This window comes from Aulostomus chinensis, chromosome 12 (assembly GCF_037954235.1).
Source record: "Aulostomus chinensis isolate RoL2024-O1b breed Wild chromosome 12, RoL_Achi_v1.0, whole genome shotgun sequence".
NCBI lineage: Eukaryota > Metazoa > Chordata > Actinopteri > Syngnathiformes > Aulostomidae > Aulostomus > Aulostomus chinensis.
The window spans coordinates 18696242-18899082 of record NC_141331.1 but is presented as its reverse complement, the minus strand read 5'-3'; the positions used below and the strand labels follow the sequence as shown (position 1 = coordinate 18899082).

At 41.3% G+C, this 202841-nt stretch overlaps 9 protein-coding genes and 1 long non-coding RNA gene across 22 annotated transcripts; 6 read left to right on the top strand and 4 right to left on the bottom strand.

Annotated features, from left to right (window-relative positions):
- Positions 1–16601: 16601 nt before the first annotated feature.
- Positions 16602–23983, bottom strand: LOC147252380 (uncharacterized). Its single transcript, XR_015118752.1, has 3 exons — positions 23104–23983; positions 21072–21194; positions 16602–19806 (listed from the first exon to the last, which is right to left on the bottom strand). It is a non-coding gene; the product is annotated as an uncharacterized LOC147252380 (long non-coding RNA).
- dlx1a (distal-less homeobox 1a) lies at positions 23110–26373 on the top strand. Its single transcript, XM_086220666.1, has 3 exons — positions 23110–23729; positions 23985–24184; positions 24594–26373. Exons 1-3 carry the CDS (start codon positions 23420–23422, stop codon positions 24843–24845), a joined length of 762 nt encoding a protein of 253 aa, XP_086076792.1. The 5' UTR covers positions 23110–23419; the 3' UTR covers positions 24846–26373.
- Positions 26374–29746: 3373 nt separating this feature from the next.
- dlx2a (distal-less homeobox 2a) lies at positions 29747–32075 on the bottom strand. Its single transcript, XM_086220665.1, has 3 exons — positions 31624–32075; positions 31148–31332; positions 29747–31041 (listed from the first exon to the last, which is right to left on the bottom strand). The coding sequence occupies exons 1-3, from the start codon at positions 31940–31942 to the stop codon at positions 30715–30717; spliced, it is 831 nt and encodes a 276-aa protein (XP_086076791.1). The 5' UTR covers positions 31943–32075; the 3' UTR covers positions 29747–30714.
- Positions 32076–47499: 15424 nt separating this feature from the next.
- itga6a (integrin, alpha 6a) lies at positions 47500–68903 on the top strand. Of its 2 annotated transcripts, XM_086220655.1 has the most exons (26): positions 47500–47725; positions 59096–59220; positions 59363–59442; positions 59526–59787; positions 59860–59991; positions 60651–60864; positions 61084–61277; positions 61450–61544; positions 61872–61999; positions 62077–62166; positions 62257–62318; positions 62403–62572; positions 62682–62825; positions 62913–63028; positions 63393–63555; positions 64343–64429; positions 64521–64600; positions 64678–64755; positions 64837–64939; positions 65021–65200; positions 65276–65362; positions 65440–65547; positions 65621–65719; positions 65798–65923; positions 67006–67131; positions 67473–67619. In XM_086220655.1, exons 1-25 carry the CDS (start codon positions 47568–47570, stop codon positions 67111–67113), a joined length of 3189 nt encoding a protein of 1062 aa, XP_086076781.1. In that variant the 5' UTR covers positions 47500–47567; the 3' UTR covers positions 67114–67131; positions 67473–67619. The 2 variants fall into 2 exon arrangements, with proteins under 2 accessions (XP_086076781.1, XP_086076780.1); XM_086220654.1 differs by lacking the exon at positions 67006–67131 and having other exon boundaries at positions 67473–68903.
- Positions 68904–69913: 1010 nt separating this feature from the next.
- LOC147252376 (uncharacterized) lies at positions 69914–73127 on the bottom strand. Its single transcript, XM_086220660.1, has 2 exons — positions 70656–73127; positions 69914–70553 (listed from the first exon to the last, which is right to left on the bottom strand). The coding sequence occupies exons 1-2, from the start codon at positions 72183–72185 to the stop codon at positions 70395–70397; spliced, it is 1689 nt and encodes a 562-aa protein (XP_086076786.1). The 5' UTR covers positions 72186–73127; the 3' UTR covers positions 69914–70394.
- pdk1 (pyruvate dehydrogenase kinase, isozyme 1) lies at positions 72385–81233 on the top strand. Of its 4 annotated transcripts, none has more exons than XM_086220664.1 (11): positions 72385–72630; positions 74381–74479; positions 74584–74655; positions 74734–74918; positions 76126–76221; positions 76298–76375; positions 76460–76536; positions 76622–76720; positions 76835–76945; positions 78174–78287; positions 78378–81233. In XM_086220664.1, the coding sequence occupies exons 2-11, from the start codon at positions 74412–74414 to the stop codon at positions 78516–78518; spliced, it is 1041 nt and encodes a 346-aa protein (XP_086076790.1). In that variant the 5' UTR covers positions 72385–72630; positions 74381–74411; the 3' UTR covers positions 78519–81233. The 4 variants fall into 4 exon arrangements, with proteins under 4 accessions (XP_086076790.1, XP_086076788.1, XP_086076789.1 ...); XM_086220662.1 differs by having other exon boundaries at positions 74338–74479; XM_086220663.1 differs by lacking the exon at positions 72385–72630 and adding an exon at positions 72722–73530.
- Positions 80991–114356, bottom strand: ppp1r9ala (protein phosphatase 1 regulatory subunit 9A-like A). 3 transcript variants are annotated; one of them, XM_086220651.1, is made up of 20 exons: positions 114195–114356; positions 111710–113740; positions 94935–95067; positions 94517–94637; positions 93573–93677; positions 93117–93252; positions 92360–92518; positions 92196–92249; positions 91720–91949; positions 91226–91322; positions 91013–91139; positions 90670–90821; positions 89439–89760; positions 89308–89365; positions 89148–89219; positions 88073–88274; positions 87611–87655; positions 85875–85991; positions 84909–85097; positions 80991–84402 (listed from the first exon to the last, which is right to left on the bottom strand). In XM_086220651.1, the coding sequence occupies exons 2-20, from the start codon at positions 113603–113605 to the stop codon at positions 84253–84255; spliced, it is 4365 nt and encodes a 1454-aa protein (XP_086076777.1). In that variant the 5' UTR covers positions 113606–113740; positions 114195–114356; the 3' UTR covers positions 80991–84252. The 3 variants fall into 3 exon arrangements, with proteins under 3 accessions (XP_086076777.1, XP_086076778.1, XP_086076779.1); XM_086220652.1 differs by lacking the exon at positions 87611–87655 and having other exon boundaries at positions 82972–84402; XM_086220653.1 differs by lacking the exons at positions 85875–85991; positions 87611–87655 and having other exon boundaries at positions 82972–84402.
- On the top strand, positions 113689–155393 carry rapgef4a (Rap guanine nucleotide exchange factor 4a). 4 transcript variants are annotated; one of them, XM_086220658.1, is made up of 33 exons: positions 113689–113867; positions 116100–116213; positions 122299–122426; positions 124836–124978; positions 125074–125162; positions 125706–125852; positions 137237–137309; positions 143175–143239; positions 144146–144217; positions 144308–144414; positions 145408–145529; positions 145637–145820; positions 145906–145990; positions 146404–146464; positions 146572–146648; positions 146744–146890; positions 148803–148918; positions 149827–149912; positions 150234–150312; positions 150392–150542; positions 150969–151057; positions 151140–151170; positions 151252–151330; positions 152189–152335; positions 152599–152696; positions 153048–153173; positions 153353–153531; positions 153618–153708; positions 153792–153842; positions 154519–154606; positions 154693–154757; positions 154841–154867; positions 154982–155393. In XM_086220658.1, exons 2-33 carry the CDS (start codon positions 116178–116180, stop codon positions 155048–155050), a joined length of 3108 nt encoding a protein of 1035 aa, XP_086076784.1. In that variant the 5' UTR covers positions 113689–113867; positions 116100–116177; the 3' UTR covers positions 155051–155393. The 4 variants fall into 4 exon arrangements, with proteins under 4 accessions (XP_086076784.1, XP_086076783.1, XP_086076782.1 ...); XM_086220657.1 differs by having other exon boundaries at positions 113690–113867; positions 144146–144196; positions 154841–154895; XM_086220656.1 differs by having other exon boundaries at positions 113690–113867; positions 154841–154895.
- A 1644-nt stretch (positions 155394–157037) lies between these two features.
- On the top strand, positions 157038–183252 carry map3k20a (mitogen-activated protein kinase kinase kinase 20a). 4 transcript variants are annotated; one of them, XM_086220647.1, is made up of 20 exons: positions 157038–157197; positions 159208–159397; positions 159980–160067; positions 164136–164237; positions 165842–165907; positions 165996–166024; positions 166683–166820; positions 168238–168324; positions 169293–169367; positions 169487–169593; positions 173336–173471; positions 177802–177846; positions 177931–177961; positions 178060–178199; positions 178289–178351; positions 178439–178528; positions 181161–181277; positions 181362–181436; positions 181589–181739; positions 181832–183252. In XM_086220647.1, the coding sequence occupies exons 2-20, from the start codon at positions 159239–159241 to the stop codon at positions 182542–182544; spliced, it is 2412 nt and encodes an 803-aa protein (XP_086076773.1). In that variant the 5' UTR covers positions 157038–157197; positions 159208–159238; the 3' UTR covers positions 182545–183252. The 4 variants fall into 4 exon arrangements, with proteins under 4 accessions (XP_086076773.1, XP_086076775.1, XP_086076776.1 ...); XM_086220649.1 differs by lacking the exon at positions 181832–183252 and having other exon boundaries at positions 181533–181733; XM_086220650.1 differs by lacking the exon at positions 181832–183252 and having other exon boundaries at positions 181362–181455; positions 181589–181723.
- An 863-nt stretch (positions 183253–184115) lies between these two features.
- Positions 184116–187633, top strand: cdca7a (cell division cycle associated 7a). Its single transcript, XM_086221301.1, has 10 exons — positions 184116–184259; positions 185320–185463; positions 185549–185677; positions 185766–185963; positions 186056–186127; positions 186208–186393; positions 186472–186600; positions 186682–186831; positions 186909–187045; positions 187130–187633. Exons 1-10 carry the CDS (start codon positions 184239–184241, stop codon positions 187161–187163), a joined length of 1200 nt encoding a protein of 399 aa, XP_086077427.1. The 5' UTR covers positions 184116–184238; the 3' UTR covers positions 187164–187633.
- The last annotated feature ends 15208 nt before the right edge of the window (positions 187634–202841 follow it).

Genomic DNA, 202841 nt, shown 5'->3' with positions numbered 1-202841 from the left:
AATTATGTAGTGAAAAAAGGAAGAAGATTAAATTGGAAAGAAATTGTCTGAAAACTAGCTAGAAATTACCTGGAAAACGAGTGAGAAAGTTTCCCTTTGAGGTTTATAAAATTTACAAGAAAACGGCTTTGGATTTAGGAAGATGTTTGTAACAAGTTTGAGGAAAATGGGGAAAAACCCTCAAAAAATGAAGAGCTTATTTTGTTATTGTTATTGAATAAGATAAACATTTTTTTATTTAAATTTTTCACAACATCGGGGAATAATAAAACAAAAACGACACTGTCAGGAAAACTAAACATTGACAAACAGGACAGGAAAAGTAACCATTTGATCAGTTAAGTTCAGGATAGAAGTTCTGTCCTCATGATCAGCTGGTCTCCTCCTGACAAATGTCCTCTGAAAATGTCCCATAGTTCATTAACCAAGTTCGCGATTGTAAATTTGAAGTTAGGCTCCGTGATGCTCTGTCAGATATTCTTCTTTATACCGTTAGAAGTAGAAGGACCTTCTGACCCCTGAGAGACCCTTAAACTATTAAGTCGTATGTTTATTTTGGTGTGATGCACCAAATTCTTGTCATCCTTCGTAATATATTGTGATTATGAAGATTATGCTCGTGCTTGAAAGAGCGTATGACTTGCTACATCATTGGATTAATTTGGTGTGTTTACATTGGACATCACCGGTAATTGGGTCTGATCTGAGAGTGAGATCATTCAACGCCTCAGACGCTGTTGATGGTTTCATTTTCCATTAACTTTTTCTTGAAAGTGATTGTCTTGGCAAAAATGGTTTGTGGTTTATTTTCACTAACTTGCTTGATATATATATATATATATATATATATATATATATATATATATATATATATATATATATATATATATATATATATATATATATATATGTATGTATTACGTAGCGACTGCGTCAGGTGTCGTGATCGTGTGTGAAACGAAACCAAAAAAAAGACGTTTAAAAAGGCGACAGTCGCTCGAGGTGTTGGATTTGTGTGTATAGAAAGGGATGCTACGTTCACTCTGAGAAATACAATATTCAACATTCTTCCTCTGAAGTCATGGAGAGTAGAAATCTAGGAATCAGAGTGAGTCCAGGCTATTACAGTGAATTCAGCGGTGGGTCCTCCTTCATTGCACTTTAGCTCGGGGGACACAGACTGTCACGTTGTGTCAGAGTGGAGATGTGGGAGGGTAATTTATGTCTGGGACTCTGGTGATTCACTCGCCCGTTTCTTGTCATATTTCAACGTCTTTCTCCATCGTGTTTGTTTAATCATACAAATAATTACACAGAACGGACATCAAACAGGCCAAAGAAGGCTTAATTCCATTATCGGGAGCAGTGACACCAGCAGTATCAAGCTTAACTTGGAGATTTGGTTTCATCCGTCGGCATTTTTGCTACTGTCCCCCCATGGCGCCTCCACATCTCTGCGCGGAGGTTTGGATGGGAGCCCAGCTGCACTGAAGAACCTGCTGAACATGATACCTATGTGGAGGAGCTGCAGCGTCTTAGCCGCCAGGTTCCCAGGAGACAGCAGGCCAGGAAAGCTGGAGACTCCCTCCTACAATACTTTTCTTATCATGTTCCCGTTTCTTTTGTCTTCCTTAGCTACCCACATACCTCGAGGCAAGCGAGCCCTCTCTTTACTGTCAGCGAACCTGGCTGCTCCCTTTTCTCTCCTAAATGACTCCTCTTTAAGATAATGCTTGATGCGCTGACAAGCACAACCAAAACAGTGTTAAAGAAACCAAGTTTGACATCTTTTAATTGTGTGTCAGAAAGCAGAGATGGTGGTTCTCGGACTGCGTTCAGATCACGCCGCCGATAGGGTAATTTGTGAAGGATGTGATGAAAGCGGTTGTGTTGAGAGTTTCCTTGTAGAGTTCTCCAGAGTCCAGTGAGCTGGGGACTCCAGCAGGTCATATCTGAAGCGTGTTTGTTTGGTAAATCCCTGTGAGTCTCACCAAATCTTTAAACACCTGCTATGAACAGACATGAGTGCTCATTAGGATTCGGAACAAATGACAGATGTGCGTGAAATGAAAAAGTCCTGGGTGTGTCTGTTTTGAACAACATCCATGCTAATTGATTTCCATCTGTGTATGACCAGAGCTTTATGATTACATCTCTCAGCCCAATGATTTGGGTTCATGGTGCATCTCAAACTCACGCTGGCTTTCTGTTCACATGACATGAGAAAAGATACATAGAGCATCGAGCATTAATTTGGGTTCCAGTGATTGAGCGATGGAGAACAGCTGCGTGATGAGACCTGTTGTTGCTGTTTGTTGAAACAGGCTGATGAGAGATATTTGATGATGCGTGTATTGAGACACGTCAAACTCAAGGATGCACAGTGATATCATCTGTATCAGCAGATACTATTCTCGTCGTTGCCCCTCCCCCTCTGTCATGTGTAGATTTGATGAGATTTTCACCTGTTTGTGAGGATTTAGCAGATCTTGCTATTGTTCCCAGTTCCCCTCACCCCCAACCAGAGGAGGCGCTAGTGCAGCAACCAGGACACGATCCTCATCTGGCTTCCCTCCTGCAGTTTGTATGAACCCAACCAGCAGCGACACAGGAACCCAAACCAGTGGCCCCCATGTCGGGAGGCCCCGCTGTCCTACCTGGGGGCACGTAGATATTTTATTCCATTTCATGTATCGGCATCAGACTGATGAGCAAAATTGGCTCAGTTTTGCACAAATCTCTTCTTGTGGTTAATATTTGATTTTTGGGGGGGGGGGGGGGGGTTCCAAAACTTTTGGAAGTTAACAAAACAAAACACAAAAGTTTATTTATCAAATTCACTATGTTTACATGTGTCGTTCAGTATGTAAGAAAGGGAATATCAGTCTATATCTATACGCATAATATCGAAATTGGTAAATATCACCTCAACCAAATCAGCTGTAAAATATCGGCGTCTATCAGCAAAAAAATAGCAACGTGGTGCATCTTTGAATGAGTCGATCCTGCTCTCTGCTTTCTGGTGTTTTAATTGATTTGCACAAAAGCAGAGGACCCCCATTCTTTTTTGAGCCAATCATTCTATTTTATAGTCATCAATGTATAGAATTTCTGTGGCTCATTTTCCTTTTTAAATTATATGACATTCACAGTGCTGCTTATTAACACTCAGCACATTTATAATGTGTTTAAGTGAAAAAAAATGAGGTGGTGTAGTGAGAAACCTCCATGTGACAGCGTAGAGCCCTGCACAGGAACTGCGAAGTTATTTCTGTGAAACGGAGAGCAGTGCCAACAGCGGGCTTCGTGTTTTGATCGGAACATTAATGGCCTCCTTGATTGGCTGGTTATTTGTAAAGACTGACTTTCCTTGTACTGCAGGGCTTGCCTAAGTATTAATCTCTTAAATGAGCCATGCTGGTGAGTTGCATGAACATGTCTTTGCTAGATGTAGTTTTCTAATTAAAACTGTCCCATTAGACTGTAATTGGTGCTCTCTGCGGCTGCGATCCAGCCGTATGGGAGGGGAGCGAGAAGCCAGTCTGATGGTATCAGGCTGAGGAGACAGGAAGCCTTGGTGTAATCTTGTCAGGTTGGAGATCGTGGCTGAGATCAAGCCGCCTGGACTGAGCTCTGCTGTTATGGTTTCGCTCCATGTGTACAAGGAGCGTATCAAAGATCAGCGGTTATATTCAGTGAAAACTCGAGGGAAAGGGAAGGGCGGCTTTGTAGGACTAAACTAAACATGTGAAGACAGGTTGCTTCTTTATAGGAGTGAAATTAGTCCAGTCAGCTCCAATTTTAGCTCTGATTCCCTTCTTGTGCAATGCTCTTAGTTTCCACGAATTAAAGTGATAAAAATATCATGTGGCTGCAGGGCAAACAGACAGGGAACATTATACTTTTTATACTGCCCCGCTGAAGTAATCGATATAGACAACAATGGTATCAAGACCTCAAGGAGAGGCGATTTTGTTCTCAATTCCACTGACGACCAAATCTAAATCGGTAGCGAAGGCAATCCAGGAGTTAAACAAATCCATATGAAGAGTGTTTTTACAGTAATGCATATGTGACCTACAATGGAATGAGAAATGCTCAGTAAACATAAAGGGGATAGTGAAATGTGTGCTATTACATTACACATGTGTCACTCACAATATGATAACAAAACACATGCGGGACGGCAGTGTGAAGCTCTCAGTGTTTATTCCAGTTGAACCCGAGCTTACTAAGTAAATAGGAATGTTGCGCACAGACACACAGTGACATTTGCCAGATGCTCGGTGCTAATTAGGGCCAAGTATTCCCCCTTGTAAAGAGTGTGTGAGAAACCCGTAAGTGCAGCACTGGCTGACCTGTAGGACCTGACGTGGGCGGAGCTCTGGGTTTGAACATAACAAACACGTGATTGTTAGTCAGAGCACAAATTTGTTATTGCAGTTTTATACAAGGAAAAGCGCGTGTTTGATGCCGGACTGGGAATCACTCATTGCATTGATGAACGTCCATCATTTCAGAGTCAGCTTGTAATTTGAATAAACTGTCGGTGAAATACCTGAGATAAGGTTCATCAAGCGTACAGCGATGCTTTACCCAAAAAGGTTTTTTTGTCTTTCAAGTTCTCGAAAATCGATCAAAGATTTTCTTTCCCTCTTGCGTCACTTCTTTATGATTCCAGAATGCAGAAAGAGCCAGCGGTGTATATTTAGCTTGAAGCTAATGGCTGACAACAGCAGATCTGCTCAAAAATGCCCACTTTAGAACCTCTGATAGTCCGGGAGAATCCATGTCTTCTTTATGCAGCCATGTGCCAAACACTTTGATATGAACTCTCACCTTTCTAGTTTCGCATTTATTCTCGGCAGTGCAATGAATGACCAGCTCTTGAATTCACTTGAACCAACTCGCTTATTCTCATCGACTCTCCTTCACATTGGCACCAAACTATTATTTTTTTTGTTTTGCTTTGTAAAAAAATAGTTGGTTGCTGTCAAGGGGCTAAACAAAACTACAGAGGCATTAAATGTCATTACATCAAAAACAAGAAAAATTATGAAGGTAGTTGTGATGACAGTGAAGTCCTGTGTCTTTGGTGTTGTTCCTTTATACCACAACGCTAGCTTTTCCTTCAAGGGATTGCATACAAATTTTCAAGTCCCATAAACATGTTCAACATAGCGCTTATTTTAAACAAAAATCCCCAAATCCCAAGAATCCATTGTAAAAAATCCCATTTGCTTCTGGTTGAGGGAACCCATGGGCGATCCTAACTTTTGGATTAGCCGACCAAAACACGTCATTCCTCCGGCACTTTATTTTGAATCAAATTCAAATTCAGATTCGCCCTGAAGTTGCCGGTAGGAGTATAAGGAGCTATCACTCTGCCTCTTGACTCCGTCATCTGAGACACTTTCATTCCTGCTGGCTGTGTGAGGGAACCGCGGCAATATGCAGGTGCTGAGAGGAAAACTACATGAGTCTTGTTGCTATTTCCCCTGGCGAGCAGTTTCACCATTGGCACATAGTTCATGTCAGTTTTATCATTTATCATTAAACCTCCATGTTTCAGATCTGAGTCATCAAGCCACCTACAAGCTTCCAGATGTAATCGGTATCAAAGGAACTGTCCCACCCTCCTTCAAAGTCTCCCCCAGCCTCCCAAAGTGTGGTGGTGGTGGTGGTGGGACAATGAGGAAGAAGTGAAAGGAAACCTGAAAGCCCCAGCCACACACAGACCCCCACCCCTCCACCCCCACCCACGCTCTCCCAGGCTGCAGCAGGTCTCTGTGTCCTGGCTCCTGTCCAGGGTCTGGTGCTGTGATGGGGAGGGTCACGGTTGTGTCTGACCCCAGGCCTGCATGTTGGATGTTGTTATTATTAGTGCACCGTCCGAACCCCCCCCCCCCCCCCCCCCCACCCCCAGGCGGACTCTACCCAAAGCAGAAGGAAATGCTGGGCTCTGGTGAGGCTCTAGACCTGGAGAACAGCTGTGCAGGTTAGAGGCCCCTTGCAAACCCCCACAGTCCCCTGAGAGCACCGCTGCACCGGCCTGCCAGGAGGTACAACTGTTGTTTTAAACAGACTCACTTGACAACCTCATCACACTTACTGCTGCACACCAGGTCTGAGGTCTGTTCCTGGAGGCTCAGTCAAATCTATAATGGCATCATAACAGGAGATCTCCAATAAAAAGCAATAAAAACAAACATTAGAAATGAATCCTTCATACTTTTAACTGCAGAAACCATTCAAATATTAAACTTTTCAAATTTCCAGGGTTCCTGCAATCTTAAAATACTTGGGAAAGTTTGGTAAAATAAAATTGTGGGCTTAAAAAGAATAAGCCTTTAAATTTTGTACAAGTCATGTAAATTTGCTCCACTAATACTTGCATATTTGTATTTATGCGGTTTGTTGAGAATGAATGAGAAATAATATCTTTGAATATTGGTTGTCTCAAACTTTTTGTAAATGGAAAACGGACTTTTTAGAGAATGTATGACCATGAAAATTATCCTCAAAAGTGGGAAGTCATCAGAATGCAGTGGTTAAATTATGTATGCAGCTGAATGTCTACCATTTACACTTCTTGAAATATATACTTTTCATGGGGGAGAATTTGAGACTTTTTTGGCTCTTTGATTTGCATAACAGTGAAACAAGGAAAAAAAAAAAGGTCTGATGACTTTCCCTCAGTCCCTCAATTTGCAACCTTCATGGACAAATAATACATGAAAATATGTCTTCTGTCAGTTTGCGTTGTCCTCATCGTGACCGAACAAATATATTTTAATTAAACAGCCTCTGAGTGCAGTTTAATCTCACCCAAAGCTCCGTTAACGACTAGTTAATCGCAGCTGCTTGCATCACATTTTCTGCAGGATCCTCACCTCTAGTTAGAATGTGATTCTATCCATTTACTCTCTCAATTTATTTACACTGATAATTTATTCTACCACAACATATGTAGATATAATTGCTTTTATTGGTAGACAGTTTCATCTGCAGAAAGACACGCCTCCCTGAATATTATCTTCCCAAAGTTGAGTTTATTTCAGTGTGGTTCTACTGCAACAGGTGCTTCCATTCATGAGTTAATGCTCTCTGAATTTAGGAATGTATTTGAGAATGTGAGGTTTTGTCTATTTATGCAGACTTACTGTATATTTTTCAGCGAGGTTGTTGCTTTGTCACTGATTTACAGCCATCACTGTATTTAAAAGCCCACCTTAGTTCTCTCTGCCATCTTAATTCTACCTATTCTTGGCAGTTCTGGAGGGGGCCTTCTAGCTGTGTAAATAGCTCTGGAAATTGCGTGTGGCCTTTGACTGTCTCTATAATTGCGAGCCTCTTGCAGTATTTTGCTTGGCAGTCTGAGAGGTTAACCCCTGAGGGCTGGAGGCCTGGAGCCCTCCGTCTGACTGGCAGAGGGCTCCTCAAAGCCCCACTTGTTCACCTCCCAGCCTGGGCAGCTTGGAGCTGCTGCTGCTGCTGCTGATCCTCTTCTAGACAAGAGAGGGAGGGAGTGGGAGACTTCTGCATTCAGCTCCGGAGGGTGGAACATGCCCGCACAGATGCACTGTGATCAGCTGCACCTGGGCCGTCAGTTAGCTTTGTCACTTCTGCTGGAAAACATCAGATAATAAGATAATAAGGACACTTCCCCAGTAAGTGGCATATTTGTTTCACCAAAAACCTTTTTTGCCACGTTCCCATGGTACTGCACACATAGACTGATGCTCTGGATGCCATTGTGCACTTAAATAATGACTGATCGATTACAAATTTGGCAACAGTTAAGATAATGGGTCTCATTCCTTCATGTCCTCTGCACAAACTTGCTCTTATAAACTACAGGACTTATTTAGACAGAGGGACAGCATGTAAGAAACCCAACAAAGACTGTGTTGTTACCATGGGTAACCTATAAGTGCTGCAGGGATAAAGCATTCTTGTAGGCCAATCTGAACATTATCATTACCATTGGTTCCTTTGGCCAAAAGCCTAAGAGGTTTTTACATTGTATTTTTGATTATTGCACAAAACAAGTTGTGTGAGAAAGGTTTGGAGACTCACGGGGTTTTTTTTTTTGGTAAGATAATCTTCACTGATGAGCGACACTTTTTGAAGCGTTATTACTTGTGCTAAAGGTAAGTTTGCGCTATCAGCAAACTACATTCTCGAGGCAAGACTTCAGCGTCACTACAACTGCAGTCGCTTCACGTTTCACGTCTGTGAAAATCTCTGTAGTCTCTTTTAGCCGAGTGTTAGCAACCACTGATTTTAAGACATCTTTTATTTTTAAACCACTGAGCTTATTTCAGTCATTTAACCAAAAAAATCCATTGACTCAGACAAGTAAACTGAAGGTTCAGCAATGCTAATGTAAGCATTCAGCTTTCAGGATTCCTTCCTGCACCACTCCATTATCAGATCACAAATAACAGTCAATACTGACGTTGTTCACAGAGCCACATCCCGATCTAGATTCTATCGCATACCTTGCACTGGACTGTGAACCCGCCAAACAATATATAAAATGAGACAAATACACGCAGTTCAAATAAATCCAACAACAAAAACAATGATGATAAAGAAAAAGGGTTTTGGTATTGGAATCAGTATCAGTAGCTATTTTCTAGAATCGGATCAGAACTGAAAACATATAAACTGACAGTCTTAGATGTCAGAAGCAACCGTTTTTAAGACTAAATTCCGAGCCGAGAAACAGTCCTGTAACTTGAAAGAACAAATTTGGGTTCAAGAACATTTTATGAGGCCCAATGACAAGTAGACAAATAAATACTCAAAAGTGGCCAATAATAATAATACCAATAATCTCACAGAGAAAATAACCATTAATTCTGCACGTTAGTTCTGTATTTTAAATATTTGTGAACCCATTACACTGCTGATTTTCAACATTTCATCTCAGAAAAAGGGGGGGATTTACGAAGATGGAATTGTCCGTCCTGTCTGCCTGTGATGGATGATGTTACTGTATGAAATGGTCTGTAAAGCTGCAGAAAAGAAAAGACAATATGTGTAGTCTCCTCTTCGGTTTCCCACATTGTTCTCACCAGCTCTGCTCACCCTGAGCCCTGAGAACAACTCCACAAAAGTACACAGGCAGCGAAGACATATCAAGACACAAAGGCTCTTTATGTAATGCTGTCAAGTTACATTGATTTTTTTTCCCCCCCTTTATGTTTGACAGACATCATAAAATTGTTGTTTCATGTCATGTCATGCTGAGATGGTATCGGCGCTGCCAGTAACACTCAATTCTTTGGTTGAAATGCTTCTTGGACGAGACATTATGAAGAGACTGTGAGTAAGCCGAGTGTTTTCTGCCTTTACACTTTCAGCTCCACTGAAAGTCATGTTTAAATCTGCTTTGTGATTTTAACTTTGCGTGGTGGACCTGGAGACAGGACTCTGAGGCTTTGGTGTGTTTCATCAGTGACCAGAGCAGGAGCTTGCGAAGGATCGGCTGCTGTGCAATTAAACCTGGCTCTGACCCCACCTGTCTGGACGTTCCTCCGCACCCTCCATCATGGCCGTGCGTCTGGAGCGCTCTGATGAAGCACCCTGTGAGCTGGCTCGGCCCGCAGTCTGTTTTAGTGAGGATGTGTCACATCCAGCAGCACTGTAAGACCCTTCAGTAGGAACACTGTCGTATTCTTTTCCTTGAACATTCATCAGAGCTTTATTTAAACTCCCACTGATTTACTGTCAACCTGTGGACACTCAAGCTGTGCAACAAATGGAAAGACAGCAAGCACGTAGTTACTTAAGGTACTTTTGACTCAGTGCCACCTTCTACTAGAGTTGAAAAGAACCTTTTTACTCCCTTTGCACACTCACGAGACAAAATCAACAAATAAGAAAAACATGCCTTACTGAAAATTCAAATACAAAACAGTAAATGAAGTAGATTGGTTGTAAAAGTAATTACCTCCCTCTGTCAGTTATATGAAAATGCTGTTCCACAATCAAGACCTTTGACAACAGCTCAGAAGCTCCATAAATATCCAATATATTCAATTAACATCTGTCAAATTGATTCATTGATAGCTGATTATTAGCCGCCTTCTAAATGGGCTGCTGTAATATACTGGATTATATTGCAGCAAAGTGCAGCAAGAAATAGGCACGAAATAATCTGCAATCTGGACAAGTGTCACGCACATTGTCGTAACTACAATTGCGAGACACTTAATGTAATATGAATTGCATTGAAGACTGAAAAAATTCAAATGTAGCCCTGTCCTCACTCTACATTTGACCGTGGATATGTTACCCCAATACATTTCAATCCTGTTAAGTGCATTGATCAACAGGAATTGGCACCATTTGAGTCCCGCAGAGGTAAGAGAATAACTAAAAGTTCTTTTCCCCTCTCCGTGTTCTGTATTTGTCATCATATTGTCACTATCATTGAATTTCAGTATTAAGTCCTGTTAGCTGAATTATTTCTTTGACGGTTTGATGATGGTGCTCAGGCGCGATGGGCTATTAACATTGATGTTCTGCTAAAAACTCTGTCAAATTGGCATCAGATGAACCAGCAGAATAGTTAATGTAGTGGGTATAATAATATATATAGTAATAATATATGATGGGTATTAGATGAAAATGCTGGATAAAATATTCTAAAAATGAAGTTTGACAGGTGTTTGTAGTGTGGCTGAAGCGCAAAGACTGAGTTTGCATATAAAACATCTGAAGTCAGGAAAGATGAGAGATGTGGAAAATGACGTTTGAAAGTTGTAGAAATGTCGAAAAAAAATCCTATGTTTGTTTCCATTTTGTCGTCTTCTTAAAATAATCGCTTGCGTCATTTAAAAAAAAAGGGTTTTCAGAAAACACAAAAAAACTGGAGACGAAACATCGTAAGGGGGTTATTTTAGGCCCCAATTTTTTATTTTTTCAAACAGTGTCTTTGGCAATTATTTGAAGAAGGTGACAATTTGAAACATGGACTGATCATATATTATTAAAATTGAATTTTAAAAATGTAACGTATTGTTGATTCTGACATTTTTGCTGTCGCTTGGAAATATGTGGCATGGCACAGAACTAATTATGGTAATGTTACAGTGGTAGCTTTCAATCTATTTGATCAGAACTTTAATATGCACGATAAATGAAAAGAGGGACTGAGCTGTTAACTTAGCCTGTCGGATGCTCTGCTCTTGTCAAGTGTCTCTAGTTTTATATGTTTTGAAATGCTTTGAATGTGCTTTGTTTTTCTGAAAGTATTTCTGTTGACTTGTGACAGATCTGATCACGTGTCTGCACTTTTTATGTGTTTTTCTGTGTTTTCATGTCGTACGTGCGGTATTATTAGGAAACAGCATCAGAGGAGGATGCCATCCTCCTCTGATGCTGTTTCTCTGAGCTGTGACACAATAGAGGTCGCTGCTTGTGGCAGACATGTGGATGCTCTGCGGTCCCTGTTGAGAACACTAAGCTCTGCATTTGCACTCCTCTCACTCAGGATAACAGCCTCTCCAGTCCAGGTTAGAAGTGGGGCTCCCTGCAGCTGCTGTCTCTGAGGCTGATTAGTGTGGTGATGAGAGAATGAGGACCGGGGAAGCCACGCACACACACTCGGAAAGGGTTAAGCAGCCTGTTAGGGAGGAGACCTGCTCTGTGTCCAGGATGTTGAGTGCTGCAGCGCGATGGTGTGCTGTTACACTGCATGAGGCCTCGGGTCCACTTGATTGGGCCTGTAAGATCACAGCCAACCCGCTCCCCTCCTCTCCCTCCCTGCCCCCCCCCCCTTCCCTGAGGGTTTCTTTCTCCACATCCTCCCTGCTGATTATCACCACCGCCAGAGCTGACTCTTGCACTCCAGCTGCTGTCCACACTTTGGCTCTGGGGCTAATTTAACCAGGCTGCATGGAGGGAGAAAACTTTCTCACAGGGCCTGGAGAGCCGTGCTGCTTCACAGCAACGCACCTCCCAGGCTGAGAGCACCACCACTGATGCTGCCGCCACCGCCACCGCTGCTCACAACATGTCTTCCTATCGGGGGTTCCCTCATGTAAACAATATCCAGAGCTACAAATGTTCAGAAGAGGGTTATTTGGAATAGTTCATCAGTGCAAAATACAGAGCGGAGGTTTCCTCTCAGAGCAGCATGTGTTGCACTCTGCAGGTGTTTCCTCTGAGCAAATCCAGGACAGATCGTTGCCTTCAGCATCCAAATGGTGACCCTCAGCAGTCATTCTCTCCGTGAAAATCAGGACTTAAGCTCTGAATATAAAACACACACATGCATTATCTAAGTAGCTACTGTTTATCAAGGCATCACCGCTCCCTTCACAACACAACAATGGAGAGATCAAGTTTGAAAGATTGGGCCTGACCATTGAAATGTTGCACACTTTAAGGCAAAGCATGCTGGCTATTTGTAACTACTTGCTCATGAAATCTGTTGATCTTGTAACTGGCTTTTAATATTGCAAGAAGTACACAAAAGATGTCCGGTAGTGGATCTAGTTTTATGTATGGGTTGAATTTTTAACCCCAACCATCATAAAACCCTCCCCAAAAATGTTTATAATCAATAATAAGTACAATATTTGAATCAGAGCCCAAATGTATGTAAATTATATTCCTTGTTCATGCTATTTTGGGATCAAAAGAAGCTCAGATTGGTGGAAAAAAGACGAATCTGGCAACGCCGGGCTCGAGGATTTAAGAAAAATTATGCAAAAGATGGAACTTAAAAAAAAAACACACACACACACAAGAGATAATGATTTACATTTCGGTGGGTTGGTGTTGTCTCTTCTGTCTCTACCCCTATAGACGAGAAAAGAACACAAAATTGCAAATAACCATCAGGCTTTACTTCTTTTCTGTGAGACTAGATTGAGTATGTAAAAAAAATTATGCCTTTCATGAATGAAGCCCATTGTTACCTTAATGAATTCTTCGAGGATTGAAGCTGCTGCTGCTTGAGTTTGAATTACTATTTCTGCATTAGGACATTTCATTGTTATTTGACAAAAGTAACGCTGAATAATTCACACAGATGTCGTCATAAAAGACGAAGCTGCGAATAACATCCATTCTACTCTGTGAGGCTACGAGGGAGAAAAACATCTTAATCGAGGAACAAGTGAAATACGTGTGTTTGAGAAAGTGTGACTAGAGTTCGAACATTTTCACTCGGATTGAAACCAAAATTGAAATGTAAATGATAGAAATTTCTCTTCATTTGGACATGTTTCACATATCTTTAGGTGAATATCTGTTCTGTCCTCCTCAGACATCTATAAGCCACTTGGACACATGCCAGCAGTCCGTGCCAAAGCAGCATTATATGAGTGTTGATGGGAAGAGTCTTCTGTCGGCCTGCAGGGCTCCAGTGTCTCTCTGACACACAATCAGACAGAGAGGGCAAGACGTTGCTCTCCCTCCAACCATGTTAAATGGGAGCATTGTGACTGCAGACCTGCTCTCATCTTCATGTACACTTTCTTTTTTTCTCTCCTTCTTCCAGTAATGACCCTAGACTAAGTGACGACAGCTATTGTATCCGAAATTAAAGATGGGGATCCGATTCAGAGGTCAGGACCAGGTCTTTCCTGTCACCGGGTCCAGACACTTTAAAGGTGTGTGCGTGGTTTAATGATTATTAAATCCCTTTATACATTCTAACTCTCTGTGTGGAGTCTTGTGTTAGATCCAGGTGGTAACAATTGATTAAGTCAAATTTCTGCCCGCCACAAGAATTCAATTATGGGATTAGAACTGTAATCTGATGCACACCTTCCTTCACATGGTTTGTAAACTGTCATTATGAATATCCATGACATTAATCCCAGTAATTTAACTTAGTTATGTCGTTTCACATGTGTGGAGGTGCCACATGTGAAAGGATTTCAATATATTCAGTCAGTGTTTTGAATATAGATGAATGTTGTCTGAGCAGGTGCGGGACCCCCGAAGATCACAAGCGCCACAACAACCTGCAGCGTTTATTAAAATATGAAAACTGTTCAGCTAAAAATGTTCACAACCCTCGGAAACTGTTTTTTCTTTCCTTCACGGAATTTTTCCCTCCTGTCAGTCTTTAGCAAGAACAATGTGGTCACAGTGCATCGGACAGCTTTTTCCATTTCTCGTAGTCGTTTAATGTGGGAATCCCCCTCTCTTTCAATTATGAAGCGTGATTTAGAAATCAAACCGAGGAACAAGGTTCACTGGCAGCGCTGTTTTGATTTGATTCTTTATTTATCACTTAACTAAAATGCTTTGGGACAGACAGACACACAGACACACATGCACACACACACACACACACACACACACACACACACACACACACACGCACACACACACAATCTGTGTGTGCAGCCAGATGAGTCCTGAATGTTTTCCAGTGTGTGACTGATGTGATGTTTTTGATGAAAAACAAAACAAAATCATAGCTGGGAAGGTTTTTACAGGGCAACTATAACTTTGCTTTCCCACACAAGAAGAGTCCGAATATTTTAAAGCTACTGTTTTACTCTTAAGTTGTCTTTGACGATTGCTGCGAAGTCAGTCTAACCACAGAGATAGCATCTTCCTCTTAGAGGGCTAATTTGGTGTAGTCTGGTATTTTGTTGTGTTTAATCTGAGAAATGTTTCTTGGAAATTCCCACTTTTTAATTCCACTAAATATTTATTTTAGACCCCACTTCCCTTGAGTCTTCTTTCCAACCAAAAACAGTTGTAAACATAATCAACAGTGACAACAGTGTGGCTATTTCTGACATGCGTGCACGTGTGCATGCGTGCTCACGTGCACGCACGCACACACACACACACACACAAAAACAATATGTATAAATTATTCAAATAAGTCAAGCTTTGATCCTCTTATACAGCTTCTCAGATTGCTAGTAGTGGCAGGAAAACCAGTAGACTGAAAATGAGGAATGCATCAAGGGGTGTGCTGTTTACTTGCAGCACAGGCAGCTGGTTAGCCACCCCTTCGGCGTTTTACACCCCCCTCCCTCGCTTTTCAATTCCAGCTAGACCCCAGGTTCGACTACTAACTGGAGGCTGGAATATTGTGCGCTGGGGATCAATGCGTCCTGAGTGAAATGTCAACTGTGGCGCTGCGATGTGTCAGGCTGTGAGGGAGTTGTAATGGCTATTGATCCACTGTGTGCTTAATGCAGAGCTGCCCCGCCACGATGTGAGCCAGCTGCAGGAGCAAGATGTATGTCTGAGATGAGATAAAACTGAGAAAATAGAAAAGAAAGAGCCCATAGTTTTGTCCCCCTCCTTCCATCCCTCCCTCTCTGGCAGCAGATTGATCTTCCTCTTCCTGCTGATTCTAACTGGGGTCTGTCATTATCTTACTCTGTCATTAGGGGCTCCATTGACAGCCTTGGTCTGTCTGTGTCACTCTATTGAGACAGCAACACTTTTCCCATGCAGTGTTCCCTACATTTACTAAAATCTCTGACAGCCTTGTCTTAGCTTTCTCCATAGATGGCTGAGCTTCAGGCTGCGGCGCTGCAGTGTAATTGAAAGCAGCGTCTATCTGTCCCCGGCTGGTAATATCAGCGAGGTACAGCTGTAGGTCAGATTGGTTTATAGCAGGCAAAATCAGACCACCTTTGTCTCCAGGTCAGCGTCTGTGCCACTTTATGACCTCAATGATTATTTGAATCATGAGTAATCAGGAGTTTTGGAGGGGGAAGTAAATTATTATTTGAAAAAAAAGGAGAATTTGGGGAAATGGCCTCGACTGAACTACGAATTTCGGTGTTAATCTGAGATTTTAAAGACTGAACCGGGCCAAATGTAGCAGAGTTTTATATCGAAATGATTCATTCTACAGCCAAACATCACAAATGTGCCACAGGGAGCATTCAAACACCTCAGTTCTTGAACCCTCAGCTGGAGCGTTCAGGGAAAATTACAACACAACACATGAAAAAAGACAATATTTAACAGGAGGACAGCCAAATGCTATTTTAGTCCATTTTAGGGGCTGTCCCCAAATATACTATGCAGAGGGAAGAAAAAAACAACAACAAATTTTCCTTTTAATTATATTTTTGCTTGATTTGAAAAAAAAAACAACAAAAAAAAACATCAGTCTCTGTCAAGGTTCAAGATATTTAATTATCATTTTTATTTCGCAAATGCAGTCATGTGAAGTTAGTTAGGTTGACGTAGAAAGACAGGAAATGGGAGAACGATACCACATAGATACATACGTTCAAGTTCAAAAAAAAAAAAAAACCCGAAACAAAGTAGCATGCAACACAACATATTTCACTATTTTTAAAAAATGCATTATCATCAGCAGTCTCACTATCACTGAATAAAGCTGCAAAAATACTGCAGAAGCTGCAATCATATTTAAACCTTAATATCTTCACGTAAATAACTTTTCCACAATTGCACCTTAGAAGAGAAAAAGGAAGTTGCAGCTCCCAAATGAAGTGTGATTACTGTTAGGTCAGATTATGTTGTTGACATTTATGTAAGAATAAAATAAATCCCTGATGAGAAAATCCCTAACCCCCCCCCCCCCAAAAAAAAAGGTCTGATACCCTCCCCCTTCACTACCCTGATCATTTGCATATGGTCCCATACCACATCCATCTGAATAAAGCTGTCACACAACTGCTGCACATGCCAGTTTGGATTCTGACCAAATAGTGGAAATCAGTATGAGAGCAGCAGATGAAAAACAAGCCTAAACGTCTTACATAACCTAATATGATGATATGATTATTGCTGTGTTGCATTCACTGCCCCTGGACTATTACTGGAGGGACTTGACAACTTGAAAACATTCCCAGAGGCTGTCAGGAAGTGCACAGTGGGGTGCGCTGAGATTGGTGGTTTGTGGGTATCTGTACACGGAAGCGAAGCTGAGTATAGGCTGGCGCTGGGAGCGAGCTGCTTCTCCGTGTTACAGGAGGCACAATCAGGTAGGACCAGGGGGTCTGCGACTGGCTCGGCCCGGTAACACACAAGGCTGCTCAATGGGACGGAAGTTATTGGGGGTTTGGGGTGAAACTGATGACATGGTGTGACAGAGACTCATCATTTGTGTGTGATTTGAGCTGCAAGGCTGTAATGTTGCTCGGCTTGTCTGTAAAGATTTTTTCCAGATTGCACTGCAGCCTGAGGGGTCAGCAGTGATGTGTGTATGTGTGTGTGTGTGTGTGTGGGGGGGGGGTGGTAGGTGTGTGTTTGTGGTTTCTGGTGGGAAAAGTTGTGAACTTAATGACTGCAACAAAAGGAAGAAGGAACAAGCTAGTATTTTAATATTTTCTCGTAAACCTTCGCTTTCATGCACACAAACATTTCTTACTAGAAGACCTGCCTCCACAGAGTTTAAGGCCTCACACAGCTTCTTTTTTTTTTCCCACAAGAAACATTTAATCTAAAACCAACAGTGAGAGGAATGCACATCTTGTCTGTCTCCCATCCAGATCAAATTGAAATTTTAAAGCATTTCTCCCCAGAACGGAGAGGCTGATAGACATGGCCATGTCATATTTACAGTATGAACACTCATAGTTTAATGCACTCCACAATACTGCCATCTCCAAGTTCCTCTGAACAAAACATGCTCTTCAACATAAAGGGAAGGCAAAGAGCAAAATTATTCCTCAAGCTTTCTATCAGGCTTCTGCATTCATGGCAAAGTCTAAAGGGCATGTCAGTCCTTCTGCCTCTGAAAGAGGTAATTATCCTTTTCCTGTCAGAGAGCAACAAATGATAGCCAAGTATGGGGGTGCATTTTCAGGAGCTGAAATTTGTCAAAGGGAAGGAGGTTTAATTTTGTGGCAGCTGCATTTCTACTTTTATCATTTTTTTCCCTTGTTCTTCAGTGGTCATTTGTTGCATTTTTTTTTTCTTGCACAGGGTTAGAGCTGTTTGTTTATGTCTGCCAGCATCTGAGGGTGTATTTATGTGCCCTGCATTAACATGCCTATTTATAGTCCTACACTTTCTTACAGTCATCTTTTTTTTTTTCTGTTGTGACCATTTCACCGATTATATATTGTCCAAGTAATTTCCCTTTCAGCATCTGTGTTTTTTACCTTTCAGAGAAAGCAGTGAATGGAGGGAAAATTATCACAATTACTCATATAATTGAGTCGTCTTTGTAGCAAGTGCGGCTTCAGTAGCCCTTTTTTCCATCAGCCAAAATGGTTTCATTATATGGGTTTTTCATATTCCCGACACAGGGCTCTGCTGAGGGTCTGGCGCGTGGATGAGATGCAGGATGAACAGAGCGAATCATTAAGGTCACAGTAGGAATAATTATCCCAGCTATGGAAAGAGCATGTACTGCCTTTTTTCTCCCCCGGCACAAATGCAATGTCCATGGCTTTTAGTCACAAAGAACTTTGTTACAAATGGAGCTTCCACCTTCTACTTACACAAAGAAGAGAGGGGGAGAGCAAGACTTGTATCAACATGACAATTTTCCATCATTAAGACTAATGACAGGCACAGACTGTGGGGATCAAGGGGAGCACCAAAAAAAAAAAAGAAAAAAAAAAGAGGCGCATTCAGGTGTTGGCTGAGTGCTGACCTCCTTCCTGTCTTTGTTGGAGACTTAACTCTTAACAAAAACTAAAAAGGAGTTTTAGACTAAAGGCACAGTGGCAGCTGAATGTCAAGCAGCCCAGTCCTCCAAGGGCAAATGACTTAATTAGCAAATTTACATGTTTTCCATTAGCAGGGAAATTAATTCAATAAGCCTTATGTATAAAGATGTTTAATCAATCCTTGTTTTAGTCTTGGTGAAATAATTCCTCCTCTTATTTTATATTGATTCTAATCCTCGGCTCACTTTGCGCTTTATTACATTTTTATCTGTTTAATTGATTAAGATCTTCATTTAACAGGTCGGATGCTGCAACGCGCAAGCTGGGAGTGACACTAGTTTCTTTTACAGTTAAGGCTGAATTAAGTGAAAGCTATGTTTTTCCAAGTCTTCCCTCCTCAGCCTTCACTCAGGTAATTGGTCATTTTGCAGCCAATTTCAGGCAGGTTGGATGCTTGCTGCCATGGCCTGACCCCTGCTGCTGCTGTAATGGGGACAGCATTTCTACCAGTTCACTGGAGGCTTTTCCACAACGTGACCCCTCAGCTTTCTGCCTGGAATATAAGAGGAGGAGAAAGACAGAAAGGGTCTCTCAAGATCAGCACTGACCAGCTTATTACATGTGTGTTAATTAGAGAAGAGCTGATATATCGGCCCATGACTGACGACCATCGGCCTACTGGTAAATAAGAGGGCATGCGCGGATGATAAATGTTTATCTGTTGGTGTTAAAGGTTGAATTTTTCCTCATTCAGATGGTTTGATAAAAGGGCAGGAGACTTTAAAATTAAAATGATATTTTATAATATGATTGCTTTGTTTTTTCCTGGCACAAAAAAAAGATTAAAAAAAAAAAGAAAAATAACAGCAACATTAAAAAAACAAAAACAAAAACAAAAAAACCTTCATCTGTATCGGCTAAATTATTTGCGGAACATATCGATATCGGCCCAAAATTGACAATCAGTGCATTCCTAGCGTTAATTGTAGCTTCAGACAAGCGTTAATTTAAACAAACAATCAGCTTCTGGCTTTGATAAGTCACAGATTTGCAAAGGTGGATGAAGAAAAATCAAAAACAACAAATAGTTTTTCAATTTAATTCTACATTCAGCAACTCTGTATTTCTGCCATCAGAAGGCCTCAACGCTCAAAGGAAGAAGCTGATGGTCCCCACACTGATGTGATGCAGCTGCCATCATCACCGCCTGCAGACGAAGAAAACGATTGTTATTTTCCTGCAAGACAAAAATGACCAAACTCAATATTATTTAATTGTTTTCATACTAAATTCCCCTCGAGCCTGTTCATGAATGGATTCGACTTTTTATTGTTTTCAGAGCACAATGTGCAGTTCAAACACAAACATCCCATCTTTTATTAAAAGAATAAAAAACGTTTTGATGTTTACTCTCAGTTAATTACAGTCCAAACAGAAACGTTGTCTTCAAATTATTGGATTACGAATTACAACAGACAAAAACTGCAATTAGACTTTTGGGACGTAATATTCAGTGACAAAATGGGATTAAATCTAATAATTTTGAAGGACAAGTGGGAAGGAAAAAATGTCTTGTATGAGGTAGTACTATCAATATTCGGAGGTTGCTGTTAAAAATAACACAAACCTAAATGCATGATAATATTATATGTTATCATGTGCTAAAATAAAGTTGTATCATCTCATCATCACACATAACAGCAGAAATGTATTTAACGCTTGAATTCTAGTGAGGCCAAATTGAAGCGTGTATGTTTCAATAGTTTAAAAGAAAACGTATTCGTTTAGAAAATAATGAGAACAATGGGGAAAAAAAACACTATTTATCCTAACCCTCCCAATAATGCAGTCAGTCAATCAATACAACAATTCCGTTCCTCAGACATTATTCGCTCATTTTTTGTTTACATATAACTCAGTAAACAAAATCAATTCACATTCTGACGCCACACTGAACATGAAAATAGACATTGAGTCAACTTAATTGTCGTGCATCTAGTTTGCGTTCAGTGACGCTTCAAATGGCACTGAGTTAAAAAAAAAGAGAGTAATTTGACTGGTTTGATGCACTTGACTAAACCTGGAAGTGACATTTGTAGTTAGAGAATATTATTTATAGTTTAGATTGTATGAGAAACTGAAGAATACGAGTGTGAGTGGTGTGTTTATGGGGAAAGCTCCAGGTGTCTGATGGCAGTAATGAATGTTCTAACATGCAGGGAGCTGCTGGGCCTCCGCTGCACCGCGGTCGGGATAATATTTGGTGGCTGTTAAAATGTGGGTTGGCATGGCAGTGGAGGAAGGGGGGGGGGGGGGGTTGGGGGGGTCCATCACTGGACTGAAATGAAGTCTGTGACATCTTTTACCCCTCGACTCCCCCCCTCCTCCTCCTCCCTGTCTCTCCACCTCTGCACTAACCCTCAGGTGAAGAGCAGCAGGTGTTAAAACACCCTCAGCCACAGAGCTACTTACTTCTAATGAGTCCTGCCTCCGCGGCGGCTCCAGCCACGCATGGAGGGCTTTATTTTTAGTGCGGCTAGTTAGAGCCTCGCAGCCGGCCTGGCTGCAGGAAGGACCCGCTGCTCTCCCGGGAGCCTGCACATTAGAAATAAAAGTCATATTATCACACGCCTGACTCATCTTGAGAGCATCAATCAAATTCATGTTGAAAGATTCTGCAAAACAATTCATTACATTTAGTTTGCCCGCAAAAGCCTCTTCAGACACCAAAAAAAAAAAAAAAAAGCTCCCAATTATCATTGATATTATTAGTGGCGGTATTATTCTACATTTTTGTGTAAATCCTTCCTCTGTTCTGTTAATGGCCTCGCTCACAGACGCGTTTCAGTTTGCAGATACTATAATCGTGGGAAAATAATGACAGTTATCAGTCGCACCCACCAAGTACCCATAAAAATCTGTCCTCTGTTCTGGAAGATGATAATTATTGGTTGTACTGCCATTATCATTGTCGTTGTTGATAGAAGGAATCTTGAAGCATTTTTCCCCAAAGTAATTCCAGAGAAATCGCCTCAAATTGGCCTATTTTAGGGAGGACAAGAGACCAGTTTTCGCTATATTTCCACAGAAATCTTTAAATTCAGGCAGCCTCCTGGAGCACTGTGGCACACGCGTCGTGATGTCAGTGCCGGCATGTTGATCACACATTTTGTAACTTGCTAGTCCTGTTTTGAGTTCAATTATGTAATTGCGCTGATAATCACAGCGACGGAATTTAACCGCCTTTAATTTGTTATTCAGGTGGTGGAGATGGAGGGAGCGCGGATGGAGCAGCCGGGCTGCGCTGCAGCTCCGCACAGACTCCGGAACCAGAGCACGAAGACCTGCTGATGGATACTTGCTTTTACTTCTTCTTCCACCACCTTCCCCCGAAGGCGTCCTGACCCCGGATGGCGCAGATTTATGATCTTCTTTTCCATCACATGATCTCTTGAGTAAGTCATGCTGATTTCAATTTCAACTTGACCTCCAAATGCAGCGTTTTCTTTCACTTATTAGGTGTAAATCCGTAGCTGAAGACCAAAAAAAAAAAAAAAATCTTGTTTAGTTGTTGTCAATTCAATTAAATAAAATGTCCGGGGATAATTATTCGTGTTAGGCTGTGGGAGGCTGGCCGCACCCACCCTCACTTATAGATTCATCAAAGGTGCCAGTGTTTACAGCCAAAATCGGTCGGGAAGCATTTAAATGTGATGTGAAAATAGGCCTACATGCACGGTAGTGGAATAAAATAAAGAACGATGCTTTGCCGGTTGAGAGATTTACATTACAGTCAATCGTAATCATTATTTATGCTCCTCTGTCTTGGCGATCAGGCCTACCTGAAGCCTGCCTGCTGCTGCCAGGTGGATCTCTGAGACCTCAGGCCACTGCAAGTGTTAAATACATGACTAATTACAGAGCCACTAATTGAACACCACTGTTATGCTAATAGATTTTTCTCCAGCCGGAAGCTTTAATCAAACATGGTCAGCAGACAGAGCAGCTTTAACGAGGCTCGGGAAAGAGTATTTAACTTTATTAAACGGATGTGTGACAATAAGACAGGCCTGATCCCACGATGTCATTTACAACCACAATATGAGATTTAATATCCTACAGGAGGGGATTCATTGGAGAAGGAGGACTGGATATCATGAAATTACACGCAATATTATCGGTATTTAACGTGTTATTATCTTCATATTAATACTACATCTGTAGATTCTGGTACAATAACGTTCCAACAAAAAGAATTGAACCAGATATCTTTTGTTCAAGGGAAACAACTGTTATTTTTTCTGATATTTATGGCTCTTAATGAATTGGAATAACATGAATATAAAAACAATTTGCTTTTGTCAAATGATTAAATGATGATAATCAAAAATGAAAAAAAACCAATAATCAGGCCCTTAAGACATAATAATAATAATAATAATAATAATAATAATAATAATAATAATAATAATAATAATAATAATCTTAGTGTGTCTGGGGGAACCTGAGGTTTTGTGGGTCTCCTTGCCTCGCTCAGGTTCTTCGGACCCAGCCCCAGCGTCGCCAATCGGCTTCCCTCTTGGAGAGAGTGGACCAATCAGCGACAGTCTTCGATGAATATTCATGAGTCCGAGATTCAAACCTTTGAGCGAGTTTGTCTTGGTCCACAGCATCATACCTAGGACTTTTCACAGGCACAAACTACATTTTCTTATGAATGGAAGGAGAAAAAATCCGTTCGGCTTAAATTGGGACCCATCCTTCACTGAGGCCATAGAGGGAAAACAACAAAAGCGAGACGAGGGGAGCCGCCAGAAGAGATGACAATGACTACAATTCCAGAAAGTCTTAATAGCCCTGCCTCAGGAAAAACCGTTTTCATGGAGTTTGGACCCCCGAGTCAACAAATGTCGCCTTCCTCCATGTCTCACGGACACTATCCCATGCACTGTTTACATTCTGCAGGCCATACCCAGCACGAGAGCTACAGTCCAGCCTCATCCTTCCCCAGATCCCTGGCTTATCCATACGTCAACTCGGTCGGCAGCCATTCCGCTAGTCCCTATCTCAGCACTGTCCAGACGTACCAAAACAGCTCGGCGCTCACGCAGACTCGGCTAGAGGATGCAGGTAACTGTGCTGCACCAGCAGCATCTTTGGATCTTAAATATTGACATTGTGCGTTGCTCTGCTGCATACAACCCTCGCTGCATGGAAAAGGTGACCCAGATGTTGGCTTGGTAATTATTTATTGCGTAACGCTATAAACAATGTTTGCAATTAAGGGTAATTATAGCGAAAGTACAGCCTGTAAAACTTGGAGTCCTCATTGCTGCGCAGCACGGTGGGCTACTCCTCATTTTCTCCCCTTTTTCTATCTCGCAGCGCCAGAAGCAGCGAAAAACACGGTGGTGGAAGGCGGAGAGGTTCGCTTCAACGGGAAAGGGAAGAAGATCAGGAAACCGAGGACTATCTATTCCAGTTTACAGCTTCAAGCTCTGAACAGGAGGTTTCAGCAAACGCAATATTTGGCGTTACCAGAGAGAGCAGAGCTGGCAGCATCGCTGGGTCTCACCCAGACGCAGGCGAGTAAATAGCTTCACTCTGCAGCACCGTGAAGACCGTCCACACCTTTAGACGTTACTCCCTATTCCACCACATTTGATTGTTATGGTTTTTTATTATTATTATTATTATTATTATTATTATTATTATTATTATTATTATTATTATTATTATTATCATCATCTCTTAGTCTGGACACCAAAGCAAGCAGGCACTTTGTTCCATCAGTAGATATGATCTTATCAACCCTATCTGAATTTACAAAGGATTTTACCTCGTTCTTCTGTAACAATCAAGGTCTAAATCTCCTGTATTTCCCTGTCTCACGTACTTTCCGCGTGCGTAAACCGTGCGTAATTCTGCCGGAGCAGGAGAGGTTTTACTTGACTTTCAAGTGTTCTAACTCAGATCTTATCCTTTTGTCTCCAGGTGAAGATCTGGTTTCAGAATAAGCGTTCCAAGTTCAAGAAACTGATGAAGCAAGGCGGTGGCACTATTGACACCAACGCTTTGGCCACTGGCCGTGGACTTTCCAGCGGTTCTCCCTCGGTGGCACCTGTCTGGAGCTCGCCGGCCACCGTTAAGACGTCAGTAGGGACAACGGGGTCCTACATCCCCAGCTACACCTCATGGTACCCCAGCGCACACCAAGAGTCTATGCAACAGTCGCAGCTCATGTGAACAGAGACCTCAGCCGTCGATACTGCCGCGGCCCGTGGATCATGACGGTGGAGGAGGGGGCCCTGCAGCCGCTCGGCGCGGCCGGGCACTCATGATGCACAACACCGAACCCCTGCTCCCGCATGCCGCCAACTGACAAGGTGGCGTCCTCAAACCAAGTGAAGTAAGCAGCGAAGAAGAAGAAGAGGAAGACGGGGGAGCTGAGAGACTGGAAAGGGCAAGATGTCTGTGCACGTCTGCGAGAATCGTAGACAAACGGATCCTTTTGTTTTTTTGGCTGCTGTTGATCACTTTTACGTCTATTTTTTTTTAAATCATATTTTGTTGTTGAGCTGTAGGCTACATGTTTGTAAGAAAAGGCCAAAAAAACATCATTCATTAACAGAAGGTCAAGGAGGCCACATGGGTGAACCAGATAACTCCATCGGGCCACATTCAGAGCATTTTTGTGCAAAGCCTCCAATTGTTGTTTGTTATTTAATTTAAATTATTCAGACTAGTTTGTTCTGTTGAGGTCAGTCTGTGTTCCTTTTGTAAGTGTTCAAGCAAATGCTTTAATGGCGTGCCCCGATGTTATGTGAAAGTGTAAAAGGCCTGACGATTTGCTGCTTCAGAAAAAAAAATATATATATATCCGGAGGGCAAGCAGCTCATTTGTCACTGTATTTTGTGCATAAACTTTTCAGATTTGTTTTGTGCTGTATACTGGATACGCTGTGAAACAGGGTTTTCTGTATTCGTCGAGATGTGTTTAGTCATCATAGAAAAAAAAATATTTAGTTTTGTATTGATCACCTTAATTTATTTATCAGTTTTATGTACATATTGTGCAAATTTTCGAAAGCAGTAAAATATTGATTTAAATTATGTCGAGAAAAGCTGTGTGACTCTCCTCTGCAGCCTGCGACGGCACGAAAAAGAGAAAGCAGGTTGAAAGCTGACACAAAGCAGGGTGGTGTTATTGTAACAGCGGACACCCCGGGAGTGTGTGTGCGTGTGTGTGTGTGTGTGCGTGCGTGCACGTGTGTAAGTGTGTGTTCTAGAACTGCAAAAGGCTTGTCGTTTGGGTTTATGTCGGTGTTTATGGCCCACATGCTTTGGTGCTCCTGGTGCTGATCACCGACAAGATGTTGTCAAACCGCTGCAGCGAACTTGAAACCTCAAAAAAAAATCAGCTACATTTAAGACTTTAAATGGAAAATTAAAAAAAAAAAAAAAAGAATGAAATCAGAATAAGAGTGAATGGGCTGGCAGATGAATCATTTAGCATCATTGTGATTTAACCGTCACCTTGCGGGAGATCTGGATTAACTCAACAACATCTCCTTTCTTTTCTTAAACATAATCTTCTATGATTCTTCTCTAAATCCCTCCTTTTCTCTTCTTTGAATGGGAAAGATCAATCGTTTGTGTGCTAAGTGAATAATTGCGCAAGAGGGAGGCAGGTGCTGCAAAAAGATGGAGATCAGTGAAAGTGAAAGTTCAAAGCCTTCTTTTTTTGGAGGGGGGGGGCGGGGGTGTCATACGTTTTTGCACCCAATTTTTTTCCCAATTGATTATGTCATAAGAAAAATCATATTAATTAATTTCGTACCAGATTTTTACACACACACACACACGCACGCACGCACATCACATTTTAGGTTGGGTGCTTGCTTTGTCATGTGTCATGATAAGATAATTTTTGTAACTGCACTCGACACAGACGACAAGATCACATAGAAGTTAATTGATGGAATAAATAGAAAAGAGTTTGTAAACAACCTTTTAATAACTTGTGCCTTAAGGAATAAACAAATAAATACAATAGAAAAATAAATGCACTCTCCTTCACCTCCGTAAGTATAGAGAATATACTTTTTTGTATTTTTAAGGACGTGACGTCTTTTTTGCGCGGTACCCTTGCAGCGACGTTCCTGGCGGATGTATTCCTACTGTAAATTTACAACAACAATATTAGTAACGATCAGAATAAGAATGTCAAATGTTCTTACCATCAGAGAAACCAAAAAGTGTGTCACTGTTCCCTTCTCCTTTGTCATGTTAAATTCATAGCATATAAACGACTCCTGTGTGAACAATGGGACTATATTTCGATACCATTAAGGAAGAGTAGGAATTGTGCTGCTGAGCGAACATAAATCTGCTACCCTCCAGTCCTAGAAAGGCGCAGCTGCACATCCAAGAGGGTCAGCGTTATTTCGCTGTATTCTCCCCTTGATTATACGAGCTGAGCCCATCAAACCAGACATAATTACAGTAATTTCGCTCTTATTTATTCTAATGCCGTTTCCCATCTCTGAGGTAATTATGAGCATTTTTTTTCCTCACGCGGAGGATCTTTCGGCGTTGACAAAAGAGATAGTGCTCTGAAAGAAATTTGCTGTTGCAAAAGACGAAGAGAAAAATAGCGGAATAGGTGAGCTGCCATGTCGTCAGTGGGTGTGTGTGTGTGTGTGTGTGTGTGTGTGTGTGTGTGCGCGCGCGCGCGCTCGTGTGTGTGTGCGTGTGGCTGGCAAATTGCTTGCAGGTGTAGCTGCATCACGGAGATGTCAATGCGAGGAGGCTTCAAAATGAGCACAATGTAAGAGTAATGAGGACGAAATTAAAGAGCGTGTGTGTGCGCGCGCGTGCGTGTGTTTGTGTGTCTTTCTAACACCTATGCTTTATCTACTTCCTTCCAGCTACAGGAGAGAATACAGGCAAACTCACAATCAGTTACGATTTTTATAAACCAGAATACAGCCGGTTTACTGAGAAGAATAAATACGGCTGATCAATTATAAGCTCCAGGTTATAGTCGGCCCCCTCCCACGTGCATTCAGTCATCAATACGCTGATTGAAACTGCAAGAAATAAACGGACCCACCTTGGAGCTGGAAAAGCCAAGCACTCGGTTTTTGGGAAATCAGCATGGAGGCAGATGAGCAGTAGTATCCTGCAGCGCGCGCACACACTCACACATTCACACTCACTCGCTCCTCTCGCTCTCTCTGTCTGTCTCTCTCTCACACACACACGCGCGCGCGCGCGCACACACACGCTAGGAACGCTTAAATCCTGCAAAATGTGTCCCATGTGTTGTGCTTGCAGCAGAGTTCAGAATATGACTGAAAATGTCCGCTTTATTCCCTCTCTTTATAGCTGATGGAGAAGAAAAAATGTAGATTATTAGCATAAATGTTTACTCCTCATTACGCTGATGACATTGTGCACTCGAGGTCTTGGTAATCTTTGGGGGAAATTATGAGTTGTTATTTTTTTTTTTATCTAAAGCAGAAGCAGTAGTTACCATGCAATTCAGGCTAATTCTGCGTGGGCTCCACACGGATATAATTATCGTAGAGTCAAGATGTTGGGCTAAAAACTATGCATTGATATTCCCATTTATTATGTACATAGCCAACTTTGACAATGCTGATGCAGGAGATAGCGGGAAATTGTCTTGAGTAAAAATTACCGCCCCCCCCCCCCAACCTCCCATATTAGGACATCTAAAATTGCGTGGAATTATATAGCCTTGTAATTGCAGGCTTTCACGTTTGAAAGCCAGAAATGCTCAAAAAACGGAGCAAATGTGGATGAAATTACAGATGAGGGTATGAATTAGGATGTGGCATTTACGAGCTGCAAGTGCTAAATAAATAGATAAATAAATAAATAAATAAATAAATAGATAAATGAATAAATAAATAAATAAATGAACTCAAATCCGCGGATGAAGAAAAAAAAATTACCGAGTTGCGTTTTTCTATTTTTGTTCATAGAACATAAACGAGCTTTCTCAAATTCTATTTGAACCGAATACTAGAGAATACTGCGGTATTCCAGGCCTCTTCTGATACTCACACAAAGGTCACTGAGGACTGGCGCATGGCTGGGATTCGCCCTGTCAGCCTCCATCAAGCTTATGTGCGAAGAGAAGGGAAGGAATGCAGCGATGCCACTCAGAGTGATGTGATGGTTTTATTTATTGATCATAATAAATGACTCAAAATTATACGCCGGGGATTTTTTTTTTTAATTTTTAAACAGGTTTATTTGACTGTTTTAAATGTCGTTTTTGGCCGCGTGCCTGTGTTTTCCCATGCAGCTACAACCCCCGCATGAGCCGCATACTGTAAAAAATGTAGGTCAACCTGCTTGTCTGCAGAGATCAGAGGCTTCACTTGTGAGAAATGTTTCCATGATGTTGTAGCTCCGGGCTGTCTTAGTCCTGGCTCCTCTCTCCCTCTCTGGTTAGGCTGCCTTCATAAAACGTCTGGAAAGCGACTCTCTGACTCCACACAGTCTGGGGAGCTGCTGCCCGCTCGTACCCACCCTCATCTTCCTCCCTCTCGCATGCCAAGGCCTGTTGTTGTTGTTGTGCCGCTTCCATCTTCAGCTCAGGCTGCGCCCTCGGTCCATGCGGCTCCACCGCTCATGTGATACAGCAGGCGGAAACAAAGAGCTACAACCCCCTCGGAGAAGCCGGGAGTTCTCTGAAGGTTCAACATTGTTTTGCAACATAAACAACGTCATTGGTCAAATAATTCTCTTTAATCAGCGTAGCTAATGTGAAAGTATCATTTTGTTAGCAGCCACGTGTGTGTGTGTGTGTGTGTGTGTGTGTGTGTGTGTGTGTGTGTGTGGTATTTTTCCAACATGTTTTAAACCAACACAACCAAATATGAAATCCGAATTCGAACAAAGCACCTTCACGCCCATAAAAAGCTCCTCAGCAGACTCACAGTACATTTAATGAAGTGTTGGGGAAACAAACTGCTGAAAATTCGCAGTGTGTCCAAAAATAAGAACTCAGATTTAGCTCGGCTGGAGACAGTTGATACGCGGTAGACGGTCTGACTATCTTAAAGAGAGCAAAACTGTATTAAATATAAAACCGTGTTACAGATTTGAGTAAAACGTGGAATATAAACACGTCAACATGCAATGTGATTCATATCCAGCATGTTCACACAAGACATTGTACTCGAAGTGAATCCAATCATTTTAAAGAACAAACTGTGACTATAAATACTGTATACCCTGTGTTCACTTCCAGCACAAGATGCAGAAAAACGAATTCTTCAAAATATGAAAACGCTTATTGTAACAGCCTGCAAGTGCATGTAGATTATTTGTGTTTCTACAGGTCTTAACTGTAAAATAACCAACTGACATTCCACATGGAAAGAAGAGGGATGCGTGCATGTGCACAGAAAACATTTTTATTTAAATAACGCCAGGCCATATATGGAACACTGCTAAAATAAATAAGACAAAAATACAATTAAGTGTGATACAAGTGAAACAGAGGGCGGGACAATCAGTAGCTCGCGGTGGTTAATGGATTTTGCACCAATAGCCTTAAAATAAAATAAAAAATAGTCAAAACATGATATCAAATAGCTGCGGTAAAATATTTACAACCCCCCCCCCCCAAAAAAAAATGTATTCAAACCAGCAATGATGACGTGATGATGAGTGAATAAAAGGTAAACGCGGTTTCATCGCACAACAGAATGAGGTCATATTGAAAAAGGCACGATAACAGTTGACTTGTGCTACATCTGCGACAGGCGCTGTCCTGTGTTTGATTTTGCAGGAATTGGCAAAAAATTGACGTCCATGTAAAAACAGACCGTGATTGCTTTGGGTAACAGTGGTTCATTCATCCCTCCACATAAACAAAATAAATAAATACAAAAATAACTGTAGAAATCTGTGTCTACTACAAGGTCCGTGAACCTGTCCGGCTCCGTCAACTTCCTAGATGCGTAAAGTTCGCACAAGAGGTCTGTAAAATAAAGTTATTGGTATTTGTTTTTCAATCACCAGCATTGTCCGATTTAACCCGATGTTTTTTGTTTGTTTGTTGTTTTAAATTTCAGAAAATCGTTCCAGCGCTTATGGCGGAGTTGTGGTGATGCTGCACCAGAGGCGGCTGCAGATGCGTGCTAGAGTTCGTGGTGGAGTACCAGGAGTAGTTTGCCAGGAACGACGAAGGCGCGCTGGTGTTGGGGGGGCTGCTGCTGCTGCTCTGAGGTAAACTGGAGGTGTTCATTCTCTGAGTCTGTGGAAAATCCCAGGCGGTGTTCGGTGGGGACGCGCAGGGGGGAGATTCACTGGTCCCGACGTGCTGCTCTGGGGGGATTTCACCACTTTTCCACAACTTCTTGAACTTGGAGCGGCGGTTTTGGAACCAAATTTTGACCTGAAGAGAACAACATGGATTAGACGATATTTTTCCGACTCACATCCTCAGTTGACTCCTCAGAAGCTTAGTAGACACGAAGCGGATGTTTGGAGTGTGTACCCACCTGGGTTTGCGTCAGGCCCAGCGAGGCTGCCAGCTCGGCCCGCTCTGGTAGCGCCAGATACTGCGTCTTCTGAAACCTCCGCTGAAGTGCAGCCAGTTGGAAGCTGGAATAAATGGTCCGAGGTTTCCTGACCTTCTTTGGTTTTCCGTTGACCATCCGGATTTCTGGCTCGCTCTCTTCTTTCTCTGAATGAACATTGCAATTTTACGCATGAAAGATCATGAAAGTGCACCACCGTCTCATGCGTGTGTCCTCCTAACTAATTACAGTTAATTACCATCTATGTGTATGATTGATATAATTATTAATTCACATTTGCTGCAGCTTCTCTCTCTCCAAATAAATCAATTCAACAGGGTCCATTCGTGATTGCGCCATGTGGAAGCCAAGTATGTGTCCTCATTTCTAGTTGGATAATCATCGCGTCAGTTGCGTGGTTCGTCTTTCACCAGCTTTATCAAACAGAGATTCCTCACCTGTGTCTGCTGGAGGAGGAGACGAGTTTTGGCCATAGGAGCTGTATGCGCCATAAGATGAGTTGAAGCCCAGGTCGTAGGACTTTGCGTTATATTGCGCAGCGCTCGTGGCGCTGCCGTGGTACTGGAACGAGCCGAGCTGGCCGAACGGAGATCCAGCGCAATGTCCCGGCTGCTGGCTGTTGTAATAGTTGCTGTCCGTCGCCGTGGACACCGGCAGCGTCGGTGACTCCTGCGATTTGTGCAAGCTGTGGTAGTTGCTTGAGGTAATTTGGTTCGAGTGCATATCAGTATTTAAGTTCTCAAAAACGCCCGTCATCTTTGAGTCGGAGCAGCACACTTCTACAAATGCAAAACTGCAAGCTGGAATCTTCTGGTGTCACCTTGTCCTGGATCAGATCGCATCCCTGTGTAAACCGAGTCTAGATCAGCAGAGGGTGTGTCCTTCTCCCAGCGGCCTGTGATTATCTGCTCGGGTTGGCGGTGGGAGCGTATTTATGAGAGAGTGAGGGCGACGGACTCTGAAGCGACCAATGACGGGAGGCTAGAGGGCTGACTACACCCCACTGCGTCCTCCTTCCATTATGTGTTCAGGTCTGCACATCAAGCATCTCAAAAGGCGCAGACAAGGATCAAATCCGAGGCCCTCACTGGTTTCCCTGTCTCCCTGGAGTTAAGCAAACTGAGAAATGTATCTATTTACGCAATCAACTCCGGATAAAAAGCACTCTACATGGATTTTATATACAGGAATGCGGATTAAATATCATGCAGAGAATTCAGCAGAGGTTTGGTAGATTTCTAAATTCATTTTATAGTGTTTGGATTTGAATGTACAAAAAAATCATGAAAATGTACATCAATCATCAATCAATAAACCTACCCAAAAGAGCCAGAGACGCAAATCCCTGATGCATAACTCAAACCCTGTCGACACTGCAGCCGTTGAGTGATGCAGAGAAAAGCTCTACCGCCCCCAGCTGTCAGAAACCTGACCTGCAGGTATTTTGAAGTTCATTTTTAACTGCTTTAGGTTTACAAAAGGAGGGAATAAGAACTCCCCTAGAGAGTTTCAGCTGTTCTTCTGTTTTTACAGAGTGTTGTTCTAAATATTAAACTTATATTTGTGAGTGTGGTCAGTTAATTGGGCGTTTCTCGCCACAAGATGGCAGCAAATTTCCTTTAACTAACAGTTTTTGAGGCATAGTCCTCAATCTGGATGATTTGGAACCACCAGAACTTCACATGGCAATGTAATGGATACATATACCTCAGGATTCAGTAGCTATAGAGTTTCAACTCTAAAAACGGGGAGGCCTTGATTTTAATGGGGGTGTAAAATGGCAGGCATTATAACACCACACTGCAAACTCAAAACATCCATCCATCCATTTTCTTCCGCTCATCCTGTTAATAAAATGATAAAGCAGTAAAATGGGGGATGTATTTTTTGTGATATTTAGTCCTTATCATGTCTTAGTGTGTTTATGTGTACATGCAAACCATTTGCATTTAAATGATTTGTCAATATTATTTACACAACTGTTCAAATGAAATAATGTGACATTGATTGGTAACATGTTTAAGTCTGTGTGGTATAGTCAAAGAATCTGTGTGCCTCATCTGAGTTCTGAAGTGTAAATATCACAATACTTAAAGGTGCAATGAAGCTCATTTACACCTCCAGGTCAGTAGGTGTCGCTCTCACACTTGCTGCACGAATCTACTCTATTGGTTACCAGGTTTACCCAAATAACCACATACGGTCAGAATTGGAGTAGTGGTAATAAGACAGATATTCAATGTTTTGATCTTGTCATGATAGATTTGGTGATTATGTGACACATTCACAATAACAGCATGAACCTGTCAGAGGTCAAAGTTGTTAACTTGTGCATTGCTGTTGTTAGTTAGCAAATGTTAGCTTACCTGTCCAGCAGAAAAGAAATGCTGAACCAATATCAACCCTCGTCTTGCTCCTTTATCAGTCAACACTATTTGAGACGGATAACAGCATGAAGTCTCATGTTGCTACATAAGACTGCTTATGTGCCTTATTTGCTACAGTAGACTAACAAACCCTCCTGTGTCAGTAGCCTCTGAACTTCTGTCCACCAGGGCCTGCAAAGAATTTGCCTTCTTCTTCACTGACAAAATCCCAAAAATTAGACAAGCAGTCAGTGCCTCCATATCAGGTTCAGGATATGTGTTGTCCTTGTGTCCACTTAAGATTAATTCAAGTGATATGACGCAATTTTATCCCATCAACCATAAAAACCTGGAGGACATTATACAAAATTTGAATTCCTCCTCCTGCTGCCTCGATGTTCTGCCAACAGGCTTTTTCAAAACTGTTTCTAACTGCATGGCCTCAAATCTTCTACATATTGTAAACACGTCTCTTCTGTCAGGTGTCTTTCCACAGGCCCTGCAAACTGCAGTCATCAAACCACTTTTAAAAAAGAACAATCAAGACACCTCAGTAATGAACAATTATAGGCCCATATCAAACCTTCTGTTTTTAAGTAAAATCATTGAAAAAGCTGTTTTTCAATGGCTAAACAACTTCTTGGCACTAAACAACTGTTTTGACATCTTCCAGTCAGGATTTCAACCACACCACAGCACTGAGACTGCTCTTGTTAAGGCTTTCAATGACATCCACGTAAACACAGACTGTGGCAGAATTTCCGTCTTTGTATTACTGGATCTCAGCGCAGCATTTGACACTGTCGACCACAACATACTACTAGACCGTCTGGAAAATTGGGACTTTATGGATCAATACTAAACTGGTTAGAATCTTACTTAAAAGACAGGGACTCCTTTGTTTCTATAGGTAATTACACATCTCAGCGGACAAAAATGACATGTGGAGTTCCCCAAGGCTCCATTCTGGGGCTTCTTCTGTTCAACATATACATGCTCTCGCTAGCTCGGATTATGGAAAACAACAAAATATCTTACCATAATTATGCAGACGACACACAAATTTACACAACCATATCACCAGGGCGGCAGCATGGTGGTGCAGTGGTTAGCACTATCGCCTCACAGCAAGAAGATTCCGGGTTCGGGGTTGGGCACAGGATCTTTCTGTGTGGAGTCTGCATGTTCTCCCTGTTCCTGCGTGGGTTCTCTCTGGTACTCCGGCTTCCTCCCACAGTCCAAAGACATCAAGAGGGGACGAGGCTGATTGATACTCTAAATTGACCGTAGATGTGTCTCCTCTCACCTGAAACCCGCTGGGATAGGCTCTTGTCCATGCATTTATCTTTAGTAGACTAAACTTGTGTAATAGTGTCTTCACAGGTCTCCCTAAAAAATCCATCAGACAGCTCCAGCTGATTCAGAACGCTGCTGCTCGAGTCCTAACTAAGACCAAGACAGTGGATCATATCACTCCAGTTCTCAGATCCTCACACTGGCTTCCTGTCTGTTAAAGAATTGGCTTTAAAATACTGCTGTTGGTTTATAAAGCACTGAATGGTTTAGGGCCTAAACACATTTCTGATCTGCTGCTACGTTATGAACCATCTAGACCTCTCAGCTCATCTGGGACAGGTTTGCTTTCTGATCAATATCTCACACTGCATTGTAACTTGTAATCTCCTGTTTCATCTCCTATTTTTGCTCATTTTTATTTCCAAATTTAGCCCTTTTAATTGTTGTGTTTCTCTATGTTGATTTTATTGCTTCTACACTCTGTATGTTTTCTTGTTTGTTGTAAAACACTTTGAATGCCTTGCTGTTGAATTGTGCTATACAAATAAACCTGCCTTGCCTTGCTTTATGTTTCTCATCCATTTCTCTGGTCAATCCAACACCTGGTAACTCCGGTTGGTGACGACAGATGAAATGTGATAACAACGTGTTTATGCTACTGGCGTAGAGATCCTAATGATTAATGGAATTTAAATATTAATCACACTAATCATTAAACCGCTGCTTAAGAAGCCTACTCTGGACCCTGAGGTTTTAGCCAACCATAGATCGATATCTAACCTCCCCTTTCTCTTTAAAATCCTGGTAAAAGCAGTTGCTAATCAGCTGTGTGACCTCCTACATTACGATAGTTTATTTGAGGATTTTCGCTCTGGTTTCAGAGCCCATCACAGCTCAGAGACGGCACTGGTAAAAATTACGAACGACCTTTTAATTTCATCAGATAATGGCTTTGTGTCTGTACTCGTCCTGTTAGACCTCAGTGCTGCCTTTGACACAACCATCCATCAAATCCTGACAGAGACTTGAACACGCAATTGGCATCAAGGGAACAGCGTTAAACTGGTTTAAATTACATTCATCAGGTCGATTTCAGTTTGTACACGTTAATGATAAATCATCTATGCAAAAAAAAAAAAGTTAAACACGGTGTTCCCCAAGGTTCAGCGCTTGGGTCGATACTCTTCACTTTATATATGCTTCTTTTAGGTCATATTATTCAGAAACACTCCACAAATTTCCGTTGTTACGCAGATGATACTCAGTTATATTTATCAATAAAGCCGTATGAAGGCCAACAGTTATCTAAACTACAAGCATGGATTGCAGACATAAAGGCCTGGATGAAACATATTGAAACATCAAACATTAGGAGAACAATGAAAGAGATTCTTACATGAAACATATATAATATAATAACATGACCCTCCCTCCTACAAATGTGTTCGGTGACAAACTTGTCTAAGTCTTCATTCTCTGAAAAAAAAAAAAAGTTGTTCCAGCTTAGCTTCTGTCTATATGACACCAAGCATTTTAGGAGTCCGGTGCAGAGAAATAAGAGACGTCACATCCACAGCAAAAAGTACACAACAAATGAGGAACCCTTTCAAACGCCAAACAGGTGTAAATATGTGCATCAGTTTCTGGGAAACGCACCATTTTTTTGCTGCGAAGCTTCGGGATGAGGACCTCATTATAGTCTTGTGTATTTATGGTAATTATTCAAGATCATTCTTTCTAGGTTGCACTGCATTTCTTAGAACCTCTTACTCTAGAACATCTCTTATGACCAAATACACATTACTACTAATTGTGTAGAATTTAACTAAATATTCTAAATTAACTTAAAAATCTATACAATGGGACATGATATACATCAGTCTCTTTGATACCTTTGTCAGTGACTGGGTCTGCCAAACAATGAATGAGTGTGAATAATGATTATAATGTTAATCTGAATTTTTTTTTTAAATTCTGCAGCCAGCAACACTTATCTAATTAGTTGTGGCATAAATTTTATTGAGTGTTTGAAAATCAAAATGTGCCAGCACTTTTAAATAAAAGTAGAATCTAGAGAGAGAACAGAGAGCAGTTTTTGTGCTTCGTTCTGGAAATACTCATCATAACAACACAGCCTATAATTGGTGCACAAGCTTTTTCCTTGGTGGGCCAAGACTCCATCTAAATGATGGGTTTTGTGCCAAGAGCAAACACATATTGTGTTGTTAAAAGGCCTTTTTGTTACCGGACCACTGTTTTGGCTCCTGATTCATTTTTTTCCTCACTTTATTTGTGCCAAACTGAAGTACAAAAAGCGTCAAGCTGTCATCAAATCAATAATGAAAAAGTGGTTATTAGGAGCACAAAAGCAAATGACATAAACAGTAATTTACAGTACTCATTTACAGTCTAAATCTATTCTATATTTTGTTGTTAGGCCTGTATTCATTCATTTATTTGTGTCTTTAGTTGTTTATTTAAACCATCTGGCTGGCCAAATGTAAGCATATGTTGGGCTAAATTGGGCCCCTGGTCGCCACTACCAGCTTTCCTTCCTGGCTTTGGCTGTAGTGTCTTTCAGCCTGTAAATTCCTCATATTTGTTGAAAACAGATAGACTGTTCTTCTTGATTGACATATGCAGCTCTTTATTAATATGCAATTTATTTTATATACATTTTATAAATTATTTTATTTTTCCGCATGTGTCAAGTCAACTTGGCCCCAATTTGGCCCCAGCGCCAGCTTCATATTGGGCACCATGACCTTTAACCTATTGTTACAATATTACACGGATTTAACCATTGTGACAGCTAAAGCAACTTTGGTTACTTTACTTATTAACACAAAAGACATCCATTTTATTTATCAATCCACTTTATTTGTGTGTGTGTGTGTGTGTGTGTGTGTGTGTGTGTGTGTGTGTGTGTGTGTGTTAGTATGTAATCCCATAACAATTAAGTTAAGCTTGTCAGTTGAGTCATGAAAAAACCTCTTATTTTTTCTTTTCACTGTGCAGCGCCAAAAAATAAAAGCAGGTGTGTTAATCGCTTTTAAAGTGCCCCCTGGAAACACTTAAGTTATTTCTTGATGGAACTTGCAACATCTCCTTGACAGGTTGTGTTGTGTAAGGTTACAATGGTTTCTAACCTCTGCCTCATTTGTAAAATATATGAACAAGGGGCGATTATTCAATTTGTCGTCATCCTCCACTTATCTCCTCCCACACCTGAATTATTGCCTCGGCGACCATCATGGACACACACTGCTTAGCCTGCCTGTACCGGTCGGCTACCTCTGGAGACCCACAGGCCAGCCATACCTTGCAAGGCTCCTTCTTCAGCCTGACGGCTCCCCTCACCTCTGGTGTCTACCAGCGGGTTCGGGGAATCCTGCTGTGACCGGCCCCAGCAGCCTTACGGCCACGGCTCACAACAGCCACATCGACAATGGCAGGGCGGAACATGGTCCATTCGGACTCAATGTCCCCCACTGCCCCCAGGATGCAGTCAAAGCTCTGCCAGAGGTGGGAGTTGAAGATCATCCTGACAAGTTCTTCCACCAGGTATTCCTAGAAAACCCTCACTACTCGTTTGGGCCTACCAGGTCTGAGCGCTGCCTTCCCCTGCCATCTGATCCAACTCACCACCAGGTGGTGATCAGTTGACAGCTCAGCTCCTCTCTTCACCCGAGTGTCCAGAACATGCGACAGATGATACGACTATAAAATCGATCATAGACCTACGACCTAGGATATCTTGGTGCCATGTGCACCAATGGACATCCTTATGTTCGAACATGGTGTTAGTTATGGACAAATAACTGCACACCACTTGGGTTCAGGTCGGGCCTGCCGTTCCTCCCAATCACGCCCTTCCAGGTCACGCTGTCATTGCTCACATGAGCGTTGAAGTTCCCCATTAGGACAATGGAGTCCCCAGTCAGGGCACCATCCAGTACCCTTCCCAGGGACTCCAAAAAGGGTGGGTAGTCTGAACTGCTGTTCGGTGCATAAGCGCAGTCAGAGAGTCTGGGGGCTATCAAAAAGTCCACCCCGGCCCTTCGCCTCTCAACTGGGGCAACTCCAGCGAAAGAGAGTCTAACTCCTCTCAAGGACTTGGATTCCGTACCTGGGGCTATGTGTCGAGGTGAGGCCGACTATATCTTGCTGGTAAGGCTCAACCTCTTTCACCAGCTCCAGTTCCTTCCCCGCCAGAGAGGTGACGTACCTGCCTCGCTCCACCAGAAGATCCAGTTCCACCAGGAGCCACTGATCCTCTTCTGGAAGGTCTGTGACTTCAACAAGAAACTCCTGTTATTCAATACATAATATAATATTAAATATAACAGCTGTTTGTGTGTTTTATGGATCAGTTTTCTTTATTTTGAAACATTCACTAAAACAACAATTAGAATATGAAGCAAAATTGTTGGGAATTTTACAGATATTCTATTTGTGAAGCTTCAGAATTAAAATCAGAAATTCTTACATCCTGTGGGGAAACCTGGCTCATGCCCGGGAAAGGAAACCTAAAGCAAGTGAGAGATGTCTCGGCAATTAAGTAAGTGAAATATTGAACAGATATACTCTTTTATAGACACAGTAGTGTGGCACCTATTTTCAATATCAATAAGTATTGCAGCATGAAAGTACTAGCACCGGTGGCACTCATGAAATAATATCATCGCATTTGAATTATAAAATGCAGCATCCTCAAATTCCCACAATGCACCAGGACAGTGTCCTTTTTTTTAGGCACTTTTTGGAGCTGTTTGTAACACAGGCTTTTTGTTATCAAGCCGGTTCACCACGGCGTTGTCACTTCAATTCTCAGGCGGGAGAAAGAAGCTCCAAAACTGCAGACAGAGTTGGACTTGCATGACATCAGGGTGGTTAACCCTTTAATGTCAGTCTGGGAAAGCTTTATGCTGTTGCAACTCTCACCATCATTCACTCTGATCTATTTCAGAGCATGATGAGATTCTCTGTGGCGAGACCCCCAGTTCCAGTCTAGGCAGCTTTCTGTCTGCCACCATTGTTTTCCTGAAAAGCACCTCTCCCACCGTGGGCCAATGAGGCTGCGTGTCACTGCTCGTTAGTGGACAACAGTCTCTGTATTCATGAACCAGGGCCCGAATGAGCAAGATATCTACACCCAGAATCACATAGTGGCTGAAAAGCACCAGTTATCATGATTAATTACTTTCATAGCAGACAATGGATGTCATACAAGCAATTATCTGGTCTGTTCAGGATGCTTCTCATCAAAGGATCTAATGCGGTTGTTTGAGAACAGGGACAACTGTATTACACTGTTCAGGGCGAGAAAACACTAATTATGTTTTATTTCCATATGAATTCCTGGGCTTACCTTCAGAAGTCCTCTGTATTATTTGCATTATTTCTCTGAAACTGAAATTTGGATTCTTCATGCCATGTAATCTCGGTCATGTTATGTTTGCTAATAGCTGCTCAAAGATCTCCAATGGAAAATATTCAGTTGAGAAGAGCTGCACAATGACAGAAATACAAAGGCAGTTCCTCTGGAAAATGCACAAGTCATCAACTTTTTAGATCCAGAGAGGATTTCACAACATCCTCACAGTTCATAGTTGTATCAGGATGTGCCAGAAAAAGCACAGAGTGAGAGGGAATTAATGGCTTGACAGTTCTTATTCTATCTTTTCATCCAGCCATGATAGTAATCATCTTACTGCGTCAAGTCTTCTGATTTCATACCGTTCATCATGTCCTCTTTATCGATCACACTGTCAGTGTTTCCTCCTCGGCTAGAACAGCTACAGAGTAGCTTCCTGATGTTTAGTGACATGAAAATTATGCCAGAAGACAGGACGCAGATGCGGGAGCTTTTAGTCTGCACGCCCACCTCCCATTAGAGCCCGCGCCTCTCCCGACCCTACCAGTACACCATTAGATTTTAATTTTGTAGTCAACGCCTTCTTTTCCTGTTCACTGTCTCATTTTTGTTGACTCTGATTGTAAAAAAAATGGACGCAATAGAAGCATTATCAAAACTAAGTTCAATTCATATCAAAATGTCCATCATTATTCAACATTCAATGTTCCTAAAGAAGTCTGAAACATCTCTCCTTTTGAATTCAGTAAACTTAACATTTTGAGGCCAAAAATGTAACTTCTTCCAACAATTTGATTAATTTGTGGCCACAAGATTTAATTTGTTGCCGCAGCTGTGTTCCTTTGCGGTCACAATACATAACTTTTACATTTTGTGGCCACAAATTAATCAAAATATGGAAGCAACTTCCATTTTGTTGTCATAAAATCATTCTTCTCACTCTCTAACTACTCTTCTGCTACTACTCACCCAACTAGAGAATTTTCACCTTCATACTGATGATAACATCTGCAAATCAGAAAGAAGTATCTATCAGCCTATGTTGCAGTTGTTGGTAGTAATCATTATTCAGCAGCAACACAAGCGTCTGCATCCCCCGACAGTAGAGAGGTTAGGAAGAGAAAAAAAAAGTGTATTGCTGATATTGACTTCATGTCTTGTGGAATCAAAGTGCAGAAAACAGGAAGTCATTGCGAAAGCGGACCACATTGGCATTCAGAGGATATTGAGCATCTGCTGTCTGGTTTTGTGTGCGAAGAAAAGCAGGTCATTGACAAACCATTAACAAACCAAGAGCTGAGATGTAAGAAGTGGTTGGGTGGCTCCATGGAGGAAGTCATAGACATGGTGAGGTGGTGGAAGAAGGTAGTACTCAATACTATAACCCTTCTTCTTGTTACTCTCTCCCCAAGAAATTTATTTAGAAATATAATATCGATCTTATTTCATGCATCATCCAGTATGTGCTGAATGGGGGTGATACACATGAAACAAGTACAAAACGTTAATGATGTGATATTTGTTCATGCAGTCCAAAACGATAATGATCTAGAATAATTGTAAGAGTTCGATTGTTCTTTTCGTACACTTTTGTACATTACTCTTGTGTGGTTTCAGCGTTATTAATTTGCCCACCAAAAAAAACGGCAAAAAAAACAATAAACAGCATTAAAAATGATTGGACTGAAGTGGGATTATTATCATCATTGGTTTATATATTTTTTTATGTATATGTTGTAATCATATTGTCAGCAATGCTCTTGATGTTCTTGTCGTGTAAATTTGATAATATAACCAAAAATTGCGTAAAAAGAGGATTTGATGTTACTTAACGTTTGACACTGTAGAATTCATGTGCACACAAAAACAACAACAACAACAACAACAACAACAACACTAGAATAGTGTGGAATTTTAAACATGACACCACATCACAAAGATTCAGCATTGTTAACCCATTGTTTTCTTCTCTGTTCTTGAATAGTCGATGCAACAGCTCAGGATATGGGGACTGGGCCACGTTTGACACAGTAAATGAACTGCACTACTTGTACTTGTTCTAAAGATGTTGTATCAGATGTGAACTGTTTTGATCATGTACTTTAGGGGTCAACAGGAGCAGAATGCAGGCCGGTTTCCCTCTCTGCAGAGTGATTATTTGGCCGGTAGATTCTCTTTGCTGATCTCCCGCTGTGAGTATTGGAGCATTCATCACCGTGGCAACTCACCCTTTTTAGTCAAATCTCATTACCACAACTTTTGCAGCTTTGGCTTAAAAGTTTAAATACCTCCATGAAATGCTTTGGAACGAACCAAAGTACCAGTAGGTGGTTTATTTATTCTTCCATTGTTCTTCCATTGCCCGAGTCAGCAAGACTCCTCTGCCGAGTCTATATACATGTACCTCGTGCTGCTGGTAAACGTGGAAATGATCTACAAAGTGTTTCTTGACCTCTTTGTTCTGCAGAACTCCGGACACGAGTGTAGTTGAGTGTTCATGAATGAGCATGTGTTTCCTAGTCTTGGTGGCTTTTGCCCTGAAGAGAAGTTATTTCTGACAACAAAGGCTGGTAGACAACAACAACTGGAAGGAAGCGTTCAGTTTGGAGGAAAAGTCTGATGCTCTACATCACGACCTCCTGGTTTCTGGATTATGTTTGAGCTCACTACAGCCCTCTGTTAAGGTTTTTTTTTGGGTTGTAATCCTTGACGTTTCTCAGAAAAGAGAAGAACAAAGCTAATCTTTATGCTTTTTAATCCAATTAGAGCATTACATACTTCTCAGCTGGCTGAGAAATCGCCCTAATAAACACCTCCTCATTTCTTTGTGTTGGATAAAATGTCATCATTTTGAGATACTCCAGATCCCAAATATCAGTAAAACATGACACATTTGACATGATTGTCATGACCTGTGATGATGTATCTGGGAATTCCTCCACACCAGAGGAAAAAATGATTTCTCACATTGCAGGGATAACAAAGGAATCCCCAGAATTCCCTGTCATTTGCACGGCTGGTCTGAGAAAGAATTCAGAGAGGTCTGCGAGGTCCTGCTCCCTTCATTGTTGATTCAGTGGCACACCCCCCACCCAGGAGCCATAAATGGAGGCTCTCCTTTGTGCAAGGGGAGTGGAGCAGATTTACTGCGGATGGTCTCCCTACAAAGGGCCGTGCCACTGTCACAACAGGACCAGGATCAGCTGCTCCCACATTCACCCAGCGTGATTTAATGCTGAGCTTCACGCGGCCACTGATGCAGACACAACTTCTGCTGCCACTCAGCATCCCAGCACCTCAGCAGGAAGAGAGCACCAAGATTTGTACTTGAGAAATGCTGCACAGCTCAATGGTATATGATGAATCAGGCTCTTTACAGAACAAAAGAGGGTGTGCAGTTTCTAGATTCACTGAAGAGTTTTTTTTTTCTCAGTTCATCAAGTGAATTAACACATAATCAGTCACAATCCTGTGAATTCGGAAATGAAAATTTCAACATTAATTGTTAAAAAGATGTTCTACAATGTAGAGGTTATATTTTACCAAGAGAAAATACAGTAGCCTGCAATACTATGAAAGCAAGAGATTTCTGTGCGTGCCGTGAGACTTGGTGTGCCTGTCTATCAAGTGATCAATGCCAAACTTGCGTTGTGCCTCACTGGTGCCTCAGGAGGAGCAGTGCCATGTTTGAAGTCTGTGCTCTAAGGGTCCTAGATAACACACAGGATTGTGGATAGTCTTGATGTTGTCTAAACACTAGGCACTGCACTAGATAAAGGGGCGGGGCTTCCAGCGGTAATGATGTGACATAATGATTGGATGGCCTGGCTACTCAAACAACAAGCACTAACGGAAGTAATGAAATACAGATGATAGGAATTTCAATAGGGTTGGAACAGGTGTGAGAGCAGGGTTTACACATCAATATTTCTGCCCAATGTGGATGCCTCAGGATGCTAATACTATATTTGGTCCGTTCATCAATTCACTGTTACCCTCCTATTTATGGGCTTCATCATAACATGATGCCGACGCCAGCTGAGCATTTTGGGCATCCTTGCCCCTCGAGTGAATATCATTTCCTGTCATGTTGCCTTAGTTATTGTGAAACTTAAGAGGTGCCTTGTTTTCTCAAGGGTTTTAAGTTTCGCTGTTTCACAAATGTAATAATTATGAACAAATGTATAAAATCTAACCATGAAAGGACCAAATGAAGGAATTGCTCAAATTCCATTGCAGTACATACTGTGGAAAAATGAGTGCTCTTTTGTTAAGAAAAGGGGTTTCTTACACTGGCAAGTTTTGTTTATTGAACTGAGGATAGTATAGTGGCTTGTTACTACGATACTATAGCAGCAACTTGCTGCAGTAGAGAGTAATGTCTTTGTTTTAGTACAAGGAACAAGCAATGACTCTATTAATGGGTTTTTTATGGTTTTGTTGTCTCTGGAGTATCGATTGACATTTTTACAGACAAGCATCTGCTGATAAACGATATTTTATCCAGGTAACAGTCTTCAATTTCCTACCCGGAAGTAATGCTTCGCGTATCCTCTCCATTAGACATTTTTCACGAGTCAGTGTTCGTTTTGTTCCTGCTGCTAATGTGTGTAAAAAAAAAGGTCTGGTCACCTGTAGGGGTCGATCTGCGCCACCTGCACCGTCTCTCCAGTTACCCACTGACCTGAGACCATATGAGGCCAGGCAACTTCACCTCCTCTGACAGCTCGTATTACATCACCTGACCCGGGGCAACGGTGGACATGAAAGTGCTGCTTGTGTGCTCGGTTGAACCCAAACAGAGGCAGTTCAACAGATTCGGGCTGCAGAGCAGAGAGGGACAATAGATGGAGATGTTCTTAAGTGACATGATTTCGAGGAAACCACATCCGTTTCACTTTAATCTGGCAATGATTTCCAGTTCAAATCCTACAAAGATAAATGATAAATAAACATAGATTCGCTTATTTAAAACCAACCTTGTATCTTAGAGTTTAAATTATGTATAGCTGTTGGCTGTCCATTGTCATTCAGGCTACACTATGTTTTTTCTGACTTGTAACACTTAGAAAATTGGAGTTAAGGGTCAAATGTTGGATTGGGAATTAGAACAGAGAGTATCAGGTGAAGCAATCAATAAAAACAAGAGCATCAAATGTCTTACATCTGCTACAACTGAGTTGGGTGGATAAACAAGTGAACGTGTCAGTGAACGTCTGATTTCTATGCCTCTCAGTGTGTAGATATGAATCAGCCTTCAACAATTAGGTGTGTGTGTGTGTGTGTGTGTGTGTGTGTGTGTGTGTGTGTGTGAGTGAGACATAATGACATCAGTTAAAAGACTTGTGATGTGTTGATGTCTAATGCATCTGTCACCAAACCCCCTGCAACAGAGATGCCATTCACATATTTCACATTGGAACCTCCCAAGTCATTTGCTGCAATTCGGAATGTGGTTGAGGAGTTGCATTCTACACACACACACACACACACACACACACACACACACACACACACACACACACACACACACACACACACACACACACACACACATGCGTGTGCACGCACACACACAAACTGAGATGACAATGACTACATTGTCATGTTCTGCGTTTTGTGACTGTGGCTCAGGCTGGTTCAGGCTTCATATCCCCATAAAATATCACAAAATATACTGACAAGGACGAGTGAGTGATACAGTGAAGCAGATTCACACACACACACACACACACACACACACACACACACACACACACACACACACACACAAACACACACACTGGTTAAAATTCCAACTAAACCACTGTTGGGATGAACCCTTTATTGTGTGTTTTGTATGAATCACCTTGGCTCCTGTTTGCACCACACAGCAGATGTTATTAATTAGGCCACACATCAATTATTGATTTCATTTTTCTCAGATGAGTGATCAGCCTCAAAACAACCAATAGTTCAGGGAATTTTGAACAAACAGTGAAGACACATCAGTGTGGCACAGCAGCTTGTTGGAGGTTTATTTGCACAGCTGACCTGACTTGTTTATTTACTTGTTGTTTATCTTATTCCACGCAGTAAGAATAGATTATTGTGCATTTGCAGTTTGAGTTGCTATACAACCGTTATTAAAAAAAAAAAAAAACCCTGACCCATCACTTTCTTATCAGAGAGACTTAAAATTCAAATGTAGCAATTAAAAAAAGGAATGAAACATTTTGGGTTAAGATAGCTTAAAAGTCATACATTCTAAACTCTCAGCAGTTCATTTTTTTTAAGTGTAAAAACATAATCCTTCGTTGCATTGATGTTTGAGTGATATATCATTATCATGCATGTCATTAGGCTTTGGTATTCGATTTTTAGACCATATTTTTTAAGAAAAGCTTTAAGTAGATTGTCCTGAAATTGAACAATTCCAAATCTGATGTTTGTTTTGGTACATTATTGTATCAACACCACATATCACGCGAACAAATAGTTACTAGCTGAAGTCTGAGAAAGAGGCTGAAAGTATATATGTTATGGCATTGCAACATCAGGGGTATCAGTGTTGACTTTAAAATGAGAAGGAAAAAAAATTGACCCATTGTTTACCAACCATACAGCAAGTGGCACTTTCACAATTCACTCTGCACGTTACACTGTCATATGCTGGCTTTGATCTGTCTCTTAGTTACTCACTGCTCTTCACAGTAGCACATTTACCATCATGGTCTCCATGTGACTGTAGTAATGTATCCCTGTTGTCAGTCTTTTTTTTCTTTCTCTCTCTTCTTCCTCCCCCCTTTTTTCTTCTTTCTCTTTCTTTTTGTAGTATATGTTTGCTTCTTCCTTTGTACCTTTTACACCAACCTGCCAAGGGACTACAGCTGTAAATTAGCCTCAAGCTGGCATGTTTACATGGGAAGGGTTCCTTGACATGCACTGTCCCTTTTAAACAAAATAAAAAATAAAAAACTAAAATAATTCAAATATTCATCCACTCAAACTGATCTTTTCCTACACGAATGAACCAGTAACCTCTTCTAAAGAGATGGAAGGTTTGATCATGCTCAAAATAAATGTTTCGTTGGATTCAAAGCTGCACTGACTTAAAACAACTCGTTGTTTCAAAATCTGACGAGTCGGCTGAGCCGCTAATATGAATTGAGTTCAAGTAGTGAAACGACAATTTGTGCTCCCCCTTGTGACCAAAGGGGGCGCTGTGGAGCAGCGCGGAGCCCGGCGGGGGGACCACCAGCAGCAGCTTCAGTCACTCTGCACCGGCTGCGGGGAGCGCAGCAGCGAGGGGACCCGCTCAAACTTACTCAGCTCTGTCTAGACTCACCTGAAGGTTCGAGCCATGCAGCTGCTTCACTATGCAGCTCTCGTTTACCTGCTGAGCTCAAGCTTCGCCTTCAATCTGGACACCGGTAATGTCATCAGGAAGGACGGAGATCCGGGCAGCCTGTTCGGCTTCTCTCTTGCCATGCACCGGCAAGTCAACCCGGATAAACGAATGTGAGTCAAACTCTGATTACTCTGTTTTCTGTAGTTGTGACCGTGTAAACGTGCATTACCGTCACGAGAAGCACCTGACTGGACTAACTTAACAAAAATGAAAAGCCTGACTCACATCTGGGTGCTTTTGTCATTCAAAAAGTCCTGCATCCTTTAAAACGACAGTTCTTTTTTAAAAGAGACCCCGAGATGCCTTGAATGTGAAATGGGAAGCAGGCAGAAGACAACAATATAACAATGGTTATAACTGTGATTCAAATGTATGAGTGGGGTCAGTGAAGGCAGCACGGTGAGGCTACATGGCCTGATTTACAGTGTCGTCGCAGCTTTATTACTGGACTTAAGACTGGAGTGTGTTGTAAGGTTGTCATTATACTCAGACTATAGCAATATATCAGAGGATAGCAATACCACTTTCAATACCGTGACGTTTGTGAAAAAAGTCAACAATCTTCACACAGTAGTGCAGGAGCAGTGACTGAACGCCTGCGATTAAAAGCTGAACAATTTCTTCCAAAGTGAAGTGTCGTAATCGTATAGCAGCCACAAACTCTTTATTTTCTCTCATAAATGAAAAAACAACTAACAAGAAACAAAACACAACCCAGCAAATCCTTGTATTTAAGCCAGCAAGTGTTCAGCGTTTTTTTTTTTGTTACTTAATAAGGTTGGAATGATGAACTGATGATCACAATAGTTGCAAATTAATTTTATTTCAATTGCCTAGTTAATCAAGTGTTGCAAGTCTTATTACTGTGGTTACTCTTGTTACTCTACCATACTATTTTTCCCTTTTCTTCCCCTTTGTCTCTATTCTGGTGTGTCATAATTCTGATTGCTGCTTTGCTTTTAGTAGTATCAAGTTTATAATTCATAGAAGTTGGATTGCTTTAAACGACCTGTCCAGGGTGAACCCCGCCTCTCGCCCGTAGCCGCTTGGATAGGCTCCACCCCCCCCCCCCCCCCCCGCGACCCTTAACAGGAATAAGTGAAAGAAAATGAATGGATGGAGGGTTTAAACATGTGGTCTCATAAAAGAATCAAACAAGTGACACTTATAACAACTCAGAGGTGTGGTGACACCGCAGTTGTGATGTATGTGTCCACTGGTGCTCACATGCACTTACACACACACACACACACACACACACACACACACACACACACACACAAAAAGAGGCAGGTCAAGGAGGTTTTCTTCTTTGCCCAGAATGGGGGCAAACAGAGTGAAGTTGTAAAATGTTTCCTCGATGCAGAAGCCTGGTGATGACAGTAAATCATCCTCTGGAAAGGGGGCAGACACGGTGTCAGTGTTGTGAGCCGGAACCAAAATTTGCTTTGACAGATGCAGGAAACTATGTTTTCAGTTTCAGAGACGGCGAGTGCATTGACGCTACTGTAACGCTGCTGTCTTGCAGGCTGGCAGGTCTACTTGCTCCCACAGATGCACCGTGTTTTATCCTCTCTAACACAAGGAGGCGGGTGGCGTGTCACAGCCTGCGACCAGCCTGCAGCAGCATGTTGAGTAGCCCTGATAACAGGAGCTGTCCCAAAAGATCACACAGATTAGCCCTGGCTGGTGGAATTTTATCAAAGTGCTGTTTTGACTGGTGTTCTGCTGCTTATGTGTGCATACTTGTATGCACTGGAAGATGTTTGCATCCAGCAGAGTGGAAGAAGAGTGAAAAGTGATGTTATTGCTGCTAATATTTGTTGGGTGACTGCAGGTTCAGAATGTGACACTGGGCTGAGAGTTGGTTTACGGCCAAAAACAGAGAGCTGGAGTAACTGACCTAGATTTGGCAAAAGCTACCATCCAACATTTGGTAATTTCTTAACTTGGCATGCAGCAGTTAATAGTGTTACAGAGCAGTGTATTTTATAGACAGAATCATTAGGGCTGCAAGAAATTCAACCTTTACGAACAACTACTCCAGGGATCCTCAACATTTCCTACTTCGACGCTCACCTCTTCGGGGAGCTTAAAAAAGATCACAAATTATTTTGGCGAATCAGCTCTGAACGAGTAAATTAGGTGAAGTGTATTAATCCAACAAGAGCCGGTTGTCTTGTCGCAAGATGTCGCATCAGGTTGGAAGATTTCGTGTCTCATAGGCGAGAATCAAGATGGATTCCGCTATTGACAAAAAAAACACGTGATGTCGTTCAGATGGTAGGTTTGCATAAATCTGACTTTTGTTGTTGTTGAAACAGCCTCACGAGTGTTGTTTTCTTTCACTTGACGAATGTTTGCATTTTTTTGCCTAACTTGAGCTCTCCAAACTCTACGGCGCCAATCCATTATGTCGACTGAAGATGAATTTCAATGAACTAGTAATTCCATTATAGTAATATATTTCTATGATAAGAATACATCCATCCATCCATCGTCATCTTCCGCTTATTCCTACACATTAAGGGTCGCGGGGGGGCTGGAGCCTATCCCAGCATCAACGGGCGAGAGGCGGGGTTCACCCTGGACAGGTCGCCAGTCCATCACAGGGCCAACATACAGAGACAAACAACCATTCACACTCACATTCATACCTACGGTCAATTCAGAGTATCAATCAGCCTCGTCCCCAATTGCATGTCTTTGGACTGTGGGAGGAAGCTGGAGTACCAGGAGAGAACCCACGCAAACACGGGGAGAACATGGAGACTCACACACAGAAAGATCCCATGCCCGAGCCGGGACTCAAACCCCACCTTCTTGCTGTGAGTCCACAGTGCTGACCACTGCACCACCGTGCAGCCTGATAAGAATACATAATTTCCACAATACATTTTGATTAAAATTCTACTTTTCCAAAAGATAATTTCTTTAAATGAGTATCCCACTGGATGAATGAATTTTTCTTTTTTGTTATTTGGTGATTTATTCATAATTTTTTTTTTTTTTTAATGAGTATGAAAAATCACAGCTAACCTAGAAATTAGGGATGGGATCTTCACTGATGCCTTGATTTAGATGCCGGTTCTCGAAATATTCTTTGTTTGTACATTACATTACAATTTATGTTAAAAATGTTTGGTTTGAATTTTCCAGTCACATTCAAAAGAGTTTAGTAACATGAAAATACAAAACAATTAACAAAAGTTTGGTTTCCCTGATAATTTATCCATTTAATTTTTTTTTCAGTTTAATGTTCCAGTACGTCAGCATTTTTCCACTTAAAGCAGTTTCACAACATAAAAATATGTAAACCAAACCAACCAAACCTCAAAACTTTGAAGAAAAATAGTATTTGTCATTCTTTTGGGGAAAAGTGATCAATAGTTGGCAAATATATTTTTAATCAAATTTGATATAAGGAGAATTGTTCAACTTCTAATAATTAATCTCTTAATCTAAATCTGAAGTGCGGCCTTGTTGATCCTCACGGTTTGACTTCATGCCTCGTGTGTGATGGAGGAGTTTGTGGACCAAACGGCACCTCCTCCTGCATTGGCGTGATCTCCGCTCTAAACCCTCATGTGGAAGATAATCAGCCAGACGAGTCAAGTGAAAGCTAATTTGAGCACAGACGAAAGTAATGAACAGCCAGGACGGACGTACAGCTGGGAGGCACACTGACCTCTCAGATGCACCCGTGAAACTCACTCAGCGATGTGCCAGACACTCTTCATCTCCCTCTTGTGTTTGATAATCGCTGGCAGCTGTAAATCTCCTGACTCCTCTCATAAATCACGCGTGAAGACATTGTTGCTGGTCGACACGTGTGACTGGATAGATTCACCTCCTCCAAAGAAACTTGCATATTTTTGGGGAGATTCACTTATTTGTAATACTCCTCAGAGCCCGACAAGAAGATAGATACCCTTCTCTCCTCTGTGACGGCTACAGGGACATACACAGACAGCTACTTGGCTTAGCACACGCAATAAATGGTAGTGGGTGGAAAGTGTTAGCATACCTCAGTTGAAAGTCATAATACAGATGAGATCTATATGATGACTATTGGTTCGTTCCGAGGTCGTCATCCTCTGTGACAAGTATGTTGTTTTATTGTCCAAAGTTATGAGTGAGACATGCTAACACCTCCCACCCATTACCATACATTGTGCTAAGCTAACTAGCGGTCAGCAGGTCTCTTTGGGTCTCAGATACACCACTGAGGAGAGACAGGTATCAATTTTCTTGTCAGGCTCTGGGAGTAGATAACACATAAGCAATTTTCAGGAAAAAAAATCATATGTTTCTTTCAAGACCTGTCTGTGTTTTAACAACCAAAAGTGAATCTACAGGTGATCCATGTGTTGTGTCGCAATGTTCCACTCAGGGTGTCTGTGTTTTATGTTCTATTCCATCTGTCTGCTAGTTTCTGTTGAGCAATGGACACTTCCACAATAGATCCGTGTTTCAGAATATAATGTGCCACCAAGAAAGATGCAACTGGATGCCTCTTGGGTGAATAATAAGTTGGGTTAGTGATCTGGGAGCAACATTCTCTCAGTGAAACCAGAGAAAAAGGCCATGTGAGAGTACAGACGAGGCCATCTGTGCTTGTGTAACCTGATAGATTTAATGCATCAGTGAATCAAGTTGAGACATTCCAGATTAAAAGTTGAAGTTTGACTTTTTTAAACCGTTTGTAGTCTTAACTTTAAAACTTGTTACCAACATTTATACTCCATCTGATTCTTCATGCTGCAACTAACCAGTCACAGGTCATCACCAGTCAGAGTGTCTGCGTGCGTGCGTGCGTGCGTGAGTGAGTGCGTGCGTGTGTGTGTGTGTTAAGTGAAACAGTAAGAACAGCTGCAGTCCACTTTGAGTGCACAGCTGTGGGAGCAGGCAACACATCTGTTAACAAAGACCAGTGAGATCACTGTGTAAATCCACACCAGTCACACTGAGTACCCCTTTACACTGCACTGACAGACATGTTTCATGATGGGATCTAGAATGCGTGTGTGTGTGTGTGTGTGTGTGTGTGTGTGTGTGTGTGTGTGTGTGTGTGTGTGATTGGAAGCTACTGATTTTTTGCTATCTGACTTGATTTGTATCTCGAGCAAATACTGTGTTCATGTGTTCTGAAGATACAACAGCGCAACATACTGGCATGTTTTTTTTTTCCTCGACTGAGCAGCTTGTTCACATGTCCACCAGACTCATGTGCTGGTGAGTAAATATCAATGTTAACCCTCAGTTACCTGCTAAATTCTACAAGTTCTACAGTTTATCTGAGAAGCCCTGCTGTTAAGTTGGAGGTGGGGATTCTTTTTTTCAAATCTGTGGTACAAGCTCTGCACCAATAGGTGGTGGTTTGTTTTGTGCTGTTGTGACAGTGAACAGTTGAAGTGAGTTTTTAGGTAAGGTAGCATTTTTGGGGATGTAAAGAGCATGAATGCAAATATTAATATTTAAGAAGTTGGTTCATCAAAATTTTCTTTTTAAAAAATTTGTGAAGATTGTTGATTCATCCATCCATCCGCTGGATTCCGCCTATCCCGTTAAGGGTCGGGGGGGGGGGGGGCTGGAGCCTATCCCAGCAGCTTTCAGGCATGAGGCTGGGTTCACCCTGGACAGGTCACCAGTCCATCACAGGGCCAACACATAGAGACAAACAACCATTCACACTCACAGTCACACCTACAGTCAATTTAGAGTATCAATCAGCCTCGTCCCCTCTTGATGTCTTTGGACTGTGGGAGGAAACTGGAGTACCAGAGAGAACCCACACAGGAACAGGGAGAACATGCAGACTCCACACAGAAAGATACCGTGCTGGAGCCGGGACTCAAACCCGGAACCTTCTTGCTGTGAGGCAACAGTGCTGACCACTGCACCACCGTGCTGCCTGTTGATTGAGTCTGTTATTCAAAACCAGGCGTTTCATCAGAAATGGTAGCGGATGCATTTCATGTTAAAAACAGGCTGCACTCTTGAACCATGTTCCATTGACTTATTTGGAAGTATTGCATTTGAAAAGGTTGCTGAAAATGTAGAAAAAACCTCCAAGGTGCTTTGGGCCATTTTAAAAGAGAGACGATTCACAAAACAGGAAATTGAAGCTGTAACAAATTGACTATTAAAATCACCTGACTGATAAGCTGTTTACCATCTTGTCAGATGTTTGTCTTCAACTCTGCAATGTGACTGATACTAGCAGCACCAAAGAAGTTCTGTCGAGAGTTCTCTCCATTTTTCATTGATTGTTGGCTGTAAACGGCCGAGTTCTTCTTCTTCTCTTCTGATGAAAAAAAAATGCATTGCATTGTTGGCTCTAAAACACTTGATGGAAATGTACCTAATTCGCATTTACAGAATTTGGTTGAAATTCACTTGAGAGTTAAAAGGGAATATGAGTTGTGTCCCAGGAGATAATAGATACGGTTCAGAACAGTGCAGAAGGCATCTTGTCTTTCACTCGTACACCAGATGTTAACAGGCTGAGCAGCTACAGCTCAGGTGCTGAACTGCCAAACTTTGTAGAAGCCCCTGTTTGTATTTGCATTTCACTGGCCTTTGTTTGAGCTGAGGGTTTGCAGTTTGGTCTTCCATCAGACCCCCTTTGGAGTGTTCTTGTTTGGCAAATGAAAAGCTGCAAGCTGTCACCCAGATCAATAGGGGGCTTACTGGAAGATCTGCAGAACCAGAGGGGTGGAGAAGAAAATTCCAGCTATGATGGGCAAGTCTCACATTACACTTTAGCTTCCTTATGTCACTGTAAAGTATCATACCTTTAGCCTGGAATCATCAAATTGCAATCGTTACAGCCGGTGGCCACATTTTCTCAAGATGCATTTTTAAAAAAAAAACTCCAATCATCCAGTATCTCCTTTTCAGTGTTCCTCTCTTTAGTTTATTGTTGTGGGGAGACAACAACTTTCCGCAATCTTGATTGGAAGTATTGATCTTGTTACGCTCAATGATAGATTAGAAGTAACTGGCTTTTTAGTTGCCCCTTTAAACACCCTGGGCAGTGCAGCCAGGGAACGAGGTTGTCCTCGTAAAAGGTCTGGTCAGAATCATTTGATGAGTAGCCAGATTCATGGGTTTCCTGTTTGGATGGGTGTGGTTTGACACAGGCAAAATGTCAAGTGCACCTAAATGTATTAACAAAAGCCAGGTGAGAGCTGTTGCCCGTTCATTGGTCAGAAATCATGTGGGTTTTGTGGTGGAATAAAGGATGGCTTGTTTTCTTTAAGGATCAATTACATTATTCAAAATAAACCAGCAGCTCCAGGCAACACCTCAGTTCGTGTTGCAGAGCTAACAGCCAGTGGACAGCATCATCAGCCCACGCTGCAGTCTATGGTGGCTGGCTTGGTCCAAGAATGCACGATGCATTCTGCACTTGATGTTGTCTTGAGGTTGGTTTCATGTTCATACCACAAACAAACTGCAAGGACATCTTCAAGGAGCACTGATCTGTTGATTTGATCCACATCCAAGTTTGACTGGTGTATTCACACCTGCGCAAAAGGTGGCATGGTGGTGCAGTGGTCAGCACTGTCGCCTCACAGCAAGAAGGTTCCGGGTTCAAGTCCCGGCTCCAGCACGGATCTTTCTGTGTGGAGTCTCCATGTACTCCCTGTTCCTGTGTGGGTTCTCTCTGGTACTCCAGCTTCCTCCCACAGTCCAAAGACATCAAGAGGGGATGAGGCTGATTGATACTCTAAATTGACCGTAGGTGTGTCTGTGAGTGTGAATGGTTGTCTGTCTCTATGTGTTGGTCCTGTGATGGACTGGTGACCTGTCCAGGGTGAACCCTGCCTCTCACTTGAAGGCTACTGGGATAGGTTCCAGCCCCCCCCCCCGACCCTGAACAGGAATAAGCAGAAGAAAATGGATGGATGGACACCTGCGCAACCAACAGCACCGACAGAGTAAAACAGACCAGAATTCAATTCAAACTAACTGAACAAGATAGTTGTGAAAAATGTCACTTAGCTTGTGTTTTGTAAGTGTTGCGATTGCTCATCACAAAAATGTAAGAAGATTAAAATTCTGTCTTTTGATAGAAGCCTTTGGCAAGATTTTAAAAGATGGCTTTACAGGTAGCACTTAACTTAGGAAATCCTTTTTTAATCATTATTCCCTTTTAACAATTCAAAACCTTTAACTTTATTCCATTTTATTGTGCTACTGTCCCATCTTGTATTTTTCATTTTGTATGATCTTATACGTCTGTATTTATGTGATTTGGTTGGGATTTGCCTTTTTTATTTCGTAGCACACTGATTTTGCGCTTGTTGTATAAAATGTCAAGGGACCAAGGTCAGGGCTGTTAATAATTTGATTTTAAAGAAATTTTTAAAACTTAGTCATATGGAGCGTGCCTGTAACTCTCATTCTATTCTCTATGTTCAATATCAAGCACTTTGAACACGTCGATAGGTCGTTGACCTGTCTCAGCACAATGCACTTTTAGGTGTTTTTTTTCCCCAACTATGACTTTTCTAGGGGTGTTGACTCACACTGAAACTGCTGCTGACAGGGAATCTCGGTTTTCTCTCTGAAAAACACAAGCATGCAAACTGTTTGAGTGTGTAAAAGATGTCTCTGCTCTCCAGATGTGTGAACAACGCAGCTCTGAAGTCTCTGGTTTTTGACACCAGATCTCTTTTACTGTACAATGTTGAGAAATCACTGTAAATTAGTGTCAGGGACCAAACTGTCAAAACACAGGTCACAAGTTTAAAAAAAAGGATTTATTTTTCCAAAAGGAGTGAAGTTTAACAAATGCAAACTCAACTAACAGACCTGCCAAATTGAAGCCAGAGGGAACATTTATACTAAAGGACTGAACCAATGAATAAACACAGGGGGCACTGTTCCAAAAAAAATACTTAAACGTAATTACAAAATAACCCCAATCCCCCCTGTGCTCTCAAAACAGTTGGTCTGGTCCTTGGCTTGGGCCTCAGCATGAAATCAGGCTCCACCCTCAATCCAATCTTTTGTCCGAACCAGGAAGTACTCCACAGGTAGGAAACTCCAAAGAAAAGACAAAGGGATTAATAACTTAAATCACCTGGCACCATGACAAGGATTTTAATTAAATGTGCCTGAGAAAATGGCTGAGAATGAACTTTCACTGTGTGGTTCTGGCTGGAGCCATCACAATTAGTCAGAACTTGTTTGTGTTAAAATGTGTTGGAATGTGTCAGATATCTGTCACTCATCAGATGGTATCGTTTGAGTAAGGAGACTGATTTAGAACATCTCCAGTGGTGGTATTGTTTTTGACTATTTACTAAAACTTGCCAGATTGCACGAACACTCAGGATTTACATCATCGTTGAAGCTGAAAGTTCTGGAGTGCAGCAGTACTTTTTGCCCTTTTGTTGTTGTTATTAGTATTCTTGGTTTAAGTTGACTTTGTCGTTTAATGTTCTATGATGACTGTGATTTTTTTTTTTTGCCTATATGTTAAGAGCGCATTTAAAACAGACCAAAATGAAGTAATATATGCCTATAGATTGTGTTGAAGTACACCGACTTCACCGGGTCCGTTGATGAGAAGAGATCAATCGGAGTCGTCTGGTTTAGACAAATCAACACTTTATTTCACACAACAAAGCAGACGCAGATCTATCTGGAGACCCCACTACAGGCACCTTGAGAGTGCAGCAGAGAGTCTGAATAAGATATTAACAGACAGTGAATATATGCTTGAAGCCGCACCTTTTTTGCATACGTAATTTTACACTCATGCATATCACACTTCTTGATTAATACATCTGCACACTCAGGTCGTCTTGTCCCATTATTCTTATCATTCAGCCTTGACAGTTCGGGTGCAACTAGCAGCCTGCACAACTTAACCCAAACAATCACATCATGTACTTATACAGAATCAACTCCTGATATGGTGGTGCCATATGAACACAACATGATCCACAGCTCATTTTCTCAATTGATAGCCGATGGATCAGTTGAGCCCTAGACGAAACTACAGGTCTGATATGTAGTGTATAAGCTCATGTTAGCGCCTGAACTCTGTGGAACTATATTGTGATGTCAGTAGTGCTGTTTATCCACCTGGACTGTTTGGGTGTCGGCTACAGAAAGCAGAGATATCATCTGGCTTCCTTTTTGTATATATATATATATATATAGTGGAACTACGTCAAGGTCAAGGTGAACTTTGTAACAGCCAGTAGAGGATAAGGGGTAAAAGCGACACAGTGCAAATATTAACAGAACAGGAAAATGATAGAACGCCATTAATGAGGCCACTGGTAAAAGGGACAAATGAGTTCTTAAATGCTTCGGCAAGATGCAGCAGATGACAGCAGTTTGTAAAAAGTCTTTCTTTTACAAAACTACAGACCCAAACCAGCAAATGAAAGAGAAATTGAAAAGGGGACAATTGCGCCCCCCCCCCCCCCCCCGTCTGCAGCTCTACAAAGGGGTGCTGTCAAAGTCAACTTTATTGTCAAATATACTACACATGCATGACATACAGCATAGATGAAAATTCAGTCAACATTTGAAGTGAACATTCAACATTTGACATACAAGGCAATGATGGAATTTCCTGAGGTAGTGCAAATAGTGCAAATGGGAGAGTGTCCGCATAAAGGGGGGGTGGGGGGGTGGGTGGGTGGTGACAAAGTCCATGGGGGCAGAGTGCAGAGTCTTTGGGGGTGGGGGGGTGGGGGCTGTACTGTGCTGCACTGAAAATGCAAGGACTGCTTGTAATTAAATTAGCATGAAATCGACTACTATTTGCAGAGAGCACTGGATATAACGGGTCATGTATTTGGCCACTTGACACGTTAATATCGTTCACAGCATGTTGCCACAGTAGGGAAGTAAGATGTGTGTTTTATTGTGTGGTGTATTTTTTGGAGCAAGCAAAAGTTGTTTAAGATGCAAGCAGAAAAACAACCTTGACTGATAAAATGGATGTGTTGATAGTGGATGTTATCAGATAAACGTGCTGCTGATGGTGTCACCCCAGTAGCAGCTAGCATGAATCACCCTTGAACCACTTCCTTCCCTCCAGCGCCGTGACATTAAGCCACGTTCTCATAAAGAAGAAGAATGAGTTGGGGCCGTCAGAACAATTGGACTATTGAACTTGCTCCAAATGAGAGGATCTGCCCATGGGAGTCATCGATTTTGTTTAGCACCAAATACAGAAAGGCTTTGATTTAGCTGCGTACTCAGACTCGTCAAGTACATTAATGACCGTCTGTTCGTCGACAAAAACAAAAATTAGTTCAATTCACAGAAATAAATGGTTAAAATTGTTTGCAAGTGGTGGCTAGATGGTTGAAACACCGTCAGTGTCACCGTCAACATCATCTAGTTAAGATGCAGCTGTGAAAGTGATAACAGGCGACTCACTAAAAGGTACTTCCTGTACTTAAGTCACTCAAGACCTATACGTTCTTTTCCTTTTCCTTCAGGCTGTTGATTGGCGCCCCCAGAGCCAGAGCTTTAGGGAAACAGAAGGCCAACGTCACAGGAGGCCTTTATAAATGTGAAATCAACCATTCCACTGAATGTGAACGCATCGAGTTTGACAATGACGGTGAGAATATTTCTCAATATCACTGTCTTGGCTTTATTTGTCTTTATTAGATTCAGTTTTCCAAAAAGCAAATCTCAATGTGATTTTTGTTTTTTTTTAAAGCCAAGGATCAAGACTAAATGCTCATGCTCTGTTTTTAAAGAGAACCCCCGTGTGGAGATCAAGGAGAACCAGTGGATGGGGGTGACGGTCCAGAGTCAGGGTCCTGGGGGGAAGATTGTGGTGAGTCGCACTGAACCATCATTTCATTGTTATCGTTTTACTTGCCACCAGCATATCAACTCAGGTGTGTTTTGTCATTTCAGACATGTGCTCATCGCTATCAGAGGCGATTGTTTGTGAACACGCCCCAGGAGTCCCGTGACATCACAGGACGCTGCTATGTGCTGAGTCAGGACCTGACCATCGATGCGAGCTCCGATGAAGACGGAGGTAACTGGAACTTCTGTGAGGGCCGAGCCAGGGGCCATGAGATGTTTGGGTCCTGCCAGCAGGGTCTGGCAGCCACCTTCACCAAGGACTATCACTATGTGGTGTTTGGAGCTCCAGGAGCATACAACTGGAAAGGTCTGGCGCTAATTCCAACCAGAGTTGTATAGTAGTGTCGCATTCTAAATCCGCCACATCGCTGCTCTCCAGGCATCGTGCGTGTGGAGCAGAAGAACAACACCTTGCTGGAGATGGGAGTGTACGACGACGGCCCGTATGAAGTAGGAGATGAGGATCTCTTGAACCCGGAGCTGGTGCCAGTACCTGCCAACAGCTACCTCGGTGAGTCCCCATCCATTCATGTCAATCTTTGCTTTATTCATTTTCTAAACAGCACCTGTTAAAAAATGTTGTCGGCCCGCGTCAGCAATATTAAATCAGTGATTCTCAAGATGGATAAAACAAGCATGTTCATAGAAACATGTGAAACTTGACTTGAATAGAATTTCTACAGGGTTACAGACATTTGTACTTGTCAACCACAGATTTGATTAATTTGATAGTAATCAATAATAATATGATTGATTTGATAAAAAGTTGATAATAAGATAAAATTTTGGCAAGCAAGAATGATTTAGAAAGAAACTATATTATTGTATAAATGCAATACATGACGTGGACAGTGTTCTCGCCAATGGCTTCATTTGTAGTCAGTGGCTTGTTTTTTGTCCAGTGATGAGGGGAACGGCTGCAGTAAAACTCAGCAGGTCACATCTTTGTTGCACTTGCGACTCCTACTGGTTGGTCACGTTACCTGCTTGGAGGAAATTCAGAATGTTCACGACTTGACTGGCAGGGAAGACGTGGGATTTGTATCCTATGAGACACGTAGAGGTCTGCATCCTCGAATTCAGTAGGAGTTAGCATGACCGCACAACAGAGTGCTTTTCCACAGTAGGGTTAAAACCCTCAACTCCAGTGTCACATCCGTCTCTCTTTAGGATTTTCCCTGGATTCGGGACATCGCCTCACCAGGAGCCGGGGCCTGACGGTGGTGGCTGGAGCCCCCAGAGCCAATCACAGTGGAGCTGTGGTCCTGTTGAAGAAGGAGAGCGAAGCCTCCACCAGACTGTCTGTGGAGCACACGCTACGCGGGCCAGGACTGGCCTCCTCTTTTGGCTACGACGTGGCTATATTGGACCTGAATGGGGACGGGTGGGTAATATCTGTCCCTGGCGTTAGTCTGCCTGAGCATGCAGTTAAGGTTGGCAAGAATTCAATGTTATTCATGTTAATAATAAAAAAAAAAAAAGTTAGTTTTTAGGTTCGAGGCTTTCTGGAAGGGACTGTGTTGTTCTTAAAAATTTGACTTTTGGGCTAATTCATTGTAATCTGTATGATTTTGTACATATTTCCTTCCCATGTTGGGTGTAGATGGCAGGACATTGTTGTCGGGGCCCCTCAGTTCTACATGAAGGAGAAAGACGTTGGAGGGGCTGTTTATGTTTACATCAACCAGGCGGGGCGCTGGGAAAGGGTCAGTCCTGTTCGTCTCAATGGGACAAGAGACTCCATGTTTGGACTGGCGGTGGAGAACATTGGAGACATTAATCAAGACTCATATGAAGGTAGCTACCTCTGTTTGTTAGCAGGATATGTAAAAAAAAAAAAGAAGAAGAAATTTCTTAGAAAGATAGTTAAGTGATTTTGGAGGTGATCTGGATCAAATTGTAGATGATTACTAGTTTAGATGGATTTTAAGCTGCTGTTACATGAACTGCTTGGGCTGTTTTCATTCAGATGTTGCCGTCGGAGCTCCCTCTGATGATGGCGGAGCAGGAAAAGTCTACATCTATCATGGCTCTGCACAAGGATTCAACCGCAGCCCCGCTCAGGTGTGTTTTGTTTAAGAGGAAGAAGGAAGTATTCAAAGGGCAGAGATTTTCCTTGATTTCTCTCTGAATGAATGTGCATGAGTAGTTCGTAGAAGGTTACTTTTTAATCATAGAGAAGGCAGAAAGTTCTAGTGCGCTCCTTTTATCCCTGTCACCTCACACCTGCCAAAACTGAATTAAATAAAATTGATTTGAAAGAAGGTGAACGACGAATCTTTATCCTCTCAGGCTCACGATGGTACCGTAAATAATAGCTGGAAGATGCCTGTTAATGTTAACAGAACAGATTCACAGTTTTACATCTGATTTTTTTTTTTTTTTGAACAGGTTATTTCAGGAAAAGAGCACAAGCTTCGACTGTTTGGGTATTCTCTGGCTGGGAACATGGACCTAGATGGTAACTCTTACCCAGACCTGGCTGTGGGCTCACTGTCGGACTCTGCTCTGATTTACAGGTAATTATTTTCTCACTCATTATAAATACTACGAATCATACTGATTGTCATATTGAATTTAACGACCTTTCTGTCAGGGCACGACCAGTCATTAGTATCCACAGAGATGTCAAAATATCGCCAAAGGAAATTGACCTCACCGTCAAAACCTGTGGGAACAGTATTTGGTAAGTATTTTATTATTTTAAACGTTTCATTTGATGTCATTATGAAACTTCTCTGTTGCATTTAAACAGAAACCCACTTCCTCTCCACAGTTTCACCATGGACGCGTGCTTCAGCTACAGAGCAAAACCAACATCTTACAACCCAAGAATAAGTAAGTGAAAACACCTTTCCTCCTCACATCCAAGACTGTTGGACTGCTCTTTCTCGTACTGTTTACTACTCTGCTGTACTGCAGTACTCGGCTACTCTGTGGAGGTGGATGGAGATCGCAGGAAACAGGGGCTGCCGTCCCGTGTGATGTTCCTGAACAAATCCCGCACCGAAACAGACCACCAGATTAACGGAACCCTAGAACTTCGAGGCCAAAACCAGGATTCGTGCATCAAAATAAAAGTCAAACTGAAGGTGAAGCTGCGTTAGAGACTACAGTTAGAAAAGAAACGGATCCGGACAAATATCTGCAGTGGATTTCTGATTTTTGAAAAATAAAAAAGACGGTTTATGATTTTCACAGGAAAACATTAAGGACAAGATGCGTAGCATTTCCATGGAGGTGACTGCAGACATTGTGGGCACGAAGCGACAAAAGGTGAAGAACGGCCTCCCCGCCCTGATGCCAATCGTAGACGCCTCTCAGCCCAGCAAAGAAATCATTCAGGTAACAGCCATTTGTTGTAATAAACAGAAATTCAGCCAAGAACACAGTCGATGAAAGTGTGTTTTGTCTTTATTTGTCATTTTACAGGTCAACTTTGTAAAAGAGGGATGTGGAACTGATCATATTTGTCGGAGTAACCTGAGGATGGATTACAAATTATTCTACAAACAAAATAATCAAGACAAATACGCCCCGCTGCCTCTGTGAGTTTTAACCTTTCAGCATGAATGAGAACTTCTCTTCGTTTAGCTTTCGTTCACGAGTAAATAATCTCTTTTCGATATGTGAAAAATGGAATTCCAATGAGAATCAACATCCAACTCTACAACTTTTTTGGGTGCGCACAGCAACCAAAAACCCTCCTGTAAGAACAGATACCCGAACCCATGGACAGAGAACACCAAGTGTGGAAAACTTGAACTAAAAGGAATTTTAATGACCCATGAAGATTTCTGCACTTCTTTACTTGATATGTCAAGTTGCAGTCCTTCGATAAAACATCTTTACAAGTCAATGAAGTCTTTTTACTTCTAAACTTGTTGTAAGCGATCATGTTTGTGTCTGCAGCAAGAGCAACATTCCTGTCTTCCATCTGAACTACGAGAGGAAGGACTTGGCTCTACGCCTGACAGTAAACAACATGAACGGAGACGACGCCTACGAGGCCAAGTTGGTGGGCACCTTCCCGGACACGCTGTCGTATTCGGGAGTCCGTTCACATCACACCATGGTAAGCCAGCCTCAGTCGTGACCTCGTGTGTGCGCGAGAAGAGATGTTGCATGGATGAGGTAAAGGTTCTAGTGGAATATCTGGCACCGACACGAAGCCTCAGTTCCCACTTACTGCTTCTATTTTGTCTTTTATTTCAGATGTCTGTCATGTAGTCTGTCATGTGAGCTCAGCTGTGCTGGAAGGTTGAGGCTAACATCCCTGTGCTAACATTTAGCTTTTGCGGTCACCTTTGTTGTCAAATAACACAAAGTCATTATTGTTTTCATTATACTTTTTTTTTTTTTTTTTTTTTTAATCTCATGCCGCCAACGATTTTGGACCGTGGATACATTATGATTTATTTGATGTAAAAGCCATGGTGCTCGTCGTTTTTGACATCATCATCTCTAAATTGCAAATTAGTAAATGTGTTGTCTTGAGATAATTATGCTCATTTCATGTGATCTTTTCACAAAAGCTGTTTTAGATAGAGGCATTAAAAAGTGAATACAAGCACCACAGTAATATCAGCTGCTATCATTTTATGTAAATATTTTTTTCATAGCGTCCATGTCATGAGGCCCAGTGACACCTAATCTAGACCTGATATTGTTACCATCCTGCACAAATAAGACACCCCTCTTTTTATTCAATTTTGTTGATATCTCAATTTTTCTTTTATAAATATTTGAATGGTTCCTTAAGTGATTATTGGCTGATGCTTACTGTCTATTGGCCAAGACTTAATAGTGATTAACTTTCTGGTTAGTATTTTGAATAATGCTGACAAAGTGATCTTTACCAGGCCGAGAAGCAGATCATCTGTGTTGCTAATCAGAACGGCTCCCAGGCCGACTGTGAGTTGGGGAATCCTTTTAAGAGAGACTCCGAGGTACCGATTTACTAATTAAACATTTATCTTGGTTTGTTGTTGCGCTTGAAGTAAGATCAGATGTTTTTTGGGGTCTTTTTTTTTTTTCCAGATAACATTTTTCATTATCCTGAGCACCTCGGGTATGACTCCGGGTACCACGGACATAGAGGTGGACCTGCAGCTCCAGACGTAAGTACTGCGGCTGTTGTCTTCCACACTGAAATGCGTCATAAATCTTAAACTGCTGGCGTGTTCTCGTCCTTCAGAACCAGCGTGCAAGAACTTACCGCCCATGTGAAAGTAAAAGCTCAAGTGATTACTGAGTTGCCATTGTCCGTCAGTGGGTAAGCGTGTGAATCTTTGATTGTGTCAAACAACTTTTTGCAACACAAAAAAATACAACTGTTTTGTTTGTTTTCCCTCAGGGACGTCAGCCCTCGTCGCGTTTCTTTCGGAGGTGTGGTGAGAGGACAGAGCGCCATGAAGACGGAGGAGGAGATCGGCAGTTTGATCAACTATACATTCAGAGTATTTGTCTGACCCGTTCCCATGTATGGTGTTGGAATTGTTCCCTTTTTTCTTTCCCAATCGTATTTATTTTTTCCTCAGATCAACAACTTGTGGAAGTCTTTGACGCCGTCCGTCAAAGCCTCGCTACACATTCAGTGGCCCAAATCCAACAAAGACGGAAAATGGCTGTTGTACCTTGTGAGGATCACAGCGACGGGAGCAGCAGAGGAGGTTCTTTGCTCTCCTGCGTCTGAGATCAACCCCCTCGAAGACATCCAGGTAGGGAATGCAAAATCACAAACACACTGCAGTCATTCCATTATTTTGCTTTAATGAGAAGAAATATGTTTACAGGAATCCTCTTCATCCAGGAGAAAACGTGAAATAGGAGAAATAAAAAGTGCCAAAATTTCTTCACTGTCAGACAAAAATAAGGTTTTGGTGAGTGTTTCTTGATAAATGTTTTATTGAGGTGTATGTGTGTCACTTTGCCACCTCACGCACTCGTTCTTCTCTAGTCGTGTAGAAAGGGGTTGAAATGCGTGGTGCTCAGGTGCCCCCTGCAGGGCCTGGACGGCTCAACAGTGGAGCTGAGATCTCGTCTGTGGAACTCGACCTTTATTGAGGTATTGACATGAAGCGTTTCATGTGTATCTCCTGATGGTACTGGCATTTATATCTGTTCTTGCGTCCATGCAGGATTACGCTTCTCTTTCATCGGTGGATGTCGTAGTGAAGGCTTCACTCGTGCTTCATACTCAGGCTAAAAACATGATCCTGACAACCCCCGACGCTGAAGTAAATATCACAACAGCCATAACAAAGTCTTTATTTACTATCTTAACCCTGAAATACCTCTAATAATGATAATTGTAGGTGATGCTGACAGTATTCCCAGACAGTACAGTGGCTCAGTACGGAGGAGTCCCCTGGTGGATCATCCTGGTAGCTGTCCTGGCAGGCATCTTGATTCTGGCTCTGTTGGTGTTGCTTCTGTGGAAGGTGAGTGGTTCGGTGAAAGAGAATACAATAGAACAAAGAATTCATCTTGTTGCTGTTGTTGCATTATTTTGGATTTGTACAAAAAAATAGCATTAAAATAAATTGTTGCTTCCCACTTCTTTTTTTTTCTTTTTCTTTTTTTTTTTGATTGTTGGTCAGGCACAACGTGAGATTTGACTTTGTGTGAGAAGTAATAGAGGTTAGACTAAACTGCTACTTTTCACAGCAGCCATGTCTTCGGTCAGTTAAGAAACACATACATGTCATCCAAATCTGTTCATACATTTTTTTCCCAACCACCGAAAACCATCGTCCGATTCAGAGCACATACCACCTGTGGGAGCATATCTGTCTAATTGAAATACACCACCTCAAAGAATTTCATCAAGATAGAACAGATGTTGAACATTACATTGAACGTCGGTCATCGGGGTCACAGGTAAGAACCATGTTAGTATGTGTGCTTTAGTAGTTAGAATGTTGAAATGCTGCTTTAGTCACGTTATTGCTTACATCGTATCCAGCAGCTCTCAGTTGGAGTTCATCACTCGATGGAACGCAACCTTTATTTTCCCAGAGTCACATTTCTACAAGCTTGATGTGGAATGGTTCTACGCAGGCAGTCACTCCTTTCTAAATGTTTAACTCGGAAGAAAAATTTAAGTCACAGGATTCGCTCTCGTCCTCAGTTTTTCACAGCGGTCAAAAAAAGTGTCTTGCTCCCCAGACTGATAAACTCCAACTGAGAGCTGCGAACGCGGCTGAAGAAGCATTTCACAAGGGTCCGATCAGGAGGATTTTTGGAGGCTGAAATGTTCCTCTTTTAATCACTCCAAATGCACTCCAGGGAGTTTGATGGATGTTCATCTGTAGCAGCACCGCTAACAGCTGCCGTCAGCCTCCATGGTCGGGGATCTACATTTTTATCTAGATTGAATCACCTAGTCTTTTTTTTTTTTTACTTGGGATGATTTCTTGACAAATATCTGCTGTTTGCAGATAAAAGTTTTATCTGGAGGTTGTTTTTTTTGTTTTTTTTTAACTGACTTGAGTTAACAGCTCATCACCTTGCTCCCCCCCAGTGTGGCTTCTTCAAGAGAGCAACAAAAGACCAATACGATGCTGCGTATCACAAGGCCGAGATCCACATTCAGCCCTCTGACAAAGACAAACTCTCTGCTGAGGCCTGATTTAGACTCTGATTGGGGGTAAAGACTCGCTGGCAGCATGTGCAGAGACTAATGGACTCACTCCAGCAGCTACATCAGCCGACTACACGCACATTGTGCTGAGCCTCATTGTTGAATGTAAAACAAATGTGAAGTACATTCAGGTTCAGTACAATATGTGTCCCCTAATAATACCGGCTTAACATTTTCTGCTTTTAAATACTTTTGGTTTTGTTGTGTGCGTAATTGTGTGCTTCCGCTGACGTTACTGCTTGGCTGTTTGACAAAGCCAGTTAAAAGCTGCAAAGCATGCCCGCACATTTCCTCTCAACTGTTTATTCCAGATATTATTGACTTAAACTGTGAATTGAAAATTTCAGTGCGGATTCTTTCAACGCTCCAAGCAAGAGGACAACGTTCCCCAGTACCACGCCGTGCGAATAAGAAAGGAGACTCCTCCGTATAAAGATGGAAAAGGGCAGCTTGATGCTTTTGAGAAGAAGCAGTGGATGACAGCTTGGGTGGACAATGAGAGTTACTCGTGATGGTTGTTAGAGGACCCGGATGGCAAACCACCGCTGAACGGACCGCTCGCCACTCTGTGAACACGACGCTCAGCGATTAAAACACAGAAGGGCTGCAGCTAAGGAAGACTTTCTCTATCGATTCATCTGCTGATTGTTTTTCGCGATTCATCAATGAATTTAAGGCCGTGAAATATTAAGTGCGTGAAAAGAAAAATACCTGTCAGAGCCTAAAGTGACAAGTCAAATTAATTTTGGTCATACACGCAGCATATCCTGATGTTAAGAGTCAGGAGCGCCAACTGTTTTTGGAAAAAGGACTGAGACGATCAATTGATGATCGATATTCTTTTGATTGACTTGTTAGAGCGCTAAAAATCTAGATTATTTTTGTGCTTACCGGGAAATAATTTTTACACTGTACAGATGTTTTTTTTTTTTTAAACAAGTTTTGTATATATTTAAATACTTTTGCACACTGTATATTTATTTTTTTGTTTGTTGATAAAACGGTTTCATGGAGCCAAAGAGTTGCAGTCTTGAGTCTGCCCTGGAGCCAAACAATCAAATTCAGAGTTCGCTACTGATTTGGCAGAGGTGCGCCGTTCCACTTGAGCTCGGCAGGAATTAGAATCCTGACATCTATGCAAAGAAGGTACAGCTGGTTCAGAATGAATGTGAATTTTTCAATACTTTCGAACCAAATTACTTCTGTCTTTGGAATGTTTCGGTACATTATCATTTAGGGCTGGGTATCATTCAAAAATACCGTTTTAAAGCTACATTGACTTTGATACTGATTAACTCCTTAAAAAAAATGAACTGTAGATAACGTTACCCCCCCCCCCACACACACACACACACACACACTCAAAACAGTCTCATAATTCATAATCCAGTTTACAAAAAATGTGGTTTAACTGTATTTTGGAGTTTTTCCATCCAAAGCAGATTTACACCATAAAAAATGAACTGTAGCTTGAAGATTTACTCCTCAGGTATTGAATTACAAGGCATCTTTGGAAATTTGATCGTATTCGAGCAACTCAGTCGGTGCTAAGAGTTGAGATACTCAGCCCTGCTTCTGTGTCACAGCAGTCAAGTGGAGTTCTTTCACTTTTTGATTGTGGCGTTAAAAGTGTACTGTAGGTCATCTTCCAGTAACTCTTTGTTCCGTGTGAGGAATCCAAAGGGAAGCTGGTTTAAAAAAAAAAAAAAATCACCTGAATTGTATGACTGTTTATTAGTGGATGTCCTGTTGAAAGTTTCAAGTGTAATAAAGATATCCTTCAAAATTGAGTGGCACTGTGGGAAGTTGTTGAATGAAGTGCTGAAGGTTAATTTGACGTCATCTCAACGTTCACGCGCACGTTTGTTGTGACACACCGGGATTTGTTAAACCCTCAATTTAGTCTTTCGCACAAGAAGCGAAGCTTTAAAACTTCTTACTCTTGACATCTACTGAGTACCTTTTGCAAGTCGGGAGAAATATTTAATAGATGTGTCTTTCAGGCTCTACTTCCTGTTTCTAAGACAGGGATCATACTTCTTTTTTTTTAAACTCATAAATCTTAATGGCTTTTCCACACCAGCTATGGGAGATAATTTTCATAACCACATTCTCTGAAATCTGTTTACACATAAATAATAAAGAGGAATCAATGTCAAAATTTAGCAGCATACGCCGAACTGAAATTAGCAAGCTACCGATTTGATACATTATTAAAAACCTGTATTATCCAGGGGATATTTTTCCATCCATCTTAATTGAACCTGAAATATTCAGGTATTTGTAAAGCAATTTTCCAAGATTTACCAAAGTTTTCTGGCCTTATTCGTTTTGACAAAAACATTTCCAGGCCCGGAAATTGCAATCCCGACGCCATGCCTTTGGTTTTCATGACAAGCGGCGACTTCTACCGATACATTTCCATTACGCTGGAGGAAAAACTTTCATGATCATACAATGTTTACACGTGTAACATGAATAGAATCCAGGGCAGTGATGAACGACAAGCTACACAGTTCGACATCTAAATATAAATGTACGTTAACCAGATTTTTCTCCCTATATCTTGACTATGAACAACAAGCAGGCATTTGTGAAGCAAATTTCCACGACCTTCAAAATTTCTGGCTTCATTTATTTTTTTTAAAAGGTCTTTTTTTTTTTTTTTAGGCCTGGAAATTATTTTGAAATTCCGTGACCTTTCTAGTTTTTGTCCTGACTTAGTAAAAAAAAACAAAAACAAAATTTAAATATCGAGGGCTCAAAAACTCCCACTGTCTGTGATGAATGAGGGTTAATGTGTTTGGTTTTAATGGAAAAAAAAAAAAAACTTTGACAAGATAAATCCATGTTTTAAATAGCCATTAATACATTTCCTTTCAATTACTTCAAACATCACATAATTAAGTAAAAATACTGAAGTTTCAGAAATACATCCGTCCATCACACTGAAATAAATGCTTCTCATATTTCTTTGCTCACCCATAAATTTCATCCTTGAAAAAGATTTATTTAATGAAACTATTTAGAACATGGGAACAGATGAATTGTTTTAAATGCTCTATATAAAAGCTAAGTGCACTGAAAATGATGCATCAACTCAAAAACAGCCGAAGGAAGGAAGAAGCAGATTAACAAGAATAGCGATGAACGCTTCGCTCCAATCATGTTGGGTCCTACAAAAACATCTACTGAAAAAAAGATATGCAAATATTCCAAAATAGTAGAACTTTTTTTCCCCCAATATACATAAATACATACACCGCATATCAGTCAAAAGTTAAACGGAAGGTTTTCTCCTGCTCCTTGCGCTGGTTGTCGCACTGTTTGGACACCTCCTCCACTCGTCTCTGCAGGAGAACTGAATTCTGATCGATCCACTGCAGAGAATCCATATGGGCGTTGAGAATTTTACAGATCTGCTGGAGCTGAAGAAGAGAGAACACAGACGGTAATTTAAGATCAACGACAATATGGAAGAGGTGAAATCTGTCTAGGGCAGGTTGAACCATAACGTTGCTTAATCTTACCGGGTCGCTGGTATCTGCCGGGCCACTGGAGGTGTTCAGGTGCTCAATGATCTCCTTCAGGTCCTGCGACATCCTCTTCAGCTGAGCATCCACGTTCTCAGCCAGCTTGTACGTTCTTTCACGTTCTTCATCAGCGTTCTGCATGTAGATGGTTCCACTTTGCTCCTTCACTGACTCCTCAAGAGGGCAGAGCAAGTCCTCCAGCTCCTTCTGCTGGGAAAGTATGAAATCCAGTTCTTGGTTTAGCCTCCTCTGGTCCAGCTTCACTTTCTCCATCTCTTTGTGTAGAGCTGTGATCTTCTCGCCATTCTCCACCAGCATGCGGTCCCAGGCGTTCACCTGAGTGGCCTGCTGTAAGAAATGTCTTTCTTGGTCCTCAAGCTCCAGACTCCACTTGTTGATGAGACCCTCCAACTGGGCGTAGGTCATCACTGGAGGAGCAGCGGTCGTAGCAATGGCTGTGGTGGCTGTAGTGGTGGCTGTGGCACTTGTGATGGCAGCCGGTTTGAGTCCCAGGGTGAAGCCAGTGGCAGCACCTGTTGAGGTAGCTGAAGCTGCAGCTGAGGCTGTGGTCAGTGGGGCAGGAGTGGAGGTGGTGGTTGCTGCTCCAAGAGGTTTCAGCATAAAAGAATGACCTCCACTTGCTACTGCGCTTGTTGCAGGAGCCAAGGCTGCTGCTGCTGTAGTTGGAGCAACAGCCAAAGTAAAGCCTGTACCTGTTGCAGCTGCAGCAGCAGCTGTAGTTACAGGAGCAGCAAACAGAGATGGACCAGATGGAGCTGCCTGGGTCGATGCAGGTGGAGCTGGGGTGGTAGAGGGCTTGATTCCAAAACTAAAGCCTCCACCCTGCCCTGTTGTGCTAGCAGCAGCAGTGGTGGAGGAGGCTGGTTGGGAGCCCAGGGTGAGGTTGGAGGGAGCACTTGATCCAAAAGTGAATCCTCCACCTGGGCCAGCAATAGGAGCAGCAGTAGGAGCAGCTGCAGGTGCAGCAGTCACAGTTGCAGCTGTGGTGACTTGGACCTTAGTCGCCCCAAAGCTGAAGGCTCCAAATGAGAGGCCACCTGGAACTGTTGTTGCTGGTGCTGTTGGGTTTGTTGCTGCTGGCTGGGTTGGTGCTTGAGAGGCTGTCCCAAAAGTGAAGCCCCCTCCTGCAGGAGTAGCAGCGGCTGGCGCAGTCAAACTCGATCCCAGGCTGAACCCTGACCCCGCTGGGGAAGATATTGTGGAGCCAAATATCGGACCTGAAGCAGGGGTGGTTTGAGGAGCTGATCCAAGGCCAAATGTAGAGGCTGGCGCCCCAAATGAAGGGCCTCCGCCGGCGGCTGTGCTCTTTGCAGGGGTGCCGAAGCCAAAGGTGCCGGCAGTGTTGGTGCTGGTCTGGGTGGGCGTCCCGAAAGTGAAACCGCCACCGGAGGCTGCAGGTGTGGAGCCTGTTAGCCCAAAGCCGGCAACGGGTGCTGCGGCTGGAGGTTTTTGGACTCCTGAAGGGAAGCCCGTAGAGGCTTGGCCGAAGTTAAACCCACCACTCATTCTCACTCCCGATTATATCTGATATAATAGTCGGGTTAACGTTCGAAACGGGCACTTCCGAGGCTGAACTACAGTAGCTTTTGGCGGGCCACAATCACGAGCTAGTTCAACTGACACAACCGGCGAAAATGTTACTCTAATGAGGATTTTCGACACGTCAGCGGTTGATAAAGTCGGTCATGGATTTGTCAACATCACATTGACTCTAACGGCGACGGAAAATTCAAAACATGCTTATTAAAAACGTGGCTACGAGTTTCTCTCCGCTCAGGCAGTACCGTGGACCCCTACAGGAACTTACGACATGCGGTCATGGACAAAGCGCTACAAGCTGGTTTGCCCTGAGTTGTGTCTATTAGCCGCAAGACCCGCCTCTCACATTTAGAGTGACAGATCCAAACACCAACCACGAGACGTACGAAGGACCAAACCCACTTTGTGATTGGTACGCCTTTCTGCCTAAGAAACTACATTCAGGGAAATGTGATCCCATATTATACTCAACAAAGATCGTCGAATTTTTCTTTTTGAATATGTCCTCCCCAGTTATCAAGTATAAATACCTTGAAGGGTGTCGTTGTCAGGTCGTTGATAGAGCAAAAGGCTCAAGGTGGTTTACAATGTTGTCTTTATGATTATACACCACCAAGGTTGCTGGATTTCATTTAAGGAGCCATTGGTTGTGTCGTATCGCAAAACATTTCTCCGCATCAGTTTCTTTTTTCTTATCTGTATTTGCTCGATTAGCATTTTGTGACATTAAAGCCCCCCGTTTGCATTGTTAAACTCATTTTAAAGCGCCAACATAACAAGGTGACTATGTCCGTAAAGTTTTTAAAAACAACGTGGAGTAACACGCAGGATTGTCCTCTTGACGTGAGCAAGGCTCTTTGGTTTGACAAGCTGCAGTACGCGGGCTGGCCGCTGAACCGCGCTACCTTGATGACATTTCTACCTCTAGGGACTCGGCTAGTGAAACTAGGGACCTTTTAAAAGCATTTAACTGTTGTGACGCCTTAAGACATTCACCTAAAATTCAAAAAGTCGTGTGATAACAGGGCGAGAATCTTATTAACGCTAACATTTTTGCGCCCTGCACGAGTTAGCTAAGAAGCTAATGTCAACAAAGATTAGCTGACTGAAACTGCGAAGCCTTGATGTGGATGCTGCCTATGAACAAACTAATTAATAACCGTTTTGTGTTCGTGATACCGACTGATCAATAACCCGGTCACAATGAGGATTTTAAGGTTTCTGAGGAGCAGCGTGTCCATAGGAAAGGACATTGACTATTACTCCAAATTCTCACCATCCCCTCTGTCAATGAAGCAGTTCCTGGATTTTGGTAGGACGGCACACACTTCAGATCATCTCACTGAGCATTAATTAACCGATGAAGTGTTTGTTTTTACGAACCAAGTACATCACTACCTGAGAGATAATAAAATAAAAGTAAGATAGTTTCGTTGATGCACAATCACGCTAAGCTACTTGCAGAAATCAGATCAGCACATTATTTTGCAGTATTGTCTACCATAACCAGGATCTACATTGTGTCTTTAAACTCGAGGTGCACGATACAGATTTAGTTGGTTTGGCTAACAGCTGATATATGCCAATATAATCTGTGGTACAAGTTTATAAGACACTCACATTTTATATATGCTGGTAAACAACATGGTGAATGTGTGAAAACTTACTTCTCTTTTTTCCAGATCGCACTCTGCACTGCCCCAGTACTCCTGTATTTAAAAAAAAAAAGTACTGACATGATACAGATACCGTTTGAAAAAAGAAGACCAGTACCTGCAGTTGCTGATGATGTACAGATATATAATATGCATCCCCAAAGAAAAGCTCGGTAGACCAATTCTGAACGGATTCATACTATACAAGGGCATATTAGTCCAAATACAGCGTCTAATTGGATGAATATGTCTTTAAAAGAAAGCAATCACTGAAGCAAATGCCCCTAAGGAAATATTAAGAAATACCATAGAAGTTAAAAACAATCAAATACAGCAAAACTAAACTATTAAAATGTGCTGATCAGGCTGAAAACTCCACAGTGTGCATCTATATGTTGTAAACTTGAGCTCTCTAAACTTCTATCAGCGATGACTTGTCTATAACCCACCCACCACCCCCACAGGCTCAGAAAATGCTTGCGAGAAAACCTCATTCGCCTTCCTCAGACAGGAGTTACCAGTGAGGCTGGCCAACATCATGAAGGAGATCAACTTGTTGCCAGATAACCTGCTGAGAACTCCGTCAGTGCGGCTGGTCCAGAGCTGGTAGGGAGGTTTGGATCTGCTGTAACTTTGTTAAACAGTACCACTTGAATCCTGACAGTAATGTGTGTGTGTTTTTGTTTGTTTGTTTTTAAATTCATATGCAGGTATGTGCAAAGCCTTCAGGAGATTCTCCAGTTCAAGGACAAAAATGCGGATGATGAGAAAGTCTCATATGAGTATGTTAACGCCACCTTATCTTACAGGATAGCATAGATTTACTCACACACTCTAATTCTTTGCTGCTCTTTATTTAGTTTCACAGACGCGGTAATAAAAATCCGTAATCGGCACAATGACGTGATTCCGACCATGGCTCAGGGTGTCGTTGAGTACAAGGAGACGTACGGAACCGACCCGGTGGTCAGCCAGAACGTGCAGTACTTCCTGGATCGTTTTTACATGAGCAGGATTTCCATCAGGATGCTGCTCAACCAGCACAGTGAGAAGATCCCCCTCCACCTCAGAAAACGTGTTGTCATATTTCTTTTAAAGTCAGTGAGCTGAACTCAGAGAAAATCCCCTAAAGCAGAACACTTGTTTGGACATTTTCATCTACAGCTGCCAAGTTGCCACATTTGTCCAAACTAGCTGATCTCTGAAGGAGAGATGTGCTTATTCATGTGAAAAACATTAAAAGTCAAACTTTATATTTCTAATACTACCATTTTATACTCAACTTCATTGTTTTTGTCCGTTTATTTAGTGGAGGGAAGCTTCTTTTTTTTCTTTATTTTTTTGCAGAAATACAGCAGTCATGAGCACAGCAGGTGGGCCTGACGCTCTGAAACTTAACAAAGAATAGAACAAAGCCAAACAGGAGACAATACAATTACAAGTTAAGTGAAGTGAAGTCTTTATTTCAGACGTGAACAATAATGAATAAAAAAGCAACGACAGACAAACACAGGTGAACCAAACACATGCGATCAATAGTTGTGGTGCGTGGCGAACAGGTTGATCATCATAGTTTGCTTGAAAGTAATTGAAAAACAATAAAGCAGCAAGCGGCAGAAATAAATGACAAAGAACCACATTTTAAAGGGTAAGAAAAAGGCAACCAGACTCATGACATGTTCCAAAATTTATGTTCAGGTCCAAAAAAATTACATGTTTCTGCAGCAGATTAATGTGGAAAATTACATTTTGTGTTTTAAGAATTATTAAAATGTAAATAAAAAATCAAACTGGGCTTAACTTTGGTTTTTACAGTTTTAAAATCATCAGGAACATTTCATCCTCGCCTTACAAAACTGGAAGTTTGTGGTTTTGACTTCAGTCGTGAGCTCAAGACAGAGCGAGAGATGCTAACAGGCAACGCTAGCGGCAGGTTACATGTGCACACATATAAATGTTTTTCAGTCTTTTTTTTTTTCCAGAAAATGAACACGTTTGCTTAGCTTTGAACTGTACACGGACAATTTTGCTTTTCGACTCCTCCGGCTCATTTGAATGCTTCTCTACACTGTAGCGTTTCTGTGCTGTCTCAGACTAAAGTTGTCTTTGGCCTCAGATAAGAGCCAAACCGTGAGAACGGCAGAGAGGCGAGTGTGTGATGTCGTTTTCCAGTTCTCCAACTGAAGAGAATTTCTGTTCGAAGTTTTTCTTTCCTTTTATTATCATAAACTGTGTTTGTCTGTGTTTACCAGCGCTTCTCTTTGGTGGGAAGGTGAAGGTTAATCCAGCACATCCCAAACAAATCGGCAGCATCGACCCGAACTGTCGTGTCAGTGAGGTCATCAAAGGTCAGAATCAGAACGCATGTTGTTGAGATGCTCCGTCATTCAGGTCTTCAATCATCGTCTCTCCTCCTCCTTGTAGACGCTTACGAGAATGCCAGAAACCTTTGTGACAGGTATTACATGAACTCTCCTGAGCTGATACTGGAGGAGTTCAACGGTGACTATGATCTTCACATTCTAAGACAGAGTCTGTTGCTGTGAATGCGTCATGTCTGATCAGTCCAATGGTTTCTCCCGACAGTCAAAGAGAAGGATAAACCCATCACCATGGTCTATGTTCCCTCTCATTTATACCACATGGTCTTTGAGCTTTTTAAGGTGGGATTTATTTGGTTGTTTGAGTTTGAACACCAGCTGCAGCAGCATGACGAATATTTCGGAAAACTCTTGTGTTTTTATGCAGAACGCCATGCGAGCCACTATGGAGCTGTATGGCGACTCCATGGAGTATCCTCACATCCACGCACAGGTCGCCCTGGGAACCGAAGATATGACCGTCAAGGTAAAGTTCTCCAGTGATTTTAAAAATAACTGATGAGGGAATCAAAGTCTGAGAGTGGTTCGGCCCCCACCTGATTTCTTGAAAACGTGAAACGATACACTCTCTCTCTCTCAGGTGAGCGACCGTGGAGGAGGCGTCCCCCTGCGTAAGATCGACAGGCTGTTCACGTACACGTACTCCACGGCTCCTCGGCCGAGCTTCGACGGCTCTCGGGCCGTTCCTCTGGTTAGTGTCGCTCATGTCCAGTCAACCTTTCGTCAATTTTTTCATAACTGACATCAATGCAGCGCCCGTTCTTTGAGGGGCAGGGGACCAAATGTGCTTTTAGCAGTTAGCATCAAGTAATCAAACTAATCATTTTTCACTGTGGACGTGTCACGAGCCAAAAACGCCACAACATTTCACATGTCTCTCGCTCGTGAAGCTGCGTAACAATAAGCAGACTGTGTGATGCGTCAGAGGATGAGCTGTCACAACAAAAACACAAAATCCTCCTTTTTTTTAACCCAAAATGTTGTTTTCATCAATTTATTGCAGAAATGACCGTAAAGTGCGACGATGCAGCGGCGCTCAGGGTCCACTCAGAAGCTTTTGCCGTTTCAGTTTGTTGACACAGTTTGACAGTCAGACAGACAGACAGACAGTTTGTTTGCTCACTGACACTTCTTAATTTGCTTTAAAACGCGACTGTTAATTTCAAAGTACAAAACAACACATCCAGGCTTTGTGAGCTCTCAGGTACATCTCAACATCTGAACTATTGTTGTGTTTTCGCTTCCTGAAATGTCTCTGGTGAAAAATTCTCACTTTGACTGACAAATAATTGGAGCCCCATTTATAAAACTGTGCGCAGAAAATCATGGATGTATCTTAACACATAAGGACATGTACGATAGCATGAATCAGTTTTAAATGCGATTAAAGGTGTGACAGTCGTCAGTTCACCACCTCACCGACAGTGTCAGCGGGGTCCTTCGTTTGTGGAATGCTCTCCCCGACCACCTAAGGGCACGCAGACTGTGGATTCTTGTAAAAAGATGCTTAAAAACCTGTCTTTTTAGAAAAGCATTTGCTACAAATTATACATTTCTTTTGTTTTGTTTTGTTTTAATTCAGTAGGCCCTTATGCAACCTCGCTCTGCCCTAGTTTTAGCTGTTTTTATTGTGAGGATGTTTTTACCCTTTTTTGCAGTGTAGCACTTTGAGATCATTTGTTTGATATACATTTCATTCATCATTATTATTATTATTATTATTATTATTATCATTATTATTATTATTATTATATTACATGGGTCAGAGTGTCTGTGGAACATCAAACATTTTCCCGTCAAGTTTTTTTAACCCCAAATTTGCCAAGAAAGTGATGTAGGCCTTCCTCCGTGTGCACACGCGCTTCATATTTGAGACCCCGGGTCTGGAGTGAAGTGTTAATGGACCTCCTTGTTCTCAGGCTGGTTACGGATACGGTCTACCCATCTCAAGACTTTATGCCCGCTACTTCCAAGGGGACCTGAAGCTGTACTCTCTGGAGGGTTATGGGACCGATGCCGTCATCTACATCCGGGTAAACAAGTGTTAGGCCAACCACACGCGCCTCTGAATACGTACATGTGATGTTCTAACATTCTCTTTCTCTCTTTCCGTCCCACGCCAGGCTCTCTCCACAGAGTCCATCGAGAGGCTTCCTGTCTACAACAAGTCGGCCTGGAAACACTACAAAACCATCCATGAGGCCGACGACTGGTGCGTCCCCAGTAAAGAACCCAAGGATATGACGACGTTTCGTAGATTCTAGATCCAGATGGATCCTGTAGCAAAGTGCTCAAAACGGGTGTTTGTAGATGTGTGTGTGCGTGTGTGTGCATGTGTAATATTGATAAGCTATTTCAAATTACTTTGTAAAAGAGGAACAAAAAGAGAACTTCCTGATACACAGACAGGTGACAAATAGGAGAAGAACTTGATTAGATGAGCGGAGAACAAGGACGTTCACTTCCTTCAAGTTCACTTTGGCCCTCGTAGACAGCGGAGCTGCACCCATGGGATCACCTGAGGGAGGTTTTGGATAATTCCTATAGAACAATACTCTGTTACCACAAACAAAACGTGCAGCAGGTTGTAATAGAAGCCGTCCATCACTAAACAAAACAAGAGGAGCTACCGACAGTCAGTGTAAAAGGACGAAGCTTTTCTTGGTGTGTGAAACGTGGGCTCCTGTTTGGTTAACGAGTCGCACCATCTTTGTGAAGACGGGTCATGTAGCTTTTACGTAAATCTCAGTGGAGGACGGTAAGAACATTTTCTGAACACACTATGGAAGCAGAGAACAGCCATGCTGGTAATCATTTCTACTGCTGTTACCTGGAGAAAACTAAGCTTTGTTGATTTTTTTTTTCCCCCCTCCATCATCTCAAGAAAATGTAAGCTAAATATCTTCAGCTCAGGCTTAGTTAACTCGAGATAACGCAGATATCAACTTGTGATTTGGAGATTACATCCATTCTCATTTTAGGCTGATGTTTGTTATTGAGGTTGGCCAGTATTTTTTCTTTTTATTATGTCTTTTACAGCAACTCTTGGTTTTATTGAAATGACGTCCAACACACAGCCTCTTCAATGTTTCAACCTCCAAATTCATCCACCAACATAAAATGACGTATAAATGAGTGACGTATTAACGATAAGCTAAGATCAGCTGATGTATAGGTCAAGGAGAAGTGTCATATTTTTTTAATGCTCCGAGCATATTTGAATCAAATTCCCTTAAGTTCCTTTGTAATGAAGTCAGAACCTTTCAAAATAAGACTGGAACTATTCGTGTGGCAGATGATATATACAGATATTATTTTTTGTAATCTTCGTGAATCCAGTTTGTGTGTGTGTGTGTGTGTGTGTGCGCGCGCGTGTGTGTCAGTGAGAGAATTATGTTACGATATTAATGCTTCCTGTTGCATTTTCTGGCGTTACATTTAGCTTCAGCTGCTTCGATTTCCTCTCTACCTGCATGTCAAATACAAGTAACACGTGATCAAAGAATAGTGATATGACGTCTGCAATTCTAAAAGTTACATCAGCGCACACATACAAAAAGGCAAGAGCTCAAATGGAGATTAGAGTCCTAGATAGTGCTCCCAGTTCATTTAGTGGCATCTCACCACGTATATGTGACGTTGTAGTACAGAGCCCTTCACCAAACATCACATGTCCTCTGGTTAGATGCCATCAAATTGACTGGGAGCACGACTGAGTGTGTGGAGTTTGAAAAAGTTCAACTGGTTACACTGAATAACTGGAGAGGACTGTTAGAGGATGTGCAGGGTTGGCAACAGTCAGTTCTTCCGTTTACTAATTTAACTGGCGGACACTTAACAAGTACATTTTTGTTGTGTCTGTCCTTTAGTTTTTGTTTCTATGGAAACACATAACCTTATTTTTAAGTCAAAAGCTTCGAAGGCAGATGTTTTCTGTTTAAATGCGGCCAGGAGGTCTGTGTTCTTCACAGCAGACAATAAAAAAAAAAGAAAAGATTTAACTGCATTTCTATGCTACAGTGCTATGCTAATGTTTTTATAGCCGATTCTGGAGACCTCATGTAGGTTCTATCAAGTTATTCATTAGATGGTTTCAGAGTACCTTCACCGTCCTGTAGATGCATTGTGAAAATACAGCAGTACACTGATATCTTGGATACATCCGAAGAACGAAGGCATAGAATGTTCACCATACTTTTGACAGCCGCTCACCGGAGTCTCTCATTGGAGAGATTCCACTGCTAAAATATCGCCACATTTATTGCCAATCTTCCAGCTCTGTTCCGATGACGACAGCTGGAAACAATTGCTCTAAACTGGTGTGGGAACAACTTCAGTGACGGTGGAGGTTGATCCGTCACGAGTGATCAGAGGCACCGTGGTTTTATTTCAGTTACACATCAACGACAAAGGTTTCTAAATGAATGAATACTGATTATCTTTCTGTATGTTTGCAATATATATGGTTTAATATGTATCGATGCTTCGTGACAGCAGAACTATGGATCCCTTGTTGATTACTGAGAGTGGAAACACAACACCTGTACACTTCTTAACAATGCAGCACAGTTACAATAAATCCCGATGTCCAGGCTTGTGTGTTGACAGTATGGAGGGGATGAGTTTGTTCGATTTACACAGTTAATAATAATGGCAAGAACGAACTTTATTTGTACAGCATCTTTCAAAAAAACAAGTTTGCAAAGTGCTTCACAGACATTAAACTCCTACACAAATCTTTTACCCATTGCAGTAAGTCAAAACAAAACAAACAAACAAGATGAGACAATAAAACAAATAAAAGCACGGGTAAAGTAGAACTCAGTTAAAAAGCCAGAGTTTCAAAAGAGGACACTGAGGTAGCTTGGCTGATTGCCAGTGGAAGTGCATTCCACAATTGTGGAGCCTTCACTGCAAATACCCTGTTCCCCTCTGTGATGAGCCTTGTTCTGGGGACTGTGAGCTACAGCTGATCAACAGATCTAAGAGTGTGTGTGTGTGTGTGTGTGTGGGGGGGGGGGGGGGGTGAATATGTCAGTCATGTATGATGAGGCAGGGCCATTCAGAGAGTTAAAAACAAACAATAAAATTTCTAAATTGATTCTAAACACAACAGGTAGCCAGTGCAGTGAGGCCAGAATAGGAGAAGTCCGCTGGTATTTCTGTGTTCTTGTGAGAATAAGGAGTTATAATAGCCAAGATGGCTGGAAACAAAAACATAAATTAGAGATTTAGCATCACTGAATAAGAGAAAATGACCTCAGTTTGGCTGTGTTTCAAATTTGACTTATAGCGGTTTTGGTGATACTGCTAAAATGTTTAGAAAAACTCAGATCAGAGTCAAACACTTCTCCCAGATTTCTGGCCTCATGCGATTGTAAACCCAGGGAAACTAAGGCCTGGGTTTCAGAATCCCTCTGTGTTTTGGGACCAAACACCATCACGTCTGTCTTAGCATCATTTAACATTAAAAAGTTACTGGACACCCAGGCTTTAATGTCTGCAAGACAGGCTGTGAGAATGTTCACTGAGGTGAGGTCTTTATAGAAGGTAGATTTGAGAATCATCTGCATAAAAATGGGAAGGGATGTTGAAGTTGCGAAGGACCTGACCGTGTGGTAACACGTACAGAGAAAAGAGTAAAGGGCCGAGAATTGACCCTTGAGGAACACCACGTGATATTTGCACGACTGGAGAAAACATTGCCAAGAGATACAGAGAAGGGTCCGTTACTGAGTATAACTTGAACCAATCAAGAGCAGTCTCGGTCACACCTATCCAGTTTTCCAGTCAAGCACTCAGTATGTGGTGATCGACAGTGTTAGAGTGTGCTATGATAACAATGAAAACCAGATTGAAACTTTTCAAAGAGTGAGCGTTCATTCAAGAAGGATTAAAAACTGAGAATGTATCACTTTCTCCAGGACCTTGGCAAAAAAAAAAAGGGTAATTAGGACCTGAGCCCGAGGCAAGCTTCAGGGCGAAGACCCTATTGAAACTGTCGTGTGATCTAAGTTTCAACAAGGAAAATAAAATCTGAGTCATGTGAAAAAATAAAATCAGTAACAATAAAAGACTTACTGGTGATTGCTCTTAGATTCCACAGGCAAACTTTTAAAAGGGAGTGACTAAACCGACTAGCAGGAAGTGTTTTTATAGTGATCAGTTAAGCGAAATTATGATAGAATAATTCAGAGAAAACTAAATTACTGTGGAACAGAAAAAAGGTTTATTTTAGGTCATGAGATACAACTCCCTCAATTTATTCTGAAGCTGCAATATATAATTTGTTCTCACAATTTAGTTCATTTATGGCCGCAAGGTATAATTTGCTTGAGACAGACAACTGCTCACACCTACAGGCAATTTAGTCTCCAATTAACTTGATTTACAGGGACTTGGATAACACCTGAGCACCCAGGAGGAACCCAAGCAAGACACAGGGAGAATCTCGACTTCACACACAAAGGCCAAGGCTAACTGTCAGACTCTCTCCCAGAACATTCTCGCTCCAATGCTCAAAAACTCTATGACCGTGACTGAGGGAAACAAGTTAGAACTGACAGCCATGTTTTAAAGCGATGCCTTGTGCCTTAGAACGAGTTATTTCGCTCTGTGGCCACTCCAGGACTCTAGTTATCTGCTATTATAGACTTTGACTTAATACCCAAATTTGCTGTCTTTACAGCGTAATTATTTTGAGGCTACAAGGTACAGCTTGTTCCCTCACACTCTACACCAGGGCTGATCAAGTCTGGCTTCAGGGCCACATTAAGTTTGAGTTTCCCTTCCATATGTAAAAAAGTAAATCGTTTAGAAAATGACGTTGGTCACCGCCTGGCAGTGGTGCACAGACTACAGGCATTTTAACAAGAGAATAAGAATTTGTTTCTGGCCTGTGGTCCACCATTTAATTGGAGTTTCTCTAAGTTTGGACACTGCAGCGCTGGGCCCACAGTGCTTTCTTCTCTTTGTGGCTACCGCAGTGCTTCGATAATTACAGCCTTAAAAACCAAAGTCAAACAAACACCTACAGTGTAAACAGTCGTCTCACAAAGGTCACATTTTCTACATGACTGCTTTATTTCTCAGATGTTGATTTCACATATTAAATACATAAAAGTCAAGAAACAAACAGTTAAAATCAGTTTATTGATGCTGTTTGTACCAAGAGGATGCGACAACGGATTTCTTGCAGTCAAACATTATACACAGAGAGGAAGCACTTGGGTTCAGCCGTGAACTCGTGGTTCAGCATCACATTCATACGTGAAAGGAGTTTGTCGTAGGCACGTCTTAACGTCTAGTGGACCAGGAGGCGGACGTGGAGCAGAGCTGCATGCAGGGTGTATTTACATGGAGCATCACGGTACCGACAACCACATGTAGTCAGTTAGTCAGTCAGTCAGTCAGTCAGTCAGTGAGGGGGCAGGAGCAGCCCCCTCACCTGGTCCCCATTTGATTTGTTGCTTTCAACAATGATGGTCTTAACTATTCTACTTAGTAGAAAATTTAGATAGTATAAAATGAACAATGGTATTTAAGTAAAAAAAGTGATGCAGTTAATAGACACATGTATAAAACTTATTTATACATTTAAAACCTTGTCGCCCAATGAAGCTTAAAAGTCAAATATAGTGCTTTTATCTTAACTGTACAAGAATGTTCCTGCAAGAGATGTACATGGAATAAAGCAAGTTATACTAGCAAAAATATAAAATGACGCAAAAGCCAAGCAGCCATTAACGTGTGTGTGTGTGTGTGTGTGTGTGTGATCTGCAATAACTACATTATATCTGAAAATAGACTTTTTAGCTTCTAGCTTTATAGTGGTAAAAAAAAAAATCATTTATCTTTTGTGCACAACCAACTTTTTTGATGTTTCCAATTTTAGTTAAAATAGTATGTAAAACAGGAAATTCCTGCATTCCTGACAGTCATGTTAACACGTATGATCATAATGGTACTGATGTGTGCATGGTGATCAACTTTGACACTTCAGCAGACGGAGTCAGTGCTGGCTGGCAGCCTCCCGCTGCGTCGCACCTCCTTCTCTCTCTTCTTCTCCAGCTTCTCCTGGGTCTTGCGCATGTCCTTCAGCTTCTTCTTGATAGTTGATCGGTCACTCTGGCTTGACACACCAAGTGCCTGAATGAGAGAGTGCACCAGTTTAGATGAGGAGTACAAAGTTAAACATTTACGTTGAGCTGTAACTATTTTCTCATTCAGTTAATCTGCTGAGTGACTTTACTCATTCATTCATGACTATCAGGAAAAGGTCTCTTACTCCAGCCTCCCAAACATGACTGATGGTTTCATTAAGGCTCCACAGAAAAGCTTTCTTCTCACTCTATTTCAGTATTCTTAGAAACTTTCTCACTAATTAATATGGCCCGCCCTCGCCACTGTTCCATGACGGTAAAATGCAAACAGGAAATCCTCAAGCTGCATTTATCAACAGCCAGCCACAAGGTGGCAGTCACTCTCTCTCTCTCTCTCTCTCTCACACACACACACACACACACACACACACACACACACACACACACACACACACACACTCTCTCTCATAATGACTAAATGGACAGCATTCACATGGTCACACAGATCACTCAACATACACTCAATCAAAATTACATCATTATCCAAAATACCTTCAACTTGTCACTGTCCAAGTGTAAGAGCTGCTGACCGTCCACTCCCTTGGCAGAGAACTCAGGTGTGTACTGGTCCATATTCATGCCCATTAACCAGTGACAGACCTGTTGATTGGTCCATTCAGAGATGGGCCGGTTCTGCCACTGGTACTCTTTTCCTGTGGCTACTGGTTCATCATCCAACGTCTACCAGGGGACACAAATGACATGATGTTAGAAAATAAACACAAGGTTTGTTCAGTTGTCTCATGCATGTGGACATTTGAAAGCGGAAGTCCAAGAAAATACTGCGAATCAGTAATGTGAGGCCATCTCATCGGAGAGTTTGTTGTTCTGATGCTGACAGGTATGGTGACGAGTGGTGGAATGTAGACATAAGTCATGATCGACCTGATTTACCTCATTTAAAAAAAACAACAAACGGCTATTTGAAATGATGTCATGAGAATGTGAACTCTACAGTCGAGGACATTGCTGAAACAGCACAGAACAGCCTGTGTGCAACAAACAAACAAAACATAGTTCACGATTTCCCAAGCTAGCTTAGGAGAAACTGTGCTTATGAGGATAAAATACCAGTGACATTCTCAGACGCATGTTTTACTGAGATGACTTCACCAGAACAACGATGCTGAAACACCACTGAGCAGGCAGCCGAGCACTCAGGTTGTTCTGTGGTCTGCCAAAGCTGGTCAAGAACATGAAGCACAAGTTTGAAGCTCTTTAATAGAAGCAAATGTACAAACTAGTCATTTCACAGCACACTATAGAACAGAGAGGCTTGAACACCAAACACAGCTTCAATACACACATGCAGCTCTCTTCTATTTTGTCTCTATTTATTCAAGGCTATGGAGAAAAAAAGGGGGGGGGGGCAAAGAGCATGCTTTAGAATGTCCCCTTTCAGCTTCATCAAGGCGTCCCACACAGCTTTTGTGACTGTGCAACAAGGAGAGCACTCACCTCGCTGGAAGAGAAGATTAAAGTGTGTGAACGCCCAGACAGATTGGGTTCAGCAACTAACCCAGAGATGTCTGAACTGGGACTGGCAGGGCTAGAATCATCTATGACTGAAAAACTCTGGAACAAGTGGAAACAAGGAACGCATTTACTAAAGTCACACATCACCAAATGACAGTTCTTCACTAGGAAGGGCAAACACATATACAACTGCAGGCAGTAAGACAAGTGCTGTTTCCATAACAAGTAACATTATAGTGACACATGATTCAAACTGATGGCAGTAGTGACAGTCAGTTGTCGACATGAAGCGGCGAGATTCATCTTCAACATGTGACAGGAAGGTAGAGGGTCAAGTATCTCCTATGATGCACAAGAACATCCATCCACCACCAAAACTACATCATCAACATGTAAACTACAAAAACTACCACCACTACAAGTACTACTGATTAAAACACACAGTTCAGGTATGAGGTAATGTTTCCAGCTAGGCATGTAGATGCTTTTAGATTAGTCTCTTCGACTATTTGGTGTGATCAGTCAGCGGGGCACAAGGTTAGCACCAGCCCATGCTAGTAAAATAAGCATGCGCCTGGCCGACGAGCCCCCTATTGCTTTAATAATGTGCACTGCATTTTTTTTTGCTCATCTACGGGGAATTATTTTACCCTCTAAGCCATGTTTGTGATGTAGCTCTGTAGTAAACATTGACTTAATATCAGCATCGGTAACGATTTTGGCGGACGTACGCCAATATGAACACTTTCCACAATCCATAACACTTGATAGCTAGAACAGATGATACATTTTTTTATCTATGCAATGTTACAAACTTGTGTTAATATTAGTTCTATGACAGTTCTAGAGTGCTTTATTGACCTGTACAGGCCAATAAAGTAATAAATGTAAATGATATATGAAATACTGTAAACTGGGCTATTACATTGTTATAACGAGTACTTTTAATATTCAAGTACATTTTGGTGATAGTACATTACTGACTCAGAGAGCTGGCAGGGCAGGTGTGGATCCCCTCATGTGGGTCAGAGTACAGTTTACATTATGAGTGTTTCAGCGAGACTAGTTACAAAGAATAAACAGTTTATTTCTGTACAGTTCCATTGATCAGCGCCAGAACTTACATGTAAGACCATTAACAATTTAAAGAATTTAAATATAGAAAATAAAGAATATATATCTATATCTAAAAATATCTATATATCTATCTATCTATATATATATCCATGAAAGATTTTACGCTAAAAAGCGGTGTAAACTGCCGTGAAAAAAAACATTTTGCCACAATTTTGTGATTAAAAATGTACATATTTACCCATTTACTGCAGTCTTTTACAGACAAATCTGGGTTGATTATGAGCAGATCGACTGTCCCTGGTTGTTATTCCATGTGCTATGCAAAAGTTCAAAAGCATTAGTTTACAATACACAATAGTAAGTGGAATCCAGCTGTTAGCGTTGTCTTTGCACAAAACTGTCTGATCAAAAGTCCTATTAGACATTCCTATCGTTTGTTTTTTCCATCAGGCCACAAGCCCAACTGACTGTGGATTAAAGGGAAATTAGATAATCCTGTAACACTACCACATACCCATGACAAAGGGAAACCACAAATTCGTAGAATGTGACGAGGAGTGGAATCTCAGAGCTACAGTGGTTAGTAAGATGCTACTGTGTCAGCTCAAATCAGAGGTAAAACAAAAATGAGGATACTGTACCAAATCTAATGAGCGACTGAATAAAGAGGACCAGGAGAGATTTGTCTGTTTAAAGGAAACACAGTTCAGTGCCAAACCCTGACAAAGAGAACACTACTGAAACAGCTACTCAACTAAAAATCTGAATTTAGTCGCCAATCACTCATGTCTTGAAGTCATTAAATAATACATTGGAGACATCAGCCCAGCCACAGCGTGGACGACAGTTAGCAGCCTTTCACTGGATGTATTTGATGTGTCAATATGTATGAATCATTGAAAAGTCATCAAATGTTCTCTGATGGTGAACACATGGATTCAGTTATGTTATGATGTATGATCTTACATCACAACCCTACTGATCTTGTTCTAATTTATTGACAGTTTAACAGGATATTACTATATCAATTTAGCACTGGATACAAATACACTCAATGCCTCTGTGTCTTTTTCTTCCACAGAAAGTTACTGAAAACTCCATACCTTATTCTTGCGATCCTGGCTTTGCTCACTGCTGGTTTCAGTTGCAGCGTACGGCAGGCTGCTGCTGGAAGAGGATGGCTCCCTGTCTCGGTCCCTCTCTCTGTCTCCAAACCAGGAGAAGGGCATACAGGTAGGGATGGAGGTCATTGAATCTGCAGGAGACATGTTCCCTCCAGACTCCTCCAGTAACTCTGCTGACCCTCTGTGCATCAGAGATGAGACGTAATGAGTGCTTAAGCTAACAGGATTAAACCAAAAGAGTGTATTCTGACTTTCAATGCCTTAAAAATTGGTGCCTTGAGCTCACAAAGATTTTTTCTCTCTAAAGTATCCATTTTCTGTCACTTCAGACCACAGAAAGAGCTAACAATGTTTATTTACCTTGAAGTTAATGGTGAGTGATGGTTAACAACAGCAAAAATGCCCCAAAACATTCAACTGGAAGTTTTAAAGTTAGTTTTGTTTGTTTTTCAAACTCAAATCGAATCATTTGTGGATTGCTGACCACTGGGATGGATTATTGGATGATTATGGATGATGCTTAAGAGTTTATAAACAAATGTTTTTGGACACTTTCTTGCCGTTGGTGGCTATGGGGTGATAGCTTCAAGCTAAATATACTTGGCCAGATCTCCCTGCATTCTGGGGTCACAAAGAGGTGATGCAGCACTAAAAAAAATGTCTTTGCAAGCTCAAGACATCCATTTGTAAGTACTTGAGCAGCCAGGTACAATTTTTGGGTGAAGCATCGCTTTAACCAAGGTACAGTAGGAAACAGCAGACTATTCATTTGGGGATGTGGCAACAATTAAGTAGAAAGCCGAGCCTGTGTAGCTAAATATTTAGACAGACAGGGCACTGCATCCCATAAATGGAGCTGTTTAAGTCTTCATGGGATGAAGCTGTTTACACAAGCCTTTGATATCCAACAATGGAGGGACAATGTTTCCATTGTTCCACATTATGAAAATAATTTAGCCATTTATCTGTATCTGAAGCACTCAGCGCCCTTTCCACAGCACTATCAGAAGAGGGACATTTAAATTGTCAACTATGATGATAAGTAGTAAAGTACCTGCTGTCCAAAGACACTCTCATGGCCTCCTTATCATGTTTTTTTCCTTTGCCACCTGACTTGCGAAGGCCCCTGTGTTGATCATCAGGAAAGTTGGATTAGGATGTGCAAACCTGTGGTATCTTGGTAATGAATGCAAGTCATTATTGTGGAGACTTACCCAAAGTCAGGAAATCGTCTTTTGGTTTTTCCTGCTGATGTGGGCTCAATTATCTCTTCTAGAACACATGGATAATGATCAGACTCAGTAACTACACCAGAGGAAGCCTTTCTAAGTGGGTCTTTTTATACCTTTGAGCTCTTTGCCCTTGCTTTTGGACTCCCTCTTTTTTACGGTGCGCATGAATCCGGAGGGGGAATGCGGGGATGAGGTGTCTTTTGGAGTGGACAAAGAAGGACTTCCGCTGCTTTCAATGCTGCCCGCCTGTGATGGCGACAAAGATGGGCTGCTGGAGAGCTCAGGCTTACTCTTCAATCCATCTCTTGTCTCTCCCAGATCATCTTTCTGTCCATTCCCAGAATAGCAAACAGGCACTGGGAGGGACAGGCTCTCCTGAAAGGACCTCCTCCTGACAGGTTCCTGCTCCTCAGGCTCATCCTCCTCTTCAGTTTCCTGTAGAGACATCGCTAATGATTTACACAATGCCAGGAAGAAGTGATGAAAGATAAAAATAAAACAAAATTCTGCTCCCCAGATGTGATTGGCTGATTCACGTTCACAGTGCATGATACATCTGTTGTACTTGTGTAACAATTACAAAGACATACAAACGCTACACTGTGATACTAGCACAAACTGGTTACTCCCTTTTGATTCTTTGTTAATGTGGCATTGTTTTAAAAAAGCAATGAATCACTAAAGCTACATCTTTATGTTTAAAACTGTGGTAAGATTAAAATAACTTTAAAAAGTTCAAACAAGGGTCACAATATGCAAATGCAGTTTGTAAACAAAGTTTGGAGGCAAAGGACATCGAAGAGAAGCAACAGAGACAATGAAAAGTTGTACTCCCATTAAAGTCTTGAATCATTTTTTACTTGCATTGCCCTACAGGAAAAGACATGAAGTTTTTTTTTTTATCCATGCCATCTTTTTACTGACGTTATATGTAATCTAATCTGATCTGTAATCTAATGCTGTAAAAAAATTGTCTTCCAATTAGGTGTGAGCCACACCCATCATGCAATGCCAAGCTGGGTGGCTTTCTCTCTATAGAAAGTGAACTGAATCCAATACTACACATCTATCATAGGATTGAGAGTATCTCTGGCGCCACCCTCATTGACAAAGTTAAGCAATATTCATTCTAACAAGTGCTCAACTTCTTTTATTGACAGGGAATACAGCATGTTTTTGTTGCCATTTGTTTTAAACCATGAATGACATTTTCACCAGAACTTGATGGGCTTTGGATTTCATGTTATCTGCTACATCTGGCTTTTTCTTTTCAATGTGAGAAAAAAGGGTCTTTTCTTCCCAGTCAATAAGGCGATATGACACTGTCATCTGTTCCTGACTGACCTGAGAGTGACTCGAGGCCACGGCGAGGTTCTCCTTCAGTTTGGTTCGAGATGGACGCTGACGTTTGGCTTTCTGGGCCAACAGGCCTTTGGCTTTGTGAGCACTGGTGTCCAACCGCTCAGTCTCAGGGACCAACTCACTCCAATCTTGTTCTACAGGAGCAACGAACAAATAATACCAACTAAGTCAAAATACACTAAGCAATGCATAAGACGGGTAATTATTTACCAGGAGTTACTCAACTTTATGGTTTGGATGATGAATGCTTTATAAATCACATGATGCACATGTGACATTTGTACTTCCGTTACAAATTTTATTCAACTTCAATTATCCTTTGTACCTGGCAGTGAGTCAGCAGACTGTGTGAGGTTGACGGAGTCTCGGCTGCTTAGTCTCTCCTCTGCTGCTGAGTCCTGGCCACTCTGGGGGGCCACACCCAAGCCCCCCCTGGACTCCAGGACAACTATCTGTGGAAAACACACCCACATTTATTTCAGTGTCTCCAACAAGTCTGCGGTGTTGTACAAGCATCTTTTTCAGGGTGGGATCTTACTCTGTTCTGCAAACTCTCCAGCTGCTCCTTGTACCACTTGTCCTTTTCATCTAGGCTTTTCTTTAACTCCTCCTCCTTCTTCACAAAGTCGATCTCTCTAAGAGAAAAACAAGGAAACAATAGCAAAATGTAAAACCAGGGATTAGCCTCTGTTGGAAGATTTCACCACTCTGTTAGGAGACAGGGTGTAATTGGTATTTACAATATTGCCAAGGTAAAATTTGAAAGGGAAAAATAATCTATTACCATTGTTTCAATATTCTGATAGAACCAAATATTTCAATACATTAAAAAAATCTTGAATCACTTCTTATACTGATAGGACCATTAATACATTTATACATGTAAAAATTTAAAAAGTTGTGTACTGGCAAGACTGATACTATACAACTACAATTTTATGCATTTAAACTTGTCATTTTTAAAGTTTGATGAATAAATGGACATGCGTAAACTACTGAAAACAAACAAATCGACACCTCCAATTAACTCACTTCTGCTGGTAGTCCTTTAGTAGTTTCTTGGCCTTGTTGTACTTCTTGTCCAGGGTCTCATACTGGGCCTGGGTCTCAGCTAACTGTTCATTAACATTCTTACACAGAGCCTGCGTTTCCACCCAGTAACTCTCCAATTTGAGGATCTTCTCATTTCCATCCTCGATCTTCTGTTCCAGCGCAGACTCCCTGGCCTCCCACAGTGACCTGTCCTCCTCAGATACTCTTAGCTACACAGAGATGGTGGCATTTACTTTGATTGGTAAATCATTTACAAAGTTTTCCTCATAGTGCTGAATTTCCTTCTATAGCTCATTATAACAACTTTACAAAACATAACTTATTAATAAGACCAAGTCCAGTCTAATGAGAGAACATGTAAAAAGTATACTCAATTTTGCTATTATGGTTGAATACGTATTTCTGTTTTTTGTGCTGTGTGAATAATTTTACAATCTTTAAAAAAGGTATCCTACCTTTTCCTTTAGGTGCTGTATTTCGGCTGAAGCAATACTGTGTTTGAGCTGCAGCTATAGGAAGAAAGGTACGCCCATTTATCTTTGGTTAGCACAAATCCTGTATCTGTCATTTTAAACCACATATGACAGATGTGCTTTAAATGGTTTGGGTGAAACTGTACCTCTTTGAACCTAAAAGCCATCTGAGAGCTGTCCATGTTAGTTGGCAGAAACAAGGCCTCTGAATCAGGCAGCTCAAACACCTCCACATTCCGCCCTGGAGAGAAATTAGAGCCCAGAATCCTTTCATCCCCTCCATCCTCGTCTTCGTAACGCTCCTCCTGAAATATGACCCAATACAGGGTATTACATACTACAAACACGAACACACCCTACATGCCCAGGAACGTGCTCTGCATGTGTCAACAACACTCCCAGAGGCACAGTTCACCATAGTCTAGAGAGAACACTGAAATCAATACATCCTATCCCAACATCAGAGAGCTGGTCCACAGGAGGCTCAGCAGGACTTGAGCTGCATTAACGTGAGCTACAATTCTCAGGGGATAACAAAAGTATCAACACACCTACTGTAAACACACACTTAGTAGAAACATAGAGTTACGAAGCACAGTGTGCACTTCCTCATGGTGAATTATGGCACATTCCTTCTGCTCCAGTAAATCTTACATATATTCTAAACCCATAATGTTGACTGGGGCTTGTGGCTGCTTGAACTTCAGAGAGTAAACATTCCACAACTCAGGCAGACAGGCGGTGGTTGAGTGGACACCCTTTGCCACAGCAAACCAGTGACACCAGGCTTACTCACAGCCAGTTGCTCATTGCCTGGTTAAGATGAGTGGGACTGGACTAGGAGAGGTCGAGAGGCCGAGGATGAGCACAGAGCATTCTGTGGTCTATGAAAAGCTGACTCACCTCCTCTGTGGAGTGTTCATATGGGTCGTCCAGGTGGTGCTGTTGTTGCTGCTGGTTCTTCTCTTGCTCGAGTGTTTCACTTATGAGGCGGGCCACCTCACTCTGTGTCCCGGGCTTTTCCCGGCCAATCAGAAACCTATTAGTGTTGCATATTATGGAAATTATTTTTTTTAATGGTGGTCAAATACCACATTTCACTGTCTATATTTTCTAGGCTAGTTCATTATCTGGGTTCAGGCCTGAAGTGTCTCATTCCCCCATGATGCCATATCTTCTGTCGACTCTTTCACAAACATAAATGCACACTCGTGACCTCGGGATATTCAGAAAACAATCACACTCAACTGTTCTGTGATTAGTTCTTATCACCAGATAAGCGTGTCTCATTCCCATCACCAAAAAGATTGTTGTAATCAGGTTAGTTACAGGAGCCGAGGTGATGACATTTCAACAAACCTCACTGTGCCTTTGGTGTTTTTCAGGACAGTCGCTGCAAACAGTTGGGTGACTCCAACCAGGCTGACACCATCCACCTCCACGATCTGGTCATTCACCTGTATGCTAAATAGACAGTAATGATGACAAGACAATGTTTTCAAAGCATGTCCCCCAGGAGCAGTTGCAGCACCTTTGAGAGAATAAATATATTAAAAATCAAACTGTAGTCTCAGTATAGCTGGCAATAACTTGTCTAAAATTCTCTGAGAAACAGATGTAATGAGACTATTTTCTTTTGCTTCCTCATGAGGTTATAAATAGATCTGGTTGTTTGCGTCTTGCGCGTCTCTTGGCCCTAGGGGCATGATGAATTCCTTGAGTGTGAGACGTTAAAACATATTGCGGTGCAGTGTTCAATTATGCAATGATTCCTGTTGCATACAAAATAAAAAGAGTTAGGCTTTGTTCAGGCGTGCCGACTAATGTACTTTTAGGATCTCGCACGGCCATAACCAGAAGTCTGGTCTCACTGAGTACACAGCTCACTGCATTTCACATCAAAGGGAAGAAAAATTATACCATGTACTTGTCTTCAAAAAAAACAAAACAGCAACTACCGCTCTGGCTCAAAATATCACTGTATTATTTGTTAAAAGGTAAAAAGTTCATAAAGTTACAGATTCACAGTACTAATTCTGCTGTCTGAAGAGAGACAGCGCATTGTGGAGACGCCGATTATGTCCAGTAATCTCATGACACACACACATACACACAGAAATGTTTGTTGTTTCTAGTATGAATGCAGGCATTTCTCAAGTACACAAAATCCACATACAATGATGCTGGAAGGCACTACACATTTCTGACGCCATGCTTGGTATGAATAGTACATTAGGAGGCGATTCTGAACTCAACCTATGACTCTTGTGTGAGGACAGTCAAGTGTCAGCACAATAACTCACCGTCCATCTCTCTCAGCAGCTCCATGCTCTGTTATGGTTTTTACAAAAATACCAAGCTTCTCCAGACCCTGGTCTGCTCCCACTCCCATTCCGATGATACTGATGCCAAGCCCATTGTCTCCTAGATGCATAGAGGTTACAAATGTTTATGCTGTAAACATTCTGACATATTAAGATCAATTTCTGTAGCTGGGAATTATGGACTGTAAAATCATTTTCATATTGATGTACTTTGTATCACTAATACCATCTGTCAACTTAAATATCGCTGCTTAAATATGTGGACTAAAGCGGCAATCGTAAACCATTTACTAACCAAAGCTCCTGCTATTTGCCTTTGAAAAGACAGCCTTCTGTGAGAAGTGTTTCCTTCTTATGAAATCAGAAGGAATTTAGCTTTGGTGTCATTAAAAATCACCTTTCTCAATCTCCACAGGAAATACGTCCATCTTCTCCACTCTCTTCTCCAGCTCATACTCTGCAGACGCTGCAACAGGGTCCACATCGTCGTTGCGTCTGTCATATTCCTCATTGGAGAAGGTACTGAAGACCTGTGTTGGCCAAAACATTTGAGTGCTTATGATAAACCAGATAACATCTTGTGACTAAACAAATATAAAACACTTTTGAGGAACTTATTAAGCTTCATTTTATTTCATTTTTTTAAGATTAGCACATTTCATAGCAGAAATTTTACATGTTACAGCAGAGTAACTGCTGATGTAAAAATGATGGCCTTCAATTTATGCTGTCCAGGACTCTGGTATTGTATGTGCTGGCTTATTGGAGTGGCTGTGACACTGAATAGGACATTTATCAGTTTCACCTGTGTTGACCTACTATGACCTGTCAAAGTACTCGCTATGAAAGGGCCTCATTTATCTGTGCAAAACTGACAAATGACCAACTAAAATTCTGGAGAAGTTGTACAAGGAGGGAAGTAAAGCAAGTCAAGTTTTATATTCAAAGACACTTTTCTACGGAAAGGTTCAGCACATTCCTCAGGGAAACAAATTTGAACCACTGTCATTGGAACTGACCTTTATTTATCAGTGTGCCATTGCTCTCATATCCACAATATTTTTTTTTATTAAAAAGGTAACCTTTACTTATCAAGCTGTATTGATCTGAATTCACAACTCTTGATTTCCTTTTGATAAGAAATCAAAATGTTACATTTTTAAGACAGGTAAATCAGGTGATAGTGGTGCTGTATACATTTGAAACACACTCTTGAGGACTCTGATTAGAGTTTTTAAGAAGCTGTGAACTTTGCAGGCAGGCCTCGCAAAGCACTGAATGAGTCCCTGCGGCTGGTTTCTGGTTGGAATTATAAAGTACACATACACAAACACACACATACACACACACACACACACACACACACACACACACACACACACACACAGAACAGTATGGCAGAGCATGAGAAGCGCAGAAAGTAGGACACAGCTGGGGAGAGCTAAGCAGTGGCTGTAGAAAAGATCAATGCTTGTAGGCGACAAGTGTTATCACCAGCATTGTTTTTTCTTTTCGCTATAGCATAAAAATAATACTAATAAAGCAATGAAAAGAAACAAAACTTATCTCATACCCTTCAATCAACTGACCAAGTGCTCTACACCAGCTTTATGGCTTGTTTCATAAAACAATGCAGATGTTGCTATCATCCTCGATCACCACTGATACTTTCAAGCTGAACTGGTGTGCATAGTCCACTCGGAAAACACTCCCAGAGCTGAGCTAAATTCAGCACTACATGAATATTCAGCATAAAACAGACCGGAGGTGACCATCTGCTGTGACTCCACTGAGTGTAACTTTATCTGTATTAAGGCAATGTAAACATAAAATGAACAGAACTAAAAGGACTAATATAAATACTAAGCACCTATAAAAGGCAATTAAATGTCACTACAACCTTCATCAGGAGTTGAAGCCTAGGATTATGTCCATGCACCAAATTGGGCTGCCACCTAAACACCCTGCATGGTCTTCATTAGTTCCCTAATCTGAGTGGAGTGATGATACTGATGGTGAAAAGATGTAGCTATAACAAGGACACTGATGAAGGGCTCCAGTGTGAATGGTAGTTGTAGGCCTATTGGCAGAACATAGGAAATGAAACACTACAGGCTAGGGGTCATAATGTGAATGGAGGAAAAAAAAGGAATCAAGTTTCCTATGTCATTTTGGCTAAGATCCAATAGCTTCTCGTATCCTAAATTACAAACCGAGAGGGGCAAGTATATTACCACAAAATTAGAGTGTCCACACTACTGAAAGAAACAAGGAAATGTAAACTTCCTTGGCATGAGCAATAGGCTGAAGCTCTCAGCTCGTTTATTTCCAACCCTCTTCTGTGGTCATGAGCTTTGGGCAGAGATCGAAAGAATGAGATCACGGATACAAGCAGCCAATAAGAGTTGACTCTGTAGGGTGGCTGGGCCAGACTGCTGCTCCTTCACGCTTCACTGACTCACTATTGTCTGTACAAAGTTGTTTCACTTGATGGGAAAAAAGAATACTTGAGAGTTCAGATTCCTACAAACTCAAACTTTAAAACCATTATTTACATGAATGGGATAAAAGAGGCTTCTTTCATTTTTGATTGGATTCTCATCATCAAATCAGACTTATCTGAAGAAATTACCACCCCTTTTTAACATTCTCCCAATTCTGAAGAAAAAACATTGATATACCATTTTAGCTCATTCATTTCAATTGTATAGTAAATCCAAAAAAAGAAGTGGGATACAGTGTAAACCAGGCTATAATATGCACAAAAAACATACAAATAAAATCTACAAACTTTAGCGTGAGGGTTGAGATGGAATAAGTCTGATTTTCCACATTTTGGTAAAATATCAACAATGTGCACAAGGCATAGTTTGTGAGAGGGTATTGTGGTCTGTCACTGGACTAATGGGTTAGCCCAGTCCTGTGATATCTGCTGTACTGTTGTTGTTTTTTTGCATAATTTTTCAAGTAAAATTGCAGCTCTGTATTGAATGATACTTAAAAACTGACTTAATTCAAAACTCTGAGCAGTCAGCTGATGTAATCTGGACTCCACTGTGGAACCTTGAAAATGAAAAGACACATAATCCCTGTCACTGTGTCAAATGTGCGTGCTGTTCTTCCATGACGTTGAAAGTAGTAAACAATAATTAAAACAAAAACAGAGTTACAATTTAGCCCAAAAAAAGAGGGATTTAGGCTATGGGATTACGACTGATACATTTGCAATGAGAACATTTGATGATGTAATCCAGGAAACATTTCCACTGTGGGCAACAAAATTTGAAGTCAAGATCTTGCAGCATGTCAAGACTTGAATAAAGCCTCAGTAAACATCTCTCTTGTTTTGTCTCCTCTCTGTGTTGCCTTTGGACACAATAGCGACTCCCTAGACTTCAAGATTGCAGGAGGTTTGTTCAATTTGTCAAAGAGAATAACCAGAATTTCTACTTATCTCATCTCCTACCAAGTTTTAGACACGTGTATACAAGTGGATTCATATTGTGTGAAACAAGGTGCCCATGTAGTGACTTGGTCCACTTTCAAATACCCCTGTCATTCAGCCTCCAACGTCGAATAAAAAAAGATTAGAAATCAAAAGATTACGCACATTACTGCAGCTCTGTGATAAATGCGAGAAAGCTATCCATGTGGCATTTACACTCCACCTACCTAAGTGAGTCCTTCTATTTGTGAGTTCTCCTCCTTTCTTCTACACTTGTTTTAAATTGGTCAATAATCTTTCTCACATAAAGGCAAAGCCACTGCACACAGTAGTCAAATAACCAACTGCTACTCAAGACATCTTCGCAATGCTTAAAATTTGAAATAATACTATCTCTGAGTCTGGACAGGTTTCAAAGTCCTCCTATAAATAGAGGTACTGAGGAAGCTTATCAACGTTTAATTGAGACCGTAAAAATGGATTCACATAACTAGAACAGACAGAAGAGTCATTCAGGTTAAAAAAATGCTTCTTAGTTTAGACTTTGGAGACTTAAGTAATCAACGATTTAAATGTAGGCTAATAGAATATGGGGAGCACCAGAGCAAACTGAGGCCCAGGCACCTCCCTGACTCTCATGTCTCATTTTCCCATTGCTATGGACTCAGACCTTTTTGAACAATGCTTTTTGCTGTCATCCAATAACGTAAACCCTTTCTTCTTTGCAATTCAAAATCAAACTGTTTCTATCTCCTGTAATGAATGTATAAAACTGCTGTTTGAGTAAAAAGGAGACGAAAGTGCTAACAACCACGCTATCTCTTGGGGAAATACGTGTATTCATTCTCTCCCAAAACCCAAATAATAAGATAGATACACCTCTCTCCTGAGTGTGTGCATTAGGGGGCTGAAACACACAGAGACCCACTGACTGCTAGCTTAGCACCATGAATGGTCGTGGATGGGGACTCCAGATACCTCCATCTTGCCTAATCAGCAGTTCCAGTTCTAAGGTTTCAGATAGATAAGGTTCAGGATTTTGGTTTGTCCAGAAGTAAATGTTGTCCACCTCTCTTACAAAGTCGGTCATAATTAGAAGAAACAATCCTTCTTCTAGTCATCAACAAAGGTTTTGTCTGTTTGGCTGAAGATATGATGGAGCTTTAGAGGTGCTGCCAAAAATCACTGCACCCAGTCCAGACAGTAATTCCAGCTTTGTATTTGATTAAAAAAATTACAATGATTCATGATAAAAAAACTTTTATTTTATAATAAATATTATGAACAAACCTAGTTCTATGAATGCAGTTAAAGACCATTTTGGTGAAAGAGAATTTGATGACTTTAGTCAGAATTATGATGTCCTTTCTCAGCCACGACAATTAAATGTGATAAACTAAGTAGCCGTCAGCTGGGCTCAATTCCCTACTGCACATACAGAGGACATGTGAGAGGGGTGTCAATGTTCTTGTCTGGCTCCAGGGAGGCATGTGAATAAGTATATTTCCTAAATTGTATTGATTGCATACTCCTTTATATTTAGGCAGAGCAAGGTGTTAAATGTGTTTATTTAATGTTGATCTCTTTCTTCAAAATTCTAGTGTGGGTCAGTACGCTATTTTGATCACGTTTCTTCCAAAACTCTAACCCCTGCAGTGTGCATTGGCTTTTCATCTGTTTGATCTTCAGCAACTTCAGTGGCCTATCCTATCATCATGTACTCACAGGCACAGATGTACACACATGCCCGCAATTTTAAACTGTAACCCTTTCCATATTTCCCTCATTCCCCTCCCCATAACAGAATACCAATGTGGGAAATGAGTCAGCAGCTGCAAGGAAAGCAAACCAGAGAAATCTCTTGCCAGTGAGAAATGAGAGCTGACCACTGGATTGGGAAGCTGGTAATGTAAGCAAGCCTACAAAAAGACAACAAATCAAAGCACACTGTTAGAGCCAGCTGGGGTGGGGGTGGCAGCCTGGCGCTCATCATACAGTAATTAGGAAAAAGGGATGGGGCCCAGTTTTCTACTTCTGTAAAAACCCACCAAGACCAAGAGCAAACTTTGTATCTAGCGCTTTCTGCATATACTCATTAAATGGATTTATCGTTTGTGAAGTTATCAGTGACTTCAAAAACAATGATGTTTACATTAATCTGCCTTGAACTTATGTATTAATGTATGATAACAGCAAAAATAGGTGACGTGTGAGGGGAGAAGAGTGCCACAATGGAGTCACAATTCTAAGGGAGCACAACCACGAGCAGGTTAAACAGGTTTGTTTGAAAAATGTTCCACAAAAGCTACATTTGTCCTTCAAGGCTGCTGAGCACATTTAATACAATTGTGGTAAAATTTCCATTTCACATACACAATGCTAGTCTCAAACTCACACAATGAACAATATAAGGCTATCATAATCAGCCCAAGACTCATCTGATGCCATGTAGTTAAATGAAAAGCATTGAGCTGACTGCATTAGTATTCAAGGCTTGGCAGGTCCCCCACTAGCCCAGGTGCTTGGAGGGAACTCGGATCCTATGAGGGCCTCTGTGCTGGTTGGATGAAGCAAGAGGCCTGCCAGACATTCCTCAGGCCAGCAGAAGACCCTTTTCATAAAGGAAGTAAGAACACTTATGCCCTTTTTACACAACCTATTGAGGGTGGGAATATTGAGGCCTTGGATGGACAGAAAAATCTCTGTCTAGACACAGACTATTATATGCCAAATGAAGTATAGATGTGTAATATGATGATCAGGCTGTTCACAATTAGATATGTCCTCAGACATATGACATGACATTCTATCTGTTGCAGTTCAAGGCTCAGACACGCAGCACGTTATCTACATATATAATCATCATTTCTGTTCTGCTCTACCAGTCCTAGAAACATTGTAGAACTTCACAACACCGTGTCTGTGTTCATAACATAATCCTATGGTGTACAAAATCGTGTTGTAGAGGCTCAGAGTATTCACATACGGCAATGTTTGGAATGCCATGTCTGATTAAACATGAGGATGTCAGAAACGTCGGGAGAATATCAACCCTGATTGGCTGTCGAGACAGAGCATTATGCAAATCACCTGCAACAACAACAACAAAAAAAACTTACATGTCATTTTGAGGAGCAAGGAACCAAATATAAGCCTCCTACATGAGTGTGAGCAAAACTGTGGCCCTGAATTTGCCCAACTTCTAAACTATTCTTAAGCAAAATGAAAAACTAAAGAACGTGGATAAAGTCAAGATTTTGATACTGACATGAAAAAATTGGGATTTTTTTTTTTTTTTTGCCATATTGCCTAGCCCTAAATATATCTATTGGGTCAGCATTCCAAGGATTGTTAGGTTCTGTATTAAAAGGCCAAGCATCTTAATGACGGAGTCAGTTTAGTACAAATTAGAAACACGTCACTTCACAAATCACATGAAATACAGAGACAAAGGCAAGTCTTCCTAAATATAATCAGTTATGGTCATAATTTTAATGCATCCTACTGTACTGCATAACACAATGTCCCTCATGTATGACTCTTGGTGGCCTTCAGCCACAGAGCTATGTTAATCAGTGAAATCACCTGTTGAAGTGTTTGGTTGGAAGGAAAACCTGCTTACACATGGCCCTCCATGGCACATGATTCCCCACCCCTGCTGTAGTGTATACCGCCCAACTGATCAACTTTTGTTTTTTGCCTAGCTTCCTCAAGTGTAGCTACATGTGGTGCTCTGCAAAAAGAAATGATTTAACTGGGCATGAGGATGTATGGTGGGTGTTGACCTGGCAGAGACATGAGTTCCTTTGCCAAACTTCTCTAAGCCTGAGTGAAACAGCCGAAGGTTGCTGTCACAGCAAGAAGAGATGCAGCGAATAGAGGGGTCAGCAATTCTGCAGCTAAACACAAATCCACCCCAAAATACCAAAATGTCATCTGCAATCTTACATTATGAATGTCTGTAAATACCAATATGGTATACATTACATACACAACCTAACAACATTGACTGATAAGCTCTGACTGTCCAACATATTGGGCTGTAAGTAATTTAGTTTGCTAGGAATACCTGAGGGAGGAGCCAGTCTATAATATTTTGATTTCACCCTCATCCTCAGACTAACTAGAAGCAGGGAAAGCATTGCGACACCATTCTACCTCCTCTCAATACAATCTAGTTCACCCAGCAGCCAATCTCTAACTTTCTGTAAATCATCTTAGCAAATAATATAGCCAGAACATCTAAAAAAGATTGTGTCCTAAAATATAACTAAAATGTCAGTGTCACATCATGATTTGAGAAGTATCCCTGTCGTGCCATTTTTATATAAATACGATACAAATTATCACAGGTTAAAAAAAAATATGTACAGTGGGTTCAGACAGATTTCAGACTCCTTCGTTTTTTTCACATTTTGTCATGTTGCAGCTTTATGCTAAAATCATTTAAATTAATTTCTTTCCTCATCAATCTGCACTCAATACCCCATATAACAAAGTGAAATCAGAATTTTTTGCAATTTATTAAAAATGAAAAACTGAAATATCACATTTTCTTAAGTCTTCAGACCCTTTGCTATGACACATTAAATTTACATCAGATACCTTCCATTTTGCTTGTTCATCTTTGAGATGTTTCTACACCTTAATTGGGATCCACCTGTGGTAAATTCAAGTGATTGGACATGATTTGGAAAGGCACACACCTGTCAATATAAGGTCTCACAGCTGACAATGTAGATCAGAGCAAAAACCAAGTCATGAGGTCAAAGGAACTGCCTGCAGAGATCAGAGACAGGATTGTGTCGAGGTACAGATGCGGGGAAGGCTACAAAAAAAATTTCTGCTGCATTGAAGGTTCCCAAGAGCACGGTGGCCTCCATAATTCTTAAATGAAAGAAGTTTGGAACAACCAGGACTCTTCCTAGAGCTGGCTGCCCAGCCTAACTGAGCAATCGGGGAGAAGGGCCTTGTTAAGAGAGCTGACCAAGAACCCGATGGTCACTCTGGCTGAGCTCCTGAGATCATGTGTGGAGATGGGAGAAACTTCCAGAAGGACAACCATCACTGTATCACTCCACCAATTTGGGCTTAATGGCAGAGTGGCCAGACAGAAGCCTCTCCTCAGTAAAAGACACAGGAAAGCCTGCTTGGAGTTTACAAGAAAGCACCTAAAGGACTCTCAGACCATGAGAAACAAGATTCTCTTGTCTGATGAAACCAAGCTTGATCAGTTTGGCCTTAATTCTCAGTGCCATGCTTGGAGGAAACCAGGCACAGCTCATTACCTGCCACATACCATCCCAACGGTGAAGCATGGTGGTGGCAGCATCATGCTGTGGGGGTGTTTTTCTGCAGCAGGGACTGGGAGACTGGTCAGGGTTGAGGGAAAGCTGAACAGAGCAAAGTAGAGAGATATATATACTTAATGAAAACCTGATCCAGACTGGTCAGGACCTCAGACTGGGCCGACGATTCACCCTCCAACAGCACAATGACCCAAAGCACACAGCCAAAACACTGAGGAGTGGCTTAAGGACAACTCTGTGAATGTACTTGAGTGGCCCAGCCAGAGCCCTGACTTGAACCCAATCGAACATCTCTGGAGAGACCTGAAAATGACTGTCTACCGACAGTCTCAATGCAACTTGATACATCTTAGGAGAATCTGCAGAGAAGAATGGCAGAAAATCCCCTAATCCAGGTGTGCAAGTCTTGTCATCTCATACCAAAGAAGACTGGAGGCTGTAATTGCTGCCAAAGGTGCTTCAACTCAGTACTGAGTAAAGGGTCTGAATACTTATGAGAATGTGATATTCCAGTTTTTCATTTTTTATAAATTTGCAAAAATTTCTAAATTTCTGGTTTCACTTTGTCATTATGGGGTATTGAGTGCAGATTGATGAGGAAAAAAATGAATTTAAATGATTTTGGCATTAAGCTGCAACATGAAAAAAGTGAAGGGGTCTGAATACTTTCCGAACCCACTGTATATTACTAGTCAAAAGTTTGGACACACCTTCTCCTTCAGTGTTTTTTCTTGTTTTTAATACTTTCTACATTGTAGATACATACTGAAGACATTAAATATATGAAGCAAGATGTGTGGAATTATGTAGCAAAGAAAAACTTGTTAAATAACTGTAAATATGTTTTATATTTTAGGTTCCTCAAAGTAGCTGCCCTTTGCTTAGTTGACAGCACTGCAGACCCTTGTCCTTCTCTCAATGAGCTTCATGATGTCGTCACCTGAAATGGTTTTCACTTGACACGTTTGCCTTGTCAGGGTTCATTTGTGGACTTTGTTGCCATCTTAATGGGTTGGGACCATCAGTTGTGTTGTGCAGAAGTCCGGTTGGTACACAGCTGTCAGCTCTATTTGACAGCTGTTAAAATTCATATTATGGCAAGAACCAACCAGCTGAGTAAAGAGAAACTACAGTCTATCATTACTTTAAGAACTGAAGGTCAGTCAGTCCGGAAAATTGCAAGAACTTTGAATGTGTCCCCAAGTACGGTCACAAAATACATAAAGCGCAACGATGGAACTTGCTCACATGAGGACTGCCCCAGGAAAGGTAGACCAAGAGTCTCCTTTGCCGCTGAGGATAAGTTCATCCAAGTCACCAGCCTCAGAAATCGCAAGTTAACAGCACCTCAGATCAGAGCTCAGATTAATGCCACACAGAGTTCTAGTAGCAGAAACATCTCTGCATCAACTGTTAAGAGGAGACTGGGCCAACCAGGCTTTTATGGTTTAAATAGCTGCTAAGAAACCACTATTAAGGAAAAGCAACAAGCAGAAGAGATTTGTTTGGGCCAAGAAACACAAGGAATGGACGTTAGACCAGTGGAAATCTGGGCTTTGGTCTGGTGAGTCCAAATTTGAGATCTTTGGTTCCACCTGCCATGTCCTTGTGTGACGCAGAAAAAGTGAGTAGATGGTCTCTACACGGTGGTCCCACCGTGAAGCATGGAGGAGGAGATGTGATGGTGTGCGGTTGCTTTGCTGGTGACAATGTTAAGGATTTATACAAAATTGAAGGCACACTGAACCAGCATGGCTACCACAGCATGCTGCTGTGGCATGCTATCCCATCCGGTTTGCGTGAAGTTGGACCTTCATTTGTTTTGCAACAGGACAATTATCTCAAACACCTCCAAGCAGTGTAAGGGCTATTTGACCTTGAAGGAGAGTGGTGGAGGGCTGCGCCAGATGACCTGGCCTTCACAGTCACCTGACCTAAACCCAATTCAGTTGGTTTGGGATGAGATCGACAGCAGACTGAAGGCAAAAGGGCCAACAAGTGCTCAGCATCTTTAGGAACTCCTTCAAGAATGTGAGAAAACCATTTCAGGAGATGACCTCATGAGGGTAATTGAGAGAATGGTAAGAGTGTGCAAAGCAATAATAAAAGCAAAGGGTGGCTATTTTGAAGAATCTAAAATATATAACATGTTCTGGGTTATATCATACTTTTTGGTCACAACATAATTCCATGTTTTCATTCATAGTTTTGATGCCTTCAGTGACAATCTATAATGTAAATATTCATGAAAACAAAGAAAAAAATACATTAAATGAGAAGGTGTGCCTAAACTTTTGACTGGTAGCATATGTGGTCTCAGTAATCAGACATAATGTAGGTATTACTGTGTATACAAAGCAGGGAAGGCAGATCTGATCATAAGTGATCACTGAAGATGCAATTTAATGCCAAGTAATTCACTTAGACAATGTGACCGGATGCATCTTAATGCAAGGCAAAAGCAACAAACTTAATTGATGAAACAGAGAAGCAAGGTCCCAACTGTAAATAACAACATGCAGTAGACCCCCCCCCCCCCCCCCCATTGTACTGGAATAAAAGGAGAGTGACCAAATATTTTTCATGAACCATGACATATAAAACTCAAAGTCATCTGCTGCACATTAATCTATATATAAAACATAACTGCTGCGAAAATGACTATGCCATCTTTGTCTCCAAGCAGATAACACACCTGCTGCTGGTGTCATCAACAATCATTCAACAACTCTTAGCTTTCTGCCACAACTAGAGCCTGTAAACTGCTTCACGTAAGATTTTTCTGGAAAAGCCTGCATCTGCGGACTTAATATTATTGCCCAACTTTTTCTATTTGTAGGGGAAGTAACATGACATATGAATACCAGAGATATAATCTTAAAATGGTGCAATATGTATACTGCTTGTACAGCTGGAGGGTATAGCACACTTGTGTACTGACACAGCAGAAAAGGGAATGTAGCCTTACATCAGCCTAGTAAAGATTAAAGACTCAGCTTTAACATACATGCAAAAGAGTACTCTCACCTCCTGCAGTGCTAATGTAACTGAAAACAGTTCAATTTCATATCCAACATTTGGCTTGACATTAGATTTACCCTGCTAGAAATCAACTAATTTAGTCTGTACAAATCCTGACTGCCCAAGAAATCACTGTTCATCCACTTTGTCTCGATAAGAAGGACATGCTGAATATCTCCTCTAGTTCACAAAGAGAACCTTTCTTTCATACAGGATACCTCCCCTGTCAAGAGCACTCAGGTTACGAAGGGACCTAATCCCAATGTGGGCCAGAATTACAAAGCCATTCCTCACTCCCAGTCAACTACAACACAAGGGAGCTGGCTCAGAGGGCCAGCTCTGACTAAGAGACTGTGGAGACATGCAACAGTAGGAGGAGGCTTTTGATATCCCTGCCTCAGGTACAAATGTTTGCTGACAGCTTTGTGACTTAGACTAAGGCCCTGTCCACACAGGGATGAAAACAATCTCATTTTAAAAACCTTTTCCTTAAACACAGCATCGTCTGCCAGCCCTGTAAGGAAGGCAACGCTGCCACAGAAATACACCAAAAACAGAAGAAGACATGGAGCACGCACATACGGGTTAAGGCAGGGATGGGGCAATGGCGACATTGTCTCAGAAAAGATGCGTATGGGTTGTAAACCAGATTTGTTGACTCAAGGACTCATTTCTTTTTAAAAAAAAATCATTGTATTCCGGCTCCCAAAACGCCGGTTCCATGTGGACGAAGCGCCCATAGGTTAAGAAAAAACTTTTACAGATACTCCTGAAGTCAACCAAATCAGGCACTGAGGCAAAGACTGATTGCAATTTTTTGGTCTTTGACCAATTGATGAAATGGAGGAACAGGTCAAAGTTGGGAGTGAGGAATTGTATTCTTTGTTTGTTGATTAACAGCAGTTGGCAAACTGCTTTTGGGTGCATATTGCTGCAATCTTGTGAATCAAAACATGGGTCACACCAATAACAGGCCCAGTGACATGCCTACACTACTGCACAACCACCATAGTGTCTGATTCAGTCTGAAACCAGCCTTCGGGTTTATTTATTATTGTGCTGCAGCAAGCACAAGTTCCCTTTACTATTGTGAGCCGGTGTGCTTGTGTCATTCTTCAGTTACTCTCCTGAAATTCCATTGTGCTGAGTTTATTTGTTTTCTTCAAACATTAACTATCTATGATCTTAGTCAACCACAAAATCACTGGCTGGTTTGAAACAAGTTTTAAAAAGCAAATCAAACCAGAAAGCAACCATATACATACAACTGTATGTCCAACTTAGGTGGTCAACCAGTTTTAGAAAAATGAAAAATCCAATATGGCTGCCAAAAGAAGAGAAATTGTGACAACATACATTCCTCAAAGGGCTCTATCATGTTGAAAGACTACAACATTTAAAAAAATCCATCAAGCCAGGTTTCAAATACTTAAGATGGTGTAAAAATAAAAAATCCAATATGTCTGCCACAAGAACTTAGCAACAACAAGCAAAAACATTGGGGCTCAAGCTTAACACTATATTAAAAACACATGTACAGTTTAACAGAATGGGTTTTATTTGTTAATCTGGTGTTCCTCCAGTTCTGTGCTGAAATCAACAGTGAACTTTGTCCCAGCCCATCTGCTAATTCATATGAAACCCATGATACTTTGCTTGATCAGGCAGTGATTGTATTTTGGCATGATGGCTAATCAGGAAGATGCTGTCCATGATGGTGGACCTTCTCTTACGCATGCGTACTTGCATTTTTGGTTGACTCGGATTATAGACTGAAAAATGGTGACTCAAACTGAGCAGATCATTTTGGAGCTAGAACGTCTAAATGTTGAAGGACAGTTATAGAAATAAATGAAACACACAAAAGAGTAAGTAGTTAAAACACAGATGAAGTGCACATCAGACCATGATTCAAAGCCTAATTAAGCCAGCACTAATGAGCTATTGCACATTGTATTTTAGCTCTTCAACTGCATGCACACTTTCTACATTAAAACAGGTTTTGTTCAGCAAGATAATCACTGAAATTCGGTATTAAACAACTGAATTATTCAAGACATGAGTATTCATAAGCTTAAGTATTGATAGAATTTATTATTACATAGCTCAGGCGTCTCTCACTCTGCGTCAACGCAGTTCCTACATACAGGCGCATGCAGTACACAAACACACAGACACACACACAAAAGGTCAGTGCGCTCCTCTTAACCTGTCTGTGTCTGATCCATTGACATTTTTATCAGCAGGAAGTTTTCTAGTCACCCCAAAACCCAATGCATTTGTTTTTGTTTTCCATGTATAAATTCACCCTGATCAGTTTTCACAGCAGAAAGCTGCACGTGGAGACTTGCTGTAAATGATGTAGTTTGTTAAAACAGTCGAAACTATCGTGATGGTGAATGACATCAACAACAACCAGGTGAACTCATAAGATTTAACAACTATATCAGGAGGCCTTTATATTAAACTGGAGAGTCTGTGTCTGTCAGAAACTGTCAGACCTTCTCAGAGCAGAGTGAACAGGTGGGCACTAATCAATCGTGGATGCCATCATCCTCTTAGACTGATTAATAAAATAAATAAAAATGCCAGAATTGGCCACAAACTATACCTGAGTGTCTGCACAAATAAAGTCTCTGTGTGTGAAACACTGCAGAGTGTAACATCATGCTGTGTGCAGACAGTCTGCTGTCATTAGTTTGACAGGAAGACAGAGAGGGACATGTCTAGAAGGGAACCATCATCCTGAGATCTGGGAAAGACTGTCTTGAGTTTGACTATTTTCGTAGAAACAACAGACATAAATCTTACAAGAGTTGTACAAATAAAGAGTTAACCATCTAGACCAGACCTGGGCATTTTACGGCCTGTGGGCTACATCCAGCCCTTTGGGCATCCCTGTCCAGCCCGCGGTATATCAGTCATAAACACAAATGAACAAGTGTTTGTACTGTGCATGCAAAACAACTGTGTTGCTTTTATTTTGAAAAGCCTGACATTTTTATTATCTATGTATGGACGTACGTATTTGTGTCTGTCTACCCGCACAGCGACTGGTGATGCTAGTTAGCTACAACTGCCCCTCCTGATTTCGAATGCCATGTTTTCAATAAGACATGGACTGCTAGATATTTCTTTACAGAAGTTGAAGGTAAAGCGACGCTGTGTTTACGGATTACAGTCTGAATCACAGCTCCCCCACAGACTGGATTTTTCTCACTGAACAAGTAAATTTTTTAATGAATATTGAGAAGAATTAAGTTCAAGTCATTGTTGGTGTGGCCCTCCAACACAGTTCAGATTTCTCACGTGGCCCTGAGTAGAAATTAATTGCCCAGCCCTGTTCTAGTCAGACAAGGTGCGCATCTCCAAAAATAAAAAAATCATGTCGTGGTACCGGTGTTTTAATGTGGTAGGCCATCATAAATAAAACACTACTTACTGAGCCACAGACAGTCACTAAAATACTGATCATTGACCTGTTGAGATTGAAAAAGAACTCATATCCTTTACTTAAGTAAAAGCATTAATACCACAATTTAAAAATACCTAATTACAATTAAAAATCTTGCATGTAATTATTTCCTTTTTTTGAAAAATCAACATTATTATTGCTTTTGTTGTACTTTAGTGGCTCTCTTCTTGGTGTTTTTGTGATCACTAAATACAGACAAGCAACCTCATAGGAGGAGAAAAAGGTGGCATGTTGGTGAACCAATCCCCTGTAGGACCCTGTTTGTACTTCAGTAAAAAGTAAAGTAAAAATATTAAAAGTAAAGGTACAGTCAAACTAAAGTTACTTTACTTAGTACTTTTACATAAGCATTTCATACTTTCATCCATCTAAGAGACTTGTCTTATTTTCTCTTTTGTATAGTACCATTGCTCTGACATAGAGCAAAAGTAACAATCAAAAACTTGCAGAATGCGCAATAATTCTTATCCGATTACTTGAATAATTGCCAGAATTATCAAAAGATGACCAGATAACTTAAAGAATCGATCGCTGCAGCCCTAGTAAAGACAACCTTTTAGTTTTGGAATGTTGACAAGAAAAGGGCATTCAGGGAACTCATTCAAAGGTTGAGATGAACTTTTGATATCATTAACAGCTGAAGCCTTTTTGTGATGGTTGAAAAGGGATGGGAAACAGTGTTATTGATGCTTTATTATTTTTATATAGAACAATGCTAAAGGGGTTAGTTAAAAATGTAACCTAAATGTTATATGTCCTTCTTTCTAAGACATTCAGCTGCCCATGAAAGTTTATCCATGTAGTATCGTATCAAACTTAACTCTCATACACACATAAATACGATAATAGTAGAATGGCTTTCAACAAAATTTGATTCAGTCACCTAACCACAAACACCTATCTGACAGACAAATGGCAACGGTCAAATAGCTGTGTATGAACATCGATCTTCTGTGAGCCATTTCACTCTTTCAAAACGTACCCTTTTTTTAACAACGGTGTGTGACCTGCCACCGAGAGCAGTGACAACCTCACAAATTGTTGTGAACTGTAAAGTTGTGTTTGTCTCTGTCACTGCACCACTTGGGGGGAAGGAGGCCCACTGTTGTTTGTGTGCCCTCTAGCAGGTAACTAGGCCTCTAGTCCCCTCTACAGGACCCCCTGCCAGGACAGCTGGGATGATGGGGGATCCACACCCTAAGATAACAGCACATTTTAAGGGCTGGATAAACACAGAGCTGTTCACAGGCGGTGCGGAATGCACAGGAATGATTTGTTTAGTCCCTGTTTTAGCAACATGGTGATTAGATATTTTGATGGAAGATATTACTACCACATCCTCCACATCCCTAAAACCCCCACTGGCAAAATACATCTGATGTGTGTGGCAAAACCAAAACATTTTCAGCAACTGGGAGCTCTGTTACAAAGTAATTAAAAAAAACAGATATAGATTAGATGATTCTTACATCAGACTTCAAGGCGCTTTAGTTGCAGTGTTGTGACCTCTTCTTTATTTGATTTTTTTGTTTTGTTTATTCTACAGTTTTAAGAGGGTTAAATAGATGCGGCTCAGATCTCACAAGCTCTAATGCAATGTCAAAAATATGAACACAAATACCGCTAACAACGTGGCTACCACCTGTCTCCAATCTACCCCTACCCCCAGTTACTCCTGATCTCATTCAGGGATAGTAGGCTGTGGGATACAGTTACCAAAGTGCTAGCCTCTCTGGCCACTTCAGAAAACATAGTGGAGTGTGACAATTTAATGATACGGTACAGTCACTGTGACATCATTGTATCTGCAGGGAAAACCCCATGTTAGGTAGAATAGTGAGACAGGTTTATAATGTAGGTGTTGAGTGACGTGTGCATGATTTCAACACATAAAAGCTGAAATGAAAACGTAAGTTACTTACCAGAATAGGATCCGTGGAGAACTTGATTTTCCTCTTTGGGGGCGGCCCTTCTTCATCCGACAGCCCAGGGACCTCATAGCAGTCATCATATTCCCTGTGCAGGTGATCCTCCTCCTCCTCCTCCTCCTCCTCCGCGTTCTCCTCCACTTTCTCATCCATAAGGACCTGTTCTACATCCTTGTCATCCACAAACGCTGCATTCTCAATACCATACACTACTGGTGAGGCCCTATCTGTTATGTTCGGTCCCCCCTGCTCCTCCAGTTCGCTCTCCTCTTCTACAACCTCTTCTTCTTCAAGGTTATCTTCACCATCATGACCCACAACTAAAATTTCTTCCTTACTCTCCTCTTTCAGCTCACATCGCTCATCGTCCTCCAAGACTATACCTTCACCCACAGGTTCTACTATCCTGTGTGCCTCCTTTTCTCTCATTGTGACATGATGAGGAGGGTGACAGTTCTGTTTTTCAAGCGCAAAGGTTCTTTTCAGGTCCACTGGTGGGTCTTTGGGTTTTTGCACCCTCTGCTCTTCAAACACATTATCGTCAACCTTCTCTTCTTCATTCTCCTCGCTTTCAGACGACTCATTCTGAACGACTACTAGCTCTGCCCGCACCATGCCCACACCCCTAGAGTCCAATGATGAGTTTTGGCTGGCCATCTTATCCCTGGTAGGACTTTGCACCACATCGTTCTTACTCTTGGCTTTGTCAGAATACTTGGTGTTCTGGGAGGCACCAGCTGATGGAACAGGCTGCTTCATGTCCCTTGAGTGTGGACTACACAGCTTGCTGTCATCCCCACTGACAGATGTCCTACTCAATCCATCCCCAGATGAATACGAACGCTTATAGCTTTGGCTAACTGAGGTTGTTTGCTCTGGTGACAATGGTTTGTGAGGGACATCAGTTGTTGGAGATTTGTAAGCTGCATTGGTAGCTGGAAATGTTGGTTTAAGCCCAGTACAGGAGGATGCTGGTTTGTTAACAGCACAAGTTGTCTGGGGTATATGTTTGTTGGTGGCATCAGGAACAGCTGAAGTGTTAGAGACTTCTTTAGCATGAGATGTTGTTTTGTGCGAACTGCCCCGTGTTGGTGACATAGGCAGTGAGTGTTCAGTGGTACTGTCTGGTTTAGGCGACACCACCCCCCCTTTTGTAGCAGCTGTGTTGTCCTCTGAGTCATTCAAAGCCATGTAATTCTCCAACCTCCTGGACATGGGTCCTGCATTTAATGACGCTCGAGACATATGTTTTTTCTCACTGTCAGCATTCTCCTCTGAACGACACTTAACTGCCGATGTAGGAGTTTGGTCTGATTTAAAAGTGGTCTCAGAGGATCCTGATACTCTACGTGGGCTTTTCCCTTCATCAGAAGCACTTCCGAGAGACAAACGATTTACTACTCTGTTTGATGACTGCTTCTCAACCACAGGCTGCTCTGTGATGCCCCTCTCAAAGAGTTTTCTGGTCACTGAAAACTTCTCTGCCAAAGCCACTTTGTCAATCTCAACATCCTCTCCCTTGGGAGTTTTATCTAAATTGGGGGATTCCGCACTGCTGTTGAAGTTGACTCTGTGTGTGCTAGCTGGCTTTGGTGGGGTCACCTGGGACACATCAGGCTTCAAAGTAATTTTAGTATCTTGGCACTCCAGTTGCTGACCATCCATCTGTAAGAATATGTTCTTGATCTTATTTACTCTGGTTCCGAAAGGTCTCCCCCGTGAGTCCTCTCGCGTGTCGCTGGATCCATTTGCATATGATTTACTGGCGCCTTCAGACTTTGGACCATCAAAGGTGCATTTGATGGCGTGGAAGTCGGATTTGTATGCATTTCTGTGAGGGGACGCACTCCTCAGAGTCCTCTCACCTCCTTTACTTTCCGCTTGGATCATGTTTTCGTATCACGTTTCCCTTACAATTCAATTTCAAAGACGGGTTTGTTTGTTTGGGAACTATTTCCTCCACACCTCTTACGCAGGCGGTGCCATGGGTCCGGCGGAGCTTCTTCAACTAAACACTCAAATCATCTGCGGAAAAGAACCAGTAAACTTTTTAACAATGAGACACGATCTCTCTCACAGTGACCTACATAGCAGTTAAATATTCTTATCTTATACACAAGCAGAGCAAAAATAGCGTGAAAGGTCACTAAAGGTAAGTCATACTGGTGTAGCTTGCAAATCTAGCGTTAGCTTTATTTGATGTCTGCCTAACTTACCGGTGTTAGCTAACGTGCCAAAACCATACAAATTTAGCTAAGAAGCTTGAACTTGTGCCTGCGCTTGGTTCAACCAGTTAAACAATGGTGGCATTGTTGATAACGTTACACCACAGATGGAAAAAAAGCGACACAAAGTTTAACCAAACGAAGCTCAGCCCGAGTGTCTCAGGGAACAATTCATTGTGTCACTTTGAAGTCCGAGCCGTTGAAAATGGTAACGCGAGCTCGCGGAAAGGTAAACAACTTGAGAGGAATCTCACCTTCCACTTGCTTCATCGTCTAAAGTTCGCCTAAAACGTCCCAATTGTACAGTATCAAACTTATTATCCTCTCTTCTTCTTGTTCCCCGCCATCATTCCCCGCTCCACAACGCTTTTCCTGCCTCCTCCTCCACCTCCTCCTACTCGCACTTCCAGACCTGTTTGTCGCTGCGCGCGCACTAGGCTCGTCTGCACGGCGCGCCCGGCGAGAACAGAGAGACTCGGGAGCGCGCTCACATTCCAGGGCTGAACCCACCACTCTGCCTCACACAACCTTCCTCCTCCTCCTCCCCCTCCTCCTCCTCCTCCTCCTCCTCCTCTTTCCACAGCACCACGAGGAGTTACAGCACAAAAGCGTGGGAAAGAGCTTAGTGTAAATCGGACATATCCCCCAGACCTCTGCACTTCTACAACACCTCACTTAAAAAAATACCCACAATGATCTCAGTGAGTTATAGTTATAGTTTCTTTGCATTCAGGTAATTGATGTAAACATAGCTTCATTTGCAGTTTGTCACAGTGTTTTGAATATTGCATAAAAGCACGAGAAAAGTCCCCGAGAACATTCCCCAGATTTCATCAGAGAGAATGTTTTCTTTCTTATGCCTCTCATTATCATCTGATAGCCCTCAGCAGTGGTTAGGGGTTTTGGCTACAGATTTCTGGCCCCGTGAAAACAAACGATATCAGGAGTCATCAACCTTTCAATTGGATGCATTAGTGTGTTTTGAGGGCCCCGAACAGTTTGGGAATACTCTGAGGTTTCCTCCACTTTACTGCACCGCGAGCAGACTGACTGTGATAATAATTTTGCCTCTCAGTACTCTTGCTGGATACCCTAAATTTTATTGGGAAACACTGTATGGCCTAGTGCAATATCCAAATTGTAGGAGAAATATTTGCAAGGTTTGTTTTTTTTTTGTCAAAATACCATTCTAATTGCAGTATTGTGGTGCTGCAGAGATGTGATCTGCAGAGGCTTTATTTGGTGCAGATCCCCCACAAAAAAATAGTCTCAGCATAGTCATTCCAATTTGTTTTTTTTATTAAAATGTGAATAATGGCATAACGGTTCCTCTGATATACTGCAATTGCAGCATCAATTTTAAAAAAGTGATATTTTTCCAAGCCCACGCAGTGCTAATCTGGCCTTTTCTTGATCACTTTTGGGGGTGTCATTTTTACTTTTACAACTCACAGTTGTATATAAAATGGAGGAGCGGTACTTTCTTCAACAATATTTTACTAAACCTGATGTCTTATGATAGATCATATATGATGTAGTACTACTGATGGGATTAGAACTCATCACTGTGAGCTTTACTGGAACGTGGGCTGCAGTGGGGGTTCTAGGCCCATTTCACTGAGGGGGCCAGCGTGGGGCCAAGGGTTTTGTCGAAGAGTCACATTTGATCTGAAATCATCGCGTATTGATGCGCATTACCGACACATCCTTCGTTATTGTATAATTTTTTTTTAATTCTAAGTGGGGGGCCACAGGGGGGTCCGGTTTCAATGTTGCAGGGGCACTGGCCCCTGCTGCCCCCCCCCCCCCACCAGTGTTGTCATCATACCCACTAGCAACAATTTCTGTCCCTCGAATTGCCTCATGTTTATACTGAAAATGGTAAATTAAGATTTGACTTTTTAGTACCAAACAAATGAAACAAATTGCAAGAAATGTTAAAATCATCTAGGTATGTGTCTGTAGGTCGTTTTAAATGTGTGCTGATGTATACATTAGCATTCATTAAATAATCATTCTTTAATTAAAACCAACCAAAACCAATATTTTTTACATTCAAAAATTGAGTGCAATGCTAAGAATATGAATACAAGTTTTAGAAATGTGGACATGGTCAATAACCACACAGGCAAAGTAACGTTTTTCACGTCTATCTTTAGAGGGACCCTCCAGGTTGGGAACAGCTGTAGAACTCCCCTCAACTCACCGCAGCAGCCCTGCTCTTTGGGTCTAACAGTATGCTTACATCCTTCTGTGTCACATGGGACAACAAGGTAAGTTTATCTGCACACATTGGAAGTGGTTTCATATACTCAAAGTATAAAATGTGTGCTCCAAAAAGGAAGAGAAATCCACGTCGACTTCTCTCCACGCCATGGCCGTCACATCAAGTTAATGATTATTAGTGTAAAGGCACAGCAGATGTGACGTGCGCGTCTCGGAGCTCAGTGTTCATGTTACATTTGGCCTCAATAAAAGTGGGTCACTAGCAGGCATCCTAAATGTGCACATCGTTTTTGAGACATTCTTTGACCTCGAATAGAATTATATTGACTTTATAACATTCCTAGTCATTTATCAGTCTAAAAACACAGACTGCTTTAAACATAACATAAACTCTCTTTTACTTGTCAAGCTCCTTTAAAATCCGGCCCCCCCTCCTCAGAAAGTTTATATGTCCCCTGCCTTTGCTTGCTGGTTTGATTCACGTTATAGAGCAACTTTGTTTCTATTGTAATTGAATGAGAGTCAACATTTCCTTGGTGGCTGAGAACCTACATTTTAAAAATAACCATCCAATCAAAATGTAGGGAAGCAGAAGTCAGATCAAGTGGGAGATAATATTTGATGTCCTCTTGTATGAATAATAAATTCATAACTAAGAATAAAATGTATGCTTTGTTCAAGAATATAAAGAGTTATATTTGATAGATCATATATCTCCTCCTGAACCTTTAATGAACTAGCTCGTAGCTGCATGTAACTAAACATAAGGAGAATTATGTAACAATTTTACAAACAATGGCCTGGACAACAGCGAGAGGCACAAACAGATGGTGGTCTATATAACAGGCCTTTTTTTGTGGGCGTAACAATTTTTTTAGGCCCCCAAAGTCTAATCCATCTACATATTTAATTGCAGAATATATGAAATATTGATACCATATCAACATTTCTTCAAGAGAAAGCATTATAATTATAGCTATTACTATTCACTGGATAACAACGTATAAAAATAGCGCTTCCATTTTTGGCTACTTGAGCCCATCGTATCAAAGTTATAAATTAATCTAACATTCAAGGGAGTCATTTCTGGGAATGGTCCAATCCTCAGGCATTTCCTTTGGAGTTATCTGGCCTAACATTCCATTTGAGACGTGGACATCTGATACGAGGAGTTTTACGTGATTTTTAAAAAAAATCCCTCACATATGGTTTATTTAATCGTCTACGCTTATGGCTTTCCGATGTGTTCTATTTTTTTTTTTTTTTTATGTAAATCCCATGACTTTAAGACCTCGGGGGATTCCATCTCTCAGAAATAGGAGTGAAAAATCTGGACAGTGTCAATTACGGAGCACGCTGCTTTAAACATCATTTCCTTTAACAGTGGAATTTAAACTTTGCCCCTTTTAAGTGAGACACATGTCTGCCAAAAACAAGTATTACACCATCTGAAAATTGTCTTCTGGCAAAATAAATACATGAATTAAAATAAATAAAATGTCTGTATAATCATGGTGATGATTGAACAAAACCCAAATGTGTGCTCATTTGCAAAAATAGCTAAGCCATTCTTATAATAACTTAAATATGAATGTAATAGAATTCAATAATAGGAATTTTAATATGTTTCGTGCTATTTTTATTCATTTTAATCAGATTCATTTCTCTGTTTTTGCAAATGAACTCACACATGGTGATAAACGTTCACCAGTGTCTGAAATTATGCTGTGTTTGCACATAAGGGCTGCATGTGTTTACTATTTCAAGCTTTTTGGATCATTTCCTAGCAACCGCGGGTCTGAAAAGCCATATATACACACACAGTCAGTGGGCTTTCTCCTGGGGGTAACATGGAACGCCGCCGCCAAGACAGTGGTCCCTATGGAAACCTTTCAAACAACATGGACAGAGCAACCAAACGGAAATGGGAGCAGGTGAAGATATCTGGTCCGTGGAACCTTTTGGATAATGTCTCAAACTCAGTCTGGACTAAACTGCCTCACATTTCTGCCTCCTGTTGGAATGTTTGTAATCTTTCAACACAAGCACTTGTTCTTTGCTGAACGCACACTTTGTTCAGTGGTTTGCACATTTATTACAGTTGCACAAAAAATATCCCTCCTTCGTGGTGACATACGTGAGTACACCCGCATGTATGATTTATTATCTCTCAGACAACTGTTGCAGGGGGGTGATGAACTGGTAGCATATGTGAAGTGCTGCAGTTCATTTTCACATATTGTTATGTCTTAAATGTGAGCTGGTGGTATGCAGCATTACAGGAATGTGTGTGTTGTTTTGTGCACACCCAAGCCTGAGCTCAGTCTTACATTCCTATATATACTATATATAACAGGAGGGATGTGAAGTGTAAATGCTGCTCACTCAGATGAAATAAATTAGGTCTTGCCGGTCTAAAATAGGAGCGCCAGAGGTTTTTCGTATCGTGCAGCTCAAGGTCCGGATGTGAAATTAAACAGGTGCTCGGTTAAGATTTAAAAAAACAAACAAACAACATCTTAAATGCATTTCATATGCAGGACAGATAACTCATACAGAAAATAAAAATGTTACCATGATCACAAATCTCAAAAATGTAAATGTTTTGTATGAGGCAAGCATTTATGAAAGAAATCTAGAATGCTGTGGGCACTTTTGCTCATATTAGGTATTTCACTGGCAGACTCAGGCCTCGCTGGAGCGTTCTGTCTTTTATACATGCTGGATAATATAGAATGTTTAAGCATTTTTGATGTAGGAGTTGAATAATCTGCCTCATGCTTTGAGTGTTTACAGAGAGAATGCTGCCATCTTCTGGCAGAAAACTACAGGATTTCATGTATTGGTAAAAATAAAAGGATCAGGAGAGTTTTTAACTATCATGATACAAAAACAATACATGAAAACTTATCCTATGAATGATGGAGGTTCAACATTTAGATTTATTATTTTGATAGATTGGACCAAAAATGTTATTTGCAGTGTCAGTCAGTGCACTTTTCAAATTAAAAGCCTTAATAAGACCATCTAAGACGTTATATCAGTCATCATGCCCTGTGTGTGTGTGTGTGTGTGTGCGCTACTTAAGAAAAGTTCTTTACATCATATATCATAAACTTTTAATATTTTTTTTAGAATGATGGAACTATTTGTCAGCTTTTGTTAAAAAAATCACGGTAGCCTGACATACTATTCACTCTCTGTGCTTGTCTTCAGCACCGCATTTGTCTATGTTTATTATTAATTTCAGTAGAGATTTTCTTTCACTGAGATGAGTCAAAAATGATTTGTTTTTATCCTTTGTTTGATCGCCGATTTGAAAACACTCAATACTAAGAAACACAACAAGGCAATGGATAAGAAAAAGACATACTGAAGGTATACAGTGACTTCTTAATGACTCTCAGCACAACAAGCTTTGTGCAGCTCCACCACTTAATCTCTGTACTTCTGATTTGGTCGCAGTTTGTTTCCAAGGTAACTGAAAGGGACCAATGACCCTTTCATTGTGAGGCCTCTTATTACAAAGCTTCAATTTCTCAAGGCCATTATGGAAATTTACCCACTTTGACAGAGGACATGGTGTTGTTCCACAAAGTACTGCAGGAGGCATTCGCTGTCATCTGCACAAGAAGCGTTCACAAACATTCACTGAATCATTTGCTTGAATCCAAATTTATGTGCCAGTATTTCCCTAATAAAGTACCGTCATCTAATGATCTTATTCTAGATACCTCCTTTGTCCTCTGTGTGCTATTTGCAACTGTAAACTAATATCCTGTAGTAGAGAAGATGCCTATTGTGCTGACTGGCCATTTTATTCAAGTCACATGCCCACTCAATACACCATCACACTTTCCATCATTCATGTATTTCTATCCTGATTAAACCTATTTCTATTTTCCTTTGTTTAAGAAATATTTCAGCTGGTTTCAGCTGAGGGTTGGGGTTATTCGTGCGGTCCCAAAAGTCCGCAGCTATTGTGGGTTTATCTCGTGAATAATTAGAATTTTATTTCTGCTTCGTGTTGTCAAGATTAAGCTACTGTGGGAGTGAGATATTGTTAGGTGTTGACAAAAGCACATTGGCATTGAGATGAGTTGGTACAAGCCTCTACACTATGTGGGCAACATTTTACACTCCAGTAGCCCAAAATCACAGTATGTTGTTTTAACGAAAGAGACATTTTTTCATCTGGGTAAGATATTCCTATACTCATTGGTTGGCTATCGACCTGGAAGAAATTCAGACCTTTATTACAACACAAATCTGGAAGCAAGCACATTCACACCCAGCTGCCACTTTATTAGGTACTCATAGATGAATAATGCACCCCAACAAAGCACTCATAACAGAGGGATTCTTGACTTGGACTTGATTATATTCATTATTTATGCACTTAAAGTAGCTTGCCTCAATGCTAAATTGCTGTATTTGGTCTCTTCGATAATTCTAAAATGGATTTCTTTGAGTGATTGACCATTGCTTTCATTATTTTTTCCTTTTTATTCTTCCCTTTTCGCGCATTTCTTTGTGCATGCCATACTTTTTTCCTTTAAATGTTTTTTTTGTCCTCAATAATCGTCAATAATTTGTTTGGAAGCTTATTCTCTGGTTCAAATAAAAGAAATAATGATTGAAAAAACAAAGGTTTCCTGGATTATGTTGCACTAGGTGATTGTTGCATTACACTAAGGGGTTTGTTGTGCAATACTAAGGTGTAGGTTGTATTATACTATGTTTTTTGCACTAAACTAAGGGATTTCTTGCACTATACTAAGGTGTAGGTTGTATTATACTATGTTTTTTTGCACTAAACTAAGGGATTTCTTGCACTATACTAAGGTGTAGGTTGTATTATACTATGTTTTTTTTGCACTAAACTAAGGGATTTCTTGCACTATACTAAGGTGTAGGTTGTATTATACTATGTTTTTTTGCACTAAACTAAGGGATTTCTTGCACTATACTAAGGTGTAGGTTGTATTATACTATGTTTTTTTGCACTAAACTAAGGGATTTCTTGCACTATACTAAGGTGTAGGTTGTATTATACTATGTTTTTTGCACGAAACTAAGGGATTTCTTGCACTATACTAAGGTGTAGGTTGTATTATACTATGTTTTTTGCTCAAAACTAAGGGATTTCTTGCACTATACTGTGTTTGTTGCACTTTACTTAACAGTTTGTTGCCCTATACTAAGGGGTTTGTTGCATTATACTAAGGGGTTTTCAGGTGTGACAAAGGGGATTTGGAAGATTAAGTTATAACCCTGTCTTAAAATTATAACATACCTTTGACTTTTCTTAGACATGTTCCTTTTTCTGTAATATTTTAATGAAATCTGAACTTTAATTAGGTAAGACTTGATCCCATGGCTTTACTGCGTGTTCCAGCTAATGTCTACCAGCTCTGTGCTTCTACAGGCATGACTGTCAATAAGGAAAAAATAAGGATTCAGGAGTGAAACATTTGGAAAAAGAAAAAAAAAGACAAATTATGTCACTATTTTTCTACTGCTTTTGCTTTTGATAACAAGTCCCAATATCATATTCATCATGCTTGGGTCATTATTCAGATTTAATAAAAAAAACAAAAAACAACTATTGAAGTGATGATGGTGTGACACAGGCATTCGGACTTTAGCAAAGTCCATCTTGTGATTTCAATAAAAAAAAATTTGACTCTTTGACTTTTGAATCCAAGCTCTATAATGATAATCTCTGTTAATCTTGATTTCAATGAATATGGCCTTAATGGCTCAGCACTTTTGGAGGCCATATGATGCTGACTTGGATGTAAAAAACTGGACAGAAAATGACCTTTATCTCTCAAAAAAGTTACGCGCTAAGTTTTCATCGCCCCCCTAGATTCAACTGGAGACATAAACTATCCTGAAATGTAACGTTAACCTTCCCTGTGACTCTCACGTCTTGTAAATTGCCACTCTTCTGCGCAGTCACGTTTCCTCTAACACATTATCACTGGTTTAACTGGCGACACACCAGTATCTGGCTATTTTGCTGTGATGTATTTCCTGTTGCTGCAGCTGGTGGGCAGGTGAGAGGAGGTAGCAGAGATTAAGTCCATCCCTCTCCACTCTTTTCCTCTCCTCTCCTCTCCTCCGCAGCATCCTCCTCCTCCTCCTCCTCATCATCATCATCCTCGGCAGCAGCTGCAGAGTCACAAGATGGTAGCAGCGCACGCTTCTTCACATTCGTCGGAATCAGCCGAGTGGATCATGTGTCTGGATAAGAGGTAATTCATCTGAACCACTGCAGCGAGCAGAAGGCTCTCAATGCGATTTTGACGCTGCACAAGTAGTTTGGGCGAGGCAATATGTGCATTGAAATGAGTGGGTAGCTTTGATTTTAGAACGCAAACACGACCAAATGCTTGAGAACTTGATGTGTGGAAAGCGCCTCATGTTAATTTTCACTGTTTATACGAGGACACGGGTTTGTAACGGCTTAAACTGTTGGTTGACCCGATGTTGACAAACTCTGAAGGCAACACAGGGACATTCTGGAGCAAAACTAAATGAAATGATCAATCGGACGAGAGGAGGCTACTAACTTCAGCCAGGTGTTTGATCTGCTGCTTCATTAGGTAAGCTGCTCTTGTACTAGGGCAGCACAATTAATCGAATTGTATTCGAAATCGAAATCGTGAAATAGTCATTTAAGGTAAATGTGTCGAGGTACTATTTGAATTCATATTGTTGCTGCAGAGACGTCCCGCCTACACATCTTATTCAACAGACTTAAACAAAAATCGCATCATCGTCATTCTGCTGGGATTTTGATACAAATATTCAAGATGTACAGGTTAACATTCCCTCTAATATCACACATGGTGTTGCAATTGCAAGTCACTCAAAAATAAATGCAGGTAGATTAGGCCGAGATTTTTTTTTTTTCACAGAAGTTGTGCAGTTCATCTTGTACTCTGTGATTATAAAATAAAAAGTGATGGTTGAAGTTTTTTTTCATTTTTATTTTAATGTTACATGTTTACTGTTGAGGTTGTAGCAGTTTAAACCAGACAGCATCACTCAGAGGAAGGGCTGGGTGACATGGAAATAAGCAAATAGGTAAAAGATAATGTCCTGATATATTTTGAGATCACTGGCACGGAAAATCACACGTCAGCTGATAAAAACCTATGTTTATCAAAAGGGTCCTGCATGGTTATGAGAAGGGTAAAAGTAATTTTCCCCCGACTTTACATTCCATTTTGTGGGACATCTGACTTGCTCTTTACTTTTCAGTATTTAGGTAGGATTTTCAGGATTGAGATAGTGACATTGTGTTAAACGATTCTCGATACTGAATAAAAATCCAACATCCATTATCACATTTAGATGATATTCATTGTATACCCATACTGTATATTGCCCAACCCCACTAATAGCGGTTTCTAATATTTGGGTCTTTTTGTTTACATGTATGAAAGTGTCGGAAGGAACACCCCACAGTATGATACACACATGATTTACACACTGCTTCCCTCAAACTCCTCACTAATAAACATTTTAAAGAAGTATAAGTGACATCTAGCTGTTGTATTGGAGCATTCACGATGTATGATTTTGTAGGCTGCATAATATGAACGTTTATATATATATATATATATATATATATATATATATATATATATATATATATATATATATATATATGCTGAACAGGCCAGGATGTTTGACACATGCAGCTCAGGTGTATCAGGATGAGGAGCTGGGGGAGTGTCAAAAGGTCCAAAGTCCACCAGCTATAAACAGCCATGTGACGCAGTGCACTAGCCTTGTTTGCACAGTAATATCCTCTAGTTAGTCGTAGAAGCCACCTGTGACGCTCTGATCAAATCGACCTTTTATGACTCATTGTCCGAGCAAATAACAACCACCGTGTCTGTGCTAATTTTGGCTGAGGGTACTGTATGTTTCCTTGCAGATGTAGGAGCAATCCTTCACTGGCCTCTTTCACTGTAGAATGTAAAAGATGCTTTTTAAACTGTCGACATCTATCAACCATTTGATCAGGTCCTGATTAAGATGCATTTTTAATGACATGAACAAGTGTCAGCCCATCTTATGTGAAATATCATAGCTTCTTTTTGTGGTCTGAATATCTTTTTTTCTCTTTGAGAGTTTGTTCAGAAAAAAAAATACTTTTAAGGACATCAAACTTGGACTGTGACGATGAACATTTGTTTCAGAAATAATGAATTGAGACTTTGCTATAATTTACAAACTGCCTCTGACAATATGACATTTAACTTTAAACACTCAAACTTAGACTAATTAACCAGTGTTTAATTATAGAGCAGTTCCATTCTGCTACCCTTGTCTGTTTCTCCTTACTTTTTTCTCACCCAAATGGGTTCTAACTACTCTGCACAAGTTTCTCAAGCACTGGTGCACATTAGTTGTCTAACAAAGGTACAATACAGTATCGTCAAAAATTGCTGCTGTGGATGCTGCTACAAGCTAAGTGCAGGTTAAAAAAATATAAGAGCATGAGTATGCGTCACCTCAGAGAAAGTTCGGTGTCTCATTTCTCCTGCAGCTTCTGTTTCCTGTTTTGGCCCATGCAGGTTCAGCAGCTAATGTTGTTAAGGTACCTTGTTTATTCTGCCAAAACTATATTGTCCTTTTTCTGACCCAAGACCTGCAGAACGCTCTGGAGAAGACGTTGACATAATTCTGGCACGTCTGAAAAACGTAAAGGCCTTCGAGAGGTTTCACCCTCGTTTGCTCCAGCAGATTTGCCTCTGCTGCTTCTACGAGTGCTTGGAGAAAGGCATCACCTGTAGGTCCAACACAAGCTTTGAAACTGTCACATACCTGTATCTCTTCAAGATTATGAAGGATATTTTCCATAAAAATGTGTGCTTTGTTTTTCAGTGTATCGTCAAGGAGACATTGGCACCAGCTGGTATGCCGTCCTCTCTGGTTCTCTGGATGTTAAGATATCAGAGACATCAAGTTATCAGGTAGAATTTTTTTGATACAGCTAACCCAAACATACTTAAACTGATCAGTGGGAAGTGTTTCCTTTATTCTCTCGCTCGCCCTGCGAGCCTATTAATCTTCAGGCCAGAGTTTGATGTTCAAATCCCTCATATTTTGTATCTCCTCAACTTTACAATCATTCTTTTACAGTTCATAAGAGTTTGTCTGCAAAGCCTCACTTGAAATTGATCACATGTGTAGAGTAATCCACATTTAAACCGTAAGCTTGTTTGAGGAGCACTGTGCTTATCAAATTACGGACTATTTCTACTGCTGTAGCCTCATACAGCTCAGTTTGTCTGAGTGCTGATTAGAGTGTATCTGTCTATCTGCCACAAGTGTTCGGGTGATTGCCTCTAACCTTTGAGAGTGAGAGTCGGCCACTACTCCTCAAGAGCCGAGCACAAACGCCTATTTACAGCAGAATAAGGACATTGCATAATTACATTAGCATTGTGCTGCAGTATTCTCTTATTATAGTGGAGGGCTGATCATGTGGAGCACCATGTCTGTGTCTCATACAGGATGCTGTCACTATATGCACATTGGGAAGTGGCACAGCGTTTGGGGAGTCGATCCTGGATGACACCCCCCGACATGCTACCATTGTCACGCGGGAGCTCAGTGAGCTCCTACGCATAGAACAGAGGGAGTTCAGGTCTCTGTGGGAGGTGAGTAACACCTCCATCACTCCATCTGCACTTCTATCAGCCCACTGAGTTTCTTTGGAAAGGCTGTGAACTGAATTCAAGTCTTTGCTATTGTGTTCTTTCAGTCATAGGTCTGAGTACGTACAGTTCCTGATAACAAAAATACAAAAATTCAATGAAATATTAAAGATTAGAAATGACAAATAACAACCAATTCAGCATGCAACATAAAAAATATATACACATATACAGAAATATAAAATGCATTTAAGCAAGTTTTCCAAACTCAAGTTTAACTACAATTTTTAGTGACTTAACTTATTTTTTTATCATCCATTTTTTAATATTTTTTTGAGGAAAAAGAAAAAAATGGATATGGGGAATCACAGGTACAGATTAATTGAGAAATGCACAACATATTGTGTACCTGGTAAAAAGTGCGAAGAAAATTCACATCACTCTCTTTGTATATCAGCATACCATTGGACATTACAGAACTGTCTTTTCAATAGAATGAAGACATTTTCTGTGCTCATATATAATCCAGGCCCGCCACCATTTAACTCTGACTCTCCCAGACAAGTCAGTTCATTCATGAGTTAAACATAAATACGAGGAAACAGGAATCATCATCATTAATCACAGGAATTAGAAACAGGTAAAATATGAGTGGTCTTACACACTGAAAGTAAAAATGTCACATTCTTTCACATCCTTAACTCACAAGGCAGATCTGCAGCAGCTGAGCAGGTTGCTGAAAGGCAGCTTTCTCTCTTTTTATCCTTTCATCATTTTATTTTCAAAACTGCTGTTCTCAAGATGCTGCTTAAAGCCACGCATGCGCGCATAGGCCACCTCCTCTCGTGGGAAATTAAATGTTGAATGTGAAAACTAACAAACTGATATAAACCAGATGGTGTATGAAGTTTATTTTTGATGGTGCAAATGACTCAATATATGCTCAAAACATGTCAAGTTAATTTTATTTATTGCTTGCGTCTTGCTTCTTTTAAATTTATTTATTTTTTTATTACACCATTCACTTTTTGTCTCAGGGGTGGCATGGCTCAGTGGTAGAGTGGCCATCTAGCAAACAAATGGTTGCTGGTTCGATCCTCACTTCCCCCGGTGACCATGTCAAAGTATCCTTGAGCAAGATACTGAACCCCTAATTGCTCCTGATGGCCCTGCGATGGACTGACGACCCGTCCAGGGTGAACCCCGCCTCTCACCTAATGTCAGCTGTGATAGGCCCCCTATTTCTCCATGACCCTTAACCGATAAGCGGTACAGAAAATGGATGCATGGATGGAACTTTTTGTCTCGCCAAAAACAGATTTCAAACAGTTGTAAAAATGTATGCCTTTTGACCACTAGATGGCACCAGAGTGCTTCAGAGAAACTGACAATGGCTCTGTGAGTTTAGTCACTATTCCATCATGCATTTATTCAGTCACGTAACACTTACTTGCTATCAGGGATTATATTAAACTTTTATCTTATTGTGTCAGCACAAAAATTACACATTGTACATTTTCTGATATCATTGGCGACTACTGTCTCATGTCAGCATGTCATTTGGGAACATTTCCTTCTGTTTCATCACGCATGAAGTCCAGGCTTAGCTATAACTTTTCCAACACAATGTTCACTCTCTTCTCCCTCAGCAGGACTTTTTTTTTTTTTTTTTTTTTACAGCCAGAAACCATGACAACCGTTTACAGCTTTCGCCTGAATACATCGACCTGCTGATGTAACATGAACCCACTTTACTGTCTATGTCTCACAAGTAAAACTGAAAGTGATATCAAATTAAAGATAAACTGCTTTACAGATCATAATTTCACTGCCTCTCATTACCTCCTTACCGTACACTCGTGTTAGACAGAGTTACTCAACCTGACAGTGTTTCTCACTTATTCTCGCCAGTGTTGTATCTCGTTCCTGGTGGCATCAAACTTGCCATTTGACTGTGGCAAATGGCCTCCGTCCTCCCTGGGTGGCTTCCTGGCAGTTTTAGCAATTTCCACTATTTCACACAGGCTTGGATTGCAGTTTGTGTGGCAAGAAAAATGTTATGAAGTGTGAGGTCAAGAGCATTAGGGTGCTTTCGCATTAAGTCTTCTATAGGAAAAATAAACTGTCTTTTCAAAATGGACAGACAGAGAGAGCTGAGGGACTCAGTTCTTTTTATGTTCACATTGTCCGTGATGTTGAAGGAGGACTTATTTGTCTCTCTGATCCACTTCAGGTCTGATTGGGGTTCACTCTTTCCGTTCACACTATCTGGAGGTCAGACCTTGACTGAATTGAATTGTTGGTAATTTTGACTTTAGACAACATGGCTGCTGCTGAAGAGAACCTGGATAGCTTAGTCTTCACAATGCACAGACTAACTAAATGCAACATGAACTGAGAGGTGAACTGTGCGGTCTGAGTATAGTGGGGTCCAGGGGTCTGAGTTCCTTTGGAGAGGGCACCCATGTGCAAAAATGCTGACTCATTGGTCTGAGTCACTTTGTGGTCTGAAAGGGAACAAGGGTGAAAATACCCTTAAATTAACAATAATCAAATTAAACCAAAACTAAAACATCTTATATTTCGCCAGCAGAGCAAGACTAAAGTTAACAGTAATCATATGACTTAAACGTGACTAAGACTAATCTGCATTTTACAGAAAATCCTTAGACTGAACTAAATCAAAATTAACTGCCCCAAAGAGACATTCAGGCTTACCATAAAGGTCAAATATCATTTCTTTTCAAAAACAAGTTAAAGTCAACAAAACAAAATCGACTAAATAAAAAGAGGAAGAGGATGGTTGTATTCAATGAAAACTAGCGATTATATTTGACACAGAATGAAGACTAAATTAAAAAAAAATGTTGCCAAAAATGTTGCACACTAAAGAAGAATTAATTTGTAAAAGCATAGATTCAATCAGTTCAAATTTTGAACTGATAACGCATATAAAACATAAATAAAATTACAATTAAACATTGAATGTTTTCACTTTTGAAATGTTAAGCATTTTTATTCACTCAAATCAATTTAAGAACATCTTTTATCTTTTTTTTAACTAATGAACTCAATATGAACCCTGATGGACCTCAGCTCATGAGAAGTGATGTTCAGAGGTATTAACTACTCTGCTTCAAGCCCCGGAGCAAATCAACTCATCTCCCTCTCACACTCACACTCATATCTGTACTCCTGCAGGACGCCTGTGGCCAAGCACTCTCCCAAAACTATGCCAGAGTGAGCACCGCATTGCCCTCGTGAACCAGTGGATAATAGTTCATAGTCACTGCGGTTGATGTCCGTTATTCAGTGTATTTCTTTTGACTAACGAGGAGAACTATTGAGTGGATTTTAGAGTATGTTAATATGTGTGTTTGTGTGTGCGCATGTATCTGAGTGTCCTTGCTCATTTCGGTGTTTCTTGCACGTGACTGTAGGACAAGTTCTCACGGTGAAGTCACGACATGTGTGAGCACGGTGAAGTCACGACATGTGTGAGTGGTTTTACGATCATGCATGTAATTTGAATATTTATTATTCGTACTTTGCTGACTACCCCACCGATGACAGAGGCTTTCATGCAGCTGGCACGTGACAGAAGCTGGATTCTCCTACTGGGAGCGAGCGTCATGTGCCGCTTGTTATTTTAACAGATCAGAGATGAGCTGAGCTCTGCACACGCTGACCGAAGCTTAGACGGCCTGATCATCAATTCAGTCTTCACTTTGTTTCCTGCTTCCGATGGCCACAGTGATTGAAACAACACGTTTGATTTGTTTTTTTTTAGGGCTGTCAGGCACCCTGGTAACAGTCGTGTCAGCCTGCTTGTGGCCGGCAGGATGCTTTGATATTTCACATCATATGTGGACAAGTTCATGTTTTGAACGTGTTCTACTGTCAAGGATGCTTACGGCCGTATGTGTTCTTCATGTGTGTTTACGCTGGGGGTGTATCTTGTGGGGCCGAGATAGTGGGCGGGGGTTTTGTGTGTCACCACCATCAGTCTATGGAAGCAGCCTAGTGGACAGCCAGTGGAGAAAGCTGATGAACAGGAAGTGGCAGGGACACCGTGCACCCTCTGGGTTCTAAGGACTGGGCGGAGGGGGTTTTGAAAAATCAGTCCACATGGATCCTCCGGGGGCATAACATTCAAGTAGCAGGTCTCATCCCAAGCCAGAGCCCCTCCCAGTGTACAATGGATATCTGCATGGAAAGAGCGTGAAGATCATATCAAAACATTTTCTGTATGATTTCCTTATCTCTGCTCCCAGAGTTGTTACATCATCAGAAGTTTGGATCTGAGGGGCAACCTTATTTCAACCCAAGACGTGGTACTTGTTGTACAAGCCTTCACATCAGAACTAGATGTGAATTAGAGAGATGAAATCTCTCTGAATTGACGTGGAAATATCACTGAAGTCAGATTTCTCCTCCTCTTCGCGTCTTCTTGGTTGTTTGTGTACTTTCCTGTGGATGGTCAGTCAGTTGAACCCACCTCTTCCTCCGTCTAAACCACAGCATGTAGACGCAGACTGAATTAGATTGAAACCATCCCTCAACTTTACTGTCCTGAATGTTATTGGCAGGAGGAGGAAAGACAGCTCATTTTTTCCATCCCCTCCAAACTGACATTTAAAAACTCATAAATCAGCCTCGTCTTGAATTGGTGTCTGTTCAGTACGAGCCTGTATTCCATCAAAATCAAATGACCGATGCCAAATCCGAAGTACAGTTTGATTTGATTGCTGTCTCGTGGTTTTGCTGATGCTGTGGCTGCCAAGCTAAGCTTGTCCGCGGGGAGTTTAACGCATCAGGGAGTCTGATTTGACATCGCTAACACCTGATCTCTCTTTGTGTCTTTTTCTCTGTTTCTCTATTTGTGTATCACTCAATCGACAGGATGAAAAAAAAAGATAAATTACAAATTAAATCTCCAAACACACAGAATCCTCTGCTGCTCACCGATGTCATTGATATTCTGTGGAATATTGGTTGTGACATGTGGAAACCAGAAAAAAAAAGTCTAATGGCAGTTTTGCATAGAATGATGCTAACATTTGATGTTCATTGTTTTATTGGGTTTAAAAGGATGTTTAAGTCATGATCTCATCCTCGCGCTGATGGAAGGTCAGGTGATTTTTTTTTTTACAAGCCTACAAAACACTGCTGGAGTGTCACAGGAAATGGTGTTGTTTTTGTAGTTTCAAATGTAAAAACCATGTTACAACCATAGAATACCTCCATGCTGCTGATCTGAAGGGATCGGAGTGATGAGCAGTATGGAGGCACTGTATGGTTTTATTATGTTATAAGTCCAGCAGTGTCTGTAGACTAAAAAATTTCACTCGACCTTCCATTGACTTGAGGATGAGTTGATAATGACTGGATGTTCACTTTTGGGTTGAACGATCCCCTTAAAGTTGTAAGTCAAACGTCCTCCACATTTCTTAACATTAATGTCTACATAAAATTATATATGAACATCTTTTGATGGTTATTTTTATTGGTTTTATTTTCAAAATCCCGACATAAATTTAAGATTTGATGTTAACTCCGTCTGTTTGTTTTATGATTTGTTGCACTGCCTGACCGGCCGTCTTCCCGGGGCAACAAATCCTCTTAGAATGTTCATGTTTTACCCCAAATTCCTTCTTAGGTCAATAATCTGCCAGTCTACACTTTCAAAAGTCAAAAGCCGATGCTGGGAGGGGGTTATTGTGCGAAAGTAGAGTTTTTTTAATAATGTGGTCGATATTCAGGGAATTCAATTCTTTTAAGTAACAAGGTTAAAGATAAGACACCATCTGGTCTTTGTCCTTGAGAGGAAGGAGCTCACAGATAGGGACAGGATACTGTGTGTGCGTGTGTGTGTGTGTGTGTGTGTGTGGGGGGGGGGTGGTTGGATTGGAAGAACAAATAATTTTACTGGATATATCCCGCCCAATAGCCACTCACTGACCATTTATTAGCTGCAATATACTTTTTATTTTTTTGCTGTTGACACTGACAGAAAAGTATTATCATTGAAGTCGTAGTAGGTGGTGATGTTGTGGGGGGGGGGGCATTTTAGCACTTCCTTTGTGAAAGTAGTAAAAGAGCAACAACAGTGTTTGAGAGCGAGAGAGAGAGAGAGAGAGAGAGCGAGAGCATGCTCTCTTCAGTCGCTGGAGTTGAGTAATCACCTAGCAACTGCCGCTCAGAGGAAGTCAGCAGCTGACCAGCACTCGGCGGTGCTCTGAGGCTGTTCATTCTGCTCTCAGAGTGGCGTGCAGGCTGTTGACGGAGGGGCTGGATCCTGTTGGACAATGTTTTATATGACCCATGACTAGTGTGACTCTCTGGGACGTATTGGACTTGGATTAAAAAAGGTGTGGAGGACCTTCCAGTCACTGCCAACAATAATAGGCTAAGTACATGCATGGAATGCTTGTAGCATCTCTAGGTGATCTTCTAAACTGTTAACAAATAAAATGCATGTGAAGAAAAATGTAAATATATTCTGCCGGTTTTGCAGCATTACCTAGAAATATAGCTTTTAAAATCTAAATGAAAAGAAATTCAAAAGTAAAATTTGAATCGCAAACTATACATATGAAAGTTACTCTCACTGGCTACTTCATTAGTATAATGACGAGCAATTCAATACACCAGCTCTGCTATGAATTTCACTTTATGACACATCATTTGTCAGTTTTGTTGACACTGTCAGAAAGGTAATATTTCTACTTTATGATTGAGGTCACAGTGGTTGGCGGTGTTGTTAAAGACTGTGTTCTATTGGAAGGTGCGGATCTTAAAGCTACTTTCCCCTCTTCATAATACCCTCTGCAACATGAGTTGACAATTTTTTTGCTTCATGCCACCAAAGCTGAATTGAATTAGTGAGTTTCCTCGTTGGCAGGGTGAATGAAAAGTGAGTATTATTATCTTTTTAAAAGGGAGATCTGTTATATTAGATCGTGTTGGCTTGTACTGTATTAGCCCACCTAATGAAGTGGCTCATGATGCGCATTCAAATAAACCTTTTAACAGCGTATCAAACACCAGTCTAAAGTTAGTGCCCTTGTCAAATTGATTATTGCACTTAGTTTTGCTCCAATATTTCCCCTTTGTTTTACTTTGCCTGCAGCCACAGGGAGTTGTGCATAAAAATACTCTGACCTTAATAGTTCAGTCAGTAGTAGGGCAACACTTTCAAGCCAGTATGAACCTGTGAAATGAAACACTCGGGAAGGTCTTCCCCCAACTGTTTCCCCAAGTGGCCTCAAGTGTGCTTGTAAGACTTCGGAATAATCAGAAAAACAAACAATGTGGATTATGTAATCTGGGATGAATTATTCAGAATCCAGGCGTGCATTCATGCACGAAGATGTTCACAACGCAGGAATGTGCTCAAGCATGAAAGATGGAGGAGAAGCTGCAAATGGACTGAACAATGACATAATGGCTCGATTAATATCTTCACTAATCAGCTGTTATGGCACGTCTCAGAGTATAGTAACACATGAATAATCGGTTTTATATACATGCAAGTCTTCAATAGATACAGAAAAGAACATTTACCTGGTTAGAAGAGTTCTCCTTCCTCTGTGAACACATCTGTTGTTGCAAACATTTCGAAACCTCCTTTATCCTGTAAGTATAGCGGAGACTTTCAGATTATGAATGTAGAATGGTAGACAGCTCTGACATATCTATACTAGACCTACGTTTTAATCAAGCATTATTTGTCCATCCATTTTCTATACTGCTTATCCGTTAAGGGTCGCGGGGGGTTGTGGTTGTGAGCCAATCCCAGCTGACATCAGGCGAGAGGCCGGGTAACCCTGGACGGGCCGCCAGTCTGTCACAGGGCCATCAGGAGCAATTAGGGGCTCAGTATCTTGCTCATAGGCAGTTCGACATGGTCACAGAGATGTGTGACGAACAAACCAGCTAAGCGGCAACTCTACCTCTGAGCCATGCTGCCCCTAGTATTATTGGTTGACACAATATTACAAGCTTTATTTTGGATGATATGAATTTATTTGTCTATAATGCATAAAATATACTGCATATGCAACCAGAGAAAAAAGTTGATTATTATGGTTTTTAATGTTTGTCTTCAGCAAAATGTTCATTGACTTTTAGTCCTGTGTTAGCCAAAAGAAAAAGTCCAAGAAGTCAAATTGTAACGCTTTGTATTCTTTACGACAATATTATTTTTTAGGCTAAACACCACAACCCTGCATGGCTACAAGCTCCGAGCTACTTTAATAGAATCAGTGCTGCATGGTTGAATCATCATTATTGCTCAGCAATAAAGTTGCCTAAAGGTGTATCCAAGCTGGAAGATTTGCAGCATTAGCAGTGCACCCTCTGGGCAGAGCTGGCCAGCTGAGAGTCCCAGTGGAGCGTGTTTGCGTCTCATGACTATTGACGGGCCATTTGTCAGTAAATGCTAATCTGCCGTGATCCTAAGTGGGTGATCCTAAAAAGCATGTACAGGTTCATCCCTGCTTTCAGACATGATAGATAATGACGACATATGTATCTGTCAGTATTAACGTCATGAAGTGACAGGTTAGGAGATCAGGAGTGGCTCAACAAATCAGACCCTATGACTGTTATACAGCAACAAGTATACTGTCATAAATTTCTGAATTTGCTATGAGAGAACATAGCAAGTTCTAGATGTCTTTGCAAGAAAAAGGGATAGAAATTTATTTCAACTATGACTCTCTGCTTATCCCCTAATTGATTCCTAATCAATATTCATAGTGGAAAAAAGAGAAAGCCTACGCAGGGTTTTAGATTTTATTATCGCTCTTTGAATGCACTGCAGAAATACCTTACATTTGAGATAAATAATCCTTTCCAATGGCATCCACATAACGTCCTTCTTTTGTAATGAGCAGCTACTTTGTGAAACATGCCAGCAATGATAACATGAACTGGTAATTTTGGAGGCATAAACCAATTCTCTAACAATCCCAGTTCTTGGATCCATTCCCTCACAAACATGGTGTGAACTTCTTTTATGCCGTTCATGCGTACATGTTTTGTATTTATCGGTCATCACATTTTGTCAATTTTGTCACTGCAGTTAGCCTTAAAGCATTGACGAACAAACCCACTGCTGCTGTCTTTTTGGATTCAAATTACACAGACCAACATGCTAATAATAAAAGAGACTGGAAGTATGGGGCTCCGAGCAAAGGTAAACAACACTATCGCCTCACTGATTCACAATATGTCTAAAATAAAATCAAAGTATAAAAAAACTGAGCAATGTTGTCTCCATGTCTCCGGCCTTCATGCTAAGCTAAGCTAACAATTGCAGCTACTTGGCTACAAACATGAGAACAGAATCTTTAATTTCAAGGTTTCATTCCTCTGACAATTAAGAACTACAACAGAATTGATGCCAAGAATATGAGATATGACATTTCTGTCAGATGATGGTGATGATGACGACGATGACAATGATATGCATGATTTCATTCTGCGGTGATTCATGATCTATCCCAAATTAGTCGTAGAACTGTGTGGAACTTTTTAAAACAAATATTGGAAGAAAGAGGTGAAAATTAGGCTATAAAGTTCAAGCTGAAATATTCCGTCCGTCAGGATACAGACGGAAGAAAAGCACACCTGGTGGTCCTACAGTGTGTGGAAAGAATCGCGAGTGTCCTTAGTGTCAAATATGTCATGACTAACTACATAAAAACTGATTTTTTATTTTTTTATTTTTTTACACACCTGCTAAATGGTTGTAATCCTCCTCTAAAACAACACCCCCACCCTGCAGAATGGATTCAACCCCTCTGGGAGTGCAGCTTTATTGGCTCAGAGGGCCGAGTTCATTTATTCATGTGCTTTTTACTTTTGCCGCTCCCCCCTAATCCTAAATCCTTTAATTGTTAACAAAGACAGATACGGTTGTTGAAGTGACTGATGGTTTCATTTCTGCTGAATGTGCTTGCACTGATTAGTTCACAATAATTACACGTCTTGGTCACATGATGTACATAGTCTGTGGTCTCGCTCGCCAGTTTATGAGATATATCATCATAAGTCTGCATTATGATAAAATATCTGTGATGAATATTTACTTTTTATTGAATCTGTCTGAGAGGTGTGAAGCTCTACTTTGTGGTGCGGTTATTCATATAAATGGGAAAGACAAAAATATTGGAAATACCTTTAAATATAATCCAGAAATAACATACGAGCCGTTTCTAGCGATACCTAATAAATTGGCAAGTGAGTGTATGTCAAGTAGCCTCTCAAATATCAGCCCAATTTTGTAGCAGATTATCTGAATTTTTTTTTTTAATCCTCAGTAATGTAAGAATGGTGTCTTAGTTGAGAGAAAAGGCCCCTAAGATGCTGCTAAAGTGATTAACTAACATCAGAGGATGGAACTGAATTATAAATATGACCTCAGAGAGCATGTTAAGGTCTTGGAACCTAATGACTTCGGAGTCGTAGCGCTGCCCTCGCTAAGTGGCCCTCTATCAGCTTTCTATTGAACTAAAATGTCATTCCTTTGGCACGTAAGCTTGTCTCATACTTCAGATTAATTCTGAACCATGACCTCAGTAGACGGACCCTCGCAGATTTTGGCCTCTGTTTTCAGCTAGCAGTTGTGTTCGCTTTCAACTCCCAACTCACTCATCATTCATGGCTCAGTGGCTGAGATTAGATTGTCTTCCTCATGCACCAGTTTCATGAGCAGAAACATGACATTTACAAGAGCGCATGGGTGCAGTATGATGTTCAATTCATTGCGTAACATATGCGATGCTGCAGGACAATGCTGTCACAAGACACGATACAGTTGTATTGTCATGCTCCGCTGGCTCTGTGACTCTGCTTGTTCTGCATCATTTGTAGGTTTGGCACCTACTGAAAAACACCTCATCTCACAAATGCATGAATATGTTTCTTTAGACCGCAGGAGATGGAGACCAAGAATTTATGTGTAAAAATGAATACAGCAAAGATTATTTCAGATTTTATGAACTAAGCTGTAGCAATGCATTTTCAAAGCCAAGAAGTGTAAACTGGTTGTCAAAGGCTATTGAACAAGAGTTAATTTCACCTCTGATTAAGAGCATCATTGTCCCCAGGTGTTTAGATTGTCATAACTTTGCCCTGTGAATTGGTAGAATGTACACACTTCTAAACATGGACAGTTGTCTTAACTTAAAGGAATTTTACCAGCTGTTGATGTCAATATTTGACTTATGGTACATTTCCTTTCCATTACAGAGCTGTACCTACTCTGATACAGTGCTTGATTTGTTATGACTGACTCATAATGTGCTGCTGTATAAAGTGAGAATATAATTTTACAGCTATTAACCTGCATGATTCTTTTATTTTCTTCATCTTGACAGAGGTATCATCAGTGCATGGCTGGACTTCTTGCCCCACCCTATGGTGTGATGGAAAGTAGTTGTGGTGCTGACAGTAAGTAGCTCTGCATTACAGTTTTCCCCTCTTTGACGAATCAGGCACTCAGAATAACTGCGTCTCGGTAATCTCGCCTTGTCAACCCTCTCATCTGGGAGGTGGATCTGATGTTAGAATCTGGTACCTCTTTTAAACTCTGACTGACATTTGAGATCACAAGATCTTAGGGATAATTTCTGACTACAAAACCAATGCTGTCAAATGCTCAAACACAGCGTGCTAGTAAGTAGATGTTTTTAAAAGCCTTCGGGACAACGTTACCTCATCAGAAACAGGCACGGCAAAGGATTTAGACTCAGCTGTTTTCATCTCAGTCGCTAGAAATCTGACAGGAAACATTATTCCATTATTAGATTAAATGTGGTTTTTTTTCTTCACCACTGCAATTCAAGATTCGTAGATTCAGATTTCATACAAAACAAAAGAAAAACTCTATTCTTAAGTGCATTACTGTCAGACCCTCTTTGCCTCTACTGGCATTGTGATAAAGCCTGAAACTTTTATTTATGCCTTTCGGTTAGAAGTTAACTCAATATTGACTCAAGTTTGTTCAAACAGAGCACTTAACTTGCTTCTAAGTCGTGTACCATAAAAAAGACATTGAGCTGTGTATAGTGAGGAAATCCAGAGTTTGCCTGCTGGCTGGACTTATTTTCATAGATCAGTCGTTAAATACAGTTAAACACTATGCAACCTTAATCCACACTTCATAACTGCATGTAAACATTGACAGTCAGGTAACTATAATACCCTTGGAACAGTGAACCCTGGGCTCCAGTCCCCCCCCACGTCCTTTAACAGGATAAGCGGAAGAAAATGGATGGATGGATGAAATTAAAAGCGAAGACTAAACGATTGCTAAGTTAAAAAAATAACTTTTTTTTAAAGTAAGGGTCAAAACCCCAACTTTTTATTAGTATGTTGCCCCCCATTGGTTCAGAGTGGGTGGTGGCATTAGCTTGCTTTCAAATTCCACCTTAATAGCACTTCATCTTGTCTTGGAAAATTAAATGTTCTCATGGAAAATACAGAACTTGCATGACTTTCTTTTGCACTATTGGATTCCTGTTTGTGCTCTCATGCTAACTATTTTATTCTAGTCTTTCCTCTTGTTTTTTCCCCATCATTTTTCAATGAGTGTTGAGTACAGTGCCAGGATAATATTTCATAAAGATTTCGTTTATTATTTTTTTTTTGAAATTTATATAGAGGTTTTCTGGCTTCAAATATGACATTTCTGCTTCAGTGCTCGTTAATATTACATGCTTCGAGTACCACTGTATAAATGCACGCTTCTCTACAACATACAGTACTCTATTTCTATGTTGCATAAGGGTTTCGCAGTATGCACTCCATGCTTGACTACACAAGTACACAAGAGAGAAATCATACAAGCATGAAAGCAGCTGGAGGCTGTACTCTCCTGTATATAAACAGCAGCTCGGTTGTTCTTACTGTAATCGATGCATAAATTTAAGATGTGTCAAATCTCTCTTTTTTTTTTTTTGACTTACAACACTGCATTACACTGTTACAGAACCTGTTAACAGGCTTTCAAAGTCAGCATTGTTTCATTTACTCCGCTCATGCATTCAGTGGTACTACTCCACCTGAGCATCTTGTAAAGCACTAAGCAGTAATGCGCCAAGAAAACACTTTGCTCTCAACTGCGTATGATTTATTTTCCATTCCTTTTAATAATGTAATAATTTGGCATAACGTTCATGTTTTTTTGTACACTACATTTCTGCTGATATGACCGAATTGGATTGACACTTGATTGAGTGGTGTGATGTCACACGATAGTCATTGTATTTGTGAGGCTAACTAAAAGACTGTCGTGTAAACTTCTCAACCCCATTAAAAGGCACAAATTCCATTTAGACCCCGACACAAAGAAGGACTGTAAATTCTAATGTGTGCATGTCTACAAAATTACACTATGATTCATATAACAATGATTCCAGCAACTTAATATCTCATATCCTCCAGGAACATAACAATAAGTTGAAACACATGTCCAAAATGAACCCGTGATATCTGCTGTGGTCATTACTCATCATATTTCTCTTTTTTTTTTCCTGAAAGTTCTATGATTAAAATTGGTACACTTTTACTGCGAGACATACAGCCGCCACTGCAAACATGTCAGATGTAAAATAACTTTCCGGTAAACAACACATTCAACAGTACACATTCTTTCACCCCCAGTAGTATTTTTTCCTGTCAGCCCTGAGGTCTAGGTTTTACCACATGACCTACAAGAAGAAAGTCATCATAGCAGAAGTGACATCAAATAGCATTTACAAAAATAAGCAGAACTAGAGATTTTCAACAAAGGAATACATATATAGAGAAATAAGTGTTTTTTCCAGCAAAGTATAGCAAAAAATAAACGTCTGGCTTCACAATTTGTACATTGTATCTGTTTTTTTGCTATCAGCAGTGTGAAGATCAACCCTAAAAATAGGGTCTGTTGTGACTGAGCAAACATGGCTGATAGTGGTGTTTGTCCTGAAGGAGAACTGTCGAGTTTACAAGAAACAAAAGTCAGCCTATCTAACAAATCAGCTATGAAGTTTTAGAATAATACAATAATGCGTAAAATAGTGTTTCTGTGTTGGTTACAGTATTTATCACAAATGCATGTAATTTACCCCTAAACAATGAAGGAAAAACTTAATTTGAATGTGAGTTCAGTTCAAGTTTTTCATTTGTGAATATAGGGATAAACATATCTGTCAACACACTAAGGAAAACTGTTCAAAATTCCAAATAGATATTTGTGGATTTATGAAGGAAAACTACTTGAAGTGATGTGATTTTATATTTGAACTTTTGATTTTTATCGTGAAGATTTCAACAAAGGATGGAAGAATCAGACATCATTTTGATTAAGAATTAAGTATTGCATCAACTCCAAATTCAACTGAATTATTTCTAAATGAAAGTAAGTATATCAATAATATAAAAATGTGTACGGATTACATAGAAATCAGATCACACATTTAAGAGACAAAATGTAAACAGTATCTCAAAAATGCAAATATGTATTTATTTATGTTTATTAAAACAAAGTCAAAGTCAAGTATTAAGTCAGTAAATTATGTGTTAGTACACATTTAATCGGGGACATGTAAAAATTGATTTATTGTGTTCATTTCATATATTCAAGTAAAGTCAAGTCAAATTGATTTATATCGCGCCAGATCACAACAAAAGTTATCTCATGACACTTTACAGGTAGAGCAGGTCCAGTACCACACTCCTTCAGTGAATTTACACCCAACAATTCTCCATCAGCAAGCACATCCTGCTACAGCGGTGATGAAAACCTTCCTTTTAACATCAGGAACGTCGAGCAGATCCAGGCTCAATGGGGACGGCCTTCTGCTTTGACTGGTTGGGGGGAAAGAGAGCAGGAGAGCAGTGCAGAGGCAAAGACAGATAATGGAGGTGGACAGATATGCAGAAGGAAAGAGTGGGACAGAGATAAAGAGAGAGAGAAAGGAAGAGACTGATGGACAGACGGGGACGTGAGCAGGTGGAGCTACGGGTTGCAGCTTGAGCCTCTTCAGGTCTGCAGCCTCCTCCAGCAGCACCCGGGATCTGGGTGAGCCCGAAGGCTCCGGAGAAGAAGATGAGTTAGTAATACGTATGAGTATGATTTATGTATGACAAATATAGGAGGACAGAGAGGAGTAGAGAGAAGCCCAGTGCACCATGGGAGATCCCCCAGCAGCCTAAGCCTATAGCAGCATATCTGAGGGCCAGCCTAAGCAGCCTTAACTATAAGCCTGATCAAAAAGGAAGGTCTTAAGTCTGCTCTTAAAGGTCAAGAGGGTGCCTGCATCCCGGACCGAAACTGGGAGACGGTTCCACAGGAGGGGAACCTGATAGCTCTTCAGGTCTGCAGCCTCCTCCAGCAGCACCCAGGATCTGGGATGAGGGGAGCCTGAAGGCTCCAGAGAAGAAGACAAGTTAGTAACACGTATGAGTATGATTTATGTATGACACATATAGTAGGACAGAGAGGAGGAGAGAGAAGCCCAGTGCACCATGGGAGATCCCCCGGCAGTCTAAGCCTATAGCGGCATATCTTAGGGCCAGCCTAAGCAGCCCAACTATAAGCTTGATCAAAAAGGAAGGTCTTTAGTCTGCTCTTAAACATAGAGAGGGTGTCTGCATCCCGAACCAAAGCTGGGAGACGGTTCCACAGGAGCGGAGCCTGATAGCTGAAGGCTCTGGCTCCCATTCTACTTTTAGAAACTCTAGGAACCACAAGTAACCCTGCATCCTGGGAGCAAAGGGTTCTGGCTGGGTAATTGGGGGCTATGAGCTCTGTCAGGTATGAAGGAGCCTGTCTGTTGAGGACTTTGTATGTTAGAAGGAGCATTTTGAATTCTATTCTAAATTTGACAGGGAGTCAGTGAAGAGAAGCCAGTACAGGAGAGACATGGTCTCTTCTACTAGTTCTAGTCAACAAGCAGGCAGCAGCATTTTGGACCAGCAGGAGAGTCTTTAGGGACCTACTGGTGCAGCCTGATAGGAGGGAATTGCAGTAATCCAGCCTGGAAGTGACAAAAGCATGGACTAGTTTTTCTGCATCTTTTTGAGACAGGATGTGTCTGATCTTAGCAATGTGTGAAAGAAAGCAGTCCTAGTGATTTGCTTAAAGTGGGAGTTAAAGGACAGATCCTGATCAAAGAGACCTCCTATGTTCCTTAGGGTCGTGCTGGGGGCCAGCTGCGTATTGTCTGCATAACAGTGAAAATTAATCGAGAGTTTCCTTATAATGTGACCGAGAGGAAGCAGGAATATGGTGAAGAGGACTGGTCCAAGCACAGACCCTTGTGGAACACTCTAACTGACTGTAGTGGTTTCAGAAGGGTTATCATTAGTTAGTACGAACTGAGATCAACCTAGTAAATATGACCTAAACCAGTTTAGTGCAGTTCCTTTCATGCCAATGACATGTTCCAGTCTCTGTAGAAGGATATGATGGTCAATGGTATCAAAAGCTGCACTAAGATCTAATAAGACCAGCACAGAGACCAGTCCCTCATCTGATGCTAGTAGGAGGTCATTGGTAACTCTGACTAGTGCTGTTTCTGTGCTATGATGAATCCTGAACCCTGACTGGAAATCCTCTAATAGGCTGTTGCTATGGAAAGAAAGTCACTGAGCTGTTTAGCAACTGCCTTCTCCAGATTTTTGGAGAGAAAAGTAAGATTTGATATTGGTCTGTAGTTGGCCAAAACTTCTGGATCCAGGTTTGCTTTTTTGAGAAGAAGTCTAATTACTGCCACTTTAAAGGACTGTGGGACGTAACCAGATAACAGTGACACATTGATCATGTCCAAGAGGGAGGTGCTAACGAGGGGTAGAGAGTCCTTAAGCAGCTTAGTTGGGATGGGGTCTAGAAGACAGGAGGATGGTTTAGAGGAGGAAATTATTGTACTAAGCTCATGAAGGCTAAAAACTATCAAAGTGTATGTCTGGTTCTATAGCTGCCTCAAAAGTTTCTGGGGTGATTGGGTGCCATGTTGTCACCTGATGGCAGGAGGAGAAGATCTTTCTCTCTCTAATTAGTAAAATTTTGTCATTGCAGAAGTCCATGAAATCTTTGCTACCCAAAGCCCAATAACAGAAATGTGACTTTGTTGTTCAATCATTTGAAGTATAAAGTGTTTTTTTCTGACTCATGTTATGCACTTCTTTGGTTTGTGTTCATCATAAGAATTTTTTTCTTAATAATACGGTACATCATTACATGGTGAGATGAGGTAGTGGTAAAAAGTTCGAAAATACTACACCTCTGACACCTCCTTTTATAAATGTATGCTTGTTTTTCCCAAACAGGAATGCCGGACAAAGAGAACATAAGCAACAATTCATTTGTGTCCGTCTCCAAACATCAGAATAAGGTAGTTTTTCTTATCTTGTAAAAGCTGACATTAAACTTCAAGAATCAAAAATAGATTTTGTGCCTTTCAGTGTCACCACATTATAAAAGAAAGATAGAACATGCAGTTTATCTCCTTGCTTCCTATCTAGCAAAGACTTCCTGTCACTTGGCTATAACTCATGCCATTAAACGTGACGTAATCCCTGACCTCTCCCGCAAAAGATAGACATGAGTGTGGAATTTGAAGTTTGTTTAAAGTTGGTCTAAATATAAACAAGGTGGCTGGAGTTCTTGTCTCCATCCAGAGCGTTTCCTGTCCCACCTTTCTCCTGTTGTCGTTTCCTGACCGCTGGCAGGCATGATAACACGCAGCAGATTTATTGTGCCCTGTGCTTGGTTCCTGTAGAGACTGTTCAACTGGAACACTGTTACAAGATATTTCTCTTATTAAAAAAAGAGATACGAGGTCCGTGTATGGCTGTAGTTTTACTTCCACATTGGTAATTAATGAGAGCAAAGGCCCATCAGCTTCTTCAGCTACTGATTGAGCTAATTTACTTGTAAATAAATGATGAGACTTTAAAGCCTTCACGTAAATGAGTGTTCTCTGAAGCATGCAGACTACATCTAAATGTCACATCCCTGCGGCCCAACACAAATACTAAATGACCAAGGAAATCAAATTTCTGTTATGAGACACATATTGGTATCCTTTTCAGGCAAAGGAAACACAACGATTAATTAATTTGACTCACCTTATATGTAGATTCCTCTATATCCTTTTATTATCTGTTGTTTTACCCGGTGATAAGCTTTTATTTTACCCAGTTTACATGATGTTTTTTTTTTAATTATTAGAAGAGTCCCACTTTCCTTGTCATCCATATTTTGCATTTCAATTTTTTTGTTTCATTTTATTTTGCAGAAGTCATTCATTGAAATTCCAGCCAAACCCCACCCTAAATGGATTTCCCAGGTAGTAAATAAAACCACCCATGTAAGTTAGGGTCAGTCATTACCTCTGAATGTAGCAGGTGCTCCTCTGGACTCCACTGTGCTGAGATTTATAATTAAATCTTCTGTTCAGGTGCCCTCTGAAAAGATCTTACGGGCGGGGAAGGTTCTTCGTAATGCCATCCTGTCCAGAGCACCTCACATGATCCGAGACAGAAAATATCATTTGAAGACGTACAGGTGAAATAGCATCTTGATACTCATAGAAATTTGTGGAATATCAACCAAAGCCTATTTTTTTGTTTATATAGCACATGTGAGATAACTGGAGCTGACTGTAGACACTGGGAGGTTTGTTTTCATGGTCTTGAGTTGTCCACAGGTCAGTGCTGAAGATACATTTTTGCCTTCCAGCTCTGCACTTCCTGGAAGCATTTAGGGATGGATGTGATACAGTTAGACTCTCCTGGGTATAACAGAGAGTATATTAATGTGTCATCAATGTTAAGAGTGAAAAGAGACATTGTGCTTGTGGAAGAAAAAGCCTAAGGCAAACAATACTAAGAAAATTTAAAAAAATAAAATAAAAAGTCCAAAAATGGAACCCTGAGGTTCTCTGCAGTTCACGCGTGACTGGGACCGAAGAGGAGGAGAGTCTCTTACACTTGACTGATAAAAACCTGTCTGTTTAGTGTGAATTTAGCAGGGAAAGCACGATATTTCCCTTAGTAGTCAATGACAAACAAAACCAGAGATAAGAGTAGAGTAAAATTTTAAACTAAGGCTAGATTCAGATCAAATATGTGCTGCAGTGGTTTAGGCTTTTTGACTATGTGGCAAATTTGTGGGATTTATATTCTGAAATGTTATGTTGTGAAGATTCTCAGCCTTCAACATGAACCCTTTCATTGATTTCCTCGCCTTGATCTCAAAATCAGACAACAAATGGATGCAAAGAAAAGGAACGTCCTTGCTTTTTTTTTTTCAACTGCAAGCCAAAGTTGATAACCTACGTTTCTCTGTTAATTAACAGCAGGCAGGTTATGTTTCTCCAAAAGTTGACAGTTTTCCGTGCATCTGTCATACATTTAGAAAAGTCGAAAAACTTATCTGAATGTGACTCCTCATCTTTTCTAATTTAGCCTCTACAGAAATGTACCCAGTGGCTGAAAATACACGCAACCAACAACTCAAAAACATGATGAACTGACAAGCACTTGTGTCTTTTACCAGGCAGTGTTGCGTGGGAACAGAGCTGGTTGACTGGCAAATACAGCAGAGCTCCTGCGTCCACTCTCGCATTCAAGCTGTGGGCATGTGGCAGGTGCTGTTGGAAGAAGGTGTTCTCAACCATGGTGAGATTCTGGCTGATATCCGTGTCTGCCCACATGTTCGTGTGAAGCAGAGAATTTTATTTTAATCCCATCTGTCTGTCTATCTGTGTGGTTTTGTTGTGACGCAGTGGACCAGGAGCTGAGCTTCCAGGACAAGTACCTTTTCTATCGCTTCCTGGATGATGAACAGGAGGATGCTCCTTTACCTAGTGAGGAAGAGGGGAGGGAGAGCCAAGAGGAGTTGCAGGATACCCTGCTTCTCCTCTCACAAATTGGGCCTGACGCCCACATGAGGATGATTCTGAGGAAACAGTAGGGCTTCAATCTCTAAGCAATATTAAATAAAGTGAATTAGTGTGATGGTGTTGTGATTTTATACGTATTTATCTGATTACAGTCCATCTGAAAGAACAGAGGATGATTTGGAAATCATTTACGAAGAACTACTGCATATTAAAGCCTTATCTCACCTGTCAACCACAGTGAGTGCAGCTCCTCAGCCTTCTATGGTTATAAAATCCTGTTGTCACTGTTTACTTTGGCTATAAGCACAATCCTCACACAGGTTTGACACATTTAAAAGCAGGGTGTATGCAGCATTGGAAGCAATATAAGCATGTGTGAACCAGCACATTTATATATGTCAGAATACATGTTCTTCAAACCCAAGGTTCAGGTTCTGTCGCTGCTGTGCTGAATAACTCCAATTCAATTGTAGTGTAATAAATTTCACACCTGCAGGGCTTTCGCTAGCACTCTCAGAGAAATAAAACTTACCCAGATGAAGTGCCGCTCACATTTTGGTTGCCGTCAGTTGCAGCAGCAAGTTAAAAATAATGAAAGTTTATATGGATTTTCTTGAGTTGTAAATCTATCGTCTGTCCTTCTCACACAGGTAAAAAGAGAACTGGTGGGAGTGCTCATATTTGAGTCTCATGCAAAAGCAGGAACAGTTTGTAAGTAATGTGATGACGTAAACAATTTGATGCACTGTATGAACGTCTCACATTGTTAAAGAACTGAATTCAAATATATCGAAATACCAAAATCTTTCTTCTCTCAGTGTTCAGTCAAGGGGAGGAAGGTACATCATGGTACATCATTCTCAAGGGTTCAGTCAATGTTGTTATCTATGGAAAAGTAGGTTGTTGTTTTTTTTTCAATGAGCCTCCTGCATATAAAAGCTGATTAGACTGCTTTGATTCTTTATCTGATCAGTGTGCTGTGCTCTGCAGGGTGTTGTCTGCACACTCCATGAGGGAGATGACTTTGGGAAGCTGGCTCTTGTCAACGATGCCCCCCGTGCGGCCTCCATTGTCCTGAGAGAGGACAACTGTCACTTCCTGAGAGTAGACAAGGAGGATTTCAACAGGATTTTGAGGGTGGGTGTCTGTTAAGCCTTTAGATTGTAAGGAGGAGAAAAACACTATTGCCCTCTGTTGGCCATAATTGGGTAATACAGCCCTTTCAGCCAGAAATCCAGTCCTGATGCCGCTTATCTGTTAAGGGTCACGGGAGGGGGTTGGGGTTGGGGTGAGTGTGTGTGTGTGTGTGTGTGTGTGTGTGTGTGTGTGTGTGTGTGTGTGTGTGTGTGTGTATGGGGGGGGGTGCTAGAACCTATCCTAGCTGACATTGGGCGAGAGGTGGAGTTCCCCCTGGACAGTTTGCCAGTCTGTCGCAGGGCCATCAGGAGCAATTAGGGGCTCAGTATCTTGCTCAAGGGCACTTTGACATGGTTACCGGGAGAGGAGAGGATCAAACCAGCGATCAAGTGACAGCGAGCCATGCCACCTCCCTGCTGTATAAATACATGGTCATTCAGCAAAATATAAAATCCACGCTGCGTGACTTATTCAACTTCAGGCTATATTTAAAAAGTAGATTTAGGGTAATTGAGCTAGTAGGGAAGCTATTTAAAATACCTTCCCTGCAAGAGATGAAATACTTATACATAAGCAGTATGGCTTGAGAGATGCTCCAGTATGCTTCATACATGATATAGTATAGAGAAGCAGTCCATTCAGCGTCTAATATTTCAACATTTTGATGATATGATACTTAAAATACCTAAAATGTTTACAAATGGTAGGAATATGGCATTGTAAAATCTGACAAGTTGATTTCGGCAAATTTAGGTATATTTTAGTAAACTGGTCTCCTAGTTTGTTTGTTTTTTTCAACGCTAGATAACTTGATGACATCACATATTTGTATAATAAATTCCTATGCCCATCCTGTTTTAGTTTTTTTTTTTTTTTTATCCAGCTACATGTATCACAAAGTTACACCCTGTATCATATCATCAAGGAATTCAAATTAAAAATGTCCTCTCTCCATCAAATTGAAATATTCCACGTCTCATTTTAAAAACATCAATTGATTAAAGCATTTGCCATAAAGAATGCACAATTAACTACATAATGAGAAGTAAGAATGATGGAAAAATGATAAGCTATTATTGAATGTGTAGATGCATTAGGTAGTCCATTCTCTAGTGGAAATAATTGAGTGTCTTTTGAAGTATGTCTCTTGACGCTTAAAAATAATAATCTTACAGAAAACTAAAATTAGTTTTTCCTAAATATCCCATGATAGTAAGAATATTTTATATTCCCTCTCAGTTGTTCTTACAATCGGGACGGCATGGCTCAGAGGTAGAGTGGCTGTCTAAATGGACTCAATTTTATATTGCGCTTTTCTACCTTAGCGGCACTCAAAGCACTTTACAGTGTCGTCTCATTCACACACGCACTCACACACTGATGGTGGAGGCTGCCTTGCAAGGCGCCAACCTACTCATCAGGAGCAATTATGGGTTCAGTATCTTGCTCAAGGACACTTCGACATGGTCACCGGGGTCCAGGATCGAACCAGCGACCCTTTTGTTGCTAGACAGCCACTCTACCCCTGAGCCATGCCGCCCACTAGCAACCAAATGGTTGCCGATTTGATCCTCACTTCCCCCGGTGACCATGTCGAAATGTTCTTGAGCAAGATACTGAGCCCCTAATGCCTCCTGATGGCCCTGCGACAGACTGGTGATGTACCCCGCCTCTTACCCAATGTCAGCTGGGATAGGCTCCAGCCCCCCCAGCAACCCTTAACGGATAAGCGGTATAGAAAATGGATGGAAGGATGGTTGAGTTGTTCTTACATTCTTATTATGGACATAGAAAAATCTCAAGCTGCCAAAGAAAACTGCTGTCTTAGATGTTGCAGTAGCTTAGCTTTGAGATGATCGTAGAATTAGGGTCGTCTTTTATGGGTTTTTATCTCATGTGTGTGCCTGTGAAGGATGTGGAGGCCAACACGGTGCGGCTGAAGGAGCACGGTCAGGACGTCCTGGTTTTAGAGAAGAGTCTCAGCAGCAATCGAACCTCCGTCCACGGAGCCTCAACTTCCAATTACAAGTAAATGTACAAAACACACAGACTCACTGGGTGTGTGAGTTGTAAATCTCCTTTCCACATTATCAGCATCAGTTCTTTTCAAATTCAGTTTCCGCAGCCACGTCTCTTTTTTCTGCAGCTCAGGTCAAAAAAATGTCATGTAAAAAAGATCTACTGATTTCCTCAAGCGGCTTGGTATTAAAAGTGTCATTGTGTCAAAGGCCCCTTTTCAATGAAATACACCATTATCATTACTGTAATCTGACAAATGGAATATTTCATGGACGTCTACAGCAGAGCAATAAGCTGCATCAAGCTTTGACATCACTTGTCAAATGTGGATTCATTCATATTACTTTAATTTTTTTTGTGGGATTTGCGAAAAAATGGACAATATTGTCAGCTTTAGACTTAAGAATGTTTCAAGAGGCAGCAACCCAATCCTGAGCTCTGTCAGCCAGCAAGTGTAATATAGAGAGACACATTAATGGTAATGGTGGACGATAGCTGCTGGGGGAAAAAAGAATGCCTGGCAAGTCACAATTGCTAGGTTAGGGTCGCCCTCTAATCAACTCGGCTCCTCACACATGAGAGTGTCAAGACTGTGTTCTCCCTCCTGAGAGGGGAAGACAGAACCCGGCCTGTGCAGCTACCTCTTATGGCGCCGTCGTCTAGTAATAACAATAACCGAGGCTGGATGGCTGGATTGTGTTGATTCTCCTTCACGTAGAAGATGCCTCTTTTGGCTTCTCTCGTGCTCTCTCTGCCCTTCATCTTCAACCGGCCAAGAACTCTGTGATTGTTGTCAAATGAAGCAGTCGCGGACGCACACTCACAAATCAGTTGAGAGCCACAGCCGTGTCATCAGGTATTAAAAGCTGGTGTTTCTTGATTAGTAGAGGCTTTTGTTTTCTTCTGTGTTGCTTCAGATACAAGGTAATGTCGGGCACACCAGAGAAGATTTTGGAGCACCTTCTTGAGATGACGCGAATGGATTCTCAATTCACAGAGTCAGGTAGTGCTGCAACACCGAGGATGTCAGATTAGGGTCGTCTAATATAATTTAAGATCATTTTATGCTTCAGTTTCTGTACACTCTCTCTCCTCTGTCCTCTGTCCTCTGCCTAATGTTCTGCACTGACCTGTTTGCTCTCATCTATAATTATCCACACATCGCAGAGCTGATCTAATTTCTCTCGCTTGTGTGGCTACATATGGTTTTCATTTTCCTGCAGAGGTGACAGAAACAAGGCCACATGAAGCAAGAGAGTTTGATGTGCTCATACACTGGCATCACAAGTGTTTAACCTGACTCTCTCTATTTTTCCTCTCACAGACTCGGCATTAGACGACTTTGTGCTCATGCACTGTGTCTTCATACCAAACGCTCAGCTATGTCCAGTGTTAACGGGGCAATATCCTTCCTTGGTGTGGTTAACTCCTGTCCCCTTCCCCGCTACATGCATGATACTTTGATCTTTAACTGCTGTGCACCTACCACGCCCAGGCCTCACAGGGTTCTCAACAGGAGAGGCTGGACTACACACTGAACAACAAGCGCAGGGTGATCCGCCTGGTGATGCAGTGGGCTGCTGTACATGGAGACCAGCTCCAGGAGGACAGTGTATCTCTGGTCTTTCTTCAGGTCAGCCAATTGATGATATTATGGATCTGAACATTTCAAATGTCATTGACAACACAAAAACATGAGGCTGACAAATGACACATCTTTGTAGAATCATTTTAAGGAGTGGCGCAACTTTTCGGGAAATACATCTATTTGCCATCCTCTCTAGTTCCAGACAAGAGATACCTCTATGAGTGAATTAGAGACCAGCTGACTGCTACCTCGTTTAGCATAATGACAGGTAGTGGATCGGGAATGTTATCATGTCTCAGCTGGAGGTCATCAGGTGTCCTGACACCCGACCAGCCAATCAGCACAAAGAATTGTCTGCAACCACAGTATGAAAGAAACTTCTTGAGAGTGAAAACCAAAAGCTACCTTTGTGACTATTTTGGATTATTACAGATTATTGTTACAGATTCTTGTGATTCTTGTGTTTTGCAGGAGTTCTTCATGGCAGTTTCTAATGATGCAAAGGCGATCCCACCTCTCAGTGAGCAACTTAAGGACTTGGAGAGAATCGTAAAGCAAAAGTATGTCTGAGGAGTTGCGGAGAATGTGGATGTTGACGAGGTATGTCAGCCTTAAAATTGTTGCTCATTTTCCACATTTCAGTGCTGAAGACGCCAGATCCGCACAGAAGAAGGTACAACAATTTCAACTTACATTTTGTTTTTTTTTATTGTCGCTACCTTTTGCGATGACTGGGCTTTTTCAACCGTCACAGCACAAAGTTTTACTGCACCAGTTCAGTATGGGAGATGAGAAGCCTCAGAAATGTCAGCCCATCAAGAGTAATGATGAACGTGAGTACAGCACATACTGCAGCTACATCCGCTTGGTTCAGATCCCACTGATCAGGCACAATTTATTTTTACAAGGGAGAGTGCACATTCATGAACATTGACATGTAAATACACCAGATTGTAGCCGTAGGATAATATCCATCTGTAGCCGCTCGACAGGTCGCATGATGGTTGCGATTGTTTTACAACCCTCGTGTGGGCTGCAAATAATTAAATTTATGACTGTCGAAGCCAACATCAGTAATACCTAGTTAGTATCTATGCGAATAAGAAAATGGATATTTAATTTTAGCCCTCACAGGTTCCAGAACCAGCTGGATAGTACATCATCTTGTGGATATACTGGTTTTTTAATGTTTTTCTTGATGCAGTTGCCAAACTAAACCATACGGGTTCAGAAATGGACTAGTGATAGCTGTTTGCTGTCTTTGTTGCCGCAGCGTTACAGTTACAGTGGTAGAGAGGTACACGTCAGGCTACGCCATAGGGTATGTGGCTACGCTTGCCTACACTGTGACCTGTGCCATAACCTTTGCCATAACCTGTGCCGTAGGAGTTCACCAAACAAAACTATACAAAATTCAGATTGAAATAGTTTCAGCTTTCCTCCTATTTCATCCAACAGTTGTTAAGGTGTCTTACGCCTTAACTGACATGGTAACCTTCACCATGACCTTTACACTTCATAAAGGTCATGTTGTCGTAACCTTTAAATGGGGGTGAAGCGTTTGTATATCCGGAGGGGGTTCAGGGTAGCTCTGCGGCTCCTTGCTGCTGCAGTGACTCACACATCCCTGGAGCTGCGAAGTACAACTTTCACCTTTAATTCTCCTCACCACGATTGTTTTATGTCTGCAGTTCTCTTTAAAGTATTCTGCTGTGACCACACCTACATCACAATCCGGGTCCCTGTCATCGCCTCGGTCAAGGAGGTCATCGGCGCTGTGGCTGACAAGCTGGGGTCAGTGGAGGACCTGCTGCTGGTCAGCCTCAGTTCGGCGGGAGGTGAGAGTGACGACAGCTGCATGTTAATCACAGCTCAAGTGGGGTGTTGCACTAATGAATCCCTGGCTGATTTTGTACAAATTTAATTTTGGCTGTGAATTTGAACAGCTGCTACAAGAGGTGCTAAGGAATGGCATCCCAAGTCCCCTCGCGGCGCCGGTTTCATTTTTCACGTTTCTGCTCTGAAAGTAGGCTTGTGGCAGGATCTCACAACAACGACCAAAACTGGATCTAATCCTGTTGGTTTTGTTTTCGTTGAATAGAGAAAGTCGTCTTCAAGCCCAGTGACGTTTCTGTGTTCTCCTCCCTCACCATCAACGGACGGCTGTTTGCCTGCCGCAGGGATCAGTTGGATTCTTTGGTGTGTTAATCTCTCCCAGAGCACACATTGTCACCATAAAAATCACACTTAGATTGAGTCAAGCTCCATTTGCAGCTGTAATTAGTTACTCTCAACACCTTTTTCTTACTACACTCAGTAAATCCTCTATGCTTTTCAGCTGCGAGCTGGTTTTAATCAAACCCGATGATGTGGAAAACATCTTATGCTGTCTATATTTTTTCCTAAATTTTTGTGAAGCCTCATATGATAAAGATGTCAGTCCAGCTGCTTACTTTTATTTAAACCTTTTCTGCGTTTTGGTTCATGTAAAAGGGCAAGACTTCCAAACTGTCGATTACATGAATATCACACATTTTTGGGGTTTTCTAGGCGCCCCTACCTGAGCAGGAGGGGCCCTCTACAGGGTCACTGGCCAGCTTCGAGTGGATGAGCTCGAAGGATGTGGCTTACCATCTGACCTCATATGACTGGGAGCTTTTCCACTGCGTACATGAGGTACGACCGAGCCACCACTTGCTATTTACAGAATTGAGTCACAGTCCGATGTCTCCCATAAGATTTCAAGATCATCAGACCTGTTTATTGGCTCTCCTGGAATAAAGGTTTTATTTGTTAATCTCTCACTTTTTATTTACAAGAGGGTGCTGTTTCTGTCTTTCTTTGGATTCCAACAGCTTGAACTCATCTACCACACCTTTGGAAGGCAAAACGTCAAGAAAACCACGGTGAACTTGGATCTCTTCCTCAGGAGGTTTAATGAAATCCAGTTTTGGGTGATCACGGAGGTCTGTCTGTGTTCTCCCCTCAGCAAACGCGTGCAGCTTCTCAAGAAGTTCATGAAGATTGCTGCCCAGTAAGTGGACCACAGTTGACAGTCGGCACTCTGTCTCACATGGACTACTTTTGTGGTTACGGGCCTTTTCTTGTGTTCTGTCTAAGCTGTAAGGACTACAGGAACCTGAATGCCTTCTTTGCTATCATTATGGGTCTGAGTAACCCGGCGGTGAGCAGACTGAGTCAGAGCTGGGAGGTTGGTGTTTGTTCACAGTCTTTCATTGAGTAATTTTAATTTTCTAACAGCATTTTAACTGCCATTGTTGACTGTGTTCACAGAGACTTCCCAGCAAGTTCAAGAAGTTTTATGGGGAATTTGAAAACTTGATGGTAAATTGAAGCAGTCAATTTGTTTGTTCATTGTTAAAACATCTCAGTTTTTGAATCGAGTCTTTAAAGGAAAACAATCATCCCCTCGAAAAGAAATGAAAAACACCATTATATTAATGAATCTCTGTGTCTATGACAATGAGTTTGTAGTGTTATTTATCTAGATTCCCACAGAGGGCGCTGCCTATATTTAGACTGGCATCACACTGATACTGACTCACTTCTGTCGGAGGCTATTAATGTTACCTGTTGTAATGACTGACAAGAGTTAAGATGAATACTTCGAAAAGAGAGAACTCCAATCTGTTTTTAACGAAGGGTGAAGGTCTAAATAATTTTGTTGTCATTTCAAAGGCATTATGTTTGATAAGACCAGAGAGTATCGCTGCTCAACATCCAGAGACATCCTTCTACCTACCTTGCCAACTACGCTCATGATATTCTCATCACGAGAAAAAAAAAATTTGCCTGCCAGTATTTTTCTATCTTTATGTAAATACGGGCAAAAAAGTAGACAAATATTGCAGAAACCACAAGTCTACAAATCTTTTAATTCGTTTGCCAGATATTTCTCATTTTTTATCTTTTGACCCTCTAAAGAAAAAATGTTGCCGGCCTCCTGGTGACTGTCAGCCATTTACACAGTGATTGTAGACGGGTGCGCTTGTTTCCCCAGGACCCATCCAGGAACCACAGAGCGTACCGACTGACGGTCGCCAAGCTGGAGCCTCCCATCATTCCATTCATGCCGCTGTTGATCAAAGGTGCTGCTCTGTATTTTTATCAAACATTGTCGTCACCTTCAGTCGCTGCCATTCACCTAAACCATTGTAATTTCTTTTCCTGCCAGACATGACATTCACTCATGAGGGAAACAAGACGTTTATCGACAATTTGGTCAATTTTGAGAAAATGGTGAGGCTTTCTGAATATAATTCTTTATGCTGTTAGTTTAATTGCTGACATCTGTTGCTGATTATAGTTCTTCCACCTTACAGCGTATGATAGCTAACACAGTGAAAATGGTGAGATACTGTAGGAGCCAGCCTTTCAGTAAGTCCCAAATTTTTTGTTTTAATAAGATGAGAACTGCAATGAGAATCAGAATATTTTTCTTCTCTTTATTCCATTTCATCCAGGCCCAGAATCCCCTCTGGCCAGCAAGAACCACCCGGACATGCGGACCTATGTGCGTCACCTCAATGTGATCGACAACCAGAGGATACTAACCCAGCTCTCACATGGACTTGAGCCTCGCAGATCTTGAAACCAATCAGGAGTGGAAGTGTTGCACACTGATGCGGCTTCACATGACTTGAGCATGAATTTACTCCAAAAACAGGCAATCACTTGGAGGACCCAGGGATGTATGAGATAATGAGATATTGTTTCAGATGTCACTGACAGAAGCCTTGTGTTGTAATTGTACATTTAACAACGGTAATCGCTGGCGGGTGAAGTACCTCTCATTTGACTGCGCTGCGTCTCTAAGTCAAACAAGAGGAACGATTCAGGAAATTAAAGACCTTCGGGGGGGGGGGGGTTGTCATTCATCAGATTATTGAGTAAAATTTCGGATATAAACACTATGTGATGCTTTAAAGGAACACTTCACCTTTTTAGGGAATGTGCTTACTCACCATTCTCCCAAGAGCCAGACAAGAAGATGGAGACGCTTCTTCCTGCCCTGCATCGATGAAGGAGCTGAGTGCATGCTAACACTTCCCATACGCTACCATCCATTGCGCTAACTAGCTGGTCTCTGTGGCTTTCGTCTCCCACAGATGAGAGAAGGACATCTGTCTTCATATCAGACTCTGGGTAGGATGGAAAATAAGCTTAACCCCCCCCCCCCCCCCCCCCCCCATAAAAAGCTGTCATGTTCCTTTAAAAATGCAAGTCTTGATATTCCTGATATTCAGTTGTTTATCTTTTGTATCAAACAATATTTATACACATTTGAGTTTGTGAGAGTGTTATGTGTTGTAAATTGTATACAAATATTTATTTTGTTATCAGCATGCGCATACGATCGTTTGACTTTTTATTCCCGAAGCACATTCCTCTGGGTGAGATATGATTTATTTCAGAAAACCTGTGTTCATGTGCTGTACAAATTAAATATTTTAGATGTTTATTATCACGTCAGTTAGCGTGTCATTAACGTGTTCATTTGAATTGCACAGCGACGTCAGTAAAGGGAGAGGAACTTCTAATCAGGGGGCAGTTATGATCCCCTGGTTCTCCTGCTGCTAAAGAACTGTAAAGACTTGTTAATGTCATGATTTCAAGTTTGGATCCCAGAGTTTTAGGCGGCACATTTAACCTGTATAAGAGGTCTCTCTTGAGAACGAGACCACAGCGAGATTTCCTGTGAAAATAAACGTTAAATAAAAAGATTGAAAAACAAGCCAAACAATTCTACTTAGCAGGGTTCACATCTACGAAGGCTTAGAGTGATTTGGTTTTTGATGACGCCTGGAGCTCAATGAAGCGCTAATTATCTATCATGTAAATGACCATTTCCTGTTGAATTGCAGTTTTCATTACGTTTCACTGGTCTTGAGTTGTTTACTGGATGGTAGTTTATAGTACTTTGATAAAATGCTTTCAAATTTTTCCTGAAGTGAAGGTACAGAAGTATTGAAAATTGAGTGGCGTAAGTATCAGAGGTAAAAGTACTCATGGGAAACGTTCAATTGTAGGACCAGTGACCTGGAAAGGTCACGTTAAAGTGGTGTGTGTTCCCTCTGTACTGTTTTGATTGTGTCCTCATTGTAGTTGAGAATTATCATGCGGTTTGCATTCTTTTTTCTGTACAATAACTACTAACCGTTCAGCTTTGATAACATTTTCCATCGTCCATTCGTCATCTTCCGCTTATTCCTACACATTAAGGGTCGCGGGGGGGCTGGAGCCTATCCCAGCGTGATAACATTTTATTCAACCTATTTTATTTTTCTTCATTTGGTAAGAGCTACAACAGTTGTACGCATGTTGTGGCGGGTTTACTTGCTGTTGCTGTGTATTACACTTTTCGTGGTTGTAGAAATATACGGATCAAGAAAAAAGTGCGGATAAAACAACACACAACCGTGGCGCCCGTTCCATTTTTTCCCCTGCAGGGGGCGCCATTGCCTTACGGACTGAGGGTGGAGGGAGGCAACTAACTGGTAAAACTACAGCGGGGTGGTGGCAGAAGTTGTGCAAGCACTCCAACCACCGTGGAGGGTTAGTTAAGAAATACGAAACCGTCACGAGATTTTCCGGAACTCGAGAGAGTTGTGGTTGTCTTACTTTCACTTTTTCCTTCCGAGGAGCTGCCCTGAAGCCCAAAAACTTGCCTTTTATGTCGGTATGTATGTGTGTGTGTGTCTGTCTGTCTGTCAGTCTGTCTGTCTGTCTGTATTATGTATGCTGATAATAATAATAATAATAATGGCAGAGAGGGACGGGGGGCTATGCGCAGTATTTGCGTGGTCGTGACTTCCCTGGCGCCCTCATCAATATGAGTTTTCATGTCGTGTAGATGAATGAATGCACGAATGTGACTCAACATGTTCACGCTTATTTTTGGGTGTTGTTCACTGTCAGGATCAAGTAGTTACCAAGGCATACATTACGATAGTAATCAGATCTCTTTCTTAGTAGTAAACACCGTTTTATGGATGTTTTTTGCAAAGCCTCCGTGTTGCCAAGTTTGTGACATCACCAGTGTGTAGATTAAAGGAAGCAGGCGCAGAAAACTCCTCTCTGGCTCGGTGTGGGCTGTTTCCCACTTGCTGACGGTCCCAACCTTCACTTGGACATATGGCTACCACGCCAGTTATGGTGCAGCAGATTAAAACTGTGTTTGCTATTAATTGAGAAATGGAAGGGAGGAGTGGCGGATTGCTGCATATCACAGTAACCCTGGCTTCTTGAGTGGGCAGATAATACTAAGGGCTGGCCCAGTGTGCTGATGGGTGTGAGGCTGACCATAGCATGAATGCAAGTAGACCAGCACAAAGCGGGGGCTCCCCTCTGTGACAATGAAGGCATGTCCCGCTGGGATGGATAGCAATCCCAATGAAGACCCAGGTAACCGCCTTTTAAAAGCTGTAATTGCTCAGCTTTAAATGGGAACAATAACAGAGCCTCCATTTCCTGTAATGATGATTTTTTTTCTTTTTCTTTTTTTCTTTTTACAAGATGCTTTTTAGCTGTTATGGACAAACAAAAGGATGCAATGATCAATTTGTGTGGACTTCAGCTTGGTTGTTTCTGGTAAACTCAAATATCTCCCCGGGCTTTACTCAGACAATTTAAAATTAAACTTGTAGACTTTTAAATTAGACTTGTATTTGAGGGTTTTATTGAGACAGTGGCCTTACTATTGCGTAATGTCTCCAGCGACAGCCGTGGCCTTGACGCATTATGTCTTCTGAGGTTTTCTGGCGGCTCCATGAGGGAGTTTGTTCACATTCGATACAAATGTTCGCTTGGACTCGAGGATGAACTGAAAGGATTTTGGTGGTCAAAGTCTTTGTCACCCCGCATTCAGGTGATGTATTTCTCACATTTTTGTGAATGTGATATGTCAAGATGGCCTTGAAGACATTCTTAAAATTTGGTACAAACTTTCAGTAGAACGCAAGATGAACTGACAGGATTTTGGTGGTCAAAGGTCAGGGCGACGATCGCCTCACATGACCGTGATAGTTCAGGAATTTCTGGACGTTATTTCTTCAAAATTTGACACAAGCGTTTTCTTGGAATCGATGAACTGAAAGGATTTTGGTGGTCACGGACTCAGTCACCTCACCAATCTGTCGCACCGTTGTTAATGTAATATGTCAAGAAGGCCTTGAGTTTATTTCTTTAGATTTGCCATAACCGTCCGCTGGGACTCGAGAGTGAACTGAAAAGATTTTGTCGATGAAGGGTCAAGGTCATCATGACCACCTCAATTCACAGAGGCAAACAAAGACAACGCTGTATTTATAGTTTTGCTATGATGCCTGTGCCCCCCCCCCTCTCTCCCCCTCTCTCTCTGCATGTGGCCTTACTTGTACTGAACAGTGTAGACTGTGCTGGAATAGTCTTTGGCTACACGATCACAGCATACCATGCATGCCAGCGTCCTTATACAAGCAGAGTTTGGACCAGAGCTCATAGCATACTGGTACTGATGATGAGGACTGTGTGGGGTGTATGCAGAGGGACAGGGGGTGGTCAGTAAATTGGGAGCTCAATCCAGGGAAAGCACACTTCATGCAGCTGATTAGATCCCCCTCTAAGCCCTCACTTATGTTCGGGATGTCTTGTAGCAAATTTGTTTAGAGGAGTTTGCACCAAAGGTCCTTCCATCCCTCTGATCCTCCAGAAGCTGAGTCGCTGCTGAGTGTCATTATGAGATGTCGTCTCATGGCACCTCCTTCGTGCAAATCAAGTTCGATGACATTCTGTTCTACGAGAACTGTGGTGGCGGCAGCTATGGAAGTGTGTACCGGGCCAGGTGGATCTCCCAGGATAAAGAGGTGGCGGTGAAAAAACTGCTCAAGATTGAAAACGAGGTAGGAGTCATAATTACATCGCCTGTTCATACACCTTTAATTGTCAGTATCGTTTTAATTGCCGCCCCATTTACTGGGACTTCTGTACCCATCACTCATGGTCATTATACTCCCCCACTCTGAGAATTGTGCTGCAAAAGAGACATTATCACCAAACGAGAGAAAGTGTTTGGCCCAGTTACAACGTAGACGGTTCTTGAAACTCCTCTCAAAGTGCAGGCTCATTGTCTTAAAGACAAAAAAGAATTATCTTTGAAATCTTTTTAGGGAAATTGCCCTACATGAGTTGGCCTGTGCTAGGATATTTAAATGCATTCATAGTTTCTTTTATGAATTTCTAAAAGATCACATATCCATTCAACCTCACTCAAGTACTGGAGAAATGAACATTTCTCATTGAACCAATTGTTCATTTAATTACAGTGTTGGGCTACAATTAAATAAATTGGTTTTGTCAGGTTTCTGTTCTCTGGTTGGCCAGTGTCTTGTATTAGTATTCCTGATAGTAGACGTAGAGATTTTTCAGACATGTGCAGAGGAACCTTCATTGTCGTTAGTGATGCTGTCTCTCTGTGTGTTCAGGCTGAAATCCTCAGCATCCTCAGCCACAGAAACATCATCCAGTTTTATGGTGCAATTGTTGAAGCTCCCAACTATGGAATCGTCACTGGTACGTTGTCTAAACTATAAGTCGTTACGTCTGACTCCGTATATACAGTATGTACTCCTGGACCTCATCAAAGGAAGTGGAATATGCAGCGGCTGAAATGTGTTTGCAGCGGCTCAACTTTGAATGGTTTCGAGGTTTCTATGGAAGCGTTAGTGAATGTCAGAAGGTTCAGGAAGTGCACGCATTGATGTAGGAGTTGTGCGCTCGTATGTTGATGCTTTTTCAAGCCGAGAGGAATAAAACAACCTCTAACGCTGATGTAGACATCAGAAGAAAAAAAAGGAGGCCTCGATGCCTCGAAACCAGAGGTGGGCTCCCCGAGGGCAGCTCGAGACCGTTTCAGGGTCGCTTCCATGAATGGAGGTAAACGAATACAAGTCGTCAAAACAAAATGATGTAGCAGAGCCTAAATGTGTGTGATTTGCTGAAAGATTCATGTAGATACAGTGTTTTTGGAGGGAATTTAAAATTTCAAGAGTTAGAATCTAATAAATTATTCAGCACGGACTGGTTTCGGGTATATGATATACTCAGACTAAAAGGATTTTGTTATCGATATATATCACTGTGTAAAGGGATATAATATATCGGAATCCAAAATAATATACAGAGGAGCGTTGTCTAATGGGAGGCCTACCACGTCAAACTTTGAAAATCTCTGGCAACTGGTCCAGATAAATATTTATTCAGAGGGAGTGTGGAGGCTGTTCTGTGGAAATGTCATCTAAGATTTATCACGTTTTAAACTCTCTCCTCTGCTGCTCTTATGTTACTCTCTCCACTGTAATGGTGTCAGTCCTTTTTTTTCTACCGGACTGACAAATAATTCGAGAGAAAACTGATTCACAGTGGACACAAATGCAGCTTACAAGCTGACGTTAAGCTTTACCGATGTGTACAAAGAATTTCAGGAAGTTTTGGGAACTCTATAGTAAAAGTAATAGATTTAGGTTTCGGGTTTCTCGCGCCACTTCTGCTTGTTTGTGTGGAGTTCTATGGGAAAATAACCTCAACAGTGACCTGTCCTTGGTTGCGCAAGCTAAAAACTCATTCATATTCTCAAAAGAGTGTTTGATTATTAGCCATAATTTCATCCTCGCTAGGACCGAGCATCGTTTGATACGATGGTATACCCTCCCGTAGAAGTCTTAAGTTGGTATGATGGAAATCTTGTTTTAACCAAAAAGGTTTTCCTCTCCAATCCTGGAGAGAGAGGGTGAACAACAACGGCGAATTGTTGGATTTTCATGCCTTCTCACCATGATAAGATGCAATTCAAAATGCATGTAAAATAATGCATGTGTGCATCGGGGATTTGAAAAATGATGCCGACATAATGACGAGACTCGCTCCTTATATGATCCGCTTGTCTTGACTGCAGTATCGATATGACATTGGTTTTTTTGGGGTTTTAGGAGTTTGGAACAGTCTGTTTGGAACTGATCTTCATTCCATCTGATGGCCAGCTGAAATCCATATATAGAGAAATCTACTTAAAACCAGACCTCCTATTTGATTCACTGCCTCAGTGAACATTTCTCTGATAAGTTTACGGACCCAGTGGCTAGTTTCAAGTCTTTAGGGTGGGGCTAATTTGTGATTGGCAGGCCGTTATGGCAATAGCAGTGCTGCTCTCAAAATCAGCCTTCTCATCAAAATATGGGTCCCCCCCAGTTGCAAAAATCAAGATCCTGAATGCCAAAATGTTTAATATGCCTTCAGGCTGACCTACGGGGACTCTTCCCTTTTTATTTTTTAAACAAGCTAAAAAAATGTAGTGCACAGAAATGAAAAAGATGAAAATATTAGGAGCAGGTATTTGCTCGCAGCTGGACTGTGAGAGTACCTTTTATTGTCAAGGAGCAGGTTGATGACTTTATATGAAAGCCTTATTAAATTAGAAAAAGCTACAACAAACTTGTTTATGGTCATCCTGAGCTGGACCTGTTTGCATTCACCGGCTGTTATTAATTTCAAACAAGCGGTAGAACAACAGGCTTCACTGCACTCTCCTTCTAACAGCCAGTAACTCCAAATGATTTGAGGCCTGTTGTCTCTGTAGCCCGTTTATTGCTTATAAACCACATCGATGTCATTGTTATTGTTACCTTGCCTGCCCTGCATGGCTGTTTGTTGTTTCACGCAAACTGATTAAAGATGTTGTTTGACAAGAAGTTATTTACCTGGGCAGGGAAACACAGGAGCAGTTTACAGCAGACGTAATATCTGTGGTATGTCAGTCAATGTCTTAAAGTGCAAAGTACTGAACCACACATGTATTCGCTTGCTCGGAGGGTGTTGAAGGTGCACGTTGTGTAAAATGCAACCTTCCGTTTTTGCCGTGGATAAGCTTTTATGACACGCAGGAATATAACCACTGATAATGACAGAGACATGTATATGTGCAACAGTGATTGTGAATTAGGCTCTTGTGGCCGTTTCTGTTGGAATGTGATTTATTTATGGTGCAGAAACACAAGTGTCCTGTTTTTTTTAGGCGAGGAGAGATTTCCATATTGTGCTAGTTGATCCCAGATGCGTTTTTTTAAAAAAATTTTCCTCCTCTAACCTGCAGCGTAACTTGGGACCATGAGTACAAGTCAAAATAAAACCAGATGACTTTTAAGTAGGTCATCAAAATCAACATCTCAATCTCAGGGATATACATTTAAGATTGTCTTGTATCACATGCTACATTAAATAATATGAACGATTAAAAATTAAAAAAGACACGCGGCTTTTATGAAATTAGTTTTCTGCTTAAATTCCAATGTAAAGACATCAAAAAGAAATCACCAGTAGTTTCAACTCACAATCACAGCGTTTGCGTTTCGTAACAGAAACATTTAATTCAAAAATGTTCGATTAGATGGTCAATAGAATCTCTTAAATCAACATTAAACCGGCCAAATTCTCCAAAGAAGGTTTTAAATGGTTTAGTGTACCACTCGTGTCCACACGAACCTCTGCCAACAAAGTCACGTTTTAGAAGTGTTTGTCTGTCTTGGTCTTCCGGCAGCAGGATTAACTCTGAGGTCGGTATTTATTAAAGGTGATGGAGAGCTATTGGCCAAGGAGGAACCCAGATTATTCATAATGTATTGTCGGAATTTAAGTCATGATCATAGCACCACCTAGTGGTTACAGGAAGTCTGATGTAACTAACACCAATTACATCAAAATTTCGCTGTGTTGTCTTAACATGATTTGAGGCGTGAGGGCTCAAGTATGAAAGTTTTGCCTTAGCGGAGGCATGAGCTCTCACTTGTTTTTCTGTATTTCTGTCTGAAGCGAGCAAAAAGGGTTTGCGTGGTCAACATATTTTTCATTTAAAATGACTTATAAACGCGCATTCAAATCAAATTGTCATTGAGAGATTTGGGATAAAGATTTTTTGAAAAGATTATCTAAGTCAACAAGGACTAGCGCCGAACAATTACTCTAAATTTCATCAAAGGAGACGCAATGTTTGCTAAATATGTGAAAGCCATTCTACTGCAAATGATAATATACAGATTCAAGAAAACACCTTTGTTTGGTACAGGTCCCCACAAAAATCTCACAAGTATTAAGTCATTTAAAAAAAAATTTAAATATGAATAGAGGTAGAGGAATGATCATTCCCTCTAATAGTGTCAATAATATAAGAAAATAATACCAGCAAAACAGATTCTATCAGTCCAACAAGACCAGTGGGCTCAGTTGTGTTTTATAGACATCAGAATTCAACAATTCATCCTTTCCTTTGGGTTGCCGAGGGAACGGGGGGCTTGATGTGTGAAGGAACATTATGATAAATTGAGCGCTGACAGGTCAGTGACAGGAGCAATCTGTATTCACTGTGAGCTGACCTCCAGGAGATACCTGGAAGAATTTCAATTTTCACACCATGCTCTTGCATAGTCATGTGTATAATGCAGCGCCTGAAGAGATCGGTTTTGTCACTGAAAGACATTTTACACTCACACAATGTCATTATGTCCTTTCTCGTCTAATATGTTTATCTTATATTTTAGTGATCATTGTTCCTGGATGATAGAAACCTAAAGTAATCCTGTTTCTCCTCAGAGTATGCGAATGGTGGATCATTGTATGACTACCTGTCCAGTGATGAGAGTGAGGAAATGGACATGGAGCAGATTATGACATGGGGAGCAGAGATTGCTAGAGGTAAATTAAATATGAATTTATCTCTCTCTGAATGAGTTTGTTAACAGCTGTTTTTCAAGTGCATTTACACAAAGGCAAACTCCCTTTTCAATAGGTTCAGGGATTGCACATGACATAGCAACATTAACCTGACAGACACTGATGCTAATATTGATATTCATATGTATGTCCACTGTGACTGAATTCAGTCACAGCAGCAACATTACGAATGCAGATGATCAGAATTAGTTTTTTAATTTTTTGGTGTTTTCCATCCATCCATCCATTCATTTTCTTCCGCTTATCCTGTTAAGAGTCACGGGGGGGCTGGAGCCTATCTCAGCAGCCTTCAGGTGAGAGGTGGGGTTCACCCTGGACAGGTCACCAGTCCATCACAGGGCCAACACATAGAGACAGACAACCATTCACACTCACAGTCACACCTACGGTCAATTTAGAGTATCAATCAGCCTCATCCCCTCTTGATGTCTTTGGACTGTGGGAGGAAGCTGGAGTATCAGAGAGAACCCACACAGGAACAGGGAGAACATTTGCCTCTATGTGTTGGCCCTGTGATGGACTGGTGACCTGTCCAGGGTGAACCCCACCTCACGCCTGAAGGCATTATGAATAATCTGGGTTCCTCCTTCCTGGATGAATGGATGGATGGATGAATGGATATATATTAGAAATAAAAATAAAATGTTTGCACTCACCAACATGGATCTCCTGTACAGCGCCTGCTTGTTTGAAAGTAAAACCCAGCGAAGCTGTTCGTAGCTAATGGATCCAGGACTTAATTTAGATATCTTGCAAAGTCTCGCTTTTCAGGCTCGCACGAGTGCTTATCCAATCACAGGACGCGCACATGTCAAGTTCAGCACAAGACCTTCTCGCTGGCCTTGGTGTCGCAGACTCGAGAACTGATTGACTATCGCAACTGACTGTGTCAGGGCACAGGAGCCTGCTCTGATGATTCTGAAGGCCTCAGGCAGATTTCATAGAACCTGACAACGCGAGCTAGCAGAAATATGATATGTGATATGATAAAGATGGCTAAAAACTCTACCATAATATACAACACTGAAAGCACCGCAACCAAGTGAATATATTATGACATGAAGAAAACAGACTTTAGAGAATCATTTTATTGACATATTTATGACCAAAAAAAAAGCTTTACTTTTTTGAGTATGTTTAGGCCGGCAGGGAAGGACTTGCTGTCCCTGACGGCCCACCTCTGACTGATAGATTAATTGATGTTGTCATTATCAAACTAGAAAAATTCTCTGGCAATTAACAAGCCACAACTTGTCTTGTTGGTTGTTTATAACAGTCGAGATATTGTGAATGATCTCAGCTTGAGTAGGAGAGTTACATCCACATCCATACCAGGTGCTGGACCCACAAGAGCAAGAATAAACAGCTTGCATGCTGCATGACTCCAGTGTTCAGTGGAATTTATTTAAACGCCAGGCTGATCGCATCCTTGGCATACATACTGACCGTTGTGATGTAATGATTGACAGACAGAGATATGTATGAAGCAGATAACAAATAAACAATATGTTTAAAACAGTATGTTTCCAGTGTTTTCCTCCTAAATATGCTTGTTTCCACTTTAGGGATGCACTATCTACACTCAGAAGCTCCCGTCAAGGTTATCCACAGAGACCTGAAGTCACGGAACGGTAACATTTTATATTCCCAAAATACTTAAGGATTAGTATGAAGGTGAATGTCATGTACTGATTTTTAAAATATTATTTTCCATTTCAGTTGTTTTAGCTGCAGACAAAGTTCTCAAGGTAGGTGGAGGTTGATCTCATAGTGCTGCAAAAGGAAGCACATGGCCAACTCAGCTTGTGAATGATCTGTGCTTGAAATACTTGCATAGTAGTTGCCTACAGTACATGGACACAAGAGGGCAGTGACTAACTTGGCATGTGTGAAAAGTACCCTGATAACATTCCTGGCAATTAAATGCCAGGGGAGCTGAGACTGAGGAGAGAGAGAATTTAACAAAAGCCAAGTCAAACTATTAATTTTACAGCTTTATTTGAAAAACAGGAGATACACCCATCACACCCAACCATTTACTGCATGTTGAGAACAGCTGTTTCTGTTTTGTGGCATTTCTGCGTTGATTTGAACGTTGAATAAGTGTAAATATTCAATTATAACAAAAAAAAAACAAAAACAAAACGGGGTAGTTAGAGGAGCATAGTCCACAGCTGAAACTGAGAAGAAGCCCCAGAGAAATATTTATTAACAATATTGAAGTGTGCCCAATGGGATATACCTGAGGAAAAAAAGCGCTCCAGTCCAGAATATAGCAGAAATGCATCTTTATTTACAGCAGCATCTGCACTCTTCAGGATTATTTTTTTTTTAGTCGGTGAGAGCTACCAAATTACCTATCCCTTTATTTGTAACGTTAGTCTGACCTTTGTTTTGTCGTTTCAGATCTGTGATTTTGGGGCATCCAAGTTTCTGACCCACACAACTCACATGTCCTTGGTGGGAACCTTTCCCTGGATGGCCCCCGAGGTGATCCAGAGCCTGCCTGTGTCTGAGACATGCGACACCTTCTCCTATGGTGTGGTGAGTGGCACAAAGCAGGCAAAGTTACACTTTCATAAGTCTGGTGCAGTTTTTTCGATGAGGCCAAGGCTCACAAAAGCTTACCAGGTCAGTGAAACGTTAATGATTGAAAAGGAACTTTTAAATATGTTGATGATAGAAGTTGCATTTTTGCCTGTTCAATATATTAAAGCTTTTAATTGGACCTGATAAAGGAGAGTATTTTAGGCGGACAAAACTTTGTCCTTAGTCAAGGACTACCATTAGCGTATGTCTCTGCAGGTACAGTCCATCACTGCACTCAAGACTTCAGAACCGTGTTTAGTACTTTAAAAACTTACTTTATCTTCTCTGTTCAAAGACATATGTTTTTCTTTTTCTGAGATCAAGGCAATTTCTCAGAATTTTTTATACCAATTGATTCTGACATTTTGTTTTAAAATCAAATCCAGTGAGAAAGTATTCATTATCACACATCCACAACCTGGGTTGAAGATAATCCTGACAAGAAAGTTTTTTTTATTTCTGCTTCGAATTTGAAGAAAAGGCACTTGAGGCCCTCTTGACTATAAAAGAACAACTACCAGTAAGTCAGTCCTGCCAGTATTTTCATTCCTGCATTTATTTCTCTGTCCAAGTGGGCAATAACAAGTACTTTGACCTTTGCAGAGCCTCTTCATAACATAGTGCCTCTCATTATCTCAAAATTGAAAAAGCTCACGTGAAGTTGCACGTCTAAAGACTGCTGGAAGGTTGACTTTACGATGGAAATCTCCAGTTCCCCTTAACTTGCTGTAAACTCACAGCCTATATTATTAAGTATCTAAGTTATTGTTTGGAAGTTGAACTTTATGTTGCATCAGCTCAATGTCAGATTTTACAAGTCTACAATTTAATATCCACAATGTTTTAGATTCCACCTGGTGCTTTTTACAACCGCTGTACTGCAAAATGATTGAAATGAAAGAGTGCAGTTCCCCCCTCAGTCATTCCTTTGAGGAGTTTATTTACAGTAAAGTGCATATGTGTAATTAGCAGCAGCTGGCTGCAAAAATGCAAAGATATGGTACACATATGCTGCTTTTTAGCATCTTTAAAAATGACATTTCCATCTTTTCATGACATAGGTTTTATCTGACGCTGCTGAATACCAACTGAAAAGATCTTCAATTATCAGCAGGATACTGAATTTCAGTCTGTTAGTGGGTGTGAAATTAAAAAAGAAGAAGTTTATTTTCTATTTTGCAGTCAATTTCAAGAAGAGATAGACAAGTGTTTTAATGTTTATTTGGATCTCCGTATGTAACCTGCACAGCTGTATTTCAAAGCCTACCTCACAGATGAGTAAACAGCGGATTACTGGCTGTTCTCTACACTGGCAGCGCATACTAATGTAGCATTTTAATGTCTGTGTACTAACTTATGGTTTCTTTTGCAGGTGCTTTGGGAAATGCTCACCAGAGAAATACCTTTCAAAGGCCTGGAAGGACTACAAGTAGCCTGGCTGGTGGTGGAGAAAAATGAGGTATTCTTCCATGTCAGTACACGTATGCTGTATTTTAAGTCTTGAACCTTCTAACCAGGTGAATATTTGGCCAAGATACGCTAACTTGCAGGAAATGAATATTTCAGGTTTGTATTGTTGCATAATGAAATTGCTGGAGGTAGTAGGTGTGAAATGTATTGTTCAAAGTTGAAGAAATAGTTAAATATTTTTGAAAATGTACCTATTTACTTTCTTGTAGTGGGTCAGAAGGGTGCAGACTTTTTATAGTGGTTTGCTGACCACTTAAAGAATTTTTAAAACTCATTCATTTATTCATTCACTAATTGATAAATTGTTTTCCTAGGGGGCTATGCTAGGTGCTAACATGCTAACACATTCACACACGCTCATGATAGCAAAGGCATCAGGAGCAATAAGAGGTTCAATACCTTGCTCAAGGGCACTTTGACACTGGGGAGGAGATAGGATTGGGAACAAGCAATCTCTATTCATGAAGTTACCAATCTAACTAAGTATAACATGTTTGTTTAATGTTGAGTACAAAACCTGAAGTATAAAACTGTCAAGTTAAAGTTTGAAAAAGTTACTTCTGTGAGGTTTCCAGGGAACCAGCAGTATCTGAAGGGCAGAGCCGGCCTTCAGCGCTGCCCTGTGTTTATCCTTATGCTAACCTTAGCTAACACAAAATAGTGGGGTTGACCTTCTCATCCAAATTTCTGCAAGGAAGTCATTCAGTAAGTCATTGGCAGAAGCCAAGAAAGGCAGTACTTGGAAATAATTTTTATTCACGATAATGTTCTCAGGTGAAAATGGCATAAAAAAACAATAACAAGTAAGGCCTTTCTTTCAAGGGGCAAACGCTGTGTCCCAAATGGGTTCAAGGCTGATTTTTGGGTCAGGTGAGAGTTTAGGAAGTAGGTTAGTAGCGGTTAACACAAATGTCCGCAAAACAAATAGATGTCTGTGTTAATACATGTGTGTTTCAGAGGCTAACCATCCCCAGCAGCTGTCCCATCAGCTTTGCTGAGCTCATGAGGAAATGCTGGAAAACTGAGCCAAAAGTGAGTGATAATAACTTAAACCACCAAGTGTCATTAGCATGTAAATGAACCACATATGTGTGTGTGTGTGTGTTTTCACCGCTATTAAGATGTTTTTTTGTTTTTTTTTGTCGATGTAGGAAAGGCCAATGTTCAAGCAGATCCTCTTGACTTTGGAGTCCATGTCTAATGACACCCAACTGCCTCAGCAGTGCAACTCTTTCCTTCACAACAAGGCTGAATGGAGGTAATGTGATCAGCCGTTCTACAGGGCAAGTCAATGTATTTGTAACGCTCTTTATCTATCAGTATACTGCCTCAGCCTAAGGAAATGTGAAACCGTTTTCAAAGAATGATGTGGAAATGTAGCTGATGGGGGCCGTGAAATGTAAAAAAGGAGACGAGCTCGTGCATATAGATCTTTAATGATTACACTGATAGCTACATAAAGGCGCAAAAACCTCCAAAGAATGATCCATCTGGATATATTTCCTCTCTTTACCCATAAGGCCTAAAAATAATCACCATCTTTTTCAAGTAGAAGTGTTTAATTGGGCTGTATGAGCAGCTGGAGGTTTGGTGATGTTCAGCACAGCCTGAGTCTCAGCTGCTACTTTATTCTCTGTCTGCCTCTCAGCGGGGATTGTCTGTGCTCCGAGGTTTTTCCTCAGAAGTTCCTCTGGTGGCATCATGTCCAGGCAGGCTGCCATCTGCAGGTGAAGCAGGCTGGAGTAAAGCTCAGGGTTGGAAAACCAAACGGGACAGTGTGTGACACACATAGACACATATTTTATCCCAACAGGTTGGATATTATATTCATGGCTGTACATGGAAGGAGGAGGTAAATTTGTGGGAATAATTAACCAGAAAAGGCAGAGAGATGTTAGGAATAGATACAGAATCCAGTAGTGGTCAGATATTAGAATACAAATGGGATTTTTTTTCATAATTTTTGACTCATCGTGAGCTACCAGTCTCCCAATTTGAAAGAAGTGGGAGGTGTGAGTTTCAAGTGTTGAGGTTTAGTTTTAGGAATGTTTTCACATCTGTTAGAAGCCCAGCGAAGCAATCATAACCCTTGTTACACATTACTGCACTCACCTGCCACTTCAAAGCGCCTTTCTGGTTATCCTCCCCAGAGCCAGATTAGGAGATAGATACTCTTCTCTCCTCTGTGTGTTTATTAAGGGGCTGAGACTCACAGAGACCTGCTGACAGCAACTTAGCTTAGCGCTTTGAAAGTGGTTCAGACTATTAATCTTATTGTAAACTTAGAGTTTTTTTTCTACTTTTTTCATAGTGAATGTTATGTACAACCGTGGTCATATTAATTCAGGGGGAAAAAAAAAACATCTTAGAGAAAAGTTCTTTGATGACTTTTGGGTGGAGGTGTGCTAACATGCCCACCCACCACCACTCATTATGCTAAGCTAACTGGCCTCTAAGGCTCCTTAATGCACACACAGAGGGGAGAAGGGTATCTATCTTCTTGTCTGGCTCTGGGGAGGAAGGTAAATAACTACTTCCCAGAAGTGTGAGTGCTCCGGTAATATTATACTGTGCTTGTTGTTACAACTGCTTGGTTTTGTGTCAGTTAGTCATTTAGAAAGTTACTGGATTCCATGTAGCTGAATATCCATCCATCCATCCATCCATCCATCCATCCATCCATCCATCCATCCATCCATCCATCCATCCATCCATCCATTCTATACCGCTTATCCATTAAGGGTTGGGGGGGGGGGGGCACTCTACCTCTGAGCCTGCTACCCTGTAGCTGAATATCAAATGTAAAACTTAAATGAAGTTACATTTTGTATTAGAGCAGTTTGGACACCAGCTTGAAGATGAAGAAGTGATATCTCATTTGTTCCTCTTGCAAGTGTCGACAGAAGTGCATCAGTTTATTTTGAGCTGGTGCAAATGTGGACTTTGTGTATGAAAAGGGTCTCTAGGGACTGGGAGAAAATGCTGAGAATGTTTGCGGGGAAAGTGGGTAGCAAGAGAGCAAATTATAACGGAAGTGGTGCAAGAATGTAAATTGTTTGAGGTGGGAAGTGTCAGGGCGGAGGCAGGCTGGGCCGTCTGCCCGGTTACATGTGTTTATGAAAATGTCACATTTCACATTCATTTTTAGAAATAGTTCTTTTGACTTGAGGAAAATCTAAGCCATGAATCTACCTTTAACTGCATTACTAGCTTTGGTACCAGTATTAGCTACTCTACTATTAAGCAAAATGATGTTGATGAGCTGGGCAAATGTAAATAAATGATTAAAATCGGGCAAAAATATGTCACTGAAAGGCTTTGTTGTCCAGATAAAGTACAAGCCAGCAGAAACAAACAACAAATGTAGGCTACATAATTTGAAAACCGTTAAGATGGATTATTAATTCTGATATGTGAGCAGAGTCCTCTCGTTTTATTCGCATTTTTCTGCTGTTTGTTAAAGCGATGCCAAAGGCGTGTGTGTTTTGGCGTTCTCAACTATGACCATGACAGCTTTGGGTATATTATATTTAATCATACGTATGGAGTGATAGTTTGCTTCATTTCCACATTTCCATGTCAAGATATCAACACACAGGCAGGAGTGATAGTTTAAAGTGATCATATTGATTCAAAAAAGATTAAGCAGCAACAGCTAAATGAAGTATTTTCTCTAGCCATGTTACTCTGTGGTTTATCTCAACCCGACGCCTGGGTTTATACAGCCTGGAAAAGTCATGGAAATTTAGAAATTGCTTTTTCTAGGGCTGGAAGAGTTGTGTAATAATGATTAAGCCAGGAGGTTGTGGGAAATAAAATCTATTTTTGTCGATGATGATTGCCTTTAGTACATGTTTATGTTTTATCAAACCACAAGGCTTGACATAAGTTTTGGTGAAATCCATACTAGAACATTTTGACAATAATTTCTGTGTATTTTTTTTTTACATGTACACAGATGTTTTAAAGAATTTTTGGTCACGAAAGCATGGAAAAATCATGTATATTCATAATTTACAAGTAAAACTGTGTATGAACCTTGTGCACCTCAAAGACCCCTGACAGAAAATGACATTAAAACTCAAGACACTGCGTACTTTAAATAGTTTATTGATCAAATACTTGAAATTTACTTAAGTATGCATTTTTCAAACCTTAAATGAATAATTACACTGCTATTTGAGTTATGTTTTGCGCTGATCTTCTCACCACTGCATGTTTTTCAGTCTGCGGTTATTTGCTGTTGTCAACAAACATAACAAAAAGACCAAAACCACCCAGGAACTCATTGCAATAAAACTGTTTGTGTAGGGGAAGATTTAGTTCGTTCCTTGGTGCCAGCACAGTGAATGAACTCGGTATGGTATGACTAAGTCATAAATTGTGTTAGAGGGAGATTATGTTGTTGTTTTTTTCCCCTGCTATTTTCCTTCTTTGCCTGAAGGTGGTGCTGTTCACCCTGTCTTCCCCTGTACGTTGAGCTGCAGATGGTTGAATGGAAGACTGATGGCGCCTACTTTAAAACCTTGCATGCTAATGTTGCCCTGACTTTTTATTCTCTTGCCTCCCAACCGGACTTTGCAGTGTTGCTCCTTAGTTTGATCTGATTTCAATTCATTTGTACTTGTAGACGTCTTCTAAAAGCAGGCCAGGGAGCTGTGTGGTTAGGAAGACATTTTTGACTTCTTAGGTCCTGTTTGTTCAAATGTATAATTTGGTTATTTTTCCTTTCTTTTTAAGATAGATTCGCTAGTAGTTAATATTATGGATTGGTCTCCTTGATGCCAAAACTACCATATTTGGTGAATAAATCAACTGTCGTCATCCCTTGTAGGACATTAAGAAAGCAGTGAAAAACCATCTACAACTTCAGTGGTTTTGAATCTTTTTCTTTTAATCTCACTTTAATCAAAATAAAAACAGGAAATCGCCATCCAAAATATGCTACCAGTTACGATGTGATTTTTTTTTTTGGTGACATTGTCCTGTTGTTGCTGCAGGTGTGAGATTGAAGCTACACTCGAGCGGCTGAAGAAGCTGGAGAGGGACCTGAGCACTAAAGAGCAGGAGCTGAAGGAGAGAGAGCGGCGTCTGAAGATGTGGGAGCGTAAACTCATCGAACAGTCCAACAGCCCGGTGAGCTCCTCATTATCTCTTCTTCACCTTGGCTCACCTTCACTCTCAGGACAACAAACACCCCCTGTGAAGTGGTCACAGCAGCACCTCATTGTTTCACCGCTATTGGCATGTGTGTTTCCTCACTCCTATTTAAAGAATGACAGAACCCCCCCCCCCATCCTTTTGCTTGCCTGAAGTGGAAATGGAAAAGCAGTGAAATGAATAAATGAATAAAAAGTACATTATAAGAAGGAAGCGGAATCACATTATGGGTAGTAAATATTATTGGCAGCACTGCTTGTATGCGCAGCCTAGTACACGGGTGCCAAACAAGTACATTTGCATCATGATGAGTAGAGCAAGAACTGCATCCTCACAAGAATACATACGGAAGTGGGACCGTCCACCTTCTGTCCTGTAGGTCGCTGCTTTGCTGCTGGATTTTAATGTTTCAAACTTTTATTTTTAGCACACAAAAATGGTTGTGAGGCATTGCCAGCGTCGCACACAAGCATGTAGACCTTCACGCGTTTCTGTGAATGATGCACTGCGGGGAATCTTGCGTGATTGGACGCTGCTTTTGTTTATCAGGCGCCCATCATCATTCAATAAGCTCGCAGTTTATTTCTAAAATACTTCCCTGCGTGTCCTCTCTTTTCCTATCCTGCTCTTCTGCTAACTTCCTTTACCATTTAATTCTGAATATTTCCTGTAATTTTAAGTCTGCTGCAGGTCTCCTATGGTGGGGCTTGTTGCAGGCTCCCCTGTTAGGAGAAAGACTTCTTAAAGTCCCCCAGTAAATACGTTGCTTGAGGAATTCTTCTCTTCTTTGGCTTTGCTCGTACTGCAGGTCATTTGTTTGACACTAAGCTTTGTGACAACAGATGGATTTGCATTATACATTTTGCACTGGCCTTTTTATGTTTGCAATAAGCATAAATCCAAATCACACAAATTACAAAATATGACACAAATTAGTTATTTGCAATCACATCAACAGTGGCTAGATTAGCCATTTGTTGGGGTTTGGACTTGCAATTAATAGTTTTCAAGTTACGATGTTGATCGATCAAATATAATTTAATGACAAAGTGGTTTCCACCCAAAATATTTCTTAAATTAGATTTTATTTTTGTGTGTTCTTCCCACAACAAACAGATGGAATATCTTTGATTTTTGATTTTGTAATTGCTTGTGAAGGCTCGATAGACTGGCGTCTATGATTGACTCAGTGGTTGGTGAGTGTAACTTCCAAACTCTATTGTTCAGCGTGGTTGAATTGCATTCCCCCTCTTGGTGCAGTTTGTTTTGAGCAGGAGTGAATAAAGCAACTGCACTTGAGAGCACCCAAAAACAACTGAACCAAGACCTGTTAAAGAGGCAGTCTTGACTGGGTTCTACAGTAAAGAATGAAATCTCCCATTGTGGATTTATTTTGAAAATGTTGAAAATGATCCAACTCAGCACCTTCATGATCTCCGCAGGGTTTGTGGCTCTTGAGTCAACTGCGCTTTACGTCTTTGGCTGTAGCAGTGCAGAGCACGCAAACACTAACACAAAAATAAAAGCAGAAATAAAGTTGGAGAATTTTGAAGTAGCTAGAACACAGGATCTTACCGTAACTCTTAATAACGCCAGTAAACCAATAAACAAATTAAACATTCCGATGAGATTTGTTGCGACGCGTTTTGGTTCACTTAATTTTTTTTTTTTCCTGTGTGAAAAAACCCAAACCAGGGGGGAAACTTTCCAAAGTCATCAACTGATGCAGAGTCGTAGGTGTGTAAACACTCAGTGACCCCACAGAGGCGACCTGCAGGCAGACCCCTCACTAAATTAATCCACTTTCCTTATTTACACTTTATTTGGGAGTTGGAAACTGACTTCCTTTTCCTCATTTCTTCTGTTTGCCCTCATGTCCCCGCTCTCCACCTGTCTCTCCCTCTCAGCTCTTCTTTCCCGTCACAAAAAAGATAAGTGCGGAGTCGTTTTATCAGTCTAAGACGGAGGAGTCAAACAGTTCACAGATGTCATGTCAGATCACAGCCTCCGGTAACGATGAGGTCAACCTGCAGTCCTTGGTGAGAGGCTTTGAGGATGCGGACTTTGGACAGCCTGTCCTGCACTCGGGCTTACAGGTCAACATGCAGACCAAGCAGAACTCCTCCAAATCCAGCTGCGTCAGAGAAGGACACAAATTCAACATGACGATGGGACCCTTTGCTTGCTCTGATGACAGTGAATAAACTCCTCTCATGTATCCGTCAGTCACCGGGATCTCAGCGAAATGAAAGAACTTTTTTCATCTTGTTGACCACTTCACATTTTAATAATCATTGTTAATCACAGATGCACGATTTCCTGCTTCTTTTATTTTGTCCGTTCAGAAAAAAAAAAATGGCAGAGAAATCAAGTCTCTGCCATCACAGAATATATTTGAAACCCTCCACCTATGGACATTATGGGAGTAATTTGCTTTGTGCCTGTGCTGGATATATAGTGCCATGCTGTGAAGAAAAAGCCATGTGAGCCACTTGGAGACTTGGAGAAGGCCAGGCATTCATGATGAAGTGACATTTTCCTGACATTAAGATTGGCCAATTTGTTCTGGATGTGGTGGAGTGCAGTTGTTGAATGCAGTCTCTTACCGAGATGGCCTCAGGGCCGAGGATTACGAAAGACTTAGTACTGAGGCCAGATATAGTTTGCCATATTATTAATGATTAATAGCAATGTTTCTGCAAAAGCCACACTTTGATGGACCTTAATCAAACTCACAGCCCAATTATTCACAACGTAGAGCCATCTTTTCTGACACATTATAAATACGGTATCTTGATATAGCCAATATTACCCTGCACTTCACAGTAGAGGAGACTGTATTAGTAGTAGTAGTTAGCTATATGGCTTCATCTGGGGGAAGGACATGCTTCCTTGAGCAAAGCCCATTAAATTGTCCCCTTCTCTTGTTAGTCAGTCACATGACGAGGTAATCCTCCGTGTTGTTGCTTATTAACTTCCTGCAAGGACCTGATCATCCCATTCAAATATTGTCTGGAGTCTTGTGCCATCGTGACATAAACAGAGGAGTCTTAACATTTGATTACACACCAACTCAGCCACTCTCAAACACCACAGCTCCTTCCACTAAAACTATCTGCAGCTTCAAAGTGTCAATCACCTTCCTGCAACTGTTTGTCATTAAATCTGTTTCTATCAACTCTCTGCTCATGTCTTTGCTTTCATTAATGATGAGAGAGAGGGAAATAATTAATGAGAATTAAACAGAATTACCATCATTTCCAGCAGTTTTCTGATGGGACTAGAGCTGCAATGATAAAGCAATCAGGAGGGAAAAATATCATCACCATCTGTTTTGATAACTGGTTAATCGCTACAGTCTTTATTTGTAGTCTTTTAAACATAAAGATTAAATACTTTTTAAAATTTACGACAGAAAAGGAAGAGTCGGTAGGAGGACTGGATTTGAACATGTCATGTTGGGCTTCTTTGATTTCTCATAGACTTCATCAATTAACCATGAAAATGGCCTTCAGATTTGTCAACGAGTGAAACAGTTGTTAGTTGCATCCCTAGAGATTAGAAGTGCAAGAAGCCTGTGTTATTGAGTGAACTACCGCACAAGCTTCCCCATAAGTCAAGTCAAAAGAAGCCCTCCTGTTTAAATGTTGAGATACCTATTGTAAACACTTTAGTGCAGAAGAAGTAAGAATTTGTGAAATAAGTGCATTGAAAAGTGATGTCAAGTCACCCCAGTGAGACTTTGGCAGTGGCAGAGTGTCTCTGAAGCTGTTTACTTCCGAGCGGCAGCACTGGAGGAGGCGGAAAACGCTGCAGGGTTGAGTGGCTTTATGAAGCTGCTGCACTGAAATGTATGGCAGCGTCTTGTCTATTGAGGACGGCGTTCCGTTCACAATCTGGAGAAGACAGTGAATGAGGATTACTCATTCAGTTAGTCATCTTTCCTCCAATTTTCCGTGGCATTATTTCTGTCACCAGTCTCATGATCACAATGATGAAATCTTTATTTTGGCTGGCAAGTTTCTGCATGATTACACTTAATGAGCAATAAGTGATTTATCGTTCAAATAGATCACGTTAGCTCAGTCAGATGGACGTTTTACTTCGATGTAGACCATTAGAGGCTTCAGCACAATAACTGCAGACGTGATTGCTGAGGAGACATGCAAAACATTTTCCATTTTAATAACATTTATTTTAAATCTTAGGATTTTTACTCAAAGATGCATTTCCTATAAGCACACATACACAAACACACACTGTCAGTGTGCATCCATCTTCTAACATCTGATTGTTTTCTATGCAGCTGCTGCCCAACCTTGACATCTATACCTGGACTGAGGAGCATGTGGTTAGTGTTTTGACTCCCAACTAGTGATTTATTTGTAATGAAATTGTTATTAACAGCCAACATGCGCCTACATTGTTCCTTCAGTATTTCTGGATGCAGCAAATCTTCGGTGAAGGTCGGTCAACCCCTTTCTCAATATAACTCATGGCAATCTGTCATCAGCGGTGTCTGAGTGTTAATCTGTGACCCAAAGCTTCTTATTCTGTTTTACAGGGGAGAGTGCATGTGGCATGCAGTTGTATGCAGACCTGTTCAGGGAAAACCACATCACTGGAAAAAGGCTGTTACTGCTTAGCGAAAGTGACATGCGGGACATGGGGGTCAAGTCCAAAGGTCACGCTATGCACCTCAAGGCAAGGCAGTAGCTAAATATTAACATAAAAACAAGCCATACATGCACGCTTGCAGGATGAAATCAGTGCTGATGTCTCCTCTTTGGCAGGGCGAAATTGAAAAGCTAATTCATGATTACCTCGGGTTCCTCCACTTTCCTCCACTGTTGAAGGTAATTGTGCATTAAAAGTTTCTTCTTAGCCAACAGGAAGAGTTGGTTCTGATTTTCAGTGGATGTTGGTGCACCTTTTCTTCCTAGGATGAGCTGGAAACAGAGGTGGAGACCAGTAAAACTGTCAATCTGGAGCTGGTGTTTGGGTACCACTGGAAACCAGGGACCGGAGAGACTGTACGTCTATAATCAAACACACACACGCACGCACGTATGTGCACGCACACACACACACACACACACACACACACACACACACACACACACGCACACACACACTCAAAGTTCCTGAATGATACATTTATCTATGCCAATTAATATCCAAATGGCACATCATTTCCAATTCAATATAAACCAGTTTGTTTCAATTTAACTTCTCTGTTTCAACAACTTCACCTACCCAGCAGGGAGTGTTACAGCTACAATAGCTAGCATTAGCATGGAGTTTTAATAATAATGTCAGAGAAAATCTTTTCATCTAACATTTAAAGAATGTTAAAGATGTTGAATGATTTCAAATAATGTTCCTGTTCCTGAAGATGTTTTTGAATACTTGACCTATACTCCTATTTTAGAGAAGAACATTATGGGAGCAAATGAAGAGCTTCCAAATGAAGATGTTACCAAAACATTACACGTAATATTCTCAAAACATTCCCAGAACAAGCCATGTCTGGTTGGGTTAGTGATGTGTATCAGCACGTTAACATTTTTTCACTCAAAGCAGTTTTACTAAATAAAAATGAACCGTAACTTCAAGTACTCCTCCTCAGCTTTTGTACTTCGGTATCAAATGAAAAGGCATCCTTTGATGAAATATTGAAGCGGTTTGTGCAGAGTTTGATACAGAGTCCTAGCCATTACCCTGAGTACGTGTTGGGCTTGAACGTGTTGCAGGGGTGACATCTGATTCTTTCACTCTCTCTCACTCTGAAGCGCTCTCAGGTAGCAAAAGTTGGCATCCATGGAGTCATTGTGAATTGAAGCTCAGTAATACCAACGTAAAGTACCTTTCCAGAATTCTGGAATTCCAGAATTCTGTAGCAGGCCTTAACTAAGAAGGACACCCTCACTGACATGTCTCCTTTAATCAGGTCCACTATGAATTGTTCAGTATAAAACTGCAACTCTCGAAAGACACCAAATCCTGTTTTTGCCGCAGTTGAATCCCGAAGCACTTGTGCTAAAGCAGTTTGTTCGGAGGATTCATGATGATGGCTGTTACACTGACCTTTGAAGGCATCACTAGACATGTATAAAACCAGACAAATAAACATTTCATTCTCCTCCGTGTTCCACCTCGACTCGCTCACAGCCCTTTGTTAGGGTCTCAAACTGTGGAGAAAGGGTGGCTCTTCACTTGCTGTTTGAATTTAATCAAAAATAGCCCATTTAGCCAGAAGTCATTTTCTTTTTAAAAGGCAAATGTTATTTAATCTTTCAGCTGTTCATTGTCCCATCATAAATAGTCCTCTTTCAGTGTGTTCGGCAGGGCTGAAACGAGCCTGCTAATTGCCTCCCATTTCTTCTGACATGTGGTGGTTTAGTGGGTAGAAAACACAGCAGGGAGAAGGAAACAGGAGGCTGAGAAAATGAGAGCTAATTATTTTCCCCTGCCTGGTGTCAGGTTCCGTGTCAGCCTTGTTTTTACAAACTGGAAGGTTTTTTGCACTAAATAAAACAAACCCACACTGCATTTTTTTTTTCTTCGCCCCTCTTTGCTGGCGATGTCATGGAAGCAGCTGCACTTCTCAAAGACAAAATGAGGGCCTGCGATTGAGCGGCCACCATCTGACAGCCACTGAGGGTTCCCTACTAATGAGGATATCACCGTGCAGCCAAGTGAAAGGTGCTGAATTATGTATGAGTTGTCATTAGATGCACTCGGGTCCTAGGCATCATTACCAGACATTGTTTCTGCTGGAGTGATTAGACTAGCATGGACCTGGGAGCCCCGGCGCGACAGTCCAGGGCCAACTCCAGGCCAGCGCGGGGCCACTGGTGTGTTTCCGAGCCAGAGGCTTACTGGAGCTTCCCTTTTGAGATGTTTCCAGCCCCTGGGGACAATGTAGGAGAGGGCGAAGGCTCCTCCGACGAGTGTGCTAGCGCCACTCCTCTGATGTCTTTCTCTGTGATCACTACACAATGGATTGGCCTGTGCCATGAACCCTGTGTGGTTAAGCGGTGACCTGTGGCTTCATAGCTGGCGTTTGGGGATTGGCAGAATCATTACTGCTTCGTCAGCATTCAGTATGCAGGAGAGGAGGGTTGGGGAATTGTTCAGACATGTGCCTCCTAGTGAGAATTTGATGTGTGTGGCATACGGATTCTGATGAGAGAGAAAAGCTAAACAATGTTTTTTACCCCATATCAACCAAGAACAGAGTCGAGACTTTGACTGTGAATAATTACGTTTTACAAGGAAGACCTGCATTGAAATAACTGCCGTCCTCATCGGTTTCTACTTTAATATTTTTCTCATCAAATATTCCCTCTGCATTGTTGAAGACATTAATATAGTGTGTAGGGGAATTGATTTCCATTTGTTTACTTTCTAATACATCATATACAAATTGCGTTTGACGTTATGCTCCTCTTTAAGTCATTTTGTTATATAAATATTTATCATTCTTGTCCTTCAGCACAAATGTGAGGCCTTATGATTTTTCACTGCCTTAAAACTGCCTCTAGGTTGTGCTGTTGGTTTATATACAGAAGTTCCCCACACAGAAAAGTGTAATTATTAACTTTTGTGTACAATCGGGTGTTTATTAACAGTGTTTCATAATTAAAACTTGTTTTTTCGAAGGATTGTAAATGGAAAATGTTTATGGAACTGGATGGCGATGACATAGCCATAACCTACATCAAAGATGTCGTCTTTAACACCAACCGCCGCGACGTGGCAGTCCTACGGATGACTAAGGTGTGGTCAGAAACACATTTTCCTCCTGTTTAACACTATCTGATATGATACATGATTTAGTACATCAATGTTCTTGCAATGCAGCCTCCGTTTGTGATGGACAAATGGATCGTAGGAACACAACAGAACCAGAAAGTGGACTACATAGTCAGCTACGAGGTGATTCATTTCAGCTACTGTGAGAGGAAGCACACACAGCAAAGCCACATGTCAGCCATTTCAAATTCAAATTCAAATTTCATAATTCCCTCGTAGCATTCACAAGCCTCTGCAGCCTCTGCCTCATATCTGTTAATCCTATATGAATACAGAGTGATGTGAAGTCACCAAAGTGTACAAGACACAGCTTCCCCGTGACGTGGAGTCTCACTGGAGGACAAGACGAGATCAAGACTGTGGAGCTCGTCATCGAAACAACCCCAGCAAACATTGACTGTAACCCCAGGAGCAGGTCTCACTCTGGTAACTGCCTACTCAGAGTTGATGTCCAATTTAATTCTAGATATGTATTTAACCCTACATTTATCAGTTATTATCCTGTGTTTTAATTCAAGATCCCTTATGGATGTACAGTGTAAGGCTGCGGCAGATGATGATTCAGAAATCACGGCAGCCGCCTGCTGTTCTGACGGAAGCCCGCACTCTGCCTCAGTTCCTGTCTGCACACGGAAAACAGGAGTTCTCTTACGCTGCAGCTGTCCGCCGCTCTCCCAACCGTTCCAGTGTATCTCCCTGGAGTGACTCACGCAGCTCCTCGCCAACGACTAACCTGTCGCTCATGCTTGCACCACTTCATCTGGGGTCAAAGGGCAGCAGCCCATCCAGCACTACGTCAGAGAGCACCTCAGAGAGAGATCGAGACCGCCCGCTCAGTGCCGGGGCAGTGCACGACAAACGCAGATGTAACCTCTTTGGCAGCACACTATATGTAGGAGAGGTGCAGGGTCGGGGGAAGGCATGGACAAATACCAGGGGCAACTATAGTCATAATAAAATGAGCCGAAGTTCTCGACAGCCAGGGAGGCCACGCTCCAACAGTTACAGCGTCACACCACAGAACCGCCCACCCATGATACCAGGTATATTGTCTGTGACAGCAAACCCCAGTGGGGAAAAAGAGGAGGCCAAAGCCAGTGATGGAGGCTGGATCAAAGTGGAGCGTCAGAGAAGATTACCACGTCAGGACAATAAACAAGCCAGAGGTCGACAGAGGAGAGGGGGCAGGGGAGGGCGTGGCTCTGGTGGAAGAACACAATATGGACCGTGATTGACAGCGTCTTGAACGCCCGGCATGTCACACTTCTACTGACATGTTCAAAACTGAGCTGCTCATTGAGGAGAATTACACAGACCCACCTAACTTTTTTTTTTTTTCTTTTAACTGACTGCTCTCAAGTCAACTTGTTTCTCTCATGTACAGGTTTATAAGAGTTACCAAATGCCTAAAGAGTTGTTTTTAACGATCATGCAGAATAAACATGAACTGTTCATATTTTATTATATATTATTGTGTTTGCTTCTCTCTTCTGTATAATGACAGATTGCTGCTCCCTAAAATGCTATTCTGTTTATCTTCTTTTGAACGAGCCCCTTTTAGTTCAAAATGACTCAGTGCAGTTTCCACTGGGTATTCCTGTTTAAAAGTCGCTTTTACTGAATTTCAATTTGAATTTAATTCCAACGGGAGCTCATAGACATGGCTGAATTATCTGTGTTCAGATAGTTTGTAAAGTAATAATGCTACCCTGAAAAATTCCACTGAAGTAAAAGTACGTGAGGAGCATCATATTTAACTTTGTCTGCAAAAATGTTTCTGCAGAAAAATGTGAGCTAATAGTTCCACTATTATAAATTATTATTTTATTACTACTCTATGCATTAGTTTGTTGCAATACGGCTGGGTAGTTTGATCTTCTATACATGCATCATGATGTTTGTTGCATTGCTGAGAAGCTCAATAAAAAGCCTTGGTTCAGCTTTGTGAAAATTCATTTTTCAGCATTTGGGGTTTTGAAGAAGGGCCGGCATGGCTCAAAGGTAGTGTGGCCGTCTAGCAACTGAAGGGTCGCTGGTTCGATCCTCGCTTCCCCCGGTGACCATGTCTAAGTAACCTTGAGCAAGATCCTGAGCCCCTGATGACCCTGTGACCCTTAACAGATAAGGGTCACAGAAAATGGATGGACAGCTTTTGAATAGCAGGATACTTTTTCAACCCACATAGGAAGGCTTTATTATGTTGTAACATTATCAGAAATATTCAAAATCACCAGATCTGGTATGCAAATATGTCAAAATGAAAAAGTGAAAATTTACAATTTGAAGCATACTAATATTAAATACATTGTGATGTTGCAGTATGAAGTTTGCAATAACCTAGCAAACTACAAACATGTAATTGTGCTTAAATGAAAAGAACTATAACAAATGCATGTAACTTATATATGTTACAAATTTAATATCCCAAAATTTCATATTTTCCATCCTCTACTTGCTGAAAACAGCGAGCGCATAAATCGTAGACGTCGGTCCAAGCACAGAGCAAATAGTCGACCGGTTAAAAAAGGTTATAAAAAAACAAAATAGGAAGGGAGAAACATTTTACCCGCCGTGTATGCAAATCTACAAGCGAGAACTTCGCGCCACGCCGACTTTCATGGAAGATGTATCACTTCCGTTTCACAAATTCCACAAAAATGAACGCGCTAGAAATGCGTTGGTGCTCAGAAAAAAAAGAATTTGCCCGGTAATCTCTATAATAAGTTTAATTAATGACTTTGAAGCCCCGGTCATTCACAGAATACTTAGTCTCCATTTAACTTGTAGCGCTATGGTTTATGCAGCTGTCAGGACTTTCCGGTGGCGCGGGAAACGAACAGAGAAGTCTGGCTGCAGCAGTCCGACCCACTTTGTTCACCGCCGCTCGTCTGCTCGTGTCTGTCCTGGTGAGTCTTGGGAGAGAAAATGCCTTCAACCCGCTCCAAGGTAAGAAGACTAGCAAAAATACTTCCCATGATTCGTTTGTCACCAACTTTGTTTTATATTTTTATGTCATCGATGCTAAATTTATTGTTTAAACCACACAGGGAAAGTAAACCTTTAACCTTTAAATGCTCAGCGGACATTTTGTTCGCCATTAAACACTGAAAAACGAGGAAAGTTGCTGTACGGTTGAAACATACAAATAATAAGGTTTTTTTTGTGTGTGTGTGTAGAAGTTACATGAGTAATATCAAATTTAGTATGTTGAAAGCTTTTATATTTGTCCCTCTGTGCAATCGGATCCAGATGCATTAGCTCTGTGTGTGTGTGTGCGTGTGCGTGTGTGTGTGTGAGAGAGAGAGAGAGAGAGAGAGATTTGATCAGTCCATTTCAACCAAATCTCAGTTGGCTTTATAGGGTAAATTTGATTGAATATCGCATGTTTTAGTTCTCCTTTACTTTGTCTGGCTGTGTGCGCAGGGGTGTGTCCTCCACCATTAGCCTTTATCTGAAGCTATTGTTAGCCAGGGAGTCATGGTAGAATTATTTTTCAATCGTCATATTGAATTTTTCTGCCTCTAAAAATAAAACTTTCATTTTGGTTTAGGACTATTTGATGAAGTCTTTTAAAAACAGAAGCAGACAGTAAGCTGCAGCTCACCGTCTTGCTCGCTCTTGGGTTTATTTACAAGGGTCTGTCTGACCTTCATGGGCTACAGAGGCACCAAGATATTTTCCTTTGTACAATCACAGTTGCTTCAATCATCCAATCAGACAATCAGTAGACTGGTAAAATTAGTCTGACTGATGGACACCTTGTGTCAATGCCAACCAGATGTGTGTCCCCAAACAAAAAGTCACAAAGGTTAGCAACGATTAGCAAAAATGTTCACACACAGCAGCACAATATACTGAATTGATTTCTCAACTACAGTATACCTCTTGACATTAAAAGCCACCGGTGCAATTTTTTTCCATATCACATCAAATAAGTTTTATATCAGATCAGAGAGTATTTGATGAAAAGGCAAACAGTCTGAATCTCCGTTGCTCCCCTCCACAGAAACAAGTAGCACTCCAGGCTCCGTCCACCCGGATGAGTCTCAGGAGCTTCCGCAGCGTCCCTCTGGTCCCCATGGAAACCTCATCTTCCTCCTCGGATGACAGCTGCGACAGCTTTGGCTCTGATGGAGGCTTCACCAACACGGTAATGACACAATATCAGTTTGCACAATTGATGGATATGGAATATGAAACTTTTCACTCTAATGAGGCCTTGTGTCTGCGATTAGAGGAGCAGCTTTAGAAGGACGACGAGGAGGACGATGGTGCAAAAGACGAAAGTGTTGGAGGTCCCTGCGGAGGAAGATTCATGCAGTGGGTTTGAGGAGAGTATGATCAACAGTCAGTTGAAAGCTATGGTGAGTTCAAGTGAGAATACACTCTCGGGCAGGAGCGTGAACTGAATCGGTAAACAACAAAGCACATTTTCTTCATATTTCATTTTAGAAAGTGGGCTCGCTGCCCACAAGACGAGGCCGGAGGTCCAAGGTCCTGAAGGTGGCCATGACATTCCCCACTAGGAAGATGAGCACCAAGAGGCCTGCATCTGAGCCCCTCCCCCACCCTAAAGCTGTGGAGACTGATGAAGAAGAAGAGAACTTCATGGTCAAGAGAGCTCTCAATATTAAGGAGAACAAAGAAATGGTACAACATGTTTTACACGGTATTAAAGTACACAACCTTGTGGTACAAATAGATCAGTTCTACCTAACTTCTATCTGTTCTTTTTCTTTAAGCTGGCTAAACTTATGGCGGAGTTGAACAAAGTATCTGGACTCCTTCCCAGACGAATGTCAACGTCCACTACGGTAATAAAACTTTATTTTCTCTTCTATTTTTACCCTCTATTTTAGCCTATGATTAATTGGATCCTATTGTACTTCTGCAGCCTGTACCGCGCCGCTACTCAGGAACCCCCAAGGCTGGTAGGAGACAGTCAGAACGTCTGTCGCGACCTCACACACGTTCCCGCACACTGGTGGATGGACCCCCCAGCCCAACTCCCGAGGAGGAGCCTGAGGACAAGTTTAGCCTGGTGCGCAAAAGCCGCTACTACGAGGAGGACGATGAGCCAGTGAGTCATATGTTTCCCTCCGTCAATAAAAATCAAATCTAAATTGGTCACTAATAAACTTCATGACTTTGTGTACAGCCTCGCCGCCGCACCTTCAATGGGACAAAAGCCATCCCTCACGTGGTGCGGCCCATTGAGGACATAACAGAGGCGGAGCTGCAGCACATCTGCAACAACGTGCGGGAGAAGGTCTATAATAGCTCCACTGTAAGTCCCCCACATGACCATGTGACTGTGACCGTTAGATTTCTAGGGCTCTGCATTTAAAGATGTAACTCTGTCTCCCAGGGAAGCACGTGCCACCAGTGCCGCCAGAAAACCATCGACACTAAAACCAACTGCCGTAATCCAGAGTGCGTCGGGGTGCGGGGTCAGTTCTGCGGCCCGTGTCTGCGCAATCGCTACGGAGAGGAGGTCCGGGATGCTCTGCTGAATCCTGTGAGTGTTAATAGATTTTGTTGTTTTCTGATGATGGCGAGGTGGCACAGTCTGACTTGGTTTCATGTCTCTAACAGGAGTGGCAGTGCCCGCCGTGCAGGGGGATCTGCAACTGCAGCTTCTGTCGCGCCCGAGAAGGCCGCTGTGCTACTGGAGTGCTGGTTTACCTGGCCAAATATCATGGCTTTGATAATGTGCACGCCTACCTGAAAAGGTATTTTCATTTCAGTATTGAATGATTACTTGTTACTCTCCATCTGGTTTTTTAAAAAAATATTGAAATAACTTTATCCGGCAGCTTGAAGAAGGAGCTGGAAGAGAGTACTGAGTGACGTGGCGGACGACACGGCTCCTGCTCATCCTGGACCAAACTGACAACTCAACACTTTTTACATACGCACAGTCATCATATTGTTAATAGTTTCTCAATCATTATGTCAACTATGAAATTTCATAAAGTTGATTTAGTCAATAAATTTAAAAAAATCCTTAAGTTGTCCATATTCGACAGGTTTATGACCGTAACGGTTAGGACAAACGCATTCGCCTGTATTTTTTGCAATAGCTGATTCCTTCCTGCTGAAAGAAGTGTATTTGCTTAGTTGTACTGTGTTTTACATTGTTTTAAATGTATAGATTTCACACAGCCAATGTGGACGTGAGTTTGCCTCCAAGGCATCCATTTTTTCTCCCCCGGTTGAAAATGAATGCATGTGTTGTTGTTGTTGGTGTTTTTACAAATTAACTTTGTAAATCTGCAAAACTATTAAAGTTCCTCTTGAGTCAAAATGTGATTTTTGTTTTTTTTTCTTGTCACAATTAAATTATTTAGCTTCAGCGTAGATTTGTGTGCAGAGTTTAGCATTGGAGTGGTGTTTTCACCATAATTGAAAGTTCTGGATGCTAAATGAAAGTTTGATTTTACAAGTGCGACTTCTAACATCGCTACGTACTTTGGAACCTGATCCTGGTTCAAAATGTGTTAGAATGGAGTGCAAGTTAATAGAGACGCCTGCTCATGAGCGTGGAGTTTTGTTTTTGTTGTTTTTTTACATGTAGCATAGCTGCGTGGAACACAACGGCAAAAGCGGTTACCTTTTTGTTTCGCTCACATGTGGCCTGGAGCTTGTCTCTCCACTGTCGAGCTGAAATTATCAATTTTTAAAAAAAAATTTTTTTAAGTTGTAACGGAAAACTGGACTATACTATGGTGCGCTCACATAAACGAGCTAACAGGCTATTGCTAAGAGTAGCTTTAACGATTGTACTCACATCCAGATGTTGGAAAAACAGGATAATCAGGAGCCACCTCTCTTTGCTTTGGGGGGGTGGGGGGGGGGGGCAACTGACAGGACACGTATGTGAAAACAAAGCCTATTCAGTGAAAATGGAGATATGTCGTATTCAGCAGTTTAATGTAAAACCAAAAAGTCATATATTTATTTATATTCAAGTAATATGGAATTTTCTAGTAAGGCAGTTGGGTAGATGGTGTTTGAAAGTATGTTTACATGGAGATTATAGTTGTCTTTGCACTCAAGCAGGCCTGTTGTGTGTCTTGATCACACCTGCTGACAAGATTATCCCTTTGACACCGGATTATTTAAATACCAGAGGACGCTTCAGTGCAACAATTGGCCTGGATTCAACCATATGTTGCCGCCCCTGCACCCAAAGCGTATCAAACACACTGCAGTATTTGTCAGGAGTGTTTTTCTACCACCTACGCACGTGCAGAGGGGCTCTGTAACTTAGGATATCCTGAAGAAACGGCCCACTGAGCCGCTCACCGGCGAGATGGTGCAGGTGGGAAGGGCACCGCTCGGGCTTTGCCGCTTCTCACTCCTAAATGGAGAGGAACTGTATGATATACTACGGCGCCTGGTTAAATATCCTTCATTAGATAACTGTCACTAATGGTGTGGAAACAATTAGCACTCTCTAATGGGAATCTCATACCTGTAAATCATCTTCTCCTGTTAAAGCACATTCTCGCTCTGCTCCGGTCTCTTTGGCTCATTTTCTGCTGTTAAGTAGGAATGGTTGAAGGTGCCACCGAAGAAGCAGTAGAGTTATGACCTGCATTTTCTCCTCACAAGTGCGATTCTCTACGCAAAATGACATGAAATTAACCCTTGGTTTGACCTACAGCAGGACATGTTCTGATTATATTACACTGTTCCAGAAGTAATCAGCAGTTGACATTTGTTCTCCGGCGTGATGGCAGGTGGTGGTGATCTTACTGATACTTGCTTTGTGCTTATTGGGTTAACTGGGCTTTTTTCATTCAAGTGTCATGTCATCAGTTTCTGTGACTTGACCATGAGTCTGTGCAGACCTGTAATTACTGTTACTGAAACATGGAGGAATCCTGAATACCAGCAGTGATTAAGGATCTCCTGGACATTTATACTGGTGATGGGCCTCGTTCATGAAATGTTCATATGCACACATTTATTCATGTTCACTTTAGGACTTTTTAGTCCTGGGTTTATTCTTGCAGACGCTGATGGTGGTTTGTAACTTCTTGCTCCTGACATCTTTTGACAGGCCTGAATGATTCACTTTTTTTTTTAAATTTAATTTTACCAAATAAAATGACAAAGCTTTTATGTTTGGAGTATAAACAGAGGAAACGGTTCCAACAGTTAACCTGGCTCTGTCCGTCAATCCCCTTTAGCGTTCTATGTGTGTTTACTGGAGTAGTCACTGGTTGCCTAGCAACCTGTACCCAGTCAAGAAATAGTCTGACATACAACCCTCATCTAATCAAATGTGCTGATTGTACAGATCCAACGAGTAGCTTTCTATCATTATATTCCTAATTGTCAGTAATTTTATATTTATTAGTGACACTCGTGTTCAACTGCCACACAAAGAGAACATTGAATATTAGAGATATGTGTAGGCAATAAAATCCATAAAATCTATTCCAGTTACCTTTAGATATAAAGAAAACACAAGAATATTGGACAAACCTCTCTGTATCAAATGAAACTATAATGATGGGAAATGGTTATAAAATTGTGAGTTTAATAATAATAATAAAAATAATAATAATAGCAGTTATAGAATGGTTTAGTATAGTAAGCAGCACAGAAAATAGGCAGCAGGGTTGACAGACTGGTATCATATCAATACATTTGTATTTAAATATAAACCTGATCATATCCTCAGTACATCACTGTAAATTCGTCTCCTTTTTCCATCCAAAGGGAACATTTCAGAAACTATTATTAGTATAATAAAGATGCACTTGAAAATACTAGTCCTGTATTAAATACCAATGATCATCCACTTTGGGGTGATGAATATTTAGGGAAGTAATTGTTTACAACGCTCAAGCATTGAGCTGATCTGGTAATCAGGCTATGAAATACAATATTTATTCATTAGAGTAGATTTAATGAGGCCTTGCGGCGCTAATTATGAAAACCAGTGTAGCAGTAAATGAGTAGCGCATGGTGGTGGGCTGCGGGGTACCTGTGAGGAGTGACTGGGGGTTGAAGTGCCCTGAGTGCCATGGCACACTGAGCACCGACACACAGCCCAGAGTGTGGCGGTCCATCCCCCAGCCATACATCACCGGACCCCCAGACAGGCTGCAGATGGACCCCACGTCCCCGTCTATATAGGTTGCTTTCAAACCGCCAGGAATGAAGGCTGGATTTCCCCAGAGCATCTTAATGTCCGGATTATCTCTTCTACTGGACGTCGATAGACTGCAAAATCTCCGTATAGGTGCTTCAGGTGGACGTGATCAGGGCGGCAAGGCTTTTAAATATCGCCTCCCTGACGTACTGCCAGCCATAAAGCTGAAACAGGTTGAACGCTTATTCGGCACTTTCTATTTGTATGCATGTCTGGAGATATGTGGTAGGATTTCACAGTATACTATGGCTTTTGATTGACTGATATTTTCATTATGGCTGCAGGGTAGCGTGAAGACTGTTAATTTGCTTGAGAGTCCTGCAGGTCTACACTGATTGTAGTAGAGCCAGAAGAAAAGCTGAATAAATGAAACTCACAGGGCACAATCACAATCTGTGGGTCAAAATCAACTGATTAATTATAAATTAGAATCAATCTGTCAGGCCTCTGTATTAAACACCTTTACAGGCCTGCTGCTGGATAAGTCCCCTTTGAAACACACTAGCACGTGTGGATACACAGAAATCTACAAAAATGCATTATTTTTTTTTATTGTAAAGAAAGCACTCCAGTAAGCTTATACACAGATTTGGTTGTTGGTACGTTTTAAAGTGACTCTTTCTTTCTGTGAATAACTACTCCACTGTGGAAGTCATTGGGGAAATGTACTGAGAGGTTCATCAAATAAAAGCAAAAACAAGAACAGCTTCAACACGTCTTCGCATAGATTTGGAATGAACACCATCCTGCCAAAAGATTTTACCAGGGTTTTGGTGAAGAGCAAATTTCCCATGGATGTTGAAATGGATTCAAATGATGGTGGTTCTCAGACTAATGAAACTGTTCAGGGACCCCACCTCTGGATGACCCAGATGAAACCAGCATCAGGAAAGACACCTAAACATGATTACTCAGAACAACTTTGTGTGATTTGCAGTGACGTTTGTTTTGAGAAATCCAGACTGAAGACTAACAAGAATCAAACGACTGGAATGTGACTAAAACTGATACGCATTTTCGCTAAAAGACTACATCAGAACAAGTACACATTTAAGGCTCACCGCACAGAACTGAAGGTCAAATTTCATAGACTACAACCCAAATAAAATACTAACTAACACTTGATGAGTGAAAAACAAGATCAGGATGATTAAGTATGATGGAACCTAATAAAAATAGCTGCTAAAATGAACACGAGACTCATGTGATTCACCTCACCAGGCCACTGCTGATGAAATTCACATCCATGACCTTTCAGGAGGCCGCACGGTGGTGCAGTGGTCAGTACTGTTGCCTCACACTAAGAAGGTTCCTGGTTCAAGTCCTGGCTCCAGCACGGTATCTTTCTGTGTGGAGTCTCCATGTTCTCCCTGTTCCTGCGTGGGTTCTCTCTGGTACTCCAGCTTCCTCCCAAAGTCCAAAGACATCAAGAGGGGACGAGGCTGATTGATACTCTAAATTGACCGTAGGTGTGACTGTGAGTGTGAATGGTTGTCTGTCTCTATGTGTTGGCCCTGTGATGGACTGGTGACCTGTCCAGGGTGAACCCCGCCTCTCACCTGAAGGCTGCTGAGATAGGCTCCAGCCCCCCCCCCCCCCCCGCCCCCCAGACCCTTAACAGATAAGAGGTAGAAAATGCATGGATGGATGACCTTTCAGGTCATGAGGGGTCAATACTACTACTGTTATTACTACTATTACTTCTACTACTCTTACGACTACTACTGCATTCTATTGTATTATCCCTGTCTATGTGATCTATATGCAACAGATCTACAACAGATCAAGCCCTGCACCGTCATTCACCTGAGGAAGAGTTACTCTCCTTCTTCTTCGCCACACATCCCACCAACGCAAGACCAGCGGTCACCAAGCGTGTTGACCACAGTTTCCCTCCCTGTTTCCCAATGACCCTCTGATGGCTCCACATCCAGATCTACCTCTTGTTCCCAGCTAGCTGAGCATCTGTGTGACTGAAACTCCTGTCTGTGCCCCAACAATGAACCCTCCTCCATAGTCACTTAGCTCTCAGATCAACTGGGTCTGCTCAGCATTTTTATAGAAGCCACAGAGCAGGACAGGGTGTTAATTGCTTAACTGCAGCAGGCAGTACACCTGTGGGGAAGCGCCTGCATTCATTGTGCTTCTTTGTTCATTTATTTGTCCTTTTTCCTTTAATCTTTTATACATCTGTATTAACTTTAAAGGAAAACTCCTTTATATGTCTGATTGTTTCATAGATTAGTAACACAAAACATAAACCTATGTATATATTTAACATATAAAAAGTAATGATGCACCTTATTGATTTTTGTTGTTGTTATCTGATGACTTAAAAACGATTTGCCAAATATTTACCACTGTCAATGTCATCTGTATAAAAAGCTGATGCTATTCAAATGTTGTACATATTACAATGCAGACACGATAAATTTGAAAATTTTGCTTATTTGCAAAACGTTAAAAAATCATCCAGAACCCACAATTTTCTACAGAGACGAGTAAAGAAGAGACGAATATACGTCGGCCATCAGATCGATAGGACGGCCGATATCTGCTGATGTGGAGCCGATATTATCGCTCATCCCTGTAAAATAAATAAAGCGAAATATATGTGACAGTAGAATGACATTAATATCTAACACAGGAGTTCTATTCATGTTTTGATGTAGTGTGGTGGGGCAACTTTCCACACAAGAACCTCCCCTCAGGTTCTGACCACCACATCCTGGAAAGTGCTGTGAGGAGAGTGCTGTTAAATGCATAGTGAGTGACTCTGGGTGGCAGGAGGCTTATGACACGTTCCTTTCCTCCTGCTCCAGCCTGCAAAGTGATGGAAACAGCAGTTTGGTCCAGGTGTCAGAGACATTATCAAAGAAAAGGGCTGCCTGCAGTTGCTCCATCTCACAGGAAATTGCCAACTCACCCTAACAAAGGAAGGCATAAGTGCACTTGCTGCTGCCTTCAAGGGGAGCGTGATAAGATGACATTATAAATACAGAATTGTTCATGGAGGTGGAGGGATAGGCACATCAGGCGGCTGAACTTGACAATCCTGTTTTCCATCTGCACATCTAAAACCTGTGCGGGTTTATCTAAAAACAAAATCAGCTTTTTATCCCCTTGAGATTCACACTCCTCATATGTGAGGCAATTTTTTGGATGTTTACACTCGTAACTACTTAATTCAGCGGAGAGAGAGAGACAAAGCCAGAGCTCATTATTGAAGAAAAGACAGAGAGCAAAAGGAAAATTATGGAAATGTGAATACTGGCATACAACGAGTAGATCGTAAGAAGTGACCTGTAAATAATGTTTTAATGAGGGCTCCTGCACATTTCTTGCAGTACATTAGGAACAATTAGGAATTTCATTGCATATCATCACAGCTGTAAAAAAAAAAGAAAAGAAGAAAAAAAATGTATATAGGGAATCGACTTGAAAATTTAATAAATGAAAAATAGAAGCTCATTAAAAGCTTTGAATCCTTATATTCTGATTCTCTTTGTCATCATGATAGTTCTCTCTGTCTCCTGAAGGGGGAGCTCTAATACAGGCAACTTGATGCACGTCACCTTGATCAAACTTTCCTCCTGATCTTCAAGAAAGTGAGGAGTTTTTTTTGTTTGTTTTTTTACCATCACACTTACGCATATATTGAGTAGCTTAAAATGTCACTAAATACACACATTTACTGTTTTGCAAACCAGAAAACAGGAGGTAGGCAGTCGGCACATGTAATGTCCTCAAAGACTGTTTTGCACCTGCGAAGTTGAAGGCGTTGGACAGATCAACATTTGTGAAAGATCTTTTTTTGAAGGATTCCAGCTGAACCACTTTCTAGGAGAAGATGGTGGGGGGTAATTATGACCAGGGGAACATAGGGCTGTAATCTGTAAATCTATTCTTACCTCAAGTAAGAACTGGTACATTGGATTGATTTTATTGAGATCATACATTACAAATGGGGCATGGAAGAGCTTACAGCCTTGAGATGGTAGTGCTCACGTGCTTCATTAATTTTTACTTCATTAACTCTCTCTCTCTCTCTCTCTCTCTCTCTCTCTCTCTCTCTCTCCTTCACACCCTTCATCGACACACAATTCATCGCCAGTCATGAATCTAAGACTACAAGCTCAGGACGACTGGGTAACACTGTCAAAACAAATCAGTAACACATGAAATATACATAACCTCGGACCCATCCGCAGTCACGCACAAGGTCACTTCACTTGTGGATTTACATTTAAAAACCATAAAGAATAAAAGTCCGGTCTCAGTAAAATGACTACAAGTTTGAAGCCTTCGAAGAAGAAGAAGAAGTAGAAGAAGAAGAAGAAGAAGAAGAAGAAGAAGAAGAAGAAGAAGAAGAAGAAGAAGAAGAAGAAGAAGAACTCTTTCACATTGAAGCAAATCATTTACCGCAAGTTCTTCTCTTGACGACGGCACATCTTCGAGTCCCTCGCGTTAAGATGGTGTTTGTGCTCACTCACAAGCCGCTGTAGCTTTTTTTTTTTTATATCACAGCAAAGAACTTCAAAATCTCCCCATGGGTTCTTGACAATTTGATTGATAAAGCATCACTCGTTGGTGTAAGCACCTGCTCACCTGCGTCACTGCTGACTTCAGTCTGGTGAGGGCCTTCTAGGTGAGATGGATAAATGGATGCTGACGTTTGGCTTTTCTTCTCTTTTTTTTCCATTTTTTTTTTTTAAACTGATTGACCCATTCAGTAACAGTGGCTTGATGTGTTCTACGCATAGAAAAATCAGCAGGGAGGTGAAAAGTTGGCGGGGGACTCAATTAAAGTGTTCTCACCAGAGCTCTTTCAGTGTGAGATAAAAGGGGCATCATTTCCCATTATTTTAAAGAATGTGTTTTAAAATTTCAAAAATAGTCAGTGTTTTATTTGTGTCTGGTATGTTTTATTCCCCCATTAAACATTCAGCATCTTTAAAAAAAAATGTCTAAAATTGCTTCGTCAGCTTTTCACTTTTGAAAAATCCAGAATGTGAACATGTTAAAATTGTTGTCATGGTCTTTTTCTTTGTCCAGAATGAACTCCTCACACTGAAATGAGTTGAAATGTCAAACAACTTTCTGATATCTGCAAGTCAGAAACTTTGATCCCAGCGGGACCATGACATCACGCGAGTTCTACCTTTGTGGGTTTAACCTGTCAGTGTTGAATTGGGTGTGGTTTCGGTGTAGCAACAATGAGACAGAGTGTTGAGAACAACAGCGGCGTCTCATAAAGATGCTACATGGATGCTGCTGTAGCTTCGGGTATATCTGACCGAAAGCAAGAAGAGGATGAATTTCTTGATGGACAGGATGTTTTTCTTCTCCTCTTCTGACTGGCCTTTGCTTCTCTTCTTCTTCATTGATGCGACTGGTTGAAGTTGGCCTGTATTAGACAGCGATTCTGCCCTTTTCCAATCGGTTGCTATAGGCGACTCCTCAGAGGGTTCTGTAAGACAAACAATCGCACGCGAGGGCCCAAATGTTCCTTCTTCATTGGATGGAGTATTATATCCAAAATGATCACAAAACTACATTCTGAATAAAAGCAGAACTTAAAAATACTTGAGTCAAGTCAGTTTTTTTGTACCTCAGTATCACTGATCATCAGTCATACATTTGCAGAGTGTGTACAACACCACCTGAGACACTGAGGAGAAGCATGCAGAAACGTGAACATGAAAATGACGGAAACCTGCAGAAAATAAATAAATCAAAATTTAAAAAAAAAGAAAAGAAAGCAAATCTGACTGAAAAATGTGTGAAGAATGTGGATATGGAGGACAACGGTTTACTTCCAGCTCCAACACAGCCAGCGTCTTCTTATCATGGAGGCCTGGAATGAGATAAAAAAAAAAAGACCTGAAGCACAGCGTTCACACCGAACAGAAGACAAAGTCACTCTGATCCCCAGGAGGAACAGCTCCACTAATCCAACTTGACAAAACTGATAGTAGGATGATAACATGTTGTTCTAAAATGTCTGTACATGTGGACTAATGAGCGTTTGGAGCCTTTGTGAGGCGTCTCTTGCAGTGGTTGGATGGTGTGGAGTGTTGTAAGCTGCGAGCGTGAGAACCACACACATCAGTAAGCAGGCGCTAAGTGCTTTCCCTCTGAGGCAGCATAAACTCCTTAAATCTGTTACGACAGCTGTCCCAAGCAACATTTGTGAGATCTGTTTCACCGCACATGTTGAAATGATGATTCACTCATTACATTTGACAAAATCCAGTTAAAACATTTTGGGCGAGCTCTTAAAGAAAGAATTAATGGGAGTCAAAGAAAAACAACTCTTAGACAATTAGCACCAGAGAACGCTCTATAATCTTGAGATTATTTTCACCACTTAAAAGCAGCACACATTGTTTGTATTGTGGCGGGGCGGAATGAACAACACTTGAGCAGATTGGATTTGGTCTCCTTAATCTGCGTCGTCTTTAACATACTGGTGTTCGGTTCCGTCGTGTCAGTAACGATCAACTCCAGATGGAAAAAAACAGCGTCTCATCACTGCTGCAAAATTTTTGAGAGACGTTTCAACAAATACCCATGTGGGAGGGAATGTTCTAGGGACCTTGTCTGAAGGAAGGTCCCGAACCTGTACAGAACATTGAGGAGGTTCTTACAAAAATCTTTTAGTGGTTCTGAAACCTTGTTATGGACATGTTCTTGTTCAGTAGAGCTGTAAGAATCAATTTATCAGATGACCGAAAGAGAAATAATCTGAAACTTTTTCTACAATTACTCTATCTTTTCAGTCTCAGTCTTAAGCAAAAAAAGTAGTTTGATGATGTCGTACTCATGAACACAGAAATATGCTGATATTTGTCATTTATAAAACATCATTTGGAGATCCAGGAAATTGCTACGATGGTTTTTCAGATTACAGGCCAATCCCTGAATAAACTTTTAATTGTCAGATTAATCGACAATGAAACTATTCGTGAGCTGCAGCGCTACCATTTAGATCAGTTGAGAAGCGAACATTGTAAGGGTTTCTACGATATAGAGACATCTTGTTGATGACCCAAAAACAGCCAATCTGTTCCCCTCGTATGAAATTATGAGCTAAAATAGAGAGAAATTAATCTACAATTCATTTTTCCGAAGGAGCCCCGGGGTGCTCGGAAGAGCTCACAGGGATCCCCAGACCTTCCACTTTGAGAACCACGAAATCAGATCTGGTTAAAAGGAAACATCCCAAAGCTATCGTCATTTAAATAACACTTTATATTTGGGGGGGGGCGGGGGGGGGGGGGGGCAAAAAAAACTATAATTGCCAAATGAGAAACTTCACCCTGGGGCTGGTTGCTTAACCAAACATGCTTTGGCTGGTTAGGCTTAGTCACAGAGGAAATGTCTGGCACAGAGATTGAATTTGTTCTCTCCGAAGTCAAAGGCAGGAAAACAATTAAGTGTCGGCTGCACATCTCACTGTGTACCACTTGACACAGTTTTTCACATCACTGGGGCAATTGTCTGCAGAGAGCGACGAGACAAAGCCATTACATCCAATGTCTCACAGAGATGGCATTGTTACTTTCTGATTTTGAAACATTTCAATTAAGCTACTGATGGAGATAATAAACATAATGGTGTGAGACTGTTTCCTTTTATGCTGTCACTTTCTATTTTTTGGATGAAGCCAGAGTTGCATCAGAGGGATCTTTGATGCCAGAGGTGGGTGTGTGCATGCGTGCATATGCGTGTGTGTATGTGTGTGTGTGCGTGTGCGTGCGCGCATATGTGTGCGGCAATCCTCCGGAGCCCGTTTCCCATCCTCATCCTTCGTGTTTCTTTCACCGTGGAGTCCTTGTTCAAAACAAGGTGAAGTTCAGCAAAGTTTCTCTGCAGAGATGATCAAACAGTCACATCACTAATGGCGGCAGGTGACAGGGCCAGTGAATACAGATCAGCTTTAATTGTGGTGGGTCTTACTGCCACTGTCTGTCAATCTGAGCCTTTGAATTGGTGAAAATTTGCTCTGTTCATTCTGTTAAATGATGTATCCAATTAAATGCTTTAGAATTCATGATCTTCAGTCAAGGTTAAATGAAAGCAGTTACTCCTGTCAGTAAGGTGATTAAAGGCTGCCTACATCAGGCACACTCGCTGCAAAAAATTTAAATTTGGGACTAAAGCATGAATCTTTATTCATTATGTGCAGTCCTGCTATATAAATGTCCAGCACAGGCGCTCTTAATCACCTTGTTCATTTAAAATCTCTCTTTAGTCTTTTTTTTTTTTTTTATTAAAAGGAATCCTGTATTTAAATGACAGTGTTTTACATATTCACATTAAACTGGGGCCAATTAAAAGAACTTCAACAACAAATAAGCCTTTAAATAGCACATCTTTTCCACATTTTAACAATCGCAAATTCATTTTTAGTTCAGGAAAAAGCAGCACTTTCTATTTCTTAACAGCTGGTCTGTTTAATATAATACAAAATAACATTTCTCTCATTAACTGTGATTGAAGGGATACAGCAAATCCTCCTCTGCAAAACAAAGAATTGGCAATTGATTGAAATGAAGAGCAGTGAGGAAATTAATTTTCTTTCTGCAAGATGAATGTTGTACCAGGTTATTAACGAGCACATAATGTGCTTGTGCAAGTAAGTTTTCTGCGCCGTTGTGATAAATGTGACGATGGAGGCGAAGAGGATGTTGACTAATGAGTATTGTCCAGGGATGTGATCCCGCTGGCCCCAGGAGAAAGCCACCGTCTGGTTTTCACACATCACATGACGTTAATGCTCCAGCGTTCACCAGTCAAGCTGCTTCCCTCGCATCTCTGCACAGTTCAGGTTTTGAGAGGATGTAGAATCAAAGAGAATTTGTTTTGAACTAGCAAGTGTCCTGGTGGTGTTGGTTTCTGGAAAAAAAAAAAAATCTTTGAATTGCTTTTTTTCCCTTGTTGTTGTTGTTGTTGTTGTTGTTGCATGAATTCGATATCAGATGAACGAGCCAAACTTTTCATATGAGGTTACGATGCATTTGGTTTTTTTTTTTAATGTAAAATGTAAAGAGAGAAGTTAAAGGATGCTGTCGGTGACCCACAAACCAATAAAGTAAATTTATGAGAAAAATAGAAATGTAAAAATAAAAAAAAAAACAGGCCCATACACTGGAGGAAGGCTTAAAAACAAAAGGCCTTCATTTCGGCTTGCTGGATTTATATGACACATAAATTCTTCCGCTCTATTCGATAAATTGTCATCACTTCATCATTTTTGATGTCATAATCAGTATTTACATTCTAAAGCTGGGGCCAAACACACCAGTGTCAGGTGGACCTTTGACCGGTAAACCCTAAATAGTTCATCCTCCAGTTCAAAGCTGAGGTTCCATCCACACCACTTCCTGTTCAGGGAACATCTGGGAGAGAGCTTCCCTGCCTACCAACTCCAGCAGGTGTAATGACTGCTTGAACTGTAGCTCACATTCGCACTGACTAAAGTTAACATTTATGTTAATATTCAATTCACACGACTAGGCTAGGTTAGCTTCGCTTTCGGGAAAGGTAATTAGTCAGCATGAGATGGTTTCTTAAAAGATAGGAGAGCAACTTATGAATAAGTACAATAATTTGAGGAAAAATATTTTTAGGTTTCTGACGTATTTGAGTGGTTATAATAATAAAGATAACCTTTGTGGACATTTAGCACCCCGGAGGAGCAATGACAGACGGGTAATCCTGTAGGTCCGTTTCCAGCGAAGCAGGCAGTTGTAACACGTGTCAACCATACATTTATGGCAACTTTGAAGACATTTCCTCCAAGTGTCCCTGAGATATACAGCAGTGTTCATGAGGAGGGACGGATACGTCAAAAAGGAAGAGCCATGAAAATATAACAGATGGAGAAATGTATATCCCCAGAAATCACATGACATTGGATCCCATCAGCCTGTTTACATTGGGTTATAATTTTTTTTTTTTGGACACACATGCAACAGTTTAAAATAAAATAACTTGTTTACAAAAGGCACATGTGCTTCATAAGAAAAAGAGATGGTTCGGGCCAGAATGAAACGTGGTTATGTGGGGGCTGTCATGTTGGCTCGGAGTTAGCAAAGGTTGTAAAAGTTAACTGTCAAGAAAGCCCGAAGCAGCAGCAGCAGTCAAACATCAAAGGGAGGAAAACAAACACTTCATAGGTTTCTATATCACGTCCTATAGATACATAATGGTACACAGGCCTGCGGGCCGAGGCGCACATTTGAAAGACTGCCAGATACATAAATTAGCCTCACTCAGGGGTTCATGGTGAATAAATAAGGCTGTGGATTACATCAAATCTCCTCTCAAACCACCAATCCTGCACACCACTCCCAGTGTAGAGACTATTTAAACTCTAGAAGGGGCCAAACATCAGCAGTTGGTCTCTTTTAAACAAGTCTGAGTAAAGTAGAAAAATAAATAAAGCCCCCGGCGCTCCACTTTAATGTATTCAATTAACTGGGGTCCCTCTAGAGAACTGCAGTGCACACTTGGATAAAGAGAGAGCATATTGCCTGGAGATGAATACGCTGAATGCACTCATTCTGACGACCATGATTGGAAATCTTCTTCAACAGGTTCTTACTTAATTAAACTTCCCTTCATCTGACTTTTCTGTCGCTTTCGAGGGAAATTGGGAGAGGCATATTCAAAGCCAGTGAAACTTTGTGCATGTTGTTTACAGGCTAATTCATGGGACTTGTGGGGCCTATGAACCCCCCCCCAGTATACACAGTGGAAAGTCAGCCTGAAAGAACATAGAAGTATATGAAATCTCCAATTCAATCATAGACAATTATGTTATGAAATGAGAGAAATTGAGCAGCCGTCAAGTCTGAGTGGGAGGGATAATTATCTGGTAGTCATTACTGCTCCCATAATAGCATTTAACGACATTAATATACTGCAGGAGCCTTTTACACTTGTTGAAGTTGAAAATAATATGACCAGACATTTCTCGAAAAATATATAAGCTAAGCTAAGAAATGTAACATGTTCATCATGTCCTTGAGTGAAAGACGTTATGTTAGTGTGAAATTCACCCAATTATCTCAAACGTGTCTCGTGAGAATCCATTCAGCATCCCTTTGTACCTTATTTTCCCTCCTCAGCCTCATTGTGCGGCAAAGCCCCAAAAGAATTTCCTATCTATTAAAATCAATCTCTCGTCACATTGCCTACATCCAACGTTTCTGCCTTTTTTTTCCCTCGTCTTGTAACAAATCAACTTAATCAAGCTCATTAAGTGTCATTATTAGCTATTTATTGTTATCAGTGTACTACTGACAGATCCACCCCGCCCATATGTGCCCCCCACCCCAAAAAAAGTACCAAGACCTTTGCTTATCTGCACTAAATGCCCTCAATTGTGTTGCAAGAAAAGCAGATAAATATGGTTCTCTGTTGAGTTGCTGGAACAAATCCTAGCAGAAAAGAAAGCACCTCAAACAAAGTGAGGTTCTCTTGAGTGGTTTGCAGAGAAGGTGCCCCTTTTGTGTTACACACTGTGGACGCTCCTTAATGCAGCATAGCGAATCTATTTCCACAGCTGTCAGAGTGATGGACGGAGGGGCGAGCAGCAGCAGCAGCAGCAGCAGCAGCAGCAGCAGCAGCAGCAGCGACGACGGCGTGCTTCTACCTGCTTTAACACAATAGAAGCTCAGGATTAGACAGAGGAGAGAGAGAGGAGGGTGGATGTACTGTATATGTGTGCGGTGGTGGTGGTGGGGGGGCTGAGGGTGAAGGGTACGGGGAAGTTTGTCCCATCGCAGGAGTTATTAAGTTTGTCTCTCGGACACACTCGGTTTCACAAGGGTGCTCGTCCCTCATTCATAATAGATGCTAATCTGTTCAGGGCTGACTGATGACAGAGTTTCCTGCCCTTCATAGAATTAGTCCTCGCCTTTATCAAAGGACCCAAACTGCCTGCTAATTAGACTCATTTCCTCCAGCATGAATTATTTATTTCCATTGTAACTGATCAGAGGCGATTGTGACGCATCATGCTGCCACCAGTTTTCACACAGATGCGCATGCCACCACAAGTTCCCTAAACTCCTGGCTGAGTGTTTCATAGGAAGAGGAACTGCTTTCTCACAAGATAGAAATCTCAAGTAATTTCAAGGTATAGATTTAGGTAATCAATTGACATTATTCATACAAAATGTATGGAAAAATATTGACCCATGTTTTTGAGAACCAAAACCGTATACCTTCCTATAGCTGTGATGATCCATAATGAAGCTTTACGGATATATAAGTTCTGTTCTCCTCATCAAAACATTCATTCCCTAATTACATCTACTTAAGCAATTTTGTGGAGGGAAGAAAAA

What these genes read in the sequence shown, in the direction of transcription:
- dlx1a (XM_086220666.1), top strand. Translation starts at nt 23,420, where the DNA reads ATGACAATGACTACAATTCCAGAAAGTCTTAATAGCCCTGCCTCAGGA. An exon ending in GACTCGGCTAGAGGATGCAG is followed by an intron (nt 23,730 to 23,984) that starts GTAACTGTGCTG and finishes TCTATCTCGCAG; the next exon opens with CGCCAGAAGCAGCGAAAAAC. An exon ending in TGGGTCTCACCCAGACGCAG is followed by an intron (nt 24,185 to 24,593) that starts GCGAGTAAATAG and finishes TTTTGTCTCCAG; the next exon opens with GTGAAGATCTGGTTTCAGAA.
- dlx2a (XM_086220665.1), bottom strand. Translation starts at nt 31,942, where the DNA reads ATGACGGGCGTTTTTGAGAACTTAAATACTGATATGCACTCGAACCAA. An exon ending in TCCTCCTCCAGCAGACACAG is followed by an intron (nt 31,333 to 31,623) that starts GTGAGGAATCTC and finishes ATGTTCATTCAG; the next exon opens with AGAAAGAAGAGAGCGAGCCA. An exon ending in TGGGCCTGACGCAAACCCAG is followed by an intron (nt 31,042 to 31,147) that starts GTGGGTACACAC and finishes TGTTCTCTTCAG; the next exon opens with GTCAAAATTTGGTTCCAAAA.
- itga6a (XM_086220654.1), top strand. Translation starts at nt 47,568, where the DNA reads ATGCAGCTGCTTCACTATGCAGCTCTCGTTTACCTGCTGAGCTCAAGC. An exon ending in GTCCTGGGGGGAAGATTGTG is followed by an intron (nt 59,443 to 59,525) that starts GTGAGTCGCACT and finishes TTGTCATTTCAG; the next exon opens with ACATGTGCTCATCGCTATCA. An exon ending in ACCTGTGGGAACAGTATTTG is followed by an intron (nt 62,167 to 62,256) that starts GTAAGTATTTTA and finishes TCCTCTCCACAG; the next exon opens with TTTCACCATGGACGCGTGCT.
- LOC147252376 (XM_086220660.1), bottom strand. Translation starts at nt 72,185, where the DNA reads ATGAGTGGTGGGTTTAACTTCGGCCAAGCCTCTACGGGCTTCCCTTCA. An exon ending in CGGCAGATACCAGCGACCCG is followed by an intron (nt 70,554 to 70,655) that starts GTAAGATTAAGC and finishes TCTCTTCTTCAG; the next exon opens with CTCCAGCAGATCTGTAAAAT.
- pdk1 (XM_086220661.1), top strand. Translation starts at nt 73,422, where the DNA reads ATGAGGATTTTAAGGTTTCTGAGGAGCAGCGTGTCCATAGGAAAGGAC. An exon ending in GTGCGGCTGGTCCAGAGCTG is followed by an intron (nt 74,480 to 74,583) that starts GTAGGGAGGTTT and finishes ATTCATATGCAG; the next exon opens with GTATGTGCAAAGCCTTCAGG. An exon ending in TGTCAGTGAGGTCATCAAAG is followed by an intron (nt 76,222 to 76,297) that starts GTCAGAATCAGA and finishes TCCTCCTTGTAG; the next exon opens with ACGCTTACGAGAATGCCAGA.
- ppp1r9ala (XM_086220651.1), bottom strand. Translation starts at nt 113,605, where the DNA reads ATGATCCAAGCGGAAAGTAAAGGAGGTGAGAGGACTCTGAGGAGTGCG. An exon ending in TCAGTCGCTCATTAGATTTG is followed by an intron (nt 85,992 to 87,610) that starts GTACAGTATCCT and finishes CACTTGTTCCAG; the next exon opens with AGTTTTTCAGTCATAGATGA. An exon ending in TGGACAGTGACAAGTTGAAG is followed by an intron (nt 84,403 to 84,908) that starts GTATTTTGGATA and finishes TCTCTCATTCAG; the next exon opens with GCACTTGGTGTGTCAAGCCA.
- rapgef4a (XM_086220656.1), top strand. Translation starts at nt 116,178, where the DNA reads ATGCTTACATCCTTCTGTGTCACATGGGACAACAAG. An exon ending in ATGTTGTTATCTATGGAAAA is followed by an intron (nt 146,649 to 146,743) that starts GTAGGTTGTTGT and finishes TGTGCTCTGCAG; the next exon opens with GGTGTTGTCTGCACACTCCA. An exon ending in GCCTCAACTTCCAATTACAA is followed by an intron (nt 148,919 to 149,826) that starts GTAAATGTACAA and finishes GTGTTGCTTCAG; the next exon opens with ATACAAGGTAATGTCGGGCA.
- map3k20a (XM_086220647.1), top strand. Translation starts at nt 159,239, where the DNA reads ATGTCGTCTCATGGCACCTCCTTCGTGCAAATCAAGTTCGATGACATT. An exon ending in AGACCTGAAGTCACGGAACG is followed by an intron (nt 165,908 to 165,995) that starts GTAACATTTTAT and finishes TTTCCATTTCAG; the next exon opens with TTGTTTTAGCTGCAGACAAA. An exon ending in CAGTCCTACGGATGACTAAG is followed by an intron (nt 181,278 to 181,361) that starts GTGTGGTCAGAA and finishes CTTGCAATGCAG; the next exon opens with CCTCCGTTTGTGATGGACAA.
- cdca7a (XM_086221301.1), top strand. Translation starts at nt 184,239, where the DNA reads ATGCCTTCAACCCGCTCCAAG. An exon ending in ACAGTCAGTTGAAAGCTATG is followed by an intron (nt 185,678 to 185,765) that starts GTGAGTTCAAGT and finishes ATTTCATTTTAG; the next exon opens with AAAGTGGGCTCGCTGCCCAC. An exon ending in GTGCACGCCTACCTGAAAAG is followed by an intron (nt 187,046 to 187,129) that starts GTATTTTCATTT and finishes TTTATCCGGCAG; the next exon opens with CTTGAAGAAGGAGCTGGAAG.